The 278,973-nt window shown below is 40.3% G+C and overlaps 5 protein-coding genes across 5 annotated transcripts in view; 1 reads left to right on the forward strand and 4 right to left on the reverse strand.

Annotated features, from left to right (window-relative positions):
* Positions 1 to 95,424: 95,424 nt before the first annotated feature.
* On the reverse strand, positions 95,425 to 207,415 carry DCHS2 (dachsous cadherin-related 2). The gene is made up of 20 exons (XM_068941047.1): positions 205,553 to 207,415; positions 164,672 to 164,863; positions 155,091 to 155,322; positions 141,280 to 141,516; positions 138,822 to 139,841; positions 137,213 to 137,400; positions 136,358 to 136,457; positions 130,281 to 130,438; positions 128,294 to 129,134; positions 126,931 to 127,170; positions 121,006 to 121,140; positions 120,556 to 120,765; positions 118,444 to 119,301; positions 112,315 to 112,425; positions 109,563 to 109,774; positions 107,907 to 108,058; positions 105,304 to 105,434; positions 103,459 to 103,745; positions 100,580 to 100,718; positions 95,425 to 99,100 (listed from the first exon to the last, which is right to left on the reverse strand). The coding sequence occupies exons 1-20, from the start codon at positions 207,413 to 207,415 to the stop codon at positions 96,462 to 96,464; spliced, it is 9,945 nt and encodes a 3,314-aa protein (XP_068797148.1). The 3' UTR covers positions 95,425 to 96,461.
* Positions 207,416 to 226,540: 19,125 nt separating this feature from the next.
* Positions 226,541 to 243,574, reverse strand: PLRG1 (pleiotropic regulator 1). Its single transcript, XM_068942356.1, has 15 exons — positions 243,447 to 243,574; positions 241,980 to 242,086; positions 241,615 to 241,757; positions 240,531 to 240,584; positions 238,775 to 238,868; positions 238,320 to 238,410; positions 238,025 to 238,126; positions 237,219 to 237,311; positions 236,713 to 236,862; positions 236,495 to 236,596; positions 235,898 to 236,000; positions 235,131 to 235,239; positions 233,844 to 233,983; positions 230,954 to 231,147; positions 226,541 to 229,912 (listed from the first exon to the last, which is right to left on the reverse strand). The coding sequence occupies exons 1-15, from the start codon at positions 243,453 to 243,455 to the stop codon at positions 229,853 to 229,855; spliced, it is 1,551 nt and encodes a 516-aa protein (XP_068798457.1). The 5' UTR covers positions 243,456 to 243,574; the 3' UTR covers positions 226,541 to 229,852.
* A 6,993-nt stretch (positions 243,575 to 250,567) lies between these two features.
* Positions 250,568 to 258,359, forward strand: FGB (fibrinogen beta chain). The gene is made up of 8 exons (XM_009677120.2): positions 250,568 to 250,798; positions 252,557 to 252,778; positions 253,910 to 254,093; positions 254,699 to 254,926; positions 255,530 to 255,643; positions 256,120 to 256,242; positions 256,427 to 256,712; positions 257,615 to 258,359. The coding sequence occupies exons 1-8, from the start codon at positions 250,724 to 250,726 to the stop codon at positions 257,841 to 257,843; spliced, it is 1,461 nt and encodes a 486-aa protein (XP_009675415.2). The 5' UTR covers positions 250,568 to 250,723; the 3' UTR covers positions 257,844 to 258,359.
* A 3,750-nt stretch (positions 258,360 to 262,109) lies between these two features.
* On the reverse strand, positions 262,110 to 268,680 carry FGA (fibrinogen alpha chain). The gene is made up of 6 exons (XM_068942357.1): positions 268,554 to 268,680; positions 267,005 to 267,133; positions 265,618 to 265,801; positions 265,186 to 265,331; positions 263,362 to 264,439; positions 262,110 to 262,977 (listed from the first exon to the last, which is right to left on the reverse strand). Exons 1-6 carry the CDS (start codon positions 268,602 to 268,604, stop codon positions 262,268 to 262,270), a joined length of 2,298 nt encoding a protein of 765 aa, XP_068798458.1. The 5' UTR covers positions 268,605 to 268,680; the 3' UTR covers positions 262,110 to 262,267.
* Positions 268,681 to 275,049: 6,369 nt separating this feature from the next.
* Positions 275,050 to 278,973, reverse strand: part of FGG (fibrinogen gamma chain) — a 6,260-nt gene continuing 2,336 nt past the window's right edge. The window contains exons 5-10 of the mRNA XM_009677123.2: positions 278,344 to 278,474; positions 277,536 to 277,669; positions 277,242 to 277,426; positions 276,275 to 276,549; positions 275,731 to 275,900; positions 275,050 to 275,353 (exon numbers count right to left, since the gene is read on the reverse strand). Coding sequence (XP_009675418.1) covers positions 275,339 to 275,353; positions 275,731 to 275,900; positions 276,275 to 276,549; positions 277,242 to 277,426; positions 277,536 to 277,669; positions 278,344 to 278,474 — 910 coding nt within the window. The 3' untranslated portion in view covers positions 275,050 to 275,338. The remainder of the gene's footprint in view (positions 275,354 to 275,730; positions 275,901 to 276,274; positions 276,550 to 277,241; positions 277,427 to 277,535; positions 277,670 to 278,343; positions 278,475 to 278,973) is intronic.

Genomic DNA, 278,973 nt, shown 5'->3' on the forward strand with positions numbered 1-278,973 from the left:
CCTCAGCCCTGTCCCTCAGGCCAGGTCATACTACCTTCCTGTTAGCATTACCCCACTACAGCTTGCTAGCAAGGGTTTGGCAGCAGATAAAGCTGGCTGCCCCACATCAACAGCTATACTGATAGATCTACACGGTGAGATGTGAACTGCTTTCTTAATGAAGTAGTTCTAGGAAAAAAGCTTCATAAAATGATAAAACCTCAGACATGTAAGGGTCTGACTTAGAGCAGTTAGACACGGGAATGACTAAAAAGGATCATTAGACACCACACAATATGCTTTTATTTTAACTGAACTACTGAGAGTTAAAGATAAATCTTCAAATGTATGGGAGAATTTCGTGGTAGAGTTTAGTTGCATTGTTACTTTTCACATCAACAACATACAGTGTGTTGTTCTCAGAAACCTTCTGGAAATAGGGCTTGAAATTAGTTTGCTCTCTGATCCTCACTGATTAGTATTTATGACCCAAATGAGGGGTGCTTTTAAAACAAAGCTCAGAGGTCTCTTTTTGTCACAATGACAGTTAAACTTAATATTGATAGTTGTCTAGGAATTTGTATTTGCCATATGTTTTTCTCTTTAGCAGTAATGTTAAAGTTTTGAGGGGGGGTCACTGAATTTGGCACACATGCGTTTTCACTTGATTATGTCTTTGTCTATTACTGGTTAGTAAATGCTTCTAAAGCCTAAAATAATATAAAGCGGTACATGTTGGTTCAGCTATATGTCTTGAAATTCTTGAAACAAAAATAATGATAATAACCAATAAATCCTTTTTTCATTATGCTTTTCTAGTTTAATGACTGGCTTTGCATGGAATCATTAGCTAGTCCTCCTTTCTGCTGGTAAAGAGAGGAGCAACTTCAGTAAAAGTCCCATGCAATTTGACATTTTCACCAAGAGGTGGTGCTAACAATTGCCACATTCAAAATGAAATCCTTGTAAAATCTCTATAATCTATTTGCAACTAAATTAAAGGTTTTATGTGGGTATGTGTGCTTATGTAGTAGTAGAATGTCCTTCTATTTATGAGCTGTGTAATTGTATGTTTAGTCCTTTTTAAGCGTAGGAAAGCCACACTATAATGTGTAATTATAACCTTGGTAAGTGTAACACCATTAAAGTTAGGATAAGTAGGGTATACAGCAGAGCAATGATAGGGTGATGACAGAGTGACATGCTATAACCAATACAGTATAATAAGAAGAATTTTGTTTTTCCTTCTGTTAAAAACACTGTTCTCTATACCCGTTACCTTTCAGTTCCCAAGTAGAAGGGAAATCATGCTAAGCCGCAGAAAAGTATTTGTTATATCTGTGTCAGTGACATTTACTGGATATTTACTCAGATTCTTTTAATGAACTAGAGGCATCAGGGCATTGCAAAGGGGTCAGATCCTCAATAAATCCATGTAGCTCTCGAGGGTGGTGACATCATCCAGCACCACGGGAACTCTTGCCCGGGGTACTCTCCCCTAGGTTCCTAGTCCAAAACAAGTCCTCCTTCGAGCACCAGCCTCAGCTCTCCCTTGCCTCAATAGGCAGGAGGACACCATGAGCGTGAGGGCTAGGCTTCTAAAGGAGGTCCCTCACATGAGGAAAAAGCCTTTTTTGTAAGCCAGTCCTGGGACTCACTGAGGGCTTGCAGATAATTTAGCCTCTCATCTGTTTTCCCAAAACCAAGGCAAATTAAATACTAGTTACTTACCAGCCATGTGAATGGGGATGCCACTTTGGTCAACACAGTGAGGGCCCGGGAGTCCCTCTGGTTTCCCGCTCAGTTGGACGGGCGTCTGCACTGTCTAGGCTCAGGGAGCGGTGTGGGGCTGCTTGTCCTGGAGATTTCCCTTCGAAGGTTTCTGCAGGTAAAAACAACAGCAGTTTTGTCATGAAAAGCAACCTCGGGGAACGTAAACTCTACCCAGCGTCTTTAATATCTCTGCCAGTGGTGGGTCACTGGCTTCTCTCAGTCCCGGGGAGTTTCCGCTGCTCTGATACCTGTGGAAAGCCTGCTGCTCAAGTCAGAGGTGAGTAGCAACTAGCGTAACTCAGGAAAGTCAAAATCTGTATGTATGGATCTGGATGTATGACATAAACTGCACTACAAATTGTATTAAGCACTTTGAAAAATGCTGCCATAGAGCTCTGTACAGCCTTTTAGCAAATAAATCCCAGGCTTGCAAGCACTTTTATAGACAATTGTAGAACAGTGCTTTAAAATGGTCCTGATGGCATTTTTGACAGAGGCAGGTCCCAGGGCTTGATCTGGGTAGCTGGTCCAGTGTGCTATTGTTGCTTTGACAGGAATATATTACTAATCTGAAAGCTGTTGACAGTGTTCTCAGTGATACTTTTTTTCCATGTTTGTGTTTTGTATTATCTGGCTGAGTTAGCCTGTATCCTGTAAACTTTCTTATTGTGCTTCGTACTCATTGCAATGACATCTACTGTGGAGGGGAGAGAGAAAGCTTATTAACCGCAGGCTCGCCTCCTGCTGACTGCAGTCGGAGACGGTCTATGACAACGCTTCCAGCAGATGTTTCTGCTTTATAGATCAATGGAAACTTTACAGAGATATTTCCCTCTTCAATCCAAAAGCACATGCCAGCAAGTCTGAGATCCTGTAACTTTGTACTGGACACCAGGAATTTTATTTGGTTTATTATATTTTTTATACACACACAAACTAGCTACCAGGAAGTTATCTTAAACACTGCTTTTTAATAGCACCTTTTACAGGAATAAGACTGCTGTCCAAGTAGGGACAGCAGTCATGCTCCCTTTGTGCGTGCATGAAGCATCAGTGTAGGCTACAGCCCAACAGACATGGGCACACGCAATACACAAACCGTCAGCCCTGAGCTTGGGGTGGTATTTTCTGGTTACGAGTCTGTGTGGAGTCTGTGGAACAAATCCTTATTTCAAAGGATAAAAGGGAGATGTGCTGCTAAGTCCAAACAAATGAGGAAAAAATGCATGTTTCTTTCTCTAAATTATTTATTTGCTTTCTTAAGGGGGAGGTGACTGGGGAAGAAGGGATATGGAGAGGACAGGAAAGGGAAGATAGTGTCTGTGTCCCCTCATTACTCCAGAGGGATGGAAACACAAGATCCCTTCCTTGGGATGGCAATCCCGTGTGCCACAGCTTCAGGTGTGCTTGCTTCCACGCTACAAATTTCCTCTCAAAACTACTGCAGTCAGGAAATAAATGTTTTAACTATTTTGACCAAAAAAGCTCAACTGTGATTTCATCTCACCCATGCAAAACAGTACAACTCTCCAGAACTTCTTTCTCTCTCGTACTTGGCTGTTTGTGTGAAGAAAAATAGACAGCTGTACCTTCAGGAGCTGCTTCAGCTATGTATGTGTATGTTGCAGGAGTACGGGTGTTTGTGGCAAACAGACTTTCATAGATCCCAATCTTTTGTGATAGAGACAGTGGTGCCTTTTGGCTATAGCAAGTGTCTGCAGGAAACTTCAGAGACGCATCTCTCTGATATAAAGCTTTACAACAACTGTCCTCTCCTGTCATGGAAGATGTAAGTTAGTGGGAGTATTTTTTTGTACCAACAAGTAACAAAATCGACTTCTAGTGATTGTGTCCCATAAAAGAGCTGGAAACTTTCCCACAGTTGGATCAGGCCAGCTCTGGAGATACAGTCTTTTTATGTTTAGGGGTCTACATATTTGGTGGGATATTTGTATGAAGAAACAGCTGCTATGTTTCTGGGCACCATCTCTTTTTAAAGGCCATCTCTCTTCTAATGTACTGCAGCCTTCGCCCTTCAGGAGAATGCTGAGAAGCAAATAGACCCCAGAGGTATGTGCGTTAAATATGCAATAATCAAGGTGTCTTATGATTCAGCTGGCCTTTCTGTGTTCATCAGAAAGCCCTTGAGGCAAGGAAGTTTGAAGAGAGGCTAACTTCTTTTAGTGCCTGGCTTTTAAATGCCCAGCGTTGTGTAAAACAGCAGTTAGCCCAACTAGGTTATGCCCGAGACTTGTAAATGCAAAGTTCTCTACCTTGTCTTTTCTGTAGCTCAGCTTCGTTACACTAATGGCATTTAACAAACAGCATTAAGATAATAAAAGATGCAAAATACTTATAAATTGCTTATTGATCAAGATTACCATTATCATACAATTTACTTCTGAGGTGCCTCACATTTTTAGCTGGTTACTTCTCTCTTCAGAAAGCACCATGGTCACTAGAGAGTAGCAAAACCATTTAGTTCTGGCTGGTTTGTGTTGGGAAGAGCTCTGCTTCCGTCTGCTGCACATACCTGTTTGGTCAAAAATGCCATAGGCACATCTACCTTTCCTCTGCCTGGGGTCTGGACAAGTTGCTTGTTCTTCTGTAGTCCTCATCTAGCTGAGATGATTATTTCCCACCTGCAGAACTGCCTCCTGTTTCCTGTACAGACAGAGACATACAGCATCACTTCCATCACATAAGAGCAGTTTTCAGACTCCCCCATCATGTTTTATATTTGGTTTCACCTTAAATTTTTTTTTAGGCGCTGGCAAATCTCTAATGCCTCTGAGCTCACTTTCTAATCGCGTAGGCATTCTTGATTTCTCATTTCTTTTCAATAAAATGTCTACAGCTGACAGCCCATATGTGCCTCTCAGCATTCTAAAATTTAGAAGTACTAAATATAGATCTGATTATGTCTCTCCCTCCTTTTTCAGTAGGCACTTCGTTATATTGATGGCATCACTCACCCATTGCATTGATATGAAAGGGACTTGCGGCTATGTGTCTGAAACTTCACTGCAAACTTTAAAACTCAAGATCACCTGTGCGGTCCGTGGTCACATACTCCTATGTTAAGTGTGCCATTTTTAGTACAAATAGATTTAAGATCCCTCAATAAGTGGTCCTGTCTCTCCAGGAAATGAGGGCTGTTGAACCACATGAGGAGGTACGCAATCCCCACATGACTCCATGCAAGGAGATGGGGTCGGGCTCTTGTTCTGCGGGTGCAATGCTGGGAATGGGCACCCAATGCGGGGGCCTTGGTGAGAGAAACAAGACAAGTCCTATGGCCCCATGAAAATCTGCAACAAAAGAGCATCCCAAAGATTTCTGAATGGAGGCTGGGACAATCTCCCGTCCCTGCTTTACTGAGGGAGGAGAGGGCAATTTTCCACTCTCTTGTTAGCCTTGGCCTTAATTTTAACCTGTGTGAAAGGAGGTAGCTGTTTCCTAAATGTTGTCCTTCACTGGACACCACTGCAATATAACCTACCTCTGGACTTTGCTCTGTTGCATTTCTGTCTGTTGCCTCAGCAGCTATATTTCTGATCGCCATCTCTCTTCTAGGTTTTTATTTGATTCACAGATACTCTCTCTGTAAAGAATACTACAAAATCTCAGCTGTTCCCAGTGCAGGTTTGTAGTTCTTCTTTTAGCAACGGCAATAGGTGGCTTAGTGTACGATTCAGCTAGTGTGAGCCTCCAGTAAATGACGTGAAACCTTTGACATTCAAGTACTGTAGTCAAAACCTCATTCTCTGTTGCAACACATTGACGTTTTTATTAGCATCTGTGAGACGTAAACCACTGCTCTTAAGAGGACCTCGCCAACAGCCAACATGGAAGAGTCCACAAACTACTGAGTTTTACGCTCACTGTCTTAGTACCTCAGGACTTAACTTCTTCAGTTCAATCCTTTAGTTAACTCCCTCAGACCTTTTAGTGAGACCAACATCTTATGTTCATATGTCATACCTGCAGAGGCACACTTTCAGGCTCCCTAATTTTGGATGCTTTAATTTCAAGCAGCGGGATTAAGCACAAATTTCCTTTTCTCATTCACTACTTTGAGGGATCTTTGTCCTTTTTGTACCCATCTCCCCACTGCTGGAGTACCTATAGTGGTGGTGGGCTCCGTCCTGGTATCTGCACATCTTGCTGTGTTCATTTTTCTTCTAGGTGAGTTATTTCTATTACATAAAATGTAGCCTTTTTTCAGCTTTAAGCCAATGCTCTGGTTCTTTTTGGTCTTGCGCAGAGCCTCTGGCCATGCTCTTCTGCTATATTCTTTCTGATCAGAAGATCACTGTCGAAACTGTAATGCATTCATTCATCAAAGCCACCGGACTTCCAATCCCCATGAAGAAAAGGTGCCTCCTCCTTTGTTAAATGAGTACAAATGTATGCTCTATTTGTGTAATGGTATCTGCCAAATCCTTGTATCAAGCACAGTAAAAACATTTGGCATCAACCACCTCCCCAAAGACTTCTCCCCTCAGAGGGGAAATTCCATTTTTCAGTGTTACATTCTTTCAGTAATGTGCATAAATTAAGCTTTTCAAGGTTTGGCTGTGTTTTTTCCCCTCTGCAATGGCTATGCGCTCACTGTTGCTTTGGGTCTGTCTATGATCCCTTGCTTCTCATTGACTTGGTAAGACCTGAGTTTTAGCCATTAACACCATACTTCCTGCGGTTTTCCTTCAATGTCAGCATTACTGTTTTTGGCACTCGTCTAGTGCTTGCGCACTCCCATGAAAGCTTATGATGGATCTGGCCTCTTCTTCTAAATGCCAGCTGGCCACTTGGTTTCTGTTATTTGCCATAACAAGGGTGGCTCTCTACAGTTTCTGCTGGATTGAGGCTCTGTATGCCTCTTCACGCTGAATGTCTTCAAACAGAGATAAGGGACCTCTGGGGTAGCTGGATTGTCATGAGCTTCAGTCCCGGTGGATGGTGGGATCTCCACACATGCTGCGCTAGGACTCCAGTCACAATCCCACAGCTTATCAGAGACTCAGGCACCTGGAAATACACAAGGCTTTATTTGGCTTTGGATTATTCACAAATTCCTCTCCATTTTTAACTTCCTTTTCTATTCTCTTTTAAAGAAACCATGTCACTCATAGTTTGCTGCAGCATAGCTTCTTAGCTGGCTTTCTCTGCTTCAGCTAAACAAAAATTGTTAGTGCCCTCAGGACCGGCTATGGTGAGAAAAAATGCTGCTGTCTGACAGACTTCCTCTTTGTAAATGCTATTGTTTGCAACTACGGAGTAGCATACTGGATAAACCTTCTCCTGTTGCCCCCTCACATTTCTGAAGTGTTTTGACTCTGTTGGCACCTTCCAGCTGCCCTTCTCTGGGTCTGTGTTTTTGTGCCAGGTGTTACTCAGAAATCACGCAGCACCAGAGAGTCAGAATGAGCCTCTGCATTTTGACTGGTCGGGGTGCCATGACATGAGCTGCTGCTCAGGGAAAGTGGCCCACCCCACCTGGTTCAGAAAACCTGAGCCTGCCCAGGAGGCTGCTTCACACTCGTACCTCCCCCACCATCCCACGTAGCCACTTTTGACCACTTCACACGGTCTTGACCTTGTGTGATACACTCAGTGGGAAATGGGAGAACAAAGCACTCTGCTTATTCACTCCTGTAACGTGCAAAGCAGAGAAGATGAAAGCTCCCCTTACAGCCTCTCTTGCACGCATCTTAACTTAGACATGGACGGACATATGCCAAGTTCAAAATGGCATTACAGGCTTCAAGCCCATGCCAGCATAGATGGCTTAGTGCTTTACTGCAGCTGTTACCAGGGATGATGCTGTGATTGTGCATCCTTTCTGCAGCAGGGTAAGTACCTGCCACCAACTCATTTCAGACAGGGCAGCTAACTGGAAAGCAATAACTCTACTGGGCAGGACTGACAGCGACAGCATGCGCAGAGTGCCAGACTACTCACATCTCATTGCCCTCTCCACAGGAAAAGACCATTATTTTCTCGTGTGTGTTCCATGTATACATGAGTGCTCCTATTGTCCTGTGCTGTTCTTGTCATGGCAGCAAACTTATGGCTCTGGTGAGTATTAGGGGTGAGAGGGGAAGGATGACGTTGGTATGCGGCACTGGCTAGTGGCTTATCTGGCTTATCGGGTGGGTGGGCCCAGAAATAGGCAAGCTCTGGCCTCTTGGTGCTCAGCAATTGATTAGGGAAGTTCACCGATGTGAGAAAGGCAGATTCCCTGGGAACGCGGGAAACTGCAGAGGTTAGACAATACCGGAAAACTGCTGGATAGGCAAACTTGACTCCAAGAGAGGATGCAGGGGTCCTGTGCTGGTTAGCTGGTCGTATCTGGAAGGGAGAGAGAGAAAGAGAGCTGCCCACATTTGAGAAAGAAAATTATGGATTTTGGTACAGCACTGAATATCTTTGATCAGGATTCTGCTTCTGGCCCTTTCACTGGCTAGCTGTTCAGCTTTGGATAGGATACTTCCTTTTCCATGCCTCTGCTGCCTTATCTGTATAACAATCAATGCACACCCATCTTGTAATGTGCTTTTGAGACTCGCTGGCAAAGCAGCTGTGGAACTGCAGTCAACCAGTGCTGAGACAGAAATGGCTGTGCTGTTGTTGCTGAAGCCTGGAGCTTCTTAAAAGCCTGAGCTCACTGAAGCAGTAGTTAGAAAACAGGAGAAATAACTGGGTCGGGAGCTATATTTATGAATGACAGCAGGGTCATATTACTCACGGTGAATAATTTATCTGACAAAGACATATAGTTTGCATATTTTTCTTAAAACAAATGTACTTGCAAATATTGCAGTCTGCTGAATAATTTGAGAGATGAGTCAATAGGATTTGGTTAAGATCCAACAACTTCTTGAATGATCGAATTACTTATTCCCAGATACTTATTTGAACAGCACCAGCTGCAATGCTCATATGTCCTCACTCACTTCAACAGAAAGTTCCCTTCATTAAGCGGATTTAAGAACTGGCTTAACAAGGTCTGCAGAAATCTGCCTTTCACAGATCATGGGCTATTTAGCTGCTATCACGGACGGTACCACATCAAGTTTTGCCTTTTGCAGTAAAGCTTGCTTTGAAGAATGAGAGCTTGTGGTAGAACATTGCTTTTTGTTCTAGAGAACTGAGTGACTGTTGGATGGGTCTTTGTGCAATGTTCAGACTGAAGCATTGTGCAGTAACATTTGCTCATGTGGACATTTCTGCTCAGAATGGACCTCGATGAACAGCACAACAACTAACCTTCTTGGGGCATTATTTTTAACTTAACTTACCACCCTTGAAAAGTTTCAGACCCTGTGTTTGTTGGTTCCTGGATCCTTACTGCCTTCTAGTTAAATAAACCTTTGTGGCATGAATAGTGCTCAATAGCATCTGTTTGAATGAAGAGCCTTAATAATTTCTGAATGTTATTTTTTCATTTAAAAAGTCACAAAAAGCTAATGTATTTCATGGGGATGATGAGAACCGCTGCACTCTATCAGGTCATCTCTTTCACAATTTGATTTCACAAGACAAAATGGTTCAGTGCAATGAATGGCCATCTGGTTTGTATAGGATGTGGTGAAAGTAGCTCAGAAAAGAGCGTAGTCACACTGGGCCAGCCCTGCTATTACATCACCGCGAGGCATGACCTTGTTGAGTGCTGTATCAAGTCTTGCTACACAAGACTGGGTTCTGCATCCTATTTTGCCTCTTTGGAAAGGTAGTGTTCCAGGGAAAGTTACTGTCTTGTGTCCACTGAATGTCCCCTTGACATCTCTGGTTGAGGAGCAGCGCTGCACTCCACCACTCAGTGTGAGGCTAGTTTGGTCATCACCAGGTCCGTGCTCTCCTCTTACCCACCGGGGTTAAAAATGGAGCTGCTCTTTGCCCTGCCTGCTCCATCTGCTAGGTGCTATTCTCAGAGCTTACAGCCAATCCATCAAATCTTTTCATTTACATCCATCTTATTATTATTACCTTCTGGTTTACAGCTACCCCTCTGGGTAGCCCAAGAGGAAGAGATGCTGCCCTTTCCCTGAGAAGGACAGGTTGAACGCTCAAAGGCTGGCGCAGTGTGTGGGGCCCAAGCAGGTGTTTCAGGGGGAGGAAGGGCTTAGGAGCATGCGATGAAAAGGAGACCGAAACTTTGATAGAAGGAAGAAAGCATTCAGACAGCAGGGAAAGAGAGAGAGACTGAAAAAAAAGGAAGGAGAAGCTTAGGAAGAAGAGAGGAAGGCAAGAGTTTCTGTTGTGGGGAAACAGCTTTTTAAATGTAACTATCAAAGTTAAAAGACTGGTTTCTTCCCCAATTATCCCATTGGCTGGGCGTATTCCCTGGAAGAAATTCCTTTGTGCCCCTAGGCTTCAGTTTTGCTTCTTCAAATTCAGATTAACAATCCTATTGATTTTTCTCTCTGCAAGGTAAATAACAACACATGGTGTAGTATTAGCCACTTAGAATTGCAGAAGATGGCACCCATGGGGAAGGATGTTTGCACATGTAACGTGTTGCCCCCTCACTTACTCGCAGGCCTATGCGAAGATGCTGGTATTAAGCCCTACACTGGGCATGAAATACAGCGTCTTAATTCAACGCTGAATTTACTGCTCTTAAGTGAATGGTCACCATGTGCACAGACAAAAGGAATGCATTTGCTTGGTCAGTAAACCTTTTTTTATGGGCATGAAAATAATTTGGCTTCTATTTTCTCCTCACTAGGCAGATTCTATTTGGTCAGTACAGGGCTGTCACAGGCTGTGCTGTTCTCTTCTTTGCCATGACCACTACTTTTTGTTATTGTACTGGAGCTCTTCTTAGTGGTGTTTTAAGACAGACCCAGACACAGGGCATGAAGAAGCTCAGCTGTGCACAATTCCTGTTTTACTGACACTGTAGCACCCTCAGCAATCTACTCAGAAAGCTTAGAGCTGACTTCGCGTTTTTTGGCCTTGATCTCTGGCTCTAAAGTTAATTGGGATAATTTAGAGTTCACACCCATCTCCCTGAGGGTCTGGTTTAAAAATACATGTAATGTGAGTTTTAAGATTATTTCTTTTGATTGAAAGTATTTGGAAATGTTCCTCTCCACTGGTTTTAAAAGGTGTCATTTTTTTATGAATGTTGAGATGTTGATTAATAAAATTCCGAAAGCATTAACTCAATTGAGTGGACTCCAATTTTTTTATTATTATGATTCGTGAAAATAAATGTAATAAAAAAAAATCCCAGCAGCTCTGTTAAACTGTATCCTCAGCAATCTCCCTCTTGATAGCCCTTCCAGATGTTTTATAATGCTATACATAGGACCATTTGCTGTTTTCTCTGGGGAAAGACGAATGAAACTTTGGCTCAGTACCACGAGCCTTCAGCTTGTGACTCTGCATCGCAGGCACGTTATACGCTACCCTGTACTTTGGGAAGGGGCTGGGCTATTTAGTCTCCCCACTTTTAAGATACCTTAGAGAGAGCAGCTTTTGCTCGGCTGCTGCACGTTGCCCTTTTCCAGGCTCTGGATGTGGTCGAAGGATGACTCACAGGAGGTGATGCCCTGACCCAGCAAGGATCACCTCCACTCCATGTGCTGAGGTCCCCGAGGCTCCCAGGGTCGGCGTTCAATAAAAGTGACCTTGAGAGCAGACTTAAATGCAGCAAGCCCCATGGCCTCTCTCTTCTCCATCTGCTCGGCTGGGCGTCACCCAGGCTCAGCACATCTCCCACACCATCTTGCACGCAAGAGCCGCTTCGATGAAGGCCATGTCCACCCAGCATCGACTCCTCATGCAGAGACCCACCAGTGGCACAATCTTTCCCTGGAGATCGGGGCTAAAACACTACTGGTTATGCTCTTCCAAGGGCTGACATGAAATATGCCCTCTAAAAGGAGCAGGATACATTGCAGCCCTTTGTACTTGTGAAGGATGAAGGGGTGAGACGTGGGGGAGACGGGAGGGGAGGATTGTTCCCGCTCCCTACGCACCGACCTTGGGAAGGATTTATTGCTCTGATCGTGTTTGGGACACAGACTGCTCAGAATAATCATCTATCCTACACGTCTGAGTAAGCTGCCACAAGAGATTCATTTGTAAACTGGTCTAACTTCTTCCTGAAGTTTCTTTCTCCTTTATACTGCAAAGGCTAATATATTGTTCAAATTAAAATGGACCTGGGGACTGAAGACAGAGTTGGTTATTGAGTGGAATGGACTGTTGAGGAGTGGGTAATATATTTAAAGACTGTGTAGCAGTCACAAGGGACAATATAGTCTGATTTATTTGATTTGGCATAATTTATAGTATACTATACTATGTTGTGATTCTTCAGGATTTTATCAGGAAATTTGCATTTAATATTTAAGAATCTCTGAGCAGAAACACTCATTCTTTTCTTATTTTAGCTTTATACATATATCCTTGTACCACAGAAGAATTTATAAGTGTATAAAGGGTTTTAGTAAGTTCAGAGGGTGAAAAAAAAATGCAAAAAACTAAGAGCAGCAAGGGAAAACTATTTCTGTTTCACCTATTCCCAAGAGCATGGGTGGACTTCATTAGAAAAGCTATGCTGTGTCTGCACTAATCCTCCTCTTTTTATCTTCAGGATAGAATAGGCCTTGGTATAGCCTCCTAGATCCAGAGGTCAGTGGCTCGACTGGTGTAAATCACCACAGGAATTCAATTATTTCATCCTATTCAGAAACTTTCCCACAAAGGGATATTTCAGGTGAAACTGGGGCTTTCATGAGGCTTGAGCACAAGATTGGGTCCCTCAGCACAGTCTCATGAGATTCTACATCTTTTGTCCTGGAAGTTGAAACCTTTTCCACAGGCAGACTAGGAGTGGTGGATCCTCCACACCCTGAGCCCTACTGAAGTACCGCATGATGCAGTGGAAATCTCAGCAGATGGCATGTTAACCATGCTAAAAGTTCATAAATGGATCTGGGTCTTAAGTCTGTGAAATGTCGTGGTCTCAGCCACTCTGCTGGACCTTCCAGTGGTGTGACTTCTAGGTACATTGAATGGTTTTGAGGTTCGTACTCTTAAGGTATAATGGCCTGCAGGCCTTGAGTCCTCAGCCCCAAGGAGTTCATTTGGGACAACTTGAATCCTTGGTGAGCTGCAGACTGCAACATTATTTAAAATCTTTTTGACAGTCAAGCACATGCAGTGTTTAAAGTTTTAATAGACTTAGAGCTGATTCTGGAGTTCACCAGCATCTGGGTACATCCGTAATTTACAAGTGCCTCTTACTTGGTTTGTTTAGTAAATTGTACCTAAGAGCGTTTTTGAAACTTTGGCAGCTCCATGTAGAGTTTCATGATTCATCTGTGCTTTTGCCAACTGCTTTAGTTCTTTTCTTTTTGTTTCTTTTTTCTCTTCTCCCTTTCCCTTTTGGAGGACATTCTTAAATACTTAATTTAGGGCTTTGGTTTGGAATGCATTTTATCAGACACCTTTCCTGTGCCAAAACCCTTTACACACTCTATTAAGGACAACTTTCCACATACTAATATATTTGTTTGTAAAATTGCTTTTAAAATCAGTGTCGCTTCTAAGTGGTAAAAGGTAAAGCATGATGGGCCAAAGCCACTTTTGGAAGAACCCTGCTGATTTCTAATAACTTGCACTCAGGGTGACTGTAGCCTGCTAAGTTCAGACAATGGTTGCTTTCCTGCAACCTCTCTTTCCACTCCTTCCTTACCTTTCACTCTCCCTGGCTCAATTTGTTGAAAAATACCTGCAGAAAGGTGAGTTCAACAGCTTTGTAAAGAGGTCTGAAGCTGCTTTGCTTGATGCCTGAGTGACATTCCTTTGAAATGGGGCCAGATCAAATGAAAGGGTCCGATGGGCAGCCCCAAGATATGACTACATGGGTACAAGCTCCTTTAATCGTGCTCACTGACTCCCAGCCACCTACCTGCCCGCCAGCCCAGGGAGGTCAGCATCCTCCCAGGAGAGGGCTGCATAAAGCCAGCAGTACAGCAGAGATGCTGCATGCTGTTCTGAGGACAGAAACAATGGCTGGGAGCTGCCAGCGGTGCTGGGAGGGTGAAGGAACAGATGGGTGGTGCATCAGCAGTGCTGAGTCCTCCAGCTGCAACTGGGTGCCTGAGTTCTGGCCAGCGACATAAGGTCCTGCTGGGAAGGTCCTACTAGGAAAATGCAGGACAGCTGCCTGAAGATGACCTGAGAATAGAGAGGCTTCCCAAAAATCTCTTTGTGCCTGGAGAGCCCTTAGAGCTGAGCTGGGAACAGTTGGGCCAATTCATTGTAAGTACAAGAGTCAGCGCTCCTCGCGTGCATGAACCTTTCAGTTTCTGGCAGCTCTTGTCAAAATAATCCCGCTTGCCTCAAAACATGTGAATGTTTCTGGGCTCTGAAGACGGCTTAATGCCTGACAAATTCAGTGCTTGTCTCTTCAGGCAGCTAGAGGTGGTGGAGGTACAACTATGACGCTGGCTGCATTAGCAGCTTTCATAACTTTCTTTGTTATTTTTTTTGTCTCAGCCTCCAGAGTGCTTTGATTAGGCTGGAATCTTAGCTTTCATATATATTTTTTTAAAGCAAGTTTCTAGCCCTTGTGGCTGTGGAAAAAGTAGCTTGAAAACATGGAATGTGCTTTGAATGTGCTAAAATCAGAAAGCAGACAAAGAGAACCCAGCTGGGACTGGGGCTGCTGGACACATTCTTTCTTAAGCTCTGTATTTTACCTCTGCCTTGCAATAATTTCACTGTTGTTATCACCCTTTTATCAGGGGTGTGAGTCCATGACATAGCTCACCCTGAGGTGACACAACAGGGCGGTAAGTCGGGCATATGCTCAAGGTGTGCTCGGCACCTGCTAGCCTGCTCCCTTCCTACCTCATACAGGCGTTTCACGGAGATCTGCACTTGTACAGGCATGAGTCACACGAGCAACAGCTTGCAGCGTGAGACTAATGGTTAGAAAGGGAGTTATTTACTGCTCGTAGCAAGGAGGCTTGCCTTCACTTCAGGTAAAATGTTTCTGTAAGTACTGGACCAAATCTAGTAAGAGTGCATTTTCAGTGCCGAGCTGTACTAGTTTTGAGGTAAGCCTTGTTGTCTGGTAATCACACACTTAAGAGACTCTGCGTAATATTTTGGTTGCAGTTTGCAGCTCCATAAAATTTGCCTTTTTTCACCTGAATTTGGCAGCATTAGCTTGAGTGCTTACATCCTCTCCGTCTTTCTCTCTCTCTCTCTGTCTCTCTCAGAGGTCATGCATTTCCAAGAAAGGGTGGAGCTTTTGATAAGCCTCATGGTTGGGGCACGTTACCAACACAACATTATAATGTATTGGCCAAACAGACAGAGAGTGGAGTCAGCCGGGAGAGCTGTGTTTCGCATCAGCACCCACAGGGGCAGGAGGAGCGATGCAGAGGATGAGTTTCTGCCTCCTCCTTTTGCCCTGGCCCTCAAAGTCTGCCCCTGGCCGCAGGAGCGCGGGATTTTGCTCAGTCTGAGCCGGACACCAGCGCTGGAGCCGCAGCATGCCTTGGGCGATCCTCGAGGCGCGATGCCCAAGTGCCTGTAACGGCGAGCGCCAGCCCGGGCAGCACCTGCCCTGTACTGGGAAAAGGAGAAATTGAAATGTAAAAGTCATAAAGCACTTTAGTAGCAGGTGTCTGCTTTTAATAATATTTTATTAATGGGAGAAAACCATATAAAGCTGTTAACTGAGCATGAAACAAGACATTTCTGGCTATGACAAATTAAGCTTTCGGAACTACGCTGTGAAAAAACGTCAGATGTGAGCTCTAGGGTCATTAATCGTCAACAGCTTGTGCTCTCTTGACACTTAGGTTTGTTTTACATTATTCCTATAGCAAAGCAGGAGAGGTTGGTGCTCTGGTACTTAGGCTGGTTGATCTGATGCAGGCAGACAGCTCTTCTGCAGTCTGACAAAAGAAAATTCAGACTGAGTGGAGACAGGGTAAGGGGTGGAAAAGGCTGCAAAGGAGAGCTGGTCCTATCTTTAAAAAATTACTAGTTCACAAAGATCTGTGGTGAATTTGAGCAGGTTTATATTTATCTGTCTACTCCATATGCTTGATACTAAGAACTGGCATCTACTCTGTTAGCAAAATTATTTTATTTTTATTAATAACTATTTGTTAACACTGGCACTCATAATGTGCCAGGCATGGCGCAAGAACCAAAGAAAGCATACTGTCTCCCCAAGGAGGTTATACTAATCTATTCTATTGGAACAGTATTTTTTTACACAGTATATAAATCATTCTTGTAGCGTTATTTAGTACAGGGGTTTAGGCTTCCCCACTCACATTTTCATGGCAAACGAACTTACCGCAGTGAAAACACTACATACTTCAATTCAACTATATTTTATGTAGTTTCTTCCAGGCAAACCATTGGAAACCATCACTACAGAAAATCCCTTAACACACGATTAACCTTGAAATCTGCCTAAGCATCATTAACTTTAACGGCCTAGAGCACATGCCTTGCGTTCAGTGTGTGCTGAAGGGATCTCCTGACTGTGGATGGAAATAGGCCTGCACAAAGTGTTTTGATGAAATGTGGTATAAACCTTCAGCAAGATTAACATCCGCAGGAATTCACTATGGAAGTGGGCTGCAGAGCCAGCGGGATCGTCTTGTCTGTGGCAAGAGCAGCAGTCGTATTTTGCCATCTGATTTTTCTGGCATTTGCCTCTGCTATAGGAAACATTAACATTATCACAACTGTATGGCCAGGTTTTCTCTCAAGTGTCTTGACGGTTTAGTTCAGTTCTCTTATTTTCCCTACTCATTCCTCAAAGCATCCTCTTTCACAGTTCAAAATGGTTTTGTTTTGTCTTTTTTGCAAAATGAAGGAAAGATCTTAGGGCCAATGACCATGTAGGGGAAATGACTCCTAAGAGGGTAGACAAAATCATGATGGGCCAATAGTGTAAGATAAAGATAAAAAGAATGACCTTCATTAAGCCTGAATATAACCAAATCTGGTGTTAAATAAAGGCATATAATGAAATATCAGCAACAGAAAAAAAAAAAAAGAAAAAAATGAATTAATGTGATTAAACAAAACAGTATCATCTGATCTCTAGGGGAGAGTAACTGAAAAAATATAATATTGGAATTAAAGGAAAAAAAAGGACAATATTGGCTAATGAGGTCCTTAAGGGGCCATTTATGTAGACGGCATGAACAGCTTGATTTAAAAGGGAGCTTTGCCCACATAAAAATCTTTAGAATTGTGTCCAATTTAGTCTTATTTCTGTAACACCTGAAGCCAGCTTGAACCCATTGTTAGCATTACCAACAAGCAGCATTGGCAATGCCTGCGAGTGCATTCCTGCCTCTCCAGGTATCACAGAACCAGCAGATCTGTGATATTATTTGTCCACTTATAAAGGCCTTTTGTTTCTCCCCTGGACTGGTACCCCACAACTGTCCCCTGCATGCAGGTCTTTTGTGAGCCTCTGGAGGGCTGGAGGCAGAAAAACTTGATAACGCAAGGAAACACCTGAGTTGTTAACATTTTGGGTCTATCGCCGAAGTGGGGACGTCCTGCTTGGCCTCGCATTGCCCGTGCTCCAGCAGCGTGTCTGGATGAGCCGCTTCGTGTGTTCGCTGCATTCGGGGAGACACCGGCATGCCAGGGCTGGGGCACGGATGGGAGCGCAGAGCGGCCAAGGGGGAACACAGGGGGACAAGACGAGCGGGGACGTAATCTTTGGGCTCCCATGAGCTCTTAGGTTCACTCACTGAATCTCACGTGACTTCACTCTAAATTTCTCACAGGAGAGCCCTCGCTGCAGGGATTTTTCTACTCCCCAGAAGTGCCAGTCCTTATATCCTTGTTCTTCAGAATAAGTTTGAGTAAGCTTTGACTGTTCAATATGAGAAACACAGGTAGAAATAAATTTTTCCTTAGGAAACCAGCTATATGGTGCTAGAAGTTACAGAGGAGCAACGTACAAAAGCCATATAATAATAGAGAGGTTCTTTAAGGTTCCCGAATGACTATTTTTCTGGCTGGTGCTTGAGAAATAAGTCAGGTTCACACAAACAGAAGCTTTACTTGACCCACTTGGAAACCCTGATACCAAAAAGATTGTTGCAAGACTGTGGGTAGGGTATGTGGATAAATAATAACCAAGCCATATCTTTCCCTCAGATCTGATTGTTCTATTATGCATATATGCATAGCCTTGTAATTATAAGTAAGAACTGAGAGAAAATGGATGCGAGAGGGCAAAAGCATTCATTTCTTGTGAATCTCTCTATAGGCAGTAAGCTTTGACAACTGTATAGTGGAGGAGATGCTCAAAAACCTGGAATCCCAAACTGGTTACGTTGTGAATATCCTGTGTTTTTTCAGAAAGCTCAGTGGAAATCACCTCATTTTTCTTTTTATAATATGTCATCGTAAAAAGGAAATCTTCCAAATATTAGTCAACCATAGCATGAAGACATGCTTTACAGGACGTTTCAGCTTGTGTGACATGAAGAAGAGCAGTGTGATACGTGCCGTCTAACGGTTCTTTTTGCAAAATTGTTTACTCAATGAGAAAGAGAAATGGTATATTTAGAAGCACTGAATGAAACGATAGAGAACTGAAAACCAATAGGAAATGAGGGAGCAATAAAATATTAGGCAGCCAACTTACTGTAGCTTGATATATCTTCTTGTCTCAGCTTTTCTTTGATTTTCCCCAAAAGAAGTTGGCAAAGACAATAGAAAGACTGTGAACAATGCAACAATATGATGTACTCATGCCAAAACGTAAATACAGAAGAAATATTCTAAAATATCATGTATCAAATTATCTGCAAGAAGCAGAAAAAGAATGAATTACATTTTCAATTCTTTGGAAACACACAGAAAAATGAAGTGCAGAGCTACAGAGTTTATCTTTAAATAGTTTATCTTTATATATAAGTTTATCTTTAAACTATCTTTAAAGAGTTTATCTTTATATATAAGGATAAAATCCTTATTAAAAATTTGATCCTGATTAGAGAAGACCAAATGAATAATTTGATGAAGTTGTGGTGGATGTGGTGCAGGAGTGATGTGTTTCATCATGAATAAAAACAAAAAAACCCAAAACTCAAAATGTGCCTCACACATATCTTTCTCACCAGCTACGAACATGAATTGGGATGTACTGGCTTTTTAATGAATTTCAGGTTCCACAAATGGGAATCTCTTAGGATAAAGCTATTAGGTGAGCATGAAATATGACATTTTTAAAGAGGTTCTCAGATACTGGTCTTAATGCAATAGGTTCCAACCCACTCGAATGGACAATAGCTCTTCATTAACCCTGGATTAACACAGCCACTAGAAGGAACATGTAGGGAAGAGCAAATAATCTCAAGCCAAAGGTTTACCCTGTGTGGCTGTGTAAAGCAGAAGGGGCTCAAAGTACTTTATCTACCTTGCCTTTCCTAATGTTTTCACAAAAAAAATGAGTGCTTCATTTGTCTTATTTTGTCAGAGTGCAACATAAAAAAATGATTTTTCAAAATCATTTCCAGTGAAAGCAAATGAATTGGTTTGCACAGGTTCAGATACCCGATTTCTCTTGCCACTGCTCTAAGTCTGTTAAATATGAGTCCAACCCCGACAGCCGAGAAAAAGGCAAAAGCAAATCTCCCATGAAGACCATGGGCCTTGGTCATTATTCAAATACTCTCTTTTGCTCTTGTAAGCCAAAGTATATAGTTTGTAATCCTGAAGCAAAATGTGTATTTACCGTTTGGAACACAACACTCTGTAGTTCTGCTACCCTCTTTGATAAAATTCACTTCACTGCATTTGTTTTTCTAGTTAAAAGCTAGTTAAGTAGATGGACTGATGATCGCATGTATGTGACGTAGAACTCTAAGAGTAAAGCCAAGTACTCTGTATTTTATTTAATATAAACTAGATCTGAGATCATTGGAACTTTGCATTTAGGACTTTTCTTCTTCTAGGACTTAGCAGCTTCCAGGCAGTCAATGACAAAAAGGCAAAGTGGTATAAGACGACTGTTGTGAAGCTCCTTTCTTCCATCAGTAGTCCTTAGCTTTTTCAGCCTGAATGTAGCTGTTTAGTGATCCCATTTGAGTGAGTAATGTGCATAGATCAGTCCATAAGATTAAAAAAACATTACACATGAAACGCATACCTGAGTTATTTTTACTAGTTTCTGAACCCAGCAGGAACAATTAGATATTGTGCACTGTACTCCCACAGCAAAAGGAACTTGGTGGTATTATGAAAGGCCATTGCAGTATGCTCTGACATGCAAGCATAGGAGGCTGTAAATTAAATGAAATACATTTATTGGGATGACCCAGTTTTACTTCATGAGAAAGCTGACTGTTGTAAAATAACCCTAGATACCCTATCTTTTCATCAGGCCATATAGCTGGGACAGCTAGATCAGTCCACTGCATCTGATAAAATTAAGCCTGATGAACACAAATCAACATTGGGTCAGTTCATTCTGTGCAACAAAAGAAATCAAGTAATATTTCCTTTTTGCCTGTATTTCAAGAGCTATATGAAATAATTCTATTTTCAGCAAATATCAAGACCAGGCTGATTGTGAGGCCTCCCCTCCAAAGATCCATCATGCTATAAAGTCAGTATCTTTGTAAAGTTAGTCACTATTTCAGCGTGAACAAGGGCATGGCAATCTGCCCCCTAAATTAAAAATTAAAGTCAAATTGCATTTGTACTGCACTCCCTGTGGATTACTGCTATAATCTCTAATAGACAATGACTGCGTTGTATGAATCCATGGACACATTAATTTCATTTAGAGCATGTCTGGGTTTGTTAAACATCAAAGACGGTAATTTATAAATGGCATTAGCAATAATTCTGCCTTCTTTCAGGGCTATTTCTGCTACCAATGTGGGCTCAGGCTCCACGCCCCAGCCAGCCGCTGCCTGCAGGCACTGGGTAGTGCCCAAGTGTTTGCGTCACAATGAGATGGAGGGTTCTCTTCTCTGAGAACAAGGGGATACCTCACTCCACATACACCTGGGGTGAAGGGCTGCCTTTGTTCCCTGGGAGAGGAGGCACTCACGCTGCCTTTCGGGTTGACCCCTTAATACACTTGGTCTTCCCGAAGCAGAAATCTCTCCAGAGCCACATGTGGGCTCTACATTGGCCCTGGCACAGCACCACTCCTTGCAGGCACAGCACTAGCAGAGGTCATTCTGCGCACAAACGCTTCACTGCAATCAGCATTGCTGTTTTCACACTATGGGAGCCTTTCCATTCGTGCCACTAGAGATGGACCCTCACAGTGTCCAGGACCATCTCTTTGCAGTACCAGACTAACAGTGCACACAGTCAGAGGCAACTAAGTTCATCCAAGGAAATGGGAGCTGGAACACCCTTCTCCCTCTTTTGGCCATCAGAACTAAACAGCACACAGACTCTGCTTTCTGCCTACTTTCTGTCTGCGCCTCCTGTCTTCAACACATTTTATGCTTGTGGTGCATCAGCCTAAATCCACCGTCTTCCTCCACTTCCTCACCTCTAATGGACCTCCCACTCCTGCAGCTGTGAATATGATCAGGATGCAATCAGCTCCCAGCCACTGACCGCCGGGACGGAGGCGAGGGTGCACTCTTCCTCCACACCTCCCAGAGAGAGGGAGTTTCTGGTCGCAGTTACGTCTTTCTGGGAGATGTGAAGAAAGAGTGTGTCGGATCAGTATTTTTAGGTCAGTGGATAACAGGTAGGCTTTCCCAAACTTGTCAAGTTACTTGCTGGGTCTCTACAATATTTCTAAAATCAAAGGCAGATGAGGATTTCCTTGAAATTCTATGTCATAACTCCTTGTCCCTCTGTTGCCAGTGTCCTTGCTGACAACCTCTTCTGGAAGCCACAACCCCTCCTGCTGTTGCTTGCTTTTTTTTTCTCCTTATTTTCACTTCTTATTCAGCAAAAAAAGAAGAAAAAAAGGGCTACAAGGGAGTACATTTTGTATCTGCATCTGCTAGGTAAAAATCTTTTTTTCTTTTTTTTTTTAAACTAGCACAAGCTTCTTGAGGAGCCAAAATGAGACAGTCCTTAGTGTTACTGAGAAAAGTCTGTGAAGGAAACAGCCCTTCACGGTATGCAGGTGGTAGGTGTGGAAAGCCTTGCCAGCAAAATCTACCCCCAAATAATGTCTCACAGGTGTCACATCCTTGTGCAAGTGGCACCAGAGATGCATCTTGCTCTGAACTTGAGCATCACGTCACATCGGCATGTAACTGCACTCATAAAATCGCCTACGCCCAAAGCTCTGTCTTGGAAATTCCCCCCTTCAGAACCAAAGACTTTGGATTCAGGAGATATACTGTCAAAATTGAGTGTTTCAGCTTATGGTTTGATTGAAAGTTCTATCATATTTGAAAGGCATTACAGCTAGCATGAACTTTTGTATCAGATATCAGAGTTCTCTGGTCCAAAAACTTTCATGTGACTGGCTTTGGTTAAAGAACGCTCTTTTGCTGAATTTAATTAGATAGAAACACAGTTTAAGACCAGATACCACCCCTTCTCATTACCAAGGAAGATGGCCTGAAGCATTGCTCCATGCCCAAGAGCCTCTCTAGTGCAGCCTTCTGGCTGAGAAAACAATGTGTTGCGTCCAGGAAAAATATTCAGGATAAATCTGTGCCTAGAAACTGTCAAACAGATATCACTATAAATGGTACTGATTTAAAAACAAAGTGCCTTAATTTGATTATGTGTGTTTTCCTTGGTCAGTGTAGGACTAGCTCTGGGGGGGATCTGAGGACCTTTTTCCTATCAGACTGCCTTGAGAGACAGAGGCCGCAGAGCAGGCCTGGTCTGCGCTGCAAAGACGTGTGCGGCAGGGCCACGGTGTTTTCACTCATCCCCTCATTGTGCAGGAGACTTTCTCTTCCCACATGCACAATACCCGCAGATTAGTCAGTGACATTTCGGTTGCAGCAATAAATTCTGGGTTAGAGAAGGTTATGACTGGGGCTGGGAAAACCATCTGAGCGGAAGACTTTGTTCAGCAATTTTCTTTCTTTTCCTTAGCTTCTTTCTTTCTCTGTGAATTTCTGCAGGCAGATGGGCATTTTTCCAAGTGCAATCGTTACTGATGAAGCTCCCCGCTGTTCCCTGCAGGCCTGAACGCTGCTTTATGGGCAAAATTCCTCCCTGAGCCTTTTGTTCTACAAGAGGAGCCTGTCTTCCCACCACAAACCTGCAGGAAGACACATCCTCCTCCGAGCGCTGGTGCAGGGGAAAGGAGGGCAGGAGCCACCGCACCGCATGGCTGAGAGGCTGCTACGCGTTTGCTGGGGAGGTAGGTGAGGCACAAGCTTTAATGCAAGGATAATAATTGTTTTTAACCTTTCTGCAGACCACACTGGGGAGGAAGACTCTTTGCAGCTATGCATCTTTGCAAACAGTGCACTAAGTGCAGAAGCGCACTTAGAAGGAAAATAAGTGCTTTCGTTTGGCATTTTCAAGGGGCACGTGCACTTTGTACTACCCAGTGAAAATCTGTCCCCTTTCACTGTCTGCAGGCGGTTCTTGGTCTGCAGAGCACTGGTGAACAGCTGGTTAAGAGCCTTGCTGGTCAAACTTGCTTGGTTTTGCTCAGCCATGTGGCATATTCCTGTGGTTTTAGGGAAAAACCTTACACTTTCCTCATATATGCTCCAAAATTCACTTCCAGCTTGCAGCTTCAGCAAACATTCCTGCCAGTAAGTGTGTCCACTATATTGATTACGGAAAGGAAACATAAGGGGACATGGACAAAATGGAGTTCATTTACAAATGAAAGGAATGATTACAGGATTGGCCATGGACTGATTGAAGCTCTGTTTTTACATCACTTTTCCCCTGAAATGAACTACTTATCAGAGAGCTTTAGTCCAGCTGTCTTTATGCTTTCCCCTGTTGCAGCTGAGGGGCTCATTTTTGCACTGATGCACTTTGAGCAGAAACCTCTGAGGCACTGTTCGGATCTCTGGCTTTTCCGTCTCGTTGTGCCAACAAAACTTCAAATTGCTGTTTGCAGATGGGAACGTTTCCATACAGTAGCGCAGCAAAACGGAACTTCTCTCGCTCATCCCCTTTCCAAAAGCTCCTGGTTCTTCTTTCCTCCTCCCAAAATTTTTTTGTCTCAGCACTTACGCCCAAGAAAAGCATGTCCGTGTGGTCATTTGCAGAGGGCTCTAGGTCCAGCATGGAAGCTGTGTAAACTGCATTACTATACTGTGCCTATGCTAGTGAGTCCTGCTGAGCTGCACACATACTGCTATCATTTAGCTCAAAGGCAAGTGAAGAAAGCTTTGCTTGATTAAGAGGCATTTGAAGACTAGTGCCATATGTATCTAGAGAAGTCAAGCTGGGACTTAGAGCTGTGCTTTCTAGAGAAAAACGTCTGCTGTCCCTTTTTTAGGGAAGATCAAACAAGAGTCCTCAAAGTTTGGGAGCGATAATGCTGTTGGTGCACCTCATGGGAATGACGCTGCTGCTAAGGTAAAGCCACAGCAAAACAAACCCGGTGAGCTTCTGGCCCAAATGTGTTGAGAAAGAGGTAGGACAGATCTCCATTACCATACTGAGCATCCTGTGAAATTAGGGCTGTACCTGAAAGTGTGCAAGCAATTTGTGTAGGGTGACAGACACTGAACTCCTAAGAAGAGACAAACTGAACAACTGGAGATAACTGGGCAAGAAAACACCTGGCTGGAAGGACAGCCACCAAATTCCTCCTACTGCTTTCCCTGGCACTTCGTTCTCTCTGCAAAACGTTGACTATGTCTGTAACACAGAAAGAGACTGGAAATGAAGAAAGCAAGTGGATAGGCTATGGTTATGTCCTATTTTCCTTCCCTGACAGGTCAGTATTGTATAACAGGATTTTGTTCAAGTGTCAGTTTTATTCTTAAAATAGTTATTATTCTTCATATTGCATATGAACCAAAAGCTATGTTTTGGGTCTAACGTACGTCTTTATAATAGACTTTGAATGACTTTTTAAAAAGTTAATTAAAACATTTTTAAAAGAGCTATGAAAAAGTCCTTTTTAATGTGTATTTTGGGCAAAAGAGACATATGTGGACCCAGGGACTCTGAGTACAGTTTTCTGTCCCCCATTCTCCAATACACTGACCACAAAAACTAGAAATAAAGACATGTATATTTTGAAGACAGTAACCAGGCTCTAATACTAGGTGTAATCTAACACTGTTAGGTTACAGTGCTATCCACAGATGGAATGAAATCCATTAAAAGACTGATGGTCTCTTTCTAAACGACATATCCATGACCTGATGCTAATACAGGATGTACCATAGAAAATTATAATGCAACAACCATCCGCATATCTGGGTGCTTCTGCATCAAAACAAGGCCACTATGTTTCAAGAAACCTAAAAGCTCTGAAGGAGAAAAGGTCTTGTTTGGTTTAACTTCAGAAAGTCACAAGAACCCTAAACTGCTATACCTAAAGCCAAAATATTCCAAGATCAATCTTTCCTTTTTCTTTTTTCTTTTCTTTTCTTTTCTTTTTCTTTTTTATTTTTCTTTTTCTTTTTTTCTGCTTCTTTTTCTTTTTCTTTTTTCTTTTTCTTTTTCTCTTCTTTTTCTTTTTCTTTTCTCCTATTTGAGCAAGAAGTATTATTAAAAAAGCATCTCTCAAAGTGATTTCAATACTTCCTGCAGCTCTGACAAAGGGTATATAAACCTGAGAAAAATGCTGGAGGAAAGGGACAAAGGAGTTTTGAATGACTGTTGCTATTAATTGGTAGGTTGTATAGCACTAGTAATGTGCTTTATTCTGTGCAAGACAAAAGATTTAAATAGTCCTTTCTCCAAATACCTTACCAGTATAAAAGGCAAGATGTTGGATCCAATTCAGTTTTCATTCATTCTATCTCAGTTGAAACAACTTTTGGAAATTTAGTGTGAGAACGGTTTTCAAAAATAAGTTTGAAGTTAACGGATTGATGATAGAGAAGGCAGAATCCATGGGAAAAAAGGGTCAGGTGACCACAGTATCCTCTCATCTTCTTTGTGCCTCAGAAACCGCTTGTCTGTTTTTTGCTGACTTCTGAGTGAAAACGGAATGCCCTGTATTTTTTTTTTTCATTGGCTCACTGTTCCCTAGATACTATCCCAGGAAAATAAACAAGTACAAGGAGTTATAGCTTTGATTTTGATGTCGATATGTGTGAAATATTCACACTGAGGCAGGAGGGTGGGATTCTATGCTAACCACATGTAATGCTGGGCGTATGTCACATAGACAGATGACCATGAACAGGAAAGTGCAATCAATCATGCTGGCACTTTCTTCCTGGCCCTCTTCTCATGTGCCTACACCAGAACACCATTGATATACACACATGTGTAAATAAGAGATGGCATATTTCTTTTGCTTTGGTATTGTTTCTGATTATTTTATAACATAGGGGATAAAACTTGCTTCTCACTGTTTTAAGTGGCACTAATCCACTTGCTAAGTGGGAAAATTACAAGGCGAAAGGTTGCAATGTAAAATCCCAACAAGAAAAATAGATTATTGCTGAAAAAACAAAGTTCTGACATCCAAGTTTCACGAGAAGCATTTTTTTAAATAACTTGCTTAATAAAACAAGAGACTAATAACAGTGGTCTTAAATCAGAGATAATTTAGGCACAGCTTGTGTAAATTTCCCTGTACAGCTTTGCCAAAGTATTTTGTTTTTCACCTGTATCACCCCTTGCTAATCCAGCAGGCTAAACCGTGGCGAATTCTGTGATGTGGATGAAGTCACCCTCTGTGATGGCTTAGCACCAGGTCTTGCCTAAGGATTCCTGCCTAAAAATTACCTGCCTAAGGAGACCCGCCAGCCCTAGCAGAACTAGTCACGTGTCTTAGCGCTTCCAAAAGAGGGATCTGCTTCAGCTCTCTCAAAGTTACTTCCTGATATATCAATCACATATGTGATCGTCCAACAAAACTACACTAAACAAAAGCTATTGATGTATATCCTAAAACAGCTACTAAAATACAGTGATCTTGAGTCTAGCTTACTTGGCAAGCTATAGAAATGACTTCGCTTTCAGGCACTGCGAATACATACTTTTTGGAGCTGGAAAGCCGTTCAATTTGTTAGCACATCAGTATATGAATTCTGGAGATTTGGGAACATCGGTGAAGAATTAGTGGCAAAAGCAGACAGCTTAAGCATGACTGCTAAGTGATTTAAATGAAACCAACACTGTGCCACATGAAAGCTTAGACTATTGCTTTGACAACTCACCTTCGCTCAGCTAAGATATCAGATTCGTCCCAGCGACCTCTAAGGAAAAGAAGGTGGTGGGCTCTCTTAGGAGACCACCCTTCTTGAAAGTGTTTTACTGGTGTCTGTGGCCACTAGACCCAGTTCCCTGAGCGCTGCCTGCAGGTTATGCATCGTTCTGTGCAATTCGGATATCTGGTCATGAGCTCTGGTCCATCAGCATGCCTACCAAGCAGCAGCATCACAGAACTGCTGGGAAAAGCAGTGCTATGAGTTTTGTCTTGACTGATGCATGTGCCTACAGCATTAATGCCTCTCCTTAACTAAGCTTCCTTTCTTGCTCATTTAGCTACATGTTCATAAAATAATCCATTGCTTAAAAGTGGGCTTTGGGTGTAAAGTACTGGTTCTATGTTGTTTCGTACTACCCCACACAGCGCAAGTCTTCTGTGTGAAGAGGTGGCTAACAAGCTGCAGAGAGATCTCGGGCTGGTAAGGACATAACATTAGCTTTCTGCTGTCTTCATGAGTTAGCATGATATGTAAATGAGTAACATATGATATGATTTGAAGCCCTTGCTGTCAGTAGGAAACATATCCCAGTGTCAGTGCTCTGGAGCAGGCAGTTCTCCTACTGAATAAGCTCTTTGTTTGAGAATGGCAGTGAAGTCCCAGTTTTCTTATAACCTCTTGTGCAGCTCATGTAAAGCAACACATGCTTCAGAGGATGGCAAATATGTGAAGCTGGAACGGAATCTGCTCCATCAGCCCAAGCTGGTACCGTCAAACACTGACTTAAGCGCTACGAGGAATCCTAACCCTTCTTCAGTTGCTGGAAATGAATATTAAAGTGTATCTCAGATGAGTAAGAAACCCCTAAATGCACTGACTTGTACCACAGCTGGAGTTAGCGTAGCAGACATCTGAAATTTAAGGCAGAAATTTCAAACAAAATCGCATTAACTTAGATTTACACATTAGACTGAGGCACCTACACAAGGGGCCTACTTTTTCAATCTTCCTCAGTGTTTCTCAGCTCCCGTTGATTTCTGTGAAGACTGGCAAATGGTCAACATCTTTGAAAACCAGGCCAGTAATAAAGTACTGAGCTAAGGACGTTACTTTTCGATGTCAAGTTACTGAACGCTTTATTTAAGCTTTCTGCTGTATGGTTCATCTAATTGCAATGAAAACAATTGATTACTCAAGTAACGGAGCTGGAAAAGCTCTTACCACTTGCTGACTCCCCACGTGAAGTTTCCATATATAGTTCATTTATCCATGTGCACAATCTTCCTACATTTCTTTACTTCAAGGACTCCAGCAAATGGCTTTTCTTGTCAAAACCAATAGAATGAACAGAGGAATGCAAAGAGATAAAACAGAGCCTTCAGTCATGTCTTCCTTGCAGGGACTGGATTGAATTTCAACCTGAATGAGTAAATTTTAAGCAAATCTCAAATTTTCTAGTATTATCTCCAGCAACTTAATCCTTAAAATCATTCTCAGCTAACTAAGAAACAGAAACGTACCATGTACGTACCATGTACTGGAACCTAGGGATCCAGGCAAAATAGTGGAAATTTCTAAAGATAAAATGTTGCAACAGACTGTTTTCCAGGAAATTTTAGAGCAAGAATTCTTAGTAAGAATACTTTGGTAGCTCAGTTAAAAACAAACAAAAGAAAATTTTACAGGACAGGAAGAAGAAAGCTGCATTTTCTATACAAATTTTTCATTTCAGATTCATTTCACTCAGGTATACTCCTGGGGTGGAATAATAGCACATGCATTGATTCTCACATTTTTTCAATGTACTGTAAAAACATCTGCTAGTACTCATCATACTCTGCTGTGGTTGCTTGTCCCCATTTTACAGGTTGAAGAAATTAGACAGGCAGGTTAAAGGACTTGCCCAAGACCACACAGGGAATCAGATGACAGAGTAGGTATTAGAATCATAATTTCCTGGCTGCTATGTCCAGCTACTTTGACTCTTTATGCCAAGGAAAAGGTTTTTTTTCTAATGCAACACCTTGGTTATTTGACTTTGCTCTTTCTCTCTCTCTCTTTGTCTCACTCCATCTCACCTAAAATATAACTGAAAAGAAATCCTCTCCTTCAGTGTGCAATTTTGTATTTAATCTGGGATGCCAAACAGATCAAATAAATTTTGTCACTAGTCCAGAAAGAGCAAGGAGAGTTTATTTAGCTGATGTGATGGCATATTAAAACCTCCCAGAGTTTTGGCAGGGAGGTGACCTCCTGAGCCTCTTGAGTTAAACTCCCTTGTATTAATCAGGCAGGTCGACACAACTTCCCAGGTGGGACAGGTGCAAACCTGACAAAAGCAACACCCTGAAACCACAATATCCTACTGTGGATGTCATCCAAAATACCCACCTTGATTCCTCTTTTCTTTTTTTTCTGTAGCTCTCCAGCTGAACATGCCTCCATGTCTGATTTTGGTGAGAATTAAAATGTCTTTACCGAGTAGGAAAACAGATAACTATGCCCTCCTGTTAAGTCCCCAAAGACAGATATTTCTTTACAATCCTCCTGTATGCCATGAGAAAACATTCTTTCCATATTTTAAAGGCTATGTTAAACCATTTGCCATAAGGGTTGGAGGGATTTGATATTAATACAGATCCTTGATGTCTTTTTTTTTTTTTAATCAGTAACCATTGCCCTTTTATAGATACCCTTCAATATGTTCTTGGTGGAGTAGCTAGCAACCACTCCTGGAGATGAAGTGCAAGTACTGCCTTAGTCTCTTCCAGCTATGTCCACTTGCCTCCTGACCACATCAGGGCACACTTGCAAAAGGAAGAGCAGCCCACTGCTGGGGCTGGGGACACGAGTTGCGAGGCACTCAGGGATCTCATGCTGATGCTGTTGCTAGAGCTGCTCTTCAGCTGATTTTAAGCCAGTTCAGCCATCCTGCAACAGGGGTGTCCCCACAAATATCCTCTTTCTCCATGTGCCCTGTGTAAGCAGGACCCAGTCACCGCAGAGAATTTAACTCACGTACTTGGAAACATGTGAGGAGTCAGTGCTACAATGCCACAAGCCATTTACCCTAAGGAAAACAGCACAGCTGATTAGAGGAATACCTCTGTGGAGGCTGCAGATCTGACGTCTCTTGCACTAGATTAAAGATTTTGTACAATTCCAACATGATCTGGAAGGCTTTGGTTGAATTATCTGTCAGTCAAGCACATTCTTAAGCTGCCTTAAGCCCCTGTTACTGTTTTTCATCCAAATCATAAGTAACCTTGAATTAGTTGAATGGTGAACATGGCACTCTTTCTCATCTGCCTCTGTAGTTGTTCTTGTGTGAAAATGGTTTTTTTAGAACAAAACTGCTGACAGCTACATCATCTCTGACCATGAACCAGAATTGCCTACTTTCCATGAAATGCAGAAATACAAGATCAGTGTTTTTTTAGTTTCAAACTTCCCCTCAAATGATTTTTTAAAAATGGTTCATGGAGCCTTTGCATTGTCACAAATACAGGGTAATGGTGAGTTCACCAACTATGCTTCTTTAAAGTATAACATGATGGGACCTTTCACATTGTTACCTGGCATCAAATAAAAATGCATACTAGAAGCTACTGCATAAGCTTGAGACAATTTTTCTGCAACCGGCTATGGCTGGTGTTCCTGTGCTGACAGGTTTAAAGCAGTGTCCTCTGCCTGGGCTTGGTCACATGAAGCACTGGCTGGTATGATTTTGTGTGTTAGGTCTTTTCCTCCCCCACATCCCCAGAGTAATTTGAGGGCTGCTTCTCTACCCAGAAACACCCATTCAAGTCAAAAGTTACTGTTCCATCAAGTTAACTGGAGTTAAACCAGTGAACAGCTGTAGCAGGATCAGAGTACACCAAAACCAAGGAGAGTATTTAGCAAGGCCAGCTCAAGATTCAGGGAGACTTTCTCCATGCTCTGTCTGTAGTCATGAAGGAGGGAGAGAGTAAGCCAAATTGCCTTTCAGGCTGGAGAAGAAGCCTCAGGAGATGGATTTCCTGGGCTAACGATAGCCACTGTGACTACCTCCAGAGGCCATGGACTTCCCTATGGGAAACTATCCAAGCAAGTTCTGGTAATATCGAATAACCTAATGATACTGTTCACTCATGGTATCTGAGTGCAACTCGAGGTGTGCAAGGAGGGCACTGGAAACGATTTAAGCAGTATTTGAATCTGTGCTGGCCAATGTACTAATGTGCCTAGCTTGTGCATGCTGCTGCTGTTGGAAAGGTCCTTACGAAATGACTGAAATGGGACGTGGGAAATTACATGGACCTGTAATAGAGATTCTTCACCATCACATCTGGACCGGCAACTATCTGTTCTTTAGTGACAAAATTTAAGAGAATATATTCAGTATACTAGGGTGGATTGGCTCAGCAGCAGTGCCTGATCAGCAGAGAAGAATTTCAGGTTTATGCCTAAGTAAACAAATGTTTACTTCACTTTTCTTGTTCCAGGTGGTAGGATGTGTGTCTTGTTCTTCTGCTGCTGTGTCATAAGCTTCAATACAAATACGAAATGAATGTGCATCAAGCTGTTTTGGTTTCTAAACATGCTTTTTAAGGGGAGTTGCTGGGCATAATGGTCTGTTTATAAAATATTCTCAGGTTTTATATTTGCCAGAGGTGTACACAAGCAGCAGCGGGGATATAGTTCATCTAGGTGCCAACTTTTCACAAAAGAAATGCTTCATAAATCACTTCCCTAAACTGTCAGTGCTGTTAGCAACTCCCTCTGGCTTTATACAGCTGAGAGGGCTATGTTGAGCACGGAGCTCTTCTGCAACCAGAGGATTCCTGCTTTCATTTATTTTTCTTTCCTAATTACCTGTAGTGAGGGAAGTCTGGTCCAAGCTGTGGAACTTTTTTAAAACATATCAGATGATCAAAAAACTGTGACAGGTCTCTTCAGGACCTAACAACCAATTGTGCACAGTAGCCTGCATCACTGCTAGAGGCGGCTTGGCATCATTTATTTCTGCCGAAGCATCTTGGTAATGAACGTTCCTTGCTGACTTTAAAAAAAAAAGTGTTTTTGAAAAAGAAACAGTGTGGATGTCTAGACCCGATGTCATATAGCTAATGCAGACATATAGACAATGCACACAAAAGCTTCCCAGTGTCAGATGAGAGGAACATGGGCCATAAATTCTCTGTCCTTAGCTTTTTAGCCACACAGATGGCTTTGATTACAGCAGATGTTGTGTGAAAATTAGCTTCAGCTTGTAGTTAAGTGGAGGAACATTTGTAAAAAGGAGTTCAGGAGGTGAAGGCTATTTTTAAGCCTCCTGTACTTAAAACAAAATCTTTGTCTGTAGCAAGGTGGCATAGTTAACTCAAGATACAGATCTCACTCACAGATGGGTAAGGAAAACATTTAGCTTTGTATGGCTGCCTTGTACTGGGTTACCTGTAGATGTGGCATTTCATATAACTTCTACTTGGTGCTTTAACCTGCTTCAACCCATTGTTGTGCCAGTCATCAAATGGCAAAAAAAGTAAGTGCTGCTGAATATCAAGCAAGGAAATGAATTGAGACAAAACGCTCATCTTGTTTTGTATGATCCATAATGATGTTCTGTCCCGTGCCGACGTGAAAAGTGAAGATGGTGCTGACCAGCCCTTTCTCCCTACCCTTGGGCAGAAAGTCAGGTGCAGTTCTACCATACAAGCATGGAAAACAGCAGGATTTGTGCCCAGCTATTGTGCTGGACTGCACTCCACATCTCTCCAGAGCAGCAAGGCCTCATTTAGGTGCATGAAGGCCCTCTCAGGGGAACCTGGCCACCTCCCATTGCTTCGCTGGTGTGCAGCAGTGGGTGATGGCGATTGAGGAAAACGGCTTGTATCGCCTCGGTCACTTCTTCCTTTTCTGCCCTAATCCCACCCTGCTGCAGTCACAGCTGGATTCTGGCTACCTTTTCCAGAGAGATGCGCCGGGCACCCTTACCTCTGCTGGCAAGGGCAACGGGAGCCTGAGCCCAGCCTGCCGAGCCGGCACGCACGGCAAGGGCGCTGCGTTAGCCAAAGTCCTCTCTTAACAAAACGTCTTTCAACAGCTCTTTGTATTTCCACAGGGACTGTTTGCTGTAGTAAACATTGTTCAGAAAACGTTTCCAACTCTTGAAGAGAAACCTTATATGAAACCAAATATGTCAGGGTGAGAGAAAAGCATTTCAAAATAGCTTTAGCCATGCAGCATAGCCCCACTTCCATAAAACATCCTAACAGTTGAGAAACAAAAAGGAGAGTTACTGTTTCGTTCTTCAGAGAGTATCTCCTCATAGACGTCAAAGTTGTACTCTTCCTTTTTCCTTATTTCTGTTTCTCCTACACTCTTCTATAAATTACGCAGATAGAGCTAGCTTCCATTTTAGATTTAGTGTGTACAGAATTATACAGGTTTATTTTCTGCTTTTTGAAACTCTACAGTTAGCCAGTTCAAATTTACTATACTTGAACATTTGCTTGCAATAAGAAAAAATGTTGATTAAATCAGTGTCCTTGCCAAATCTAGTAAGTTTTTTCTGGCAAAACCTTTAATGGGTCCCATTTATTAATTTTTTCCCCCTACCTTACTTGTGTAACAAATTTCCAGATATTAATGTCAAGAAAGGCAATATTTGGCCTGTCATATGAGGAAAAAAACCAACAAACCATCACACTTCCTTTTGTAGTTCTGGATCTCATGGTCTCTTAATAGTTATGAAAGGACCATTTTGTAAAGCATAAATTTAGAGCTAAGTGTTAAAGCATGCGGGCTTATATATGATTATGTAGAAGCATGTATGTGCTTATATACACATGCATATCATAATGTGTATGCTGTAATCAAGAGACCACTGACCCATGCAGTCTTTTTAGCTTTGGCAGCTTTTTACTCTTTTTGTTTTTCTCTCTCCCTCTCTGGGGATTGTTCTTTAATGTAATTAGGCTAAATTGACGTTCTCTTTGTGGTATTTTAAAAAGTCATCATTTTTTAAGCCTTCATATATTATGAGTCTGTGTTTTTTGGCTTCAAATTAAAATTACATTTGATTCTGTTTTTAAAATATTATAGATAGATAAATTAATTATACCTGTACAATTGAGAAGAAACAAATAAAAATAATAATAACCATCAGCCACCACGTCAGTCCAAATTCACATGTTATAATTTAAAACATTACTAGTTTGAGCCAATATGTAATAAAAGGAGGGTGGACAGAGAGGCAATTACTTATGTAAATGCCAGTGAAAATCAGTCAGTCTCGGGTGTTTGACTTTAGTGCCTATAACTCCTATAGGAGGCAGGAAGGTAAGGGGTGGCCTCCTTGTCCCTCTGGGAAGAGGTCTCTGGTGTCTGGTCTCTGGTGTCTCTGCTGCACTCATGAAAGACCCGGGGCACATTGCCCCCAAGGAGGAAGGTGCAGAGTTAAGCACACCATGACCATAGTGCCAGGAAGGGCAGAGTACGTTTCCTAACAGCCTCCGCCTTGGCTCTCGCAGGACCACCCGCAGCACCAAGAAGGTGGTCAAGTTTCCACCACAGCTCTGTCCTTAACTTCCCAGGTAGAATCAATAGCACTGTTAACTAGTTCCACTTCTGATTCTGTTTTTATGATATTTGTCTCTGTTAATGGAAACCGGACTCATACTATCATTTATTTCTCATTCTCTGGGCCACCAGCTGGTAACGATATGATTCTTGTTTACTGCTGACCTTGGCTGGATGTAGAAAAGTGACTTAGACATAAACGGTTCCATCTTCCATTCCCAGACCCTTGAGCCATTATTTCCTTCTTCCTTACCAAGCAACGCACTGTTTTTAATAAAATATATTGCCATCATTTTGAATATTTATATGCTTGAACCATTTAAAAAAATCTACTCACAGTAGTCTGGTTAGGCAAAAATAGCCCAAAGACAGCACCCACTGCCAACATTTTCTTTGGTTACTGCTACTGAAATTTCCCACTTCAGTCTATGAACTGAATTGTAAGATAATTGTTCCTTATTAATCGTAAGCGTTGTGCCATTAAGACTGCCAGGTAACAGTATAGCCAATATAACTCCTACTCACTTTATAAAGACAAACATTACAGTCATCACTTACTTTGTGGCTAAGAAAAGGAAAAATGAAGGAGCATACCAGATGAACCTCAGACATTGAGCTCTGCAGCGCTTGCTCCAAAATGTAGCTTGGTCATAAATACCATTGGTTGCCCAGTCTACCCAGCTACTGCGGATCCCGACGTCCCGGCTGTGCAACAGAGGTAGCGGATGCGCATGCCGGAGCTAAAACGTTGCTGCGAAGAAGTTGAGTGTGATCGAGGGTATGCAGGACTCCTGTCTCCTGCCACCAGTCTTTTGTTTAGGGCTGTATCTAAAGTTACACTCAAAGCTGCATCGGAGCCACCTACTTCTGTGAAGAGTGCAGTGACAGTGTCATAGGTTACTCTGACTTTTTTTAATCCTGTTTCTCTTCAGAATTTTCCATTCTGTGGAAAATTGACATTTGGAAAGTTTATTCTAATTGGAGGAAAAAAACAAATATAGCATTGGAATTTCCTATGGGACAGAAATTCTAGCTTTCAACAGGCTCTAGGCAATATACAACGCTGTAAGGTGCTTAAAGAGAAATAAGCAAGCTTTGCTGAGGAACACTTTTCCAAGGTAGGGTACCCAGACTCTGACAGACTGTAGCAAGTATTATTACAATATATTACAGTAATATATTGTAATATATTACAGTATTATTACAATACTGGCTTGCAAAGGCAGACTAAGACGTATTTTTTTCCCCACAGATTTCCTCAAAAAGGATGAGGAACCTGTAGTGATCTGAGGTTAGTGTGTCATATTGAATTCAACAGGTTAAGGAATAAATGAAGATGGTTTAGGTGCCCTTCTGAGTAGTGCACAACACAACATTTCTAGCAGAATGAGTGACACAGCCCATTCAGCAAAGCACAGGGCAAAGGTGTATTCTATTGTCTGCTTAACCTTGGATAAACGCATCTGCCTAAAAACAAGGCCTAAGGCTAGGAGATCAGGAAATAGAAATGTCTTAATGGCACCAAGAAGAAGAGCCTTTTCTTTATCTGCCTGCATTTTCACACATTCAAGGTACCTGATCATTTCTCAATTTAATGAGTTTTCTGCACTACATCCTACTAATTAAAGGAAACACATTTTTTTCTCATTTATCTCATTATAAACTTTTATAAAGCGACCATCAGTGAATCACAGCTCGTAGCTTGTGTGTAATTTGGCACGTATTTCCTTTAAGCTTCAGTAAAAACTACTCACATACGTTAACAGTGTACACACAGACATGAATCACTATTAATCCCAGCTCAGGGGAAGGAGTTTATGGGGTCCCAGCTGTACAGGGCTTGATGCTAAGACTAAAGTTCTTGTTCGCTGTGGAGCCACCTGCGAGTTCCCTCACCCAGAGGGCTGCCTTTGCTCATCAAGGTAATAAAATATATTCTTGTTCTTGCTAGTGTGAAAGGTTTGAGAATCCTAGTCCCAATGACCTAATGGGTTGCAATGCACAGAAAACGAGACTGTCTTCAGCTCATCCACAATGAGTGTTGTGAGCTTGTATCTGCTGACTCCATGCGTGAACCAGGCAGTGGAGCGAGCACCTGAGACAAGAAGGATATTGAGTCACCATGGCCTCTCAACAGTGGCGATTCTGTTTGTGCTAATACACAGAGCTTCATTTTTAACTGACAGTGGTTTAACTGGGAAAGAATTCAGACCGTCTGCCCCTAAAATGCAAGGATCTGTGGTTTGAGATAAAGGAGCTAGCAGCACGGTTTAGCCATACCGCTTGTGCAGTAGGCCCTAGAGGATAACGTTCACAGCCGCCTTGGCACACAATGCAAAGCCCTGCGCAGCCCTGCTCATACAAACAGCCTTTATTCCTCTAACTCTCCTTGGGATGATGGCATGAAGGTTTGGAAATGGTCACTTTCCTTCTTTTATTTTTCTCTTCGCTTGGCCCTGAGCGGCCCCTTAATGCTTCTCTAGTAGCAAAAAACGCCATAAAAACTCTGAAAAGGGCAACTGAAAAATTCCCTGGGCTTAAAGGAAATCAACTTCTAAATTGAGATTTCAGCCCAGGAGGTGCTTTGTGCACAGCAAACGCCTCCTCAATAGACTGATGCGTAAGGCCGCTTAGCTTGGATAGGCAAGTATCTATGTTAATACCACTGGTAAAATGAGATCCACGACTAGTTTTTAAAACACGTTTGATAATATACCATATGATGAAAAAGTTCTATAAAATATCCAGCTTGCTGGTACTACATGAACATTTTCATTAGACTTTAATAATATTCTATGGGCCAATAATCTCATGAAGGAATGGCCATAAATTGACCCTGACACTCATTAAACGTGTCTTAGAAGAGATCCCACCTAGCCCTGGTCCTGGGTATGTTGCCAGTGCGGAAACCAAGTAGGATAGCTTGCTGCTCCCTTTCTGCAGCCTACTGATGGAGCAAGCTGAAATGCAGAAACTGCCTTCTTGCTCACCTAGGAGCGAGGCGGCTGAGTATTGGCTCTGTGCACTCTTCGTGTATGCTGCCAAAGAAACTGATGTAGCCTCAGAGGGAAAATAAGTTGCTCACACAGAAAAAGGTCCAGTTACAATTATTCTGCGTGCAGGACACAGAAATTTGGGGAGTTTTGTAGCAGGCAGTCCCTCCGGGGCAGACCTGCTCCTCATGGGGACATGCGTACAAAGCTCTGTTGTGCCCTAAGTGATTAAACAGGAACGTAGTTGAACTTCTGCTGAAACAGGCCAATTCTGTAAAGGTATTAACTTCAGTTTGTTTTGAAAGATTCTGGAGCACAAGGATAAGGCTTTTTAAAATATATGCCATATATAAATATTTATATGGAGCTATGTAAGCTCCGTGGAGTGATATTATAAAAGCCTTTTCTCAGTGGGTATTTGAAAATAAATCTGCAGTTCATGTAGTTTGCAAACACCCATTATGTTAAACAGTTTTTCTGCATACCGACTTACTCAAAGATAGATCATGAGAAAGAAGAAAGAGACGAGTGGTACAAGCACACATTTAAAAGACAACGCTTGATTAAATAAATGAAAAAAAACCTCAGAATCCAGCTTCCCTAGGCCAAAGAAAATGGTGATGTGCTTGCAGTATATATGGTGCTGTTATTGCCATACCCATAGTAGAAAGCCCATTTGCTTAATGAGTCTTGTCTTCTGTCTGGGTCAGAGTGAGGCAAGATGAGCTCTCATTCAGTGGAGTCCAGCAGAAGGTAATAACATTCCTACAGAGGCAGCACTGTCTATACAGAGAGATAATGTACTTTTTAGAGAAATGCATCCCTGCAAATTTTGTATCAACTGTATCCTCAAGTCATTATTGCCAAAGTAACCTTAGAGTCTAGACGAAACATACTACACATACTCATAAGAAAAGTACCCAAGTAGAGAATTATGTAAGACGACTCCAAACAGCTAGGTAGAAATTGTTCTCCATTAAATTCTAGGACGTTTTAGAGTAACCGGTATAAAACCTTAGCACTTAAATCTTTATCAAGTCCTGCGGCTCTTCCCCAGACACAGAGAGCATAGCGAGAGTGGAGATGAAGAGGAATGAAGAATGAGGAGAGAGTCCTGACTGCTATGCAGGTATGAAAGGTGATGTCACTGGAGGATCTTCCTTTCTGCCTTATATAGTCAGCCTCTTCATTACGGGAAAGGGGTACCCTGCATGGTTTTTTGTGGAGAAACTTGCTTTACGCACCTCAGTGAGTACTTTAAGCCAGCTAGGACGACATTGAGATAATCATATAATTCTGTGAGAATTTTTATGATGTGAAACATGCCAAAATTGATCTTATCTGGAGAAATCCACTGTTGTTATTTCCCACTGTGGCTGATGAGAAACGCTTGTGAAACTATCCACTGCTCAAAAGAGCTTCTGTCTCTCAGCCTTTTCATCAATCCAAAATAAACCAAAATCTTTGGACTGGCCTTTTCTTTGCACAGGCATCTCTGGTTGTGATATCAGCCTTTGAGTCCCCAGACCAAGCATCTTAATTCTAGGCAGTGGCGCACATGAATGGCAAGACAATTCTGAAAAGTGCAGCAAAACTGCTCTTCACCCCCACTGTGAAGTTGTAATAATACTTCAAAAGCACTTTGGTGCACCTCTCTCTCACAAGAAAAACAAAACGCAGAAGTGACAGAATGGATCTCAAAGAGAAGTTGTTCATCGCTCATTAGTGTTTCAACTGCGGTGGGTGTAATGAGAGTGAAAAACGCCAGCTGTTCTGGGTTTGATGGTAGTTCTTCAATGGACAGTAAGTTGTACTAAGTCTTATCATAAATGTTTTCTGACAAGCAACTCATTATCGCAAAGCCTCGGCTTTTAATGAATGTTTAAGTCCCTACATAATTGTTTATAGGATCATATCAGACAGTAGACTATACATCAGGTAACATTATTCTTGCATAGTAAAACTCAGCGAAGTGCACAGTTAATGTGTCAACTCCAGCAAAGATGCATTCAGATTAAGGACTCATCTAAAAGTCACTGTAGTCAGATACGCAGTGCTTGGGGATACACCGGGAAACAGTATTGACATTCGCTGACTGTCATTAATTTCCAGTATGTATAGCCCTGTTTTTCCTGTTGTGGTCACAACATTTCAGAAACAAATGTGAAACAACAGACAATTACATTTTGTCACTTAAAAATTAACACTTCTGTGTAAGCAATCGTGGCTATTCAGAACTTTGGCCTGGGAGGCTGGAAAGCATGGAAGAGAAAACATTTTTAGAGAAATAAGTCTGTGTGATTTAGAAGCAAAAGACCCTGAACCTCCTGGAAATGGTTCAGATCCAGCAGCAAATATGTTTTTTAGATCCCAGGGCCTACCTCACTTCTGTTGGTGCAATAGGCCCATAACTGTCCAAGTTGTACACAATGACCAGGTGCGGTTTTGAGGCTTGTGGTAGCCTCCCACCTTTTTATGAATTGCCACATGTGGACAGCTTTGCCACAGCATGCTGAAGTTCAGGGAGCAGGGCTCAGAGCAAGAGCCATGGACTGAGAGGTTTGCTCACGTGCCCTCCAAGCCGGTAAGGACATGGGGGCTGTGCGAGCTGTGATGTTGCTGGTGATCCCAAGAGGGAAAAGCCCCCGGGCAGGGTCGCCCATCAGGTATCCGTAGCCCTGCTACCTCCAACAGCGATTAAAGTTTGGTCCCCCCACAAATAATAATCTGCACAATTAAGTGTTACGTTCTTTTTGTGGTTCATTTTGAGATCTATTGGGCTGCCTAGAGCATGACCAGCATTTAGATTAAAAAGAAGAGGAGAATAAGAAAAAGACATATCTGTCAATTAGCAATAATAGCTGAACTGGTCTCACATACGATTCATTTCAGAACTGCGGTAAAAGTGCAGACAAATAACTGACTTCTAACATTTGAACACTACAGGCTAAAACAAAATACAAACCTGAAGGGATGGTTTGCACTTATTTTCTTTGTAAGTAACATAACATTGCTTGAAGGCTTTGTATATGACTGAATTTTATTCAAAATGTAAGGCAAGATTTAATGGCAGGCTTACAAGAACTAATAAGCATCTAAAGAAAGGTATCCTAAAATGTTAATATGAGCCTGTTTGAAAAGAAGTGACTTTTCTCTAGCCATCTGTTATACGCTGGAGTTAAACAGACACACAAGTGCTTTTTCCTGGAAGCCATCTGCGCAAATATTGATTGAGTAATTTCATAAAATTCTGATTTAGTAATTTACCAGTTGACGAGGTGATAGTGCACAGTGTAGGTCCGAGTTCCCTGGTTTTTCTACTGCAGCTAAAACAACATTGATGTGCATTTCTTTTGCCATTAGCATTATTGCAAAAGGAGACATGGGAATCAAATCCAACATAACCTATTGAGAGAGCCTGTAAAATATTTTCCTATTAACATCAGAATAAAAAATAATGTGGTATTCCAGAAAATTGAATGGCACTTACATTCCATAATCTTCATCAGATCAGCCTGCATGGGGTTTTATTTCTCCGCTGCCTGGTTTGAGGCTATGTTTATATTAATTCCATTCAGTTTTATTTTAATTAGTTTAAAATTCTAGGGATTCAAGATCGTCACTGTGTTTAAGACTGCCTTTCAGCAGCCGTCAGCAGTGGCTTTTTCATCCCCAAACTATTTGACAGTTGCAAACTTTTTTTAAAGATTTTTTTTTTCCCCCCAGACACTGACCCTGTCCTGGTGATTCATGCCTTTGTGACCCCTGGCCAGATTGCTGACTGCAACAAGACGCCTTGGGGCTGCCTTGGAGAATCGCTCACAGCTCGCCTCCACTGCAGCCTGCTCCCCCGGGGAAACCAGCTCTCCATTTTGCACAGACGGCCATGCAATCATCCCTGTGCACGTCTTGGCTCTCATATAATCCCTGGTCTAGCAAAACACTTCTGTGGCCTTGCTGCAGCTGATGAATGTGGGCTGCAATGAGTGGTCCTCAGGGCTGTGCAGCCTTGCACAAATATATTTAAAGTACAATTCCTTGTCCTATGGCATCTCACCGTAAGCGAGTTTTCCGGGGATAAACTATTCCACTATGGAACCACAATATTTTCTAGTTTCATCCCTTACTGCATCACAGAAACACTATCTCTCCATGGGAGCGTTAAAAGATATTTTTAGTTCAAACCTTTTGCCACTTATTCTTGCTCAATTCACAGAGGACTTGACCAATTAGAAAATGCATCTAATCTAAGAGTAAAACACAATTAGCACAATCTTTTTTCATAAAATAGAGAGGAAAGAGTTTAAAGTTATTTTTAAATATCTTTTGGTGACATAAGTAAGCAAGCAGCCTGGTGGTAAAAGCAGGACAAAGTCCAAGGAGGTGACTTTTAATAGTTTCAGTGTGACAATGGTGCAGTTTGAGTGCCCGATCTAAGAACATTATCCAGAAAGATCATGCTGTATGAAACCATACTGGAAGCAGAGGCTCATTTGGCCCTGGATGTTTGCTGCTCTCATCTTGAACTCTGGGCCCTCAGCTCCCACTCAAGGGCTGGCACAGCTGCAGTTAGATAAGAAAGCATCTCACCCACACTGACGCTCCCATCACTTACGTGCTGCTATGGTCTCCCCCTCCTCCCACCACTGCGTTTTAAGTAGAGCAAGCACTGCTCAGCTGATGGTCGCTCAGGAGCAAATGCTGGGCTCTGGCTCAGGGCTCTGGCTTGGACAGCTCAGGTCATGCCTAACTCTCTCCTTCAGCTGCATGAGGAGTTTGCCACCCAACTAGACCTCTCCAAATCATGTTGCTAGGCCCAGGCATGTCAATTTTAGGTACTGGCACCCAGAAGCCTCCTAGGCACAGTCCGTAGTGTGAAGACCATGGTATGCGAACCTCACATCTGAAATGGGCAATTCCAGTCCTTCCAGAGCAAAGTCAGAGGCTGGTCCCTGGAAAGCACAGATTTTCTTTGCAGCGTTACTTTCCTGGTTTGAGTGTTTGGAGGCTGCAGTCCAAAATACTGACAAAGAAAATGCGAAATCTGGAAGGGATGAAATTTCCAATGAGTGGGACAATCCTTCTGGAGCCATCCTGAGCATATATGATCCTGCTGTGCAACTGGAACAGCTTCCAATGGCTTGTGAGCACTTTTTTTATATTATGCAATTCCTTCCTTCAGCCAAGCATGGGTAGAACCGTGTGGATCAGCTGGCAGCTCACTTTGAGCAAGCCCAGAGGAGAGCAAAGAGCCCGAGCCACAGGGCTGGCAAGGTCAGAGAATTAGTCAGTCACAGCAGTGATGACCGAGGGGAGACGTGACCTCCTGTAAATGCTGGTTAACAAAAGGAACGGGACAAACTCTGCTCTGTATCTATTGCAGGTTGGACACAAAATGATGAGCTGTCACTTCAGCATGGGGGACTTCTATTATTTGCTAAGAAAAGCATTTTAACAGTGAGGAGAGACAGACATGGAATAGATTGCTCAAGGAAGCTTGTTAAATAAGTTAAACAAACATCTACCAAGAACATATGAGATGTAAGTGATCCTGCTGGGGATGGGGAAAAGACATCTTGAGAGCACTCCCAGCCCTCTTCCCAGTGACCCCCAAGAGCTGTATGCAATCCCACAGCGTTTTGGCCCATGACCCTTGCTGCCATCACTCTATCCCCATAAAATCCCTGCCAACTTGGCGTTGCAAACAAGCGAGGTGCCCAAACCACTTAGAGCTCTCCATGGAGCTAGCAGGCAAAATGGGACCATGCCCCTGTTCCCCGGGGCACATGCCCCTGGCTTGCCACTGAGCTTCCCAGGAGCAGTGCTGCAGGATAACACTGCCGGCCCCTCGGACAGGCGAGGAGAGCTGCGGCCAAAGAGGCAGCCGCAAGCCATCACTCACGGTGCAGGGCGAGCAAAAGCCAGAAGTGACGATTGCAGCCAAAAGGAAAACGCCATCGTGATGAGGCCGGGCTGTGCGATCCCTTGGAAAAAGCTATGTTCCCGGGCGGGAGCGTTACAGGAGGCGCTCGGGTCTTGACTAAGACAGAGCAGGGCAGTTCACAGGTCTGACAGCTATTGCTTCAAGCTGTCCGTACATCGGACCCCACAGAAACCAAGGCTGCCTGTGCTTCACTGAATATCCGTGCAACCTCCCGCCTTGCTTCCGGAGCAGGGCAGAAACGGGGGCAGGCAAAAGCCAGGGTGCTGCGTTACCCTTTGCTTTTCCCAATGGTCCCACCTGCAGGAGGTTTTCACAGCGCTTACCCCTCTGGTCCAGGACTCCTTGGCCGAGCTGCTGCGGAGCAAGCTGCCTGCTCACTCCCAGTATCTTCCCTGAATACATTATATAACCGAATACATGTTAAAAGACTGCATATGCATGCATACACACATATGTAGCACCCGCTTCACAGTTTGGCTGTAAGACAGTCTTCCAACTTAAAGCTTCAAAACTGTTTACAAAGAAAACCTCTTAAGTATGAAGTAAAACAAAAAATCAACTTGCAGATGCCACGGCTCATACGTTGTTGGCTGGAATAGCATTGATTTTTTTCTTTCCCTCCAGTCTGGATGGTCAGTTTTTTTTTCATGAAAGTGGATTTTAAGATGTAAGGTTTATTATGCTTATGTCACACTGTGACTTTGTTTAATAGGGAGCAAAATGATGTGAGGGGCAAAATGGAAAAAAAATACCAAAACGTCCAAAGGATAAATTCAAATGAAGACTTGAAAAAACATTGTCATTTTATGAATTATGCCAGTACTACATTCAAAGCAAAATCTTAGCTGACTGAAAGAAATACAATCTGTTCTCTATATAAACACAAGAAAAAACTGAAATCTGACCTTCTCTCGGACCTACTTTACTATTTGCCTTATTTTGGAATTTCAGATTAGCCAAATGTTATCTATTGAACAATGCTCCTGTGTCAGCTCTCATACCCAAGGAGTTGAATGGCGCTCCTTCAGAGTTGAAAAAAGAAAAAAAAAAGAGGAAACTTCTTTTGAGGAGAAATGAGCTGTTCTAAGGACAAACATCTACCCAAATTAAATTAACTGCTAACCTAGATATAGGACTGCACAGTTCTTGGTTGAAATGCAATACTGAAGCCATTAATGATCCCATTCATTTCCCACAAGATCCTGCTCAGTTCCGTACAGCATTTTTTCAGAGAAAGCAAGGTGCTCCGGTCAGCTGGAGCAGTTAAATAGCAGAACCGGAGAGAAGAGCTTCTAGGAGGGACCCCGAATTCCTGGGAATCCACGTCCCAGAGAGGGCATGGAGACGTGGCAGCAGTGATAAGGAAGAATAAGGCATCGGGGCGAAACACGAGATGGACCAAGGCTTTTCCGCCTTGAGCGCTGCCAGTGACCCAAGCCACAGGGAGTGCAGGAGGTGGCTGCCAGCTCCTCAGCGCTTGTTTTTCTAATTAACCACAATATGAAGCACAGCCCCAGCTGCTAAGAGCTTTACTTTCTGGGTCCTGCTTATCCCAGGGCCCGAACATCGCTTTTCAAAACTTTCAGAGGCCTTTTATGACCAGAGTCCCATTTCCACTTATAATTACCACATTATCCAATCAATCAGGAGAAATATTTTAATCCGTGAGTCTCAGTTCAGTGATGCTCTAAACTGATATCACTGACTACAACTGTATGTATATATTAAAAAAATGAGATTATAAACATCTGAGGTTCACCAAGCCAAGACAAGGTAAATGCTCAGCTACATTGTTTGACTGTGAGTAAAATGTTTCACATAACACATTTGGAATAAAATATTTATAAATGGAAACATATGACTTCTATTTTTTCTTCTATTAATAAATGAAGTAAAACATTCCATTAAACTACCTTTTCAGGTCTCTTTTCAGGAAATCTCTACAGATGGTTACATTAGGATGGCTTTTTTCTTTAGCTGAAGTCACAAGAAAAAACACTGAAATACCTATATCATCATCTTAAAAAAATGCTCATTTTTGAGTAATAATCTTAAAATGCAGTCTAAACTACACTAAGCAACATTGAATCTTGACTGAATTTTGTAATCAATCCTCTTTGTTCCCATCTTATGCTTAATACTAGTCAATAGCAAACATGGAGAAAGGACAGCGTATATCTTATTTATAACAAAAAAATAGGTTGCCATGATGCTGATACTCATTCCCTCAGCTCTTCTCTCCTGCACAGTTGCACGTGTTGCAGATCCTTTTCTTCCTTCTTTTGCAACGCACACAGTAACCATGCGAAGGGCCAGACCGACAGATTTTCCAACCAAATGCAGGGCACTTGGCAGCACAAAAAATTAGAGGGCTAACACAAAATTCATGCAGTTCTCCTGGAGAAAGGCCTCTTCCGAGAACAGGCCCCGGTAGCTTTTGATCTGTTGTAACTGGAACTGGTCCTGGCAGTACCATCTGAGAGGTGGACAGCTGCTACGGGAGCTCTCCTTTCACCTGAATAATTAAATGTTAACGGTAGCTCACAACTGACCTCGCTGCTACAAAACCAGTAGCTTAAGGTGAAAGGCTCTGAGGTGATAAAAACACTTCTAGAAGCTAAACACCTCAGTATTTTCCAGCCACACAGGGAGAGACCGACTTTCCAAGGAGCGGTCTTCTGGAAAAGCAAATGACGGTGGGATTCGGGTCTCCTGGCATGTTGTGCATGGTGCGTCCTGTTTACCCCTTGGAAATGTCAAATTTGGGATCATTTGCAGCTGTGGTACCTGGCAGATGTTTGCAGCTCTTGAAGCATGTCCAGTAACAAACTGTGGCAAACACTGTCCCAAAAAGTCTGCTTTCTGGGTGCTCATCCTTTACCACCCCCACCCCAGCTGGAGGGTATCTTGGACCCCCAGCACGCTCCGAAGGAAGGAGCACTTACCTATGAAAACAGTGTGAACCGGCCCTAATAAGCCTTATTCCCAACTCTATTAATGAAGCTGTCGGTGAGCTCTCTGTCAAAGCCTCCTCCAACACCCAGTTTTTACTGCGCCCTGCAGAAAGCCTGGAGCAGCCGCCAGCGTTTGCAGCCCCTCCAGGGCCCTGGAAGACTCGTCAGCAGGTCTATGGTGCTGGGTTATATCTGTCCCTTTGATCCTGCAATAAGTACCTGTTTGTCACAGAGGAACTCATCTCTGATCAGATCTTTAATGTACAAGAAACACTGAATCAACAAAGCAGTAGCTAATGGCACAGCTCTAATAACTACCACAGCTGCCTTTTAACAGGCCTCTGGCCACCAGGGAATGTGGACTAATTCACTGTAATTCATTTAATATGTTTAGTCTGAGCAACATAATTTCAGCCCAATAGACGTCTGAGAAATCCTTCATCAGAATTAATTGCGAATAGGTCAGGACGGCACGTGAGCAGCCTGGAGCCGGGGTATCACACAGGGGTGTCCACAGCCACCACGGCCCCCTGCAATGCTGCAGCCAGCCCAGGACGTACTTTTTAGGTTTTGAAAATCCTATGTGGGACGCATGCAAGTCATTGTCCGACCCTCGCAAGCCCTCGCCCCTCAGCGAGCCATGCACTGATCTGCACGCAAGGATTTGCCGTTTGTTGTCTCTCCCCAAACGTGGTTGATATTGGCTTCGGTATCTTCTTGTCACTGCTTCTGGGCAGCCAGGAAGGTCTGAACTCCAGGAGTGGGGAATTTCCTTCTTCAGAGTCAGAGGACTTAAGAGAGATACAAGATACCATGTCCCAGTCTAAGAAGTACCTACATTCCTGAACAAGGATATTAGATGGCAAAAGCAAAGAGAGCTCACAGATGACGCACGTGCACTTTGCGACCTCCAGCAGCCAGCCGTAGCCCCCTCCCCAGCTTAAGCCCCTCACTTTTTTACTTGCCTCAAACGTTGCTCCAAGTATGTAAAAATATTAAGTCCTACAGCCACTTCCCCTTCCCCTAATGGCCTTGGCGAATTTGCAACATGAAGTGAAACCCATCTGAACTGAAGTAGCCGAAAAACGTTTTTTAATTCTAAGACTCCGCTATCTGTTGACAGCAGATACTCACGTTAAAAGGTGTCAATTGTCCTTATCAATTACATGAACTTACTGCTGAATGGGCTCCAAAACAACCCATTATTATTATTATCGTATCTTTATTATTTTGGCTGCATCATATAAGGCCAGACCTTATTTTGTGACCCTTATCTGTGGCCCTGTGTCATAGATATACAGAACTGTCAACGTCTAAAAATATTCTATTTAAAGCTTGCTGTTACATTTGTATTTGATACCTGCTTACCTCCACTGAACTCTGTGATGACACTTCATTAATTTGAGTCTTGCTAGAGATCTAACCCAACCCATTCAGCCTCCAGGCACACATGGAAATCTGACAGTCCTCATATGAGCGTACCTGGGCTTTTTTGCCATTCACTGTAGCCAGGAAAAGCAAATCTACCAGCAATGATGACCCGAGACAAACATACAGCAACAACGGCCTGCTAATAGCTGACAAAGCTGCCTCTCAAGAACACGTCATTAGAGATGGCTGCAATCCCTTCTTGGAAGTCTACCCAGCAGAGAGAAACCCGATTTTCCAGGGTGCCGGGAATGCCAGTAATTTAACATAACTCCAAGACGTATCACCATGGTGGGAAGGGTTGTACACAACCCTCTCTGCCTCTCCCCAGACTCTATCCACAGTTCCTAGCAGACCAGTCCCTACTGACATGCAAAGGAAAAAACCCTCCTCCTCTCCCAGCATGCTGGCTCTAATATGACTTTAATTACAAGTTAGCCTAGCATATATTTCTTAGATTCTATGTCCGAAAAGGTAATAATTTCTCAAAAATAACCCTCAAAATCAAGTCCCACTGACACTCATCAAGGTGACAGAGGAAGGCCTTAAAAAAAAAAAAAAACAAGAAAACCCAATAAATGCTTTGATAAGATATACAGAAAACTGTTAAAGACTGCCTCCAGACAGTATGAAATGTCCCATCTCCTTCATGTCCAGCGCCTCCTGAGGAGATGTCCCTGAGCAGCAGCAGCCGTCTCCCTGCCCTGGGACTGCTCCCTGCAGGGCACCAGGAGGCCCCGCTCACCCCGCTCACCAGGGCAGGACTGCTTCAGCAAGGCGTCTGTCCGGACACACCATGACCCGCCTTTGGGCCCAGTGGCACAACCCGCAGGAGACCTCCCACCTCCTTCCAGCAGCTTCCCTCTCACCCTTGCAGCAGCAGGCTACCAACTACAGTGAAAAACACGTCTTCAAAAAAAACAAAACAGCTCTGTCACATGAAGCGATGAGGCAGCTGATCAGAGCGAGCGGAAACTTCGCCCGAGCGACGACTGAGGGTTTCGGCCAGAGCTTCCTTGGCCCGTTTGCAAACTGCTGTGAAACTCCTTACTGTAGATGCATCTGAAATTAGGGTACAGAGGGGCTTTTACATGCTGCTGAACACAGACCATACCATGTAAACAGTGATAAAGTTCTCAGAAATGCCTACAAAAATTGTAACCCTCCCCACTTCAGCGCACCTTTGAACCTTTGGCTTTCAGTCTTGAAAAATGCATCCAGTCCTGGCAACCTTTGCTGCCAATAAAACTCTAAGGGAAGAACTTGAGAAATCCAAATCTAAATCACAGGTATGCACCTTCCTTTTTTTTAATGTTTTTCCAGAGAGTGCCTCATGAAAGGACAGTGAGAGTATTTTAACAATAGACTTTTCAAAATTTCAACAGATTGGACTGTATGCTCGGGATGTTCAATAGTTAGTGGGGAAAGGATCTGCGCAGCAACATTTTGTAGTAGCCATTTTTTTTCTGCGTCTGGATATAATTACTTTTATGGGAAGAATATACATGGTTCACAGGCTTTCGGCATCTTTGTAAGCCTTGTTCATAGGCTATAAACAAATACAAATCTCACAAACAGCTTCTGTGCCCTTTTCCAGTAGAAATCAGAGATCAATACTCCCATTTCTGCCCTAATTTCAGTTAAAAGTATGTTTTGAATGAGTGAGACTCACCATCCTTAGTGAGCATCAAATTAAGCTATTAAAAAGACAGCTTCCACTCTCTACTCTAAAAGAGTGGACAACACATAAAATGATCCCCTAGACTATTTCTTTTGATTCAGTACTCACTCTAGACATAAGCTATATTTAATGGGTGCACACAAATTAATATCGAGACTATAGGCTATGTTTTCAGATAGTCTCCACCATGCCTGAAAACTGCTTCTGGCTGTAAAATTCATAGATCTGAATATACAAGCCTAGGAAGGATATCCTGGCAGTTCAGAGAGTGAGCAAACGTGGGCTTGCAGGCAGGAGTTTTCTGGGTCAAAGCTTAAAGCAGCTGTAGTTGAAAATTTGACTAAGAAAAAATGATATCATCATCAACCTTGAAATGTAATAGTAAGAATGTGACATTGCTATGCAGTTCATTTTTCATAAAACTTCTAATTTTGCGAATATCTGGCAGGCTTAAGAGAAATGTGGGGATTCTAATCATGGTTTCCATTCATTTATTAAGTGCCTTTGTTCAGGTGATGTCTAGAACTGGATCCTTTCTTATGTCTTCAAGAATGGATGGAACTTGCTCGTTGCCAGTAATAATAAACTGATGGGTTTGGTAGCTCATAAAAATAAAGTCACGCCTGGAGAGAAATGGTGAAGTAGCCTGACAAATCTTCTGAATAGCAAAATGAACATCAAATCAAGTAGTAAAGGGTGGGTGTTCTGGATGCTAAAAATGCTGACTTTCCGTTTCATTTGACAGTGACATACAACCAAAAAGTTTTCCTGAGACAGCAAAACAATAAAGAAAATTTTAGGCAGAATATTAGGAAAAATGTCCTAATGGTGAGATCTATTATATGTGGAATATCCACCCAAGGGAAGCGGTACAGGAAAGCCTAATTGCCTGAATCTTTTAAAACTGGATTGGACAAAACACTGGAAAATATGCCGTGAATGAAGAACTATCTTCCACTGGCAGATCTCTAATTTCTGCAACCCTTTGAAAAGCCACCGCCAATGTCATTTTGGAAGTGATGGATGGTTGCAGCTTGGATGCCAAGACTTCAAAATGCCAGATCATTCGCATCTGAGAGCTATTATGCATATAGGCAACATTCAGCACGGATCCTATGCGCATACATCTGGGAGGGAGCAGTCCTGCTGACATCGCGGGAATTGCTCGTGCGCCAAGATGTGGCATCTGCCCAAGAACATGAAGGCTGCCTAGCATCAGTGCAATCAGCCTGCAAAGGCACCAGTTACCCCCACCTCATGGAGGTATGAAGCACTACCAAGTATGCAGATCAGCGGCACTCAGTTCGGCGTCTCACGGTCAGATTCTTCCAATATTGAGAGGGATTTTGCTCCTTCTGAAGCCCAGGCCTTTTGGCTAAGCTTTGATTTATTTATTTATTCAGTTCTATCTGAAGCTGAAGGATTTGTGTCCTCTTCATGCACTCAAAAGTTAGCACCAGGTGAGGACACCTTTCTCAAATCAGTAGTTAAAACATGATACTAGACGGAGTGCTTAAACTTTGTCAAAAATGCCCGGCTACTGCTGCCTGTAAACCTGGAGCTCTTGTGGCCCCAGAGAGGGAAGTTTTCCTGGCTAGCAAAGACAAAGGCTCCCTGGCAACACCAAGAAGTTTATCTGGTAGCTAAGGGGAAGCCAGAAGATAGCAAATAGCAGAAAGGTAAAGTGCTTTCTGATGAAAAACATAACACTGGGTGGAGATGTTCAACCTAGGAAGAAAGCAAAGGACAAACCTTCAGTGCTACCATGACTGCAATGGACTAACTGGGGCAGCTGGAGTGATGGTAATACTGGGAAAATAACAGAGGAAGGGAAGAAAAATAATGGAGCAAGCCCAGAAAATCAATGTTCAATAAGAAATAGCATGCTAAAAACTGACACCCAATCACATTATTGCTTTTACAGACAATCTCTATAGCTCATGCAGACCTGGTCCTGCCTTTTCCCCTATAGCATAAAAATAGACAATGAGAAAGACAGACTGTTTTATTCTGAAGGTTTCAGGACTGACAGTTGGTTCTGGGACTCTGCTAGTTTCAAATCTGCTAGTTAGTGCTCTGCACCATCTCTGCGACCCATCACTGTCACCCCGAATAACAGCACCTTCAGCCAGTGGAGAGTGCCTTAGGGTTTTCGCTGGCAAAAATGAAGGAAGCACAAAAATATTCTCAATCAGTACTGGAACAAACTCCACACTGCACAGCTGCAGCGAGAGCGCTGTCCCCCAGAGACCCTCTAGAACTTGATTAAGGTATATGGAAACTTGATTCATATTTTATGAACATTCATTTTTATGATACATTTTTAAAGGGACAGCATATATTTCCACTATGTGGAAGAAACGAGTGCTGCTGCTTTGACAGGAGTAGTATGCTTCTAATGTGAAGCAACTCTTGACACCCATTGAAGGAGTCAGGGAAAGTAACACAGGAGCTGAGGAATTAGCTGTTGCGTTGGGGGGTTTCTTCTTGACCGCAAAAAGGGGGAACCACCACCAGCCAAGGTGGAAACTACAGTGATTTCATCTTCTGTTTTCAAAAGGGGAAATAACTTTGAGGAGGAGAAGTTTCAAATCCTACTTTCCAGTCACTCCACATGAGGACTGCTCCTCATTTATTAGCTGAAGAGCACATGGTATCACTTGCGTCTAGCTTGAGCACCTCGCCCCTACACTGGTGCAATGGATACTTGGAAATACGTCTTGCCATTAAGTTCATTGCGAATACGGCTTCTCCTAACTTGCCTGACCCTCGAAACACATTTAGGTTTCTCAAAGCGAATACTTTGGTCCCCGACAAGCGGTGGCGCATGCCTCCCGAGGAACTGGGACACTGGGGCTATCCGAGATCTACGCTCCTAACAAAAGAGGAATAAACCCCGTTGCTTTCAGAGAGATGGTTACTCTGTGGAAGACATACGTTGCTAAAACATCATTATCGCAGTAGGAACTCTCCCCATCTGTTTTTATGTAAATAATTTCAAGTGTGTGATTTATGTAAAGGATTTTGTTTGAATTAGTTTTCACCAGTGAGATGAGGATAAAGATTTTCTTTTATATTACACAGCTGGTTTTACTTCTTCTTAGCATCTGATACTTTTATTATTTCTACACGAATTCCTTTACTGTAGGAGATTTATTACTTATAGTAATCTTGCGTGGTGTGAATTTCTTATAGCTCATTCATTTGTCTTTCATGAGACTAGTCTAGAGTGGAGATACTATGAAAACAAGGAGAACCGAATCTGGTAAATATTACAGGACAGTTCCTCAGGAGTCAGGCCTGCTGTCTCTTTCACAGTATCCAACGTTTTATGTGTATCACTCAGAGAATTAACTGACTAGCTAATACAAACTGAACAGCAGACCTGAGTTATTTCATGCATCAAAACCCTCAGAGATGTTAAAAATAATGAGGTTTCGGAGATGAAGACTGTCTTTTTATTACGTATTCAGACAAGAAGCCCTAATCCCACAGGTGCTAATGCGAATAATAAATAACAACAAAAACTGCAGGAGCAGTTTTGGAAGACGCATTGATGCTGAACACATAGCTGCATAGGTCTAGCTGGGAAAAATTTTTCCAAGTATAGCAAATTATGTTTGGGTGAAAACTAAAGGTAGAAACCTTTAGGAAAAAACCTTTTTTCCTGAGTCGTTTGCATCAGAATAAGAAGAGATAGGAAGAAGATCATGATGTACACTGAAAACTTTTGGTAACTTCAAAATGAAACCTTTCGATATTCTTGTTTCAAAATGACATATTTTTTAGAAATATTATTCGATTTAGAAGTAGGAACAACCGCAAAAGAAAATAAAACATTTTTGGCAAATTGAATGTTTCATGCAATCCAAAACACATGCGTACAGACCATGATGCCTGTTTGCTTTTCTGGCTAAGCAATTCTTTGCACAGTCCCTGTGTGGAGGATCAAAGTATACTGATAGAAGCAGTATGATTCAAGTTGCACATACGGAGGTTTCTGATACTAAGGTAAATTACTGCCCCCTCAGCCAGAGGGTTACTAGCATGAGATTTTATTTTCTGCTCTAGAGTCTATTTGGTATGTATCAAAATCACAGCATCTGTAAATGAAGTGTGTGAGTGGCCGGGGGTGAAATGTCGCAGGCACATCACGCAGGCACAGCAGTAGATCACCATCATTTAAAACGCACTGCAGAGTTTAAAGAGTGTGAGCAATTTCTCAGCATCACCTTCCCTGATCTCTTTACAAATAAGCAAGAGCAGTGAGATGGACAGGCAGCAACAGGAGCGCAGGACGCAGGAACCCCTTTTTGGTTCAACCCCAGCCCCGGCTGCCTGGTGGATGGATTAAATACCAGGAAAGGGAAAAACTGAGGATGACAAACAAATGCTCCCTTTCTGCCTCCCTGCACTCCATCTCCTGCTGCCCTGCAGGACTTCCTGGAGAGGAAACGGCGAAGGGGCCGATGAAGAGAGGGCAAGTCACAAAGCACACGATGAAAGAGCCAGCTCAGAGAGGTGTTTGTTGGTCACACAAATAACCTTTCAAGGTGGATTTGACTCCTGCTTGAAACAAGCTGCAAATCAGTTCCTCTGATCTTAAAACCTCTTAGGGAGTTCAGGATACCTTCCCCTGGTTGCAAACGCGCTCACTGGGCAGTGGTAGCACTGGAGGGTACAGTTGTCTCTGTTTGTGAACGCTTATTTATTTTTGAAGATACACCCTAAGGCTTTCAGGAAGCTCTTCTTCTCTGGGCGTTCCTGGCCCTACGCCGGAGTGACTGAGGCTCACATCTCCTGTGGGACACTCACGCGTTAGGTAGTTTTGCCACGCAGATTTAGGCTTTCCCAGAAGCTGGGTATGTCTCTGCTCTAAACCTTGGATTCAGACTCAGGCCCTGGTTCAATTCTTCACAAATTTGATGTAAAATACATATCCTGGTGAAGGACTGATCAACGCCTGACCACCCCAGCTGGAGGTATGTTGACAGTGCAGCACTTACCACTATGTATTACCTTGATTATGGAATAAGGTAAAAACCTGTCCCCAAAAGCCCTGATCAATACAGCACTATGAGAAATGAGATTTTTGCAGCTTGATCCCATCCCTAAAAAGCAACAGGGAACAAAGTTGTTGAACACCATGAAGTACTCGGTTTCATTTCACCTTTGGGCTGCCATTACACTGTTGTCTAGTCTTATTTAAATACTTCCTCTACATGTGATATAGAAAGGTTGCAAAACTTGGAATTGACACTGCATCTCAAAAGCCAAGGAGTGAAATGCTCCAAGAAAAAAAAAAAACATTTTTCCCCGTATCACATTTTACTCTTCAAGTTTAAGTGAACCAATCAAACAGTATTAATCCAGTCTAGATACAGCAAACGGTATAGAGCAGAGCAGAATACAAAGTCAGACAGAAAGAATGGATGTAAAAATTGTTTCTGAGCAGTGTCTGTAACTTTATGCTTGCTGAAAAGCGTTGGTGACTACATTGTGTAGGTATATTAGATTTGCCTTCTGTTTTTAATGCTTCTTTGAAGAAAAAAAAAAAAAAAAAAAGAGCAAGCAATTACTGATATAGTTTATCCTGGTAAAAAAACATGGTTGTTCCCCTCTTTAGTGAAAAATGGAGTTAAGCATGCAACTTCTTTTTGTTTCCTATACCTACAGCCTCTAAATTTGAGTTCTTTGACTTTAAATAAACCACTGGAGACCAGTGGATCAGTGCACAGGCAGATTCGGCTAAAGAATTACCGCACTCTTGCCACAAGGCTAGCATCAAGTTATGTCGGACATAAAATGGGAAATAACATGACCCTGTGAACTTACAGGATATGTTTCATTATCATACAACTCCATTGTTTGTAGGGAACATTTCTAATCTCAGCTTCTATCAGTTGTTATAGCATAATGATAGAAGAAAAAAAAAACACACAGGATTTCCTGATGTCTCCTTTGAGCTAGGAAAATAAATCCAATATATTTTTAAAGAATTTATTTAGTTCCTTCTCTGTGCTCTGTTATTGCCACAAGGACTTTTCATTTTCCTCAGATTATTGTTTTTCCCCATCATATTTGTCACAGTCCTTGCAGGCCTGCTTCTATTCTACAGACTGGTTATCAGCAATTAACTGCACATATTTGATAGCTGATTCCCAAAATTCAGTCTGTCCTCACCAATTTATTTAATCCTCTAAGTCATACAGCGCAAAGAGCTCCATGCACCAAAGTGGAGGTTGGAAGGAAGCAAAGTGCCCGTCAAAATAGGAAAACAGAGCTGTTAACAGCCTTCCGAAGGCTGGGAACTGCATGCACAGGCTGGAGCACCATCTGCCGGCATCCTCCCCCACTTAACGCCTTGCACCGGGGCTTTGCACCTCGAGCGGCTCTGCACAGCCATGGGTGTCCACAGCCCTGTAGTTTGCAGGAGAAAGGGCACAGAAATGCTCTCCCGGAGAGCAGGACGCTGCGTTTCACCCCACAGCACAGCATAGTCCCCCGTCCCTGTGGCACCAGTGCAGAGGAAACCCACAGAGACCGTGATCTTTCCCTCTGCGAGGCAGGCATTTCAGCAAAAATAGCAGGTTGTCACAGCACGATCATTTTCCAAGACTCAACATCTTTTGCTTTCTGGGTACCACTGACCTTTCCTGAGGCCTTCTCCGGGTGGAGGGGAATAGATTTTTGCAAGGTTGATTGGCTGCCAGGAGAATTAAATATGTTTATTTTTTCTCAGCACGTTACTGTAAGTATTCTCCCTGTAAAACATCCTTTTACTGTCTGTCTTGTTTAACTGTCAGAGGACATTCGCATATGTTCCCTTTTCCCATATTCACTATTGTAAGCACAATTTGTGTATGAATTTCTTGCCACATGCATTCCTCAGAGGACAGAGTGGCCCAGACAGCTGTGGATGAATCCTGGCTTGCATGAACGTCTCAAGAACTTGGAGTATCTACAGGCGCCAAAAGCAAGTTTTTATATTGCCGCATTTTGTATTTAATGGTCACCGGCTAAAATACACAAAAACTAGAGAAAGTCCAGAGGCGAGATCAACAAGAATCATCTTACAAACATGACTTCTGAGATAAGGCTGAACAAACTGAGGTTGCTCAGGAAGCTCTTGAGAAGAAAAGATCCAGAACGGACCGAGCAACAATCCTCAACTATGTAAAGGGTTGTCATGCTGCAAGGGGAAGCAATAAATTGTTTTCTGCATCCATGAGAATAGGACAAGATGTGGTGGATTTAGCTTACAGCTAAGACGACTCAGATTGGACGTTTAGGAGAACTTTCCAAGAAGGCAGATAGTGCAGCACTGAGTTGCCTTGCCTGCAGAGGTTGTGGCATCTCTGTGGCTAGGGACAAATAAAGCAGACTTTTGTCAAGACAGACATCAGTATAGCTGACCCGGCTCTAGTGCACAGGAATGGATCTGGAAATCTTTTTCCATCTCTGTAAGTCTTAGTTTCCTGGGAGCAACAGATGGATCCCTGGTGTTACCCTCCCAGGAACAAGGAAATCTGGCCTCCCAGAGAGGTACCTGGAGAATAGGAGAAGAGCACAGGGAGGCTGATGAAGTTATGGAGCAGCTGAACACAGATGCTCAGAATTACAGGTTTAAACTCAGGCAGAAGTTACACCCACCCATGTCCCATTCTAGCCTCTTAAATATTCTGCCCCCCCCCCCCCCCCAACACACACTTTTGGGCTTAAGTTTGCCTCTTCCCTACCTCTGTCTTGTGAATAATTTTAATGAGGATCAGGCTTTTGTCTAAACATGTTCAGTATCTCCTAACATTTTAGGGCAAAATTACATCATTACTCTGTTCTTGCACATATTCTCTACCCTATGAGCTAAATTTGGTTACAACTCAGGGGCCATTGTAGAATCCAAAAAGCAGATGGAAAATTGGCCATGTGAGAGTAGACAATAAGAAGTCTTTGTTTGCGTAAAATTGAGAATTCCCACGGTCAACAACTAGATGCGAGGGGAGGAAGGGGAAAGCAAGGAAATCTTTAAGGAAAGATAGTGGATAGAATACAACAGTAAGTTTCAAACGTTTCCAAATCTCTACCACTAGCATCAGCACACCCAACAGAAATCATATTAACATGCAAATGTTTTGAATTTAGCTATTATCTTTTCATATTGTATTGGTTTATTTAGTCCTAGTATTAACAGTAAAAATATCTCCTCAGCATAGTGCCTTCAGGGAGATGAAAGCTCCTTTATTATTTCATGCAACTCCTGAGAATAGTATACATGTTTTAAATAAATGCAGCAGATCAGTAGTAGCCAACAGCCAACTGTGTGCATTGCCTCACAAGACATACAAACCCTCCATTTCTCCTTTTTCACTGGTGCAAAGGGGTAATAAGAGAGGAAAAAAAAAAGGCACAGACCACTGAGCTAGGAAAAAAATCCTACTGTCAAGCAACACAGAGAGACAGATACTTAGGCCTCTTAAATCACATCTTCCTAACCCTTCTTCTAGTTCCTGATGTGTAACTGACACCAACTTACAGTCTCATCTGTTTGAGTGTAAGTCTGGAAGAAAAATGCACACGTCGGCACTGGATTTTACCCTGCGTGTTGAACCCCATGTACGTCTCAAATGTCTCAAACATGTCTCTGGCCAGGATTAAATATTGATCAGCATTTTAAAACACATTTGGTGGTAAGTGAAAGATCTGCAGGGAGAAAGGAAACATTGCTGTGACCACAAATTTTAAAAAACGTCATCTATTTGAAAAACGCCCTGACTGCAGTAGGCCTGGTACGGTGGGTTAATAGGTGGCACGCAGGTGATTTGCTCACACACTCCAGATAATTTGTTTACCTCATCACTGACTTTCACGAAAAAAAAAAAAAAAAGGATGTTTCTACAGAATCTGTTATGTGCATCTATGTGTACAAGCAAAATAAGGTTGAACTCAGCGACCTTTGAGATGGCTGCTTGCACACATGTTGAACCAAAAATCACTCCAAGAAAGCCAAAACGCACTGCAGTAAACAGAATAAATGCTCAGACCGAGTCGGAGGGAGATCTCTAAAACCCTTAGTCACCCGAGTAGCTCACAACAGAATTTCTTTTAACTGGACTTTAGTCTCATTAACATTTGCTTTTCAAAATTAGCCTCATGTGTTCTGCTCCACCTTGTATATTTGCTGCTAACTGTCTTTTTTGCCCTTAGAAACAATCCACATAACAGGAAAGAATTTCCGGTGCTTGATGAAGTCCAAATCACCCTTTTAAGCACCTGCAGGGGGTAATAGCTCCATACCCAGAGCCAAGTCCTGGCACCTTCCCAAGCTCCAAGTACAGCAAATGCTGCTAAAAAAACTTCACTAGACTAAAAAACCCCAAAGCACTACCCAGCTCCTGCCCATACAGATTTAGCTTACTTGTCTCCACTGGCCTCTTCGTGGGTTTAAATCAAAACTGCAAAGGCTATTTGTTTAGTTACTTAAGAGATTAACTAATGGACTACATGCAGTTAATTTCTTGGGTGTGGTTCATTTGCTCCAGACACTTTCTGGCAGATATACATGTGTTTTTAGTAAAGACCATTGGACTACTGGATTTTTTATAGCCCAGTGGCAAGTCAGTGCCGCAGGCAGAATTTTAAAAACCCACAGCTCCCTTACATAGCTCGATATGCAGTTATCAAAATTCAGTAAAGAAGGCCAAGTTCTTGCTACACCAGGATTTACAAAATCATTCTAGATGTCTATCCCCAGGCCAGACCCACCTGGCTGTGCTCCATCCCCTTTCGCTCCCTCATCGCAGGACAGTAGCTGGAGCTCCTCAGACTCAGATAGACATTTGCTGCAGGAGGAAGCCCTTTGTTAAAGCTGGAGGAGGCCTCCTGGGATAGAGGCAATCAGAAATCACCTGGACCTCCTGTCCTGCCAGTCCTAGGTCAAGGCATGTTCAGCCCAAGAAGCACGATAGCATATTCAGGTCTTTGCAAAACCTGACTGTGCTGTCTTGACTCTGCAAGTGAAGTGAAATCAGTCAAAGTCACTTAATGTCCACTAAAACAACAGATGAATTTAATGTGGAATTTTTGATTCCTCTTTAAAAGTACTTCCAGGCTAATTATCCTCAGTGCCCTTTTCTCAATCAGTTCTAATAGGCCTTTTCTTGAAAACAAGTTCATTTATTGTCTAGGAATTATATGCATTTATACATATATATATACACACATATATATGAGTAGTTATTAAATTATATAAAATATGTGTATAACCATATAGAGAGAATTTATATTACATTAAAAAGTTTATAAATACTTTATATTTGATAGATTGATTGATAGATAAATGTAACTGGTTGCATTTAAGTATCGCGTTACTTCTAATCTGCTGACTTTTTCCACATCTTTACACTAATTATGTTTTGGGGTAAATGCCAAAACGGTTGGGGTTTTGTGTTTCATCATACCTATTTTCACAGTTCTCCAGCTTCACTGAGAGTTGCTACATATTGATGTTCACAGGCCCTTTACTATTGGGAACACAGGTGAATCCTGGGGTTTTTTAAAGCTCGAAGGTCCAAGTTTTGTGTTGTCTGAAATTCGTAACAGGCTTCATACCCAAAATATCACACTGAATCTGCAGTTTATCTCTACTAAATCCAAGTCTGCCACAGCTGAAGGCCCTTGAGACCCCTGTTAAACCATGGCTTGCTTGCAGTCCTCTTTTTCCAATGGTAGTACACAGAAAAGTAGGTATTGCGAAGTAGCCAGTGCAGCAGGCAGCTGCATGAAGCCCCCTAGAGTATTTTAGTGGCGAATCTTGGGGCCAGCCCATCATCATGTAAATCCACACTCTTTTGTTACTGGTGTTTTGTAGGAACCTGGTACCATTAGCGTCTCCTAAAGTCAAACAAAACAGCTCGTCAGTGCCGATTCCACAAGCCCTGCTTTGCAAATTAAAGGATCTTCATGAAGTCTTTCAGTATCAGCAGGCTATTTAGAAATGGAATTTGTGGCACTCTGCAAGGGATTTCTGTACTTTCAATTAGGCTTTCTTTGGAAGGGACTATCTGAGAGAAAACAGTTTTGGAAAACAAAAGCTTTATCTACTTATTAGCAAGTCAATAAAAGCCTTGAAGACTCCAAACTTCTGCTTTGGCTTTGTGTGTGCTAACAGGCCGAACAACCTAGCTTCATTTGAAACTGGTTTCAAATTACTTGCAGATGGCTGGATGTAGATGAAAGACTCCATAAAGGTGTTCCTTATTCTATTCTCTGCTCCCTAGACTATTGGGCTATGTGCTGACACTTGGATGCTTGTTTTACAATATCATTTGACATGTGGGATTTATGTGTCAAAATTTCATTTAAAGCCAAGAAAACGTCAACTCGCAAGCACAGAGAAGCAGCAAAAGACTGTGCTTTTCAAGACAGAAGTCAGTGAGTCGGACACTGCCAAGTCTTAACCCTGTACCAAGCACACACAAAAATTTGACCCAGTTGCCAGCAAACTGAGATTCCTTTGGTGTGTTCTGCTGAGATTCCATTACTGCCTTTATCATTAAGAAAATAATGTAATAAAATGAGACCTTTTCCCTGAATGCATTAATAAAGATAACTTGTTGGTCAAGCTCCAAAACCACTGGAGCCACATTTAATTTACTGCTTTTATGGATTTAGGATTTGGTTTGCTGCTATGTTCAGTCCACTGCAACAATATAATGGGAAATTGTAATGGCATGTTTAAAGGAAAGGGTTCATAATTTATCACTGAAACTCTGAAATGTCTTGTGCAGAGATGCACAATTAAATGCTACCAAAAATGGGCATTTCAAATGGTTTCACCACAGTTCACCGAAGCGGGTCAGGGGAAAGACCCAGATAACCACCAGGGCAGCTTTTTGTGTTTGTCACATTAAAACAGGTTGGGGAAGAGAACTGCTAAAAGAGCTCTAAAGGCCGGCAACCCCCTTCTGCTGCTCCTCATAGTAAGAGCGGCTGTGCATTACTTCATAAAATATCAGTTGACATACTGCCTGATTGCAAATCAATAAAAAAGTAATGAGTTACGTGAAGGTCTTTCTGATGTTTTCTAAATAACTATTTGGGAAAGCACTGTTTTTTTGTCAGTGCCAAGGTCATGCTGTGGAGACATTTCCATCACCAAAGCACAAAACATTCAGCAAATGAGAAGATCTGGTAGCAAAAATGGTACCGAAAGCCTGTATCCTGCCAGTTTCTGCGTATAAAGAGCCCTGTTTGTTAGGGGCCTGCTTTGGCAGCCTCTTGCGTGGAGCAGGCGCTGCTCCAACCGCGGCGTTTGCTTTGGCTTGCCCGCGGCTTGCCAGGTGGGAAAAACAGAGAGTGGGCGCACCGAGTTTTGGCTTATTTGAAGCATCCTTTGCCTGCAAAGCAGAGAGTTCTCCCGAGCGAGTTTTATGGTGAAACGCAAGTCCGAAGGGTTAGAAATAGACTTGCAGGTTCGGAGCGTAGGCAGGCCAGGATGCACGGCCCCCCGCCGTGTCCGGCTCCGGCCCCCAGCCTTCCTAGACGAGATGGAAACGCGGTGGGAGAGGCGTCCTTGCAAATACAAGCTGCTGCAGTGTCAAGGTGAGATGCGGAGGAGGCCTGGGGAAAGGGCTTGTGCTCCGGTGTCTGTGGCGCAACCTGGCCCTGGGTGAAGAAAAGTAAAAGCTTCTGACAGCAAATGAACATCAAGCCAACCCAGTGCTTCGGGGTTATTTTAAGATTGTGGGTGTTGGAAAAGAGTCTCTGACACATCCTTTCAAATGGCTAATTGCCCTAGGAAACAGGCCTATCTCCTGACTTTGGGGCAAGGGAGGAAGGAATTTGCTGTCTTAATTTTACCGTCCTAATTGATTAAATACTTCATAGGTAGTGCAGGGCAAAAGCATTCTTCAAGCCACGTGACAAAAAAGCCTAATTTAGAAAAGCAGCTTGTTCTAGCTGCCCAATTAAACAAATGCATTGATTTTTATTTGCATGTGGCAGTTTCCGTTTGTGTGGCTTTTGCCAGAATACTGAAGAGGTCTGTGATGTGCAATTTACCACTGAGTGACTGCAAAGGTGAATGTTTGGGCTCTCACTGATAGTTGATTTTTATTACTCATTTTGTTAGCATGGGAGGTTTCCACATGTAGCTTTATATAAACTCAGTCTGGTTTCTTGTACTGTCCTCAGGACAAAGCATGACTTTGCTTCGCTAGGAGGATGGAAATTAATGATTTGTGTTTTGGGTTTTGTTTTATTTTGCTTTTTCTCTACAGCTTATCTTTATACTTTCTATTAATGTCCTACTGAAGGTAAATTTTACTGTTGCGATGTGTATCCGTGAGTTAGCGATTCCCTGTCCTCGCAGGGAGATTGCTGTTACCGCACATCACTCGTCGGAAACCGAGACGAGTCGGTGAGTGAGGCTCCCCGCTGCAGCAGCAGGAGGGCAAGGGGGACGCTGCTCAATTCCACACGTCTGCAACTCCCAAAATCCACCTGAAGCCTATGGGCTTGCATCTGAGTTATGGCAACATAAAGGAAAATTTGCCAAGGGTTTGGCAAAGCCCAAATTTGCCTCCTGCCCACCCTGGGAACAGCCCCCAGCCTTGCAGGTGGTGGTGGAGAGACGAGGCCCTCTCCAGGAGCGTCCTTGGAGCACATCGCATCAGAATAGGAGTTTTCATAAAATACAGCAGCAGCTTTCTTAAAACGTGGCCAGAGGAGGCGATAGCTCTTTGCACAACGGATGAGTGGTCATAACGCTCTGCCAAGAAGCAAGCAAATGCATTTCGTTTCCCCCTCCCCTCCCAGAGGTTACAGCTCGCCCGGCTCCCCTCCACGTATCTCGCCTGGGTTTCTAATCAAACAGACCACTCATGAAATAAGAGCTGACTGCGCAATATTTCAAATCTAGTAATTCTACATACAATAGAAGTTATTTTAAAATTATTCGCCAAATTAGCTCCAGCAGGCCAGAAGGACTAACTCCTAGCCAAAGCCCTCGATGCAAGTTTGAAAGGTGAAATAAAACTTTCAGGGCTCTTCAAAAAAAAAGAGACAAGGGAACAGGAATTGGCTTTTATTATAGAAATGCAATTCATAATCTCAGCGGTGGGAATGCTAATGCCTTCTGATTGATTGCAGTGATTTCTCTGTGAAAGCAAAAAAGATCCCTAGACCTGAGGACACTACTAAGAGTAAATGAAATGTTCTGTAGTTGTGGCCATGATTCAGCAAAGCAGTCAGGAACCTGCTCCACCTTGAGTATCTGCACCTTAAGTGCTTTTCTGAATAGGGTTGTGCTTAAATTTTTTTCTGAAATAAACCTTTGCCTCTTTCCAATGTATGTTTATCGCCCTGCTCTTAATTAAACACGTTTTGTTTGTTCCTCATATTACTTTTGAGATAAACAGTTTTCTAGAAATGGCTAAAACTGTTTTCAAAGAGTTATCACGAATACTTTCTTATCTGCCATTTAAAAAGCATATAGAAACTGTCTCTAAAAGTTAATGCTCACTGCCTTATCTCTAACATCCCACATAAAAAGCATTTGTCTACCAACATAACACCTTTGAACACCTCTCTTGACACTGATAGATTAGATTTCGACTAATAGTGACCATTAGTTAATTCTTTTCCTCTTCCTACATGTTGGCTTGCAGTGTGGAAAGGGTTATGAGAGGTCGAACTACCTGCTTCCTTCCGTGGTTATTCCATCATGGCATAGAAAGGATCTCCTGTTTGCTGGTCTGCTTGTAGAAAGTGAGGCTTATTTAATATCTCGTACACTCACACACACACACGCAAGTAGCACTGAGGGCCAAAAAGAAATCTAGACAAGTCTGAGTTACAGTACATTTGCATTGCCTCCTTCACAGATCCCTCTCAAGAGGAGCTATGGCAGCACATATGGTCCATTAGGCCATCATCCAACAAAGCACTTAAGCACTCCCGTAACCTTAAGCGTATGATCAGTCCCATCGACTTCTATGACAAATAATATGCTTGTTCTTACTGCCTGTGTAGGGCACAGGGGAGAGGAGAGTTCAGTTTTTAGCAGATCCATGTATGTCTGGAATAACAGGTAAAATAGTATATTATGTCCACATGTTACGCTCTTTTCTGCCATTGATAACTTCTTGAATTCTTAGAAACGGTTAACTTAGCAATGAACATATTCCTCATTGAGAACTAGATCCTCTCCAAGCCTAATATTTTAAACCTACACCATCCTTCAATTAATCTTGTGCAAGAAATGCAGCTATTTTTTATCTTAATGAAAAAAATGTCTAAGTGGATTTTCCTGAAACTCTTGCATATGAACTGAGAAGTAAGTGACATTGCTAATCTGAGGAAAGGACTTCGAAATGCCTGAAACTGAAGCCGTGAAAAGAAAGGGCCATGCATAAACATCAGCGGAGTGTGCCTGGTGTCATTTCACCAGCCGTCAGTAGGAAAGCAAACTCTGAACATGCACATAACTAAAATGTTAGCACTAGTGTATCATGATTCCTGTAAATTTCTCTTTCGAATAAGCATGTTTGCAGAATTTGAACTGGTAATTTATCTTTATCGGCTGCTGCCCCCCTTGCTGTCAAAGCTACAGCCCCACTTTGGGGATCATAACAGGGGGTTGTTGCTTTCATCTGAACTCCCCCCCCCCCCCCCAAAAAAAAAAACAGAAAAGGGGGAGGGGAAGAGAAAAAAGGAATATAATTGCTAAAACATGGGCTGTACTCAGAAACTGCTTTATTTTCCCCCAAGTAATATACATTGGAATCTCAAGTAAATGGAGTGTGTAATTCTTTGTGAAACGGACACAGAGTTAACACAGAAACAAATATTCAGAAACACAGAAAGGCACATGCACACATACTCATATATGTGTGTGTCTGTGTTTGTTATACTCAGACAGTTAATTACATGTCTTTCCCTAACATCTTATTTTCTGTACTTTCAAAGCCTCATATTTTAATTAAAAACACTTAATTTTTTTTTTAAGGACAAAGCCGCAGCAGACTTGTGGTAGGCTGCTGGAGCGCAATTACCCAATTCCACAGCACTAGTCCCTTTTCTTTTTGGATGGCAGTCACAGACTCCAGATGCCAATGTACTGAGGCTAATTTTTTCCATCAGCAACATCTAGCTATTTGGCAGTCTGCTCTAGCATTTTTGCTGGCTGCCTCGGGGCAGTTCAATGGCAGTATTCTTCAATATATTGCCTAGGAAGCTGATTTACCTGGGTGGTATTTTAATGAAGGTTTTGCCTTAACCGTACATTTTATGCAATGTTTTGCTATTAATAAATATGTCTGTGAATTATCTTCTCATTAGACTTCCACAAAGGTGTATTTTTATTTGTGTTCGGCCTTGGAGACCTGTGCTTAAATGCTCTTGTGCAATTCAGGGTTGGGCTTCTGTGATCATAGACCAGGGGCACAAAGACTCCTGCGTCCATGCCTGGACTGGCAGTGAAACTGCGCAAATAATTCAATTCACTGGCTAAATTGAGAGAGACGGACGGGAAATGGTTTCAAACTGATCCAAATTTCAAATTGCACTTGTTTGTTTCATCAGTAGAATACTTTCTTTCTCTGTGTTATTTTGAGGTGGCTAATATGTTTTATGTGATTCAAAACTTCTAGAACAAGCTAATTTCAAGGTGAAAAACTATTTTTTTTAGAATTCACCTAGCAAATGTTGAAAAAGGGGGTATTCGTTTTGTTTTTCTTCCTTCTTTTTTCTCACAAGAAGCATTCATGGAATTTTATATGAATTTACAAGTAAATTTACTTGCTCTGAAGCTTCATTGTTATCTAGAACAGGTCATTAACTTCATGTCATAGCATAAAACTATGCCAAAATATTGCCAACTGTAGCATAAAAAGAATAAAAAGAAAACAAGGTTACTAGCTTCATTTATATATGTAGGCTATTGGGTACCCAACATCCACAGCTTACTTGACAACATATAGTGCCTAGGCTGAGTGACATAAATTTGAATCTTGCTGAAGAAAAGTAGCATTGTCCTTTGAATTTCTCACTGCATGTGTCTGCAGCATAGAACAGAAAAAACAAAATCAGACTAAAAATATAGTAGTGCTGCAGAAAGGTGTACTCACATAGTCTGGCACTGTTGCTAGAGCATGTGAGCTCTGAGTATGTGAGCTACGCTATGAGAGCTTTGTGATTTCAGAAACACTGCTTCTGGTGTCTTCATCCGGATAGCAGTGGGAACCAAGCCCCAGCTTCTGTAAAAGAAGAACAATTGAAGAAAGTGAACGTAAGAATAATGTTCACTTGCATGATTTGAAAGATGAACTGGAAGAGCAGAGGCCATGGTCCAGCTGGGAGATGTGCAAGGCTGCAAAGAGAATAAATGGCTCACAGTGCCTGCAGGGGATGAGATAAGAAGTGGATGACTTGCAACTGGAGACACTTAAATTAGATAGGAAGAAAGAAGTTCTCACTACGTAGCCTGTTCAGTACTGTCACAGCCTGTCTGCGGAGGAAGGAGATGCTGACGAAGAGGCTGGATGAGCATCTCTGGGCACAGGTCCGGGTGCAGCCGCCGTGGCAGGCCAAGCCTCTGGGGGTCCCAACAGCAGCCCCAGCCCCAGCGCCAGGAGCGCACGGCCCCGACCTGCTCAGCCAGCCCTCTTGGCGGCACTGGGGTTGTCCCCCTGGCAAGGAAGCTCTGCTCCGGCCACCAGCGCTGCCAAGGGGACGGCGGCCCGGCCGGCGCTGACGTTCCCTGGCATCAAAACGCCGAGAGTCACCCAGGGGACAATGAACAGTAGTTTCTCCTAGTGGGAAGCCAGCGATCAGTGATTTGTTGCTCTTAGTTGAAATGCTGGACGTCTTCCCCACGAGCTGAGTCATAACAATGAAGCCTTCTGCTGGTTTACATATTAAACCTTCGTATTTTAATTAGAGGTTCAGGAGGAGGGCTGTTTTCTTTGGAAGGGGAAGGATGTCATTTTTGTTTTTTTCTTGAGATTTGCCTTCCTTTTGGGAAAGTCCTCACATGGAGCTGAAGTGTGGATAATTTACTTTCGCTTCAAAAAAAGCTTTGTCTTTTGTCAAGCAAAGCACATGCCCCAAACGGATGGAAATCTCCATCTGCTCCAGGGCTCATGGCCTTGGAAACGTGCCAGCACTGTGGTGGGTGGGTGGCTCTCCCCATGGCCGGCCAGAGGGACACGTGCAAAGGCAAATGCAGCACTTTTCCTTCTCTGGGTGCTGCTTTGAATGAAAGGAGGTTTCCCACCTGCTGCTACAGAAGCAGACATCGGGGTGCACATCATGGGGATGCAGAAAAATTCAGAGAAAAGCACCAGCGAACTCCCATTTCCTTGGGACCTGGTTATAACGTGCATGTGGGCACTTCCTGTCCCAGAGTGATGGCCCGTCGTCCCCATGTGGTGCTGTGGGCTCTCTCCCCGTGAGAAACAGGTCCTTTATGTCCACTCTTTCCCTCCTCTCTGCTTTTTCTGCAGTCCTAGCTGGTTTCAGTGCTGTTGAAGCTGCTGCACAGCCCGGCCCACCACCTCTGGAGCTGGTGACAGACCACACCAATGACCACACCAAGGACTCTGTGTTTGGTTCCTTTGCCTGGAGCCTTTTCTCCCCAAAACTGCAGCCAACCATGGACCCAGAGCTGAGCAACAGAGGCAAAACTTTACAACAAAGCTTGCTCTGTGCCAAGGAGAAAAATGTAACAAGCAATTTTTTTGTAGGGCTGAATGCATCAGAATGACAACAAATATCTCCTGAACTTTCTCTGAAGCAAGATTTCATAGCCATTCCTGACGTGCTAGCACATAACGCCCGTCTTCTTACTAACGTGTCACGGTAGGAGATAAGCTGATGACTGGAGCATTCACTAACTTTATTTTTAAATTCATGGAGGGCAGTTTAGGATTGATTGAAAAGTCTCTCTCTTTCTCCCTGGAAGCCAAGTTTCTCCAGCTTGTTTTATAGCAGAGCAGTTTGCATGTTGGCTATGTGACTTCTTAAAATTAACATTACTGATATTTCATGAAGAAATAGCACAATCATGCTAACACAGAGATGAAAAACAATCTACAAAATAAAGTTATCAGTGCCATATACAATTAACAATGCAAATTCTGATGCAAAATTTTGTAATGGTCCAAAGTAAACATTTTCAAAATTAATTTTTTGGAGGCTGGCATTTCAATCAAGATTAAAATGGTTTTTAAAAGAGTTCAGCCAAAATTCATTTTTCTATCAAGGAAAATGGATTTGACAAGAAACTTTTAATCATATCGACTTACAATGTTTTTGAAATTATGGTACTAATTTATTCCATCACAGTCTTTAGAAGAGGAATTTATTAGCTGTAGTCAGTGTGATCTCTGTTTCTCTCTGTCTTATTTACACAAACACAAACACTTCTCTCTTTTTTTTTTTCTAGGAAGAATTCTAGTTAGGTTTTGATACCATTCTGAATGTGAACACTGATCTACTCACGCTATTTCAGGTATCTACTTGATCAGCTTCAGCCTCACTTTGCATTTGATTTTTAATTTCTAATAACCTAACTGTTGCAATATTTTCAAAACCTGTTGAATTTTTGCAAGTTATTCCCTTAATGTATTCCTCTATATAAGTCACATTTATTAATGCACTGTCAAAATAACAGGCAGTAATATGAATTCAGGAGTTCATGACGCTTCATTCTCTAAACTGCCCTCAGGGCACTGACATTATCTTATGGTAACCATTCATATCTGCATGAGGCAAAGCTTCCTGTGGCTTTGGCTATGTTTATAACAAGAAATGTGGCCCTGTATATTTTCTATTGATTAGCAAAAGTAGTTTTTGGCCTTGCTGAATGAGAAATTTGTAAAAAAACAAAACACTGCCTTTTTCTAGTGGCTTGGAATATTAAGAAATGCTTCACCCTTCCACAGCAGTACTTGCACTGGGGAGTTAGTCAATTTTTTGAGCAAATTTGTGTGCAGCAAGATGCTCTCAGCTTTCTCACCTTCCCCCAGGTCCTATCAGAGCTGGCAGTGCACGATGCCTTGCCTTGACCCAACTACTCCAGTTCATAGCGGAGCATCTCAAAGCAAACTTGCCTTCACTGGCGATGTAATTGAACACGCCAGCCTGGGCGCGAGGGTTGCCACAGCGCAGGCGGGTCCCGTGGGTGCCCCTTCAGGCAGAAGGGCTGCCGAGGCCCGGCTGCTGCAGCAGGTCTCCCCGCCGAAAAGCCAGTGTGACGGCTTCCTCCTTTTACCAGTTCACAAGGAGCATCAACTTGAGACGCCTAAATGCTCCCGTAAATCTAGCTCCACTGCCAAGCACGACTTCTCTGTACAGAGGGAGGGATGCATTGTTTTCTTCGTTAGCAGCAGGATTGAAGGAACTTTCTGCCTGTGTCAAACGTGCAGTTCTGTATCACTTAGGAACAGTTACATACCACTTATGGCCTGACCTCTGGGGCTACTTAGCAACCTCAGTTTCCAATTAACTCAGCTGGGGGCTGGGCGGTTTCTGTAACTCTGAAAAATCAAGGCAGTGGCCCCATTCTCCAGTCTCTTTGGCTCAGTTTCATTGTCTTACAGAAGATAAATTTATAGATGGAGACCCAAGGGTTAAACTGTAAGGTGAAAATAAGCTTATAGAGGCCTAAAGAACCCATGACGCCAGGTCGGCTGTTACCATGTCCTGGCACCTGTGGGTCTCTCCGAAAAGCAGGCAAGCTGCACGTTGATGTTGTCACTTGGCCCACGAAGTGTTTCTCTCTGGTCAGTGACAAGTCAGATTCTGGGACAGAAATCCCAGCGCTATGTTATCAGTGCATGCTGTCACGTGGAAAGATAAAACTTGCTCTTCTCCTCGTTTTCCTATCACCTCTCTTCCCCCGCAGCTTGTCACACATCAGTCAGAGACCTCACAGCTGTTGTCTATCTGGTGGCAGACGTCCGTCTTCCACAATTTTGCCTCCCTTCGGAGCCACGCGCTAGGGAGGACTCAACAGGAGCACGATCCAGCGCTTGCAGGTCTCCTTTCTCCTCTGCTGCCGCTCGTTTCTGGCGCGAGGCCCTGCTGGCGCATGATGCCATGCGGGCAGTGACCAGCAGCTAGAAATTGTTAGATCCAGCTCATACAGTGGGTGGCAACACCGAAATTGCAATGTTATTAGGTAATTTTCAAATCTGGGACTGCAGCTTCTTGCATTCATAGCCAACAACAATTTGACAATTGCCTTCGAATAGGTGAGACACCAAGACAACACCTCTGCACCTTTCCAAGCGTGGCAGGAAGGGAAGAGAAATATGAAGCAATTAGGAAGATCAGTGTGACGGGCAGACAGCCTTGCTCGATGGTGGCAGCTCCTCACCTCCTATTTTTACTGCATTTTTTTAATCTTTGACAGACGTCTGTAGGTTATGGTGTCCCGGGCTCTGGTACGATCAGGCACAGGGTAGGAGAGACCAGATGCTCTTCAAGCAAGACAGAGAAATCAATGATGCTGATACATGGGTCGTCACAGCCAGAGGCGAGGAGAAGAAAAACAGAGGGAGAGTTTCCTCTTGGTGCATGGAGAAGAAAAGCCATGGAGAAGAAAAGATTTTTCCCCATTGCTAAATCTTCTGATTATATGAAGACTAATTTTCATTATCTTTATGAGGAAGTATGGGCAGATTTAAAAAATAATAATACTGAGTGTATCACCCTACACGTTCAAAATGAGACACTCTGACAGAGTCAGGTCTTCAGAAAGCATCAAACAATAATCTTCTGAAAATAAATCCTTTCTAATGATTATTTTTAAAAAAATTTCTATAATCTAGGACTCATATAATGATAATTTTGACATACCTATAATTTAACTATTATCAATCAATTCCTGATGGCTGTTTGTGCCTACAGTCATTGATGAGATCCTTATTTTCTTACCTTTTATTAAGCTAATACTATTATTTAATCACTTGCAAACAACGGATCTTAATTTTTGTTTTAGCTTAAGAACAGCTTGTTTTTTTCTGCTGGGAAAAAACAGTGTCTCTCTTGTACTTTATGTCCAATGGAAGATCTGAAGCACAGCACTTTTTCAATATCAAGTATTGTACTTGAGGTTGTTTCTCAGTGCTCAATGAGAAAAACAGGCCTTGCCAGAAATGAATAGTGACCATGTGTTAGCAGATGGAGTTTCAATGTGCTTGTTTAATTTGCAATCATATACAAACTTAACAGTAAACAACTTGAGCAAATAATGAGCAATTGATGTAGAGAATTTTTTAATAGGGACAATGAGCATGAAAATCAAGATGAATACATTGCTTCAATTTCATGGGCATCATGAATTAGAAACAGGCTGCATGCATTCTGTTTTAACTTAGAGAATAAAATGTTTTCATTGTCTAAAAACTAGGTTTGTTTTCAATAACACTCAAGCCCTACTTTTCTTCATCCTAGTGATTCTCTTGAAATTTTCATGAGATGGGAGTAGCTGTCTTGTATATGGCCAATTAATTTTGTTACTTAGTTAGCTGTGAGACAGCAAACAATAACTATCTTGCTATTAATTGATAGCTTTAGAAACGATGCAATGGATCACCTCAGACAGCTCAGATCAATCTTTTGTGTTTAGCACTTGTTTTGAAAACAACTTTGCGAGGGATGAATGTGAGGAAAACTGGCTATAGTCTCTTTTCTACCACAGTGGCTAGAGGTATCGCTGGCTAAGAGACTGATTTCACTGTCTTATGGGTTTCTTCAGATGGGTTTTTCTTGCATACATGCCCCAGCCTGTCTGTCGTGGTGTCTTCAACAGTGAGGAAGAAATAGGCGGGCACCCTGCGTGTCGCCCTGCTTTTCGTGGCTCACCCGCTAAGCAGTTTCGAGGCACCGGGCCTTGTGCCTCCGCCCCTGTCACAGAGTAAAAGCGACACTCCTAGAATAAGAGACAAAAGGCTACAGAATAAATATCCCCATAGCTGTAAAACGTGCAAGGGAAAAATAGCAGATCGCAAAAAAGTAAGGGGAGGAAAGCAAATGGGGAAGAACAAGGGAGAGGAGAAGCAGCCAGTGGGGAAGGGGCTGCCCCGACACATAAGCAAGCAGGCAGAGGGGAAGCAAATCCTGCAAAAAGAGAAAAAAGACAAAGAACAGTTAAGAGTGGTAAAATACTGTTTATTAACTCACAGGCTGTTCATTTTACGTTGCCCATCTCTGTTGGCGGGTGAACGAGCCCAGGTTCCTCAGAGAAAACTTGTTCTTCAGGTGTGCTACTGTGTTTGGAGATGGGGTGTTCTGTTGCTGTTTTAGTGTAGATTTTTGCTTACATTCACATGCCGTGATTCTGTTCAAATGCTCCAGGGAGAGGCACTTGCAAAGACTGTTTGATCTGCAGCTAGGACCAGGAGACTCCCCTCCCGAGCTGCTGCAGATAAGGATGTTTTCCCAGTTCTTCATGGAAGATGACTGTGGATGTCACACTCGGGAAATTCAAGTTATGGGATAGGTTTGCCTGGTGAAAAGAAAAGATGGGGAAAATCTGAGCTCTCTGAACCTGGAAAATATTCCTGGTCTGGATAATAAAAAAGAGAGGAAAAGTTACATCCTCAATATGCCAAATATCTCTACAAGAGAAAATACGTGCTAATAACTCCTTGCCTAATAGTTATCATTTATGTAACTCCAGAAACGTGTATTTTTCCTGAAGGAACAAGAGCAAGACCCATGGGAGGATGGCACACACTGATACCTCCATACAGAGATACTGAGACATAGATACATATCCTGCAGTGCAAGCTGCAAGTTAGGCTATTGGCAGAGAGTAAGGCTAAATCCATTTATTGTCTGATTGACCCCATGGTCAGTTTGAAGGCTGGAGTCAATAAGAATTTGTAGCTGGTGAGAGGGAGAGCACAAAAGATGTTTATTGATTACACTGGGTCCTACAAAGGCTATTTATTACCTCTTACTAACTAACTAAACTTACTACCAATAGCACTACCAAGCCTTGAGGTGCCTTTTGTTATTGCTCAAACTTGTCGTTCGCCTTGAAATACCAGCTATCAAAAAATAGTGAGTCTGCTTCTTCTGGCATTTGTGCTTGGTTGTGTTTTGTTTGCTGTGGTTTTCCATGTCGCCTGTGGGTTATGTTGTTATGAACATCTTACTATTGTTCATGTGACGTGTCCTAAGACAATAAATCACAGAGCTGTTTGTTGTTGGGTTTAACATTTATCAGTTTGTACTGTTGCATTTCCCTAGTTCTTCTGGCCTTAGTGTCAAAAGTTATAGGAGTTTGAGTGCTCAATCTTCCGTATAAAAATATTTGTGAGAGACAATGTTTCATTATTGCTGTCCTGTAACATCAATATGGATTAGTGTACCGTTCTGCAGTCCTCCTCAGGAGCTGTTATATTACTTACTAATGTTCTCCACCTCTGTGGTGGCTCGAGTACAGCAGAGACTAACAGTTACCTATGCAAAACTGCATCGCACCGCAAGCTGGCTAACATCATGACTCACAACTGAAAAGTGACAGGTGAAGCATCGTATGAGTAGAGTGAAGCCCAAGTGGCTGAAAACCAAGGGGATAATGTTTAATGATAAAAAAATAAGTTGTCAAGTCACGTCTGGCTAAATTAGCATCCTACTGTCTGTTTAGCTATAGTCTCCTCTAGTAATACTAGCTCAGGGGACTGTCAATAATGGCTTAAAATGAGAATATATTCACTGCAGTGAACGCAAACTGAAAGTAACTCCCTTCTATTGGGAGCGGGCAGAGATTTCTCTTGGCTGTTAACATCAACTCTTTCATTAGCCTGAGCATGTGTTCTTGAATGATAAGCTACACCAGTTTCGTCTGTTCTTTCAAGGAAAGAATGAAATGTCTTCCCTTGATTTTACACTTTTTAAATGTCCTTAGCTTATTATTTCGAATATACTTTTCTACCACACCGAAGGAATCACTCATCAGGTGTCCCGAAGAAGTTTTGTACAGGGCTGGTGAAAGGTCACAAGAACATGTGGTCCCGGCCAGCTGTGCCAACAGCCTCAGTTACTGTCTGAAGTGTCTCTACGCAGCAGCATGACCTGCCACCACCGTCTGTATTTTCTCAGACTGGACATTTTTGCAAGGTTTCTTACATCAAACTGACATGTACAATTCCTAGCTGTTTTTCTCAAATGCTGCAGAGAATCCTTCTGCAAACACTACGCCTCTCCCATGCTTGCATTCAATCTGCAAATGAGGTACTTATCATGTGTTTGTCACAGCAAAAAATAACATCTCCCCTCTGGAGGTGAGGGGAAGGCATTGCAAGGCCCCTTTTGGCAACGTCAGGATATCAGTTAATGTCAGTGAACATGGGCTTCCCACAAACAAAGATGCTAAAGCTTTAGCACCGTAGCCACAGCTGCTTTCTTTCTTTAAAACCTTTGACCCGAAGCGTTTGTTAGTGTCTGCAGTGGATAAACTGCTGATATAATGTTTTAGCTTTTAAATCAAGTTGACACTTGTATCAGCCTTGGTAATTCATTTGCGGTTACACAGAAATATTCCCAAACACACAAAGTATCCCAAACAATTTATTTTGAATGCCACGAAGTGAAAGGAAGGCCTTTCCCCGCATAGGCCATAATTAAATGGTGAAATCCATTCCCGTTACCCTGCGGAAACTACGAGTGTAACGGGGTTCGGAAAGAGATTAGGTCAAGCAAGAGGAAGCAGGTTAGCTCGGTGCTTGTTGAACACGACAGCCACCGAACAGCACAACCTACTGCCCACGCAACACGTACTTACCCGGTGTCAGGGCCAGGACGGCGACGGACCCCCTGTGCTGGTTTGGACACCCTTTTCCCAAGCGTCTGCCGCGGCCGTGCTTGGGGCAGGAGGCGGGACGCCTCCTCGGTTGCTCCCCACGAACCTGGCGCCGGCGGGTGCCGCAGACCGTCCCGCAGCTGCGTCCGGAGCTGGGCTACCGCCCTCGGCGAAGGGGCCGTCACGGCGCTTGAGCTTGCTCTTGGGAGCCGATGCCCTTTGCTTTTTGGTCTGGTGGTGTGCGCTCCAGTCCCAGGGCCGTTGCAGATTACAACTGGACTAGGTGTGCACGTGGATGCAAAGAAAAGTAGCGTCTGCGCACGGCCAGATACCAGCCAGCCCAGCCGCTCCGCTCAGGGACTATTGATGAATGTTTATGTTCGTAGCACTGACTGTTCATTAGTAGAAGCTGTCATTTTTTCATCTGAGATCACTTAGCTGAAGTGTTTTGCCAGTAAATTTCTGGCACCCCTCGTCCCGAGGAATGCCAGACGCAGCAAAGTGCTCACTGGTTGCTGCATCTACATTTTTAAATACTTGACAGTTCCATTTTGTTAATTTTTACAGAGACACTGATGAATCTGGCAGTTCCTTAAGAGATGTCTCTGTGCTGAAGCTGCAGCCACATCTGAAGAAACAGCAGACTGGGGATGCGCTATTACTTTTTGCTCTTCTTTCTTAATCCAAGTACCTTCAGCCTGAAGTGCCAGACATTGGGCTCTATCATCCTCTTTACCTCTCTATATAATAAAAAGAAATATATTTCCAAAGATGACATTTTTATTGTGAAATAACTTGTTGCTTTTTAAAATATTGTTTTAATTTCCTCTGTATGTTTTCCCAAACTCTTCACAGTCTACCCCAATCTAGCCTTGTGTTTTCTAATGCTGTCCCTCATCAAGTACATCCTGAGCACCCTTTATATAAATTACTAAAATCCACTGGGGATCTTCTACAATCTGTGGTTTGTTTCTTTTTTGAGGAAATCTCGGCTGAGCAGAGCTGGAGCTGCTGGGGCGAGGGAGGAAAGGGAAAGGGATGAGGCATGGCTGATGAAAGGTTTGGAGACCAGTTGTGTGAATGGCAGCCTGAGGGCAAAAAAAGACAGAGGTTTCGCTGTATTTCCCAAAGACAGCCTCTCTCCATGCTTGCTTTAATCTTCTGGGATTTTGTGTCCTAGCCAAGCCCCTGCGACGGAGCTGCTGCACCGTCCATTTGGGCCTGCTGGTCTGCACTGTCGCAGCTGTTGCGGTGACTTACAGACTGAAATCCAGCCCTTAATGTAGCTGGGACTTGACTGACTAACGGCTGGGAAGATGAGGGCCAAAGCCTTAACCTGGCATCCGAAGCTAGGAGCCAGTTGAAGGACTTGAACACAGGCCCAAAGTGCTTGCAACATGGAGAAGACTAGCAGCCACATATTGTAATCCTAAATAATCCATTTAATATATCTAAATAGTCTGTTAGGCTCCAAGGTAACAAACAGAAACAGAAGGAAAATGCAGAGATTTTGCAGATCAATAGATGTGCTCCGAACCTTTGAAAATTAGATTGCTTGGATTAAAACTGCCTAACTTCATTTTCAGGGGGAGACAAGGGGAAATTTTAGCCTTAAACTGTTCAGTTTGTTATCATACCTAAGCCTTTTCTCAGACTTTTGATTAGATGGAGCAGATATACTCAAGGGGGAATATCATTCTGTGGTGGGGTCTTTCCATAGTTTTGCATAACAGAATAATGATTTTACTTGGCTTGTTTATAGTGTTCTGTTGACTACAGAAGGGTGACACTTTTTTGGAAGAAATATTTTTCCTCTGAAAAATGTTTATTTAAGACAACCAAAACTCTCTGTGATTTGGCTGATACTCTTGGCCAAAAAAATTAAACCATCAAACATCTCAGAAGAGCTTATATGTTTTGATTTTTCATTAAAACGAACTGAATTGCTTCCTGCTTTACTAAGGACTTTTTAAAAATAAAAATGCTTTTATTCAGCTCTCATTTAAATTCATTTTTTGGCAGTGATGATGATTTTACAATGATTCAATTCATTGAACCTTCTTCATCCCTTCCCTTAACTTTGGGCGTCGTCTACCAAAACTAAAAGCTTACTGTCTTACCATCTCCGCCATTCAGACAATCAAGGATAATTATTTGTCCTATTTACTGCAATTTAGCAATGCCTCCCTAATGGGACTTTTTGCTACAATGCATTAACGTTCCTTAATCCAGCTGATACAAAAGAGGAGTGCTCTTGGTGGGCAAAGTAGTACTGCTCAAAACAGTGAGTTTACGAACATGGCATGGGCATGATGTTCCAAACCTGCGTGTGGACCATGATTTTCCTGGAGATGGATCTATTATCACCTGCACAAGACTGTTTATGTGACTAAAGCTTCTCACAGCAGGTAGTTGTGGTCCTGAGTAATAAAGCCTTGTGAAAGCAATCAATACACCATTCTGTACCCATCAAACATGCAAACATGTTTAACTAATGAATTGTGACTTAAATTCCTGAATGTTAACATCCCTGATGCCTTCTCAAGTGACTATTACGTCCAAGTTGCAGGCCATACCATGCTGAGACTGGCAAGTCCCCTTGGTACACACACTGCTTCATCGGGGTGGTTTGAGAGGAAGATCTCATTACAGTAATTGTGGCCAAGACTTAGGAGAGCTGGAACTATTTTTAAAAGTATTAGTAATATATGATAGAAAAGAAAAGTAATAAAGAAGACACCTCATTAGTTTCAAAGGGTTTTTCATCAAAAATGCTAAAAAAATCAAAAGCATCTAAGCCTCCTTAAAACATGCTTATACTAAGGAGCAGTGAAGAAGCTTGTGCAGCATACTGCAGGGAGTGATAAGCGCTGAGGGACAGCCGTGAGAGCCCATCTGTGGGGGGACCAGAAGATCTCCAGCAAGGCAGGTCCTCCACCATTCACACACCAGGGCATGCTAAGCTGTCACATCTACTGTGCACAGATACAAACACTGTAGAAATCATGTCTGCCCCCTCCTTGTTCTCACATAGCTAAACTAGCTTGAATATATGAGGTAATCGGGTGTTAGCAGAGTTTGTCATTCCTCATTTTGGAGCCTTTCTAGTGTTTTGTTCACCCATGATGATTCCCATTTTTGCCATTTAAACATTGACTGAATACTTGCATTTATCTGAGTTATCTAGGATTTCCTTTGTCATTGAAAATATATTAAAAAACATATTTAAAGACCAGCCCCTTCTCAGGTAGCTCTTTCAAAACTCTTGAGAACTACTGAGACCCGTGGCTTAACCTACCTGACTACTGTGTTCCTGGAAGGCATTTCACCATCAGCCGGCACAAAAGCATGGCCTGCTTGCCTCTGTCTTTGTCAGCTCAAGTATTTGCCCGACATTAACTTCATTTTTAAGTCTTTCTGCTTAGCTTCACCTGTTGTGGCTGACCCAGAGGGATTCACATCTCAAAGTCACCAAACGCTGAAGCCAGTCACAAACCTGAGAGCCTCCACCTCGTCATCTTCACCCAGACACAAGAAACATGGCCCTTCTCTCACCTGTTCTGGTCAGGAGCTCACCAAGAACAAGCTCCTGTCAACTAAATGCAGGAAATGCAGGACAACGCACAGTTAATGTTCTTTGTTCTTACAGCATCTTTATCTTCACGCTGCTTCTGTTTTGTTCACCCATGTTTGAGTGCACTAGATCACAGGTTTGTCTAATTCAGTGAATATAGCTTTTCTGAAATACGCTCTCAAGGTCCAGCTAGTTGCGGCTGAAGGATTTCCTGAGCCAGAAGCAATGTCTTTCCATTAAGTGCCCTGGGTGGACTTTTCTTCCATGAATTTGGGCAGGAACTTTTAAAACTTTACACATAAACACAGACATAGATTTATGGTGCATGTATTTCTGTGTCTGTGTGCGCATACATGCTTATTTATGTACATATATAAACTTTAACAGTTCTCAAAGCATCATTCACAGCCATCAACCCATTGTGGCCCGTAAAACACACTTCTCCAAGCAAAACTGGCAGGATGGAGTCAGGCCTTTGCCCTACAGTCCCATCAAGGGATCCCTGTTAAATTTTAGCTTGTTGCCATACTCTGCTAAATTCTTCCCAGTAAGTGGCATAGGCGTTGTGCATCTTTGTTACTACAGATACATTAGTTTAGAGCAGACTAGATAACACTGGTAAACAAAATTATTATTACAGCAGCTTTTTGATAGGGTCTGGATAGTTACATAAATAAAATGAAACCCATTAAAAGTCCATTTTCCCACAGCCACAGTTTTCTGACACATTCATTGCTCAGGCTGAAGTTTTCCATGCCTAAAGGGATTTTTTTTCTTATCCCCTTAAAGTGGAGGCAAAACCCCTGCAACCGTTTTTAGGTTATGGGAGAGTGACTCTAACCAAACTTTTTCCAGAAGAGCTACAGTAAAAACAGATGAAGTTTGAAACTTGGCCAGGACAGAGTAATCAATGAAAATTAGTGCTCTTGCATGCTTTGAAAGGAATTGGCTTTAATTTAGCAAAGTCGTGGCTTTTCAAAACCAGTGTGCTGTGTACTCCTGGGTAAAACATTGTCTACAGGTGGATGTACTGCAAGGGTCACTGAGTGCACATGCACTGATTTCAAAGAGATTCCTACCTTGCTACAGAACCTGGCACTGGCTGAAGTCAACACGTAGAAGAATAATTCTCTTTTTTGGGTATGATGTTAAAAAAGTTCAGCCAGGGCTTGCTTTTGCAAGAGATGAGCTAATCCAGCCCTTGAACCTCCTCCAAGCTCCATTCGATGTGAGAGGGCCCACAGAGGGGTCTATTTGCATGCATCAGACTGGAATATGGATTAGGGTAGCAGAGTTAAAATGGAAGGAATCAAGAGAAGCAGTAACTATCTTTTCCAAGAGCACCACTGAGTCTGAGGGAAACAATTTCTCACTCTTTCGTTTGGGGAAGCAAAGGCTCTCTGGCCTGGCAGCAGCTCAGCATCAGGGCGCAGGGAACGTCCTCCCTCTGACTACCTGCCGGTCTGCCGGTTAGGGAGTCTACTGAGATACAAACGGTCGTGAAGACCCCTTAAGCTAGCACTTAATACCTCTTCCTTCTTGTGTTTGTGTAACTATTTCTTATCACTAGCAGTGGGTCGAGGGAACCGGATGAATCCTGAGTGCATAGAAGCAATTAAAGTTTCCTGTTGGTTCTCTGTGCACTCAGTAGGACACTAAATAAATGACTCTAGTGGATGGGTCATCTTTTGAACATAACCAGAACCTTTATGGAGTCAATAAGAAACAACAACTAAGCTAAACAGCTGGTTGCCCACCTGCACATCTCCAAAGGCATCTATGCCTCTGTAAGGAATTTACTGTGCAGCTAATTTAGACCATGCAAGAACCTCAGTAGGGGCCAAACGCTTAAAAATTGATAAGCAAATGCCTAAATTAGGCTATCTGGATTCCTCCCTGTGCTTTTTGGAGTGAATATTCCTTTTAATGGTGGCCAGATCCAATCATTTTTAAAGCCTGGTTGTGCTTAAAGCAATGTAAGAAATTGTGTAAGACAATGTCCAGCAAAGCAACAAAAAACAGGACAAACTTCACCCAGCAGTGTTCCTGGGAGTTCTCTGAGATATCCTTTTATACCTAGGTACCACTCATTCGCATATCTTCATTTTTTTTCATAAGTAAATGCTTCCTGCACTGTCTGAATGGTTTCATTTCTGGCATCCATCTTCAAAGACGTTCATACGAAGTGCTTTCTACCATGTCATTTTACAGCTCTTTAAGATAAAGTTCCTATTCTCAGAATCATTTCCTTGCAAAACTAATTACAACAGCACCCCTTTTTTGACAGAGTTTATAAATGCAAGACTGAAGAAAGATAACACCACTCTGACTTCTCTGAAAACATTATGGTGCTTTTTCCTGTTATTAAACTCTTTATAGCATCTGGATGATGTATGACAGATTACTACCTTGAATTTCTGCTTTGCCAGGAAACACTATTATCCAGCAGGCAATCCTGGAACATTGAATTCTAGAAGTTATTTATATGATATGCATTTATTGTACATCCTTTTTTCCTTTTCCTCATCTGTCTAATATATTTACCTATTTTGTCTTTCATGAAAGCATACAATGCCATGTTCTGAGCCCTTTCAGAAAATGAAACACACAAAAAGTTGCCGGGTAATATCACCACAAAAGATTCAGATTCTTCAAAAATATGATACTGGAATGATTTTTTTAGTATTTTTAATACTAAAAAAGCTATCACAGATGACCTGGAGCAGATTAGGTAGAAAAAGAAGAAAAATTCTCAACATTCTATAAAATCTTAGTTTTTGACTGCTTTTCAAGTTACATTCCTCTTGCAAAGATGCAGCTATAACTGAACAAAACCTGTTACTATAAATCCATTTCCTATGGATTCCTATTCCTTTCAACATGCAGAACTACTTTCAATATTAATTTTAGCAGTATTCCAGACTGAAATAGAGTAAATATCTGGCACAACATAAGCAACATATGTATTCTTTCCCAAACATCCCAAAAATATTTTCACGTTGGGTTATTCAACCTCGAACAACAAATGCAGGAAGGACTGGAATATTCCGAAGTATCTCAGCATAGCCAAGGAAGAACTAAGCGCAAGCTTTAGAAAAAGCCAGCTTTTAAGTCCTTCAGCAATATAATCTAATTGTTTCTGTTAGAAACCCTAAGTTACCTGTTGTTCTACGAGCTCCTAATTCCACTAATTTACTTTTTAATTTTCGTCACTTGCCATAGAAAGGCTTCGATCACGCGTTAAAAGTTTTACAGTAACTGGGTAGGATTGTAAGCACAAGACACAGAATAAGAAATTTATCCTCCGTTTCTCTCATTCTGATGGGTTGCGATTGATCCCACCAAGACTGGATTGTAACTTTACAGTTTGTCCTAGCAGTGGGTGGATCACCTCAGGAACCGAGCAGAGAACAAAGCACATTCCAAAGACAGAAACTGTAGGACCTGGCTTAGAAGTTTGAGCCACAATTCAGGGACTTCACCAAAAAAAGAAACCTGACAGTTGTGCCAAGCCATCTGACAACCACAGAATTTGGGATGGCATTCAGCACACTTCCTATTTTATCTGGTTGTCTTGCCTCCAGCTTTCCCCTTTTAGATCACCAGCTTTATTCATTAGCAGTCACTGTCAACCAAAAAGTTATTCCTTGATTCATATTCAGTTTTGCCTGTATGTTGTGAAAATTACAGGAACTATTTAACATTTATGGTAATATAACACAGCCCTCCTTTCCTTCGGATGGTTTGAATACTGACAATGCTTTTATAGTGTTGAAATATTTCAAAACGGAGGAATCAGAAGACGAAAAAGTGAGAAAAGCATTCAAAATGTCTATAATAAAAGAAGGAGAAGGAAATAAAGGACATTAAAGATTTATTTTTCCTTTAGTTAAAGCCAGCAGGGAATTCTTGAAATTCCTCAAGCTACATTAAGCTAGATCTTCTAGATCTAAATGTGAAACTGTACAGGATTTATAGGCAGGCTTTCAAATACATTTCAAGCACTGGCAATTTCTGCCCACAGGAAGGCTCCTTCCTCTCCTCTTGTTCCTCTACATCTGCTAAAGGGTCTCCTTTAAAGTTGCTTAACTGGTAAATTTTATTTCTGGTGAATAAGTTTTGTGAAAATCATGAAGACCATAAATTTCTTGCAGAGGGATGCATAAAAATGATGCAATTTTCATGTTGTGAGCACTCTTCTGTGTATGTAACAGAATCGTTCTGTATGGGGATTCCTACTGAAACCTTAGGGGAGAACTGGACTCAACTGAATTATTCCCAGATGGCTAAAGTATAGTTTCATATTTACAAATATTGCAAAGAGGAAAAACTTATGGATGATGCCAAGGAGCTGAAAAGATATTAGTGATCACAAAAGCAGTGAGACTCTTCTTTCCTGTGTCCCATCAAAGAAATAGGCCCTTGGCTTGAACGCCATTTGAGAAAGGGATCTTTTTGTTTTAGGCACATATTGCAGCACTCTGACCAGGAGGAAAATCTGCAGGAAAAAAGAGTTAATAAAACCACCAACAATCAGTATATATCAACAACAAAGCCTGCAAAGCCTGTGGAGGAGAAACTACTGTTATACTTGGGGTATTTCCTCAAAAATTTCCACAAAAAGGCCACAAAAAAATCGTCCAGATTTTAAGCATGGATACCTAACATCAGTGACCTAATTCAGCCCTTAAGCTGCAGATCATACTTTTACACCTTCAGCTACTAAGAACCTGAAATCCAGCTGCAAGTTTCATTTGCATATGGTTTGCAGGGCTCAGACCCTAATCCTTGCAAGCAGGGTGCTACTTTCCCCAGGAATACCAAATTTCCACCTTGGAATTCTCTGGACTGAAATATAAGGGGGTTTCTTGCTGTTTTTGTGCTTGTTCTCCTTGCACTTGCTTTCTTTCCCCTTGAACACTACATTCCCTGCTTTTCCCTCTCCACAAAAAATAGCTCTAGTGCGTATTTCACTGCAGCAGTACCTCTATTTGTGTGTAGTCAGTTCAGGAAACGATGTGACATAGAGGACTATCCATTTGTAGAAGCCCATGGAGATGTGTTTTCTACATAGAAGTCCACACGCAGACAGTCTGGAGGCGTCTGGGTTGGCTGCGGCATATCCTTGCTGAGCTAGTGCCCTGACATACTTAATGAAATGGTATTTTACCATGTCCCTTTGATTGTCTTCCTGAACTCTCCTCCCTGCAAATAAACTATGAATCTCCCCTTTAGAATTATCCTGCTCCAAAGTAATATAAGCTACTTATAATCTTAATGCTCAACATCTTAGGACCCTCCTAGGCTGCAAACAGGAGATTTAATCTCATTAAAAAACAAGGAAACTCTTCCTACCTATCTTTCTATGGTTAAAAAATAACTCTCTGTGGCTTATCATGAGATTAAGTAGTGTGTCAAAAGTTTTGCAAACCTTTTTAAGAGTTTTCTAAATGTATTATTTATGAGTTCCTCTCCTCTCCCAGAATTCTTTGGAGTTACAATTGTAGCATTAACGTAGCTTAGTTTTACAGGCAGAGACAAAAATAGAAGCAATAAAACTTTAAAACTTACTAAAACAGTTTAGCAATAAACTGCTGTAAAATATCAGGCACCTACAGAGCACACTGTGGTGTGAAGTACTCTTAATGGCTCTATTGTCGCTTCTTAGAGATGACCTACATAACTCACTTGCAGCTTCTTCACTCAGATTTGGTGCATCTCTCCCAAATACACATTGCTAAACTTTTTCAGATCACGTTCTGAAATGTTACATTCTTTATATATATTCCATGTATATTCCTTACTTCCTTTCACATCTCTAAAGTGGAGTGAGACGATTTCAGTGACTCAACAATTAAGAGAAAAATGTGCTTTCAGTCTTCTGACTGCAGCTTCCCAATTTGAGTCGAATTCTCGAAACAATTTCAGCAGGGAGAGATATTGGGGAAGGAGGGGAAGGGAAAGGGACACAAGAGAGGAAAAAGAGAGGTAGATTCATGAAATTGGAAGCTAAAATAAAATGTGCCTGCCTTTGAATTTTCATGCCTTATTTTTTAAATGTGATCATCTCTATTATATTCCAAAATACCTTGATAAAAATTCAAGCAAAATATTTTTAAATATTTGAATGCCTGAACAAATTTTAAAACCTCTCTATTGATCCAAAATTCACATCAAGAAATGGCAATTCTAGATAGACTAATGGATTAAACAGAGGTCTGCGTTACGGGGCCTTTAAGAGTATTGAAGTCTATGCCAATACTCACCGTCCTGAACACCTCCATCTTGGCACATTCACTTTTATATTTATATACATGTTTTATGCAACTTTCTCAAATGATAGTATTTTCTTTTCCTATGCAAATCAAGGTAAATTCTTTCTTCAAATACAACTGTGTCAGACAGTATCAATTCAAAAGTGTTCCATATGTCTTTCTGGTTTACACTCTTGAAGACACATGAAGAAGCTCCCCCCTTACTTAGGAATAATAAGCTTTTTCCAGTTCATTAGTAAGTGAGGACTATAATAATGTTACTGAGGTTAGAGAACACATACAAGGATGAATATGACTGAATTAACAGCCTGGATAGTTTGCCTTCAAGAATCAAATAAGAACTTGTTGCAAATGCTTCACGTCCACTAATGTTAAGTTTTAGTAGTTCTTGGAATCGTAGGAATATTGGAATAACAATTGGATTCAGTCTGTTTCAAGATGCTGAAAAATTACATACAGAAGAGAGCCACAAAAATTACTTAAGGACTGGAGAAAATGACTCATGGTGTGAGACTTAGAAAAGTTCAGTATGCTTAGTAGGTAAAAAAAGAGATTAAAATGATTTGATTACAGTGAACAATCATATCAAGAATTCAGGTTCTCCTTACCTTAGCAGAGAAAGGTATTGGAAGAACTAATCATTAGAAGTTGACAACTAAAAAAGTCCAGTAAGAAATTAGCCCTAATTTCCTCTTATAAACTGATGAAGCTCCGTCCTAATATGGCTTGTTTCCCTCATTGCTGCTATTGGAAAATATTAAACAATCAAAAAAAATCTATCTGTGAGGATCTCCACTAATGACCTCACTCCAGCTCTGTTCTCCCCCTTTTCAAAGGCTGCTCTTTGTTGTCTCTTTGGTGGCCCCACTGCACCATTCAGGTAAACAACAGCATACTCTGCAATAAGTTCATAATATTGTAAATCTAAAATAAACTCTTACTTGGCCCTGCGTCAAATGCTTTTCTGAAATTCATATGCATCAATGCTATTGAATGTCTTATGTCCTCATAGGCAGTTAGCACCTCAAAGATTACAGGAGTTTTCACATATCTACCTTGAAACCTGTGCCCAAAACTATTGCATCTCTGTGTCATGATTTTTTATCCAAAACTAATTCTAAACCTACAGAGTTAACTAAGGAGTCAAGAGCTGCATGAATCATTTTATTTACCCCTTCTTCACTGGCGGGACACCATCATTTTCCAAAGATGGAGTGCTCTCACCCCATCTTTGATGAAAGTATTTAAATGTCATACCCCGCTATTGGGTGTGTAACATACTGGTGATACATTCTTTTAGTTCTGAGCCACGAGACATTATCTTTAATCTCTGCCCCATTTTCTGTAGTCCTATTTCTTTCCTTCCTTTTTTAAGACCGGAGAACCTTTGGCAGCCTGTTGTAATTTTCTTCAGTCTGTTCACCAATGTCTCGCAATCTTTACACTTTTGCCCTTTAAAACATACCATTCCTTACTGGACACAACACTCCATGCCCTATTTTCTCTGTGCTAGATAATTTGCTATCCAGACCGTTCCAGCTAATGTTCACACTTCTGACTTGAAGCGATTCTAAACTTCCTCAGCATTCAGATTCCTGTGACCAAATGCCTTCACCTCTGTATTTATGTAAGTTTGCTCTTTGAAGCCAGTAATCTTAGAAAATACCTATCCTGGGCAATGTGCTCTAGGTCACCCTGTTCGAGCAGGGGGGTTGGACTAAATAATTTCCAGAGGTCCCTTCCAACCTCAACCATTCTGTGATTACTGAGCTTACATGACACAGTAGGGAGATCTGATTAAAGCTATTTTGGCTAGCATATGGCTGTGTCACTGTGATGTTCCACTAGAGCTAATATACTTTGAATAAGTTAGCCAGAGCAAAGTGTGTGATGGTACAGCTTCAGATATTCAGATTAGCGCATTCAGAACTAATTTAGCTATCTCTGCTGGCCAGATACTGTTATGCAGGTATATTCTTAGCTACAGACCTATTTTTTTCTTTTTTCTGGACAGTTTTTTTTTTAATTTAAACAAAAATAACTTGCAATCCCAGCTACAAGCTTGTTTTTTACAATAAAGTCCTCCATAATGTCTTAATTACTTATCGACATAAAAATATAAAACACCTTTTGTCAGTGATCAATTCACTGGTTAATGAATTTGCATGAATAATGAATATGCATGAATAACCATGCATATTAGGTGTATTGGGAGGAGGAGTATGCAAGTGAGACAGGATCTTTAATTCTTGCCATAGAGACAATTAGACAAATAAAGGAGTAATAGTTTAGCTTCCTTTGGTTTAAGTGTATGGGATTCACTTCGAAGAAGCAGCTTATGACATATCAGAAGAGACAGAAAAGAAATGGTAGAATTGAAAAGAAAATAGGCAAGGGCTAAGGATCAAGAAGACAATATAAGGTTACTGGAATTAAGAGAAGAAGGTAAGAGGCAATTGTTCATTATATGCAAGCAAAACTGTTCTGCCTAGATGTTAAATATAGCCATATGACCAGAATAACAAACCTAGCAAACTAACTGGTTAGCAGCTGAAAAAGGATTAAGAGTAATTAAAAAAAATAAAAATGCTACAAAGTATTCTGTGATATCTATCAAGGAACATTATTCAGGTTTTTGTAAATCATTTGTTTCACTACACAAGTGAGGTCCAAAATCTACACAAGACAATGGGAAGTTTTTTATTGAATTCAGATACTAAATCAGACCCTCTTCTTTGTCCTTTGTCTGCTAACGGTTTTTGCGTCCCCTTGAAAAGTCAGTCAAGTACCTCTACATTGTCAGAGGAAAGATCTGTCTAGGTAGCCTATACTACACCATTGAACTTATTAATGATCAACTGCTAGCCCAAGTGAGACACATACTGTAAGTGCTACAAGATTTACATGCCAGCTTTCATACAGCTGTAGTTATTGCTATATTGAAACAAAGATAATTTAGTTCCTTTTTTCTTTTGTTTGAAATTACACAGATCGCTCTGGTTCTACCACCACAGAAAACGAACCTCAGAAATGCAACTTGTACCAGTATCATGTATTTTACTCAGTACAAACCTCCATATCCTAAATATCACAGCTATTCATACTGTTCATCCAAAGGCATCAGTAGGTTCATTTAACACCAGTTTGAGAAAGGCAATATTTATAGGGTAGTCTCTTTACAGTAGCTCTTAGTTATCTGGTATAACCAAATACTAACACTTTATTGAACTTACTAGCACGGATTAGTGTAAATTTTTAGTGAATCAGAAAAAATAAGGTTTTCACCACCATCTCTTCACATACTGCCTGCATGCACTCTAACAATGTATTTAGCATAAGATGTACAACATCTCACCAACTACATATTACAAGCCAAATTCTTTGTTAGTCCTTAACATTGTACAGTTAACAATGCCATAATATATATACAGAAAGACAGCATTGTCATTTTCCTAAGCTTTTCCTCTAAAACCCCAATTTTTCTGTAGCTACCTTATCAGATTTCTATTTAGATTCTAATCAGAAATCAATGATGAGATTTTACTTTTATTTACAAATGAATAGTACGGATGCTTTCTATTTTTAACATTGAAATTCCTGAGATATTTAAGAGATGTATCAATAGGCAAAGAACACATTCAGGAACCTGAATATGCAGTGCAGCTCTATATCTGGCATTTGATTTTCAAGAAAAAATATTTATACTTATTTTTAATGCATCTATATGCTCTTATCATAGAGAACCCATTGCTAATCTTAAAGAATTAACATATCGTTCAAATAAACAGGTATCTGCTGAAAACCTTTAACTAGAGACCTGACGGAGTCCTGCATATTTGCTAATGATCATATTCAGTTCTTCAGTATGACACAAGTGAAGTCCTAAAGTTTAGTCCTTATAATACTATTGTAAGTATTCTTGAAAGATATATTACCTATACATCTGTGCAATTATGATGCTTCCTCATATAAACGAGAAGAAACCCAAAAAAACTCCAAGGTAAAAGTTTGAAGGAAGAGGAGACACTTTGTTAGATCTAATCCTCAAACTGACATCTCTGGAAAAAAACAGACAAGTCTGCAGGTACAAACAGTCCCTGAAGAAGCTGGAAAGCTGAAGCTGATGGGATTTGTACACAAATATTTTCTTTACGGACTTTATCAGTTGGAGTAATACAAGTTACTACTTTTTCTTTCTTAGCAGCTTAAACTCTTAGATCAGCACAACCTTTATGACATTATCATTGCTACTCTGAAAGAAGTATAATATATGGCTAGCAGCTTTACGCTCCCCAAAGCACTACCTAGTAGTTCTGACTGTTACAACATCCTCCTAAGCAGTTAACGTCTTAAGCGAGTGGATGAACTGGACATGCTTTTTATTCAAGTTTAATGTTATAAAATTCAAATATCATGATGTCCTCCTTCCTCTACCATTTCATCTTTACACTACTTGCAGAGTTCACATTTCCTTGTCTCTTTTTGTCTGTATGGCATAAATATCACTATTTAACTCCATTTATTTGAAGTCACAAAATACCTCATTGAACCCCATCCAGAAACTGTTCATAAGAGAAGGCTTTGTGTTACTAAACCCTCATTTATATCTAATTGTAATGATGGAACATACCACATACTTTTAATAGGAAACATTCACATCTTGGTTTCACACCTTAACCGATTAAGGATTGGAATTCCCAATTTTCAGTTATTAAAACTAAGTTACAAGAAACATATGAGGGATGAAAACTGTGCACTCTGGAACATTTTAGCTAGATATGGAAAAAATCTGGAGGAAAAGTGGGGGAGTTCACATATATCATTGATCAAGTACACTATATGGTTTCCAGCAACACAGTTGCACATAGGGCCCCTAGTTTTCTGCAGCTCTGCTGCCAGTGAACAAAGCAGGCTGCTGAAACTTCTAATAAATCTCCATCCAGTGAATATGTGGTCAGTCGTTGGCACAAGATGCTCCATTACCATTTGACAGAAGCCAAAACTCAGTGGAGTGCAAAAACTGTGACGCTCAGCTGAAAAACAAAAACAAAAAAACACAACCTCCCTCAAAAGAGAAAAAAAAGCAATAACCCACCCAGCAAACACCCAACCCTTCTCTATTAGCACAATGTTAACAGTTGCTAGGATCATTTTGAAGACTACTTCTATCCAGCACTTGATTTCAGTTAAGGTGCATATAGAATAAAGATGAGCAGAGGAATTAGTAACTGAAGGCATGATCATTCCTGTGCAGGTCAAAACAAGCAGTGGCAAATGAGGCAGCAGACGGTAGTTTACATAAAAGTAAAATGAAAAAAAAATGGTAAATGACCTTTCCCTTGCAGACTTTTTCAGACTTCTCTAAAAGGCACTCCAAAATAAGCATATAAAGCAAGGCTTGCATCAATCACCATGAAACATTGAGGAACCTCCCCTCCAATTCCCCCCCTCGCCCCATGCTGGTTCCCCTCTCTTTCCAGGCTCTTGGTTTCCCTTTTTTTAATGCTCCTTCCTGCTGGTTTATAGCGCCTGCACCTCAGGGAGCCCGCTCCCCGCTGCCAGTGACTCTTGTTACCATACCAGTAAGGAACACATGTTGTCCATTTCTTCCAGGTGCATTTTTTATTCAAGTCCCACTGAAATCAATGGAAGTCTAGGGGTGTTGGATCAGAACTCAGTATTTTCAAACATGTTGAAATTAAATGAACCCTAAAGTTTGTTAAATGGAAGATGCTGGAAATCACCATCAGTGCAGCCCAGCTGCACTGGGCTTGAAACAGGAGTTTCTGAGTTCAACGCAAGCAGCCTTGACTTGTTACTAACTTCTTTTGGATACGCCACTGGTGACACCATTTTAGAAACTCTTCTGAACTCCACGTTTGAAACTTTTCAATCAAATGCAGTGGGAACCTAAATAAGTAACTGCAGGGTATGACTCAGACTTTCATTGTGAGTGCACGTAATCTCACCTCACCCTTTCTCAAAGGTAGCTCTTGGTATAACAACTACTGTTAGCTGACCAGCCCTCATAATCTACAGCTCAACTTCCATTTTCTAATATAGCCAACATTTTTCAAATGCAATTTTCCATGCAGTTCTAGTGCAGCGGACTGGGATTGTGTTAAATAGTCTAGGCTTGAAACGACTGTTACGTGTAAGATTCTTTTCACATGGTTAAGGTGACACAGGCAAGGCTGTCAGCTTTAAACATACAGTGCTGCAATCCTTCACTTTGAATTTAATATTCAAGAAATTAGAGTTTTCTAATTGTGGTGAGTTTTTCAACAGAAGTTTTGAATACCACAGAGAGTCATTTCAGTCCTTTACCATAACATTTGCATTTTCAGGCATGTGGTTTGCCATCTTATGCTTCACCAGGTACAGGATTTGTTTGGGTCAGACAAACGCTTATACAGTAACGGGACAGAAACTTTGATTTCTGCAACCATTATTAGCTAAAGGACTTGGCATTTTCTACATTGCTCAAGTACCTCACAGGTGTCAAGAAATAAAAACATTTCACAACTCCAGCTTACTCTGATGCCTGTCTGTATTCCTTACAGATGCTCTTCTATTATGTTTCATATATTTCAGCAGAAAAGTGTTTGAGATTTTATGAGGAATAGCCCTAGCAGCAGTGTAAAGTGTGAGCCTAAAACAGGAGGTTTTATACCCTCAGTTTTCCTTTCTACAAGGCCCCCTTCCTTTGCTTAGACATCAACGTCTGTTCCAACGTTTTAAAAATGTTGTGTGTATTTACGCTGGAATTTTCAAGGCCATCAGGAGGATTTGGATGCCAGACTGCAATTCATTTCAATGAAAGCTGAACATCCAAATCCATAGATAGCTTTGAATATATATTAGGCTTTGTATACGTGATAGTGAACAGCTAGCAGAACTGGCAGCTACGCTAGACCCAAAAGTATACTCAATTTGATTTTGCAACACCTTAGTTATCCCAACCAGACTATCAACAGTGAGCTAAGCCACGTTTTGCCATAGTGAGTTGTTTTTGTTGTGCCAGCTACTAAGAGCGAGAAGCTGCAAAGCCATTTCACTTGCAAAGTAAGCCAAATTCTAAATATAAACCTCCCACTACAGTATATTCAATTACAGAGTCACAATGGCCTCTTATTCCAATTAGCATTTTTACAGGATTTTAGGGAACACCAGCAAATCAGATTCCCCCGTGTTCTTCCAGACTGGTGACTAGTTTTCAAGAAGAGCTGTAGTCAGCACGTATGAAGAGCCCTGAAAGAGGAGGCTGTCTCAGCTGAATGGCCTCTGGTGCTGCTGCCTACGACTGTCACTGTCGACTAAATTGTCAATTGACCATGAGCTGCAAAAGCACAAAGCCACACTGGCACAATTGCCACTGTGGTGCCCGCTGATACTCTAGTAACGTTTTCTAACTTAAGGGCAGCACATTTTTGACTTCCAGCTCTCTCAAAGACATGTTTTGCATATGTTTGTTTTAGCAGTGAGGAAGAAGAATTAAATGTAATTCTGCAGGAAGGTACATGTCAATTAAAACAAGTGACATACATACAACACAGAGATTTGATATATAAATGCTATTAGGAAACAGCAGTATAATAGACTTAGCAAAATGGATTCATTTTTATTAGAACTATTTTTATCTGAAATTATTTTACTGACAATTCCTGTCTTTAACCGAAGATAAACTGTTGACTAAATGTGGAAAAGCATGCCAGTAATTAGTGGTTTTAGTAACATTTTAGAATATAAGTGCATATATATATAATTCCTAAATGATGGATTCCCTACAAATATGAAATTTTTTCTCTTTGCATAGGAATCTGCTTGAACGTCAATTTAACGATTACTACTGGTAGATGGAATTTTGATATCCATTTGGTACTGATTTACACCAGTGTTTTCAAAGCTGCCAACAAGCAAATCCAGAAGGCAGGCCGCCAAAATTCCAGAACAGACAACTGTCTTTTATTTTATAGCTTATGCATTTTGAGCTTAATATGATTTTCCACTAACAAGTTCTGTACCTTCTCCAAAGTGCTAAAACTGGTGTGCAGAATTGCAAAGTAACATAGCCTCTTCTAGCAAGCTAATATTAAACTCACGGCAAATTATTGAAATTATACTGTTTACTTAGGAGAAAAACAGCAAGGTTAAAAGAACTACACTTCATTTATTGCAGGCACTTGTTTCAATAGTCACATTTTTTAAGCTCAACCGTATATGGAACAACAATATGTCAGCTTAGTGTTTCCTGTTTGATATAGAATGAGCAGATACATAAAAGACAAGGAAAATACTGCTGTAAAACTTAAGTACAAAATATTAGGCAGTGGTTATCTCACATGCTTGATAAATAGGATGTAAACTGCAATCTTTTCAGAAAAGCCTCAGAATCAAGCTACATTTCAAGTAGTAAAGAAGATACAAAGAACAACAGGATTTGCTCACTTTTCAGGCAGAACTATAAAAAGCGTCCACAGACTTACAAAACATGGAAGCTTGGTCAGGGCCATGTCTCGTACTAAATATGATGACTGAATGCTTTGAAGATTTCTAATGCTAACACTATTCCAGTTGCAACGGCAATATTAGTGAAGAAAAAGCTGTTCATCCATTAGGCTCGACTCTATACAAGAAATGACGCCCCAGCTATTACTTCATATGAATCATTATGAAAGATCAAACAGTTTTGCTGTGTATTCTTCCACTGATCATTCATTGCAATGATCCCTATTACGATAGGATGAATGTGTTTATTGCTCCTCTTCCTTATAGCTGTAGATTTCACTTGACCGTGACTCCCTGAAACTAAACTCATACTAGCTAAAAATTTGACTATATAGAAAAATATACAGTCATAAACACTCTCTTGTACCATAAACACCCCCTGAAGCTGTAACTACATGAAGCTGTAACATCACAAAGAGCATCTCTCATTCTATTAGGAATTATTTTCTGTAACATAAAAGTCAAAATCAAACAGGTTGTAGATATCAAAATTTTATCAGGTGGAAGATGAATTCTATGGATAATTTTTAGCCTTTTATGATGGAAAAATTAATATAAATTTAAGTTTTAAAACACTTATATTATTTGAGCTATGCAATTATACATGTTGATACTATGACATCACATTGCAGTTGCTTTTTACATACATACTCACCAAAATGCAGTTCATAAATTAGCATTGGCGACTCAGTTGCAAATAACTACAACATCAAGAGGAAGCCAGAACAAGTTACTGTGAAAGTTAAAGAATTACCCTCCAAATTTTAATAACTACATTTGCAGCCTGTATTTTTGCATAAAAACACCTTTTCATAAGAAGCTTTTCAGAATTGTAACACTGCCCCACTCTGCAGCTGTCTGGGGACCAGACCTGCTTCTGTAACAAGACAGAAAAAATGCAAAAAATACACTCTACCTGCTTCGGATATGTGTCCAAAGAAGCTTATCATCCAACCCTCAGGTGGCCAATCTAACAAACCAAAGGTTCTGGAATAATGGCCATAGGCCCTTAAGCTGATATTCTGTGTTCAGATATGAGCTGGTAGTGGCTCCTCTCTTCTGCTTTCCTCTTCCCTATGCAGGTTTTTGGCTGATTATAAAACTTTTTTTGCTGTCTCCTTTCTCAGTAACATTTGTTGACCTCTACAAACTCCTAAGCTATGTCTGCTTTGCAGACTACACAACGGTACAAAGAACACATGCCAGCTTTGAAAGAAGCACTTGCACACAGCAGCATGGTTTCTGTTGCATGTTAGTATGGTGCAGGCACAGCCTTAGAAACATAATCTTATTCAAAGATAAGTTACGAGCCCTCAGGCTGTACCCAGTAAAGATCTTGACATGCATGACCAGGGAAACACAAAAGCCACTACGTACATGATACTGCTCCCACAAGGCCAGTCACTCTAACAGCACTGTGTGCTTTTTCTTTACCTGTTACGACCTGTACAATACACACCTCTGTACGTATCTGACTTGCAATTGATTCCCAGGCACCGACTAGACTCTTCCCTATACCCCACTTTTAATATATGTGATACAAAAGAACCATCAAAGACTTTCAGCTATACACTGAAGAGAAACCAAAGTTACTGTGGATGTATTTCCCATGTGTTTTATTAATTTGATACGAAATACATACATACACAGCAGTATAGGCATTTCCCATGTGTTTTATTAATTTGATATGAAATACATACATACACAGCAGTATAGGCATGTGTATGTGTCTGGATATACATACATACACAAAATGCGATATGTATGATATATATAACAAAGAAGGCCAGATTATCTGGTCTCGCAGAGATGTGCCCAGCGCAGGAGCTGGGTGTGGAGGCATACAAGCCTTTCAGACTTATAACACTGTCCTACTCTGCAGCTGTCTGGGGACCAGACCTGCTTCTGTAATAGAACAGAAAGATAATAGGTGTCTATTATAGATCTAATAATAAAGAGGAAGGTTGCTTTTATCTTACCATGGGTTATTCTGTTTTCCAAGGGACCCTGATAGTGATCAGTTATTATTCAGATACCGTGACTCTCTGGCACTACACAGAGATGACACAAAAATGCAGAGAAACTGCCAAGTTGGATTTTACAGCACAAAATTATCTAGTAAAGCCCGGTGGAAAGCCATTGCAGATGGCACAACTGCACCAGGCCCAAGAGGTTAGTGGGACACAGGGGCTGAGATGGGGCAAGCCTGGGCAAATGCACAAGAGAGAGCCGGATAGAAATCCCTCCTTTAATCTTGCCCATCCCCAAGCCTGCCATACTTACACATCCCTCTATTACACTCTTTCACAATACAAACACAGAAGTGGTCAGAACCCATCAGCATGCTAATGCTGATTTTTTCCACAGTACAGAGTTACTCTCATTAAATTGTTATTGATATGCGTTATGAAAAAAAAAAATATCTGTCAAGTTGATTATCAAGCACCCGGCGGTATGATGTACATTAGAAACTTTTGAGGAAGGAAAAGCCTTATGGGCTTGCAGTGCATTCTGTGAAGAAGATAAGTAGTTAGAAAGCTTGTGGCTATGTTATCCAATAACTTTTTCAGCTCATAAAAATAGAAAGAATACTGGTGATACAGTTCTGACAGGCATGTTTTGCATGTTAAACAGTAACAAAATACATTTTAAGCCATATGTTTTTCCACAAGCTCCCAGCAGTTAATAATCTAGACCTGAATTTCTTCCTCTCTTGCAAGTTCATGGCTTGGATCAATGAGACATGTTCCTATTATTCTCCCATCAGACATTACTGGAGAAGTGGTAGGAGTTTGCATGGTGAGTAAAGACAGAGAAGGAGAAAAACTGGGAGTCATGGTTGGTGGAGGGTATCCAAGGTTATGAATAAGGGGAGAACGAGGATATCTTTTAAATGCTTGTCCTGAAGTTATAGTTGGCATTTGTGGTGGCACTGTCCTTATGCCAGGTTGAGCTACTGAGGTTATCAAGGGCGGAGGGAAAATAAAAGATTTTTTCTCCTTCGGTAAGCTATGAATGTGTACACTTTCATCCTTCAGTTTTGCAATATCACTAAACACTGATGCAAGAGGTTGAAATCTGGGTTCCCAATTCAGCAAATGATCCCAGTTACAGCGCCCTCTGAGATCCTCATCAGAGGCGACAAGACTTGCAAGTGAATCACACTGGGAGTCCTGCATATCTGAGATCAGGATATATTCTCTTGTGAAGTCTGTCATTATGTCTTTCTCTTTGATTTGAATTTTCTCAAGCGTTTGAGATAACATTTTGTTATGTGCACAGGCTGTGTCACAGGCTTCTTCTCCACCTTCATCTTTAACGGCCTGCATGCTCTCCATGCTTTGAGTGGTAGCCACAACATCGGTTTCTCCGGATTGACAGGATAGCTGATCAGACTCTCTTGGAATTCCTGAATCTGGCATCCGCGAGCCTCGCTCACTTAAAGCTGAACCAGAGCTCTTTCTGCAAGGATGTTCATTGATCCTTTTGATTTCCTCATCCTCTGCAGTTTCCCCTTCGGCTGAACCATGGCCACTGGAATCTGAACGCCTGCAGGGGTTACCAGCATCCTCCTCCTCTCTGACTCCTACTAAGCTCAGCCATTCTGCTATGGCACCCATGGGAAGCCTACTGCTCTCGGTACTCTGGATTTTCTGGCAGTCCTTAGGGACTTTATCTGCACTGGCCAAACTTAAATCCGTAGTTGACGAGGATGCCGCTTCTTTTTTCATGCAAGGGTTCATCATGTCTTTTCGCTTATATCTCAGAATAAGTGCCATAAGACTGATAGCAAGCAATAGGAATGCTATAAAGGAGACAGAGAGGCTAACAATCAGGCTGTATGTAGACCCTTTTGGATAATTCTCAGGAGAACTAGAAACATTTACGAAAACAGTGCACACAGTGAACTTTGAGTCAATTTTTGGACTATGAGCTCTTACTAACAACTCCAGGGTGTCATCTTTTCTTCTGCTGCCATTTTTCTTTGTATGAACAGTTTGAGTCAAGTAAATATTACCACTGGTTTGATTTACAGAAAAGAATGGGAAAGATTTTATCAGGGAGTAATGAACAACTCCATCCAGTCCACCATCATTATCTGATGCTGTCACCTGACCAAGTAACTGACCTGCTTCGTTTTTCTCAGGGAGATTAAAGAAATACTGACCTTGGGTAAAAACGGGGTCAAATTCATCTCTGCCCTCAATATCTACCTGCACTGTAACTGTAGCCAACGAGTCACCTTTGTCTTTGGCTTGGATTATGAGACAGTATTTATTCTGACTTTCATAGTCAAACATTTGCTTTGTATGAATATCTCCTGTCAAAGGGTCGATGAAAAACATGTCATGGTCTCTAGGAGCGTCACGATGAGCCAAACATGAAGACTGGATGGAATAGGTAATATGTCCATAGGAGCCTTTATCAAAATCCAGTGCGTTAACAGTGCACACAAAAGAAAAGGTAGGCAGATTTTCACTGACAATGCAGTTCAGGCTAGGAAACAAAAACAGTGGTGCATAGTCATTGTCATCTAGGACACTAACAAGAAGAACAGCAAAAGCCACATTTTTTACCTCAGCTCCTCCATCTGTGGCTTGGATAGTCAAAGTGAATTTCACAGTGTCTTCATAATCCAGAGTTTTCATCAGATCCACTGATCCAGTTTTCCCATGCAAGCGAAAATACCCCTTGTCATTTCCAGAGATGATAGCATAAGTGATCTCTGCATTAGCTCCTGCATCACAGTCATTTGCTGAAACTTCAGTGATAGGACTACCTATGGGAACACTTTCTTTGACATGAATATGATACTCCAGGTTGTTAAATACTGGTGGATTATCATTCACATCCAGTACAGTTATTAGTACAGTAGCAGTTGAATTTAAGGAAGGTGTTCCATGATCACACGCAAGGAGGACCAAATAGTGGGAAGAAGCAGTTTCCCTGTCAAGAGGATTGCTCAAAACAAGATGGCCAACAAGCTTGTAAGATGTTTCTGACTCCATGAGACTTGTCTCCACAGAGAACAGACTATCAGCATTGCCATCAATAATAGAGTACTCAATATATGTATTTTCATGTGTCCAGTCATAGTCAATGGCTGAAAACGCGAGGACACTTTCTCCAACTGAGGCATCCTCACTCACGCTGAGATTGTACAATGCCCTTGTGAACTTAGGGGCATAATTATTTACATCTTCTATTTGTATCTCTACAGATGTAACTGCACTTAAAGCAGGATTTCCACCGTCCTTAGCTTCTATAAGGAGTTGAATAATGGAATTTTTTCCCAGGTGTATCACCGGTTTAGTAATGAATACTGAACCTGAAAATAAAATACAATCAATAAAAACCCACACTCACCAAGGCAAATAAACGTGATTCCAAGAGCTGAATCCAATCAGTCGTATTTGAAAATGACTCAAATGCAATGGTTGCATACATACAAAAATAACTTTAAGAAACCATAGTTAATTCTACAAAGCCAAGGCCCACCCACAGTGATACAGTACACATACTGTACTGTACAAAAACACATACTGTATTTAGACCAGCAAAAATGTCTCCTCTTCTTAATAAGTTGAGCATGTAAACTGCAGAAAATAAGAAGCAAAACAGGGCTAAAGAAATATAGGCTCATTATTAGAGGCAGCTATTCTCCTCAAGTTCATTACTGCATGCTATTAGTTTTCCTGTCTTACTATCCAGTAACAGCATTATAGGCATGTTTGTTACTTAGATAGGTTTGCCAATAAGTTGGGTAGCCATGTTTCATTCAACTTGCTTATCTAAACAAGTTCATAAACCATTTACTTCCACTTTATTGCTCGTGGTATATAGCTAAACGCTGCAGGGACAATGGTGTGTGACCATTTTCTGATCATAATTAAAAACAACCACTAGTCAAAGATAAAGACAGGTTGGTGAACACAGAGTAACAAATGGGTAAAAAATAAAACATCTTTAATTGGGTGAAACATTTATATACTCAGTGTTTGCGGTTACCTTCATTACCTTCATCCAACAAACGTTGCATTCAAAAATTCATCTCACATGAATGCTTGGGAACAGCAAATAAGTGACATGAACTTGCTCAAACTGAATAACAGTTGCACATTTCTGCAATATCAACCTCTGAAACCGGCATAACCAAAAAATCATATGTATACATACATACACACACACAGAGAGGGAGAGCAAGAGACACACACACACACAGTTTTCCACCTCCCAGAATATTACAACAATAGGCCAGAACTTTTAAATCTGTAAATCTCTTAATTATTAAAGAAAATTATGTACTTTGGGGAGAGCGTTCTCAATTTAGAAAACTTTTAAATTCCATTTAGGGTTACTGGATAATGCAAGTTCCTCAAAGCACAAATCTTAAAAACATACAGCCCAAGCTGTAGAGAAGCTCTATTATGATAGCTTCAACTTGTACTGAAAAGTAGTAGGTATGAACTTAAATTCCATGAAATCTAATGCCTGAGCTGAAATTTCACAAAACTTAATGCAATACTTACAGCAACACTTCTATTAAATCATGTCAGAGGAATACCATCTATACAATGTTGTGACTAGCTTTGTACGCAGCTCAGGGATAACTGAGATAACTGAGAACTCCGGTCTGATGCTATCAGCTCCTCAGGGATAATGGCATACTCAGCCATAAGATATGGCCTATTTAAGTCCAAAGATTTCAGAACTCAGGTGATCACTGGCAACAGCTTAGGAAGCGGAATATGAATCTTCCAGTTTACACTGTACGAGCTGAAATAATAAACCACGTTAACAGACTCACCATTCTTATGATCAATGGAAAATCCCTCACAGGAGGAAAGCATTCTGTAGGAAATCATCCCATTATGCTCTGAATCCCTATCCACAGCAGAGAGTGTCAGAACAGCGGCATCCACAGAAATGAGCTCTGGCAAGCTCACCTGAAGTGTAAAGCAAAATGACAGTTTTGATAAAGCTTGATAAAAGATTTTGACCATAACAGAAGTATTTTCTTTCATTTGATTTGACTAGAAAAAAAATACAGTTCCCAGCTTTGAAAAAATTTTGACCTACTCGTTTTCTTCAGTGGACAAAACTATAAAGAGCTAAGATATTCAAAGGAATGTGCACAATAGGGCCAAAATTTAGAGTGAACTTTAAACAATATTAAAATCCATCTAGTTCAGGTTTCATTATGACAACAAGCTCAATGAATCTCTGAATGTCTCTTTTTAATAAAATATTAACGGAAGGAATATTTCGCAGTGCACTGGAACTGTAACTAGCTTTCCTCCATGTTTCAGAAACATCTTGATTTCAGTACATGGAATACACTCTGCAGCTCCATTCTGGAGTATCTGATCGAACCTTAAAAAACATATACCCCCTGAAAATCCCAGCACCAGAGTACTTAATATTCCCTAGATTATTGCTATAATTTAGTTTTTCGGAATGCTCCCTTTCTTCTTCCTGTAATTTAGGAAATCAAGAAAGTCCTTTCCTTTCTTCAGACCTTCCATTATTTGAAGTCCAGATAAAGTATTTCTGTGACCAAAATTTCTTCCCACCTTATAAATCAAATTTCAAATGTTAATGACACAGCAGCTCTCTCTGTCATAACTTCAAGTGTTAGTTTATATCATTTTACCACATAGATTATATGTATATATATCCATATATAGTCTAAATATGAAAACCTGTGAAAGGGTACTAAAAGGGTAAAAATTACAGGGTTATGAATAGGGAATTTTACATACCATTAAGAGAAAAATCAGGATTGCAGAACCAGAAGCTCAGCTGGTTTACATTAGCATAGTCAACAGAACTACACTCATTTATGTCAGTTAATAATCCTGTCTGTAAGGTCTGCTTCAATCTACACAAAAAATTCCTAACGCTTGCATGAGCAAATACTTACCTAAACTGTTCTCCAAAATCAGACATATATGAGGGTTGAGAAAAACTTAAGGCCAAGTCTAAAGAAACACTTGAGCATTTAAAGTGCATTTTTTATGGAATTTAGACTTACGAGTCTAAGTGGGTGATTCACACAAATCCTGCCAACTCAGGCACCTGAAATTTTCACAGGTGCATACAGTCTGTCCCATAGTTATCTAAGTGACTACACTCTTGCTCCTGCACATGCTCAGTGGCAGCAATTTATCTATACTAACAGGAATGTTTAGACTTACTTCTTAACTAAATCCGTCTGAGATTTATAAAGGAAGCATTGCTAAATCCATGTCTTCTGTGGCGTCTTATATTTGAGGCTCTGAGCACTTCCAACACACACAAAAAGCACCCAGGCAAGCACATAGCTCTGTTCACAGAATCGCAGAATCACTGAGGTAGGAGGGCACCTCTGGAAATCACCTGCTCCAACCCCCCTTCTCAAAGCAGGGTCAGCTACAGCAGGTTGCTCTGGGCCATGTCCAGTCAGGTTTTGAATATTTCCAAGGAAGGAGACTCCACATCCTCTCAGAGCAACCTATTCAAGTGTTCAATCACTCTTAAAGTAAAATTTTTTTTATTTTGTTTAAATGGAATTTTCTAGGTTTCGGTTTGTGCCCACTACCTCTTGTCCTTTCACTGGGCACCACAGAGAAAAGCCCATACTGCCTCCCATCAGGTATTTACAGGCATTGATCAGATCCCCTCGAGCCTCTTCCTCTATTCTCCAGGCTAAGCAACCCATGCTCTAAATTCTCTTGGACATCAGCCTTGGCTCAAGCCCCACAGCCTAGCCCACATGAACAAGTCCTCAGAGGACAATTCTTTTGGAAAACTCACCTTTCCTTCGGCACCCCCTCTGCAGCCCCTCTCCAACTGCAGCTCTAGGCTTAGTCTGTCTTCCAGCCCTAACCCTAGACCTAGGTCTCTGCGTGTGCTGAGCCTTAGCCCAAGCCCTCAGGGTAAAACTCTTTTGGCAGCCTACCTCTATTCTTGGGAGCCTCATATGACATACGTTCCAGTTCCTTTAATCGTCTTAGTGGCCCTTAGTTGCTAAATCAGTTGCAAAAACATTGCTGCACAACTTGACTTCTACAACGGCCTAGCAGCTAAAACCTTTGTTCAGAAATGCAAAAGCTGCACTCTGTGAGCTCCTCAGTCTAGTAGATGTTGGGTACGTGGACATTCATATCCCTCACCTCCTAGAAGAGTGCTGTTGCTATAAGGCAAGGTTACATGTCACAAACTATACATGCATCACCTGCTACAGGGGCCTTTGTGAAGAAGCACAAGCCATAATAATAGGCCCAGAATAAATGTATCAACTTGTGCACTATTTGCTCAGAAGAAGGAAGCTGCAGACTCTAGAGCCTGCTTTCCAAACTGGTTTTGTATTATATCCAATAACTCCTACTGATGAATGCCTTGTGTAAGGAGTACAGCCAGAATTCATACCAGCTTCCTTCTGAAGGCAGAAAACATGAGCATGAAAACTGAACAATTCCCTCAATCCTATCAGCAGAACTCCTAGGAAAGGACTCAGATTTTTTGGGGAGCAGTTTGGGGAACTTGCACCGTTACTGCTCATGTGCTAATAGCATGCAGAGACCTTCCCTCTCCGTGGTGATAAATGCATTTTTAAGACGTAAATATATACATGCACTCCTGCTATTTATCATAATATACAGAAAGACATCACATACATTTGTTGTCTGTTTGCCACATTCCTACCTGATATGAATCCTGAGTAAACACTGGCGGGTTATCGTTGACATCCAAAATAAGGATAGTGAGTTCTGCTTCTGTTTGATGCACAGAATCTGAAACTATGATTCCCAACTTATACACAGCAGTTTCTTCAAAATCTAATGGTTCCACCACTGTGATTACACCAGTATGTTGATCAATAGCAAATTTCATTCCAGGACGACTACCCTCAGTAAAACTAAACTGAAGTGCTGGCCTTGAGTCCGCATCTGTTGCTGACACCTGAGTCACTGTAAAACCAGGCAGGGCATCTGAAACAATAATTTTCAAAATAAGTCACAGCTAAAAACGATGTTACGATTTTTGAAGATTTTATCAATTTTGTAAATACTAAAATTTAGATATATGCAATCTTTCTATACTAGCTTTTAGTGTATTTTGGCTTCATGTTTTAGAATAAAAGCAAGATCCAGACATGCTATGAAAAAAGTAGTGAACTTCTTCAAATACACCTGCTTCATTCTGATTTCAGTGTGAATTTTCTTTAGATTTTCACAGTTCCAATGTACCCCTGGCTGTCTCTTCATTAGCAACAGGAAACTCCTTCTGCATTTAGGTAACACAGATTTATTGAAAAGTGTCACAAACTTCCACAAGAATATTTAACTGAAACGTTAGAATCCCCTGGTCTTTGCGGAAGCAGGGCCAGCAATTCTGAAGCCTCTCGAAACAAGGAAAAGGCCATTAGAAATGATACATCCAGCCAGACCTAATACTTGGCACAAAATCTTAAAGATATAAAGCATACTCCTGTGAGATTGAGAAATTGGATACAGACAGCCTTTGTCATGTGGCAAAATGACAGTACCAGAGATTGCAGACTAAACCTGCCTCTGTCAGTGAACATATAACAAAGGCTGGAGCTACCAGAAACTAAACTAGTTCTCACTTGGATGTTTGGGGCTTAAAGCCTCAAACACGTTGTGCTGTACAGCCATGTCCTAAAGCAAATGTACTTAGCCTGAATACAAAACCCTAAGTAATTAGCCAGTAGTTTTAGAGTTGTTCTGCATCCATGACTCCCACTCAATCTCTTGTCACTACCTGTGGGGAGCTAAATTTAGAAAAGGCTAAAAAAAAAAAAAAAAATCACAGCAAAAACATTCTTGATACCTTCTGTTAATAGGAGTACTGGACTTTCCGCACTTAAACCTTTATATATGTTGTGCAGTGAACCTTAATGCATCAAATACGAAATGCCTGTATTTGGAAATTCTAGGCTTAAGACTCAAGGTCTGCAAATGCTGAGCTAAGGTCACACAATATACCAGGTATCACACTGGGAGGAGAACTCAGGAGGTCCTGGTCGTCCACTTCATAATCATCAACCAGTTTGAGCTATAAAGCATTTTAAAGCTTCATTCAAACTTAGAGAAAGAAATAATTTCCTTCATCATAATGAAGTTCAAAATGTTTCATTTCTAACAGTGCTGGATTTAACAGTAGGTATTTTTATTGCAGAAATGAAAGAAATTGAAGACATCTGAAGAATCTGCCATTGGAGTCCAAAATGAACAGATTACAGATGTATTTCTGTGGAGTTTGGTTTTCTCTTTCTGAATTGCCTGTGGTTTTGTTCCAAACTAGTCTTTAGACCTCATATTTAAGAACAAGAATAATGCCTCTGAGAACAAAAGCAGATCATAATTTACTTCAGTATTCCAAAATTAATATCCTTTCCTACCCTACCCTTTCCTATCCTTAATTATTCTTTCTACTATAACCTCTTGATTGCATTAATCACCAAAAGCAGTACTGTGGTCTGACAAATCTAGTCCCAGGAACGCTTAACTGTACAATCACACTTACTTTCTGGAACCTCCACTTTGCCTAGTGGTGGGACAATTGGAGCATTGTCATTAATGTCCACCACTTGTATCCTCACAATACTTGTAGCAGAAAGTCTGGGATTTCCTTTATCAGCAGCTTGTATAACCAACCTACAATTGGAAGGAAGATGTAATTGTCACCATCTGTCAGGAATCACAAAATTATTGACCAAAGATATAAATGGGGGAAAAATTACAAATGAAGAGGTTAGTCCTTTCTTCTCTGCATCGCTCCTCCTAAATTTGCATCTTTATTTCTATAAGGGTGGCTGCCAGAGATTTTATTCTTTGATGTCTTGCAGGAACAACATCCAGGAGATTCTGTAGCAAAAACATACTGAACTCCTAAGTATTCATATCAGCCAACTTCATATCAAGCAGAGGTGTTTAAATGAGCTAGCAAGGTTCTTTCAAATAGGCACTTTTCTCCAGGAGGCAGTTCAGAGTGGGAATTAACTTACGTACTGAACTGTCCTTTGAAAGAACCTGGGTCTCTGCATTGATTATAAGGGACACTAGGAAGATGAAAATTAGATAGTATGAAGACTTCCAAAATAGTAACTTCAGCCAGAATCTGAAAATCAAAACTAAATCTAACTCAACAGGTGCTCTAGAAAAGGAAGCGAGTCAAAGAAGAGAAACTCAGGCTACATGGAAGTATATACAGTTCAATGCCTGGCATCTCTACTAAATGTTTTGAAAACCATAAACTGTTGTCATGCCACATCATATCCTCTGGGTCTTTTCTGCAGATCTTTTGAGTACTTTTTCTTCTAAGTCACAGTTGCTGCTCAGAGTGTCAAACAAATATTACTTTTTACATATTCACTTGCAATACGGCATACCAAAGCTGTAATTCAAGCTGTGAATTCTGCTGCCATTCGTGAACCACACAAGCTATGCTCTGGGTGCCTCTGTGGTTTCTGACATCAACAGAACACATAACTTGAATTACAGAGTAGTATTCAATTGGTGACCATGTATAAGTCCATATAGAAAGTGTATTTTGTCTAGATTGAATACTGGTAAGGTCCATATGGAAATATTTTACTAAAAATAATCACTTTCTAAGGTTTCAGGAAAAAACTCTTATAAAAAGATCTCAGCCAAGGCATTAAAATTAAGGTTCTGTCAACACTTCTATTATAACCCCTATTACAAAGGAATTAGAACTTCTGGGGATGAAAAAGTTTAATTTAGATAAAATAAACAACTCCTTTCAAATTTGAAAGGACCAATGGTATTATTTTGAAATTAAACAGGAAAACATTTAAAAGGTTCTTTTGCTATTCCCTTTTCACCTAATATAGCAATATACAGATTTATTAATAAATATTAATAAAGAGAAGGGATATGAGGCTTCAGATTCCTCTAGCAAAATGTTAATTGAAAATGCTAAAATTCCAACATAAATACTGAATTAAATCAAGTTTCCAGTTAAAGACAGATACATGAAGATGTTTAGTGCTTCATTAACAACAAACATCCTTTCTTTGGAGGATTTATTCCAAAAATCTTTTAAAATATCACTTCCAAATAAAATGCATTATGCTATTTAAATGACTAACAATTAGAACTCATATTTTTGATTTAATGAAAAAATGAAAAATAAACTCTAAATGAAGTGCTGTGGTTATTAAGTCAAAAAATAGTTCCTTTAGGAGACTTTATCAAATTACAGTGATATTTTTAAAAAATTATATTCTGCTCCTCCTTTTGATGTGGTTTTCTAAAAGTTATTCTGGTTCGTAAGAATTCTGATTGGATAATTAAAAATTTGTGGCCCCAGAGGATAGGAAAACTTGCAAATGCTTTAACTGATGCCACAGCCATATGGAAAAAATCGTAATTTCTACTGACACATATACAGCAATTTACTTTTTGTATAGATTGCATTATATACAAAGCTTATGGTAACGAAACGCCATACTCGTACTTTGTCTTCAAGGCATGATTTGTTTGCTTTCTAATTCTAATTATGGCATGAGCTGTAAAGAAAAAAAGTCACGTCCACTTGTATTTACTCACAATTTCCTGGAAAACAGGAGAAAGCTAACAGTGAGTACAAAACAGCTTATAGACGGAAACAGCTTACAGAAGAATCTTTATCAGACTATGGAGAAGAAAATTCAAAACATATTCAAATTTAATTGAAGAACAGAACATGTCCCTATTTATTGCATTTGGTTTGAGTGCTCTCTGTCTTTGTATATTTATTAAAAAATGGTTCTACATAGGGAATGGCTGTATAGTTCTCAATAAACCTAAATCTAGGAAATGTCATCATTCCTATAATGAATCAGCTTGATCACTTATATCAATAAGTGCAATTGACGCAATAAATGCAATTTATGCAATAAAATTATGCCTTTTCCCCTAAATTTGAGAAGTATCCAAGAATCCATGATACAAATTGGCAGCTTGGTTGCTGCTTTCGATGCTGGCTGGCTTGCACCCAGAATCTATGGGTGATGGAAACCAAATGAAAGCTATAAAATGTATAACACGAGCTATTTCAAATTAAGGTGAACAAAAAGAAGAAGTATATTTTTATATATTTTTGTAAGAACTCTGTACACAGACCTGTAAGATGAAGTGTTTTCATGATTTAGCATTGTATTAGTTGCCAAAATCCCTCGTGATGAATCAATTAGGAATGCTGCATTTTCATTTCCAGATAAAATTGAGTATTCAGTTTCTCCATTCAGCCCACTGTCATGGTCAGTTGCAAATACCTGTTTGGGAACAAAATTGAGACCTAATGTAGAATGGCAGAATGCAATTGCAGAAGGAGAAGCCTTATAGTACAGCCATCCATATCTGGTTACTTTCCTTTGGGCTGCACAGATTTAAGTGAGCAATCATATAGGCCCCCAACATGAGTGTCATATGAGGTCACAAAATCTGCTCATGAATTGAAATGGTATGCACATAAATTCTTCCACTGAGTAATTTGAAATTCAACTTCATAAAGCATTAGGGGTGATTGTTCTTGAATGTGATCATTTTACACTGCTTTTATTACTATATGGTTGCTCATAGAATCCCGCCTCTATTTAGTGCATAAAAAAAGCACTGTACCAGAGTGAACCCTTAAAGTGTTACTGCAATACAAATAGATAAAGGATAAGATTAATTAATTATGAGGGTTTTCAGAGCTTTCATGGGATAGCTCATTAATTACTTTTTAAAATATAAAACAAAAAATGAAGAAGGTGCAAAGAAAATTATAAAACCAACTGAATGAATAACTTTCAACAGCAGTGAGTAAGTTTCTCAAAGATTCCTCTGACTCTTCGAAGAGTCGTCTTTGCATCTTTTCTGGTTGCTGAACAAGCATAATAAGAACTATGAGAATGAAATCATAGCAGGGGCAACTAGTCAGATTCAATAAATATAACATAACAGAATGTATTCTGTCATAAACCTTTGACTCCACATCTGGGTTTACTGCCTTTTGATTTTCTCCATTGCTGGACATATGTTCCTCTAAATACAATGTCCATCAGTTCCTAATCGCTTTGCCCTTGGGGCATTTGTAGCTTTTCATTTATTTATTCTCTAGAGGAGGAATATCTTTAGTACCTAACATGACCCTGACTGTGACCTGACTTGCAATGCAAGAACATGTATTGAGGAAATTATGTGCTCTTCTAGTCCAGCTGATGTCTTCTTTTGCTCTGACTTGGCCAGCTGGAAACACTTTCAGAGAATAGACCCATTCAGAGGAAGACGTGTTTGCACATTTAAATTGAGACAAGCTGCTCTTGAAGCATCAGATTTTAAATTGGTCACTTAGGTTTGACTGAAGGCTTCTACTCCTAGTCTGATAAGCTGAAAATATTCTTTTTAGTGCAACAGCATTTTCAGTAGATGCTCTAATGCAAGACCCACCCTACACAGTAACCAGAACAATAGCTTTGAATAACATTCTTCAATTACTTGAAGAAATAAACAGAAAATAAATGAATTTAATTTAAAATCCAGCTGCACAGCTACTAAGAGGACAAAAAATTCTTCTTCAACTTGATAGACCTGAATGAAAGACTTGAAATCTGAGCTAGACAAAATCATCAACTATTTTAGATACCCAAGCAAAGCAGCAGAAATACCAAGAGCCTCACTCTCGATATTTAAAAGGTGTGGTCCAAAACAGGCCTGGTAGGACTGTAGACTTCCACAGATCAAACTTATTTTTTAACTACAGAAATGAGCTTGTGAAGACCTATTTTCTCTTACCTGCATGATGTCCGTTTGAGGAATCTGGCCTTCCCATACTGATGCTTTATAACAGCTTTGCTCAAATTTAGGTACATTGTCATTCACATCTTGTACCCAAACCATCACTTCACAGAGCACTGAATTCAAGCTATTTTCAGCCAAAACTGAAAGATGTATTTTATTCTTAACTTCATAATCAAGAAGCTTTGGCTCTTTTACTGTGATTACACCTGGTTTATTAAAAGAAACTGAGATGTAACATACGTAGTCAGGAAAAAACACAAGTTATGAAATTTCTAATTAATGTGATTTCCCTTATTGAACAGGTCACAGAATTCCAACAAGCTTCCCGTTGCATCTTTCCCCTATCCAACATCATCCTGCACATGCTATTATTGTATAAATCCAGGGCATCTTAATTTTTCCCTCATCAACCACCACATGGCAATTTTCTAAAACAAAGTAAATTTACTGCTAGAGGGATAGAGAGGAAGAGACATGGCTGTGTGACTTGTGTTTGTTGACGTGTGACAGTGAAACAGCTGTGTCTGAGGAGACTCTTGGCCCTCATCTGAAGAGTGGCTGTAAAAGGCAAGTACCTCATCCATATCCAAATGAGCCAACAGCTGTATCAGTCTCTATATCTGACTGACTCACAGCTGAAACACTAAGACTCCTTGTGCTACACTGAGTTTCCCCATAAAATTGTTATTCTATCGAAAAGAATTAGTGAAAGCTATTTAGAGTACAAGCATCTCCATATCTCCATATTAAACCTAAAAGTTCCTTGGTAATCTGTGGCCACTGTTTCACCATTCTAAGTAATATAACAATAAATCAGAATTCTTCATTACATCTGAACATTAAACATAGTTTATTTGCACGTTAAATTCATTAGAACACCAAGTCAGTTTTGTAATGAATCTTTCGATAATGATGCCATGAATATCTACAGCCCAAACCTGTGATAGCATAAGAAGCCATCTAATGTGGATTCCCAAGCTACTGATCTTTGGTTTTTATTTTTTAAAATAAACAGTAATGATTGATTATTGTTTGTGGATCTGTCCGGTTTTCTAGAGCTGAGTCTTGAGCATAAAGGTTTCAAAGCTAGCAGGTGCTCTGTCTTAGCACAAGAGTCAACATTTATCACATTTTGTACATGGAAAAAAAAGCAAAATCTACAGTGGCATAAGGAGTCATGGGCCTAAGTGGTTGCTTTTAGGAACATACTGCAAGAAGACACAAACTAACTGAAAGACTCTAGAGGAGAATGGAACAAATAACCAAGTTTGAGGTATATGACCTGTGAGGAAGAACTGAAAGAAACAGAGTTGTTCACTCTAGAGAAACAAAGACTGAAAAAAACCCAGGGTAGCAGTCTTCAAACAGGTAAAAGAGAAATGCAAAAACTGTTCTTCATGTCTGCTGTTATTAAGGGCAAGAAGAAGTATGTTTAAATTGCTTTAAGAGACATTTAGATAAACATGAAAAAAATCTTCAAACTGCTAAGACTTGTGCAGACTACTGAGAGAGGACACAGAATCTCTGTCATTGGAGGTCTTTAGAAACAAGAAAGACAAACAACTGTCATATTGAGGCACAGCTGACTCCCTTCCTGTGGGAAAGGGCAGACTAGTTCATGTCTTTGGGTCACGTCCTACTCTATTTTCTATGATTCTACAATATAATAAATCCCCTTAGGATGGGGGAAGGTTTCTAGATGGCATAGTGGAGGTCTGGTAACAGCAAATAATTCTGGAGATTAATTCCAAAGCAGGATAAATTAACATCAGTGCTGGAGCAAGTCAAGTAGAGCATACCTTTGCCTGTTAAGAATACTTAAGATACAAAGGACATCAAAATAGCTCAAAACACTTCTGCTACAGAAGCAGTAAGTAGAGAGTTATTGGTGTCAAAATTAATGATAAGGTGAGAACTGCTCTTAACAAGTCGTGAAAGGCAGCACTTCAATTAATGCTTTCTAAGAAAGAGAAGAAAGTTTCAGTTCCATCACACCAAGTATTTCAACAGCAGACTTGACCACAATGGTTCAAAAATCTCAAAAGAAGATTTATGATAGCCCGTGCTACAGGAATTCCACTAATGTTTGTGAAGGAAAATGTTTTGAAAAGTCTCATAAACACTTGTAATCAGTTTGTGGCTTGGCTGCGAAGATATAAAAGAGAAAAATCCCTCTGCATTTGATTTTGGGGGTGGGGGGGCCAGATGATACAGGAGATGCATGCTTTTTGAAGAAGTTACAACCACTCAAAGAATAGCAAACCAACACTTTTTTCAGACCTTGAAAGGTTTGAACCATTAAACGCAACAAGGATCCAGTGCTTCCTTCATTAGGAGTGTTTTGAAGGATTATTTACATTGAGTTTTTTTGGCAACTTTGTGATAAGAAACAAGATGGAGTTTCATCTTTAATCATGAAGAAATAGTTTATCCAGCCCTCCAAATCTGGTAACCACTAGTTTATTAAAGCTAAGCATTTTAAACAGATTTCTTTTCACATCAGGTTGATGCTAGTGCTAGTCTCTCTACATCTCTGGTTTTATTATTAATTTATTCATTTTAAGAGGAGGCTTATACTCTAAGGTATCTAAATTTATTATATACAAGTTATATTTGTATGTGCATACTCAGTGAAATGTAAAAATCCCTTAGTTCTTGTGGTAGGAGCTTGCTATATTTTACAGACCACACTCTTTAAGGAACAAAAGACACTTGAAAAAAAATATATATATATATTTGAATGTACCTGTGATGGGGTGTATGGAAAATATGTTTTCTTTGTCACCGAAGATGCTGTATTTTATGCTTTCTCCTGTTAATCTGTGTTCATAAGCTTCTACAGTTACAAGTGATGTTCCTATGGAAGCAATCAGACATTTTAAAAATGTTTACTTTAGAAGATGTTATCCTAATTTTATATTACTGCGATTAATAGTAAATGCATGCCCAAACACCTGTGTACTAGCCTACACACCTCTTCATGATTTAAAATAGCAGACAATAAAAACAGCTCCTCCACGAACTGCACTGCAACTTCATAGGCAAGACATTACCTATCCCTCCTTGCCCTATAAATCATTAGTCATCTCATCCCAACTCCATCAACTGCCAACTTATCCCAACTCTCATCCCAACTGCCTAATAAAATGATGAGGTTTTAACAACTTTTCCTAAAGGCAAGAACTCCCACGTACCACTGGAATTACCTCTTAACCTGAAGTCATTTTTCAAAAAATTATTAAGTAATTTTTCTCTCTACCAGGAATAATATTGATTGGGTTGAGGGCTAAAAGAGGCATCAGCTATGAAACTCCCAAGGAAACTTTCCGAGGTTGTCTGAAGAAGTGGCTGTATTCTTTTTATTCAGGTTTTGTATTTGGTCATTTTAATCTCACCTTTTCATGAATTCTTCTTAGGAAAATAGTCATTTTTGTGGATCCTAAGTATGCATGTTACCTCTGAATCACTATAAAAAGATTGCTTTATTTTCTCTTCATTTATCTAAACTCAGTTTGAATTTTTGAAAAACATGTTAAATGAAATTAGTTTTAAAAATTTTAAGTAGCCCTCTTCTGATAGAATGAAAAGCTACAACTGCATGCATAATTTAGAAAACATGATTAAGGTTTCCAAATAACTACTATTTTCAAGCTAGTTATGAAATCATTTAGCACACCTGGCAACTGATTTAATAGATTTTAATTGTTTAATTTAATTTTAATTGATTCCATCCAACTGTGATGGAATGAGGTTACTGTACAACCTGACCTCTTCCAAGCAGCATAACAGATAGCTAGCTATTTTATTACATTGCCAAGGGTATGCTGTTCATATAAACTGTCCTGGATTTTGGAGGGAAGGGCTTTATCTTTAGTGTTACAATCAGAGCAAACGTTGTTCTTAGTACCATCCTCCACTTTTTTTTTTTTTTAGTACCATTAGCTACTAATTTTTAAAAACAGGAAAGGTTGTTTTAAAGGGTTTGTCGTTGGCTCCTAAAATCTAGCAACTAAAAGCAAAAATATGCTCATTGTGACAGAAGGAGTTTTCTGCACTGATGAATATATTTCTAGGACCATTTACTAAGAAAGCCTCAGAAGTAACATCTAAGTGTCCGGTAGGTAAAGATAGATATTAGAGTTGTGCTGTTGTATTTAGGAACTGAAATGTGGGCCTTCTGTATCACCGCAGGTTGAATTTTCAATGCTTGGCAACTTCGACTTATTATAGAAACTAGCAATGGCAGTTGTTTTAACATCCTCACGCCAGAGTTAAAGATAAGGAAAAAATTCAAGGTCCAGTTATCTTCCATTATCTTCTAAACCTGTCAGCACTCTTTTTTGTTTGATTTTCACTTTTTAATAAAGGAAGAAAACCTACCAGAAATAAAGCAAGCAACAGCATTTCCTTTTGAATCCCTGCTTTTCATTATAACTAAGTTAATAAAATGTTGCTCTGGGTCCTCAAATTCTAATCTTTTCATTTTTATTTCTTGTGCGGCTAAAATTGTTTACATCTTCTTTGGTAGAGAACAAGTAACTTCTGCTTCTGATACTTTCCATGCAAAATGGCTTTCCTTTAAACAATGAACCTTTGCACTTCATTTTCAGATCATTTTCACTTCAGATTGGCACCTTCTGCTTATCTTAAAAAAATGTGACCAAACTGAAGTCTCTACTGAAGCATAAATAGGCCCCGTACAGATTTACATCATAAGGTAGTTCCTATCCACTGGAGCTTAAAATTTCAGGTATACTTGGCTAAAATATTGCTTCAAATAGAGGTCACAAAATTTAGCACTGAACTTGGCAATCCTTCAGCAGCCTAAATCAAAGTGACTTCTAGCTGACATGATATTGCCTTCACCAGTGCTTCACAGTATGGTCCTTTCCTCTGCTTGGAGCTGATATCCAGCAGTCTCTTCACTGAGGCATTTCAGTGCACCTACCTGGCTGAAAGCTAACCCAAAAGAAACGCGGAGAGCTTTCTGTCTGTTGAGCACATTTAAATGTCAAGGCAAAGGATCAAGTTAGCACTGAAGCTAGTGCAAAGAAGGAGAGAGATCAAGAAAACAGTCAGATTGGCTTGAAATGCTGTGCTATCAACATCTGAATTAGTTATGAATATTAGAGGAAATGAAGAGTAATTTAAAATGTTTATATTTAGTTTTACAGTTCAGTCATAGACAACATAATTTTATCTGAAAGTATCTCAAGCTACTTGAATCCAAATATCACCTTTTACATTATAACTAATGACTTAACGCTGAAGTATGGCACCTTGGACACTATTTGTGTACCTGGCAAAACAGGCTCATAAGAACATTTGTGGTATTCTATGTTTATAAAATATACATCAGAAGTGAGCTATCATATAATCCATATCATTGTGTTTCTTCTCTTGTCTGTACTCAGTATAGTAATCTTTTTTCCCTCCTTTCCCATTTAAATCTAATTCTTCCTTGCCCCTATTTCTTGAGAACTCTTAATTGCTAATGAAAAAGGCTAACTGAGCGCAAAAGAGTAAGAGATGACTTACAGCAGAATAGGAGGCAAGATATTTTATATCTATTAGGAAAAAATAATTCTGCAAATACAGCAGAAGTCAACAATTTTTACTGGTGGATGTCTCCAAGGAAATGCTATGCAAACTACCACTCAGCTGAAAGCTTGGTGAATAAGGAAAGAGTTTCTTACACTCTGGAGAGTGCAATGACTTGATTATTTATTGATTGGCTTCTAAGTGCCTGTTGTAACACAGTTTATAATATTTAAAGACATTAAATATTCAATACTAAAAAAAATAGTAGAAGAATGGAGTTTTCTGAAGGTCATTAAACTTGGAGGTCAAACACTTTACTTGAAGAAAATTAGACCACATGGACCAATTCCTGAGGTACTTACCCCAAAGGGAGTTTAGACTGAATTAAAACTAAAGGACTCTTGGCTTTGGTTTTCATTGTTTAGGTTATTTTGAGTTTTGATTCTTTTAAAAATAAACTCACAGTTTTCCCACCCTATTAGTTAAGGTAGAAGTAAAATTAGGAGGAAAAGCCAAATTTATTAATAACAGTTCTACAAATACTCAGTGTGTAACATAAACCTCCCTTGGACGGAATACACTGGTATTATTCATACTTGTAGGGGTCCAAGGTTCATATATATCCAGTAAGCTAACTTCTATGGAAGTTTTAATTTTAATAATTTTTTCTCCGAAACATAACATATTTGACATGTACTTATGGTTATATAAACAAGAAATACTGCAAACACAGAGAGCAAGAATAGTATCAGTGTTTGATTAAAATCTCTCATACTCTTAAAATAATTTGATCTTCTTAGCATATAGCCTTTTATTAAATATACAAACCAAAATTTTATGATGAAACCTTCCAGTTTACCCTGAAGCTTTGCTAAACTTCCTCTAATCAAAACAAATTGAATCTTATTTATATTTTCTATAGATTGAGCGGGAGAACATCTGACTATCGTATTCTGTTTCCACAGTTCCTTGGGGCATTTCCACAATTTCAAGCTGCATTGTCTAGCCTGCCCCATGAAAGTATCCAAACTTAAGAAAATTTAGGATCAGATTAGCTTATCCATTGCCGAAAAGCTCTTATTTTGGTATTCTTATTTTGCTATTCCTAACTAAACATATCTTCAACCTTACTAATTTTTCCTACCTAGAAAGAAATTTAGCTCTGTCCAGCCATAATGGAGGATTCATGCAGATTAATATAATCTCCCCTGAAAGGACTGGAACCCCAGAGCTTCATCTTACTCCCATGGGAAGACTGACAAATGGGTTCTCACAACACATTCTGAAAATACAAGCCTGCTGGAATAGGGAGAAACAAAATTCAGAGCCCAGGAGTCCCCTCTAGAAACATCCTGGTCTCTGCTCTTTCCAGACATATGATCTGGGGCCCCAAACACAGCACCACAACTGGTTCACACCTGGCAGATCAGTTCAAAGACAGAAAGCAAGCGAAATTGAAACATTAAGTTCTGGGAGATCTGAACTGCATCTTCTGGGAGCAGTAAGCCCTCTAAGGCAGAGTCTCATTTGCAGAGTGACACACAACTAATTACTGTACAATGGTGACTCCAAAAAGAGGCTTCTGGGTATCTGTGACTCATGTTCACAGAAAAATTCAATTTTAGGGCATCCAAAACTACTTGTAAATCCTGATCAAATTCACGGAACAAAAACCATTTCCTAAATGTCAAAACAAATTAGTACAGAGATTTCTGATTGCAGGGGGGTGGAGGGGTATTTGTAACAAAAGCTGCTGTTTCACAAACATGCTAGAGAAGAATTAACTTCTATCCCTTGGCTCAGTTCTCAGAGTGCTCAGCATGGGGTGAGAGAAAGGGAAACGTTCAGCTTGAGGACACCTGAATCTACACCTTTGCTGTCTCAGGAGTGTTTTAAACCATCAGACTACTGCATGCTCAAAGGCAGGACTCCTCTCTCTTTCCTGTTGGAACCCTTTCATTTTTTCTAAAATCCTACATGTATTTTGAGAGACAGTGACAGAGCAAGAAGCATGCTGTAGCCCGGTGGTTTGGTCACAGCTTTTTAAAAAGGGACTGAAAATAAAACATTTCATACATGGTCACTCCCAAAAAATTTTCACTTAATCCAAAACCAGTTTTTTTCATTTTATTGCCTTTTTTGATTGGTTAAATGAAACATCAGTTACACTCACAGACCTACCTATACCTTAAAATACACTGCTGAAAATTTGGCTTGTGGTCCCAAAGAGACACAGAGGAAGAAATGGTTGAACAATCACAGCAATAATTTCTGCAACAGCCATCTTCACCCTTAGTTCTCTATTCTGTTTGTAACTATCCATAGAACATTGACTGGTTATACAAAATCGTTAATACATTTCATTTTTACTGATTCCTAATCAAATATATAGGCCATTACTCAAGATCTAAGAAGTCCTAGTCTCACTACACCCTTAGGACATAAAGGAACATTGCTCTCATTTTACAGAGGGAAATTTGAACTATAAAGAGGATAAATGACTTGTTCAAGGTGAACCGCATGAAGCAGAAGCTGAATTAAGAATGTAGCGCAGGTCAGACCTCTAAATACATCTGGTTAATTGTACAGCAGGATTCGTAAGTGCAACAATGTGAAAGGTATTCCTTTCTGCCCCTCATTATGATGAACCCATCCCTGAAGCACGAAAAGGGTCTTATCATATCTAATTGCCAGGATGCATATCTACAAATATTCTGTGAATGATAAAAAGTATGGCAGTAATTCTCATTATTATAGTGAACAAAAAGTTTTGAGCACCTTGTAACTTAAACTACAAGCGGTTGTACCCCACGCAACCTCCTTTTGTTAACAAATCTAAAACTTAGGCAAGGTTTTAAAATATCTCAGAACGCTATTACAGTTCATGAAGGATTTCACTAAAACAAAAAATCTCATGTTGCAACTGGTATACACCACTCATCTTATTTGAACCTGCGTGTGTGACAAGTGAAACAACAAGTACACACTGTCCATCCATCACTAAAGCAATTTTGCTAAAAGAGAGAACCCACTGATGCTCTGGGGTCCCTAGGCTGAGGGATGGAAATGCACCATCTTCGATTCAGAAGCATTCTGTTTAACGTGAGTGACATTTCTTGCATACGGCCAGACAATGCCTCCAACTAACAGATCATGCTTCTTTTTGGCTCTGGTGCACTGGAAAAGGGTGGAAGGGTATTTCCTTCATCCAAATCTAACTTCTCCCAGATGCTGCAAAGGAAAAAGATTTCCCTATGTTATTCATGAACATGACCATACCTAAAGGGAAGAAAACCAGCAACTGTAAGAATAGAAATCAGGCTTCGATACCCACCTGCTGCACTGTTCTCAGGCACGCTTGCTTCATACAAGCTGTGACTGAATGAAATCTCCTCCTCTTGTTCCTCTGTAAAGATAGCTACCATAGCTGTGGCTGTTCGAGGTGAGATACCTTGATCGGAAGCCATCACTAGCAGTCGGGTCCTGAAGTCTTTGGAAACCAAAGGCTCCTGAAGGATGATGTCACCTGTATTCCTGTCAATCTCAAATATAGTTTCCGGTACCACCAAACTAAAAACAACTGCTCCATTTGGCCCCAGATCCATGTCCTCAGCTCTAACAGTGGCCACCGTCTCATTCACAGAGGTTTCAGCAGGCACAAAGGCTTTGATAGGATTCTGTAAAAAAACTGGATCATTGTCATTGACATCATCAATGTGTACCACAATGCTGACAGTGGTGCTTCTTGGCAAATGGATGCTGCAGTCACTTGCCACAGCCCTAAAGGTATACTGTGATTTGGTCTCCCGGTCCAATACCTGTGAAGTAACTATAGAACCAGTTGTACTATCAATAGCAAATGCTCCAAAGGTGTCATCAATGAGAGAGTACATAACTTCACCATTCAGGCCATCATCTTTATCAGAAGCAAAAAGTTCCACGATGGCTGAGCCTTCTTCTAGATCTTCTCTCACAGAGACTTGATAGTGATTCTTTGCAAATAAAGGGCTGTTGTCATTTTCATCCAAGACTGCTATATATAACTGTGCAGTGGAGCTTCTTGGTGGGTTGCCCAGGTCATGGCACTCAATCACAAGAGTGAAATTGCTAATATCTTCTCTGTCTAAGCTGTGAGTGACCAACAGTTTTCCTGAGGTGCTATTTAGTGTGAAGTATTCACCCACGTTTCCACCTTTCAAACACACAGAAGAGAAAATGATCAAAAACAATTGCATTTGAAAAAGGAATCCCTTGTGAGTACCACTCAATTACAATGTTAATTGTAATACCATGATCCAATTGCTAGTACAGCTGGTCTGCTCATGTGCCTTTAGCATATTCTTTTTCGTTTATAAAAATTAAAACCTGCATTTCATTTAAATCAGTGGGTGGCAATGACAGTAAATACCGAATGTCATATCAATTTACAGAGTGGCTATTTTGCCAGATGCATGTCTTTTTTCCCAAAGCAGCACACCTTATAAAATCTCCTGCAACTATGCTGCTGCACAAAGTGACCTCTTCCCAACCTTAGTTACAAATTCCAGAAAGCTATGAAGCATTGCTGACAGTTGTAATTACTTGCTCCTTGCTCTCTTCTAGAAACCTGGCTCTAGGAAGTAAATGGTAGTGCAAGGTCTTGATTTGGAGGAGTAAAAAAAAAGGTAAAGGCAAACCTCTGAAGCTGTTGCTAGAAGAAAAGTCAGTGCTTTTAGTAACAGTGAATGGTATACATACTTTATAACATGCAGAAAGATCATTAAATTAAAGACCATAAAAGATCATGAAATTAAAACCAAGAAAACATAAAGGAATTCATAACTTCTTCTTCAAAGAAAGATTTGTTGGCTGTTACCACAGTAGCCATCTGCCTACATGTGAACTATTGCTGACAGCTCCAAACCAAAGTAAGCACAGCTAGCTTGTATTTGTGCAAAGATATTACAGGAAGCTTTGAACAGCTGGGGAGCTTACATTGGCATAGTGGACATGGGGAGAGTTCAGCAATATGAAATATGACTTTACTAATAGCTAGGTGAAAGAAGCTTTCATGACACAAAAAGTCCACTTATTTAGATGCATTCTTGTGCTTATTTACAAGACTTCAGAGGGTATCTTTGCATTCAGAACTTCCACCACTGTGACAGAAGGGACAAAATTACGCCTTTCCAATAAATGCGTCTTTCCAACATTTGATAATTTTTGTTTTCCTTTTCTGTACTGGTCCTAATCCAGAACACAGACTGAAAGTATTCCTAGAAAGTCTTTATTAATAGAGACAAAGGTGTAAAAGGTTTTTTTTTTTTTTTCCCTGTTCACGTGAAGAAAGTGCGTCTACAAGACAGGAGCTGGGCAGGCTAGGTAAAATGAAGCCTATTCTAAATCTTGGAACTACTGTTTATATACTTCCTAATTTATATTATTAAAATGATACGGCATAACTTACCAATTATTTCATATCTTAAGGTTCCATTATTGCCAGCATCCACATCTACAGCCAAGGCAGTGTGAATGATAGAAGGCTGTTGATTCTCTGGAATACGAATCTCAGAGACAGGAAAAAGAAACTTTGGAGAGTAATCATTTTCATCCAGAACTTTGCAGATAACTGTTACTGTGCTTGATAGTGAAGGAGTTCCACTATCTCGAACCAAAACTAAAATTAATAAAAAGAAAAAAAAATTATACAAAGGTTGTGGGTGCCACAATTGACACTCCTTAACAACTTCAGAATAGCAGAATATTTGCGCGATGCAAAAAGGACAAAGCTACTCTCTGTTCCTGAAAGATTTACTACTTCTATCCAATTGAGATGACAAGAAGAAAAGATAACACTGATAATGACACCACCCATTCTCACTTCCCATTTTACACTGTTCCCATTTTATACTGTTACCTTTAATATAGAAAACCTCCTCGGTTTCCCTGTCCAGTGACACTGTTGTCATGACCTCTCCACTGTCTGAGTTCATCCTGAAATTCCCATAACCACTTCCAGGTAAGATTTCATACTGAAGCAAGGAATTCAGTCCTTAAAAGCAGAATGGAAGTCTTAGTGAAATAGCCATTCTCCTCACATTCTACTATATATATTTATCTCTCTCTCTTCGTTTCCAACTGGGAAATGGGTTATGGATGAAGTTATTATTATTTTTATGGCTGTGAGTAACTGATTTTTCATTACCTCAAGAGATATATATTTAAAATTTAGATTTCCAAAATCCCTGCTCAGGTGTTGCTTTGTGCCTAAGTTTTTCAGTCACTCAAAGCAATCCCAGTAACATTTGTAGGTGCTCAGGGCACATCTCCACTGTGCAACAAGACGCTGCAAACAAGCTGATGCACCACCATGGTGCAAGACAGCATTAACTTAAATCTTGGAAGCTATATATTGTCTGGTGCTCTCCCGGAGGTAATTAACTATTTCTCAACAGGATGTCAGGGAGAACACCACACTGCTGTGGCAGTTCTGGTTCTCAGCTTCCTTCATTCGGAGCTAACACAAGTATCTCTATACAGTACAACACAGAGAACACAGAGAGCAGTATAAACACAGAGAAAAGATCTGCCTAGAAGTTCCAAATATTTGTAATATTGAGCAGGCAGGTGCCTAAGTCCCATTAAGATTCACATAGTAGGCATTTCCAAGATGTTTTCTGCATAAAAGACAATTTGGTCTCAGACCTTTTAGACTGTTCCCAGTTGTAGCCAATATCTGAAATGATAATGTTTGGTTTTATTAAGTCTTGTAGGATTTCCAGAAGTGATGATTAAAGATTTTTCTTCCTCAAAGCTTTTCTGAATATCAACTCCATTCACTTCCTAATTAGACCTACCACTTGTATACAGTGCGTGATCATTAGTCCTTCTGTCTCTAATAAGCAGAGTAAAAGTGTAGTGGCCTTTTAAAATTTTTCTTTCAAAGCTGTCTGCCTGTGTTGAACAAGAAATGTGATTCCACAATCTCTGGGACTGAATGCACCCTCAGCAAGTTCACAGATGATACAAAACTGGGAGAAGTGGCTGATACATCAGATGATTGGTGATGAGGCCACACCTGGAGTGCTGCGTCCAGTGCTGGGCTCCCCAGTACAAGACAGACATGGAGCTCCTGGAGAAAGTCCAGAGAAGGGCTACAAAGATGATGAAGGGACTGGAGCATCTCTCACATGAGGAAAGGCTGAGGGAGCTGGGCCTGTTCAGCCTGCAGAAGATGGAGGGGGGATCTTATCGATGTATATAAATACCTGAAGGGAGGGTGTCAAGAGGTTGGGGCCAGACCTTTCTCTGTGGTGCTCAGTGACAGACAAGAAGCAATGGGCACAAACTGAAATACAGGAAATTCTATTTCAACATAAGAAAAAACTTTTTTACTTTGAGGGGGTTGAACACTAGAACAGGTTGCCCAGAGAGGTTGTGGAGTCTCCATTCTTGGATATATTCAAACCTGACTGGATACAGTCCTGGGCAACCTGCTCCAGGTGACCCTTCCCCTGCTTGAGCAGAGAAGTTGGACTAGATCTCCAGAAGTCCCTTCTAACCCCAACTATTCTGTGATTCCGTGATTCTTATCCATTATGGATACAAAATAATTTCTTCCGTATTTCTGGTAATTTCAATATCCTTCTGAGGAAATATAATGCCATCTCTATCACTGGTTACAGAGTAAGATTATTCACATTATTACATTTAATGAATCTAATCATACCTTATACTTGAAGGGCAGCAATCATTCATCTTGTACCATTGTGCTCGTTTATTTACAGATTTTCGTAAGTTCCATTCGATCATTTTTCTATGTTTTTTTAACCAACAATCAGTCTTTTAGTAGTGTAGGGACAGTTAGTGCACCTGGAAAACTACAGCACTCCTAGAAATACCAAAACTGTTATTTGGAGTTAAACACTGCATGCCTGTTCTCATTCACTGCAGTGGAAAATAGGACAATCTACAACAGAGTCGATGGAGAAACATCAATGTGAGAGAAGAAACAGACGCTACAATTTTTAATGCCAATGACTGCCTTGTTTTGCTTTTGAATAGCTTTGCTGAACAGTTGGCAATGCTACTGAAATGTGATTCAAAGAATGACTAGTGTAAATGCATTTGTATCTAAACTAATTGAGGGGAAGGACATATTCAGAAAATATTCATAAAAAATCTTTCTACATAGGAGAAGGAAGATGAGTTACAGAAATCCTTCCAGCTTTCCAGAAGGAAGGAGAAAAATCACAGCACCAAAGACAATAAAGGAGAATGTCTTGCAAAATTTAAGGTTTACCAACGCACTCCATCCAATCCATCAATATCAGATACCACTCAACTACGTTTTTAAAAAGATCTTGGCAGTTCTGTCTGCATTTATCTAGCCTTAACCAGCAACAGGCTACACCTGGAAAAAAATACACATGACACAGTAGGGATGACGTTAACTACTAGCCTTTGGTCTTCTGCAGCTGAGCAGCTTTGACGCAGTGCATTCACTGGCAGATTTCACAATGGACATTATTTACAGTCAGTGCTGAACAAACCCACAGGTGCCATAAAACTTGACTATTCACACATTGTTGAAATTAAAACACCCCTAACTACATTTATTTATCAAGCATTTACTGCCTCCTTTCTGGTATCCAGCTGCTAGGAGCGTATGTCTAGCAGAAGAAAAAAGCTGCACACCTGACACTGCCCAAGAGAGGAGAACCATGACTCCATATTCACATACCATGAGCCTGGCGTAGCAACTGACACGTTTGCACTTAATCCAACCTGCTGGTTTATTGAATAATAGTGCTAGTTACCTTTTGGGGGCTGAAATTACAAACTGAAATGAGTAACTGAAACTACTCCCTCAGTACATTAAGAGCTGCAAGAGAAGCTAAGTCTCCTTAGGCTTCCTTGCCACGAGCCAGTGACAGGGACCCCTTCCCCTCCAGGCCAAACGACAGGGTGAATTCACGGTGCTTGAGCTTCAGCTAGCGAAAAGCTTTAGCTCCCTTCGCTATTCTTCCACCACAGCACTGGTAACGCTTGCATTTTTAGGGCACCACCACAGCTTCTCTGGAGCAGCAGCCATGAATATTACGCTCTGAACAGGTCTAGTGCTAGCACTAGCGAAGAAGCAATGGGAACAAACGCCCGTCCCCCAGCTCCCCAAAAATTCTGGCTCAAGTCCCATCTTTACAATACTAGTGTTATCACCATGATAATCTACAAATATGAGCAAGGCAGCATTTGTAGAGAACGGCAATAAGCCCCTTTAACTCTCTAAGCTAGCTGTCCCTATTAATCTGAGATTTTTCTCATAATGCTCCCGACAGAACAACAACGGTGAACAGCAGCTTAAAAGCAGGCCTTGCAAATGCTAGTTTAGTTCACTCAGAGCTTCTGCAAAGAGACATCTCCAGCCGAATCCTCGACCTAGCTTAAATATTTTGCGGATATCTTTTGTTTTCCTATATATTTGTTCCCAGCATTTACTTGTATTACACACTTGTATTCATTTGCACTGCACAATTAGATCTTGGCCTTAGGGCAGGTGGGGAGCTCCCATCCAGTGCAGAAAGTAAGCCAAGGTAGAGTTGTAGTAAGTGCAACTGTAGTAAGGCATAGGTGGGAGCAGGTGGAACAGGATGTTTCATGGATATCAGCGTGGAGGAAAGTTGTTACAGGCAAAAAAGTTAGCAGTGATTTCCACAAAAGACCTTTTGAAGTGGCAGCAAGCTTAAAGCTTGGTTCAAACAAAAAGTAGATTACAGCTGCTTGTTTTCCTTCTTCCTTTCACAGGGAATACATACAGTAGAAAAACAAATGAAACAAAAGGATGATGATGGCTGCAACTGTCAGCAAAAATAATTCCTCCCTGTGGTCAGTCAAGGAACATATGAAGTGACAAAAGTTAGTGAAGGGAAGAAAGTCCTCTACTGAGACCAGGTAAATATTACTGGGATGTGAAGTGCAATTTAAAGAGCAAATAAAAATAGTGTAAAAATTGTGATGTAAAAAATAGAGAACAGCATGAAAGGAGTGTCTTCATTGTAAACTTCTGTCCCAAAAATATAAGAAAAGTGAGTAGCATTATGTTTATATGACTCTTATATAAACCCTCATCTTCTTACATTGTGAGCATCACTTTCAGTATTTGTTCAGAATAATACATACATACATACATACATACATACATACAACCGCAGGCCAAATCACGTAAATGCGAGAAAAAGCCCCAACAGAAGGACTGTGGTTACTGGAAAAAGGGTAAAATTAGGGAAAATTAAAAAAAAAGAAAAGAAAGGAAAGGAAGAAACCACAAACCACAATACTGCTCCAACCCAAGGTGTCTGCGCAGTGAGCTGCATCCTGGCTAGAGCCATGTGCCATCCCCTATGCTTGGATTGCCCTTCCTCATCCTGCCAAGTCACCCCCGCTCCCTCCTTCTAATTGCTCCTAAAATTTCCCTTCTGCTGTACTTCCCACAAGATATGTAATAAATAAATACAAGGGATGGAGAGAGGAGGGAGAGGAATTCAAGCAAATTCCTATTTCTTTTCTCTATTAACTTGCAGATTTTTACATCAAATACTTTGCCTTTGTTTTTATAGTGTGATCCATAAAAGAAAGAAAATACTTGGAAGAGTGAGGTACAGGGGTAGACAGCAACACTGCTCAGCTGTCATGAAGACTTTCCTAGACAGGGCTACCCACCCATTTCTATTTTCTAAATATTTTACATTCTTGTGGGGAAATGTCTCTTCTATGCAGCATCTCTGCTGAGCTATATATCTCACACCAGCTTTTTGTAATCAATATGAGCTTTACAGCTCAATAGGAAATTTTACTGGATACTGAAGATGATTTTGCTAACAAGATCTACTTTTTGGATAGCACAGCCTTACACCATTCTAAAAACGTGCATAAAGTGAACATACAGTAAAGAGAAAGTCATTCACATAGCTGAGATAAATTTTTTGCCAATTGCAGCAAGTTTCAATATTTAATTCTCTTTTCAGATTTTATTTTTACTGCAGACCATAGGCTCTGTACAACTGTTTCACATTATACCAGCTGTAAATACTGTGCTTGATATTACTGAAGGCAAGATCCTCTCCAACACATAGACTACCTGTAACATCATATGCATTTTAGATATTTCAAAAGAGTAGGTAATTGAAAAACTGAAGGGAATTTTCTGTTGCGTAACAAAGGCTCTGTCATGTTTACACATTATCTGCGATTCAAAGAGCATAAGAACCACACTTCTTCCTCATCCACTTTGCACAGGTTTGAAAAACAATGCATTAACTTTTAATGTATGTAAAACCACATCTGAAATCCAGAGTGGCTTCTAACATTCCTTGACAGCTCAACTACCTGGAAAATGTTGGATGACAGTGCCCCTCTCTGGTCAGAAAAGATTAGTGCATACTTGCTGGTTCTGTTACAAAACACAGGGCGCTATCTAGTAGACTATTTTAACAAACATTTTGACTGAGAGAAACAAAACATTCAAACGCTGACTTTGACTGAGTTGAACATTGCTGGCTGATTTATAACCACAGTCGTGTAGCTATTTTCACGTGAAAGCTAGAGTATGTTGTACTGCTCTGCGTCATCTGAGCACCCAGGGCTAACTCAGTGCACAAGGCAGAATCCCTCAAAGCTTTGAATAAAGGATGAAAGTCTGAGCCAACAGCCATGTTTTGAAACTCAAACTCCTACATTACCTTGGGAAAAGCACAACGGCTGTACATGCAAGCACATTAAGCAGCAAGATTTGATTGGTCTATTATGTCCACAATGAAATTAACAGCAAATGAACTGAAATTACCTGAATCTCTATCCACAGCTTCTACCTTTACGACAAACTCCCCTGGATCTTGGTTTTCACAGACTGCAGTTTCATAAAATTGCTTCAAAAATACTGGTCTCTCATCATTCACATCAAGAACATTTATAGTCAGAATCTGAGTTGCAGAGAGAGCTGGGGTGCCATCATCAAGAGCCATGACAGTCAAACTGTAGCGTTCTTGAACCTCACGGTCCAAAAGCAGGGCTGTAGATAGTAGTCCTATTATAAAGATTGGAAGGATTAAAAAAGTATTCTACTCCAGCTTAGGGTCCCAGGTGTTCCAGCGTTCACAGGTCCAACATAGCACCACAGAAAATACTGTGCCAGTGCTACAAGGCTTCCACACTTTGGAGTCAGTCATTACCTCTGACTCCCTAATTGGGCCAGAAATATTCATTTTGACCTCAGGGGAAATTGGGATTCATGAAACAAACACGTTAGGTTCAAAGAGAGATTTCTTTTTATTTAATTCTTCTCTCAGAGGGCTTCGTAAATATAGAGCAATGATACAGAATATACCCTCTTCCAAGTCAAATGTTGTTGTCAAATGATCGGCAACAGGTAGAAGATACCTTTTCCTCACTCTGCTCTTGCTGTGAATCTCTATCTATACTCATGAAGAGTTTTTCCATAAAGTTTTACACCTTTACCTATGTTACTAAAAAAAGAATATAAGTCTTCTTTTGGAAATCAGTTCTACAATTAGGAACTCTACAGATCAAAGAACAGACAGGTATAGCACACAGGAATTAAAATCAAAATAAAAACAAATAAAATTGCAGCTATTCTGGTGAGATTTGCAGTCTTGTGCAGATGTCATAATAGCCGAATAACTCATTCAGGAACCAGGGAATTTTAGAGGCCTGAAGAATGAAATTCAATCAACACTTAGAACCTCCACAGACCCTTTTCTATCCAGGGTGTAATGAACAGTCCTCTGAAATTGGTTTTGCCTTTCCTAGCCTATATACTTATATATACACATACCAACATATGTGTGTATACATATTTTAAGTAAGCATTGTGTAAAAAACAGCACAAAATAGTTCACTGCCCACACTTTCCTCCCACATTACTTAATGCACTGCTGGAAGGCACTCCAGCACATCTACACAACACAGTACGGTACCATGCAGACATTGCTGAGCTAACTTTCACTGAGCTTCCATACTGAATGTAGTACGGCCATGGCCATGTGGTGCTCTGCCCAAGATAATTAACCTTGAGGACAACAGACAAATATTAATCTAGTATCTCAGTACAAAACTGCATTATATACACTGCCAGATACTACCATAATAAGCACAGTATGAGAAATTATAGAGAGTAGAAGTTACAGTACCTGTGACCTCATCCAGTATAAATGCTTTGTTTTCGTTGCCTGAAAGAATGTGAAATGTTACTTGTCCATTTCTTCCTTCATCTGGATCCTTTGCAACTATGCGGTGAACAAGGGAGCCCACTTCCACATCCTCCATGACATAGGAAAGAGGGGAAGACGTAAAACTGGGACTGTTGTCATTGATATCTAAAACGACAATTTTCACGGTCAGGGAATCAAGTCTGCGATCAGTCAGATTCATTGCCTGGTCTGTTGCAGATACCGTAAGGACAACGCAGCGAGTAAGCTCTCTGTCTAGTGGAAATGCTGTGATCAGGGTGCCGTACGAAGGGTGAATAAGAAACGGATTTTCACCTAAGCTACTCATTTCCATGGAATACTGTATTTTGCTGTTCAGAAAACTGCCATCTCCATCTTTTGCATTGAATGTGTACACCAGAGTGCCAACAGGTACATTTTCCTCTATGCCAATCACTATGAAGTCATCTTGAAAATATGGAGAATGGTCATTTCGATCTTCAACATCAATACTTAGGAAGACAGTGGTATTCTGTGGAGAATTATCATCACAATTCTTTATAGTTACTTGCAAAAGGAAGTGAGAAGCTGTTTCATAGTCAAGTTCCTTGGAAAGAAAAAGATCTCCTGTCAAGCTATCTATTTCAAAATGAACATCATCTTCTTCTTCAGCGATACTAAAACGCAATTTCCTATTGTTTATCAGATGATTATCAGGCAACTTTACAGAATTCAATACTTGTGCAGGTTTAAAATTTTCAGGTATGACAAAGTGTTTGAAGTCTTGAGAGAAGACAGATCTCCCTTTGGGAAGTGGAATTACCTGAAACAAAAGCACAAAGACTGTAATAATTTCCCATTGGTATTAGGAATATTGTAACACAAATGATTTTCCTTAACTGAGGGTTCAATCATCTATTATTTGTGACTATATAACTATCCTAGGTATGTCTCAAAGCCAGCAAACAAACTCAGCATGCTCTGTAAGTTCAGGAAGTCCTTAGCAAGCAAATAATCCCATAATTCTCTCACTTTCACATAAAAAAAGTAACAAGGTTGTCTCCCACTTTGAATGTCAGGCATCCACAGGCAGAAGTCTCAAACACTGCTATCTCTGCCCTACTCTGAAGCACTTCCATTCTTTTTCTGCGTACGACAGCATCAGCATCACAGTGCTCACAGAGAGAGATTTGACACAGAAGTTACGGTACACGGTTCAGTTTGCCAAACTGAAAATAAGTAGTTGATTTTGTTGAGGGTTGTTTAAATCACTATACAATTATTTCATTTATTACAGACTGCTGTAAAGTTCTAAATTAATGTTTTCATTTGAAAAAATCTTTATCGATGTGAACTGCGTTTGCCTTGTGTTGATTTAAGCATTTTTCCAAGCAACCTGAAATTGGGTACCATGAAAATAGCAGTTTTGTAGATACTCAACGATAAACAGCAGATGACTGGCTGCAGAAAGAGCACACACTGGATTTCACACTCCCATGCATAGCAACCCTATATAACCAGCACAAAGGAATGAGCTATCCTTATATTGGTTTACTGGGAGGAAATTCAGAAAAGGGAGCAATGTAGTGGAGAAACAGTATCTGCTCTAACAGCCTTTTTTTTAGTTTCTTTCTCTCATTTTAAGCCCCTCCCTATATGTGCTTTTCATTCTGCCTACCTTGGTATTTTCCCTCTCTTCCAGTGTTCATAACCACCTCCTACTGAAGTACAAATATTGTGTATTTGCAAGATGACCCATAATGCTGTTGTGGATTCAAAACAAATCACAACTTAGTTTGCCCTCTGATTTCCCCACTCAACAGAAAAGTGGCTAGACTAAAGAAAATTATGATGTGATGATGTGCTTATAATTTTGAACGTTTCCTTTCTTCAGCTGATTTTCAGCTTGTGTTTTGAAGAAACTAAGCATCTATCATAATTTTTCTATCTGTACAAAATAAACAAGTACCTGGATATACACAGCAGCATGTCCTTGAAGTGAAGGCATTCCCTGGTCTCTGGCTGTGATGACCACTCGGTAGTTTGATCTCTCAGCACATGACAGAGACCGAGTTGTTCTGAGCTCTCCACTGACAGTATCAATCTGGAAGTACCTCATACCTTCTTCTATAGGGAAAAACAGATATCGGTTATTACAGAAGCCAAATGCCTCTCTTCAGTTTGCCAAATGCCTCCACAGTACGGATCTATGCACTTTAATTAATGAGTAAAAAAGATCAGGGCCAACAGGAAAAGAAATCGACTCCTGTGGATCTCTCAGGCTCGTCTGGATCTCTTGTTCTCCCTTCATCAAGTGCATAACAATTACGATCTGCTTAGTGTGGAATTAACAAGCTACAGAGAGCAAAACCAGAGTACCAAAGCAACCGCTCACTTCCGCGCTGTCACTCACATCAGTGGTCTGTGCACAAGGAGAGAAGCAGACAGCCCAGGACTCCTGCTTCTACCTCCAACATAAGCTGGCAGGCAGGGCCAGAGAGAGAGAATTAAGTCTTAGTGTTTGAACTGGCATGAAGTGACAAGAAAATTATTCTAGATACGTGGCTGGCTCAGCACCCTCACAGACTAGGAGACAGCAAGGAGACTGATCTACCCCCAGGATAGAGTAACTACAGTGATGGAGCCCTGCACTTGTTCCGAACAGGAAATTAACTGGAGGAGAGCTAAAAGCTTGCGATGATTTGTTCCAACACGACATGCGAATATTAGAAATCACGCTCTCATCTTTCGTTAAGGACTGGCCACATTGCTAATAAAATTAAAATTACTACTCATTAAAATTACTACTAGCAGGTATATCATATTACACTTATTCTAGAGTTGCAGAGAAAAATTCTACTACAGAATGGTAAATATTATTTGTGACTTTCCAATTTTCAGCAAAATGAGCAAAAACCTGTTACTTGGTATACACTATTAGAAACTGAGAAAATTGAAATTATCGTTAACTTTTCTTTTAAATTACTAAGCAAACAACTTTTTGCCACATGAATTTTTAATAAGGTGTGCTAGTGGGTCAAATAAAGTCATGTAGCATAACAGCTGCTATTCTAATAAGCAACTGCGGTAAAAATAAATTCAATGCAGATGTAGTACACAAAACACCCATAAAGAGCTTTATTTCCATAGGCACCTAAGTGAGCATGGAGCTGTTTATGTTCTCCAAAACTGCACATGCAAATTAGCTGCACATATAAGCGTTCATTTGCGTATCCAATTACCTTACTTGTGACTGTAAAATACTTGCACCTGAAGAATTTGAACAAAAATTGAGAAGGCTAGTTAGAAAATAAGGCTTTCACCATCAACACATAGGAGTTTTATCCAGTATTGTTCTCTGTTACTTTTGAGAGACTATAAGGTTTTTCATGGGCCCTAAGTCCCTTCCGGGTTGACTCGTGCAGTCTGGAGCATAACAAGGAAATTGCTAACAAAAGGAAACAATATATAGAGACAAAAGTATTGAATAAGACAGTCCTGCATTCTGCATTTTTGCATGAGAGTTTAAAAATACTGATGCTGCTTTATTACTGTTTTCATAAATGGCTTTTGGTTACTTTTCTGTTTTAGGTCTCAACAGCACGTGTCACTACATTCACAGCTATCCTATTTTGCTGTGTATAATGTTTCACAACCTAAAATCCCAGCTCAGCAAAAGAGTAAAGGAGATATGAATACACAATGTGAATTATATACGTATATTTTTAACATTCTGCTAAAACAGACATTTAAAATAATGGATACTGAGAACTAACAAGAAAAGAAACTAACAGTGAATAAATGTGCATGAAAACTATTCCCTTCATTTTTCTACCAAAATGGAGTTACAGTTACCAAATTGAACCAAAAAACTAGAAAACAAAAACACTGCAAGTGCATAACTACAATCTGAGCCAGAGGCTATAAGGATTCATCCTTGCTTCAGTAGTGACTGAGGACAGTTAGTACCTCTTAGCATAAAGACCAATACTTCTTATTTCAAATAACAGAGAGCAGGTAGTTATGCTTAATTGAAAGAGGTGTCAGCCAACAGAGCTTTCAAAGTGTTGAAGCTTATTTGATAAGAGAAAGGAATGATCAGAATCTACTTTTCTGAATAAAACTAAGATAGCTGATCAGAAAAGAAATGGCGTCATTCATTAAAGTCCGCAATTTCACTAAAATCTAAATATTTCATGAAACAGTTTTGCACATATTTTGCTGGAGAAAAAAGTAACAAGTGTCTGATCATTTTGGAAAGAGGTATTTGTATAAATCATTACAATAAAACACTTTGGAATTTCCATTTTGAAATTCTCATTTTCCTATTTTTATCGGGTATTGTAAAATCAAGACAGCTGAATTCTATTTCGCGACTGTTTTTATCAATCAGTTTTTTAATTCACCCATGGAAATTTCAAAAGCATGGCAGTTTGGTGTCAAATCAGGAAAGAAAAAACCCTTCAAGAAATGGATTTCCCTTCATCTACAAATAACCTAAACAAACCTATCATTTTAGATTTTGTTGCTAAATCAGCTTCTTCAATTCTGAATATCAAAAGTCTGTCAAAGACAGGTCTGATTTTTCTGTGAATTTAATAGATGACGTGTACTAAGAGAACAGACAGATCACTTCTAAATATTTTTGCCCAAGACTGCGGAGGCAAGTGTATGTGAGTGGTAACTTGCTCACTTTCTGAATACACACCAAATCCTCCCCATCATTCTTTCGGAAGTTCAAAGGGAGGAATAAGGGAAAAGGTGGCCACACACAATGTGGCCGTGAACCTCAGCAGAACCATTCAAGCCTTCTGGGGACCCATAATTCAGGCAAAATAGCTTAGAACCCTAGACACAAAGCAACACTAGATTTTCCCCAAATATCAGTGGCCTCAGCAGGCAGATATTATTAGTTAAATATTTTTATCTAATTTCCTGAAGAACTATATCTTATCTACATTTAAAGATACTTAGGACCTCGGTCACCTTATCCTTCTTTCAGACAAAGGATAACTGATGATGCTGAGAAAAGAAATGTTTCTCTTAATTAGAAAAGATGACGACAGTGCCATGGCTCTCAAAGTGCTTAAATGCCACAGTGTGGCTATAGAAATGTAGCCCTCTTCAAATCTAGGAATCTTCTTTGAATTGCGCTTGCAGGTCATGCTAGAGAACTAGTACTGGCGTTTTACTTGTCCACAGACATGGACACGACCCTGGCCAATTCATGTGTCGTAGCAGCGTAGGGTATTCTTCTCACAGCATTCTGGTTATCCACTTCTAATACACCCCCAGAATCATGTCAAACGTCACGGTGAAAGCCTGTACTTTGCCAGTGCTCACCTTAACACATAAAGCAATAGTTTATGATGCACAATAAATGCAGATTAATCTTTGTTATAAATGTTACAGTATAATCTATTGACAATCAAAAAGAAGGCCAGGCAAATCACTTACCGATTGCCAGCACTATTAAAGGACACTACATATGGAGGGGGATTCACTTCCTCCTGATTTCAGTTATTCTTTCAGGGATGATACAAAAGCACAGGTATGACCGTATGATCACAAATCTCCATACATGAGAATATTTAAAGGATGATTTATTTTGATTTTCTTGGGAGAGGGAGGAGAATTTAGAAGAAAATATTTCTACTTCAAAGGCTAAAATTTACCTTTTCTGTAAACCTCACGGTTCCTTCACAGATTTTTCCCTTACATAATTTGTGAGCATTTATCATTAGGCTTCCTGATTAATAATCTATTATTTTAATATGGGAGTCTCATTAAGGTCTCCAGAACATTGAAAATTACTCAGTGATGAGGTCCCTGAGGAGTTTACAAGCTGAACAGCTGACACTGATACTCATCACTCTGGATCTCACAGCAGTCCCTTAACTGTTGAAAAGAGCACTGGTCTGCATGCACTCCTCCAATTAACCTGATGTCTATGTTTAACAAATATAGCTGTAAATCAGATCATATTTCTTCTTTAAATTTCAGTACTGAACAATGTCCCAAGACTGGAAAATATTATTTTAAATATAAACCAGGCAAGAACTTCACCATGAAACAGAGGACCAGATGTTAAAGGCTGTGAGCCAACTAACAACAACAACAACAACAACAATCAGTATCAGAGAAGCTGAGCTGTTTCTGGATTTGTTTATCAGGAAAGCATCTAGTTCAGAGGTTGGAAGCATTCTTCTAGAGCTTTTGCTGCTGTTTTTGCTTTTATCCTTCTGTCCTTTCTAGAGACAGCATTTGAAAGGTCAGTCATATTTTGAGTCTTGAGTCATTTTAATAATTTGAACTCTTACTTTACTCCCCTCTGTGGCTCTACAGTGAAGCCACTAAGAAAATCCAGTTGCTGTTTGAAGGAAGGGCATATAGTTAGATATGCAGAGAGACAAAAAAAAAAAAGAAGAACCCTTTCTATGTTGGCTGGTGATCACCCTTCAAACAAAGGGTTAGGTACTACCTATTCTATAGTTAGATATAGATAATTCTTGCAAAAAGCTTATCAATCACAATGCAGGAATCTACAATTCTCTCCAACTCCCTCTGAAAGAGGTGGTCACTTGTCTCCAAATTCAGGCAATAAAGGTATGGCAATAAAACAACCCTACATACCTTTATTACCTACATACTTTTCAATGGCAACATTTTCAATAAAGTTATTAAATGTCTTAATTTTTAACGGATCTCTTGGTGAAAGATAGCAGAATCAGTTCTCTGGCCCTCTGAATTTGAATCTTAAAGTCCTCCCACTACCCCATGGAAGTCAAAAGGATACATATAATATAACATAATCCATAGAAATCTTTCAGTAATTTCAGCCTTGCCAAGGAAAGATTACAGCTTCCCTTTCTCTTCAGAGTGAGGCCTAACATACCTTTATGGCATTTAGTTTTCTTCTTTACTCTGAAGTGACAAATAATCATAACAAGTTTAAACCAAATGAGCATACATTTGAGCTCTACCTACACAAAAAGGAACACCTGAGAAAGCGTACTAGCAGATGGTAATAACCGAAATGTGTTTTTGCTCTGCATGACTTCAGTGAAATAGTATATTATAATGTGCAAATTACCACATATTAAAAATGTCAGTCTTGAAAGATACTGATTACATAAACCCTGTAGCATAGAGCAGGTATAAAACATGTTGTTACAGCACCCACATGTAAACAACTTGCTGACAGATTTTTAGAAATAGTTTTGTTCTTGACGTCTCTAGCTATTTTCAGCAAGTAATGATATAAAGCAGAAGGAATTTTCTCCTCGTTGTTTAGAGATGGAGTTCTCTTGCATAAAAGTGTAGCAAGTGGTATGTGACAAAAGCAGAGATCATATCTGTCTCTTGTCAGTATTAATGTCCCAGTCCCACTCATATTCTAATTAAGAACTGTTTTGCTCTTGATTTCACTGGAAACAAAACTAGGTCCTAAAGCATACCCCAGACGTGAACTACTAGATATAGCAGTTAGGGGGAAAATTGAGAGAGAGGTTTTTTTAAGCTGCTGCACCATGTCAAGCTAACACAATGCTAAACGAAGGATGAAACATGACCTAAAAACCACAAGTCTCATTGTCTGCGTGGATTATCTGTTGATCCTTCTGATCCCTGTCTCAGACTGTCATGAACTGTTCTTTTAGCAGGAAAATTTTCAGTTGGTCATGGGAACAGGGAGATCATCTTTCCTTTCAGATGTTAAACAACTGCCTGAAAGACTAAACTGTACTGTACAAGATCATGGTCCTAATCTTGCGTGAGTGCTGTTTGGACATTTTCTGGCTGGCCCTACAAGCAACTGAATCCTTGGCAAGATGGGGCGGAGGGTGAGGGGAGGGGAGGAAGATTGCTGCTCATGTCTCCTCAAACATTAAATAAGACATATAACAGTCTTGATTCCGACTTACACCGGCACCTTTACTCTAACCGACACAAAATAGAAATAAAATCCGGCAAGTCTTCTTGCACCTCTAAAACTAATTATTTCAATGTGGGTTTTTTTTTCTTATGAATAACACTTTAAATTCTTACCTGATTCTATCGAATACAACGCTACACCGTTGCTCCCAGAATCAAAGTCTTTTGCAAAGATAGTGGTGATGAGTGTCCCTGACGGCTGCCCTTCCAAAACCTGTCATCAAGCAGTTTATATATAATTTGCAAATATAAAAGAATATCAGGGAGCTTTAAAACAAATTCACTTCCCATAAAGCAAGTCTTTAATAGTAGTTATGTTTTCCATTTCAGTAATGTTCACACTAAGTAATACAAACAAACTATTTCAGAAAATGGTCAAATTAATACTTTTCTAGCAAAACCCATCATGGTCAGAATACAATGCTAATTCAAAAATCATCAACACCGTAGATTCAGAGGCCAGAAATTAAGAGTCTACTACATACGTAAAACAGAATTATATGTATATTCTTTAAAATTAACAGTCTGTGAGAAGTCTAACAACTTTACATATTTTGAAAGTTTCAGATATACCTGATTCTAAATTTAGAAATGTCTTACTTCTTTATTTTTGTGTTATCTTCTTACTGTTTTACTATTTTGTCAGTTCTATAGTAAAACAGCAATTTAAATACTTTAGAAATAATATTTCTTAAAAAATAATTTGTAAATAATTTATTTCACACCAGTCAAAACCCTTTAGGTTCGTAACTGAATCTTAGTAACAATTCTTATTGTTATCATCTGCTTCCTTTAATAATGTTCAAGTAACAGTCAGATTACATGCATTCCAGTAAACACCACTGTGTTATATAGATAGAAATCTGCTTTACAGTTGGAGCTTTTGCCACAAGGTGGTGCTCAGAACAAGTCTTGAAAGACAGCATAACTAGACCAAACCGGAAGGTTACTGAAACAGCTAGCACAAACCTTGACGTTTAGTTCTTTTCCAGATGGAATCTGTGGGAAGATAGGCTTATTATCATTGATGTCAGTGACTGAGATATACACAGTTGTTGTGGCATTAAGCCGCGGTGACCCATGATCAGTCACTAGTACAGTCAACTGGTGGTGAGTTTGTTTTTCATGGTCTAATGCAACCCAGTTTATAATTTCACCTGATGGACAAAGAAAAAGGAGGAGAAAACGAGTGAGATATTGCTATATGCTTGCATTAATCTTACTGTATGCAATTATATATTTAATTGAATATGAACTAATAATACCTGTCTTTTGATAAACCTTACTTCTTACACTAAAATCCCAGTTTACCAAACTCCGTTCCACAGAAACGTTTTGTGAATAAAAGTTTGCATTTGTACATTAGTATTATATTACATTCTTTACTGCACTTCGGATGCCCCAGAGCAAAGGTATAAAACAGTATAAACCAACATCCTGACCTTCCAAAGAAATCCATCTGGCCTTTTCTTCACCATATTTCAGGATAGATAATATATGAGCACAGACTTTTAATTGCTCACATATGGCTTTTAGTATGCCCTTGGGTTAGGAAATTCTCAATACGCCTGTATGATAATCAGGAAGCCTCATGTTTACTACACAATTTGGTAAACCCAGTGAATAAATCTGACCCAATCTTCTCTCCATCTGCTCAACCGAACTCAATATATCTGAAGATTTGCAGTTCACCAGTCCTTCACATAGATAACCTTGTACCATTTTAAGATAATCTTGGTTAATTCTTTGTATTGTCTGCCTTTAAACTTTTATAAAGCTACTCAACAAGAACCTGCTTTGAAATGACAGTTTTATTTTGAGATTCAAACAGAGAAATTCTAGAAGAGCCTCCTCACCCTCAGTGAGGACAGGACATCTGGGAAGCGGAGTTTAAAATAGCAAATCTGTGCTGCTTAGATGTTCTTTTGCTAAACTGGATTATTTACAGTGCCTGTGTTCCTTATAGGAATACCCTTCCACTCGACTTCCCATGTTGTATTCTGTATTGTTATACTGGGCGGACAAAAAGTCTATTACTCAAGGCATTTGGGATTCACTGTGGAGTACACTTTGTACAGTGAAGAATTTGTCTCAGTCAGTTTCCTTTGTGGTGCCATGAACAACATGCGCTCAGTTTCGATGCAACTTAGAAGCTTTCACAAGCATGTTTTAAAACACTAACTTTCAAATATCATAGTTATCTTTATAGTTGTTTATGGCTGATCTGTACTTTTCAGCTTTACTTGATCACAGGCAACTAGAAGTTCTTCCTCTGATCTATTGAAACTATTACTTAAAACTCCTCCTTTCCATTTGCTACATTCAAACACTTAAACTTAGAAGCAAGTGACCAGAATAAAGTGCTAAAAAATCAAATCCTAAGGGTTAGTTTATTCTTCATGAACATGCATTAGGTTTATTTCATCCCCAAAGTTATGAAGCTTTGAGTTAGAATATTCATATACCAACCCAAGAGATTCACAGCAGTTCCTGAACTTAACGCATTACTTCTATTCCCTTAGAGGAAAACTGCTTTCCAAAAGCTCTATTAGGCAGAATACAAATCACAGAAGGCTACCTGTGTTGGAATTCATCTTGAAATATTTTCCATCAGACAAGAGGAAATAGGAAAGCTGTCCATTTCTTCCTGAGTCTTTGTCAACAGCTGTCACGGTGCCAACCACACCCCTGGGAACTGGATTTTCCTCCATTTCAAAGAAGTAGCTCTCACGTCTAAACATGGGGGAATTATCATTTTCATCCAGGACATTAACTATTACTGAAGCACTTGCATTTTGCCTGGAACTTTTGTCCTCTAACGTGCTGACCAGTGCTCTAAAACTTAGTACCTCTGCACATTCATAGTTCAAGTGTTTTCGCAGATAAATCCAGCCAGTATCAGAGCTGATACCAAAAGCAGCAGAATCTGTGCTAGACTCTAGGGAATATGTCAGCTTGGCAGTGACATGGTGTGGATCTAGTGAGTGAGCTTGAACTTGAAGGATTTGGGCACCTAGTGAGGAAGCTTCACTGATTTCCACTTGATACACCAAATTTTCAAAAGCCAAAGTGGGGGCCATCTTCTGCTCTTCAATAATCACGGACAGCTTCAACAAAGAACTCAGAGGAGGGCTGCCATGGTCTTCGGCTGCTATGTGCAGAGTATATTCCTGCTGCTTATCGGCAAACACTGTCCTGGTGAGGTTTACCACTCCAAGGCTCGGATCAATGCTAAATGCATTTGATTGCTTGCTTGCAATACTATATTTGATTGCCCCATTTAGGCCACTGTCTTTATCTTCTGCATGAGCAATGTAGATAGCTGTGCCAGGAGGCAAGGTATGTGAAATAATTACTTTTCCAGACTTGGTAAGAAATACTGGAGGGTTGTCATTGACATCTATCACAGATATGTTGACTTGGGTGCTACTGTAGACACTGGCGTTACCCAATTGTGACTGAACAGTGAGCACCACAACAGATTGAGTTTCATGGTCAAGCTGTTTTTTGGTGCGGATGATACCAAACTGAGGGTCAACAGAGAATCTTCCATATGGATCACCTGAGGAAATTCTGTAAGAAACCACTTCTAAAGAATCTATAAATAGAAACAGGAACAACAACAACAACATGTGAGAAAGTACGAAAGTGATAATCTGAAAGCTTGTACGAAGATTTGGGAAGAAGGCGTGCCATTAAATTCAGCTGAATAAATGTAACCTACAAAGATATTTGTCTTTCTTAGGTTTTTATGGTTCCTTGTTCCTGTCCCTAGAGCCCTTCAGTAAAATAAATACTGCACAGCGTTGATCTGACTGTATACAGTTTGCACACTTATGTGCTATTTGACTTTCATCACTAGTATGATAAATCTCTACAGAGCAAATACTATCTCCCTCCTGTTTTCCCTTCATCTAAAAATACAGAAAAATACTCTCATAAATTACCTTTAAGGGAATAATTTCACTACATACAGGGATTCGCTATAACAAGGAATAAAACAGATGGCAGTTCTCTGAAAGAACTGCATTTTACTGAACTTACTGTTCATGCATGACCATTGCTATAACCTATACATGCCAAATGCTGACCAAAATTCTTTTCCACAGTTCCACACGGTTCTGGCTTAGCAAGGTACTACCTCACCCTGGGGACTGTGGTCAATGCACTCTAACTCCAAGAAGAAAGTAAGAGGATCTGCCTAATCACAAATTCTTATAAAACCTCTCCCTCTATTACCTTATGTGCAGAGATCCATAGTCAAGTTGGTATGCAGACCCATGTTTCCACTGTTCTGCATAAGAGCCAAACATGTAAGGCGCTCATGGTCAGGGTCTCTAATGGCTACAAGGGGCCCGGAAGGATTAAACCCATTTCCCTCTCAAAGTGATGAAGAAACCAAATGGATTACATAAACTTTTAAAAAGCCCCATAAACACCTGTCTGGATTTCAATTTAGAAAGTAATTTAGAAATAATTCAATTTAGAAATACTTTTTTTTTTTTGCATTAGGACACCATCTAGATTCTCGAAAACTTCTGAATACCTTCTGTTTGCTCATCAGTATTGCTCTACAGTTCTTCTTTTGTGGCCAATGCTTTAACACAAGGCATGCTGTGATACGCGCCCTTCCTTACACTTTCACAGTGCGCTCGCCACTCACAGTCACACAAATCCATCTGGCAACTAAGCAGATGCTTGCATGCAGAACACATATTAGTTAAAAATACCTTAAGCAATTTCCTATCTTGCAAAGCAAATTAGTAAATGGAAATAAGAAAATGGAGGCAGTTCCTGTTCCCCATGGGCCACCAAGATGGATTTTCCAATCATCTCAGTTTGGGAAGCCTGCTCTAAAGAGAATCCTGATTCAGCAGCTATTACAGCAGTTGCTGTAAATACTTACAATAAATACTATTTGATGCTCAACATACTGAATAAATAATACAGAAGTTTAAAAAATTAGATTACCTGCAGATGTTTCCAGCCTAGCGACACAATTAAAATATGCTGTAATCTCTGACTATAAAACTTACTTGAAGGTTCTCTGGCCTTTACTGTTCCAATGGGGCTGTCTTCAGGTATGTCTTCGGGAACAGAAAAAGTATACCGGGATCTCTCAAATATGGCAGGTGCCAAAGTGGTCTGAAGGATGTTTACTGTGACAGCTGCATTAATGGCAGAGGAAAGGCCACCCCCATCTTGTGCAGAAACAGTCAGATACAACACAGAATGCTCCAGGTGGCTAAGAGCTGAGATCAAGTAAATAATTCCTGAAAGTATACAGAAATAAAAGAATATGAAGGCATTAAGTTAATGACACCGTCCCAGATACAGCAGGCTGTCAAAAGGGCTTCAGCTTTATCATTAAAGAATGCCAGACAGTGTAGACAAAAAGCTACTGAAGAGTTTGAGACACGAATAAGTAAAAACGTGTCAGCTGCTTTGTAGTGATTGTATGCGTGTTTTACCTCTTCCTCCTTCATTGTGTATGCAGGGCTACTAATTCCTTTTTGGAGGATAAGTTTTCTTGAGTTATATGGTCTTCACCATGCACAAAGCCACTGACAAACGGCAAGTTGCGTGTCAAAATCCAGCATCCCTTACTGTGATTTTAGAAACATGTATTCAGTTATGGACATGTCAAACTGCACTTTTATATTTCCTGTATACATCTATTAAACTTCGCTGAATTAGTGGAGCTGTTCTGAGTGTTCAGCAATGTTAGGAAGAACAGAATTCGACCAGTAATAACATTTAGAAATCTGGAGGTGATTAGGGGAAAAATAACTTTATTATTGCAACAGATTAATTTATCTTTGCAAACAGTGAAGACAACTGCATTTGAAACAGGCTGCAGAGACATTCTGTTCAAATAACTGCCCAAATAAATCATCCAGACAAATGGAGTTGAAGCCCCAAAATACAAATCTTAAGAGCAGTAGGGCCCGTGGCAAGTATCTCGGAAGCATTCACTCTCTGTCTGATCACAACTTTTTGGCAAAATACCCTTTACTAGTAAATTCCGAGGCCTGGCTAATTTGCAAGCTGTTACTATTTACCTTTTTTCTAAATGATATGAAATAAATAATTCTGTGAAAAGAAAATGCAATGCTCTGTCCAGAAATACACCACTTTGGAACTACCTTCCTCAAGACAAATGTATTTTCGTCCTTTAACTCTTGAGGAGTGAGACGAGCTGTCTCCAAATATATCCTCTTCTGACCGCTAAAATAAGTCTTCAGTAGTATCAGATAGATCATACCCAATTTTCAAATACTCTATATATTACTACAGAAACCCCCATCTGCATTAGCATTTAACTATCATTACCTAAGATGGTAGTATGGATAGAAAGAATAATATGGTAGGGATCCTGTCCCGTCTTCTACTACAGTAAAAGCTTGTCTGAACTCAAAAAAAGCTTTGTCTGAGTGAAGGCTTCAGTCTCAGCAATAAGAACTACATCCAAACCGTAGCTCTCTACGGGATGTCCAAAACTGATACTTGTAATTGTTCCAAAAGAGACTTAGCTATTCATTGTACTTTTTGAGCCAATTAAGGATTTATAAATGAAGACAAAAAACCATGAATAAATCAATTAACTCTCAGAGCGCTCTGAAATCTCTAGTCTAGATGAAGTGAGCAGAATTACACAACAACTTAGGGGAGCACACTAAATCACAGAACAATGTGGTGGATCACAGTATGTCTATTACCTCATAAACTGTATATCTAAATTATAACCTGAGGCACACAAAGACCAGGTGCTTTCAGCCACGTAACAGATGAAATAAGTAAATGTAATCAGGTCTTAATATTGTTTGACATAGCTGATTTAATATTAAAAATAAATTAAGTGTAAGCATCACGGTACCTCTGAACATATTTTGCCTCACTTACTCATTTTCAGTATCGTTAGTACAACTATGAAACTCAGGGAAAGACACAAATCTCAATTCCGCTTTAAATAAATGACTCTCCTTCACATGTAGAGTTCTTTGCACTGCCCTGACAAAACAGGAGGTTAGCAGGCACTTATTTGAAAGATTTTCCAAAGATTTTTTGGGACACTTAGAAGCTCTACTTCCTCCTCCATTGTGGGATAGTCTATACCAGAAATTCCTTCTTCTTCTTCTTTCACAAATAATAAAATATTTCTTATTAGTGACAAGTAATTATCACAAGGAAATAAGAGAATAAGTGTTTACGATACTCAAGTTGTGCGGTGTTGAGAGGTCTTCGCATCTGCTCAACAATATGTTTTTTAAAGAAGTTTCTATAAAGCAGTAGAAACCCAAAATAGATTTCTTTATTAAGTACAGTATGCCAACTGGTCAACACATGAAGTCTATTCAAAACATATTCAATAAAAGATGTATTAACATTTTTCTCCCTCTATTCTTTTTCACGTCCTCTTCACTTTTCTCTTTCCATCCTATCACTTCTTTTTACATTAAATGTTTCTCTATTTTTTCCAGTAATGTGACCATCCATGAGAATAGAAGCGTCTCCCTTCAAGTAAACAGGCAACTGATTAGTTTATATGCAAAGCATCATTACGATGTTTCTCTCTTTCTTCTTCACTCTACATCCTTTTTATCAGCTTTATCAGGAGTCAGAAACAAGTGCTGTGTTGGTAGTGATGACATCTTTTTGCCTGATGCTTTCCAGCATCTTCTCTGTTACTGAGCAGGAGGAAAATCACTTTCACCTGTCCTGAGGTGAAGACAAAACTCCCTCAATATTCTAAGACCTTTTAGTGGTCACTTGATTTGCAATACATGGAAAGCTACTTGCAAAGAAAGGTTTTCAACATGAAAATGAACACGAGAAGTGACTAAAGGCAAGAACATTCTGCTTAGCGATGGATGAATTACTATTATTACACTGAGTATTGGAATTGTAGTGAGCTTGTAAGCAAGGTTGTAATAAACGCAAGGGATTCAACCACCAGGGATAATTTTCTACATATCAACAGACATTTTTAAGAAAGCACCCATACTTTTTATAGAAGCCAATGAAGCCACAAAACCTCCAGCAATTCAGTAAAATCAAACTTTTAAGCTCTGAGATATCTTCATAATTTTCTGCCCCTCAGGATAGGTTCAGTAGGGAAGACATTTGGCACTCTAGTTGGATATTTAGTGGTCCTATCTGTCAGACAGAGTACAAATTAGATTGAAATTAAACTGCCTTAGGAGAATCGGTGCATGATTTAACTACAACGTACTTTCTCAAAATTTAGGGTGAAGCCACAACCGTAATTTGTGATAATGCTTTTTTAAGCAGAAGAATGGAAAATATATAAAATCCTTATAAACATTTAAATGCGTATACTGCCAGGACATTATAATAACAAACTGTGTTGTGACATGCTTAAAATGCATTCAAAGGGTCTTCAAAATCAGGGAAGAATCTTTTCCCCTAATAACAAAGCACATTTATTACAGTGTGACAAATCACAGTCATAACTTAACTCAAAGATATAGATGGATTCAGAATTCATTGCTGATCCAGTTCCTATGCCAATAACGGATGCATTTCCAAGAATCGATCTTATTTTGGCCTTTCTTTCGCTCTTCTGATGATAGGGTTTTACGATTAGTTAGACTGCTCAACAAAGTAGTATTCCAGCGACATAAACTTTTGGCATTTCCTGAGGTAATCTGAGCAATTATAGCCCAAAGGAAAAAGGGTTTTAACCTTTTTTTGCCAGAGGTTAAACATATAAACATGGAATTTAAACATTGCTGCTGTCAGATTAAATGAAACCATTAAATGGATTACATTTTACTAGCTTGATCAACTCACTATTGGGTATTTTCCTATTGAAAAGGCCAAAAATATCTCTTTCCCATCTTGGGTACCTCAAGATGTACGTGAAGAGTGGGAAAATTTATATGGGAAAGCATCATGTTGAAATTCTTACTCTTAAAGCAATAAATAATGACTTCAGAACATCCCTGAGCAAGGAGTGGAGCAAAAACTGATCCACTCCAGGAATTCTGAAGACTTTGTGGGACAGAAAGATTTCAGAATCAGCGTTACTTCTCTACTGACCTAGTCAAAACACAGACTACAGCACGGGCTGTGCCAGTTCAGCTAGGATAAGCAGGTGGAAAAGAGAATGGATGAAAGGTTTTGCTGCCTCTCTTCACTCTTTTTCCTGTGTCCTTGAGAGGGAAGGGAATAGGCATATCTATCTCACCAACTCAATACTCTCCTGCAGGATCAGACAAAAACCTGCAAGGAGGCAATAAGAAAAGTGGCAGATTCCAAGTAAAAAATGTTTGCCTTCCTGATGGTTCCTTCTAGCCTCAAAACCTGTAATATATGGAAAACTTTATAGTCTAGTTTGAGTTTTAGTTATATATACATTCTCTTTCAGCATTTTTAAGACTGGATATTACCTTTGAGTCAAGTGATATGGGTAATAATCTACACACACATTTGAGACAGTTCTATCATATGCTGGGGGACGTGCCACATTAGGCTATACGATGGTCCTGTATGACAGGCAAGAAGTTGTAGAAGTAGGCAGCATCTGGGACCCTCCTTTATATCTGGTTGGGTAAAAGCACCAGACTGTGGCTAAAACAGACAGTCATGACCACTTGGGTCAAACATAGCTGTCGGTGTATCATAGAGCAGGCTGACTAGGTGCATCTGATCTGCTGAACTACGGTGCGGGAGATCCTCTAGCACTACACTGCAAAGACAGAAGTACAGGCCTTACTGTTAGAAGCACAAGGCAGGAACTAAGTCACACATTCAGTGTGCGAAATTCAACAGGTATGGCCCTACTAAGTAAAAGCTTGAAGACGAGTCCCGGTTTGCCTGTCTTCTCTGTTGAAGAGAAAATGAAGAAAAATCAGTAGCTTATTATTGGTATTACCATAGTCATTTGCAGCCTGGAATTTGTGGCTTCAGAGAACTTTAAAGAAAATTAGGTTGTTATTGACCAGAATATATTCCTCCATTATGAAAAACAGTTTCTAGAAAGGCTAATGATGGAAAGGGAATGATGCAGTGGTTAGACAGCTCCTCTGCAGGAAATGTTTTACCGAGATGGAAGTTCCCAGCAGGGGACCACACAGACAGAGCTGTGGTTCTACTTTTAGAAGTCTTTCTGTGAAAAAAGTCACCTTCTTTCTTACAGCTTAGCTCCCCCTATATTTGGAAAGTCCTACCTGCTGCATTCAATAACTTTTACTACCTTTTTAATGTATTGTTCATATTACTGCACTGCCTTGAACATTTTATCTCTGTTAACTCCTCAGCCTGCAGGAGAGAGCACTGAAATCAACTCTGGCTCACAGGTAAACAATAATATTAGTAAATTCCAGATGAAGTGTTATCCTCTAGCATCACTTACATCTTTGCAATTCCATTTTCTGGAATAGATTTGCATATATGTAATTGACTGCAGATTCCAACCTGCATAAATAAAAGCCATATGACCCGGAGAACACATATCATGATTTACATATACATGCTAGAGAGAATTTACAATGCAGGTACGTAAAAATTCAGTGTTCTATACATTGACCTCTGAGTCTGAATTAGCACAAAACACAAATAAATACTAATCACTGTTTAGTATATAAGTACATGCTAGCAACTGCCACTTCAGGGTCTAGTTTGAGAATAACTCTGCTCCATGACACGTTAGTTCAGCACAGCCACATTAGGAGTTAAAGATATTTTGCTGCAGAACAAGCTCTGTTTATTGGCCAGTGTAAACTGTTACAACTGTTCCAGAGGTCCAATATACTGTAAGGGTTAGTACTAAAAAGGGGCAAAACCATGACTGTCAGTTCTTTGACCTGTTTCATTCTTCCTCACTCACTGTATGGGCTAAGACGCTTCCAATAAGTTCTCGTTTTCGACGCTGCGCATAGCAATAGCAGGTGTAAAATGAAGCTAATGTTTGCCCAGAATGTGCAAATGCATACATGAAAGACAGAACTGTGTTGCACCTGCCATTCTGTGGCAATGACAGAAAATTTCTCACTGACAGCTTGTTTTTGCTGTTCTTATTTCTATTGAGCTGCACTCCACCCCACAGGTGGTCACCTCTCCTTCAGGGGGCTTGCTGCTAAGTGCTATTTCTTAAGAATTAAAGGCAGGAGACCAGGGCCCCATATAATGATTCTTTTAAAAGATATTTTCTGATCTTTTCCATGATATTGTGTTCAGTCTTAACATTGTAACAGCAGAGATCACCAAAGTACCTCACTCACCAAGAGCACATTCTGTACAGCAGCAATAGTACTGATTGTCCCAACAGGATTTCCACATATGCCTCTAGCTAACCACTTTGAAAATGCATCTGTTTTTCTACAGGGTCTTCAAACAATCATGGCAAAAATCCAGCACTATGTTTATACCCATTAGTAGGTAAATGAAACTTTTCAAGCACCACAAAAGCAAAGATATAAATCAGGACTTCAACAATGAAGTCTGGATTACATAGAAATGTATACTTATTTACTTTAATAGCTTCTAAATTGTTCATGTTGTCCACAGAATAAAAAAGTAACTTTAGAACACAGCAAGGGGAATAAAATCAACAACTAGCTAGCGGAGTTCTCTAACACTGTGAAGCTGAATGCCCTAACAGCTTTAAATGATGGCAGTATTTCTTCAGCAAATATCCTCGGATGGGTCAGCTGACATGACCCGGCACAGCTCAGACAGTAGGCAGATGGCAGAAGGCATGTACAGTTCATCACCCCAATTCGCCTTCAAAGCTGGCAGCTGAGCCTGCTGTTTAATACCGTGTGACCCACCGACCTGTTCAGAGCATGTCTTGGCCAACCGAGCACACTTAACGTATCAGCACAGAGACATGCGGTTTTACATGTGACAAAGTGTGTTAGAAAAACGTGCAGGATGAGCAACTGTTTTGGGTTTCAGTGAATAAGGGGATTATTGCAAGTTTGAAAGGATTTATTATTTTAATACGTCCAGAGTAAATACCTGATTCATCTCAAATCAACCTCCCACAGCTGCTATGGCTGCCTGTCATGCTAATCCCCTGCTATTTCAACCCACTATAACCCTCACAGGATAGGACTAGGGTTAGCGCAACAGGGGCTCCCATGACTCATCGTAGGACACCTAAATTAAATAGAGCAAAAACCAATATTACTTTGACCTAATTTTCTCTATACTGTACAATTTCATGTTTAAAGAATTCTGCCCTAGCAGCAAAAATATTGCTAATTTGTCAGCAGTGCGTAGCTAAAGAGATAAAATTTGCTGTTGCATAGAGATCTCCTTTGGTTTTTTCTTGCTTTGTTTCCTTTAATCTAATACAATAGTAACTCAGAGCATGTTTCTCTTCGTATGGAAAAAAAGCAACACTTCCACATGCTACTTGAGTAAAAAAACCCAAGCAAACAAAAACAAAAATCAAAGCATACAACAATGAGGTGGGCAGAACCCTGGATGATGAACTGCTGTTTTTTCAAAGACAAATGTAGAGACGTGCAAGACCAACTTGCACAGCTCCAGCATTGCCGCACCATCTCAACAGGTCATTTTCATTTGCCAAATTTATTACAGTTTTCCAAAAACATCTTTTTAATGTAGGAACTCTTCACTAAGGTTGCCAGCTTGCAGATCCAAAAATAGCCCAATGTACAACTTGATTTAAAAAAAAAGAAAAAACCTCTAATGCCGTGGTAACCAGAGATGACATTTCTTTGATGGTACTGTACAAAAACATGTTTTTATGTTTCCAGCACAGATACGGATGGACTGAAGTATAATATAAGCCCTGTAAGATGTATTTGCTGTTTTTATATTAAACAAAACATTTCAGACGCTCATCTTAATCCTCATAAATGATCGGCTACTTACATATGCTGCCTACTGTGTTAAATCTGGCAGTGAAGGCATTTTGCCAAGACTATTTGTTCTGTGTGTGACCTGCTGCTTTCAAAGCTTCTTTTTTCTTTAAGTTAACTGAGGACATGAAAGCTAGCCCTCACTTCTCCATGGAAACCAACCACAAGGCTCTAAGACTGTTATATTCCTGAAAAATAAACACAGAGTAGGCTGAAGATAGAGGACATGAGGTATAAATTCTGTCCATCTATAGCTACTGATCAGAAAGATTACTACTAGAACCTCATTTACCTGAAACAGGAGAGGAAGCAAGAACAAGAATTGTTAAATGCTAGCTGACCATTTCTTATTTCATATTCTGTACTTAAAAGACCTATATGGTCTCTATGGAAACAAAAAAGTTAATTGACAGAATTTTACTGCAGAAGTCTTGCACTTTTTCCTTTCCTCCAAAAGGGGAGGTTTGGGGGCAATCTTTCCTTCTTCTCCATTTTTCTTGTTTGCAGCCCATATCGTCTACCTCTCGTAGACAAAGAGCTGTGGCACTGGAATGCCATGGGAGTTTGCTCTTTGTCTCATCTGGTGAATTCTTTTGCTTCTGAGATCTGACATGGACTGAATTACAAGAAAGAGGGGGTAGGCTAGAGTATTTTTGAAAATACTTTGCACTGTATTGTACACAATGAATCTCAAGTACAGATGTCACTCCACTATTGCATTGTTCAATTTTTGGCATGTAGCTTGTAGTAATTTTTGTCCTCATAAATGGTTGAGTCTATTGAATTTTATTCCACATAAAAGTAAAAAAAGCCAAACAGATTAAGAGTGGGCTCTACGCACATTTTCTTCTGTTCTGCTACAGAGCTTTCTCTGAGGGTCAAAATCTGCCCTCTCCTACTCACTAGAGCAAATTTGGTATGCTTCAAGGAGCATATATTGTGTCCTGTGTTCTTTATGTCAGATTTCTCAATAGGTGAGACCTCAAGGGTGGTAAATGTCCACTAATTATTAAGGTGAGACCACCACCGATTCCTCTGTGACTTAACCTGAATAAAAGTCTTAAAAGGTAAAAACTAAGTGGCTTAATCCAATATCTCACATATATTCCTCTGATTTGCAGCATTCTGAATATGCTATCAATTTCATATGCAAGGTCAGAAAAACAGCCATTGAGGTAAAAAAATGTGGCCTCAAAATGTTCCAAAATAAAATACTCCTAATTGTAAATGGTATTTATGTGAACCTCTTCATATGTTTTCCAAATGTATTACATACTGTAAGAAAATGCCAAAAGTAGTTTAAAATAAACTAATTTTTTTCCTATAATACTGTATGAAAACATCATTAATCATCATAAAAATGGCTTTGCTTTCTTCAGAAAGGATGCATCCCCATTTTACTTTGATGCCTATTGCAATTTGCTATATATTAAACATCGTGTAATATGTAGAGTTAAGCAAAACTTGGAATTTTTTTCCTAAAGGAAAAAAGGATATTTCAACTTCTGTTTTCAACCTGTATTGTGATAAAAATCAAACTAAAAGTTTTCATGAAATGAAAATCTCCCAAGATAACGATTGGTAAACAACATTTCAATTTTCTTCAATAAAACAAAATTTCTCAACATTCTTAACTAGAGTGAATCTATTCTGGAGCACTGAAACAAAACAAAAAGTTTAATGTCAAACTGACGTAAAAATAAATTGCATTTACATATGGTACCATAGTACAGTAATAGAAGTAACAAAGCATCAAGCGGAGCACTGCCAAAATCAGGAAGATATATATACCAGTGCAAGGACCATTCTACACAAGTTCTATTCTTAACCCTTCCTTTTGCGTCCATTACCAGTCACTGTTAGAGAGACAGGATAGCGGACTTAAATCTGTCTTTGGGCTGACTCAGTTAGAAATTCTTACGTTTTTAAATTCGCATCTCTTTCAGGTGTCATGTTCCTTTATTCTTCTCTGAGGGACTAAGCTCCTAGACTGATCCACATCTCTTTCAGAACATTTCAGTCATGAGCTGCACTATATTGTTTAGTTAAAAAGAAATCAGAATGCATTTAGAGAGAGAGAGTCTGACCATGTACCCACGTTCACAAAAGAGGTTATGGACCCCAAAAGACTTCACGGCAGCTTAGGCAATCACAGTGTGCCTGAGGCTGACCAGAAAGCGATTATTTTATTTTGATTTTTTTGAGAGGAAATTAATTAATTTTAGCAAGTCAAAATTTCCCAAAAGAATGCTAATTTTGAAGAAGCTATACTTTACATTGAAAAAAATCTTTAAAGCGAAACTACTGTCCAGCTTTACTAATTCTGTTGATTTGAAACATGTTCCCTGAACCAAGACTATAAATGAGATAATAACCATCTTTTATCCAGCTCTGAAGAAGGGTATCACTAAGATCAATGGAAAAAAATTAATTTTATGCCCTTGAATGAAAGAAAATATTAATGCTTGTAGCATGATGAAAGTTTATAAATTATACTGTCAATCCCCAATTCTTAAAGTTAATCACTGCACAGGTCTTCTGCCACATTTCTGATTGTATCCTGTGACTTGCATTATTAAATACCTACTCAGCCACAACTTTAAATAAACTATCTTTCGGATAGTTTGTTAGCTAATGATGGGAAAATAAACATAGCTCAGTTTCTTAGCTGGAAGAGCTCTTCAACTTATTCTGTTCTAGTCAGTTTGGGAGTGCTGTTCGTAGATCACACATGGATCAAATAGCTACAAAAGGAAATATAATAAGGCCAAGATGTTGTTTACACTAACACTAGAAATATACAACAGTGAAAGAATCACAAACTAGCAGAGAAACTGGTTGACAGTTCCCCTATCCATGTACTTTTCTAGTTACAAACTTTTAAAAATGTTTTATCTTGTGGGTAGTCTATCATTAATCACATGAAAAATAGCTAATTTCAATTATTTCTCTAAGGAAAATGCAATAAAAGTTATTTAAAGAGTGTAAGAGCAGATCAGAAACAATACAGTACCTAAAAGCCAAAATAGCAAATAAATATCACCATTTAAGAGCTTTATAAAATTCAAAGAACTGTTTTAATGGAGTATCTATCTGCCCTATGAATGGTTCTTCCTTCCCACTCCCATTAAACTTATCTGTACATGATACCCACATGCCACGGTGCCTGGAAAAAAAGCTGTAGCCTCTTCAAGGAGCTTGGATGCGGCTCAGCCTCATAATCTCTACATTTCCAAAGCATCATTAACATATTCTATACAGTCAGTTGTTAACCATCTTGTATGATCTCCAGGCCACGTACACCCTGTACTGTGACAACAGTTCACTATGCAAAACAAAGTGTTTTCTTCATACAGCCACCTATTTGCTTGAACAGAGCAACAGCTAGAAGTAAGCTACAGGAGTGAGAAATTTGAGCTATAGTTTTAACTCCTTTATCCATTTCTCTTTTAAAAATAAACATAAAAGAGAAGTGAGAGAAAAAGTTAATCTTTAGCATTCCAGAAACAACCTCGAAGAAAACTACAATGAGATGAAATTTCAAATACACAACCTACACTCAATAAAATAGAAATTATATTTGGCATGGAGAGTAGCTTCATTTTGCATATGGTTTTAATGGATCATAGTTTTACTCTAATGTGACTAACCATTAAGTAGTAAGTAATTTTCATTTCATAATACTGGAAATAATTTTCTGTCCATTTACACATATAATGCTAAGGGCTATAATGAATAAAGTAAGTCAAAAAGACCAATGTACTGATTCTCATTCCTCATTTCTAAATACTTTCTTAATGAAAAAAAATTACTCATTTAAAAAACAAAACTTATTAGGAAGGTAAACTCACAGAACACTCCAACACCATCACTATGCCTCCTTTTAAGTCCTTTAGTAGTGAAAATAGCAAATGAAATAGGATTTGCCACACTACTAATTGGAAAAACTGCAGAACACATCAGTCACAGACTATACTTCCACAAGAAAGATCAGAAAACTAAGGAGTAAAATATGATCTTGTTTGACTAATGGGTTTAGGGCTCTATATCCTGAAGAATTTCTATTTCTAGTTGTATTTGTCCATCTCCTTCTGTTCACAAAATGCAGTCCACCTAACAACTGGATAAAGTCCCTCATATAACCTTCAGAGAGACAAATCTAAATTAGGACATATGTCAGAGAGCTGGGAGACAGCTTGAGCAAGAGGAAAACTGGAAAAGGTCACCACCCTAACAACAAATAACACGTAGGAATTTGAATCTCTGTGTCATCACAGTGAACCGCTTTTTTCCTTCTTTCTGTGAATACTGAACAGTTTTCACAGCTATTTAACCCGGGAAGATTGCAGAACTTCTGTGTAGTAAATTGGCAATTTTAATGTTTTTTTTTTACTTAGATATTGCCAAATGATCTAATAATCATATTGCTTGCCAGCAACTACGCATAAGCATCGTTTCAGGCAGACATTGAAGAACACAAAAGGAAAAAGGGTATTCTTCACAAAAAACATGCACCGTTAATATTAATAACTTAAAATAAAACACAGCCTGACCTCATGAATTACCCATGAGATCTGATTAAGTGCAATCAGATTCCAAGCACTATAATGTTGGGAACAGTATCTTCAACCTAAATGCTTTTCTCATCAAGAAATGCAAGCAATAATGACCTCAAGCTACTTCACCCAGAATTCGGTCTGCCTTCGATAAAATACTATGATAGTTCCACAAGATAATGATAACTTCCATGGTCTTCCTGATTAAGGATAACATTTGTCCTATACAAGTGCCAAAAGTAAAAGAAAAACAAAAGGCCCAAAACTCACAAGCTGAAGAAGAAGAACTTCAAAAGAAAGGCTGTTGCAAAGCCAATTCTTCTAGCATAATCCATGGGGGCTCTCTCTGACAAGCCTACTGGTGCAGCTTTAAAATGATCACTTAAACGCTTGTGGAGATCCAGTTCCCTAATTATTGATTGACCTATATATTTTTGGCATCAGTTATGCCCTAGAGAATCTGAGTTGACAGGCAGTTGAAGTCCACAGTTAAAGGAAATTATGAAATAGCCAAGACAAGCGGGCCAACTTCCTGAGAAGATTAGTTTCTTCTGTTCATCAGAATATTTTTGGAACTGTGTAAGAGGGTGAAAACAGGCACCATTTTGAGAACGTAGCCTTACAATGATTCACATGCCAAACAGCTAATATAAGCACACACATACAACATCCCCAAATGTTCTTAAAACATATGAAATAATCCTCTGTGCCAAAGCTAATTTATCTGAAATAACAGATGATTAGGAAGCAATACTGTTGACTGGGACATATTCATAGTAGTATGCAAGGGCTGGCTTTCAAGTAAAACGTTAGCTGCTGTTTAACTAAGCACTTGCTGAAAGATACCATGGACATTTGTGGATACACTGCTCATGCTTAATCCATCTGACACTGATAATTATTTATTAGATACTTAGATTTATTAGATAGAACTACTGATAGCTATTTAAGAGCAGAAAAAAACTATATTGGACTGCTTTTTGGCCATGAGAAAAGCGATGACTGTGAGATTTAATCTGTCTTAGAAAAAATTCATCCTGATTTGCTTTTACCAAAATTGTTTCCTACCTTTATTGTCACACCTTCATTGAACCTCTTTCCAGAAACCAGAATTGGGAAGGATCATATCAGGAAGTAACGGCAGGAAAAGACACTTAGGAAGCTAATCACTAAGTCAAACAGGAAGGCAGTTGGATGTTACAAAACGGTGAGCAGAACGGGCAAATTATGCTAGCACAATATGGGAAAGGAAGATTAGAAGGAGAGAAATGCACAGATTTATGTTAACTCTAAATCTTCCAACTTCCTCTACAATTATTTTTCAGCAGAATCTAACTTTCAATTGTATGACATGACTCCAAATGAAGAAACCATCTTCAAGAAAAAATATATGCTGTCATTACAGCCTCTCTGAATCATATACTCTTACAGTACCTGTAAAAGTATCCACTGTGAAAAGAGAAGAAAATTCCCCTGGGACCAGTTCATAGGTGACAATTCCATACATTCCAGAGTCTCTATCTGTTGCAACAACATTGATGATCTCTGTTCCTGGCTGTGTGTGACTGCTGATGCTTGTCACATAGGTGGCTTTTTCAAAAATTGGTTGATTATCGTTAATATCTTCTATCTCAATACGAACAAAAGCTTGGGCACTCAGTCCACCCTGTTGGATAAATTAGAAAAAAAAATTGTCAACTTTTAAAATGTATACAGTAGAATGACACAGATCTGGCTTAAGACCATCATTAGAACAAAGAGCACACTGCGACAGTACTGAGCAATGGAAATATTTATTAAAAATAACTTATGCTGTCTACAAAATCCCAAAATACTGAGTTTAGGCAAAATGCATCATCAGAACAACCCCAGTGTGCTACCAAATAGGATGCAAAAAGTTCGGTTTGTTATGACTGTGAGCGTTGAACACAAAATTCTTGTTAATACTAATGAGTGTTGTCCATATCAGTTCCTTGTTAGTCTAGCTTCACATGTTTTTATGGTTATCACCTACACAACACTTTATTTATTACCTGATCAAAAGAGAGTATCCACTAACTGAATGAGAGACCAGGCTGCTTTATTATTTCCTTATGAGAGCAGTGATTATGGAAAATGCTCCAGTAAGGCAGGAATAATTTTTTTCATCTATGAAAAATTTCAGATTTAAAAGCATCACCATGATAATAGTGAATATGAGACCATTTCAAACATCGATTAGAAAGGCTAAGAGCAGATCAGTGCAGGATGGCCAAAAGCCTAGTAGTCAGGCTGCTACCTGGAAAACCGATCATCAGTTTACCACCCTGCACAGGTTTAAATAGTTCTGCTCATGCAGCATATGTGTGTGTTTACGTATCCACACCTTCGCTTTGGGTATATAGAGGCAGAAGGCTACCAAATTCAACAGAAATACCGAGCTGAACAGATTTGCTGATGTAAAATTTGTGAACGATTATGTAATTTTATTCACAAGCTTATTTGTAACTTTCAAGAGAAAGAGGTCTCACCATCCTTTCCAGGGAGCTTGGCTCAACTTCCTGGCTCTTGTTTCTTCCTCCTTCACAAACAGCTGGGAAAAGAGCCAGAGGCCTTGTGTGCACCTTCAGTAACTTACCTCTTCCCAGCCTCAAGCCCCAGGTGCTATGCTGTTCTCCATTTGGTTGCAGCTCCTGCTACTGGTGCTCACCAAGACTCCCTCCCCACTATAACGCTGTGTGGGCAGGCACAGAGTCCCATTTAACCTTGCTTTGCATGGAAACCAGAAAAGCAAGAAGCAACTGCAAGCTGGCTTAGCAAATTATGCAACAGCAAAATCCTTATTTGCTGTGGCAAAACACCGAATTTTGTGACAATTTGGAAAAATGATAATGCCATAGCTGCTGAAGTGCAGACACTACACGGCCCTGAGTGAAATAAAAAGCAATTTACTGCTCAGAGCCACGGTCTCATGCTCCCTGTTGACTTTCTCTCCATCAGCTTGGAGTGGCTGATATTTCCAAGGTTATCTGTGCAGGCGTAACAACAACCAAAGGCATTCTTTAAAAGAAAATAGCTCCATTTCCGGACCAGGTAACGGTGAATTCTATGGCACTGAAGTGTAAAATGGAGGCATGAAAGAATAAATGCACATATATATCACACACACCATAAACAGTACATTAAGACACAGATGGAAAAAGAGGCTTATGCTTTTCAAAATCATGCCAACAGCACTGTGCTTATATGAATTAGCTAATTACAGAAACTGCTGACACAAATGGGATGTTGGTAAGCATAAATGACAAGCTATGCTGAGCAATTCCAGACTTAATCTAGCAGGCACCATATCATATCATACCACATCATAGCTATTATATAAAAGCAACTATGCTACGTATTTCTGAAATCTAATTTATATGCCAATTATTTTTAAACCTGGCCTTCATGAAGTCACCTAATGATTCAGACTGGATACTACTATAGATTTGTCCCACAGTATTTGAATTTCCCCCCAAAACTACTTTTGATGTTTTGCTTGTTACCTCCACAGGCTCAGACTTAATTTTTGTGAAAAAATGTCAATAGCATTCTCCTCTGGATTTTCACAGAGGCCTGCATTTTTTTTCTCCCATGTACTAACGTCATCTCTGTGGAGTGGCAGTGACATTGCTATAAAAGCTCAAGTAAAGTTTGTGGAAAATTAAGATTGTGTCATGCAGCCTGCTTCTTTATTTCATATGCGAATGAGGAAAGTCCTCCTGGTATGTTTGGGGAAAAAAAAAAAAAAACAAAACCCAAAGAAAAAAAGGACAAGGAGTGGAATGGCGTGCTTTCAGGTCTAGGGTCTCATACTGACATGGAATCAGCCAGCAGCCAAAATGAGCACCTACGGATCGAGACTGTATGGTGCATTGTGCCAGCACCAGCCTCAAACTGCTGAAATAGCCGTGAAATGTTTTACTTATTAGAGGATGTGGAAACGTGCAGATCTGGTGGGCTCACTGTCAACACCTCAATCCCATTTCAGGGTGAGTCCCTGCGCAGGGACTGAAAGGGGGGTCCTATGTGCTTTGTTCAAGCCTACTACTAGCAGAAGATGTTCTCACCACAGTGGCTCCACAACTCTCAGGTACTTTAGAATAGGAATCAGAAACAGTATTTTTAAGGGAAGCGTGCCAAGGAAGAAGTGAGGTCAATAACAAAAAGCATTAAAAAAGAGGAAAAGGTTCATAAAGAACTAAACTGCAAAACTCATGGGAATTTGTGTTAAACTGCTTCTTCCAAGTATCATTATTGCTAAACAGACATGAAAAACACCCTGCTCTCCAGCAAATTTATACTTCCCCTATGGAGCTGGGTAAAGACTGTAAAATCTTTGGGAATGGATTAATTCTGAGCAAGTTGGAGAGCTACTAACTGTTTAATCTTTCAGAAGATAGACCACATTTTATGATAGAGACAGATCTTTCTTTTCCTGAAGAAGCATTGTATCCCCATTACACACAAGTCAAGAGGGATATTAATTTGGTTACGGTCCAGTACAGTGGATATCATGTAACCTTTTTGTTTTCTTTTAAACTTGCTCTTGCTACGATAATTTTCAAGTAGCATCCCAAATGAGAAGGAATTGACTGCCTCTGTTTCTAACCACATGGATATACTTCATCTGTTCAGAAGCAAGCATGACACAGTAGATCTTCCAAAATATGAAGACTGAATTAACACGTCTGCTGTTGAAAGAAAATTACATTTGTCAAAACATGTTAGAAGCAACAACAAACCACAGTTGCTTGTTTTGAAATCATGTCTCTCAAGTGTTCAAATATTTTTAACTACTATTGTGCCGTTTGATGCAACAAGAAAACATAATTACAATTTTTTTTGGTAAGAATTCTAAGAATTTGTGATCTGTGGAACAAAAAGCAGACATAAGAAACTACTACCACGTCAAGATAACCACAAGTAGAGATTTTCTTTTCTTTGGCAGGACCCAGTTTGTGCGAAAATACAAAGCTATCAGTATAGCTCTTTATCATGTTTCCAAAAAAAAAAAAAAAATCCCGCCTTTGGCGGGAGAGATTCTTTAACTTAATAAGTAGGAATGGTGCTGTTTTGAATAGCTGTATTTCTTCTTGTTGACACATTGTAAAATGCTTAAGAATCTGTCAGGATTTCCACTATGGCCTCCAACCTTTTCATCAGTGAATTGTGCTGTGAAATTTTTGCTCCTAACAGAACTGTGATATACCCGATCGCTGATACAAAGACATATCTTCTTTTCTTTGTAAAACCTAAAAGATACTATGCCAACTTCAAGTTACAATGCTGTCATGATGGAAAGGGACAGATACTGCCAGTTATTTCAAAAGCCTTAACTTCTTTAGAAGCTTTGCCTGTGAGTGTTGAGCGGCTATGTCTATGTTTTAATTGCTTCATATTAAAAGACAAAGAAAATTGGACAAGCCATGCGGTGTGGTTTACCAAAAAGCAAAAAAAGATCTCAAGAACAATTCTTTTTTTCTCTACACAGACAGTAGGAGAGCCACTAAGTTTTCAGTATTATTAGACTTTCCTTGGAATCTATCTAAACACAAACTTAGATAACCGGCAGAGCCTCTTTGGCTCCTCTCAATCTTTCTCAGGCAGAAAGTATTTTCATAAGTTTGTCCTACAACATAAGGATGCCCTTTCCCTTTAGGAAAATATGGTGTAAAATCAAGGGCTTAGTGCAGGCAAAGGCTAGCAGACAGGCTGGGGAAAAAGAAAAGCACCATTACAGTACGCCTGTGTGTGTCAAAGTGGGACTTTAGCAGCTAGAGGGTTTCCCTGGGCCAGCAAGTTAGGATGTGAAATGTATGCCCTGAAGTGTCTTCATCCCAGACCACCTCTAAAAGCTGTGATTGCTGTCCAGAATAAAAAGAAAATCATAACAAACAAAAAGTCCCATCTTTCTCTTCTTGTTTACAAAGGCCTCAGGAAAAGAATAAGCCTATAGTGGCCATTTCCTATTAAAAAAAAGCAACTGTGGGGCATATCCAGATGCATGTGGTACTTTAGAAATTACCTGAGGCACTATATGCTAGTGAATCTTGGATTACGGTGAAACTGGAACCTAATGGAACCAGGCCTACACTGACAAAAACTGAGGAAAAATAGACAAAATCAGGAGGAGCCACTGCAGCACAGATTTTCAAAGCAGCTCACCAAAAAGCCTCCTATCACTATTCAATGACAACCTTCAAATCATAATTTCTAAGGGCAGTCCAATCAAAGCACTTAGGCACCGCACTTGGGAGAAAACAGAAACAAGGTAGTCCACTCTGTAAAGGGAAAAGGCTGGAAAAAACAAAAGCCCTAAAACCGCAAATATCTAAATTCTCATTACAGCATATTGGCTCCTCCTAGACTCTGCTGCTGCCCAGCATGTGTTTCCAACACAGGACCTCACTGTCTATTACAGAGAGGCTCCATAGGGATGTAGAGCTAAAGACGATCTAGGCAGGTTTCGGATGGCCTTGTCTGTTTTAAACGCAATGAAAAAGTCAGTGTGTCACTTACTGCTAAGCACCTGACCAGTTGTTGCCAGAACTGAGACAACCCCAAGCAGCGGGGAGACGGAGACTTTCGCAATTCCCCTTCTGTAGTTGCCCTTCGTTGCAGCTCCAGCAGGGGCAGTGGTACCTGCAGCTTTTCTACAAAATCTCAGGGCAAGACTGGAGAGGCTACTATGACGCAGCTATCCCCGAAAGTGGTACTTGGACACCTGGGGATAGTGAGCATACTGTTTTCGCAACATGATGTTTGGGCAACTCTGATGAGTGCCCAAAACCAGTGAGCAGCCTGAGCGGAGCATAGGACAACACTTTACAGGTTATGTATTACCCTTCCCTCTTCCTCAGGAGAGCACAGTAATCCTGGTTTGGAAGTGTGTGTATGTGAAAAAGGAAGAGGTGAGAAAAGAGGAGAGAAGGAATAAGGGGGAAGGGTGGGTGCTCTTCAGCTGGATTACTTTATGTCCTAATAAAGATCTTTCTGTTTCACTTGTACGTATGTTTGTGGCCAAGCACAGCGCAGCTGTTCTAAGAAAACTGCACGTTTGTTTGCTCTACCCTTTGGTGGATGGAGGCAAAGGGGCCGGAGGGGGGCTCTGACAGAGCTGATTGTTAGACAGGGTCATGGCTGCTGGTCTGGCAATGTCAGAGCAGGCTCCCAGCAAGAAGGCCCACACTCCCTGCATAAACTAAACACGGCACAGGCTGTAGCCACATGGATCCACCTGGGATTAGACGAATTTTAGCTCTTAATGACGCATGTAATTGTTCCTTGGTGAGAACTGGGTGAGGAATTCCTTGCAGTGTGGGAGCACAAATAACAAAAGTATTTCCTGCCTTGCTGCAGTCTTTGCAACTTCCTGCCACAGTGGTGAAGAAAGATGGTGCGCTGGTATGTGCAGTGTGTTACCTAGAGAGATGTTTGTTCCTGGAATTGTGCCATGCCTGACAGCAACATTCACAAATGCAGATTATCCAGTCTACCCAAGGCATACTTTGGACAAAACTGTAAGGGCCAGGTCCTCAGAGAGTCTAAGTTGGACACTCTCATAAAAGCCCCTCGTTGGGCACCAACCCCAAGACTGTGCAACTTTAACATTTTGGTTTTGAAGGCCAATCATAGATATGTATGAGGGATAAGTGACTTTGGGATCAAAATGAGTGCTACCAACTGGAAAAGCTTACGCTAACATTATGATCAGTCTTGTCCCCATTTAAATCAGCGACAGACCTCCTACAAGCTCTCACAAGAAGTTTAGACCTTATGAGCATTAGTTTAACAAAATCAATTTTACACTTGCTTTTCCATGGTCACTTGTAGGTAATTCTAATCCTCCCACTACTGTTTCTAAACAGTGCTTTAAGAACAGGGCAGTCAAGCTCCAAAACCGTGTAATGGAGTAGACATAAACAGGTGGAAGAAATTGATGGTTCTGCTGTAAGATAAACTGAGCACCACCTGGAAAATACTTTCTTTTCCTCCTCGTTTCTAATTAACTTTCTTATTTTCTTTCCTTTTCATCTCTTTGCCCTCCTTTGACAACAGTGACCTCTCACTCTTCCTCTGTCTTTTCTCTACACATTTCTCCCTACTTTTGATCACAGTCTCCACTTTAAACTCCATACCCAACATGTCTTTAATCAATCAAAATCAGCAGTAGAATGCCAGGAGGTAAAATATCCTACCATAATTCAGCTGTAAGGGTGGTACATGGCTCAATATCAGTTCAGGTATATTGAAAATTTTGAAAAGTGAATACTAATTTTAGGTGCTTTAGTATTTAGGTGTCAGATGACCTAACTTACAGAAGCCAAATCAATGTGAGCTACAAAGTACTGAGTTCCAGTAAAATAAATAAATAAATAAATAAATAAATAAAAGCCCTACTTGTCACAGACAAGACAATCAAAAATTGAATTCTCCTCCCCATTACTGAACTTCTGAAAATATAAGGTCCCCAAATGAAGACAAATCACAGACCAATTTAAAAATGAAATAATCTACAATTGCTGTGCTTTGGCATTTTTCCTACAACTTTTGACATAAAAGTTATCACTGTAACAATCAATTAACCAAAATACGCAACTGCCTTATTCAAATAAACCTATTTTATTTTACATTTTCAAAATAATCTTCTAGAGCAGAGTAAAAGGAAATGTGAGAAACCTGTACAACTTAGAGTGCTATTCTTCAGCTCTCACTTAGCCTTTATTAATAAGACTAATCTTGATATTCCAGGTATTTGTATGTATTCTTCATGCTTATTCAGCTTCAAAACATGTGAGGCCTTGTGCAAAATATGCATTAGAAATACATGAGAGAAAAATGATGAAGCATAAAAAAATACATAATTTTTTTCTGTTATACATTGTAATATTGACTCCTTTATTCTTCAGGGCTTAGAAATGTGTACTCATGTGTATGTTATCATTTTTTTCCTAGAAAGGAACTTTGAAGACAGAAATCACTTCACAGAGAAATTCCAAAAAGGGTATAGAAATATACTTTTCCTGGAAAGACTACACTGTCCTAACAAAAAGAATTAATATTCTGAAATTATCATGCATTCAAGTAAGATATAGTTGTATGTTAGGAAACAACAACAAAAAAAGATATTTTTATATTATTCTTTTTCTTCAAAATAAATCTATGGAGAAGAAAAGGCACAGTGCTAAAGGCAGTATTAATGCAGAAGAATGTGTCTGTGCCCTTTGAAATAATCACTGAGTATTTGTAGCCAAAGAAAAAAATAGATGTGAATTAAACCTAAATAGATGTGAATTAAGCCTCTGATTTTTGCAGGTGCACTGCTTAACTGTTACACATGCATCCAAATTCAACAATATACAAATATACCTTTGAATACTACATTCTCAAAATGCAACAATTAATACTAAGCATCAACCACAGCTATTTAAATTCATCTACTAATTAACACAGGAATTTTACTTCTCCAAGTTTCTTTGGTGTACTTAATGAAAAGTTTTCTTTTTTTAAAAAGAAAAATACAATATTTCTAGCAGATCTGCACTTTTCAAAATTAAACTGGATATACTTAGGACAAAATTTTAAATGGAAATTTAATATTTAAAATATGAAATAAAAATGGTTTAACCTGAAATAATTTAATTTAAATGTTTCACAGCTCAACTTGTGCTGCAAAATATGATCTACATAACAGGAATCCATAAATTTTAAAAAGTATTTTCATGTTAATTTTAAGATTTGCAATGTTAAACCAGTAACCTTTTTTCTTCAGCCTCTCCATGGTTCACTACTAAAGCTGAAAAAAATCCTGGCTGGTCTTCTTCTAGGCCTCTCACTGCAAGTAGCTTTTGGATACTTTCATCAAGGTTACACAACGAACCTACAAACTATTTTCTTCTAGTCACTTTACTAAAATACACTGTTATAGGTGACCCTGTAGAACAGGTCTCCACACCCAAACATCCTGATGTGTTCCCATCACAATGAACTTTTGCGTTTGAAGAAAAGGCCTCAGCAACACGTTCTCTGTGCATCTGCATTAGTGTTTCAGTGTGACTGTTAATACTTTTCAGCCAAATCTCCTGACTGTCCTCCCTTACTGTGCTTTGGTTCACATTGTCAACTGGCCTCAAAGTACACAAACTAGACTGAAACTAAATGAAAGACATGCTTCAGGAATGCACTTACTGCAGTTAATGCACTTCAGCTGCAAGGGGGCTTTCAGTTCACAGATTAAGACTAGAGTCAGTTTTAAGTAAAAAAACAAACCAATTTCTTAGTCCCCGCTACTTGCCAACGTAGTGCAAGCTCACACAAAGTTGTGTGCTTAGTGAAGTTCCTCAGAGCCTCTTCATCCTCAGCCTTCTTGCAAACTAGGGATCTGCAATGGACCATCTCAGGCATGCTCCTCTTTGCCACATACAACAATCCGCCTGCTCTGTATCGTGGATGCCTGCTTCCAAGCACTAGCTCTTGAAAAGTGGGAAAACTTGCAGGCATGCCACTGAACAGAGGCTGTATCTAGCCGCAACGATGGCAACAATGGCATCAGCTAGCTAGAAAGGACAAGGAAGGTTATCCAGAAAAATAATTACTGGCACCCACTCTACCCATGCAGTTCTGGCACAAATTACTGGTTTATTAGTGGTGCAGCCATCTTTAAATCGGGAGGAGAAGTAACCTGAAGTGCACCAGTTCCAAGAGGAGAAGGAAAACAGCAAGAAGTAACAGTTCCTGGAAATGCTTTTGAACAACTTGTTTAGGAATGGTTGTGAATTTCACAGTGCAGTATATCGACTGAGGTCAAAATGACTCCTGTTGGATTTTGTTCTACGTTATGTTTTGTGAAGTATCATATTCTGCCCCCTATAGTAGTAATAAATTTATTTCAAAATCATGCAAGTTTCACTTACTCCATTCTCATTTAAAAGTACAGCATATCCAAATTTGAAAATCCTTTCACAAGTCTGGCAGTATGGAAGGGTGAAACTTACCCCATCTGTAGCTTTTACTAAGAGATCATAAGTGGTTGGATCTTCCTCTCTGTCAATGTCTTGAGACACAAAGATTTGACCAGTATGTGGATCAATCTGGAACGCCTTAGATTTCTCATAGTAATGGAATCCATCATAAAGAGAATATTCAATTTCACCAAACTGGTCTGCATCTGCGTCTGTTGCCTTGACCTGCAGGGAAATAATACAGATAAAAATGAAAACCAGCTAAACTATTACTCAGTCATTACAAATCAGAGATATTTTGTTTTCAAGATAACTGGTTTTGAAATAAAAGCAAATGTGCACACACAATAAATACAAACACACTCTACTGCCTAAGCTATCTGCATGCAGTTCGTAAAATAATGACTTGGATGCTGATGGTGTAATTATTGCAACAAGTATAAGATGGATTAGACCTTGTCTGTAACATGACTTGTTTTCCTGTCAATAATTATCTTGATCAAATGAACTTCCGCATCTACAGAAGCCATCCGCATTAAGCCATGTTAGTAGGCCATATCTTAAGCTACTTTGCCCCCATGTTAGAATGTGCTATTTATACCAGCGGAGGCAGGTCTTACAAATACCATGTCGCATGTGGATCAGAAAAGTGAGCCAGGACATTCTTATCTAATGTATTTCTAAAAGATTCCACAGAGTTAGTTTAGTATTTCATTGCAAGGAGGGCTTATTGGAACAGTGCTCCATAAAAGTTAAGGACTGCAGGGGGATTTAATCTACAGCCATCTATCTTAGAAGCTAGAGCTCTATCAACACAACCAACACAACTAAACTTCTCTGTCACCTGCAAGTGCAATACAAAGGAAAAGACATACAGACTTCAATAAATCGCTGTGAGAGATTAAATTCCCTTGCCAATGTAGTCTTGCATATGGCTGTAAATGCCAAATAACCAACAAGCATCACATCTTTTATTTTCAGCTATATTAACTCTGTCTAAAAAGCGTTGTGGATTCTGTTGTAAATCAAAAATATAGGTCATAAATAACCATTTTAAAGAAATACTTCCTTCAGAGGGATGTTCCTCTGGAGCCACATGGCACCAAAAGAAGTAAATGTGCTAAATTGACAAGCAAAATGGATGGCAGGAAAAAACCCAAATGGATGATGGTTAGGGACTGGAGCAGGGCAATGGCCTAAGGTAGCAAGCAATGGGTGGGGAGCGTTCCATGGCACTAAATGGCTATTTCCAAGCAGAAACATTGGAGTTCCTCTCCTTCTTTCCAGCTGTACCTATTCTTGTGTTACTACCAGATGAGACCAGACCAGTATGCGGGATGTAAGAAGGATGTTTTCAGAAGCCTATGAAAACCTTCAACATGCTGTATCATCTTCTCTTAGCTGGGTTTTAAGAACTCACAAAACATTACGCACACAGTAGGGGTCAGTGCTCTTTTTTTGTTGGGAATGTATTTGGCAACTAGGAAGTATAAATTAAAAAATCATTTAAAACCATCAGGTGTGTTAAAATTTAAGACAAAAGATGTTTGAAAGTTTTTTCCAGCACTAAAATCTTGCTTTGACACACAGGAAGAGACAGAAATCCACAAATCCTTTAAAATATTTTTAATACATATTTACCATGGCAACAGGTTTTGCCCATACAATATACACATGCCCTGTGAAAAAAGGCTGAGGGAATTAGGCTTCTTTAACCTGGAGAAGAGAAGCTTTGGGAGGAATTTAATAGCAGCCCTCCAGTGCCTAAGAGAAGGTTACTGAAAAGACAAAGTCAAGCTCTATCCCAAGGTGCATCCAGGAGAACGAGAAACCACAATCGTAAATTGAAACAGGAGAGGTACTGACTGGATTTAAGGAAATGTTTTCACTATGGAGATAATTAAGTATTGGAACAGGTTACTTGCCCAGAAAGGCTGTGCAGTTTCCATCCTCAGAAGTTTCAAGACCTGACTGGACAAAGTCCTGAGCAGCCAGGACTGAAGCTGGTGTTGGCCTGGCTTTGAGGAGGGGCTAGACTGGAAACCGCCTGAGGCCCCCGAGTCTCTGATTCTATACAGCACTCTGTCAAAACGCTGCCGCTTTACCATTTCCTCAAAAATCAATGCAATACTCAAGTGTAAAATTCCTACTCTTAATCTAACTGGTGGATTAATTAAATAAATCTTTGATAAACAGAACAATGTTGTACGTTACACCTTCAATTTTATTGCCTTAAGCTCTCTAAATAATAACAGAAGTTTTGCATTAAGCGTGGTTATTTTGTGGCATGCTCCAATGTGAAAGTTTTCATTCAAATTTACAAATATCTGAGAAGAAATAACTTATAAAAATAAATATACACGAAAACAGCCAGTATTTTTAGTTCTTTAGTTTGTCGCTTTTGGAGATATTTAAAGAAGAATTTCTCCTCAGTCTGGTTTCATTTTCTATTTATTCATTGAAGATTGTAAATCCTATGTTTTTACCATTAGTCTGTTTACACAAATACAATGTTTGAAGACCTTGACAGATCTTGGGAAACTTTATTATCATAGGGCCTGAGAGTTAAATAACTTGCATAAAATTACAGAGAAAACCTGTAATAGAGATTGCACTAAAAAGTGCAGCCAAGAACCTACGTTTTTAGGCTACATCCACAGTCACAAACTAAAGAAGGCCAAAGGCACACGTGTGCACACTACTACTCTTAAACCGCTAGCGTGGGTTTAGGCATGGTTTTGACAAAGGCCAAGCAACACAGGCCGGGGATTTTTCTTAAGTTTGGATGAGGTCACCCTGTTTTAGGGGGGTAAGAGAATTTAGCTGCAAGGACACAAGCCATGGCAGGTCAGGTGGCCTTCCAGCCAGAGAACAGTCCTGGGCTGCTTTACTTACTAGTACAAACATGGCCTTAAAGTCCACAGTCAGTGCCTTAATCACAAACTCACTTCTCTGCCCTCTGAGGAATTATTATGGCATTAAGATATTGAGTCGGGATTGACCTAAGCCCAAGTGAATGAAAACAGGACTTGTGAAGGCTGAAAAGCATAGAAGAGGGGAAATGGAAAACATGTAAAAAGTGTCAAAGCAAATTATGAAGCTAAAACTTACTTAAGGCCCTTTACTTCCATCAGAATTTTAAACTGACAGAGGGCCCAAAAGATACATGTTACTTCAACTGGCTTCTTTTTAAGTACTCCTGAGATTTCTTCACTTCTACTTGGCATGTTTGAAATTCACTCTATTTCAAAAAACGTTATCTCTGTTACTTTGATAGCACCACACGCTCTAGTGCATCCCTATTTTCAGATGGCTTCTGATAGCACTGAGGACCGTAACATCAGAGTTTCTGGAGCTGCAAATAGAAAATTCCTTCATAGGAGTCTTGTGGTTACAGAGCCCTTCACACTCCTTTACCGTCCTTGTAGTTTGCCTTCCACAGCTGCAGCACCGCATGCAACGCAGCACAATTCTTGCCTGAAGTCCGGCTACTCACTCTAGTAAAGTCAAAGGCAAAACTCACGCTCAACTTCCATGCAACAAAGATCTGGCCCTCAAAATGCTTTACAGTTGTACGTAAATCAAGTCTACAACACATATATTTCACCAGTCTTGTACTTTGTTATTTCTATTACAAAAAAATAAAATAAAACAGAAGCCTAGTATGCTGTCAATACTCTACTGCCTCAATACTATGGAGCAGGAATTCACTTGGCCCTTGAAAGAAAAATATTTTAATTAGTTTTTGTGTCTAAAATCTAGTGTCAATGACAATACTGGAAGGTTTCTATCTAACTGTGCCTGCAAGGAGTTAAATGTAAAAATGCTAATGTTTAATCATCCATACTCAATTGCAGACATAATTAGGGGTGCGAAATTAGAGGGTTTAGCCCATTATCTTCAGCAACTTGTCTTCCTTTTTGTAAATTATGTAGTTCTTAGATTTCTAACAGTACACGCAAAGGACTAATGAATGATGTATTTAAATAAAAACGCTTCAGTTCAAAGCAGTATAAATCTGAAGGTCCAACTGTGCTCAACTTCAGTTACTTGAATCATCTCTCTGGCAGCAGAATTAAATGGCATCAAATTTCTGCATTTATAAAAATGTGTTTTTTCTCCCTGTCAGAATCATTAGTACGTATTCAATTTCCACCTAATTTTAACCTTTCTTAGTCTTTCTCTGAGTGCATTACCACTCTAAAATTTAGCCCATGGAATCTTTGATCTAAAGAGGAAAAAAATCTAGAATTAAAAATGAATGAAGAATTTACTGTATAAAATACAGCTGAGGTTTATTTGGCACAGTACCTGAGGCCTGGGGAGCAATTAACTGTTATTGACACAAGCTAATTTAGAAGAAGGAATCTAGTCCAAACACACTGACAAATTCAAGTTTTCAGCTACAGCCGAAGAGAACAAGTTGACACACATTTTAGAAAATAAAGCATACTGTAGTCACGATCCAAAACACTGCAGGTTATAACATCGTGCTGCAGTAGTACTGCTCTTATTGAGCACTAGAGTAGTTAAGTGTTCAAGAGCTGTGAATTATAGCAATCCAAACACGAGGAAACGAAGGCAGCACTAAGAATTTTCACAGTGGATTGAGCAAGAGTGTTGTATGTTGGCAATATCACAAAGGTGATAGAGCTGAAAAGATTTATGGGCCTTGGAGATGTGGGAGGCAAGAGAGTATGGAGCTGTAACACCTCTGTTCTGACAGCTGGGCTGAATATGACATTGGGATCCAGCAGAAAAGAAAGAAAAAAAAAAAAAAGGAAGGATTAAGCTGACAGGACCTTTTTTATTCTTTAACTGAATATGTTTCAACATGCTAAGTTGTAAATACATGTTATTAAGAAGTGTAAACTTCGGAATAAGGAGCTATATGACAAAGTATTTCCTAGAAACAATTTTAAAAGCCAATAAAAGTCATGATAGGATAGACAGCAGCTGAACTTCTCCAGTTGGTCACACTTTCTGTAGCCCATCTCCTTTACTATATTTGTACATTGTCAAGACTGCAATGAGAGAGAGAGAGAGAGAGAGAGAGAGAGAGAGAGAGAGAGAGAGAGAGAGAGAGAGAGAGAGAGAGAGAGAGAGAGAGAGAGAGAGAGAGAGAGAGAGAGAGAGAGAGAGAGAGAGAGAGAGAGAGAGAGAGAGAGAGAGAGAGAGAGAGAGAGAGAGAGAGAGAGAGAGAGAGAGAGAGAGAGAGAGAGAGAGAGAGAGAGAGAGAGAGAGAGAGAGAGAGAGAGAGAGAGAGAGAGAGAGAGAACACTTTCTTTAGTCCTGTTGACATAACCAAAACAGTAATAAATAGTTAGAATGCAGCCATCCTCTCCAGAGGAGGAAAAAGGGGGACCTAGAGAAATGTTATGGAAAACAATAAAGCAACTGATCTATCAACATTTTGCTCAAACTTACAGATTAGTGCATGATGGGAACAAATAGTGGAAACTGGTTGACACTGAAGGGTGTAAGAGGAGAAAGGAAGAGAGACGGACAGAAAGTCAGAGTCAATCATTGAAAGAGAAACAGACTAAGACAACGTTGGAAGTGCAGAATCTACCTTGTATTTGCCCATGGAAACAGGAGCTACATCAAAGAAGAGAAAATAAAGGGAACCACCATGCGACTAAATATTAGCCTCACCTAGATGTACACTTTAATCCTGTAAAACCTGGGAGATTTTGAATGGAGATAACAGTGCAGGCAATGCGCTTAAACAGGTGTGAACAAAAACATTTTCTTCAATGTTAAACTAAGGAAGGAGAGACTTTACAGCTAAGAGAAAGCAAAGGATTTGGCAGATCCTCAGTTGGCTCCGTTCATTTCAGTGGAATTATGATAATAATTATGATAACAACTGACATCAAGCACTACACAAACATTAACGTTTGCAAAACTCTTCTGCAGCAAACCCTTATTCCCCCAGGTCGCTTCCAGTTGTCATACATTTTCCAAAGGTGCTCAAAACTACTTCATCCAAGTACCATCAGAAACATTCATTAATTTAATCTCAACAGCCTTTAAAGTAAAAGTACAGAAACCTAAACTCAGGCTGAGAGGGCTGGACACAAAACGTATATGGGCATCTACAAGTTTGTTCCTACTATTCCTACACCGTAGATGTCAACCATATAAGCAGGGAAGGCACTCAGGCTCCCTGCACAGTACCTGGGAAGGTTAGTCGCAGAAACACAGAGCCTAGAGAACAGGAGTGACTCCACAGCCATGCCACTCTGGTTGGGTGAAGATAGCCCAACCCTGCCTGGGCAGTCCATACTCGCCACCTTTGGCTTAGGCACAAATATACCTCTAACGTAAAGGACTAGAAGACAGCTCTTGCCGTTTCTTAGTTGAGTGCCCGATCTGATCAGTTATAACCCACTAGCGTGAGAATTCAATTCCTCTTCCTCAGCTAGAAGTGTAAAATAAATTTAGATTACAGCATGGACCCCTCATCATGCAATGGGCTCAATGACAGCATGTAGAATGCCCTTTTCATTGTAATCACAGGTAAGCTTTAAATATGATACGATATATCATATCGTATGCATAAATACAATAAGGCTTTTGTTTTCAACAATGTTTGAAGCAGTTAAGAAATGGCTCAGCAAATGCATTTGGTGCTTGTGCGGGACCCATGTGTTGCACAGAATGCCCGAATAAACTACTGAGTTTTGAAATAAGGTAAGAATAGCCCCATTTAACATATAAATTCCCTTTAAAAATTACATTGATTTTTATCTTTTTAATAATACATTTATATTTTATAACAGTCTGAATCTTCCCTGAGATGAGTAAATGAAAGGAAATATATTTTACTTGATGAACGATGGTGAGATTTAGTTGGTTTTGCTGCTGTCTTATGTATATAACTGATGGCAAGGAACAAACTTGTCAATCAAAATATTGACATATCTTTGACATACTGCTTTCAATTAGTCTATAGAAAAATAAAAAGATGAACATCGTTGGAGGAAAGAATAGCTTAAGTACATTACTGCATCACGTTTTCTTTCTGAAAACGAGACATCATCCAGTGACCCAAGTCCAAGCTCAGGAAGAATTGTGCTTGTTAATTCACGCAGTAATCCACAACTCCTCTGATGTTATCCAGAAAACTAAATTCATGCCCGTTTAACCCAAAATTTTCTGACATGCCTTCAATTCTGTTTCTATGCCTCCCCCAAAATGGCACAAACAGCTTCATCCCACTGATGCTAGCCAGAATCCAGAACACCGGAAGGCATGCCCTTATCACACCCAACTCCATCAATAAGACCAGTACCATCACAAAATTCAGTTGTTGACATCTGCATTCAAAACCCAATAGTGCTGCTAAAAGCCAATTTATTACATAATAGGTCAGTGGTTAGAAAATATGTTTAGGAAGTGGGAAACTTAGGTTCTAGTGTTGAGAATATCTGCTCAGATGCTCAGTATCTATTTGGTTGGTCAAAAGGGTCTACATAGCCTTCCTTCTTATTGTGTAAATATAACCTTGGTTTACATCATTTATTTTTATTTCCCATGTAAACTGGAAGAATAAAAGTAAAAAGCCAACACATTTCTGAGGAAGGAAAATAAATTTTTATAGTGATCGTCTTTGAGATGTCAGATAGACAAGAACTATGCGAGTAGCAAATATCGGCAGTACTAAAGCTCTATTTAATAATCAAAGAGAAGATCCCTACTTTTCAATAAACAAAACTTCATCCATTCATTAATGCTGCTCATATACTTTGCTATAATTTGGGATTCCGTAACATGCTAAAACCCTGCCATGCACGGCAAAGAATTTACATACAAATCCATTTTTGTTTATTAACTTTAGTAAGCTGCAGAGCTCCAAGTCTAAGTACTGCCACCAAGGGACAGGAGAGCACAAACGTTTCCCTATTCTATGTTAACTAAATGCAGAAGGTAAAAAAGCACGAATAATTGGTTTCATAATCTAGAATATCTGTCATACAAAGAATTATTTCATACAGAACATGTTATTTTGATAATCTTACATTGAACCCTGATTTACCTTTTGCAGGGTTGGGGAGAATTAATTTAAAAATATTTAGGTAACAAGATGCTTTGGAAAGGATGACTCAATGTACTGCTAATCTTGCTGCTTAGGGCTTTTTCTCCGCTACAATTTCTTAATATGAATGATAAATTGATAATATGACTTTTATTGGCAGCATGATTAATGCATTAACTAAAATTAATTAGAATCATTTTCTTTTGCTTAGATTCATCAGCTTAATTACTGCATATATAAAGTGATAATGTAATACACTAGCTAACTGAGCCTAAATGATCAGAGCATATATCCTGAATACAAAGTAGGTGTGTGACTTTAGAATAAAACAGTAATTATAAAAAGATCTCTTGACTATACTGGTGTCTCTAACAGACAAATTACAGGAGGATGTTTTAAAGTAGAGAAAGAAAAACTGAAGGAATAAGGAACCTTAGGAATCAACAGTAATTTAATCAGTGATCAAAGTCAATGGAATTTAGTGTGGTTGAATGGAAAGTCCAGTATACGGACACCTGGAACTGAGCCCTTGGGGCAGATTCACGACAGACTGAAGCAATCTAAGTCTGTGCCACCACTGCATGAACAGGTATGGCTCTTTCCTCCTAAACCTCATTGCACATTGCTGCCCCCTCATTTGTGGCACTCAGGCTTGTGTGACTGAACCCTGAACAGATCAGGGAGATGATCCAGTAAAAGCTAATCATAACAACTTTTTTTCTTTTTGCAATATTAGTCAGATCAGTTCCTGATCCTGCTGACCCTAGTGCAAACAGTGGGAAGGCAGCAGGAAAGTTCAGTCTGGGTACAGCCTAATAACTCCTTCATCAATGGCACAGACTTAAAACAGGCTGAAACTGCACACTTAGATGTGTTTGTGCAAACATTTTCCAAATCCCAAGAGCAGTCCGAGTGGCTAATCCCTGTCTTTAAACCACAATAATCCATTTTATACTCCTGGTTAGTCTGACACGAATATTTATATAGCCTTGTTGTAAGCAAGATCACTAAGAACAGAGCTCAATTCTGTCATGTAAAAAAACAAAAACAAAAACAAAATAGAATAAAGGTTCTTAGGTTTTATTTGAGTCAGATTTTTTTCAAAAATTCTTTTTCTAGTTCACTCCACAAACACTTGCGCTAGTGAAGATCAATGAGCAGCCAGGGTATCAATCTCTTAAATTGATTTTGCTGTCAGAGAAAAAAGGGTTTATTATTGCATCTTTAAAATAAATAACCATCAGGTTGCCTAAATTACCTGAGCTGTCAAAATTACCACTTACAAACACACTTGTAAACTGTTACACGAGTTAGGCACACGTAGCGCTTTAAAACAGTGGAAAGGGTAGGGTGGCAGACCAAGAGGATGGCAACTGTTGAGATACCATTATTGGCCCTGAGCCCTAGCAGAAGATTACTTAAGAACGTGCACAGCCTTGTTTGAACCTAGAGAGGATCTAAGGTCCACCCAGCCCAGTTTCTCCTAGGCCTGTATTAGAATTGTATGTATTCTACGTATTGGATTTAGAGGCTTTCTAAAACAGTGAATTGACCGGTCACCAACCTCTGCAGTCAGGAAGGAATCTTCCTTAAAAAACAAGTTGATCAAAGCCAGACAGATCCTTCTGCTTTCCTCAAGGCATCAGCTTTTGATCTGTGGTTTTGGTTTATTCATTTCATGAATTAATTATGGCACAGGACCAACCCTTCATAAGATATTTTCTATTTTAAACTGCAGATCCCTGAGCACTGGAGGAAAAGAAGCAGAAATTCAGGTAAATGGAGAGGTGTTTCCTTTCCCAAAATCTATTTGGACTGGGAGTGTGATGTTCCTCAAAAAGAACACACTCCTGAAGCCAAGTATTTATGCATTTATGCATATTTATTTACTATATCTGGATATAGATTAAATAAAGTTGTGAGCTTCTTCTTGTCCCATACTTCTTGTGGTTGTATTAACCCTTTTGACTGCTACCTGAATCAATGAGTTAAGTGGCAATGGATTTGTTCGTTTTACCTATTCTCATCTACACATCCTTGAAAACAGATATTTTGTCAACACACATTAAAAATCAGGTTTTGTCATGACTGTCACTGATGGCACTACTGAATTTCATATAACAGCAACATCATTGTCATTACCCTATTTTTTGTTTCTCCTTTTTATTTTATTTTATCAGCATGTTGAAGTTCTTCTACAGGACCACTTCAAGTTAGGCCTTACAGGTCACAACTAAGTTGGCAAAGATTCAATCATTTTGCACCTCTAACACTGCGAATCTGGCTGCTTGTTTAAACAGACTGCCAAATATTAACAAATATTAAATGTCTTCTAGTATTCAGACCACTGCTTCCTTATATGCTGGAGCTTGAGTTTCCTCACATAGCCTTCTGCAGCTAGGACAGAAAAGATAAGCCTGATTTGCCCGACCAGGAATCTCTGCAAGGAGACAGAAAAAAACGCCAAACCCAGGAATTTAGCTGTTGTAGTATGATAATAGCGGTCAATCAGTAACGGTAGTGTTGCACACCCTCCTGCTCTGCAAGGTGGTGATTTTATGATTTTGCGGAAGGAGGCTGAAGGCATTTAATATCGGGGTTTTTTTTAAAGGTATTTAGGTCTCCACAGAAGTCACAGAGTGTTCAGAGTCCCACAGGGAATGATCTGCATGCTGTGACACCTAAATCCCTTTAGAAATCTCAACCCTAGCGCTCAGCGCTCTGTCCTCTCATGAAATGCCTGCTGATGTGCTTATGTGTAAAATTACACTAATAATAACATTGTCTAATCATTTCAATGAGCAACTTCACTGTATTCTCATAAATAGGGCCTGCGCTACTTTCAGTCATTCCCTGTAATAAGAGTTGCGTCCCTAAGTGTTAAAAAGAATAATAATCTCTTCCTTAACCAAAGCATGCATTTTGTGTAATTGTAGTATGTAAATCATAGCCAATTTATATTTGGAAGTAAGAAGACGAAGGCTCTCTTAGTTAATTCCTTAGCCTGCTTTTATGGAAAATGTGAAACATAGCCAAACTCACAGCTTGAATGATGTATTTATAGAGCTTTAAAAAAATAATTTCATATTTTGTTCACTGTAGACATAAAAATTAGCAAAGGATCTATGTATTTCCTAATGACTGGTACAGAAATGAAGCCTGACTCAAAAAATAGAGACATTTCTCCCCTCCTTCTTTCTAAATCAGATTTTTATATGCACACTAATTTTGTTTCCCACTTTTCCAAAACTCCATGACTAAATTTCTAGCTATTTTTGCTCTATACAAGCCTCACACACACATAATCAGAGGCTTGCAAATGACAATGCATAACACTAAGCCACTGATGGAAAGATCAAAAGGTGTGAGATATACAATCTTAAACTCAATATCATAACCCATAAATCTGGGATACTGTCTAACAGGAAAGAGACCTTTAGTCCCTTATTTGCTCAGAAATACAAAACTTACTGAAGGCACAATAAATTAAATTAGCATTTAATTTAAATTAGGTATATATTTTACAAATAATTCAAATGGACCCGCTTTGAATGCATGGGAGTTGGCAGAGACATTTCCAGAAAGTTGAAGAACATCACCTAAGTAAGACCCATGATGTTTAAGCACTGATATGCAGCAATACCACCGAGTCATCACTCTTGAGAGTTAACTCTGCACAAGCTGTTGTGAAGGAGGAGCTTTTAAACACTCATGGTACATAGAACAGAGCTTACCACAAATCACATGCTGCTCCCAAACTCCAAATCCTAATTGGTATTATGTGAATTATATCTAAGTGCATATGACGAAAACTCTGTTCAATGAAGGGCTAGTAAAATTTACCTGATAATCATTATCATGAGAACTAAGTCTTACACATCCAGAGTGAAAATAATTGTGCATACGCACCCTTTCACAGATCTTTAAATGAACACAGTAACACAGGACATTAGTTACACCTATGAGATCTATCTCAGAATTATGGGGCAAGAAGCACTTCTGTCCCCTTGTCAGACCAGGTACCTGCTCTGCCTTGATGCGTACTGGCTTGATGTCTGAATGAAACTGTGGCATGCACCAGCCTTTCCTCTCCAATGATCCCTCCCCGTTCGCACAACGTCGATGCATGACCCCAGCTACCTGATGGTCATTAGACCGGCACACTACATGCATGCGAACCAGGATACACCACCACGCGGTGCATGTCCCATTACTGGAAGTGCGCGTTCCATCTGGCAATGTGACAGATGTGTCTCCAGTCAGAGGGGATCCAGCAGCAAGCAATCAGCTGAAAGCCTGGTCTGCTAGGCCATACCCAGTGCATAGCTGAGAAGTTGAACATCCACAAGTTACAAAAGTTAACAGGTCAGAACAGTACAGAAGCAACAAACAGGAAAGCAAGAAAAGAGAACGGGGAGGGAATGTGTAATATTGCAGCCATGAACCTGCCACACAAGTAGATCCTAATCCATTACAATTTATCTATTTCAGGTCCATTTCAGGTTCTATTTACTTCATTCACCAGTAACTCTTGCTACATGAAGTGAGAGCTTTTAAACAGTATGATCTAATACCATACAAACCTTTGGCCTTTGCAAAATATACCAGATAACAAGGGAGCAGAGTGTGTGGGAGTAACCGAAGCAGAGCTCTGAGTAGAAAATGCAGCTAAGTTTTATAGTATCACATCTAAGGAAAGCACACTGTGTACCAGCAGCAAATGTTAATTGCTAAAAGCAGCAGATGGATTAAGTTCTGGAAAGGAAATGAAAAGGGCTGAGGGGGTACAGATTGGCCACATCACTTACTCACACATGGAAGTGTCCTTTTTTTCTGATACGGATTTCTCCCACAGACAAACAAGACATTTGAGTCCTACACAGTTCTTACACTTCTTGCACACAGCAAAAGAAGTCAGAATTGTTTTGAAGTGGGAGATTATGAATACCAGATGTCTAAGTCCATTTGCTCAGCTCCAGAATTCTCTGAAGTCTTTTGTTTGCTCTTAGGAAAAGAAAATGCTCTGTTTTGAGGACCAGTTTCGAAAATTTTGGAAGTAGCAGTTTCAGTAACCGAAACAGCTCACTGAAATAAATTTTAACTTCAGTGAGCAGAACAGCAAGACAATCTGGCAGGCAGAAGCATTCTACAATACTTGCTTTTTAGAAAGAAAAACTGAAAACACAGGAACTCCTCCCTCCTCCCCCCCAGAATTTTATGTCCGACTTGTATATGCAAAATTTGTGCATCCATATGTGAAGGCAGGGTTGAGGCCTCGCTGAATATTCAAACAGTATGTCTCTAGTACTAAATCACTTTATCACATGTGCTACTTTTAGACAATCCATCCCATGCCCTATTTCCTCATTACACATTTCTCAAACTAGTGGATGAAACCACTTCTAGTAAGGTATTTAAACTATAAACAGACCAGATATTATTAAGCCAAAAGAATCCCTGTAGCTTTGTCACATCTACGTGCTAAATTTGTAGCTCTTTAATTTTCATTGTTGTGTAATGTTCCTCTATTTTCTGGAGAAACTAAAAAGACACATTAGAATTCAGAATAAGGAATCTGCTGAATAATGAGATTCTGTTCTCAATTACTTCCACCTCTAATGCGTATTATCGATACCTATCCACAATGCTCAATAAGCTCAGCTGCTTTTATTAGAGCTTTTCACCATCTGGCCAAAAAATAAAGCTTTGTTTTTTCCCTACCTTTGACATGTTATTTCAACCCTAACCTGGGTTCCGTCTTTTCCTATACCTCCAGAGAGAGCGGTAGCTCCTCCTCACCAGCAGCTATAGAGCAGACACATAGCAACAGTCTTTTCATTAAACTTGGAAAACAAACAATTTCTTAGAGAGACCTGGCTCCTGTTAAACTACACAAATGGGAATCACAGCAGCTAAAATTTCACAACAGAGCTATTATATTTCAGCCACACAAGAGACACTGGAGAGCATACAGAGTATATAGATGAGGATACGTGGGCTACAGTGTGTGCTCTTTCCACTTTGCACCACTGATTTCCAGTCTGCCTGTAAATACACTATGGTGTTTTATTCTCAAAATATTGTTCCAATGCACAAAATCAGAGCCTGTTTTTCTAGTATGTCTTGCCACAGCATAACCTCCCTTTTTTACTTCCTTCTTCCCCAAGTGAAACTGTACCTTTTGAAGGGCGTTACAAAAACATAAAACTTCCAGACTGGAACAGCATGACTGATTATTTAGTCCAGCGTTTTGTTCCTGTGCAATGGGTAGTGCCATATTCTTAAGAGTAAGATGCAAGAAGCCGACATTTCATAAACTAATCTCTTCCCTTCTCCTTTCTTCTCCTTCCCCATGAAGGATTCAACATAAATTTAATAGTTAAACTGGTTAATGACCAAAGGTCAGCTTTTTATTCTTTCCTAAACTTTTCTGAATTAACTGTCTTTACTCATGTTTTATGCATCAAAATCTAAGCTTTCTCCAAACATGTTCATTATTCACTTCAATACACGCCATGGCAACAAACTTCCTACTTACGAGGAATTTTATCTCATCATTTTTTGAATTTTTGCCTTTTCAACTTAATGGAGTATCTTCTTATGTTGTTAGATAAGGAATAAAAAGCTTCTAACATCATCTCCAAACTATTATTTCATAATATAATATGAGACTATTTTCCTTATGCCTATTCTCAGCTTTCCTTGAACTGCTGTATTTCTTTCCCCAGTGTCTGATAAAGCCTGTACTCATTAATTTCCACTCATCTGCATAATGGCATATTTTTCACATTCCCTAATTTATTCCAAAGCAAACTTATGCTATGTGAGATGTCCACCACCTTGTTCTCACACAGGTCTAAAAGTACCGCCTGGAAACGTCTTGAGGTGCACTATTATTTTTTACTTTCTTCCTCAAACATTTGAAATCAGTCACCGCTTAAGTTGAGGAGCTGGGCTAGAGGTTCTGCAGACTCCTGTCATTCAGCACTAAAAAAAATGCTGAAGTATCACAGCAAAGTCTGAATTTTGTAGAAGACATAGTCATAAAAGACATATTTATAGAATAGTACTAGACAGCTTATTATATCTGGGCGTTATGTATCTTGTACTATTTACCTAATATACAAGACAGTACATTGCACTTTCTTGAAGTAGTTAGATGACACCTGACTACCTTGAAAGGGCAGAGTTCAGCGTGATAAATGGTACTGACAGCTTCTTCTCATAGACTGTGCATTTTCAGCTACAAAATAATCAATGGGGACTATCTGAAATGAAGTTGAGGCTCCCTTTTCCCCCAGACAAATAAAAGCAAGAGGAAGATGTTCTTAATAACCTCAAATTGCTGCAATGTCTCTGGTATTACAGAATCCAACACCTACCTGGCTACATAGTAGATAACGTACAACCTCTTGACAGAGCATGGATGATAGGCACGTATGACAAAGCATTCATGTAGGTGCCTTTCCTCTCCAAAGGAGAAAATGAGTACCTACAAGCTGATGCTGAGACAACAGAGAGAGAGAGAGAGAGAGAGAGGACATCAGACATCTCTCTTAGCCAGCAGCACCAATGTCAACCACGTAAACAGCGTCAGAGAGGCTCCTGGCCCTCAGGACAGGGCACAAGTCCTTGTACTAGAGAGAGAGGATACAGACTGAGGTAACAAAGAAAGTCCAGGAGCAGGGCTTGCGCTTGAATCAGTATTTTAAAATCCTTTTTTTGACTGACTGTGAAGCTCACATTGGTCAGCACTGTAGAAAGGGAGAATCTCAGTTTCTGATAGTGTCCTACAAACTGGTGGAGCAGCACCAGTAGAGATCTTTCCCCACTGATGATGATCTGTCCACAGGCAATGCAGTAAGGTCTCAACAGATAGGTGCATCAACAGACACTGCTATAGCATAATCAGCAACTACTTCTGCAGCTTAGGTTCACTTCACTGTGAGGTATGGAGCTTGCTAATTGGCAGATGTTCCAAATTTGGGAATATACCATTTACTGCAACATTGGAAGCATCCAGTGTGCAGATCTATGGATAGGATGTATAGCGGTACATGCACCAGGACTGAAACGTAACCATTAGAAAGGCTAAACAACTATAATTGATGTTAGGGAACAAGGGAATAATACATGTGGCCTAAAGCAAGCATGGCATCTGCACGGCTGAATTTAACTCTAGCAGAGAAGTGATCCAAGGAGGGCAGGCACGCAGCTGGAGTAAACCCAGTGCCTTAGATGCAAGATCAAAAAAAAAAAAAAAAAAGCACGCGACAGCTACCATCAGAGAACTGGGCTTTGCAGATGGAGATAAAAGCTAAGAATGGGAAAAGATGAGAGCAATCTTAACATAAAAAAGAAGTTAAATCACAGATTTTTAAATGCGATTCCTCTTAATAAAGTGTTAAAAAAGATGTTACAGAAATTTATGACAGAATAAATCATGCTGAGAGTGATGGGTTTTGGCAGGAAATCATCTGCTCTATCACAAAGTAAATACAGTCCATCTGATCCCTAAGTTCCTCATCAGAATTAGAGGAGTCTACACACTTTAACAGTCAACTGCTGTGCTTTGCAGACACTGGTTTTTGTGACAGGAAACAGAAATATAATCTCTATAGGGCTGCCATGCTCTGTGCTCCATTAAGATTCAGAACCCCGTCATTCGAACTTCTTTCACTGCCGTAACCTAACGCTCCAGTAGCCCCGCTTATATATACATCTGGTAATGTCATGCACATTGCATGTGAAGGAGCACAGGTGGGACAATATAAAATCAATCTGTGTTGAAGTGAGTGCAGAACAGATCAGAAATTTCTCTAGAAGTATCAAACACATTCACCATGTCAGTGGCAGCCAAAGCTCATTAATACTGTAATGTCTTCAATAATTTCTGGTAGAACTACTTTATATCATAAACACACACTCATAAATACCCTATACAGAAAAAAAGAAATTCATGCTTCTTTAAAGCAGCTGAGCTAAAATGGGATTGCCACACAGCAGGGCATGCTTGCCAAGTAGCCAATTATAACAGTAATCTGCAAGACTGCAATATGCCCAATAAGATTTGCAATCACGGTAAAGAGATTTACAAAAAAAAAACAAAAACAAAAAGTGATACTTTGTGTTCTCAGTGAGTGACAAAACTTTCAACAACGCATTCCCCACCCGCCAGAGAAGCATGGTCTCCAAAGGCACTGTAATACTGAACAGTAAGATTTACATTTCTGTTCTCTCACTACTGACAGTTTACAATGGTTTCCCTGGGTGTGAGACACTTGTGCACAAGAACTGTGGTGTTCTTTACCCACAAAACAATCCCATCATCAGGAGAAAACACCACCCAAATAAATGCGCTACTCCATGTACAAGCACTACTTCTAATAATATATTTTGCAATATAAGATCCAAGTTGACAAATTAAGGAAACGAAGCACCTAGAGCTTTTTCCCAATTCTTGTGCAAGGAACACACAATTACGGATGAGCTGATTGCGTGAACTCTTTCAAACTATATAAGCAGTCTCCAGTAAAGCCAAAGGAGACAGATTTGTCAGTTAAACATAACTAATCCTTAAAAGATCCTACACATCATCTCCTCGTTCTTCTGTCACTTGTACAATGCCAACACCATGGTCTAATTTTTGCAGCCATCTCCCTTTCATCCACTCCTGCTCTACAGAATTCAGCTTACTTCTCCACATTTAATTACACAAATTAAAGAGAAAAGGTTCATGTTCCCAGCGACCCCACTAGAGTTCTATACACACACAGACATTGATAAACCAGCTGTCAAAGCGTAACCCTGATGGAATATAATATGCTGTATGTTATTACAGTTAGAAGACCGACGATACAACAAAGTACTGAGAGCCTGTTCACCTATTCTGTAACCAAAACTGAACTTACCTTCTTCTTGTCATAAAAAGAACAGTGAATTTATGCCGCCAATGATTGTCACCCATCCTATGTAATAACAGGGTCATGGCATGGATGTTAGTGCTATACTTGCCCTAAAAAGACAAGGCTAAAAAGTAGACTAGCATTTTCTGAATAAAAACTAGATTGGGAAAAATATTACAGAGTGTAACAGAAATCAGATTTTTTTCTCTAAACTATTTCCTGACATCATGTATAGTTTCCTGTAGAATTATAAAAAATATATATATTCTATATAGTAGTTTGAAAAGCTAAAACAGCAAACCGATCTACTAAATTCACTGATATTTTTATATTCTTTTCTGTAGAATTCTACTCACTTCACTTCTGCTAAATTCTATAGGCATCTTCCATAGGCACTGCTTAAGTGACCAAATGCAAAACAGTAGAAGGGACAGGGAAAGTAAATCAGGTGGATGTTGCTTATGAATTGTTTCTATCTTTCAACACTCCAGCCTAGTAATACCCTGGCTTCTCCCTTGATCATCCTTGCATATCCTTGAAATATCACCTTCTCATTAATAAAAACGGGGATACTAATTTGTTCTCATGAATAACTCCTGTAAGCTCACACAGGTTGCCTCATTTCTCTATATTTACCAGTTCAATGGGGATAATAAAGTTTCCCTAATTCACAATGTTTTCAAAAACCTTGAAGCAACTGCTTTTATAAATAAAGTCTTATAAGATTTCTTATTTATTATGATATATTTAATAGAACATTAGAAGCAAACTGTGCAGTGCTGCGTTTAACCTCCTTTAATAATCCCTCTCTTTGCATAGAATTCCCCTATTCTTTAATATGCTAGCGATAGCCATGGAAATTTCAGAAGAGTGATCCTAAGCTTTAAAATGTAATCAGCCTAGGTATTTAAAGGAAAAGGAATGCAGATTCTATGTCTTCCTCAGGTTCATTTCACACCCAGTATAGAAAATATCACTCCATAGCGATCAATGATAAAACGTGAACAAGGTCTTGCTTGCACGTACTCATCTGAAATCTGTGCCCAAACCAATCCTACCAATAAGTTTATCTCAAAGATAGAGAAAATAAATTATTAGCAAATATTAACCATGTTCTGCAAAATAAATAAAGGGGTAGCAACAAAGCACTGGAAGCCTGGAAGTATCAGGTGCTTTGGAATACAACTCTGTAAGAGCTCTGTACTTCTGCAGACTTTGGTGGGGGGGTTGTGACTGCTGTTAAGGATGAGACTGCTAGAAAGCCAAGCTGATGATTTCTGTTTAGGAAGTGCTTTTCGTACTTCTATCTGCAGTACCCAAAACAGAACTGCTGTCACACAGAAGTACAAGGCGGGGGCAATCGCTTCTCTCAAATGCTCCACGTCTTCCTACCGCACTCGTGATTTCATAACGCTACAAAACCCCTTACCCACAATTCAGACTACCAATGCCCAAATATTGGATGTCAACAGGGAAACAATATGTATTTCAGGAATTAAAAGTGCCATAGATTTCATTAAGTGTAAAAACTTTCCTCCTATAACTCAATTCCACAGTTATTTATTTCTGAAGTGACAGTTTTCAGCAATACAAGCAATGAGTCAACATTGAACAAAACGTGATAATTTCACGACTGAAGCGAGAGATGTCTCTTGCAGCAAAACGCAGGGGTTCAAAACGCTCTTCAAGCAGGCAAAATTACCACGGAACTCGACAGAAGGATTAAATCCTTAATGAATGCTCACTCATGCTTACAAGAGCATGTCTATGTCAGAGTGAAAACCAACTCAAGAAAGCAAACTCAACTCAAAAAGCAAAAAATTATGTGACACCAAATGACTGAATTCAAAAGATCTAGTCTAGGAAAGCAGTGGATTTTTTAAGCAAATCCTGTGATGGATGTGTCTGCTTTATTCTGTGTAGTCCCAACTGACTTTATATAATAACAGGAACAAGATAGCATCCCTTCCTAACTTTCTGAACCTTAAAAACACATCAGTTCTTCTGCCCTTTGAAGAATTAGCATTACTAACATTAACTCGAAAGATGATTTGACTTTATCTGTAGGCATATTGGTCATCCATAGGCACCTTGGTAATATTTACAAGCTTCTCTTTTTTTGTCTATGTATCACCAATGGCAGTCAGATAGCTTAAGTAAGCCATTTCTGCCACACTGCAGATTACAAGCAGATACAGTTTTGAACCTTGAAATGGTGGAACCAAGAAAAGAAACTTGTTATCTTTTAAATGAAATATAACTTACTATTTGCTTACTGCTGAGATGAAGTTCTGTGACAAAACAGCATTTTGCTAGAACAGCTTAAAACATGAATAGTACCAAATCCTATCACATGAAAAAAAGGCTCTTCTTGCAGACTTCGTCTCTGTACAAAGCTGTAGCAGCTGTCTCACATTAACACGCTTTAACACATAAATAAGTTAGAATATAGATGTAAAGTTACAAATGTTGAATTAATTTTAAGCTAGTGTATACTCGATATAAACCCTTTTTTCAGAGAGCATGAGAATCCCATAAATCTCAGCTACTGTGAGGTCTTGGTCTTTATTTTCTTTGGCTGGACCATATCTAGACAGATATCTATCTTCCCTCTTTTTCAGACTTTAATCGCTGAGAAAAGTAACTATTATTATTTTGTCTATTGAGTTAACCTGCCCTCAGCTACATACTACTTTTATCAAACTTGAAAGGTCATACAGCAGTCATTTTGTGTGCAAACAGATAATGTCATGTGAACAATTGTATCTGGATCTTTTAATGTAAACAACTGTAATGAGAGTTGATTAATTTTTTTTTTTTATGAGAAACTCTCAGATATTCCCTTAACATACATTTCGTTTCCGTAAGGCCCCAAACTAACAGAACTAACAAAACGAAAACCCTCTTGTCTTCAGTGAGGACAAGGTCCTGTTGATGTATCTCAGTGCCAACTATAAAGGAACGCACTACTAGGACAGAGGAGATTTCAGTATCCGTACACTTTTGGTCCTTTTTGCTGAGCTACCAACACAAGAGTGGCTTCTTCGATGGCAGTTTCTGGGACAGACACAAATGGAGCACCACTTATCAGCCTGAGACATTCAGCCCCATTTCTAAAGGCTGAGCAGGAGCAAAGGGTAGAAACATTCATTAGTAACACACTACAAAACTACTCCTAACAATCTTGGTTTGCAGGATAAGGACAAGCTTAAACTCTTACTTGTTTGTCAATTACATCATAGTCCCTTTTAAAACTCTGTTGAGAAGGGTGCCCTCTGAAGCATGCCATATTTAACTCTCCATTTATTCAACTCCTCTATTTACTTACCATTTGTAATATAACCTCCCAATTCCTGACTAAGTCAAGTAAGAGACTTGACAAGAATTGCCTCCAAGTCTACGCTGCAATTGCCAAGACCTGAGATTCCTCCCAGCTGGCAATGTTACTGCCATAAGCACATCACAGGGGTTACTAGGCCTGTACTGAGATACTTGCAGGGTTCTTTTTAGAAAATCATAATAAATCCCTACTCTTCCTCTCTATAAAACCGATAGGAAAAAATTTAATATAGGGCTTATATACCACTAACATCCCTCTCTGCTATCAAATATAAGAGCACCATTTCCTAGTTATCCAAGATTTGAATAAGATCCGCTGGCTGAATCCTAGCAATGCTAGCATGGGGTTGGTGAAGAAGGGAAATTGTCAGAAGACTCTACCACCTTTTTAATCTCACTCATATCAAACGTAATCTCCCCGTAGAACACGAGGCTACCAGTTTTGGTATTCTTCCCAAACACTCAAAAGGCAAGAGCTACACAGATAGTACCATTCCTGCTACAGTCAGACTTAATCTCAATGATCTGCAAGTTTTTGACCTTTGGGCCTCACCACTTGGACTGCAACGGAGCAGGTAACTGACCACACCATGGTTGCACATCTTGAAAAAGCTCCAATTAGATGAGAACACAGCAAGGCAGCTGTTCAGCAGTCAAAGTCACTCAGCGTACCTCTTCTCAATTTGTCTTTAGTTTACTAACTTTCCATTACGTAATTGTTCAAAATAAGAACAGGAGTCCTGAATTTCAGACTTCTTCACTGGAAATGGCTCTACTACTGGAGAAACTGCTTTTCTAAAATGACAGAACCATCAATTTCAGGCCACATGCTCGAATGCTTTTTTCCATGATGGGCCCAAAAATCTGGAGATCATTTCCAGAAGAGATGAGGACAACAAACCTCAGCTTTATCCAAACAGAAAGGTAAACTTTTCTCCTTAAATTGTTCTTCTGACAACAATAGCTAAAACCAAATTCCTAAAAAGTAAACAACAACAGTTAGCCACCACTGTCAAAAGAAGGGATAGAGAATCAGATCTGTGTTCCCTCAGGCAAACAATTACCACAGTAAGAGGCACCGCTAGATTTTAAGAGAGACAAATGTATAAGTTCTCTCCTTGAACAAAATTAAATTCCTTCCAGATGATTACACAATTTCCCTTCATAATACAGCAAGAAACACTGAAATGGCAGTACAGTGGGAAGAACATGTAGTTACAGTTCAGTTATGTCCCATGTTATAATGGATCAGCTCTCTCTAGGGTACATAATGAGATGCAGTAGCAGATTCTGGAGAATCTGGGGGACACTTAAGGAGAAAGTAGATACATAAACAGGAAGGAGGCAGAGAGAGAGAAAGAGGAGAATTACTGCAGAACTACAGCCAAAGAAAGAATCATTGCTATTTTGAGCCTAAAAAGAAAGGGAAGAAAAGGTGTTGCTGATGCCCGTAATAGGAAGGTGCAGATCCAATGACCTGTTGAGGACAAAGAGAATTCTCATTAATTTATCCTACTTACCCTTATTTATCCTCTATATTTATCCTAACAGTTCTTCTCTTACTCTATCTATGAAGTCTCATTGACCTAACAAGATTGCCTGGCTGTAACTACAGACAAAAACAAAAAAATTAAACCATTGTGAAAGGTCATACATATATGAACACTGAAAGCCAGAAGTGTATCTTTCAATACGGTAATTTCAACAAGCTAAACAAATGCATGTAACCACTAAACCAAAATTTCACAAAGAGGTAGTATGAAAATAAGCATTCTCATAGTATTGACAGTCAGCATGCTTAGGAAACACTCAGCATGCTTAGGAAAAACAGAGATTTTTTTCGTAGGCCAAATAAAAACAGCACATTGACAAGCTTTATAAATGAGACTTAATGGACTCCCTCTCCAATCATTAACGTTTCCCAGCACTGTCTCATTTTACACTTTAATAGCTTCTTTGTGTATGTTATCTGGTAGTACCAGGCTTACAGTACAATGGTCTGAATAAGAGAGTGGCACCAGAGCTCTGGTTGTCATGCTGCATAAACACTTGTGACTCCAGAAAAGAAGCAGGTCAGTTAGGCGGGCCCTAGAGCTTGCCAACACTCGCTGCTTTTGACCCAGAAGATAATGCACGCATCCTTCCTTCGTTACTGTAATTACGTCTGCCATGCTTCTAGTGCCAGGGTGGAGAAAATACTCTTTTATACTTTCTTTCAAATCCTACCCCACAGAGTCCCGTTTCCCCCCTCACCCCAAGAAATCCACATTAACTTTTGCCATGTAGCTTCAATAACAAAGTTGCTTGTGAAAACAAGCCCTAGGACATCTATTCAACCTCTACAAAGCTGGAGCTGAGCATAAGCAGCCATGTAAGCAGTCATCATCCCGGGACAGAGAATAACATTCAGACAAGAGGAGGGAATGGGAATTTTTCCCAAGCGCTCAAGTTTCTTGCTATCTAAGGACAACGAATGCAAGCCTCACGGAAGCATGTGAGCCTTCATACAAGAAACTAAAAGCAGCTGTTAAACTTCTCATTCTCTTTTGAGCCCTAATTTCACAGTCAGGAGTCAGTATACCATCTTACAAAGAAAGTGGGTGGTTGGTTTCCTTTTCACTATAGGACCTGACCTGTTTGTTTTGGAGCTCCTCAGAAGATGGCAGTTGGACACACTACAGCTGCTGAGCTCCGGAAGAAAGCACATTTCATTCTGTAATAAAATACTGCCCATGGTCGTTTTAAAGGCATAAAATGTGTGGCTTTACATTTATTTTGGGATGGATGCTGAGTAACTGTATCTGAGAGATACCTAGGCCATCTACACAGCTGGGGTGGAATTTTTCCTGCAATAAAGACACTTGGAAGTTGAACAACTACTGTGAACTAAAACAGTCGCACAAAGTTTTTCAGTTCCTGCAGCTTTCAGAATTCAAACTTTGATTCTTACATTATATGTCCGTGGACTCAGACAGCGAAATCTAGATGTACTTCATGTACATACATATCTAAAGACAGGCTGAAAGAGATCAGAAGATGTTTTTTTGAAATAACTATCCTCACAATATCACAGCAATGCAGAGAAAAGTTCACAACAAAAATGATAAAACAGAAAACCTTAAAAAGCTTACTAAAAATTATAACAAATTTCTCTTATATCACTAATGTAAATAGAGTTGTCAAGTTTCAGAAACAAATGAAAAATCTAAAGGCCAGATCCAACTATGTTGCATTTTGCTGCTCTTCGTGACTGGCCCCACTGCAGTCCACGAGACAGCTTAAATTGCAATACAACATGAGTACGCTACCCAAAGCCAGACCTAAATAAACAGGAATAGTATTATAACAGACAACAGAGAACCAATTATGACACAATTAAAAGTAGTCTCAATCTATATACTTCACAACGCCAAGATTACCATGTACTTACAGGCACCGTCTCAGTAAAGCCTTCGATACCTGCCGTTATCCAAGGCATATGACAGGACAAGACAATGGCAGGAAAAGAACTGCAGAAGGGAGTTCCTCTGTATGATCATTTTGTGTACCTTTTGAGCAGTACCATCCCTTTTGTTCCTCTAAAAAGTTACAGAGACTGACCTCGATTTTTCCATTACTCTAATACTTTGAACAGTGTTCTCCAAATAGGGTAATCAGCAGCTTCAACAGAACATGTTTGTTCTCTTTCCAGAAAAGTCACACAGTACTAAAAGGGAGAATATGAAGAATGACTGCAGTAAAAGGATCAAAATGGCTGAGAGATCATCACCAAGGGCCAGCTTTCACACCTTTTTACCAGTTAAAACTTCCAATTTGAGTGGATGAGGAATTCAGAATTGGGACTATACAGTAAACTCTGTGATTATTTCAAAAGCAGTTCATCACATTCCCCTTAGCTCTGGTCATTATTCTCTTCTGGCCAGTTATTAAGCATATCTTGATAATGATAAAATGACTTTTTCTGGTTACTGCCGATGACAGTTTAATACTGCAGTCTAACTCCTGTTTTTGTGAGTCCTCCTCCTTATACCTTTTGATTGCTTTATGTTCCATCAGAATTTTAATTACTTGAGGTTTTTTTCTGGTTTTCTAGTTTGATACACACAACAATCAAGTTATAAATAAAAGTAGGCTGAGTTAAAAACATTGACGATTTCATGCACATCACGGCACTGTACACGGCAACCTTTAAGAACCTCACAGACGTAAGAGGAATAGAACTGAGATGTTTATTCTCCCCAGTCACAGTTTCTTATTTCTTCCTTTTTACAGATGCATCTTATTTTAATTCAATAAATATTAATTCTAAAAGGGACTACAGATACTCTAAATATTCAGAAGTCTTCAATTTTCTGCAGCATTTTAAAAGCAGGATGAGGAATATGACAGATAACTGTATACCTCCTGAGGCCATCTGAAGGCCTCAAGAACAATTCTACACAAGAAAAGAAGTTTTGATACTACACAATAATAATATTCACATGCTCTATGACAGTTCGGTAATCTTCCCTATAAATAACTCATGAATTTTGTCTGATATTCTGAATTTGTTGTATAAAAGTTGTTTTCTCCTGGAGTAAATCTCGTTTACATCATTTCCAGGGAAATGTTTTCACTCCTACCACACAGATCATATAAATGACTGACCATTAAAAATAACAATTGCTTCTCTGGGTGAGAAACCACAGGAAAAAAGCAAAAAAAAGGAAAAAATGCTTGATTAAAGCCAGAAGTGAGTTGTCTCCTTCTTGTCCACAAGAAGTAGACAGAGTATAAAATACCTAAACAAGATAAATTCAGTATGAGTGGATAAAATACAAGCTTAAAAAACAGACTGGAAAGAGGAGCATAGGAGGAAATCTCAGGAATTTTCAGAAAGGAGAAAGAAGATGGGGTTTTATTTAGTTGGAGACACATAAGATTCACAAGAGAACAAAACGTGAGAAAAGCATTGTTACTGAAGAAAAGCCGGAAGTTGCAGAAGCCAAGAGAAGCTGGGCTGAATCCCAACAGTTGCTTGAAAGATTTATGGCCTCTCCAGAAGGTACTTTGAGACCTCACAGAGGTTCGGATTCCAGAGGCTTAAAGAATGTATGGTCTAATGAAACAAATCCCTCACGTATCTGCCAGTGAAATGTCCCACCAGAGAAGAAACTCTACTAGCAACCCTAGTTAACCTGTATGTTATTAAAAAAAACCTAGAATGAATTCACGTGCGAGTCTATGAGCCAAGAGAAACATAGATGGTTAGTCCACTGAGTAAGAAGATGAGATTTTAACAGCCGTAAAGTATTGTGCTAATGCTCACAGGGCATGTCAGTTGGTGAATTTTTTCCCCCAACATCACATGGAATAGAGCCGAGTATCTGCTACGGGTCTCTGAGCCCCAAAGTTAGATTTGAAGACATGCAGGGAGAATTATAGCACTCTTGAAGACAGAATACCACCAGAAATAACATCTTTATAAGGCACTTCAACTTCTCAGATAGAGACTGGCAAATCAATGTTTAAATTCAGCGGAGGAATAAACAACAGTCGGTAACTCCGTTTTTAAGTAATAAACAAGTAATGATAAAAATTAAAGGAACCAATTAACACAGACAAATAGAGAAAATCAGGGATTTGGATAAGAGGGAAGTCTGGGACTTCTTTAACTCGATTGTGATAAAAATATACAAATATTCATAAAAAAAGAGAATAAGCAGCTACGGCGTTCTAAGACAAGAACACAGCATCCTGTTAGAGTTAGCTACAGTGTGAGAGCTGAAAGAATACCTTCCTGACTTCTGCTAAGAGTAACGATCGTGGCCATGGTAACTAATTGGGAATAAGAATACAGAAATGGAAGTTACGCATCTTAAAGTTAAAACTCAAACAGCATTCAGAGTGAGAGGACCCAGTCTAGAACTATTAAAGAATTGAAGTAAAACTACTAGCCTGCAGCAAGAACTATTCTAAATCTTAACAAATGCATCTGTCTTGAAAATATCAGATGGAGGGACTATATTTTAGAAAAGAGAAACAAACGAATGTGAGCACTATACAGTCCTATCAGCCTGACTTAAGGAGATACAACCTTCTGAACAAGCTTTGAAGAAAGAATAAAGATTAAAAAAAGAGGATAAAATGCAACATTCTGCCAACTATCTCAGTATCTTTTTGATAGCTGATTTTCTAGACACAGCAAATGTAATTATTTAGTCAGAATATAGTTAAGTATCCCATAGAAAATCATATTTCTTTAAACTTTTATTTAATACAGAGAACACAGCTATTAGTCAGAGAATCACACGGTAAGAAATTAGGTACAGAAGCGATGAAAGCAGGATGTCTTGAGAAAGGAAAGTAACAAAAGAGTTGATTGTTCATCGTGGACCTCTTCAAGATAAGTCTTGGTAATTGTCTTGTTAAATCTATTCATTAATCAGAAAAGAAAAATAGCATTTCAATAAAATTCACCAGTTATACGAAACTGGAAAGCCCTGTCAATACATGAGATAAAGAGTTTATAAAGAAGAACTAGAGGATTGGAGTAATAAAAATAGAATGACAAAATATGAAATTATGCATCTACCAACTAATATTTTTTGCTGTAAGCTGTGAAGTTGTTTATTGGAAATGGAAGAGATGACAAAAAGATACATGGATGACTGAGTCAAAGCAAATCTGCCATAAAAAAAAAAAAAAAGACAAATGCAAACTGATTTAGGTGAGGTATTTCCAGTTAAATATGAACATTCCTGTACAAATAACTTGTCAGATCTCATTTGGAAAAAACTGCATGCAGTCGGAGTGCCTATTTTCAAGAATGAATTAAAGCTGGAATGGGTGCAGAGACAAAATGATGAACAGAGCAAAAAGTTTACCTTACAGAAGGGACTGGAAGAGCTTGAGTAGGTACCTTAAAAAGATGGAGGCTGAGCAGAGAGATGGTTTTCTTCCTGATATATTTACAGAGTGTAAATATCTTCTTCCCTCTCTGCCATTTGAATTAGAGTGGTCCTTGCACAATCAATGGATAAACTGGACGTGGAAGCTGAAAATGAGAAGACTGTTTCTAACCACGGCACTCACTTCTGGAATAGCCTTTCAGTCAGAGCAGTGGGGCAAAACCCAAACCCCTCTGGCATTAAAACAGAGTTTGATCAGCTGCTGAGCAGGATTAACTTCATGATGTGACTGCATGTAACAGCACGTAAGTGGACTAAATGCCCTGGAAGGTCCACTCCTACGTTCCAGTTCCCCTTTAGCTTGCCAACAGCGTTTGACAGGCAAACACACTTGCATTTAACATACACTCCAAGGCTACAACTCTGGTGATCTCATACTTGTGATTATGGTGTTACCTGTTGTGCTTGAAGAAAGCTAAGCTTTCCGAGTCTACAGATTTGACTAAAACGTCTGTCTGTCTATGCAGACAGAGCAATTCTGCTTTACACCCCAGAAACCTGGGGACAGGGTGGGCAAGAAAAACTGTAGCCACTAGGAGCCTTTAGAGATAGCTGGTACTAAAATTTGTACCGGACAACGTCAGCAATTTTTCTAACTTTCACCCACGCTATTGAGAAAAATAATCATCATTTAGTTTATGCTCATAGGCCTAAAACATGGTTTCCATTCTGAGCAATTGGTAAGAATAATGCCATAACATAAAATCAAGGTTTCCAAAAGTATGTTTTAACTGGATACCACTAAGATCCAACAGACATCAAAAATCTCCCAGTAAACATAAATGTTTTTTCTTTATCGATGTACTGATAGTAACATGGCATTTAAGTGACAGAATTTCTGAGACTGCAGGATAACTTGTGCCCCATAACAGCACTCTACAGATGTTACGCATCTTATGTTCTAGCTCCTGAACACTGCCTTTGGTCCTTACGGCAAACAAATTCAAACAAATATTTCGGAAAATTAAAAGCAGTTAGTCTTTCAAATGCTGTTTCAGCTGTTACGTTTCCCTTCCCAAATATAGGAATCAATGGAGATTTTTGAAAAAAAATATGAATTAATTTCATGAAGATTTAAACCTTTACTTCTTTAATTGAAAATTACAAATCCAAGAGATTTAGGAGTTGATTTTTCCAACAGAAAGAGAACCCAAACGAAGAAAGTAGCAGAATAGCATCATGATAAGACTGCAGCACTGCCAAAACTATTTCTAAAGACATGAACTTCAAAGATAGCTTAAAAAAAAGAAAAGAAAAAAATTCCAGGATATGGATTTTTGTTTTAATAGTAACCAAAAGGGGGGGGGGGGGGCGAAAACAAAAATAAAGGCCAAATATACTTTTTTGCCCTCTTTTCCCCCAGTATGAAACCAGAATTAAAATTTCCCTCTCTACTTCTTTAAAAATTATACAAAGGAAAGTCTAAAGCAAAAGATTTTTTTTGATGTTGTGACTTTGTTTTCGAATGTAACTAGCGGGGAAAATAATTATTCTACTATCACTATTGATAGAAGACCATATTGTTTTAAAATATACAACATCAAGAAAACGTTTTGTTCTCTGGGAAAGTAGGTTACATTCGTACTGGGGGGGAGCCATACCCTTGCTCCTGCAGCATCATGTACGCAGTTCTCTCTCCCTCAGAAACAGACAGACACACGTTAAATCGGCTTGAATTTTCAAATGTTGAGAACCTAAAAAAAAAATACCCAGAGAACAAGTCTTGGTTGATTTCTTTGTGGCTTACGTTCCTAAGCTCCTTACATGTTTGTGCCACAAAGGCACTTTTGAAAATAGCATTCCTGCTCTCCACTGCCTCACAACTTGGGCAGTCATCAGCTGGCGCGATGCTGTTGTACAGTACTACCATATGGTAGCATTTTACACTCACTTTGCACAGGCTTATAGACCTACAAAAAGCAGAAGGCACGCAGGAATTACAAAGTTCATTAATTTTTAAAAAACAGCATTACTGAATCCTGTGTTCCAAGTTAAACAGCCAATCTTTAATGCGAGTGAAGGCCCCTCTCCTATTTTTGTATCACTTGCTGGTGACTGGACTCTGACGAGGCCCTAAACACCGACTGACCCTTGGTACAGTAGAATAGTGCTAAGAAGCTATCCGAGGGCTACACTAGAGTACCTAAGAGTTTAAGCATAGCCCCAGGAAATTTAGAATGTTTTCAGCGATTTCATCCCTCAAAATTCTACAAAGCCAAATTCCATTTGATGTCTTCATGAGCAACAACAGCAATACAGCACACCAAATACTCAGAACAGGAACAAAACTTAAAATCTGAGCAAGCAATCACTTGGTACATCCAGGTTAGCAGCCCCCTTCCCCCACACGCGATTGCAAACTTTAAATTCCCTGTTGATACATTTTTGAGATTAACATAATTCTAATAACACACCCAAAAAATCTATTTGTACAGCAGATACTTCTGATATAATGTACAGCATAAGCACCAACAAGGTGATACTCCTTGTTTCAAGGAGCTTTTTCTCCTCCATTCGAGAGCATCTTCAGATGACCAAACATCTTTTCGGAACAGAAGTATCAACAAAATAAAGATATGCTGTATTGAGTCCATGTCCCTGTAAAGGCACAACATCACTCCTACACAAACAAAATTTAAGCATTACAGTGATAAAAGTACCAAACTAAAATGCATGCATAAAATTAGCTAATTAATAAAAATGTTTGGAATTGGTTACAAAATCATACTAGATAAATGTCCAAAGCAATGGCCTATCAAAAGGCTTGCAATGTATCCCTAAGTAAAAATAATTATGTGTCTATATATCTACAGAGAACTTCTAATGTATAACCTAAATATATAGAAATAGAGATAAAGAATAGATGTGTGACTTGGTAAGAGTCTAAGAGAAAACATACAGTTTCATACAAATGGTAGGTCTATCACCAACGCAGTCACAGTGCAGGAGGACACTTGAGAGAAAAAGTTTTGATAAATTACTACTCTAGTATCTCTGGACACGAGTTCCAAATTCAAAGCAACTACAAGATGTAGTAGGAAAAACTGAATGTGTAAATAAAAATTGTATTTATTGGGCTTTTACAAGCTTATAATGTAATGTACAAAAGAATGAGTGCAATAGTCTCGAGCCGTTTCTCTGATTAGTAAGGTACATCCAGTCCTTTGGACAGTACACTAAACCATATGTGTTTATTTATCATCTTTTTTTTAAAAAAAAAAAAAAAAAAAGAAGAAGCATACATAAGCTGTTTGTCTCACATATGTTTAGTCAGACATTAGTTTAAAAATTGTCCTTCCTGTTACCCCTTCCCCAGTGCCAGATGTAGGTACAGCCACTGGAAGTGGAGCAGACATAAGCATGACAACCTAATTCTCTGCATGAGGGAAGCAGTTGGGGAGGGGAGGGAGAAGGGGAAGGGGAGACAAAAAACACGAGGCGAAGTCTCACAAGGTCAATGCAGGAGACCAAGACATCTGTCAAGGCTGGGAGTTAATACATATTCTTTTACCAGAGCAAATACTGTTGGTACTGCAACAGTTTTATTCTTAAAATAGTACGGCCGGTGAATACAAGTAAACAGGCATGACAGTGTCCCGATTTTTATTGTTGAAGTCGTACGCATCGGGAATCAGACCTAGTAAAATCTGGCAGAGACGGAACGCGTGCTTTTGTTCAGGGAAGAGGCGTGGGAGAGAGGGAATCTAGAGCTGCGTGGCTAACGCTGTACTTTTAGTTACAGAACAGAAACCCCCTTCTAAACAAAACAGTATTTCAAAGTTCACAGATTTGATTCAATCTACTAGAGTAACCTCCATATCAAAGGGAAGCTTGTGGGAGCGAGCAAATGGGCCCAGAAATGGGTTGCAACATACACATCTTTGCTTAAAATATGTTCTGCTTACTCTCATAAGCAGAAGCTACCCTGAAAGGCAAGGCTTTGGGTGGCACGGTAAATTTGGTCTGTAAAGAAAGGCCCAGTTCAAACTTCCTTTACGCTGCTTGATTTAAGTGGGACTGAGCTAGCTATAGGAATTATACTGATTTTGTAGATTGAACAATTTCATCGATAACCCGCATACTTTGGTACAAGGTTCCTGCATCCAAACACTCTGCTTCCCTAAAAAACCTGACCAAGTAATTATCAAGAAAATTAAGCAGAAATTTTACATCCAAGCGCTGCTGGCCAGCATGTGGGTCCTTATAAACATTCCTTTTGCGTTAGTGTGCACTGGCAGTTATGGTCAATGCTGACAGTTACTACATTTTGTCATGTACATGTCAGAATACAAGTGTTTAATTTGCTGCACTTTTTTACACGCATATATGTGTATATATATATATATATATATGAACAGTTCAGTACGAATAGGTGAGAAATGTCTGCACATCTCCTGCAGCAATGTTAAATGCTACACCTCTACTGGAAAGGTTCCCCAGAGATGACATAAATCCCATGTAATTCTACATTCACCAGAGAAGCATGATTTCACTAAGTGCCAAAGAAATAAAAAAGCTCCTGATTTTGTAGAAATCTTTATAGAGGAGTCTTAAAGCACTTAAAAGTGGTTAAATGAATGGGGATTTATAAATAATATTCTAAAAATCCATTACTCCTCCTGAAAGAAACCTCTTTTACACAGATTACTAAACTGTTGTTGTAGACTGAGAGCAAGAATACAATTTTCAATCAAATCCTACAAAATGTAGACTTTCTTTCACTGCACCACCTTCGTAAATAATATGTAATCTTATCTCTTCACTAAAGGCACATTTCAGCACTGGTTCAAGATCAGCTACTTCCCAAGTACTCATTCCATTTTTCAAATAACAAGAGAGAGTACTGGAAAAGAGGTGATGGAGAGGCGATACAACTGAGAGCTATAAAATCAGGAGTGGTAGGGACCAGTCATTCACTACCTCTCCAGGTTCAAAGCAAAGGGATGATTCCTCGCCACAGTACACTGAATGAAAACATCCGGGAAATGCTGAGCATGAGGTAAGTTTCATGGAAGAAAATCTATTCAGGATTTTTTATGCGCAGAAAGCATATTTTGCTACAGATGTCCTCGAGCTGAAAATGGCTGGAGACTCAGAGTCTATTAAGGAACGGATCACGTTTGCCCTGCTCTTACACTTTTCCCCAGGCATACACTTTTAGTATCTATGAGAGAGGGAGGATATTGGGCTGACCCATAAGCTCTTCTGTATAACAACTGCACAAAGCGCGCTTTGCAGTGTTTCCCCCTAAGATGTGTTCTGTTAGCTGCTACCTGGGCCTCTGGGCTGCTGACAACATAGTAGGATCTGGATAATCATTTTGAGAGAGAGCCTCACTCCTCCTCCTTGCTACAGCAGTGTTCATACTACTTATCTCTTTATGCTGCATGTAGGGCAGGGAGAGCTCAAACAAACTCTGTCATTAACACCCTGCAGCAGAAGTTTCTGTTGGCTATCTGCAGGCGTATTGGACTGAGCCCCATAAAACTTCTGAATGGCGTTTAAATCAAACTCACGAATTTTAAAAGAGAAACGCAGACTCTGTGAATCATTGATGGTTTTTCAGCATGCAATTAGAAGTTTGTTTTCAAGAATGAATCACACAGCAAAAGAAAATAAAAATAAAGATTCATTCTGTGATGTGCCAATCTGTTTGTGTAGCAAGCTTGAAACTTAAATTCTGAACACATATATTCCCCTGTGCTTTAAAACCTTCCAGGAAAGACTAAGGCTTCACTATCTGCTGACCCAGCAGCTTATGAAAATCCATATAGATGATAAACTGAGATTAATATTTGATATATGAACAGACAGGCTCTACCCAGCCATTTACAGCTTATTAATAATTTGCTCGAGTGTGTTATAAAATAACTGCTGAAGTCAGCTCTTTGCATAAAGGTGAACACTAGCAAAACCATTACATTTCTGAATTGGCCAGCCTTCCATCTAAAAAAGTTGTTCATGAATCATTAATCCAGAAGGTCAGCAACGATGAATGGACACTTGCTGGACTCTTCAGTAATTATTTATTCATTATGCTGCACAAAATTCTACAAAATTCTACAGCTAAAGATACTCAAGGACTCTATGTTTGCTCTGAGTATTCTTTTAACTAATATTTTAATACAGAGATCTCTGCAATGTAAAGCACATGAGTAAGAAGATAATTTGATTACTTCTCTATCACTACCCCAAGTGCTAAGAACATGTCTAATTACTCTAACAACAACACCTTAACTACTGGTGTATCTTTTCTCATCACGGCTATAGACTGAAGTGTGCAGACACTTTCAGACTTGGGCACCCTTAAGCCTCCAAACTTTCCCTCTTCCCAGCACCAACTTGCTGAAGTCAATTAAAAGACTTCCATTAGAACTAGGGGGGAAAAAAAGGCCATTTTTCTACAGCAATTTTGAGAATGAAAACTTAAAAAAAAAAAAAAAACCCTTTCATACAAATTTGGGTTCTCAAAAACTAAATGTTTCCTTGTCAATGTTTTTGGTTAAACTTTTAGGTTCCTACTGAAGTCATTTTTCATTTAAAAGGCCCTTACTGGCTATAACACGTCTTAATATAAGACAAGGTCTGTGTCTTCAAGTTTAAGTTCAGTATCAGTACAAGTTTTCAGCTAGTCATGTTTGTTCCTTTAGTAGCTGGTTCACTTTAAGTGAAGTCAGAAATAAGCATTAAGAGCCATCACATTCAATCTATTTCTTTCTCATATGTTCTCAAAGTGGGGGTATTAGTCATCGCACAGTTATAGATTTAGTACAATGTCATGGGGAGGGGATAACCTCCCTTTGGGAAGTCTGTTTTTTTGCAAGTGTTGGACACTGAAAATTTAATACTTGCCATATTTAAGAGTAACCACAAACTAAAAGCAGCAAAAGTCAAAGGCTTCCACCTCCCACTTCTCACATCCTTGCATTTCTAGGATCAGAGCTTCCTACTTCTGTAACACATGGCTTCTGTGCTTAAGACTGGCACTGAAAGGACGGCATCAAGAAACAGACTAATTCATTATTATAAACTTTTCTATTATTAAAATGGAACTTTTTCCAATTATTAAAAAGCTTGAAATATGCCATAATTAGAATTCTTAAACAAAAGAATATGTAGGAATCCTGTTCATTTAGAGCTATTTAAATATTACCATTAAAACCATTTATTTTGTTTTCTGAATTTTTTCATTTCATCTCTTTCGCTATGCAGTCAGCTCAGCACAGAAAGCAGCAAGATACTTCACAGATTCCAAGAGACAAGCACAGACCATCTGCACCTCTAAAGCCACACATCCGAAGGATTACAAAAGGTGTGTGCAGCCATGAAAAGTGATTTTATTGCCACAAAGCCATTATAGTCTATTTAGAATCTGCTAAGTGACTTCTGCAACGCAAAAGCGTGTTTGTTGTGAATTTATAAATAAATGAAGAATTGCTACAAAATCATATACCTAACGGATAAATGATGATGGGCTAGCTGGTTTCAGACTCAGTAAAATGCTAATATAGATTAGATGAAACAAGTAGGTTAGCATTAAAATTATAGGTTAAATAATAAATTTTTGCTGTAACTGTAGTCCAGCCTGGGTTTTGGTTGTCCTGTTTTCAGTTTTATTAGTTTCAAAACAAAACACCACTCTAAGCCAACAAACACAAATCTAACTCTTCTGCAGCTCACTTTCTGAAGGTAGATGCAATGAAAACTAGACTTGGAAAGCTCAAGAAACTAACAGAGGAATGCATGGCCTAATCGCTTCTATCTTCTTTTTGTCTTACCTCTAATGAGGATGAGTCTGATTTTATAGCTCTTTATAATCAACATGAAACCAGTTTGCTGGCTTCATGTTTGCTCTTAGTAACAGCAATGTGGATGAAATGACCCAGAATGAAAAGAATCAAAGAAAGAACTGTTCTTTCAGCTCCTTCTTTTAACATTTCAGGGAAAGAAATGGAAGAAAAATGCAGTCTGCAGCCAATGCTGCCACCTGACAAGTGGCTCAATGGTCAATTAGCTTCCAAGTCTCCTTCCCTTACAGCAGATATCAAATATCCTTTTTGTCCCCTTATTTTTCATTCATTTTTTGCAGAAGGCAGAGAAAAGTTAAAGAAAAGATGCATGTTAAAATGTCTTTTTAGAGATATCTCCATCTGCTAGCATCTCTTGGAAACACGCGTTTCAGGTAAGAATAAACAACTTTTCCCAAATATACTAAACACTTTTAAAATTTTTCAAAAATGAAACATCCTTCTTACATGCATGCGTTGCCTTCAAATATATTTTCCAAAAATCCACAGGCCTTTCCCTAATCAGGAAATAATTTCTAGCATACCCAGGTTAGGCTTAAACAAAAATCTTTCCTTGATGTCTTTGCATTTACAGACCTCTCCCCCACCTCAACACCACAAAGCTTACCATTTTTAAATGAAAAGAACAGAAGAGTTCTAACTAGTGAGTTAGAACAGTCTCCTTAATGGACCAGAAAAGTGCAAGTTTTCATAACAGCAGAACGCATAAGGGTCTTTGTCATTTGACATACAAGTATATGTTGTCTATCTTCTTCTGCTCCATGCGAGATGGCTTTAAAGGCAATAGACACTTTTTAAATAAACCATAAAAGAAAATAAATTTAGAACGTAGCTACTGATACGACTGTCAAGAGTTCATGACAATTTATGGTTTTTTCAAGGGACAATTACAGATACTTAATTTGTTACACCTACCATAAGAACGCATGTTCAGTGTAAAATGAACCACGTTCCTGTCATACAACAAGAGTACCTTACAACCTACAGTACACCCATGCAGTGGAAGCGAGCTTAAACAAGACCCAAATATATACAAAAGGTACTATACTGTATAATGGAGATGTTTATTCTGTGTTAAGTTCAACATATGAGTCAGCTGAAAGCCGCCACTGTCGCCAGATTCCTTTCTAGCTCTAAGCTCTGCATAGCCCGATAAGGGAGAAATACTCAGGTACGCACGAGTCCCTGGAGGATATCAAGCAGAACTGGGGCTCCAGGCGTTTCCACCCCAACAATGTAAAGGACAACACAAGGGAAAGAAACACCAACTCAACATGATTAATTATTTCCCTTTAGATCAGGTTTTAACCTGTTGTATGGCAGAGATAAATACAAATACATTGTTTCTTCAACCAGACGACTGAAAATCCTGACAAAACTGGCAACTCCGTACTTCAATTTTGAGATATATTGTACTAAAGAGAACCGTTACAGTAAGTATTGCAAAGTACTGTAATCACTCAAAAGAATTTGAAAATAAAATGGAGAATCAGAATTGGCCTGTGTTAGCAAGGCACATCTAAGGCAAAGGTCTATTCCTTAATTCATTAAATTATATTAGGTGAATGGCTCAGAAGAGAGAGACTTTGTCACAGTCATCACTCTTAGGCCACAGAGGTACAGTCATCACAGAGGCATAAATCATCTATGTTAAACCCATCTGAAATTGCTCAGCTGACACCAGAGAGTAAAGAAATAAGACAATCATCACCATCCCTCAGAAGTCTACAGGCATTTACAATCATGTTGGTCCTTGAGAATGGGAAGAAAAGTATAGTAGGAAAAACAGGAGGCAGTCAGAGGTCCTCTGGCTTTTTCCTCCAGTTTATCTCATCTCTAGGCCATACTGGACAGCCTTGGAAAACAGGTCCAAGTTATGCAGGAAGTTTCCTTCTCCCAGCCTGTGCTATCTTCCATCCTACTTATGAAATGGTCCCAAGGGCTGCAAGTTTTGAACTGCTCCCACCTTAAGAGATCATTCACCTTGAACAGGAGCCATAAAATACACCCCTCATACATGACTCTGTAGCCATTATCCTCTGCACTGTACCATAGCAATGACTGCACCACACGAGCTCAGTCTCACTCTCTCGTGCAAGACCTGGGCCATTTGTGATCCTTTCTCAGGATCTATGGAAGAATTTACAGGGCCGCTTACTGTTTCTTAAAGAACAAGAAACACCATCCATTTGGTGAATTACAACTCAAAAACAACATACAGTACTTCTGCATGAAGAAATGAGGATTTTGATACATTTGCCAAAACGAAAGTTAGAAAAATATCTGCTTATGGTGTCACAAGGAAAATGTTTCTGCTACTTCCATTTTGCTTTTATGAAAATGTTTTTGCCCCTGTTAAGTCTGTAAGTCTCTATAAGTTGGTCTGTAAGTTTCTCTTCAGCTGTGCTGTCCTTTAACATCTTTAAAGATCTATTTATGTGTTTCACTGTATACCTCTGGTCTACTTTCCAGTGTCTGATAACCCATTACTTCCCCACTGATTTCCCCTTTCTTCATTTAGAATTTTTCCCATTTGCCTGTTTAGATTTCCGAGAGTGACTTCAAGTTACTCCACTTGTGTTACTTTCCTCAGTGACACACTTACACCACCAGATTGCTTTCTTCTCTTAGTCAATGCAACCAAATTCCACTTACTTTTCAGGATAGGGATTCTCTCTTATTAGGCAATCTGTACTATAAGGAACAGTCGTTTATAATGCAGAAAAGCCTGCATTGGCTTTATTATGTTTGGAATAAAGCAGCGCTTCCAGAAGCTGCTGAACAATATGTAGCTCCTAAGTTTGCAGTTAATTATTCTAATCAGTGAATTCCTATAGAGTAGGAGAAACTGGTAAAAGACAGACTTACACGCAAGTTGATCCACTTCATATAACTAGCCCATGAGATATTATTCCAAAGAGGGAGGGGAGATGAAGAAAACCTAAATAATAATCACAGTAGGAGTGAAAGATTTCCCAGAAACACAGTTCCTATTAAGAACACAGTCAAGAACACAGCATCTACTGGCTGGACAGAGCTACAGAAAAACCAAGGCAGAAAGCTCTAGACACACAACGTATAATGTAATCGTTTGTCCCAGTCAGCAAGCACAGGTTACTAATTAAGATGCTTCTACATGCACTACCACAGAAGCCCCTCTGGTCGCAGAGTGAAAAGAGTGGAAGAGTTAACAGGTTTATAGCTTCAACATTTGAGATCCAAATGTAAAATGGAGCACAAAGGCCGGTCTCCACGTGGTACAACTACAGTCCTCTTCTGCTGCCATTTCTCATTTTCATTCTCCAGGAGCAACAGTAACACAGTCTGCAGTCTGCAGTTGCCTCCATTTCATGCTAGCTCTTGAGTTCAAAAACCAAGTGAAAGACAGGACTCATACCACAGACCACGAAAAATGGCTTGACCAAAGGAAGAGCTTCCGTCTCAACTACAACTCCAAGAGCCACGAAAATAAAGCAGCCCTTTTCCTGCTCATGATAGCTGAGCGGAAAGAAAACGGGGGAAAGGACAGAAAGCGTAATTCTAAAAGGGAGGCATGTTTAAAGCTTCAAAAGCTATTAAGCCTAGGACACAGCGAAACATGTAAACATCGCTAGGATAATGGAGGATTAACCTGCAACTAGGAACACCAGCTGGTAGTGCACGTGAAGCTCATCTGCTGTTCCTCCTACACACGTCTCTCATGCCTCATTCTCTTTCACCTTTGGCTTTAACCTTCCAGGTTTGATCATTCAGCCGTTACGATCTAGGTGTTTTGTTTTGTTCTGTTTTAACTCTCGAAACAAGATTATGGTAGCATGACGACAGCTTCAAAATTCAATACACCACGTACGATGTCCAGAGTATCAGACATCTTTAACCTGCTAGAAAATCTACGCTCTGAGTATATCAAAACCTATAACAAAAAACGAACAAAAAGCAAAGAATCATTAAAGAAAAGCTTCACAAATCCTTGAAGATTCTTATATACGATTAAATCGAATGTAAAAACTACTATTCGTTAACTCCAATAGCGGCATAAAGCTGTCACATTTTCTGCCGACGACTGCGTCAAGTTGTGTTTCAGCACCACGGACTGCTAGCCGCACAGCCATGCTCGCCGATACCGCTTCAGCCGCAAGGTGACTGAAGGCGGCGTAAGGCATCTCACTTTTGACTAGGAGAAGATAACCTTTTTAAATTATGTTACCAACTTTTCCCTTGGCTTTCCTAGGGCATGAAAGACGGGGGGAGGAAAAACAAAGGAACGTGAGCGGATTTCATTTTCCATTCACGTTTGGGATATGAAATGAAAAGCTCTAAAAGCTTAACTTTCCTAAAGTTTTCATGGGTTGATTTTTATCAGAGCTGTGCAAAGAGCGGCTTTTTTTAGTTGATCAGACTACAACAAAACAGACCACTCTGTTGGAACGCAACGATTCTGTTAGATCCAAAACATCATCAGCGACACTCCCGATACGTAACCCTTTTTTTAAAGTAGGCCACCCTGGGACAAAGACAGAACGACTTTTGTTCAAGAAAACCAGGCCGAAGTACTTCAACCCTCTCCTCCTTTCTGAGGGAGGTTTTTCACCAAATGCTTACACAGTTCTGCACAAACTCTGAGCCGTTTGTGCCCCCCAGCTGGGATTAACTGCCGTGAATTTTCTCCTGGCGGAACAGACTTTGTTTAAACGCATAACCCGTGAAGCCGCTTGCCAAGCTAAAAGCAAAGGGACGTCTCGCACGTACCGGCCTTGCCAAGCCCCCATTCACCTCCGCCGGCAAAGAGCGCGTCAGGTGCTGCCGGACACGTAGGTGCTTTTCTGTACTAGCGCCAACCACGCGGGGAGGCCGGCAGCGGGCGGGCTCACCTGCAGCAGGCGGCGGCCCGGCGGGGCGTGCTCGGGCAGGCGGCGGCGGTACACCGGCCGCTCGAAGACGGGCTCGTTGTCGTTGGCGTCCTCCACGCGCACGCTGAGGCGGCAGGAGGCGGCGCGCGGCGGGCGGCCGCCGTCCCGCGCCACCACGCGCAGCTCCAGCGCCGCCTGCCGCTCGCGGTCCAGGCGGCCGCGGGTGCTGACGGCGCCGCTGCGCGCGTCGATGCGCAGCAGCGCCAGGGCGGCGGGCTCGCCCTCCAGCGCGTAGCGCACCTCGGCGTTGGCGGAGCCCGGCTCGTCGGCGTCGAAGGCGCTGAGGCGGAGCACGGCGGTGCCGGGCGCGACGGCCTCGGAGACGGCGGCGCGGTAGTGCGGCTGCGGGAAGGCGGGCGCCTCGTCGTTGAGGTCGGCGACGCGCAGCAGCAGCGGCTCCTCGGCCGAGAGCGGCGGCGCGCCGCCGTCCGTGGCCACCAGGCGCAGCGCGTAGAGGTCGCGGCTCTCGCGGTCCAGCGGCCCCGCCACGCACAGGAAGAAGACGCCGGCGGCGGCCCCGGCCCCGGCCCCGGCCCCGGCCGGCCGCAGGGCGAAGGCGCCCTCGCCGCCGCGCAGCGCCAGCGCGATGCCGCCGCCCGCCTCGCCGCCCTCGTCGGCGTCCGAGACGGAGACGCGGGCCACGTAGTCGCCGGGCCGCGCGCCCTCGGAGACCCGCGGGCCGCCGCTCTCGGTGAGGTAGAGCAGGCGGATGGCGGGGCGGTTGTCGTTCACGTCCAGCACGGCCACGGAGACCAGGGCGCTGGAGACCTCGGGCGGGGCGCCGCCGTCCCGCGCCTGCACGACGAGGCGGTGCAGGGCCCGCGCCTCGCGGTCCAGCGGGCGGCGGAGCCGCAGCACGCCGCTGCGCTCCTCCACCGCGAAGTAGCCGTCGGGGTCGCTCTGGCGCCGGTTGATGCTGTAGCGCACCTCGCCGTTGGCGCCCAGGTCGGGGTCGGTGGCCAGCAGGCGGCACACGGCCGTGCCCGGCGGCGCGTCCTCCCGCAGCCGCGCCCGGTACTCGGCCTGGCCGAAGGCGGGCGCGTTGTCGTTCTCGTCCAGCACCCGCACGGCCACCCGCAGGCGGCCGCGGCGCCGCGGGCTGCCGCCGTCCCACGCCTCCACCACCAGCCCGTGCGCCTCCGCCCGCTCCCGGTCCAGGCGCCGCAGCAGCACCAGGTCCAGCGGCTCCGGCGGGGCGCCCGGCGCCGGCCGCCCGTAGCGCAGCTGGAAGAGCGGCGGCTCCTCCGCGGCGCCGCCCTCCGCCAGCAGCGCGTAGCCCTGGGTGCCGAAGCGGCCGGCGTCGGGGTCGCGGGCGGCCGGCAGGCGGAAGGCGGTGCCGGGCGGGGTGAGCTCGGAGACGTTGAGCTGCAGCCAGGCCCGCGGGAAGCGCGGCGGGTGGTCGTTCACGTCGGTGACCGCGATCTCCACCTGCACCATCTCGCCGCGCAGCGTGGCCGCCACGAAGCTGTAGCGCGCCCGGCGCTCCCGGTCCAGCCGCCGCGCCGTGCGGATGATGCCCGTGTCCGTCTGCACGTGGAAGTCCGCCAGCACCGCCGACTCCCCGCTCCCCTCCGACAGCAAGAAGCCGCCCGGCTGCGCCGCGCCCGGCGGCAGCCCCGCGCGGATGTCCCCCACCGGCGTCCCCGCCGGCAGCCCCTCGTCCACCGCCAGGCTGAGCTTGTACACCGGCGCCGCTCCGCCCGCCGCCGCCGCCGCCGCGCACAGCCACAGCCACAGCCGCACCAGCAGCGCCAGCGCCCTCCCCGACGGGGCGGACGGCGGGCACCTGCCGCTGCCGCCGCCGCCCGGGAGCCGCCGCGCCATGCTCCGCCGCCGCTAAGCCGGCATCGCGGGGCAGCCGCCCTCGCCCCGCCGCCGCGGAGGAGGAGGAGGAGGAAGCGCCGCCCGCCGCACCGCGGCCGGCAAGGACAAGCGTGCGCCGGGGCGGGGAGGGCGGCTCCCCACCGCCCCGCCCCGCCCCCGGCGTCCCCCGACGCCGCCGGGCCCCGCCGGGTGAGGGTCGCGCTGCACCGCTCTGCGGCCCGCCCTGAGCTGGGAGCGGGCGGGCTCTTGCAAAAATCGGTTTCTAGGGAGAGGCTGGCCGAGCTGCCCGGCAAGGACAGCGGTGACCGGAGCACGAGCTACCTCGCAGTGCAGACGCGTGCCTCATCACGGAGGAGAATGGAAATCACGTGCAAGCCTGCAAGGACAAACGGGTTTATTACACTCAGCGAGGATTTCTCTCTCCTTAATATTCTGGTCCTCATTTGCCACGAAGAGGCTTGCTCTTTATCCTAGTATTATTAGGTCAGTAAATAGCACAAAGCACGGCAGGGGAGCATTTACCAGAAATAAGCTTTCAGTAAGAGCTTCCATCAGCTTCAGTGGGACCAACATTTCCTTCCTTTTTCACTGTTCTTGACTCCCATATCTCACTGGGAGCGCTGTAAGGATGAATTCGAGTTTCTTTAGTGACAATGATAGCACTTATATGATGCTGTATGTTAAGTACCAGACATCCATCTTTCCATGAAAGCTAAGTTAAAACAGTTACAGGTCTCATGCTCTTCCCACTGGTCCTTTACCACACTTAATTTCACTGTTTCTGGCAACAGTCCTGATGGTCAAAGAAAAACATACACATCCTTATCAGACAAGTGAAATCAAGGCAAAGAAAAGAAAGTGACAGGAGGAGTTACTATAGCAAGGTCCTCTTCCATGCCAAGGCACTTGGGAGGACAGCTGTTTTGCTACTTGCCACCTTTTCATGCCTAGGAGGAACTACCCAAGTACCACTCCTAGAGCACCAATACCCCAAGGAAGGGGGAGCAAAGCTGCTGTAACAGCCCTTCAAATATCCACTTAGGGGAGGAGAGGGGGAAGAGAGAGAGTTTTTTTTTTCCCCAACATCGTTACAACCTAACAATTCAATGTATCCAGGTAAAAGAGGTAATCCATTTCTAAAATAAGTGCAGAAGTCTGCCTGTCCACAGGTGTGCGAGGGGAGACACAAGATCTTTGTATCTGACTTGCCTCCTTACATAGATAGCGCTAAGCAAAAACTAGATTTTTGTCAGATCTTCTTAGACACAGTAAAACATTCTGACAAAGTCCCTGTATATTTATATACTATCATAATTACAAGCATAGAGGCAAGAAGGAAACGCCGAGGCCCTTGCCAGTTCCATTCATATTCATTGAGAAAACACATGGATTCTCCCCAAGTCACAGATGTTCAATATGAAAATGCCTGAATTCCACTGAATCACAGCAAGTTCGGAAAAACAGCCATGTCCCATGCAGTCACTAAGAAAACATGTGAATCATGTTCAATCAGGCACATTTACTGAGGAACTAAACAAAACCTGCTGTTGCCAAGCTCAGGCACTGCCTAAAGAGCACAGTTCTGTATTCAGATACCAGCAGAGAAAAATAAGATGGAGTAACTTGTCTGTGGTTCTGGCAGTACTAATGCATAATAGTCTTTGTATTTTGCAAGGCCCAGGCACTTTCAGTTTTATATCAAGTCAAGTCACGTAAAAACACTGCCCAACTACGGCATGTTTCCACAAATACTGTATCTTCAGACACTAGAGATGTTCTGTCTACTTAAAGCATCAGCCTTATCTCGTAAGCATTCCTCCAGCTTGTCTTTCTGCCTTTTTCTGAGCTTTTCCCTCTTTTCTCTATTCCCTCCCTTAAACTTTTTCACTCCCTTTTACTGTGTTCATGACCTCATTCCTTTTCTTCTGCAAATCACAAACAGAACTTTCTAAATGTTAAGGAGATGTTTGCAGACTCCTGGATATATTTAGCTACCCCTGCTGTTCCCTGTCAGTGACATATTGACCTACACGAAAAACAGAAGATGCAGCACACGAGAGCTAGAGAAAAGCTGCCAGGGGGCAGTCATTCTAAAGGAAATAAGGGTGCAAAGTTTTAGTGCACTAGCCAACTCTGACCTCCTAAACAGATCACTTTTGCAATAAAGACACTTGCAAGCTACTTACATTTACAAAGACTTATCATGTCCAAAGGTGACAGAAGAGCATACCACGCATTTGCATCTTCACAAATGACTTAGCGCATTTAGACATACCTTTGATGGACAGCAAGAGATGTTGGCTAGAGCACGCTAAACAGCACCCTCAGTTAGAAGTAATGGCTACTTTAACTGCCCTCCCAGCCCTTTCCTGGAGGTGGCCTCTCCTGACTCCAAAGGCAGATGAATGACATGTGAAATGATTTCCAAACCATTGATGTTTCCAGCCCTGCCTCTTCAGGCAACCCTAAATTGGCATTGCTCTACTTTACTATGCTAGAGAGTAAACTATGCTATCAGGTGCAACTTGATATGCCATTCCAGCTGTCCCTGGGGCAGGGACCCACCCTCCAGGAAAGAAGCAAGGAAGGAAACTCAGAGGTGATAGCTGTATCAGCTGCTCAAATTTAATCCGCCCCTATTTGTAAATCAATGTTTGCTGTAGTTTAATCCTCCCTGGATTAATTGTAAATTCTTCCTCCTTCAAGGAGAATTAAACAACAACAAACTAAAGCTGTGGCAAGATGTTAGAGCACAAAGGATGGCTGAAACAGAAATAATGTTATTGTAACTGTGAAGGCCTGTCACTGTTAGAATTAATTCTACCTACAAACCTTGTTTTGCCTATGCAACAGCTGTGGCAGCTTAAGATGTGACCCTCCCACGCTCAGATATACATAGCCGAGGTGGTAAAGCAGCATGACTTTCTTTTCCACAGCAAAGTCAGCTTGCTTGCTTAGTGCATACCATCTTCAGCAACAGCAGTTTAAGTCCAATCAGCTGAATTGGTACTGATGCAGGGTGGGAGCGCTACAAAAATCCATTCCAGCACTCATCAGATAGGTGGTAGCAGCTAGCTGAGGGCAGGGAATGGTTGAACTGCTCCAGACAGAACTAAAGAAAAGGAAAAAAAAAAAAATCTTTCCATGAGGTTATTTCCTGTACTGTTTGAAGACAGTGTGCTCTCAGCTAGTTGTTAGTGCCTTTCAGCCAGCAGGCACACTTCTGTTTCTGCCTACCAGGTGGTATTCGTTGATCCTCTCTGGGTTTAGTTTTAAGGACAAAGATTAGATTAAGCCACACTTATATGACGCTTTCTGTTAAATGCTTTCCGTTAACCCAGTGACTTTTTCCAACAGTGGATTATGGAGATCTCAGATAAACCACCCTGCTGGCAAGACTGTGGGGTGAGGAAGCACTAATATCTTCAATTATTGCAGCTGGATGTAAGAAAGCATGTCTGTCTTCAGCCTTACTGGCTGGGGTCACCATGGATATTCAGCCTGGAATACGTGATGTATGGAGAAAGCGTTAACTTTGCACATCATCAGGTGTTTCATTATTTATAGATCCCCAGGTACATGTATATTGATTTCAGCAACACCTCTTTGAAGGACTGTCAGCTGCACAAGATTTGCTGGTGACCAAATGCAGGCTAGTCACAGTTACTACAATAAAAAGCTATGTGTAGGACTGGTTTTCTTATAAGTTCAGCAAAAGGTAGTTAAAGTGATTTTTTTGCTAGAAGCCAAAAAAACTCTCATTCACAAACTGATTTGCGAAACTCATTTTGCTGTAGAATAGGTGCTTAGCCTTCTCTGATCAAGAAATATTTTGCGTTTTAGTTCCAAGTGTACTGTGACGCCTTCACTCTGTCTGGGGAGTGGGTATTGCTGACGCCTTCTGTGTGCGATTATTTCAGAATTTGTCCCTCAGATATAACCATCTCTACTCCACACTTGCCCAATTGCAAAATGGAGCGTCATGTCTCTTGTCAAGTGTGTTGTTCCTAGCTGCCTGGCAGACAGTGGTGGGGTTCACCAAACAGCCTCCTCCTGGCTTACTAGAGGAAAAGTAGCAGTGTCGCATGTGCTTTACCTCAGGACCACAGAGAACTCGCAGTTCAAATATATTTACAAAAAAATCAGAGCTCAAGCATATTTGGATCTGCCTGAAAACTTGGAATGTGTTTATCATTTCACACGGTACTATTCCCACTGCCCCCAGCAGGATGAAGACACTTTTCCCTCTATGGATAATACATACACCTGATTCTTTTTCTATGAAAGAAGCTTATGGAAAATTGAGGTGAAATATGAAAATAAATATTAACAAAATTAAATGAAATTGTGCAAGATACATGATCAGTCAGATTGAGGCTCTATTTGTTGAGTATTTTTAAATACATTTATAAGCTGAGACACAGATTTTCTTACTCTATCAGTAGGATTTATGCAAAAGTAAAAGTTCCTATTTTAAATTGCTTTTCACTTCCCTATGTGGTTTGCAATGTATATCACAATTAATATATTATTAAATTATGTTTAAATCAGAGGGCATGCTGCTTTCTTTTGCTGTTATTCTAAAAAATTGATGCAGGTTTGAAGCAACCCCTTTTAAGATGGAGAGGAGTTCACTCTTGTGGGCTAGGCAATAAGCACACACAATCTTTCAGCCACGTGGATTACATTTCACAAAGTCTTTTGCCATCTGCCTACAACTGCTGAATCCAAAGTACAGCGATCTCTGTAAAACCTGGAGGTGAACTCCAGAAAGCCTGATAAGAAATAATCCCAGGTCAGGTTTGATACTATAATGTCCCTGACTACTGTATTGAAGTTTCACCTAAGATTAGGCATGTTGTTTTGACTCATCTTTCTTTCCACATAACGGATGACAACCTGCAATCAGATCCATTAGAACAGGCCAGTGTGTCCACCGGTCACCTTCTGTGTGCACATGGGAGAGGAAGAACAAACGCAGAGAAAAGAGATGGCCATGAGAAACAGCAGGATTTAGTCCTGTTCATCTGATGTGTTTGTAATCCGAACTGCAGATGAACACCAAAAGTACGTAATGACCAGACATGGTTCCAGGAGCTCTAAATCCACAGATAATCTTCATCCTGATGCAGCCTCTCGGCTCAGGGATATGAGTGCAACACCAGAGAAGTCATTTCATACCTACAGGATATGATATCCCAACATTTCATACGCTTCTAAAAATCTAAATGTATATAAACTTTGAAAAGCAAGACTTGGCTGAAAACAAGCAAAATGAAACCATTACAACCCTATCGAAAGACACAAGTCATAAAATATTGGATTGCTCTAAACTATCTCTTCCCAAATTTCCCATCAGAGACTTAATTTAGCCAGCATTAACTTTGGTTAACTTTTTACACAGCATCACTACTGGTGCCAGCAAGTCAAAATACAGTAGTTGGAAGTTAGAAGCCAGAGTTCGAACTGCAAACAAGATGCAAATAGTAGGAATGATTGCAACAGAACACTGTAGGATATGATGCATTTGCTGTCACTTGGAGTCTTTAAATCAAGATGTCTAACAGATATGTTCTATTTCAACCACAAATTGCAGGGCTTTAGGCAGGAATTACCAAGTAAAATGAAGTCAGACTAAATGATTAGAATGTTCCTTTCTGGCTTTCAAATCTATGAAAATCCAGTTTCCCAGGGCAGCTGCCCTCACCACAGAAGAACAGCCCACACAGCATGCTGGAGATCTGGAAACCTACTGCTATCACTTCATCAGTTTAAGTCCCTGCTGAGGACTCAAGCTTGTGGCACTGAAAGGAGAGAAGGTCGACATATAAAGCTGTATCTTAATATGCTAAGCCATTATGCCAGCTGATTCCCTTCCTGTTTTGAGCTAAGTAATTATTTAAAATAGCTATGAATCAGAAAAGGACTTTGCCTTTAAAACTAGAATATACTGTAATCCCTGTGTGAATCAAGGCCCTTGCCTATTTTCACACGCACAGAAAAAAATTAAGAGCAACTAATTCACCAGGAGTTTTTGAACCTTTGCACTCCTTTTCCAGATAATAATTTCTTAAGGAATTTGAATGCCTGAATCTTGGCTGCTGTGCTCCAAATGACACTATCACAATTATAACTCTAAAAGGTTTGCCTCTTTTCTTAAATAGCCTATTAAAAAAAGGAACATAAATACACAAGAACAAAGAGATCCTCCTTTTTCCAGTTCGCAAGGGCTCCGACCTGCTGATTTTCAGGGCACACCGTATTATGCAGTACTGTGCATTTCTTCATGAAGGTGACAGCTAAAGGTGTGGCTGGATGGGGTGAAACCCTCCAGAGGCCAGAGGGAATCGACGTTTGCATTACATTTTGTAGCAGGTTTATTTTTGTTGGCAGCTGGAAGTAAACAGCTGTTTAGCTAATTATGCCTATTTCATTTCAATAACTGGTTGGGGAACACCTAACAGTTTTTCAACAGCCACCCATTTTTACTATATGGGAAAATACATTTGTGCAGATCCTAATTAGTGGATCCTATTTGCTTGAAATTAAGCCAAACGCATGTGCTGGAGACATAAGTCAACAGCCCATATTAATTTAAGACATATAAGCAGATATTCAACAGCAGGGCATTTGAATCGTCCCTATTTTCAGGCATGCCAGAGTCTAAAAGCAGGTCTTCTGCCGGCTTCCTCCAGCCACTCCATATCTGTAGGAGGAACCTTATTTTTATGGTGCTTTCCCTCAATTATCCAAGCTCCTCATCCTTTTTAGTGATATTATCTTTACAGAATCTTTATGGGGTGAAGAAGGTTCATTATCGCCATTCCATACAAGGGAGAGAGAAGCACATAGACATTCGATTACTTGTCCGGAGGGCATAAGTGCACCACACGATGGACAGAGCCCTGAAGACTGCTGGGCAGACTTCAGACTGCTGAGTCTGCTCTTCAGCTGAAGATGTCACAGCTACACCCTCAGAGTGCCAAGCCTGAAGTAACAGACCTATATGGCAGGTTATATCCCAGAAAACTCCCAACTATCTCACCATCACAGCTTCTAGAGCAAAGCTTGTACTTTTTCAGAGCATGAATGTATTGGTATGAGGAGCCCCCGCGCAGCCTGCTAACTCGGCGGTGTCCCCAGGCACACGGGCAGTCAGCAACAGACCCTGCCTCTCCCCAGCCCCAAGGTGTTGCCTTGAAACTTGTTTTTCCTTGCTTGCTTTTCTCAGCCTGTTCTAGCTGTACTTGGTCACTGACCTTTTCTCCTGGTGAGCTTAGGAATAAAATCACATAGGCTTTTACCAAATTCAGCTAGGTATATTCTGCTCCATATTTAGCTAGGTGTGTATATATAGAGGTATATTTTAGGGAATTCTACCATCAGACACTGTAATAATCTGAAAGCTTGAGATACCAGAGTCACAGCAGTAGTTTTAAAGTTTCAAGCACCAAGACCCCAGTATTTCCCAAAGCAGATTGCTCCCCAAGATAGAGCTGCCAGTGAAATCTCTTCTCTAACCTCTTTTCATTGTTCCTAGTCACGTTCCTGAACGCTCACCTTCTCGACTTTATTACTTTTAACTGCTTTTGGGCTATCGTGTTTTCATACACCATTCAGCAACAGATAGAGAGAGCAGTGTTTGTATTTCACAGCACGTGCAACCGTAACGATAGGAAGGAGAAATTTCTGCTAAGCACGGCTTTAAGGTAAACTTTGGTGACATACTTGGAGGAAAGAAGAAGACTGGTAAGCATCTGTAAAGGGAAAGCAGTACTTCTAAAGCCACAGGTAACGTATAAGGAACGCGACTACACCCCTCCGGCAGCAGGTTAGTTCCAGCCGCCACAGCCCCACCTCTAACGGCCCCACCCCCCGCCCCTCAACGGCCGCCCCTCCCCAACGGCCGCCCCTCACGGCTCCGCCCTACCGCTAACGGCCGGGCCCCACCCCTAACGGCCGGCCCCTAGCGCAGGCCGCCGCGTCTCCAGGGGAAATAGGGAAAAGCGGCAGCTTGCCAGGCGAGGCCAGGTGGTTGGTGACACGGAACAGAATGATGTGGCGCCCTCCGTGGAACCTGGATGTTTTTATCGTCTCCAGCTCTGTCTGCTGCTCGCTGCTGGGCGGTGGGGAGGGAAGCATCCGTGACCACGGGGCGGCAGGAGTCGCTGGGGACTGCAGGTATTTTCCTGGGTCTGGGAGTGGTTCGCAACATCCCCGCTGATGCTAAAGAAAACAGCACACGTGAAAGTGCGCCTGTGAGGTGCAATACAAGGTCTCTCTCGGGCTCAAATCTCAGTTTGCAGCCATAGAAAAAAACACGTTGCCAGCATGAGCTCATGACACAGTGATCTCTCTCCGAACACCCATCTTGGCTTATGCGCTTGGAGCAGTTTGATATTTTCTCTGCAGCTGAGTCATGCGATATTTCACTTCACTCTTCATCAAGAACCAGGAGGGGTCCATATTGCAATGGAACGAAAAAAATAACAGCAGTTTTAATTTAACATCCATTTCTTTTATGAGAAGGCCTTTTAAAATGACAGCCGCGATTTTTATGTTCATACACAATGAAATTCTTTGACTAATACATTCTCTGTAAGGGGAAGAGTTCAGGTCTGTCTTTTCTCTTTTTCTTTTCTCTGTCTGTTGTAAAAGAAGAACTGCTCTCAGTTGTTGACACAGACTGTCAGGATTTCATTGCACCAAACAGATTGTTGGCAGTAAGTGGGAAGGTAAAACAAATTAATCTACACAGAAATAACAGTTTAGACTTTAAGAAGTGGCCTTCATTTGGCTGTCCTAAACTCTTTACAGATGTGAATGAATTAAGCTTTGTGACAAGCTGCCAGACAGGTAAGCAGAGTGTGCACATTTCATTCCCAAGCCCAGAAAGCACCTGACCTGTCCAAGGTCAGAGAGAACGCACCTGATCCAAAATCTGCTGAAGTCAATAAAAGGATTTCCTGTGACTTCAAGGGGTTTTGAGCTGAGACCTAAACTAGTGGCAGAAATAGAAAATAATTCATGACCCTCAAAACTCTCCTCTAATTGCTATTTTAGGCTACTTTCCTTCTTTCTGTTTTAGAGCAGACTTAAATCAGAACATCAGCCAAACGGTGATAATTTATCATAAGACATTATGATATAAGAAATTTGTGTTAAAGCTTTCCAGTAAAAATTCATATTGCAAGGACAAATAATAGTTCTTTGCGGCCAATATAATCTTTAAAGGAAATCAGAATGAGTTGAAATATCCCTATGGGCTTCTTTGCCTGAGCACTAAAGCGCTTATCTGAAATGCTTTATTTACTGCAACAATTTCTTGCCCTTATTACCTAGATTAATTGCCTGTCAAAGCTATAGCAGATGTATCAACCAGAAGTTCAGACTCAATAGTGTATTATGGAAATAAAAAAATCCAGACCACTCAGAATTGCACATTGCTAGGTTACTAAACAGATGCAATGGTCTCTTACAGTGAACAATGGAATATTCTTATTCATTTAGAATACATTCCTTTAAATAGATAACAGCCATGTAGCCATAGCTGCAGGATCCATTTGGATATATATAGTCAGCTCTTGATTACCTGCAAGTAGGTTATCCAGACTGGGGATCAGTCCCACCACAGGTAGGGAAGACACTCAGGTTCCTCTGAAAAATGAGGCTTATTTACTTGCACACAATACCACACAAACAGCTCTATTTTTTCCTGAGCTAGACAGTGCAGACTTGTGGTCTTGGGTCAGCAAAGGCTTGGGATTTCTGCATTCCACAGTCCACAGTGTCACTGACATTTTTCTCCTCTCAGTTGTTCATAGTAGCTCCTCACACCCTAGTTTACATAGGCTTTATATTAGCCATGGCTTTATTTTCTCTGGGTGATCACTTCTTACTCCCCTATACTGAATATTTAAAGGGACTATAGTTACAGTAATGGAGGATGCCCCCAGTTACTTGCTAACTACAAATAGCCTTGCAACAGAAAATAGTACAACATTGATTGGCCCTCTTTCTCTCTCGCCCAAACTCAAAACTATTCACTCCCCTCACTTCTGCAAAAGTGAAGGAAAATTGATGGCTTCTTGGGGACCTCATGGGTTGGGATGTTCTGACCAAGAAAAGAAAAAGAGTTTCCAAATCAAAGATCTTATGCAGAAAATGACTCTCCAGTTACCCTTTTTTCTCCTCTCACATTAGCAGCCTTCCAGGCTAGGGGCCAGCACTAACTGTTGGCTGGGCCAGAAAAGGACAAGCTCACTCAAATTGCTAAGACTTTGCAGGCCAAAACTAGCACGTCCAAATCAAGAGAAAAGGTAGCCGAAGCAGACCGTGGCACCCAGGTGCAGCATACTCAGAGAGGGATAAACCAGTCCTGAATCTCGACATGGATCAGTTTCTGATCAGATGGAAGGTGCAGCTTCACAAAAACAATGTTAAATAAACCTAGTGCTGGGGAGACAAAGGCCTGGATAAAGTAACAAGATTCATCTCCAGAAGAATTCATCAGAACCTCCTGGCCATGCAACAAACAGAACCAAAGAAAAAAGCTCGTCCTGGTTACTAATGCTGTCCTGAGCATCTAGAAACGCGGCCACAACGGGGCTAGAAATAAAACTAGGCCTCTGGATTGCAACAACCTAAAATAGACATGCTCATCTGCAAAGGGCAAGATGTTATCTTCACTCTCTCCTTGGGTTACAACACCCATCCAGACAACATCACCTCAGCCCCATTCAGATCCAGTTTCAGACATCTTCCCGTCTGTGCACCTTTCTCAACTAACCTCTGTGCAATGCTGCTCTTGCTGGATTATATGAAATAGTGATACAAGGTGAAGTATGTGCTGTTAATTTAGTAAAGACTCTGATCTATGTCACTTTTCAAGAACCCCGATATAGTGAGCAACAAATAAAGATTGCTCCCCCCAAGCTAGAGAAGAACAATCCTTATATTCTCAATGGGGATTGTTTTAGTTCGTTCGTAAATTATCATAACATACAAAAACATATGTGAAAAATAATGGGTGAAATGCTGGCCTGACTGAAGTCAATGGCAAATCTCCCATTTACTCTAATGGGACAGGATTTCATCCAGTAAGTTCCAAAATAAACCTTTTTCACCTACATTTCCTTGCATATGCATAGCACATATTAGGCAGATGCTCTGCATTTGCTTAAAGAAAGTTGTTCCTTTCCCCCAAAACATTTTCGTCCCATCTTTTCCTACTAGAAAATAGAATAATTTCTTCAGAAAATAATGCAAAATAGTCAGGGTTTGTACTATATAATCTGGATTTGGCATTATCAAGTGAGCTTGCTGGCTGCTAGCCCTATTGTTAATAGCGTGTAACAGCACAGTTTGGGACTTAGCCTTTGTTTTTCTGCTCATATATGTCTCTGTGTCCAATTTCAAACACAATAAATTGTAGAACAAGGAATAAACTGTAAAGTAGAAAGGTTAAGGACAGGGAAAATTATTGAAATTGCTCTCAACGAGTACAGTGGCAGTTCTCTAAGCACAAGGGAGGATAAATCAAGGCAGAGAAAAACATTCGGAGATCTGCAACGATCTATAGCTGAGGGTCTCGCAGGGTGCCCAGGTGGCACAGCGGTGGCTCATGACATCGTCACTCCCAGCTCTTTGCAGCTCCTCAGCAGGAGCTGCTGCCCCAGAGCAGGAGCAGCAGACCAAGAAGTCGGCCAGCGTTTCATCTACTCCAGCACACCTCCTGCATTAGCTTTAACTGCCCAAGTTCATGCTCATAAGCTGGACTGTGAACTGCAGCAGGCTGAAACAGAGGCACACTTCTACCAGTAGTGACAACTGCCTCTGGCAGGGCCACTGTGGAGGGCCAGGTACAGCAGTGGCTTCAAATACTATTGCTTTCACTCCCATGCCCCCAAACCTGAGGACGTGAAACTGTTATTGCTAACAGATGGACAACTCCTCAAGAGAGGGAGATGATCAGAAAATCAGTATCTTTTGGGACAGCAGGAAGAACATTAAGGTGAGAGCTTGGGACTGAATAGTTTCTGTGTGAATTTATGGCTGGCTTTCTCCCTGCCCATCATTTCAGGTATGAAAAAGCTCACCAGAGTGCAGGGAAATGTGATTCCCTCTTCAAAACCTAGATCTAAAGCAGCCATTCAATGCAGTGAGTTTTTGTATACATAAGTTCAGATAACCACTCAATGCAGTGAGTTTTTGTATACATAAGTTCAGATAACCACTTATGTTGGTCAGCGTCTCTGTCAGAGAGACAAAATGCTTGAAGGCTAATATCCTGTTTGTCTGTGGTTTTCTCCGCCTTTGAAGAAATGCAGAGAAAAGGCAAGGCTATATTTGTTTATGTTTTGTGCCAGAAAAGGAAAGTGGTTTAAACTAAAGTTTTAAAGAGGTGTTTAGAGGGAGCAAGTCTTGATCCCTCAGATCATCGTTTTCTGAGCTGGTGAAGAACATGAAAGAAAAAAGCAGTACGTTAATGCTGTTAGAGCATTTTAAAAGGAATGAGAACGTCTCATCCCAGCACTCCTAGCTTACCCTTTTCTGTCTGCCTCACCTAAATTAATCATAACTGATTGCAACTGAATATACTTTGAAAAATGAAACTACTCAGTATGGTAGAAATCAACTCCCCTGTTACTAATATTACTAGAATTGCTTCAAGGCACAAATATAACTACAGAATTTGCTGCAAAGCGCTCATGACTGAAATACTGGCAGAGGAAGGACATTTTAGAAAATGCAGCCATGAGGACAACGTAACTTTTTAATTTCCCCACAGGTGTTTGTCAGACTGGATTTATTGACCTTTGGGCTATGAGGCAAGACTTATCTGTTGGCTTAAGCCTCTGCATAGGGAAAGAGAGGAAAAATGGAAGGGCTTGATAGAGGAAGCTTTATAGTATGAGATTTGGAAGGCTTGAGCCTATGGTCTTACTTCTGTTGAGGGTTTATAGGACACAAAGAGCACATGAAGAATCTCACTTCAGAGTTATTTCTCAACACTCATTCTCTCATGCGCTCAGATTTTTTTTTACTTCCTTCTGTTAAAGCAGCAAAGCCCCAGAACATACAAAGAATATTTAGAGAAAGATGGAAAGCAAATCAGACAACCAGCCGAGAGAGATGTTTGAAAAATGATGATAATTGCTTCTTAACTACTCCTTGCTCCTCTCCTCTGTCATCCTCTTAGCCCTGGTACCTCCACTTCTCTGTTCCCAGCACGTAAGACAGCTGAACTCCCCATGAAAAAATTCTCACAGTTTCTGTGTGAAGCACAACGTACATGAAAATCATGTGAAAACTCTTGGTGTGAGAGTGAGCAGCACTGACTCACAGAAAAGGAAAGAGACAGAAAGAAAAAAGAAGAAAAATAAGTAAAAGGGAGACCATGAGGCAAAGAGAGCAAATTATCTTCCAATAATTTATCAGACAATCAGGGACTGTGCTTCTTTTTCATTTAAAATACAATATTTAACAGTAATATGAAATAAACTTTTCCGTTAACTGAGGCAACTAATGGGAAACAACTGCATGGCTCCAATGAGCCAGATGCAGAGAAAATGCCAATGATTTTGGCAAAACAGAGAAGACTTCAGAGCAGAGCATCTACAGGCACCGTTTCCTCTCCTTCTCCCGTTATGGGTTGCAACAGCAAGGATCGCCACGCACACACACATACATGCTATAACTCACAGCATTGCTGTCTTGTTGCTTAATTTAAAATGAGGAAAAAGAATGTGAAATAGGAGCTACAGACTTAGCTTCCCAAAATTTATTTCCTCAGGAATGTGCATGCGTTTATTTTTCTGGCTTAATGTCTATCATACAAGTAGACAGTTAAGTTGGGGCACACAACACTAGGTTTGGCATAAAGAACTCACATTTTTAATGACAAGGGAAACTGGGGTGGGTTTTTTGAGTGGATACCATGCTGTTAAGCACGTCGGCCTTTGCCTCACGACAAGTCAAACTGTCCTGGGTTTCAGTCCTGGGGGTAGGGGCCGATGCCAGTCCAGACAAAGTGGTACAGGCTCAACACAGTGCCTGGCAGCAGCACTTTGAGGAGGAGACAGGAGAGGGCAGATGGGGCAGCCCGAGCAGCTGAACGTGCTCTCGCATGGGTGGCAAAGGGCTGCTGGAACTGCCCATCACCCACAGGCTGGGGAGGTGAGGGGCAGGATGCAGGCAGCCCCATCCTCCTCGCACCCCACAGAGCTGCCCAGGGCCATTTAACCTAGCGCTGCACCTTGCAGGGAATCGCTAAAGCAGGGTACGGCTGCCAGGGCTGAGACCGTCAACCCTCCCGGGCCCTATGTAGCAAAAGTGTCTCTGAACAGCAAAAATAGTTGAATGCTCGCATCTTGGACCAGTGGTCTAGATGCAAAACTATCCTAGCAGCCAGTGGAGATGATGTAGTTAATAGGGAAGATGTTTTTCAAGCCACTGGACTATAGGAACAAACTTGAGTGATGCCATGCTTTGTCAGCACTCAGACTATACATTAGCTGAGGACAAATTTATATAAGGACTACTGTAGGGAGGCAGTGAGCAAAGCTGACTACATTTTATATCAGCTGTGAAGTTTCTTTTCTCTGAATTAAGTTGATCTTACCAAAGAAAATTTAGAAAGCCAGTGGAGTGAATCAGTGATCCTGCCCAGTCCCATCTTAAAGGCAAAAAACCCAACCCCAAATTCTTTGGAAAGGAAGCCTGTGAATATGCAATTCTGCATTCACTGTTTATTGTGGTACATGATTTATCAGAAACATTTTTATTATTTCAAGGCTTTCAGATAGGACAAATAACAAAGTTGCACTTCAAGTTCTTGGTTCTACAACTCCACGAAGAATTTTAGAAAGAACCAAGAACTTAAAGTTCATTAAGTTCCATTTGAACCAACTCACAGTTGGTTCAAATGGACTGCCCCAGTATAAACATGGTGCAAGACCTACCTTTACAGAATAACATGTAGACATTTATGCTCTGGGCATTTTTTTTTTTCTTTTGTTCCTTCAGTTTTCTCTTTGAACAGAACGAAAACTTTCGGGCTTTCTTTTTTTAATGAAGACGTGGATGGAGATACAATATTCTGAGGAGGAAAATTTTCTCCTTTTTCCCAATTGCAACCTTTATTGCTTGTGGCTTTTTGTTTGTGATTTGTTTATAGTAAGAGAGACCATGCTATTTTAAGTCTTGCATATCCGGGAATACTTCTGAGGCTTCAGTTTTAAGACAAATGTGAAAGTTCCATCCACTAGATCTCTTTACTGCGCTATTCATAGAAAATAGTTAACTAGGTCTAAGAAATTAAGTAGAGTAGTAAAGAGTACTGCATGAAACACAGAGACAAACTAGACATTTTTCCATCACAAGGAAATCCACCTTTCGCTAGAAGATAGATTTTGGCATTCTTCCACTGCATCTTACTGGGCTCACCTTCACCAATATAGAGCACGCGCTGGGACTTGTTCTGGGTCAGTGTCAACTTTTCCTAGAGAACCTGATGCAGATCAACTGCTACTGAGCATAATGCTGAGGAGAACAGGAGGTTAAAGAAAAAAGCACATGGGAACAATTTACTTGACTCTTTCCCTGACTGATTTGGGTTTCCATGGTCTTTCCCATTCAGCCTTAACCTTCACCAGTTGCCTTTATTCTGCTGAGAAACTGAAAATTGTCAAATGTTGTTATTAAAAACACTGCGGCGTGTTGCTAGCAACTACCAGAGCATTTTGTACACAGTGTGCTGTATCAGGAGAAGGATCACTCAAGAAAAATAAAATAGTAAGGATGGAGGGAGAAGAGTCATCTGTCAACATCAAATTCTATTGTCAGGAGAGAAAAATACGCTTTTGCCAGTCACTCCTTTCCCTTCTCCAAGAACAATTTCCCACCACAAAATGCTCCCACCACATAGTTCAGTCACTATGTTTGATGCGCAGAGCCACTTGGGGACCGGGAAGAACAATCCCTAATGTTACATGCCGTTCCTGTACAGTATTAAGCTCTCCAGAATGGCTGAGTATCTTACAGGTTCCATGGGAATTCTGCTGCTGGAAGAAGTTCAGGACAAGTTTTGGGGAAGACGAAAAAAAAAGAGGAATTACCAGGTCATAATTAATCAGGCTGGAGATACAGGCTAGAGATCGCTTCCAATTTCCTCGCAGTGTTTTCCCCATTAAAAGCTACAGTTGCCTTAAGAAAAAAAAAAATAAAAAAAAAATAAAAGGCAAGAGGAAATTGAAACCTCTGAGAGAGAAAACACTTCCCAAAGAAATGCATTGCCATAGAACATAGGGCTGTGTTACTGGAAAGCATGGGGACATTTCCTTTAGTATGTGAAACTTTGAAGCGCACCGTGCCAGTTTGAGCATGATCATCCTGTTTAATGGCTGGAGAAAAATTACATCATTGACCTGGTAGCCACACATACTAACAACACAAAGGAAGTGGAAAATACTCAGAGTACAGTTTTCTTCTTCCTTACATAATTAAAGGACATTTACAGCCTTACCTTCAAGCTAAAAAAAGGGATTTGCTCAAGACAACAAATACACTACATCTCACTGTGTTCATGTTAATTAGCAGCAAACATTTTTATCTATGACTTCCTTTAGTTACCATGGTGAGTTTGATTCACTAGTTACTTTTGAATTTCCTGTTAAACATTGATTTAGAGCAACATGGGATAATAAAACTCCTTCCCTGGGATTTTCAGTTCCAAAATGGAACAAAGTCATTAGCAGAACTGATTGATTCCGGTAGGTTTACATTGCCAAGCTTCCTTTGAAAGAGGCATGTTCATTACCATGCTGCATGGGAAGAGAAACTGAATGAGCAGAAAAGAATTAATATACTTACAGGACATGAAATTTGACTCATCTGGCAGCTGAAGCCATGTTTAGATTTTTGTATGGAATGTTTCTATTCATACTCTATATTACTACTTTACTGAGAGCAGATCTCTAGTTGTCAATCGCAGGAAGTTTGCTTATCAAGGGGATTTACTTGGAAGTAGTTAAGTCATGTTAAGATTGTTGGTGTCATTTCCTAGAAAATCCAGCTGTTGGACGTGGCACAGAGGTTTCTCTGATAGCTCAAGCTGCGCCCTTATTTATCACATGATAGTCTCCCAACAGCAATACATCCTGTCAGCACCGTGCTCCCTGTCTATAAACTCCTGTCATTCAATAATGCCACCATTTCTCTGTCAGAAAGAAGCAAACTCAGTGTTACCAGGTAATCCTTACATTCAGTCAGCTACAAAGGTAGGCCCACTCTATCTTTCTTGAGGTTCACAATGCAAACTTTGGCTTCAATCTTCAAGCTTTATTCTGAAGCCTCGTGTAGAGTTATACTCACAGGAGCTTCCTCTGTAAAAAAAAAATCCCACTGTAGCAGCAAACGTCTCCAGACTCCTAACTTTGGATTGCTTTGCAATTCTTCATTGTACAGCAGAGCTTTCTAATGTTGAGTTATACTTCAGAGCATGAACATACTGGAACATGATATATACAATACCAGCATTTCTCAGAAATACATTGATTGGCCGCTGTCAAAAGGTTTTGCATTGAGATGTCCACATTTTCATTTTGACCAGACTGTAACCACATTAACACTCTTCCATTCCTGCATTTGTACCTGTGCAGCATTCATCAAATCCAGAAATAACTCCTCTCCTCTGGCCTGCCAAACAGTTGTAGTCCTCTTTCAAGTACTTTCTTTCAGATGTCATAGCTCTGATCTCACTAATCTTAGTTTTTATACTGTCCTTTTCACCTCCCTGACAAGTTATCTGGTTCCGAGGAAACTTTTCTCTAACTGTAGTCCTTGGAATTCATAATTCATACTGATGCTGTATTAACTGTTCTTTGCTCTGAAGTGCTTAACCTTTCAGCCCTCTCCTTTTCGCAATGCATCAGCTGGAAAATAGAAACTTGCAGCACACAAAAGCTCCCCACCACCCCACTAAATCACCACCAGTGAGCTCTTTGGTACCCTGTCTGTCAAGGTTTGGAACTACAGATAATGAGTCAAAAAGCTTCTCTTTCTTCATGCAGCATTCCAGCTCATTTCAACTGAAAACTTGTTTGCCTCAAAGGAATGAAGTGATTCACTAACTGCATATTCTGTTTGAACAAAAATGGCTAACAAGTAAAAGCATGTTTTCACTTGAACATTTCCACTTTTTGCTTCTTTAGAAGAAAAAGCAGAAGGCTATTTATTGTAATCTCCGTAGAGTAGCAGTTGCTTCAGATACTCATCTGTACAAATAGAACGCTTATGTGGTTGTATATTCAGTTAATTGCATGTTTCAGCAGCAGTCATGGGACATGAAAAGTCTTATTAGTTTGAAGTCCTGCTAATCTAGTGTTAAATTTCATGGAACAAATTGCAGATCAGCTTCCTTCAGCTGATTACATTTATTGGTATTCATTAATTTCCAAAATCCTTACCACTTCCTTAGGTATACTAATAAAAGATTTAGAAGCTGCATTTAAAACAAAAAAAACCAAACCCTCAGTTCAAAAAAAAAAAAAAAGTCTTGCGTGAATACCTACATATATAAATGTCACATAGATAATTTTTCCAACTCACTTTAGAATAAAACATGCCACATTAATTCTGAATTCACAACTCACTCAATGACATAACTCCAGTGATTTCATTGTGGCCAAAATTTCAGTTTGTGCCATGGACAGAAATACACATTTAACTTGTTCCCAATAAGACATATCAAAAATGCTCTTGCTCTAAGCTTTTCCCCCACCCCTGCTCCCAGAGCTCCCATCCAGAACCCTTCTTCGACCTCATACTTAACTCCAGAGATGCTTCAACATTTTTTAAAAACTCATTAAGATAACAGAATTCATTTATAAATCTACACTAGTTCTGCTAATCCCTTAACTTCAAGGAGATGTGAAGCCCTTCATAAAACCAGAATCAGTTCTTTATCTCACCATTACCGCTGATCTGCAGGAATATTCTTTACTGTACTATAGGAAACAGCCATCATTTTAATCCTAAATTACTTTAGCTGTCAATACACATTTAGTTGCTTTATATTCTTCTCACTAAAACACCCACAGTGAAAAAAATGACATGAAATCACACTGTATTTCAGGTTTTATTGAGGGCTAAATTGCTGTTGCTTAGATCAGGCATAGCACTTTAATTCTTATCTTACAGGACCAAAAAGAAACTGGCTATTAAAGATTCATTTCTGTAAGCTTTCAATATGCCAAATACATTCTATTCTGCACAGCTTACATTGCCAGCAAGTGACAGCATTCTAGCTGCACAGCTTACGTTAGATGCTTTTTTTATACAGCAAAGAGTGATCTTAAAATTTATCGCTTTCACCAGTTACACATTTTTGGAAGTATGTTACAATCAGAAAGCATTTTCCTTCTTCTCTATAGTTATGTACAGTATAAAACAAAACCTAAGGTTTGCGGTAGAAATGGGTATGATTTGATCATATACAGGAGGTAACATCAAATTTTATTAAATAAATGACAGTAATTATGTTCTGAGATTAGATTCCAATTCAAGACTACTGTAACTGACACTGCAGCAGGACACTTTCCAGAAACATGGACATTATAAACAGCGGACCAGATCCTCCCGTTCTGCTTCATCTTATGACTTAAATGGACAAGTCTAATCTCACCATACATCTATATGGATCAGATATGTCTAACACAACTCACTGTCTAGGCTTATTTTGCACTAGAGAAACACTTAAACAAATACGTTAATCTTGATGTGTCATAAATAATTATACAGAAGTACATGTAATGATATTCACATTACTAAGACTGCCAAGTGGAAGAAAAAAACTGCTGGTAAGACAATGAACATGCACATCAAATGTTAAAGAACACAGTAAAACTTGACATTTGGACAGCATATCGCAAAGCCAAAAACTATAATCTCAAACAATAGTGACACACCTTTAATTTACAAACCAAATCTGTACCTACAGCACCACAAAGAATGCCAAAACCACCACTGCGCTACTACATTCCTGCAGAAATCCACTGCAGAAACATGGGTTCTGCAAGAGACTGCCTGATCATCATCATCAATGTGATAAATGATGGAGTGACTGCAATTTTTAAAGGAAGGTGCCAATACAGAAAAGGTGAGCATGAATTGTGAGCCAAGACCTTCTAAATTTCCCTTTCGTGATTCCAAATTATCAACAGAAATAAAAATGCTTAAACACACCCCACACTTATCTTTTTATCAAGCACATTACGCCTTTCCACTCTGGTTTCCTCTAGTGTATTTCAGTGAGCCACAAAATTCTGCAAAACACCAAACACTTCATGGATTTCTGAAATGAAGCATTAGCAGCAGGAATACGAGCATAAAAATAAAATGCACCTGCGTTCTTCCCCATTATTAGTTCAAATGGCAAACAGCTGTAATAAAGATCTAAAATTTAGAGTATCAATCAAATAAGAGGGATTTAATCCAACACAACCTGCATACTTTTCTCCATACTCTGGGATGGCAAGAAAAGTAACACTATATGAATAAGGACTGTTAGCAAGGTAGATACACAGACAGAAGTAGGTTAAAGGGGAATGCACGCATGTCACTATGGTCCATCTTTTTCTCTCCACCCAACAACACTTCCAAATATAAAAAAAAAAAGAACCCCTTGAAAACATCTAGGGGATTTTTAAAAGTAAATTTAAATTACTATCATTGAAAGCACCCTTTAAAGTGAATGCTTGTTTTCAATCCATATATTCAAGGTTTTTTTTTGGCTTTTGTATTTTTCAAAATTGTAAAAACATAACTAGTTCACCCCCCCCTTTTTTTTTGCTATTTTGTTCTGAAATATAGTAATCTGAAAGGCAAAACTTAACGTATGTTAAACAACAATAAACAAGTTAGCAATGTGTGTAAATCCGGCTATTCTGTGAGGATGCTTTAGACAGCTGTCAAGCAAAATTCAGTTATTTATGCATCATAGACTGTTTTAAAAAGATACTTTCAAACGTTTGAATGTTTAAATACAGTATTTAAAGGAGGTATACAAGAGTATTCCTGTGCCTCATAAAAAGATTTAATAAGACAAATAACTTTTTAATGTAAAAGTTTTACTCGTTTTTCGTAAGTTTCATTGCAAGTATCTGAAATGGGGAGCTTCAGGCACTTGCAGCAAACTATGTGATTTCTCTAACATAATTCACAGATTTCAAAAATGATGTCAGACTGGCAAAAAGTAGAAAGGGTTACTATCAATCCAGTGGTCACAAAAAAATTCTCAGCCTTTACCTAGCATGAAACTCACTGCTGCAGCTATTAGCAGCGTTAGTAAAGTTGCCAACAACTGAATGGCTGAATGACTCCTGCTTTTCCGCCTGCCCAACAGAAAGTGCTTCAGCACAGCACTAACATCACAGATAAGCTGTAGCAAGGATGCTTACATGTTTATTGCCCATTAGATGACTGTTTTGCAAACAGAGTGGAAGTTTTGCCCCTCCAGGAGTATTAATCATCTTTCAGTAATATATATATTTTTAAATCCTTAATAAGGTAGTGGAAGGCAGCCGGAAATACAATTAAGACTGGTACGACTTAAGAGCTTTTCCTTTTAGAGCAGTTTCAGAAGTTTCCTATAATATAATACCACACGTGCTTTGGATAATTGGAAAAAATCAAAATACAGTTGATTTTAAAAGGTAAGTCAACTGGTCCTAACCTAGCACTTATTGTAAACCATATGATTTGACAGTGGCCCTTGCTATAGAAGGTCCACTCCAGAATGAAATCAGGGAAGATGAGGAATTGCATAGGAAAGCTTTCCTAGGGAAAGAAGCACTCTGAAAATCAGTTTCATTCAATAACAGAACTGTGGCAACGCTCAGTGAGTACCTTTCCTAAGCAAACTACGTTATTATTTAGTTCTGCCTCTTCCTTGACTACTCTATTATTCTGTAATTTAGTGGGTATACTGATCCATTACAGTATATATTTAACATATATACCATAAAGAATACTAGCCTACAATTTGAAATGTTACTCAAAAAATTGCCAGTAGATGGTCTCTATACATAAACTTGCAATTAATTTTGGAGTCATGCAAGGCTCAACATAGTATTTTTAGACTTACACCCAATGTATATATAAAATCAAGTAAACACCTGCAAATACAATCAAGTAACCACCTATCGTTTCCATGGACTATACATGCTCTAAAAAGAGAAACAGTTGACAGCTGCAACTGGTTTGCTGGCATCATATCAAAAATGACAAAAACAAAGAGAAATAAAATTTATTATAAAACATGTTGAAAAAGCAATGACTTTAGCTGAGTTCCTGCTCTGCTGTTCTAGGCAGAACATAATGTGATTGAATGCTTTCAGGAAAGCTAAAACAAAATTATAGCGTACGTATGTAGCCATATTAAAACCGCTTTCTCTTGATAATTTCTGGTTTCCAGCTGACAGGATGAGTTTCTTCAGTCTGAAAGGAAAAGAAAAATCTCGTAAGGCTATTTTTAAACTTGAAAGTTATCTGTAATCAGGGTTCAGGTTAAAATATTACTTACAAAGGATACACATTCTATTTCATACAAAATAGTATAATGTAACTACTATAGTAAGTAATTTATTTACCCAAATTAAATTTTATTTTACTTCATCCCACTGTCTGAAGTACATGACAAGGTCTCTACTTTTCTTCTGGTCTTTCTTTTTTGACAACAAGAATAAAGATAAGATTGTCAATGGTAATTCAGAAAATATTTTGGTGATCAAAGCACAGGAATAAGAATTCCACAGCCAGGCCTTCTAGTGATATCCATATGAATACTGGCAAATTTCCTGATCCCTACATTTTGCCCAATTATGGATAAATAATGGATAAAATATTCCTTTTTCCTTTAGAGCTCATAGTTACTCTGAGTCTAATTCAATGCAAGAGATCCCTAGGTTTAATACAAATGCTTACATTCTTTATATTGAAGACTTCCTGTGTTGAAGACACACTCTGATACAGAGAAACTATACAGTAAACTATCATCTAGTACATTAATAAACTGATTCAGAATTGAGCACAGTATTTTGGAAGTAAGCTGTTTATTCTGAATTCTAGTCATCTACCTTTGATTTTTAATCTAGATCACATACAGAAGTATAGTAAATCTTCAAATTTTAAACAATCTTTGTCTAATTCCCATCCTTTAATGATTAAAAATACAGCCTCCTACTGGCTTCAAAATTAAATAAATACTATTATCGTAATGAGATTTCTCCAAACCACATCACGAGGGACTTTTACAGAAGAGTAGATGGACCTGAGAATTCTTATAGCAGTAAATAAGAAATCAGGATTTCAGAAAGTACCTGCTGCTGACCTCTTTAGATAACTATGTACTCATTCTTTTCCAACATTAGTAAGACTAAACAAACAAATCTGTATGCATGTCTCTAATGGATACACAAGACATTTGTTCCAAACTTGCTGATGTCAAGAAAATACATTTAGAAAGTCACTTCAACATACCGCAGTATCATCTTCTCTGTACACTTTTATGGTTTTATCAGCTTCAGCTGTTAGCAGTCTGCTTTCTGACTGGTCAAAAGCACAAGCAAATATTCCTGATTCACTGTCCAAAGAACCTGGCTGTACAGCTGCATGTACTCTCTGGAAATTATATCCAGTTCTCCAGTCCCAAAGATGCATAGTACCATTATCAGCTGCAAAGAAAGAAACATAATTAGTATCTTAACCAGTTAATTTCTACTATTTTTCTAAAAACAGTTTCATGAACAACAGATTAATGCATCAGGAACATGTTAACTATAACGTTCACGTAGAATGTCTCAGCACATCACATAGTAGTTTCCCATTTTCTGCTCGCCTCCTTCCTAAATAAAAAGGAAGGTCACTTTTGTTTAAGAAGGCTGATGGAAGCCTCCTCAAAAGCTTATCCAACTTTGCATCAGATAACCCAGACAGCTGGCCTACCAGGGCACAAGACTATTGCAGCAAGTTCGTTTGGAAGCAAAGAAAGGACTGCAATTCTGATTATCAGTTTCCTGTTCAGCAGCTCTACTAAAATTGATCAAAGATATCATCGTGTTGAACAGATCACAAACACCCACTGCTGAATTTGTCAGCAAGCACCATAGAACCTCTACAAACATTCAGCTTATTTCAACTACTAGTTTAGACCACTGTCACCATTATTGCTAGTAGCATCAGCTTAAGGATATTCATACAGATGTCAGCTCCCTGTTCTGAAAGATGCTTTCAAAGCAATTTTTCAATTTTAATTAAAAAAGAAAAAAAAAGATCTAGCCGAACCAGACCTATTAAAACTTTCATTTCTCCATGGCTGCCAACTAGACAAGAAGTCCAGTTGTTTCAGAAAGTATGCTTCTAAGGTAAGAGACTCCTCTAAGTCAACCTCACGTTATTTTAACTCAGCATCAGTTTCTTTGAAGTTGTAGACAGCATAAGGATGTAAAAAAAAGTCTACATTCAAACAGTATCTAACCTCCCCCCCCCCCCCCCAAACACACAAATAATTAGAAAAACAATTTTCTGATGTGGAGTAGGAACTAGTTTTTCTAAAGCCTCAATTACTTTAAACACCAAAAAATCCTGCAAGGATCTTCTAGAAAGGTCTTCAAAAATAATACAGAATTAAGTTTGAAAACAACTCAGTATTTTGTAAAGTTCTTGCTCTCACTATGAACACATATGTTCTCAAATACAATTTTATTCTGATTTTTAAGATCACGGGTACCCTATTATTATGATTTGAAGTACATATGAGGGTAAGTTGACAACATAATTAGCTGTCTTCCTGCTCCAAGTCGACACATTTCCATTTTACAGTATTAAACATAGGCTTGGGATTTGGAGTATCAAATGGGACCAAGAATACAAAAAAGTCAGTGTTCCAAAGTGCAACTTAACAAAAAAGTAACAGCTTTCAAAACAATTATGCTCTGTATACAAACACTGACTTTTTTTTTTTTTCTTTCTTTTAAACAGGTAGCTTGCTTGCTGCAAACTTAGGGAATCTAAATCTTACCTTGACCTTTCTAGCTCATGTATGATACCATGAATTAAGTCCCACTCTCAGTTACAACTACCCAAAATATTAGAGAAGGAAAACCAAGGGCTGAAAACTCAGACCCTAGGAGTAACTTGGAACAGTACAGACAAGCCTCTTAATTTACTTTCCTATGACTGCTAGAGCTCTACTTTTTAAAATCTTGATTAAATAACTGCTCTAGGGCCTCAAAGATCTGCATTCCACTTCCTACTTTAACTCTGATTTCTCACATGATCTTGGGTTCTTTCTCTAGAGCTTCTGAAGCTATAAAATTAGTACTTCCTTTTTCATACTTTTTGTTCATTTTCCATTTTTAATAGCATCTACAATTTTAAAAAAACCTTACTATCACCCTACTATTTAGGCACTGTACCCTAATGAAAAGGGGATTTGAATTCAGTTGAGATTTTTATAAGGGACTTTCAGAAAAGCTTGTCACTAAAAAAGTCTACACATTAACCATCTTGCATAAACATTTGGGCTTCTCTTCCTTCCTACCCCCAGGAAACAGACACATACACATAAACCAGTAGTTCCCAGACATTTGGGGCTCAAAGACCACTAACAGTACTCTAAATGTTTCAGATGATTATATTAATTTACAAAGCTTTTGAGTGACAAATTAAATCAATGTGTTCACAATAGACATAAAATCCTCCCAGAGAATATGTAGGCACTGGAGCAAAGTGGCTAGTTTCTTAACTTTGGAATGCTTGCATACATAATATGCAGGGTAAACCTGGTTTTGATTCACAGAGCCAAATAAAATTTGGAGATTAAGCAAAGTTTGGAGTTATTAAGCTAACATCTGCTACAATACAAAGATAACATCAGAAAATGCATGCAATAAACTTCTAGATAGCAGAACCAATGCATTTGTGCTGCATAAGAAACAGGAAAGAATTAAGATTTAAATGATACAACAGGCTCTAGGCAGGATTTTTCTATCCATTCTCACTGCATCAACATGTGACTAAGAGAGCAGCCACCAAGGAGCCCAGATTCTCCTAGTTTATTTCTGATTTCCAGTCCCTTTGTGAGGGGGCACCAACTGATTCAGATTCAGGAGATCCAACAGGGTGGACTCTGAAGCCATGCCGCAATAGTCAACTAAGAATGGGAAACCTTTTCCCTGCTGTGGGGTGAAAGTAGTTTTTGGGCATGCAATTTGGTTAACACCAAAGAAAAAGTGACCCTACTCCCTACGAAATAAAGTTGTGGGCTATAGCTGGTGTGTAGGAGGGCTCTGTGAGCATCTTTCTCTAAGGACCTCCAGACATATAAACAGGAAGGAGAGAAAATATCAGCAAGTATTTCTCACTTTACCTCCTGAGACCAGAACTCCATCTGAATTTACAGCCAGTGTGTTGATGATAGCATTGTGACCAGAGAGGTTCTGAATGAAGTTTCCATCTGGGAATTTCCACTGCTTAATATTATCTGGAGAACCAGATGCAAATGTGTAACTGAAAGAAGATTAGGACAGTAAATCAGAATTTAAAATATGGATAAGCCAATGCCAAAGTAAGGAGAGCCAACGCCCTTCATTAAAACTACTGCTGAACTAGTTACTTAACATTAAATCTGCTCTTCTGAAACTTACTTTGTGTAAATACAAAGTGATTTTATAAAATCATGAATGAAAACAGGAGTTACATAATTCTGTTTCCTTTCCATTCTATAGATTATCTAAACTTTATAAATCACAAGACTCTCCTGTGCCATATATGATGAGAATATGCAAACAAACATTAAAAATACGTTTTAAATTTTGGAGAGTGTAAAAAAGTAACATTCTTGTCCATAGTTATTCTGGCCATTTTCAAGTATAAAGTGCACCATCAATAAAGGTATCAAGATAAAAAGAGAAAAAAAAGTATTCCCTCATTTTAACGTTTGCATTTACGTAGGTTATCTGGGTAGCACATAAAAAAAGTCTTTAGCAATCTTTTCAATTGCCACCATGTCTAAAGCAATTTGCCGTTTACTTAGTAGATCCTGCAGTTTTTCCCCATTATTTTTATAGGAATTTATCAGACCAGGTAACTACTAATGCAACAAAATATAGTATCTTAATTCAGTTATATTACCACTACCTGCTTCAAAGACTAATTACCTACAGAAGTTTCTCTTTAAGACCAGTTATATTGAAATATCTCATGCACTGAAGCACAGATTCAAAAAGATCCCTTGCAGTAATTGCTGTCTACTTTAGCATTATTCACACACAAGCAAGTTTACAAAATTTCCTCACTTTCTGCTAACAAGCATTCAATTACGTAATTATTATGAGTCTTAGGAAGCCATTAGGAAGCGCCACTGATCTCTCAAGGACTGTGTCAAAGCACATGTAAGTAGTTCTGTGGAGCATAAGAAACTCTGGGAATTGCTAACGTACACCAGCATCAATACTCGGGGAACGGAATCAGTGTACTAAAGACTTCTGAGAAGTAATATTTTACTAATATGTACACTTTTAAAGCATTCTAAGCTCTTCTTTCACTAGTTTGTTTACACTGTTCTGCTCTATCGTTTTAAATCATCATTCCTGTTCACTTTGTCACTGCCCAATGTTACAAACTGTGAAAGGGTAAAGGAATGAGGAAAACTTACTGTCTTGGATGTAGTACAACTGCTCTCACAGATTTCTTGTGGTTTGTTAAAGTAACACGAGTTTTTCCTGCCACCAAATCCCAGAGCCGTATTGTGGTATCATGACTACCTGCAATGAAAATGACCAAAAAAAAAAATTAAAAATCATTAAACTACTTCTACTGCTTTCATAAGACAGGCAAACTTGATAACGAGAGAGACAAAATTGTTATCTTAACTACAAAAAGAAAAAGAAAACGTCACACGCGAGCCCCGAGTTCTTTACTACTAAAACTACCTCAGAAGTAAAATATGCTGGGCGTTAACAGTCTTCAGCGCTACTGGAAACGTTTAGAAGAAATAAGGAATATTTTATGCAATTTGAAATTCAAGACGAATTAATTACAAAAGAAAGCTGGATTTTGACATAATGGGAAAGGGATTCATATTTAACCATAGAACTGGACACTTAATTGGATGGTGGACAATTACAGAAGACCACACAAAATACAAAGACTTGATCCACACACAAATTTTAAACTTCAAATACAGGAAAAGCAGAAAAACAGAGTTTTTTTAAAGCAGCGCCCAAGTATATGTGCTTAAGCATACCACCGATAGTATAAAATCATCATTATACTGCCTACTTTTAACAGAAAACTAACAAGAGATGTTAATTGAATAAGTCAATAGAGAGAACAGTAACTTCATCACTTGATTATATAAGGGATACATTTATGACTGTTGTATAGATTACATGATCGAAAAACAACTATTGTCTACTCTACCTGTAATAATTTGTGGTTCTGCAGCTTGGCACTTCACTGTTGCAACTGCATTTGTGTGTCCTGATAGTGTGTGCACACTGGCTTTTGTCCTCACATCCCATATCTATGAAACCACAGTAAATTACAGAGGTCAAGAAAAGGTGCATCTTCAATGTATTTTAGGCACTGTCACTGATTGAAATAAATTTCTACCATAGGTCCACAGGTGAAACCATAGTATTTAGTTCGTTTTTTATCACCACAGAATTGCCCCAATTGGCAAATTTCAAGGGGAGCAGAGAGCCTGGTACTCAATTTGTAAGGTATATAGATAACTAACTGCAAAGTGAGTCAACATAAAGTTATGCCATCTTCTAAAAATAAGAAACTAAGCGACCATACATAACGTAGCCTACCTACTCAATTAAGAAATAAAACATTCTCCTGAAAATACATTGCATTTATGTATATTTGGGGTACAATCAAATGCTTACGTTTCTATCTGACAAAGTTAATATAAATCATCTTTGCATTTTAATCTTGGTATGTTTTAACCTTTGTTAGTTAATTACTTCTACAAATGGAAGGTGTTAAAATTCTACTTAAAGGTCTACTCACTCGCGCTGTTGAATCTCTGCTACATGTCACCAGCACATCTATTGTTGGATGCAGATCTAAACCATAGACAGCACTTAGGTGACCGTGATAATGTCTGATAACCTAGATGAATTAAAAAAAAAAAAAATTAGTGGAATAGTTAAAGGAATATTTTAAATGTTTTGATTTTTATATTTGTCCCTACCAATTACCTCTGATCAAAAAAACCAAAAGTTTACCTTATTGTATTCAAGATCCCAGCATTTCACTTGTTTGTCTTCTCCACAAGAAAACAGGTATGGACTTCTTGCACTTACTATCACCCCTCGTACAGTACTGATGTGCCCCGTCAAAGACAATTTCAATTTGCCACTAGCAAGGTCCCAAATCTGTATTAAAATAGGTATTTTGAGACAGATGAATATAAAGCTACACAGATGGTAGCCTGGGTAAACAGCCTAGGTAAAAATGTAACAGGTTCAACTGAGATTAATAATTCTAAGAATTACAGAGATATAAATGTTTGCTAATTACTACCATATGATGAATAAGATCTCAAGAACAAATAATGCTCTGCAAATCCTCTTCTGTTTGTGACTAGGTAATAAGAGGGGAGAAAAAAAACATACATTTTGTAGCTGACTATTCTGTACACAGTAACCAAGACATTGTCTGCAGTGGCTGAAAACATTTCTAAATAGCACGAGAAAGACAACTTAACTCGTCAATAATTCTTCCTTTTTACCTTTATAGTTCTGTCAGCTGAGCCAGTAACAAACCACTGATTTCCTGGTTCTACTGCAATGCATCTCACCCAGCCCAGATGGCCACTGATAACCTTTAGACAAAAAAGAAATTTGCAAAAATCAGAAATAATAAACATATCTGTCAGTATAAGTTGCCTTCTCTAACACTGGAATTTGTCTGTATTAAATGAGAAATGCACGCTCCCTAGGACAAGATCTGAAATTAGATCTGAGAAGAGCTTGATTTTAGTTCTTCTTCAGTAAATTTTTAGCAGTCTCTCTTCATTTAACATGTCATACACCAGACTTTCAGAACTTGCAACGGGGAAAAAAACCTGCGCCAATAAGCCACTGTTTCAAATCCTTTATGAGTCCATAATATGATGGCTGAACACTTCAGACTTCACAGAGAAGGACTGATTTAAGCGCACCTTCTCTATGCTGCTATATAATGTTTATACAATAATAAAAAAAAAAGATTCATCTGCCAAAGAATCTGACTGGAAAAGACAAACTCTTAAAAGAGCTGATCACACTACAGCTAAACCTATATAAACACAAGGATAAAAATCAATAATATTCACAAAATAATTTAGTAAATAAAATGAAAAAAGTTTTTAATCAAATCTTGTTATTTAAGGAGAGAGTATGCATGCAACTTAGGCACGATCACTTTTCATTCGATTTCATTTCGTTCCATTTCCTGAATGAGAAACAGAAATTAAAATCTAAGCTAATCTAAGTTTTTATAGAACATAAAACATTCATTTACTTTTGTGCGCACGTTCCTAAGTTTATAACTTACTCTGTACAGTTTCCAAGGTGGATGCCACTGAGGTTTGGGCATGGTTGGAGCTTTCTTTGCCACTAATGCAGAATTTTTGTTTCCACCAGCTTCCATCACGGCCTATAAATTAAAAGGAAGGTTACTCCGATGCTTTATAACCATTCTTTTCATATAAAACCTAAAGCTCCCTTGCTGTGACATCTCAAAACTGATTTATTCAGTCAGAACTCCACAGAACTCACAACTGAATTGGAAGTGATCTGGTGAATGCCACCTACTCTGACAGTATAAGCCTTACACACAAGAAACTCACCATGGGCGCGCCAGGAGGCTGCGACCGCTCAGACATTCCAGCATGCCTGTAAATGTCACCCACACCAGCAGCTGTCCGATTTGCATCCAACCTACAATGAGTGAAAAAGGTAAACTTATTGGAATCAACTTTTTCCTTTCACAAAGTAAATGAAAGGTACAAAGCGTTCAAACACAATCAAAACAAACAAACAAAAACCCAGACTTTTTCCCTTGCATCTAATCAGATTTTCCCATCTTCCAGCTTGCGTTCATTGTCTCTTGTGACATCCAAGAACAAACTATGTACAGAAAAACGATGCCCAGTCATGCTAAAAAGTTCTTAAAAAACAATTTTGAAAAATATAATATTCAAGATTTGGCTGGGGGAAAAAAAAGGTTCTTATCCCAGCTTCTGCACTTTTCCTTGAAATTCCCATAAAATACAGAAGTGTTATGGAAGTAGCCCCTTAGTACCTGGACTGAGAAGGAGGAAGTGCTACAGCTAATGACTGAGCTGCAGATTCACTAGGCATCCTCTGGATCTTAGTATCTGCTGTCAGAGCCACACCTTAAAAGAAAACACAGCAAAAGCAAAGAGAACTGTGTTAAAAAGAAAATACAGAAAAGTGTATTATACACACAAATATGCACGTACACCTGTGTAACAGTGCTTGGCACACCTCTGTAATATTTAATAATGTCACTGAATGACAAGATTTTTCACAGATGAGTCACAAGCCTACAAAAATAATTCTTTTTATTTTGGTTCAAATTCTCTCCATCTCGATTCTACATATATACATAGGTACACAATTTCTACAACAGAAAGCGGTACGATTCTGTCATAGGAAAGAACGGAAGCCTAACTTGGGAAGGTGCCCATCTTTTTTTTAAATCAAGCCTCAACAACTGTGGAACTGTGATTGTCACAGTACCTACTGTGATCAAAGACAGAACCAATAATTCAAAAAATGTTTGCTATGTCCTTTAGCACAGTTTATTGTATTATGTAGCCCCCCTGTGCTCCACGGAGCGGGGCAGGATCTACAAAAGATTTAGTTCTATTTAAGTCAGAATTTCAGACTACAACTGATAATATATATTCTCATCCTAAGAACAGTTGATCAGTTTTTTCCCCCAAAGCTTAGTTTCTGGCAGACTGGTGAATATATTTCACGCCCATTTCTCTGTTTCTTTGCCAGACCAAAGTTCTGGCAATTGACAACAAAGACAACATTTGGGTGAGATATGCATGCAAAACAAAAACAGAGAAATCTAATTTTTAAACTTGACATATGTGGCTCTACTAAAAGAACACTGAATCTGAGGAAACTTGTTTGAGTCAGTCTCATCCACACAGTCCTAGGCAACTATGCAGGTTTTCTAAGGACTGAGGGTCTACTGAACACTCGCATCTTCTAAGTTACATCAAGCCCCAAAACATTTCCCATGATATGTACAATAAACTTACATGCCAGAAGTAAAAGATCAACACTCAAAACTAAACTGTCATAAAGCGAGAGTAGGAGCCATCAATAAAAGTGACAACAGCTAATGGCCAATATAACAACAGAAACATAACCCTTCCAGACACGCACTAAACCAAATGACAGCAACATTTTTTGACACTAATGCCCCTTTCCTAGAACAAGGGTGGTGATACCTACAACTTTTTGCTCTAGTGATGAAAGGCACAACACATTTCTGCTTGTTATCCCACATTCTTCCACCTGTTACCTCCCCACTCCTCTCCCTTTCCCAACAAAAGTTTTAGAGCAGCTGTGCCACAACAGTGGAGGAAGCAGGGATCTGTCAGTCTTTGGAATTTTTACAGGGACAGTGGACCACAGCATCAGAGAGAGGATTCCCAGAACAATTTTTTGATATTGCCACAGGGGGCGAAACATCCTAGAAACAAACGACAACTTCATAGCAAGCACACATCCACTGAGGCTTAGTGAGAAGAAAGATGCTCCACCTGCATCTAAATCCTCCTGGTACCTCCTAATCCAGAACATTTATCAGCCACAAAACTCTCTACATCAATACTACGAAAGATTCAAATAGCATATCTCATTACTATCAGCTATGGATTCACAACAACAGGAAGCCTCCTTGGAGCTGGACGATGCCCCAATTTACACTTTTTTTTTTTTTAAATAATAAAAAAATGCCCCCTCCCCACACCAAACAAGCCCAACAAAAAAAGCACTCCCAAAATTTTACTTGCCAGGCCCAGGTGGGTACGGATGTGTACCAGTTACCATATATTCAAGTTCTTGTCCTAAAGAGCAACATAATTTCATATTAATAATTATATTTTACACTACACTGCAAATGACATTACAAAGCAGGAAACTGAAGAAAATCAGAGCAGGCCATACATAGCCCTGATCCTATGTAACATACTACATTTACTTGGAATGCATTTGTTTTGGTTATGCCAGTTTTCTAGAACTGGCTAGTAAGATGACATTTTTTAAACGGTGATGCCACTGCCTGTTATCAAAAGGGACTCTTTCTCATGAGAAGCAACTTTATGTTGCCAAAGGTGCCTTTCTGAAGTAGAGACCATGGAAAAGGATTCAAGTACATAATGAACCTGTATTTCACGTACAGCATGGGATCTTTTGATACATAGGCTAGTCAAGACAATTTACGGTGTGATACTGGAGAAGAAAAAGGCAAATACAAGTTCTTTTTTTCTTCAAAGATTTTTCAGTCTCTCTCAACATTTTTTTCTTCACTCTCAGAATATTTCCAAATAAAGTGTTCTGAAAAAATACCTCTACTAAAATAAGAAAGCATTTTGCATTCTTTATAAGGGAAGTTTCTATATGGGATCTACCTAATAGTTTCACATTTTATATTTAACCAAAAAGAAAAAATAGTCAAAAAGATACCATATTTAAAACAAATGGATTTTTCTACTTAATAGCTGCACAGCCAAAGAAAGTCTGAAAAAAAATTCCATGAAACTTAAAAAAAAAAAAAAACTTCATCAACCTGAAAAAGAAGAAATACATCACTGAGCTTATACTTTTCCCAGTAGCTAAGCATAACACACACTATGTTTCTGAATTACTGTAAAAATTACACAGCATCGTATCATTCCCTGTATTCTAACAAACTTTTTCCTTGTTCTAAATCACTAACCTCCTTTGAACTCTAGCAAGAAAAATACCAATGAAAACCAGCTATTATGATTTCCTCCTGTATCTGTGATGGATTAACACTACAGCCTTGAGAACTAACTTCAGTGAGACTGTCTCTTCCAAAACAAAAGACAAACATACCATTAGGAGCAAACTAACCTTGATTGCCAGAATACTGTTTATGTCCATAAGGATCCCCAGTGTTTGAGCCTCCTTTCTCTCTCAAGTTTTCTTTCAGAGTGGGCATGTGCAACACTGAGCCATACTCTGTACGCAACTTGACTGCCATCTTTACTTTGTGACTGTTGGAAGAGGAAAGCATATTAAAGCCTAATCTTTGAGTTGTTATTAACTTTTGAAATATTTTAGAAAGCATTTGACACCACTCACTTTACAATCCTCAAATTTTTCTTCCCTTAACATCACACTGTAATTCTATCCAAACTTGTGACTTGACTAGAACAACCGCTACCATAATTTAAAGCTTTGAGACATACCAGTAATTCACTGATTGCAGCACATACCTTTCTTCATCTAATGGTATAGGCTTGGCATTATCAGCTACAAACATATCATGGGTTCTCTTCAAAGATCTGAACACAAGTGTGTGCACAGAATGCTTTTGGACTTCCTAAAAATAAAGGAAAGCATATTTAAATACATTTGGCCACAGCTGAATAAGGAATTGAAAACAGTAATACAAGTTAAATAGAGTAGCAATTTCAGGCCCTGACAGTGTTAAATGATGCGGCACTATCCAGTTCGCAGAAAACATTCTTGTTGGAAACTAAACATTAAAGTTTATGTGTTGTTTTAATTCAGTGTTTACTCAACTCTCCCTTTCCTGGAAACCAACAAAACTGAGAAAAGCAGGCCAAAAACTTTGATCAAACTTTCTGCACTGGCACCTATATGATGAACACATAAACAGGAAAGATTTTCCTACACACTTGCCAGTTCTGTTTTTATATAGTAACTGATTCTGAAAACATTCCTATAAATTCTATTTCACTATCTCCATAAAAAGAACAAGAGCATTCATAAAACTTCTGTGTAAACTGTGTCACTTAATGCAAGCACGGGAGCAAACATGGGCTCAAACCTGACAAAATTTGTTTTCTCCAAATAATTTTGTTTCCTTATTACCAAAAGCAAAACATTAAAATTCCATTCAAAGACTAAGAAGCAAAATAACAAAACTTTTAGGTCTCTTTCTACAGAATACTCTCTTATTACCAGCACAGTTCAGTTTTTGTTTTCAAATCTTTTCCTCCCAAAGATAAAAAAAAAAAGTCATTAGGAAATAGCTGAAAACAGAACTCTCTATAGGACTGCCTTTGTTCTGCACATCACAGAAATAACAGCAATAAACTGGAAACTACGTTAACACTTTTTGGAACTGGGTTGGGAGTTTCATGCAAACTGAAGAAAGAACTACGGGGAAGAACTGCTGTTCAACTACAGTAGCTATTGTAAACACCACACGAGCGCCAAGTAACAGAATGCCTCCCCATTACGAACGGAAGATCGTGGAGCATCTGGCAACGCTTTCGACAGAGATACCACACTGAAAAAAACAGCAGGCAGCCTGACATAGGCCAGCATTCTTTACATTTTCTTACAGGCTCCTGACAGTTCCCTGTTTTCAGCAGCGCACGAAACTCGCTCCACGCTAACTACCCCACCGCCGACAAACGCGGCGGCCGCCTGCCGGGCAGCGCTGCCGAGACCTCACGAGAAACCCACCGCGTTCCCGACTAGCTAACAAGGCCCGAGAGGGGCACAGCCCCGCGCCCGCCTCCACGCCCGGCCTCAGCCTCGCAAACCACGGCCCACCGAGGCCGAGGAAACCCTCCCGCGCTGCCCTCGGGGCCAGGGGCGCCGCAAAGGCCGAGGGACCGCCGCAGCCGCCGCCTTCACGGGCCCAAGCCGCCCCCGTCGCCTCGCGCCGCGCTCCGCCGCCACCGCGCCGCGGGGTCCGGCCGCCTCACCTCCACCATGGCGCCGGCCACCTCGGACAGCCGCAGCTCACCGCCACCCGCTATGGAGGCACTTCCGGCGCCTGCCTCGCGCCGCACCGGAAGTGGCGCGCCGCGCGGCGAGCGCGCACGCGCGCCGGGGACGGGCGGAGGGAGGGAGGCGAAGGGCGGGGCCGGAATGGGCCGTTGGCGGCGGCGGCGGCGGCGCAGTTTGGGCGGGGCTCAGCCGCACCACCCCCTATTTCCCGTGCCTGGGGTCTGCGGGTTCGAGTCCCGCTCGGGGCGAGAGGGGTCAGTGAGGCGAGGTAGGGCTGTGCCTGAGGCTTCGGCTCCAGAAAGGGGAGTTGCTAGTGGCTGGCAGCAGTCAAATGTCCTTTTATCAGTTAAAAAAAAAAATCTGGATCTTGCAGGTGCTCACCAAGCACTAGCAAAAACCTCCATGCAGGGGCTGCTGAGGTGGAGGGGTAACAACCGCCACAAAATGGGTCTACGGAGTAGGGAAACGGCTCCTAGGGGAGCAAAGCAAGACCTGCAGAGAGCCGGGAAGAGCCTCCTTAATGAGTCGTGGAGGTTGGGCTGTCTGGTGGTGTTTTGTCTAGTGATAAACTGGCACGTATCGAAACTTGAGTTGAATTAGGCCTTGCAGATGAAGCTAAAACAAATGACAAATGGTTTTTCAACCATATAAATAAAAATAAAACACGGAGAGAAAAACTGAGACCGCTCTGGGGTGGGAGCGGTCAAGATGGAGGTAAATGAGCAACCGCCCAAGCAGAAAAAAGTGCTAATATTTTATGCTAGTTGTATCAGCTAGACCGATACAACATCTTGATTCGGTCCTGTTGGGTTAGTTGATACCGACGATTTTTAATCATATAATCAAGACTGGCTGTGGCAGGGACTCGGCGTAAGCAAGGGCACGTCACCGTGCTGATACTTCTGTCTTAAAAGCAACCCTTCACAGTCACCGTCATCACGAACTAGTAAATCTTCCCGTGGTGAAGCTACACATGTTCAGCGCAAGCGTGAACAAGAAATGCTTTAACGCCAGCCTATGCAAGCCGCAGTTACAGCTACCGAACAGCGGAGTGCAATATTGAGCTTTCTGAAAGATAAACTGTGTCTTGCTAAGACCTTGTGAGAACAAGCATGAAATACCCGTAAGGATCCCCTATTACGAGTGATGTCAGCTTGATTTTATAGGACGTGATGGCGTTTTTAATTGTTTTGTGTGGTGCGGTTACATATCTTAATGGTCATTTCCTTCATGAGTTCTCCAAGATAAAGCCGGTTCATGAAACCGTACACAATGAGTTGGACATGGACAATTTTTTAAACCCAGGAGTAAAATGCAACCTCTAAAGAAAAATATTAGTGTTATGTAATATTCTAACAGTTATACTTGATAACTCTTCTGGAAAGATTTCTTTAACTTATGTCCATGGGAATGCTACTTTAAAATGGGAACTAAAGTTGTATATGAGTTGGTGATCCCTACATCTCATGACAAGGTGTGAATTGCTAAAGGACTGAAGTCCATATTTTTTTCAAAGCGTATCCTGCAGCACATTCTAAAAATGTATCATCCAGCACATTGTTCACTTGCCTTCGTAAGTAAAATAACCAAATGCACATGTACCAACTGCAAAGATGCACCTATCTTCTTCACATATACCCATCTACTCTTAAATTCAGGAAGTCTTTTCCCACCAAGCTAAAGCTGTGATTTGGCAAGCACATCTTTTGTCAGTGGGGCCAGCTTTAGTAGCCCTTGCCCCTCCATTACGTTGCTCTTTTTTACCACTGTACCCGTCACTTAATGCAGCTGTCTGTGTGGCTTGAGTTGTGAGCAGACTGAGAACTGATTTAGGCTAAAAAATAATCTACTGAAATACCCATGGTTCATTCAAACTTCTCATCTTTATTAGTCATAGGGTGGCACAACCATGGGATTATTTCTGGCATAAAAATTGCCCTTCTGTTTTGCATAATGACCATCCTCTCTTTCCAAAATTGCTAGATCATTCCTGGTGGCCAGACTGCTCTTTTATAGTTGATAATTGAGATGCAGTAATAGCCATAAATGCACCCTACGTAGCTTCTAACCCCAGCATGCTTCATGCCTATTCTGGGGCTAAGATAGGAGATGGGTAGCAGATGTCTGCTACATTATGCCCCTAGCAGTGGAGGGCCATTGCCATCTCTATTTTGAGCCTGGGAGCCAGGTTTCATGTTTAACCCGAGGACCTATTTCGACAGTCCATCCTGAGAGGCTGGGAAACGCCGGCGGGTTCCTGAGGCTTCGACGGGGATGAGTGCGGTAGACCACAGCAGCAGAGCTGTGCCTCAAGGAGGGGAAGCCCCGTCCACCCTTGTTTAGGTTGCAAACTGGAGCGCAAACTCCATAGGGCAGGAGGTCACTATGGTGCAAGCTGGTTGTGTCCTGCTGGGCTGGTGAGATCAGAGGTGAATTGCAGAGCTCGCTGCTGGAGGGGATCATTCTACCTCTGCCAGAGGGCAAGGGGTCTCCAGCTTGCCTAAGCGTGCTTTCTTGGTTCTAGTGTAAATTCCGTTTATTGCCTAGCATTTAGCCTCTCTTCCCTAAAGAGAAGGAGGCCCCCAAAGGACAGCTGGCTAACCCACGCCCCTGTTAAATCTCCGTTTGTTGCAGATGGAGCCTAGTCTGGGCAGAATGCGTTTGTGCCAGTTGATAGCAGCAAAGGGTGGGTGAACGTTTCCCGAGGCATCTACCTGGGATTCAAGTGACCATGAAGTATTTACCTGGCTTATGGGCTTTGCAAATATAGTTTCTTTTATTTCTCTCACATCCCTGAAAACCATGCTAGAACTTCTTCCAGCCTCTTGGTTTTTGTACGAAAAAGGCTGCCAGCAGGGATTTTCAAGATAAGTGTGGGCTCCAGAGCTTTCTCAGCTGTCTGTTTTCAGAATTCCATCAATTGAAGACACGCAGGTTTTAAAAGGAGATTTAGGACCAGAGATTTCAAACAATTTTTTAAACATCTTTTTTTTAACACGGAGAGAAGTGCATGTCTTTGGTTGGTTGGCTGACCAATGGATTTAATGTGTGTAGATGGTTAGTCTCTGCCAATATATAAAGTACTGTGATATGCTTGTTTCCTTTCTATTGTCTGTTAAAAGAAATCAGGCTTACTTTTTATTGCATTTTTTAAGAAAAGCTTACTTGAGATGCAGACTTTTCTATCAGTCCTTGAAAAAAAAAATCCTCTATTTAGATTTTGCAAAAAAATTTCATTCATATATGCTGTTTCTTGATGTTATTATTAGTGTTCACATAACCCTGTTGTTATTCTCTACTTTTTACAAGTAAACATTCCCTGCAGAATTTTTTAATCTTGCAATGCTTTAGAAAATCAGAGATCAAATTAATCTCTGTAATAATTAAATCTTTTCCAATAGATTTAGTCCAAGGTGAAATTTAGTCCCAGAACTTCATTAAATCATGTCAGCAATATTAATTAGAATATTAATTTTATTCAATTTTTTTATTATATGCTGTAGTTGATGTATTTTTGCATATCAGCTACAGCTGTAATAACAAACTGTGGGATTTTTTGCAAATCACCATTTAGAAAAGGTTACTAGTAGGTTGGATGTGCTTTTAGTGCTATTTTTAAGACCAAGGTGAATAGTTTCTCTCATTAAGGTTTTAAGAACCTGCTTGCTCCCGGGGCATGAAGATAACATAATTCTCATTTACGATAAACCTTTGCAGTAGTATTTGTTACCAGTAAAAGGCAGAAATAAGGACACTAGAGATTAACATATAACTTTTCATTATTCTTTTCGTAGTATGAACTTATTGCAACACTGCTTGTTTAAAAGGACATTCTAAATCAACTGCTAACAACTGGATGTATTTTTAAATTTAATTCAGTAAGCATTATAGCTTATCTGTGGCATAAGAAAGTTCTGTTCCTCCCACATCAAGACTGCTTCAGAGAGCACATTCAGCTTTGAAGCTCCATCATTCAGTGACCTTGACTTGTCTGACTGAGGTTTTGTGTAAAGAGCATTGCATTATCGACAGACAAACCAATAAAACAAACACGAGCGACAGTGCACAAATATTCATTCTTAAAAACACATGCTTGCACCTCTGCCAACAGGTGTCTTTTCTGCATGGTAGGTAGTACTGTACTGTACAAAAAGAGGTCACGGAACACCATAGGGTCGTTGTTTTATTACTGCAATTCCTAATAGCAGGTTTGTAGTGATATCATTGCTACGTAAGTCCAGGAGCAGTTTCCCATTAGTCGTATGAGTAGGACGGTAATGTGTAGAAAGGAAAACAGAAGGAAAACAGCATAGGTTTCCTGCTTTGAAGAGAAGGCCTCCTTGGTATCATTTCTAGAAGAAACTTAAGCCAAATTTTCAAAGTTCTTTATAAGGCTTCATTTACTTCTTAGAAATCATTGACATAACTGTAGTGGTTACAAGGATGAAAGAAACAGCATCCTTGGATGTTTCTTATGTGAATGAGAGAAAAATCACATTATTACCACCATACTAACGTTGATCAAATTCTGCTGCCAAAATTGTTATGTAGATATAAATACATATATTTACCAACATACCTTTCTGTCTTTGTGGTTCCAGATTTAGACTGTTTTGGTGAAAGCATTTGGTGTTCTTTTTTGCCAGTGTGAGCTGTGTCTCCATGCAGGTACAGCTTTGCTGATAAAACTCTCCAAGCAAAACCTTTACAGTGTAGACAAGGCTTCAGTTTACTAGATGAACTGTAGCATAATCCCCATTCTGTGGTATCATTTGACACAAAACCATGAACTAGCCTTTACATGATATAAATGTGTTAATTTATTGTGCTTCCTGGTAAATCCCCAGGGAAACACAACCAACCAACTCTCTTGGGGAAGTCAATGATAAGCGCTGGACTTGGGAAGGTCAAAGACTGAATTTCCAAGGGGAAATGCACTGAAGCCACATATAACCCAGGGGTTTCCCATGCTGGGACTCGGCAGTGCGCTCTGGCTCCCACGCCAACCCCCATAATTTAGCCCGGGGTGCGGTCTGCACAGCCATCTCCCCATGTTTTCATGCTGGACCCAAGAATGGTTCATGCTTGAAGAAGGACACTGTAAGAACCACTTACTGTAGAATATGGCAGTGGTTTCAGAAATGTTTAAGACAAATATTTAATTAAGATTTACATGTACTAAGGCAGGATGATTTAACGGTAAAGTTCTAGCTCAGGACTAGCAAGACCTGGTTTTAATTCTCTGCTTACCACAAGCTACCTGTAAACTCTAGGCCAGCAATTTAGCATCGTTATGTCCGTTCCCAATACATAAAATAAGGGTGACTGGATTTCCCTCAGAGGTACGGGGGAGGAGGGGATTACATTTAAGGTTGTGAGATGCCCAGAATCAGTGCTAATCGGGGGCATGCGATATCTTGGCTAGCGTCTTTACAGTGGAAATAAAATGGTAAAGATGTCAGTTTTGGCCGTAGGCAGATTTCTTTAGCCACTGTAGAGGGAAGTTTATCTTCTTCAAAATGTTAGGGGTGTTCTGGTGGAAGGGGTCAAATTCAGTGGACTAAGAGCTTCTTGAGCCATGGCTGATTTTGGTCAAAGCTGTTTAATAATTAAACCAGTCAGGTTAAGCAGTTTTCATATTTCAGGAATCTCCATAGTTTACAAGAATTCTGACAAAAGCACGAATACAGGAAAAAGGCCTAAAACAAGCAATTTCAACTGTTCTTATCTCTGTTTATCACAAAATCTCCCGCCCCGTTGACTTGGTCTTTGAAACAGAACCTCAGCCCATAATTTACTTCTCTTTAGACATTAATATGAATGACTTCAGAAAAGTGCACTAATTCAGTACCTTGTATTTAATTCAGTATAATACGATCATTTTTAATGTATGAAAAAATCACAGGCTATGCAGAGAATGAAGTGATAAAACCATGCTAAATGAGAGCTTAAAAAGCATCAGAAAGAATATTTCTTTACGTTGCTATGGTTACAAATAACTTCACACCACATTCTTTTAAAGGATCATTAAACATATTTAAGTAATGATTATTATAGAAATACTATTTGTACTAAAAAAGGAAAGCAGCAAACCAGTATGTAAAATGTAGTTATTTTAATTCATTTACAATGAATTGCTAAAGTAATTAAAGTGTTGTTTTGTACTTATTAATCTTGTTTTTGTACTTATTAATCTGATTTTTAATTAGAGCTAAACAATTGTTTGACACAAAATTATTAATGTAGTGAACATAGTCTCTTTTCTCTTTGTCAATTGTCTGAGCAGGTCTACTTTATTATTCAAATTTTAAAATTAAACTAATTGTATGAAGTTTCACAATTCCAGAAATTGTAAATTAATTCTGATCTGTAGTTTGTCAGCAGCTCGTCAGGAATATTCAAAGCTCAGTTTTGGTAGTTAATTTAGGCTGGATTTGTTTGATATATGGTACAGTTCCTTTTTCATTATTTAGACAACTGTAATGCAGTGTGAAATTTCATAGAAGTGTGTAACTTGCTTTGTAGTAGTGGTTTGAAATGTACTATTCCTGTCACTCTTGCTGCAAGTTGCATGGCTCACCAGTATACTCGTAAGCAATGAAGGTAAGAATAAAACAGGAATCTTATATAATTAATTTTTCAGGATATTCACTGAGCTGCTAAAGCTTCCTCATGAGGAAAATCAATTTATTCATATTTGCAGGACTTAAAAAGACCCCAAGGCTTGCATATCTAGCCGGGTACCATCAGAACTATTTAGAAGAATTTAACATTTTGTACCAAATGAATTTTTTCATATTTAATGTCATATTCTGAGACACTCAAATTTTCAGTAGAAAGAAAATAGGAAAAGAGATGTCACAAACTGTGACATTTGACATTCTTTTCTTTGGATGTTCGCCTTTTCATCTGTTTTAAAAGACTTGTGATTTTTGAGAAGGTAGTAACCTTGTGTAATCTGAACAGGAGGTTCTTTTAAGGGTCTAAATATTTATTTGATGCCAACAGCAAGAGCCTCTGGGATATGTAGATAAGACTTGACCAGAAGTATTGCTCAATAGCGAATGTATTCAGGCACATAGTGAACAGAAAGGTTAAATATTAACAGAAAGACAGTGACTTCTCCAGAGGGTTGGTCCTATCATTACCAAGCTGGGAATTTAGGCTTGTATATATACAAACACAGAGGATCTCTCACTGTCAGAGCCGGTGGTGGGAGAAGTTCACTGAGCTGCTCAAGCACGTCGGCATCATGAAGCTGCTCCTGCTGTTCCTGCTCTGTGTTTCTACCGTTAAATCCCAGGGTTTCACTGAATATGATGACGAGGTTGTAATACTGATAGTAATTAATAATAATAAGAGTAAAAATGATTAATTTTATTTAACTGCATGCATGACTTTCTCAGCGTCTGTGAGTTAAGTAAGTTAGAAACTGCGGGAAAAAACAATGTAGTGCATGTTCTTGCACCACTCGTGCTCAAAGAAATAACCTTTGTATTACTTTTTTCATGTATATATAACTGCAAACAGTTCTTTTCTGGTTTTAGATCTATTTTCTTCCTATTTCCTTTCTTCCTCTGCAGGGGAATGAAGACTGTAAGTTGGTAAGATTAGTAATTTAGTTAAATGAATTTAAGGATATTTGTTTAGCAATGTTGACATTTAGTGTTACAGAAAATGAATTTGTCAGGGGCAAGAGAGTAGAAACGTGTAATTAATGGTGTCCTGTCTCAAAGACAGCAAACATTTTTCTCTGGATTCGGTAGGCATCGCAAGAGAATTTACTACCAGATCATATAACTTTACATTTGAAATGAGGAGATAACAATTATTAAACAAAAGGACAAGCAGTGAGGATCTAAAATAACAATTTAACCTGTATTTGGTTTTTTAAAAGTAAAATATTTTAACGGGAAGTTTGATTTGGAATCTCAGGGGTTTTTTATATTTTGAAAATCTCCACAAAAGTGGAATAGGCCAGGATGATCAAAAATAAGATTCTTTTCTGTTATACAACATAAGGGTTTGTGTGCATGCATTCGTTACTGATAAGACTACTATACTGAATCATTTTCAATAGTTTTATGATGTGTATGCTGCCTACTTTTGGAATTATTTTAAGACTCTGACCCTGGATCCTTACAAGTGGTTGCTATTTGTAGCTAAGTCTCAGTGCGATTGGAGGGAGCAGAAGACTTTGATCCAGTTGTGCAAACAAATATTAATTCAAATGATTTAGTTCAAATAAACGCTTAGGGGCAAGGCCAGTTTTCCTTGCTCAGCCTATCAGACTTTCAAATTGAGTTTTAAGATGAAAGTTTTTCAAATAAATAAAATTGTTAAGGTAGTGCTTCTATTTATCAATAGAGCTGAAAATGCACAGGAGTAGAATTCACTTTAGGAAGCTTAATTTATAAATCCATATTGCTCTTAAAATGCGTCCTACAGTATGGGACACTGGGAGCTGCTATAGTTCCTGTTTCTAACAGTGCTGGGGAATACATGCGTCAGAGAAAGCTCAAGAAACCCAATCTGAGGGATGTTACTGAATAATTTCATTAATTCTGGCAGGTAATAGCTGGCTTACAGCCTGAAACCTGAAGATGAATTTGACTGTGGCCTGATTTTCTGAGTCCTTGAAAATTTTATGGCAGTCCAATGAAAAAGGGGGGCACTAATAATATCATGGTGAATGTTCTTCTTAGACCCATGAATGTCTAATTTTTTTTAATCCTACTGCTTCAAGTTTCATGGTACGTAGTGGCTATGAACTACATACACATTAATCTTTGGTCAAAATGAACAATTGAAATATTGCGTTGTTTTGGCTTTGGAGGCTTTTTAGTTTGGCTGGATCTAGTCGGAGAGGATGTGAGTTGGAGAAGAAGGCATAACAATTATTTTTACATAATATCAGCATGGTATTTCCATATTGCTTTTTAAATCAGTTAAATACCCTTTGCTTTGGGTTTTTTTGCTGTTTAAAACGTTAAAGGATGCTGAAAGGATACCTTCATCCAGTGCATGGCATTTAATAATAATGATCCTAAATTCAGAGATTTTTCTTTCTTTGTGGCTTTTGTAGGATGAGGCCCTTCATGGCAGGGAGTCCCCTCAGCCTGGGGCTCGAGGCCACAGACCCCTGGACAAGAGGCGGGAAGCAGCCCCAACACTGAGACCCGTGGCGCCACCCATCAGTGGAGGTGGCTATCAGCCCCGGCCACCAAAGCGGGCGAAGCCGGGTGAGAAGAAAGGTCCAGTCATTTATCCTGATGCTGGTGGCTGCAAGCATCCTTTAGATGAGCTGGTAGGTGTCTCGCTCTTATACTGGAAATGTAAACAGATACAGCTAGTAATAGTCTATCCTTTTCTTCTGGTGTACTGAACAGAGAGTTTTCTTAGTCAGATAAAGGAGAGATTGTCATTCATTTGAAGCAGCCTGACTTTACTTCTTTTTGCTCGAGTTTGGTAGGACTTGATTCAGAAGAGTAATGCCATAGAGTCCATGGGATTAGTCACAGGGTCAGAGGCAACCTACAAGGAATAAGGGACGATGAGGTTTGAGCCTTACGTGGTGAAAGAAAGTATCTATGGGTAAGCCTGCACTTTTCCAGGTGCCTTGCATAAGTAACTATTAAGAAGGACAGGAAAAAGTTCTGCAGAAAGGCTGGCTTGAATTTCAGATAATCTCAAGGCACCATAGGGACTGAAAAAAACCCTCTCATATCTTAAAGTTTGTTTCAAACCAGAATTATAGTCTATCCTCAGGCACTGCCTTAGCTGTTATGGAAAAGCGTGCAAATATGCTGAGCTAGCAGACTCCTTGCTGCCTCGCAGTACAGTAGTCTACCAGACTATCTCAGCTCTTCTCTCTGCCAGAAAGTGTCCCTTTTTTGAGACACACCCTTGATGAAGCAGCACTTAATACTGAAGAAACAGTGCTCAGCTTTGATCATTTTTTAATGAAGTGTACTTGTCTGTTTTGTATGAAAGACATATATAACCAAGGTGTACAGAATATGGTTGACTCTTATCTCTGAGGTTACTGAAAGAGGAAGGGGGTAGATACGTATATACGCAGGCACCAGGTAATCGCTGGCAGGCTTTGGTCATAGTTCAGGTGGCTTTATTGTGAACATTTAATAGTGCAGAAAAAGTGAAAAACGACTGCTGGACCAAAGTGTAGAGAGGCCTTTTCCAAAGAATTTCAACAAAAGAATCCTCCTGGGGAACTCAGGGCTCCTTCTTCCACTTCTGATTGCAGCTTCTTCCTTGAAGTTGAAAATCTTGAATTCTTATCTAGGTGATTAAATATGTGACCTCCCATTACTAACTATTCTGTGTTTTCAAAGGTATAGCCCCTCATCGATGGGATGAGAAGCTTCTCTTTTTATCTTGGCTTTTATCCATAGCCCCCTCCCTTTTTTTTTTTTTTAAGGGAGTGCTGTGTCCAACTGGATGTGAATTGCAAACTACACTGGTAAAACAGGAAAAAACTGTGAAATCAGTTGTTCATGATCTAAAAGACAAAGTGAACAAATTGTCCGACAGCTCTACAACTTTCTATGAATATGTGAATATTCTAGATGATAAATTGGCAAAGAGACAAAAACAAAGAAAAGGTATGCTATTCTTATGAGTCACTAACGTAAACATTACAATCTTTACAGTTATAGGGACATTGCTACCATTATTTGTTAAAGGGACTTCTTAAAAAAGTTAAAGATGCAGTAGAGCAACTATCTAGCAAACTAGGGTTCCATAACTATATCATCATAGATCCTAAAAAATACTCTGAGAGAGGAAAAGAAATGCATCTTACACCGAGGTAAGAGTAGTATGAGGCCCGTAGACGTAAGCGGCCCCCTTTTCTCGTACCTGTTCTCTCATGTCCATCCAGTTCCTTTATGTCCAGCTCCTGGCTCGCCACCATGGCTCTCTAGAAAGCAGCTTAAGTATACTTCTTTGGCAGAACATAGCAATACTGATAAATCTAATAGCCCACAAAGACATTAGCAATACATGTACATCCCTTTTCCAAGAATCTTTGCATAGCCTTTGCATGTTGTGGAAACAAGTAAAGTAAGGAAAAGACATGCATGTCCTTCTTCCCTGCTAAAGAAAGAAGCGACTTTTGAAGTTGTGCTTGCAGATCGTGTTTCATTATTTCATAGCTGGAAAACGTGTTGAAAACTAAGCTGTTTTTTAAATCTGTTTGCTTTTCTAGACAATGACGGTTTACTTTCTGAGTACAATACAGAAGTGGAAATGCACTATAATTACATAAAGGATAATCTAGACAATAACATCCCATCAAGCCTCAGGGTCCTTCGAGCAGTTGTGGATTCTTTACACAAAAAGATACAAAAACTGGAAAATGCCATTGCAACCCAGGTGGACTACTGCCGCTCCCCTTGTGTTGTTTCCTGTAATATCCCGGTGGTTTCAGGCAAAGGTACCTCATACACCTATAAAAACATCTTTCTCTTCTCACATTTACATCACTGTACCGGGTAATAGATGCATCATTTGATTTGCATGAACATTTGTCTGAAGCCTGTGACAGCGGTTGGGATAGCAGAAAAGCTGGCTAGTGTTCCGACATGAAAAAGCCTGTTGTGGATGGCTCTATTGGTCAGACCAAGTATCCTTTTACCGCAAATCTGTCTTCATCGGTGGCCAGGAGCAGCTTTAAGAAATCTGTGGTTTGGGGACTTTGTAAGGTGGAGGTGATATATTTGTTATAGTTATGTTTGTGCCCTGATAGGTTTTTATTTCATGAGTTTGTCTAATTCAAAAAGTCATTGAAAAATATACACTCTTCAATCACTTAGGTTGAACGTTTACAAATGACTCTCTGGAAAAGTAGAACAATACAAATACATTCCTCTTTCTCCAATGATTCTTTCGTGTGATGTATCATGAAAATCAAAATGAAAGTAGAATTAGATATATCTTTAAAATTGTTCACATGCAATCAGCAAATAAGGACAAGAATACTGTTGAAGAAGAAGTTAAGAGCTCTTTCAGTAACAGACACTTTGGCTTATAATTGCAGAATGTGAGGATATTTTCAGGAAGGGAGGTGAGACATCCGAAATGTACCTCATCCAGCCTGATCCTTTCATCAAACCATATAGAGTATACTGTGACATGAAGACAGAAGGTGGAGGTGGGTGTGAAATAACTATGTTGTTTAAATGTTAATTAATATGAATGCTACAATAATCACTTGTACTAGTAACTATCCTTTATGTCATTTTTTTAAATTACTTGAAAGTGAAGTCTAATTAACTAGTTCAAAAAAGTCTTGTTGGTCATCTTCAGATGCACATTAGGCTGTTTCTTCAGGGAAACTGGAAATAAATTACTGGGAAGGGATTGGTAGGTAAAAATATATCTTATAATGACAGGGTGGACAATGTCTAGGCAGACATGGAGGAGCTGGCTCATTTGTTATCCTGCCACTATGTGCTAGTTATCAGACTGAGGCATTCCTTCAAGTTCTGATTTTTCCACCTTTACTCATAAAGCAAGGAAGCCATATGCTAATCTCATCTAGAGATGCAGGCAGGAGAAGGGCTATATCTTAATATTCTATATTCCTTTCTTAATTGCAGTTTAATTTAAACACTGTTATTCTTGCAGGCTGGACTTTGATTCAGAGCCGCCAAGATGGCAGCGTTAACTTCGGGAGAATATGGGATGCATATAAAAAGGGTTTTGGAAATGTTGCAAAGAGTGGAGGGAAGAACTACTGTGATACACCAGGTAAACTTGTCAACAGAAAACCTGAAGAGTTCCTGTTACTAAAACTATTTTCTCATGTTTCTTGAAGCTCTTTGACTTTTTAAAACTAACTAATCCACTTTAGCAGACCTACAGGCAAATCATAAAGTTGTCTTGAAGTACAGTGTGCAATTGATTTCTCAGAGCTCTCATCTGTTGTTTTCAGGTGAATATTGGCTTGGAAATGACAAAATCAGCCAATTTACCAAAATAGGGCCCACTGAAGTTTTAATTGAAATGGAGGACTGGAACGGTGATAAAGTTTCAGCTCATTACCAAGGTTTCACCGTACAGAACGAAGGAAACAAGTATCAGCTTTCAGTTAGTAACTACAAAGGCAATGCAGGCAATGCTCTGATGGAAGGAGCTTCACAGCTGCATGGAGAAAACAGAACAATGACAATTCACAACGGCATGTTCTTCAGTACTTACGACAGAGACAATGATGGATGGTATGTACTTTCATAAGCTATTTTAAAAAATTAACTATTGAATCGTATGTCTCTCTGCTTAAAATAGAACTAGATATAGACTATTTTGCTAATTTGCTGTTAGTTTTCACAGAATGTTATGGTATATTAAAATACGTTTTCTCCTTGCAATTTACCAGCCAAATGTTCATGCTGTTCCATTGACATAGCCAAGGGCAGAGTTTTCCCAGGTGAAACTATGTGTTAGATTAGAAACAAGCACACTGAATTAACATGTTACTGTAGACAAATTGGCAAATCTGGGTGTGGTATATTCATTCTCAGAGACTGATGCTAGCAGTGCTGAGGACCATAGTCACACCTTATAAGGAATATTGGTCCTGACTCCAGTAACACAGTAATGGGCCTTAAAGAAACAGGTGGATAACATATCTTATTTAAAAGATAGTTGTGCCTACTCAGAAGGCAGGAGCTCAGTTGCAAAGTACATAAGTTAGCACTGTATCTCTAAGATATATGCTGTGTTTTTATGTTAATACTTCTCAGTTATGTATTTACTAATAAAGAAATTGTTTGGACTGGGAAAGGCATACAATTAATATTGTTTTATATCCTTAAATTGCATTGATATTGCAATTATCTTTATCAGCTGGCAGTAATTGTAGTTATCAACTGCTAGTCTGAAATAGCATTCCAAAAGAAATGCAGCTAAGATTATACTTGTTTTCCTTGGCAACTTCAGTTTCCAAGATTTATGCATTTTACGTGCCTGTGAGAGCCAGTCTTTTACAGAAAGTTTAGAGAAAATTTTCAGTAATTGTTATGGTTTGAAAATATCAGTAGAGGGACAGGGGTATGCACTCTGTTGAACTGTCTATTTATGGTTCTTCTGTCATTGTTAACTCTTCCTTTTTCTGCTGCAGGTTAACTGCAGATCCAAAAAAGCAGTGCTCCAAAGAAGATGGTGGCGGATGGTGGTACAATCGCTGCCACGCAGCCAACCCCAATGGCAGATACTACTGGGGAGGGAGCTACAGTTGGGATATGGCAAAACATGGTACAGATGATGGTGTTGTATGGATGAACTGGAAAGGGTCATGGTATTCACTGAAGAAGATGAGCATGAAAATCAGACCATACTTTCCACACTAACCATTTTCAAAATGCACAGTCACAGATTTTCTTTTCATACTCATGCGTGGTTAACTTTTTAGGCATGATATTCAGGTTTATCTTTCTGTAGGAGAACCAAATATGACAAAATGTATGTATGACCATAATGTGATGTAAAGGGAAAAGCTGTGTCAACTGTAACCTGCAAGTGTATTTTATACCATTTTTCATTTGTTAGTAAGACAGAAGTAACTAGCAGCTGTCGGTAACACTGACAATAAAAATACCCATTTCATTGTTTTACAAAATAGTTCCATACTGCATTTGAAGAGGGAGAGAACTATTTTTAAAATGTTTTCTAAAAATTAAAAAAAGCCTTAAAACTAAAGTTTTCTTCCTATAATTTCTGATTACTTATGCATTATCTGGGGAGAAGCAAGCACATTCCACACAGTAGAGGACTGTCTTTTCCTTTCATATCACAAAGGTGTGCTAACTGCCTGTGTAACAAGTCAAGAAGAAATAAAGCAAAAATATAATATCTGAAAAACTGCAGGTCACCAGTTGCTTTGTTCAGACCCTATATGCTGGATTGAATGTGTCCTTTCCTGGAACCTGACTCACACAGTGTACCTCATCTTATCCCTTCCCCTTCCCACTGCCTTTTATCATTCAGCAAAATAGTGCATTAGAAGACCTGGCTATTGGCTATGACCAATTACTATTGTGGGACTAGAGCAATTAGTGTCTCCAATCATAGGATAATTTTTATTTGAAAGAAACAATGGAGGTCATCTCATCCCACCTTCTGCTCAAACAGGGCCAACTTCAAAGTCATACCAGCCATGACCAAGAAGTAAAGAAGGACATAGTTAGGGCAAGATACAAAAAATAATCGTAGGAAACAGAGAGATAGGGTGGTGTACAGTAAGAGAGAAAGATAGTGAGGTGGAATAACTGTCTGTATATTGTGAAAATTAGATTTTTAAAAAGAACATTTTCCTTTGTGGACAGAGAGGCATCTGGGTCTCAAGTCTCTAAATGACATCAGCTGTGCCTGCGAAGAAGTCCTGGGCTGTGCTCTGATCCGCTGAGCCTGGCAGGCGCTGAGCAGCAAAGGCAGGCTCTTAAGATGGGCATCACTGAGAAGCATGTTTTGCAACTTTGCTAAAATGTTTCCTTAAAATCAGCTAAAACTTTTAAACAGAAGTTCTCCTCATATAATTTCTAGCCACTTGTGCATTACTAGTGAAGAATAAATAGGAGTACTTACCACAAACACAATACAGATTACTATCTTAATAGAGGCATCCAATGAAATTACAGAGGTGTATCAATGTTATTCTGAAAGACAGACTCATCCTTTTACTCCTTTTTGCTAAACACCTCTGCTTATTCCATTTGTGATTTGGACCAAGCTCTCTGTATGTAGATCAAGATTTTGTTGCCAGTAGAGCTGCCCTTCACATCTTTCCCATTTCTTTATCGGGTTATGATGACAGTCTAAAATTGAGATGCACCTCATCTCACTTATCTAAAATTTGAGTATTTTATTGAAGCTAGTGGTCTGGGCTGGCTCTGTAGTCAGGAGCAGAGGTTGTCCCAAGGGCAGAACTTCCCAGTCAAGGTAGACCTCTCAGAGGGGACTGCCTTCTCCATGAAGGTGGGAACCTGGATGGCTAAAGGTAGCTGGATCTCATCTGCAGCCTCTCTCGTTAATTTAATCTGTGGGGTTCTGGGGGAACAAGGAGGAGACATCATAGTAGCATCTCATTACATGACTGGAAACGTTCTGAGTCCTCGCAGCCAGGCTTACACTGCAGCTAGGAAATTAAAATAGATGGCATAAAGCAGAAGTGCTTTTTTCAAAAGCACAAACACTTCTTTGCACATGGTTGTGGAGATGTCTTAGCTTTTCAGCAGACTCTCCAGCAGTGTGGACAGCGACTGAGCTTGAGAAATGCTGAAAAAAAGTGAATGTCTTTGTTAGTGCATGATGATATTGTTAAATGGTATGATAAATGCTCACCAGTAAGATTTGAGGTAAAAAAGTCTGCTCATGCTCATTTCTCAGTAGAAACAGAAAAACTGAACACAGTGAATATTTGTTGTGTGATTTCATGTCATAAGGTATGAAGACAAACACAGCATGTTCTCGTGTAATCATATAGCTGGTATAACAATTTTTCCCATGTGACAGGCTGCTTTTTGTTTAAAAATCCCTATCACACACCATTATCAGGATGTTGATTTAAAAACCTTATTTGCATGTGAATCCTTGCCTGGCATGTGATAAGAAACATACTGAAAGCAAGAATAACATACCATTGCCATATAGATGCTCCCAATTTTGCTTGTGCTGGTTACAGGCATAACCTTTTAGCGGTCACTGCAAAATAAATGCTAATGTCTTGTATAGGCTTGGACAGGTCTGTACCAATCTAGGCAGGTGAATCTGGGAAACCTAGGAAGCTGAGTCTGGGTTCTTTTGTTTTGTTTTATTTTGTTTTGTTTTAGTCAAACATATTCTGCTCCCAAATAAGCCTTTTTCAGGAGCTATATTTTGGTGAGTTATCATGAACTGTCTTATTTTGAAGCTGTATGGTGAACTACCCAGAATTCATCAACTGAATGAAAGGTCTGCTTCCATACTTGTAAAACCAAAGCTTAGTAGGCCAGTTGCCACTTAAAAGTCAGTCCTAAAATGCATACTTTGTTTATCAAAGTATATTCCATTCTAGGTGTGTGGCAAAAGTGTGGAAAACAGTGAAAGAGAACCCAAACGCTCTGCAGTTTGGACTGAGAACTAACTCCAGCCACTCTTGTGCTTCTGTGCAAATGAAAAAGAGAGTCATGCTCAAAAGCATGACTGCTGAACTTGAGAAGACTTTCATGCTTCAGGTTAGCGGCAACAGAAGTTAGTGGTGAATGTACTTCTAAATGTGTTACTTCTTTAATGCTCTTAAACAACATAAAACAATTTAAATTCTGAATATTTTGATCTCAAGTCAAGGTGTGACCTGCTAGCATTTTTCACATTGTTTTCACTACGCAGAAGCCCAGTTTTTGAACAGCAGTACTGAAGCTGTTTTATTGTGAAAGGATATAAATTGACTGGGCTAATCATTTTATAAAATGAACTGTTAATGTACGGGGGAAATTCTGATAAATGATTAAATGTAGACGCCAAGAAAATGCTGCAATAGGAATACCTTATTCATTCCTCACAAAAAGGCTGGTTATCTGAAATGTACAAATATGAATCTCAACACTGAAAGTGTAACATAAAAAAGATGGAGTAAAAATAGTACCGTTGTATTGAAAAGATCTAAACCTGGACATGTTTCAAGTGTATACCTGCCTACTTTATTAAAATAGGGATCTTCCCCTGCAGGTTGTTTTGTATGGCCAGCTCTCTATCCTCATTTCTCTCTTGTGTTCACATAGAACAATGGACTGGATGAAGATCTATTTTGAACACCTTTTATTCCACATAGTGCTGCATATATGGTGTAGCTGCAGAAATGTGAGCAGTGCAGTTTATATATCCTACTCTATCTAGTAAAGCAATAAAAAATCATCCAGCTGCATAATCTTTTATGTGCATAATCTTTAATGTTGAATATGCTAGAGAGAAAAAAAAAAGGATTGTCATGTTCAGGGAGAAGGTGCAGAATTGTCATTTAAATTTTAAAATATTGTGAAAAAAATTGAGAGATCAAAAATTATAGAGTATCACTAGCTTTTAGTTTTTTTTCTCCTCAGCTGAAGTAAATTATTAAGTTTGGCAAATGTTATTAAGTAGGAATCGAGGCTGTGAAGAGACTTGCTCCAGCTGACATGTTGCAAAGAGCACTGTAATTTGTCACTCTAATTTATTTACTTCTTCAGTCGATTGATGTCACTATTGATTTAGGAAGGACACCTACTATTGATTGCCAAAAGGAAAATATCCAAGAATCTCCTTCCCAATCAATATACACTCAAGCTGCATTTTAGAAAATAGTGATATTTTTACGATATATTATTTTTCATAAAGTTCGCTCCCGCTTTTGGAACATTTGCTTTTCTAGGCAAGATTTAGGGATATTCATTTGGTGCGGCTGTGACCCTTGAAGTGTTTGGTATGTGAAATGTGTAAAATATGCTAGCAGGAAACGCTGTGTCTATCAGAGATGTGTTTGCCAAAGTCTAGTAAACGCATCTGCATAAAGGCTGCAGACTAAGTTTACATACATACAAAGGTTTTTAAAATCAGCGATTCCATGAAAAGCGTTGGCAGTTAAGAATAAGATGAAAAAACTATTTTGCTAATAATTAAACAGTGTTTATTGGTTAAGTCACAGGTGTGTCCAGTCGCCTTCAATTTCATAGGGTAAAGATACTTCATGCACATATACATATATATATATAAAGAGCTTCTAATCTTGTAGTCTTAACAAATATATTAAAAGCTTGTCTTTCTACAGGGTTTCTATGGGCCTAATTTTCATCCTAACAACTTTGAGGGAATAATCAGAGGCTCTAAACGGTATCCAGACCACTCCATTTTCGATCTCATAAGGAACGTTGTACCTAGGGTCATAGTGGCCTCCCAGGTAATAAACGCCATTGAGGTTGGCTGCCTGGCAGCTGTTGTACCACCAGCCTCCCCCGTACACCTCCGCGCAGCTCTCCTCCCAGCGGTCATGGTCCCTGTCGAAAGTGCTGAACTGCATCTGGGCATGGGACGTGTATTCGGTGCCCTCCTCCAGCCAGCCGGTGATCAGCGCGTCGCCGGCATTCCCCTCGTAGGAAGACACAGCAAGGGCATATCCTTCCAACTCAGACCCTACCTGTATAATATACTCTGCATACACAGCATTTCCATCCCAGTCCTCCAATTCTACTCGAAGGACAGTGTCGTTCTGAGTTAGCAAGTGTAAGTTTTCATTGCCCAGCCAGTACTCTCCTCGCCCTTTGCCATCCACGCTGCCGAAACCTCTCTTGTAGTCTTGCCAGGTCCGGTTAAAATTCACTGATCCATCCATTCTCTGTTGGATCAATAGCCATCCTCCCAAAGTGGTCTCTTGGTCGCAATAAACTGACAAAACCTTATTGGATCCCACCGGCTTGATTTTGAAAATGCCACTTTTGGCACCAAAAGTGTGTTTCTGGCGGATATCATCACAGTCTAAAAAAAAAAGTTGATCTAGTTTGACAGGAGTTATCAGTAAAATTTAATAAAAGGTTCACAGGAATCCAAGTAGCAATAGTTCTGAGGAAAATTTTTTAAACATGTCTTGGACTACACTAGACTTAGTGACAGGCAACATTAAAAAGGATTCAGATATATTTTACATACTTCTTAATTGCAGATGACATTGTCTAGATAATACCCGAGTATTAATGATATATTTTCCTTTTTATTTTCAAGGTGGCAACAAACAGACACCATTCTTGCATTTTTTTCATCACACTGACGTATGGCAGTATCTAAAACCAATGTGTCAGTTTGATTATGGATGGAGTTTTGCTCCGCTACCTCAAAATCCACCTCCCTGACGTATATGTGTACCTTTCCCAGTGTAGACTGTCCTGTGATTCATTCCTCTTGTTCTGAAGCTGCGTGCCTGCAAGTCTGGGGTATCCTCTGCACTCTGATCATGCTGCATCTCACCTAGCTCCTTAGTTATTTCATGGGTCTTTAGTGATTTGGTTTCAAAAGTGGATCCTCCCTTGTTGAAACTAGAAGAGGCGCTGGTCACTACTGTCTTGGAGTGACTCGCGCTGCCAGATGGGAATCCAGATGGCTGAAGGTGTAGTCTTCCAAAATCATCTTCTTCCTCCTCTCCTAGGTCTGTAAATCTATCTTTTCCCCCAAAAGTCCCTGAATGACTAGTTACTCTGCTATCTAAGTGACTACTGGCTGTGCCAGTTCCGCGGCTGCTAGTTGAAGTGCTGCCAGGTCGACCAGAAAGTCTAGTAGAAGTGGCTGCAGATCCAGGGGTAAAATACGACTCTAGCTCGGGGAATAACCTTTCCATGCTGTGGAAGCTATCTGTCCCACTGATGTGGTACCTGCTCCCTTCCCCTCCAAGAGCTCCTGCTCCTTGTAAATGGGAGCAGTCTGAGCCGTCAGAGGAAACCATTTTTTCAACTACTTCTTCTCTAGGACCGTCAGGGCCACTAACAATTTTCTTGGTGACAGTTTTGGTGCATCTATGGACAGTGGAGGTTCTGTGTCCCAGATTAGGGCTGTCTATCCCGTGCACAGGAGGAACTACTATGCTAGTGCGTGGAGGTCCATCTCCCCTCGATCCTGCTACGTGATGTGAGCTATCACCTCGGGAGGTGCTTGTGTCTGTTTCTGATCTTTCTAACACCACTTCCATCTGCCTGATGTTATCAACAATGTTCAGAGCTTGCATTTCTGGTAGAGGCTTATGCTTAAAATGCTCAGGAACAGTTAAGTCCTTAATTGGCCTCATTTTCAGTGTGCTCAAGGTAGCTGTTTGAATCTCTGGGTGCAAGTCGATGGAGTTGGCCTGAGTGAGCTGCTTCTGGATGTTGTCATAGCTTTCTTTGTCCACGTGGTAATCAAAACTTTTAGCACAGGATCCTTTGCAAGCTCGTATCTTAATATCAATGTCCACCTACATAAACAGAGAGAAATAACTTGATTAGGGAGCTTTCCCGACTTTCTCAAGGAAATGTATCCCTTAAGGGGACTTAGAAAAGTTGGTAGCTGCCCTGGTACACGCCATCTACAGCTGAGCTTCTCCAAAACTCAGTTTTGAAGTCTTCCCCCGGTTCATTTCCACCATAAATGTGAAATGCGCAATAGCACAAAGCAGGTAAGTGCAATGGACCAATAAGCTGTGGCATGTTCCCAATTTCTGCCCCCTTTAATTCTCAGGGAATAGGGGAGTTCTTCTGGGTTTGGTGGAAGTGCCACAGAGCTGGGTGTGCTCAGCCGCAACCTGGAAACCTGGGCTGTTAAAGCCACTACAGACTGTGGGCAGTGGTGGCAGCACCAGGGAAGGACAGGGCATGTCCCTTCAGTCCTAGTTGCTCTGCAGCTCCTTACAGGAGGAGAAATGCCCCATACAGAGCTGGTTACATCAGCAGCCCTTGCTGCCTGTCTGAAAACAAAAGCAGCAAACAGGACCAGGAGTCCTCCTGAGCTCACGCTAGTTCCCACAGAGCAGGAAAAGAAAAACAAGTCCCACAGAAAAAGCAACCCATTTGGGAATTTGCTTCAACTGGCCAGATCTGGTGAGATTTCTATCTTTTTTTTTTTTCCATATAGAGGACTGCTCACTGTGTATGGTATAATGGATAGACCCTGTTCCTGTAGTTAGACTTTGGAAATAATGGAAATTACATAGTAGGTGCCTACCTCCAAGCGCTTCATCTCTATCACCTGATCCTGGATGCTGCTTTGCAGAGCTTTAATTCTGTTTACTTGAGTGACAACTCTCTGCTTTAATGTCACAATTCTCCTTCTCAGTTCTGCTGACACGTGACCATAAGTCTCATCAAGCTCTGAAACAGAAACACTTCACTGTCAGCTATGCATGTGTGATTTTCTCTCCTAAAATAGTAGTGTATTGTAAAATATATAACTAAAACATATAAATAAGAATATATCTCTCATAACACTGAACAGGTAAAAAATACACTATTTTTTACTAGTTAAGTCTCATATGACTGTTTATTCTAGCTTTTGATGATAAAGTCCACCGCAGTGTGTATTTTCACTAAATAATGCTTACGCACAAAAACGTAGAATTTTAGCAACAGTTAATAAAACTGGGTGTGAGATACTTACGCTGGGCACTGTCCAGGTTTGGTTTTAGTATGTTTATGGTTTCCACAATTACCCGATTAGATGTTTTGTAGTTGTTTTGGTTATCTGCAAGCAGCTTCTTAATTTTGTCTATTCTGTGAGTATAATCCTGGTCAGTATCATCAATCAGTCCTTGCATTCTGCAACCCGATGGACATTTTGCACCCTAAAATTGGCGGAGGTAAATAACCGTGTTAAAAATCTTAGTGAGTGCGCCTTTTTCACCGTTACGCTTACAAATGTTTGGCCATCGGAAAAATTCAACTCCTGAATATTCTGCTGCTTCTCTTTAGATTTTGTCTCCTGCATGTCCAAGGACTTCTGTGATTCAGAGCAATTCACCTGGGGGCTGCCTCTGTGCCTCCTACCGCTCTGGTAAGAGCAGTGTGATGGAGTTAGTGAAGGGCAGAGGCAAAAGCTTGTCATAATGGGGGGGGGAAGGGGGGGGAAACGGGGACAAACAGGCCTTCGATTTTCCCTTTCCTCAGTTCCTCACCAGTGAAATTAAAAAAAAAGAAAAAAAAATCCCAAAGGGCTGCTGTATGGATCAATCTGTTGGTCGGTTTGAGCAAGTATGTTAGAGGCCAACTTATTTAAGCAAAATTTTCCTCGGAAAAGCAAAATGTTCTCACAGATTCAAGCTCTTTGGCAAGATTTTGCTGTATACCTGTAGCACAGAGATGGACTGTGATATAAAAGGCAAGAAGACGATAAATTAACCGTTTGTACACAAAAACATTCAGTCAACTAATACGAATGTTTTACTGAACATTTTGCCCTCAGACATCCTCAAAAGTAACAGCTGAAACATGCGTTATTTCTGACTGTTTCTGCTCTTTGCCGTACGCGTTTCTCGGTGGCACCTTTTCCTTGCCGACTCCAAAAGTGGCAGTACCGAAATTCGGAGAAGAAATTCTTCTTTTTTATTCCTTTTCCCCTCCCCTAAGGATAACCTCCTGTCTCTTCCTGCTCTTTCAAGGCGTCTGAGCCTGCACCCTGCCAGCTTTCCTCCTCCGTCTGCAGCGCCGCCGCCTCTTGGCGAGCCCCTCCGCCCTTCCTGCGCTGCCGTTCAGCCTCTCCCCGCCATGTCCCCCCCGTCCTGCCCTGCGCCTACCGGCCGCCGCCGCCTCCCTATGTCCCTCCCGCATTTCAGGACCTCCTGGCGGCTTCCCTCCCGAGGGGCGAGGAGGCTACGCCAGTACCTCGCCACCTCCCTGCCCCGCTGCGGTACGCCGGCTCTCCCAGGAAAGCTGACCCCAGAGGTGCCAGCCGTCCCCCGGGCCGACACGGCCACCGAGTGCCCCCCAGCCCGGCCCGCTCACCCCGCGACGCCCCGAGAGGCCCCGGGCCACCCCGGCGCGGCCCTCACCCAGTCGTCGTCGGCGCAGATGGGCCAGGCCTTGTCGGTCCTGCAGGCCGCCGCCGCCATCTGCTCGGTGATGCGGGGGCCGCGCACGCCGCCGCCCTGGCCCTCGAAGGTGCTCTCGCCGGCCTGCGCCTGCCGGGGCGGGAGGGAAGCAAGGCGGAGGTTAGCGGCGGAGGCGGCCGCCGGGCCGAGCGCGCCAGCGCGGGCAGCGCGCCAGCTTTGTTGCCAGCCCTTCTCGGAAGACACACTTTCGTCTGCTTTGCCGGGATAGGGTTTTCCTCCCCTTCGAATTAGTGCCGCTCTCTAGGGAGCTGCTGGCGCTCAGGATGTTTTATGGCCGCGTCATCGCACGGCAATCTTGTATGCTGTGTAAATGTAATATTAACTTCATTTGCTTTAGCTTAAGTTAAAGCAAATACTTTACCGGCCGTACGTTCATTAACATGTGCCATTACGCTCCTCAATTTCTATTTTCCTTCCGTCGCCTTCAGTCTGCACAGAACTGGGCTTAAAAAACATACGAATACCGTCGTCCCATTAGCGTTTCTGATTTTAATCACAGAAGCTAACTATAAGCTTGGGGCAATGTATTGCTTGGCTTAAAGAGGAAGAAATGTAATAAAGTCAGCAATAAAAATAATAATGAGAATGATTCACGGATTCTACTGTGCTAATGGAAAAGAAGAGATATAAATATAGTGAGCTTTTGCTGCAAGCCGAGAGGCAGAAGTGCATATATACAAACTAACCCTAAACCGAAACACCGTAAAGGTTCCTCACTGTGCTATCGTGCAGTAAAGGGCTGGAAAATACTCCTTCTCCATAAATGGTGAGGGAGACCATTTTAGGCCTTGAGATGTAATTAGGTCTGACTGGACTCCTCTGCACACATTGTAGTCTTTTCGAGCAGCAGAATTAATGCTTGAAAGGATTCGTGATTAATTCTGAGACGGAGAAAGTTTTCCTAATTCTAGCCTTACAACCAGACCTTCAGCCATCAGGAACGCCACTGGCACAACCAGCCGATTCCTGCTCGTTTGCCTCAGGCTGAGGCTCTGGCCCAAGTGGCTCTTAAAAGTAACAACTAAAAGCTTTACTTTCATATGGTCTGTGCCTTCTCTGCATTACCAGCTCCGGTACAACTGCTTTTGTTTCGTCAGATCTGCTCCCTGTAATTTCTGTGATTTGTTAAAACACTTATGTTCTTCCAAAAAGAGTCAGAGAGAAAATCTAACGTAAGATTATGGGCTGAGACCTAAAGGAGAGAACAACAAAGTTAAATTAGCATAGATGAAAATCAAGACTATCACTTTCCTTATTTAAAGATCCGTTCTTGCTTAGCTTTAATTTAACCTGGTGTTGCTACCACAGACATTACTGGGTTTTTTCATGTGCGCTATCTAACAAAGCCATTGTGTGTCATTTGTAGCTATATGTGTGTGCATTGAATTTTACAAGCTAGATAGCAGCCAAAATGCATCTATCTAATCAGTGAACGTTACATGCTTCAAATGAGCAAGATAGGAAAAGAATCAAGTAAGCAAACTCATACCCAGGCTATGTGGAGGCACAGCAACACACAGAGGATCCTCATTGATACCATCTTCAGGAGAAGAGCGAGCACAACTCTGCCTGAGAGGATGCTTTTCACCCGTCTTTTGGTGCAATTTAAACCTTAACGCAGAGTTGAGATTAATCATTATTCCCTCTCCTGTTTGCAGACAAAACATGCCAGGTGCCCCCAGGTGATTACCTAAGGTCTCTTGCACAAGTTACTGATGTTATTTGCTCCCAATCAGTTTGTACAACACCGACATGTGGGCAACACCAAGTATTCCAGGAAAGAATCTGTCTAAAGCTTACTTTCTGGTAACTGGACGTTCAACTAAGGTGTATGCAGGACAAAATAGGATCCAGCAGTACTTAACCGCTCAAAGACAGACACTCTGTGTGCCTGGTATTTAACCAATATAATCAAAAAGTTGATATTTTAAACAGGAAGTCACTGTCCTTTCTGTGTGACTGTGTACCATTCATGTGAAGTCCCCTGGGCTTACCAAAGCAAGTAATAGTCTATGAAATGTTATTTTAGGCTATCTGTGACCGTGTGCTCATCAACAGGAATTTATTCCTGAGGACTGCAGAGCTCAGTCCAGTTGTTAGAACGCGTATCCAGTTCTAGAGCTGAACACTACTGCTATTTAACGTACGACACGTTTAGCGTTATGCTGTCTCTTACATGAACAACATAAGCTTTCAGAAAGTGAGATTTGTTTAAAATTAACAGTTTGAACTGAACGCATATTTATGAAGAATATAGTATAGCGGTACATCAAAATGTCCCAGAAAAAATGTAAAGAATATTTAAATCTTCTTAAAGGGATCACATATTTTGCAGGTGGCACTTGATAACGTACTGCTGGAGCTGCTATGAGCTCTCTAACAAACCCTGCGGTTACCGGGGAATATTGCACTTGACTGTCAAACACTTGAAGTTGCTGCCCATCTCAGGAGTTGCCGCCATTATGAGCAGAAATGACCAAGCAAATCTTTGCTTGGGCAAATGAGGGACTAATCCTTTGAAAGAACAAACCCCTCACTTGGCTTTCTGAAACAGCATCAAATTCACAAAACTCTCCATCATCCCAGGGCTGCAACATTATATCATAGACTGATCTAGAGTGATGTTTTTAAACTTAACTCTAGCACTGCATGACATGATCAGTCCAATATAATTGATTGTAGCTTTGGATCTATTCCCACAGCCTCTTGCATTTTCTTTTATCCTCCTTTCCTCTGCTTCTGCTTCTCCTCTAATTTCCTGCCTTGAGGCTTGATCCCTCTCCCCATAAAGGTCTCTGAAGTTGGACTGAACCGTTTGTTTCCTCCCATTTTTGGCCTTGCATTTCATGCTGGCCCACCTAGGAAAAGCCTTTTAAACTTAACAGCACTTACGCTGGTCTCAGAAATAGAGAGTCATATCCCCAGGTAGCAGAAGGCAGAAGAGCTCAATAAAATGCGGCTACATTGATTTACATCACTGATTTACACCTACACCATCAGGATCTGGTTTCGCCTGGCTAGAGATTTCTATTTTATTTTATGCTTAATCTTATCTGCCACACATTCTGACACAAGATGTTTCATTCATCTCCATTCCCTACAGCATGCTCTGTAAAGTTTTCTGTTAAATACCATGCAGTGCTGGTAATGCTGTGATGCAACCAGCCTCTTCTGATTTCAGCAACAAAACAGCCCAGCTAACTTTGGCAACAAATTTCCAGACAGACCCCAGATTACCTTTGCTCAGCTTGAAGACCAGCAGCTAGCCATGGCTGTGTTGTTTGCTAAATGTACATAAGGCAGCTCCTAAACTGAAAGCACATCATGCACTTACATGTCAAAATGCCCCACTGCTGACTTCAGCACTGGCAGGATCAGTGCTGCCTCCCCGCTCCAAGACCTACGCAGTTGTGTTCACTCTGTTGTAACAGTACTATGAATGAATTTTAAAAAGCTTAGAGAACAATAACATGCTTAAAGGAAGGAATAATGGCAATGAGAGAAAATATTACAGGATTAGCATTAATTATTTTACAGAACAGAGTAATACGGGCTTCACCCCAAATCTACGGGAGTCCACGGAAAGTCTCCCACTCAAGCCAGCGAGCTCTTACTCAGCTTCTGCAACAGACACAAAACTCCACTTGGAGATCTCAACTTCAGGCCCTCCTTTGTAACGAATGGATATGGAATTGCACATGCAACCTTCAGGTGCCCTCGTTGTGAATGCGTTAGAGTACTCCCCCCTGCCGCATAAGCATGTGTGATGTTTTTCCTGCAGAATCCCTCCCTCCTCCTTCTGATCGCATTTAGCATGGCTGGTGCTCCATGAAGGAGCAGATGCCCAAAGCTGTATTTTCTTTTCATTCTATGATGCTCTGCAGACTGTTTAAAACCTGAAGGGTTTCCGTGCAGTGCTCATCACTTAGCTATCTCAGTGCTTTATAAAAGAAAGAGAAAGGCTAAGTTCAAAAGTACATGTTAATTTGGGGGATCCATTTTGATGTTCTGAGACTTCAGAGCAAGCTACGTTTGCAGATCCCAAAGACAACAACTGTAGCTCTGTGCTTAGCTCTAGGGTCTCTAAGGAATATCCAGCGGCCAGCTCTGCCTATGGTCCCACAGGAACATGGTGGCAAGGGCAGGAATAGCATCTAATTCTGCAGGGTAACCTTCAGCTGAGAGTAAGAGACAATTGTGCCCTACCTGCTCTTATTCGCTACTCGTATTCCAGTCAAAAGCATCCTTGGCTCACCTTGCAAGCACTTTCCTTTCCCAAACCTGGTTAGGTAAGTATGCAATGGGAAAAAAAGACTAGGTGATTACATCTTTAGGATGGAATCATGATGGATAAATGAGCGTAATTCAGGTGGCATATGTTGGCCTTAGTTCCAGCTTTTCCTCACTTCCTAAGAGCTTGATTGTGTGATCTTTAACACTCTCTGAACATTATTTTTGTCTATAATTTACTAGGCTTTAAAAAAGTCAAGGATATGGAAGAAACTGAAAATCAATACCACTCTGTAGATGGCCGGGTGCTTGCAGTTTGAGCACATCAATGACACTAGCAGAGGATGAGACAATTTGCTAGCTGGTTTTACAGACACAGGCTGGCAGTGCAAGACTGGACGCTGTAGTAAAATGAGCCGGGCTTCCTTTGACCCGGCTGGAAGGATAAATTCTCTGGTGACCTTCAAACATAGAAAACTCACTTGGACTCAGATCCAAGTAAAACTCAGCCACAAGAAGCTAGAAGGACTGGAAAAAACTGATAACCAATCATAAACATTAGGTAAGGTAAGAAAGCTCTCCTGCTTCATTTGAAGGGGATTGCCAAGTGAAGCTGGGGCAGAGGAGGAGCTCCTCAGTCTCTCCTGATGAGCACTGGATCTGGGCCTGACCTTCAGCCTGTACCTTTGCTTTCATGTTGCAATTATCCAGTCGCTTCTCTGTATGTTTGTTTAAAAGGCTAAAGGTTAAGAGCTGGATAAACTTTGGGTTTAACTTTAATTCATGATTAAAGGACCGGCCTGCAGTTTACTAGTCAAGCTGCCTTGCTCTTGGCAGGTTACCACAGCAAGAGCTGAGAGGCTGGGATTTGATTGTTTTATGTGTCCTCGATGGCAGCCAGCTCTGCTGTCCCTGTCTCCTCTTCTATCATCCCCATTACCAGTTTCCTAGAGGTGGCTTATCCTCCTCTCAGCTGCTGGTTCCTGCCCCTCCTCTGGATTCCTTGTCTTAGTCTCAGTCCTCCTGCAGGCCCAGCTCTCAGCTCCGGTTTCTCTTCATGTGCTCCTCAGCCCGCTTATCTCTTTTGGTTTTGTTACCAGCCAGTGTCAGCATCTAGTCCCACATCTTCCCATCCAACATCCCTGGAGGCTTCAGCTTCACATCAGCACCTAAGTCAGTGTCAGTGTTTTTCTGCTTTGCACTATCATTTTCCTCCAGTCTATCTTCTTGCCTGTTCGCACTGGCTGACCAGTCAGTACTAGCAAGTAAGTCCCTTCCCTTGCCGTTATCAGTCCTAGTATCCTTACCTAGCAAGTCCTCTACTCTGTCCACCTTATTTGCTTCTTTCTGCATGTATCACTTCCTCATTCACTTTCTTTCGGAGTGATCTGCTGAGTATGCTGAGCATGTGACAGAAAGACAAGCTCATTGTAGCTACCAAATCCTATAATGAACTTTTATAAACTCAGAGGGGGACAGGCTTGTTCTAAGTACAAAGGACTTTCGCTGTAGTCTATGCTCTGAGAGTGATGTATAATAAAGACAGATTTAGAAAGATTTAGAAAAGAGAAATAGGACCTCTCAGAACACAAATTATTGCCATTAATTCAAAATGCAATGTATTTACTTGCAAAAAGCCGCACTGGGGCAAAAGTTATCTGAGTTCAGAAGAAACAGATCTTCTCAGACTCCTTTCTGATAGCTGCAGGGGCTGTAGCAATGAAAGGATCTCCAAAACCTTGACTCTTGCCAGTCTTCACTAGGACCCAGGGAATATAACTGCAGACTGTGGTCCTCCAGATTCTGTTATGAACCCTGGCATAGAAGTCTGTAAAAGATCAGGCTTGTCGGGTTCAACAGCTCTGACTTTCCAGCCTGCTGGAGCAAATGGGTCTCTCCAAAGACACTCAAAATTATTTGTGAGACCTTAAGACACCAGTAAACACATCAACTGGGAGACTAAGCCAAACTTAATTCTTGTGAACAGCCCATAAAATGCCAGCTCACATCAAGGAAATGCGTGTGGTTAAGGCAGATTCTCATCAAATAAATTGCAACCAAAAGCTAAACTGGAAGAGACACTGTTTAGACCTAGAGGAGTTTGGACATATAAGTCAAAGTGATAGAGATGAAAGGAGTACTTTTTAATTCCATTGCCACAAACATACAAACCTCAACCTTAAAGTCGTGTCAGAGGTAGGATAAACTGAAAACGGAAAGGAGAAGTGACTCGGCCAATGCCACTCAGCCGGCTATTTGCAGAACAGGGATCAGACGCCAGGCTTGCCAGCTCCAAGTTTCCCATCCTTCCCACACGTTTCTCTACCCATATCTCTTCAGTGACAAGGAACCATAGGAGAGGCCTCACTACATAAAACATTCAGGAATATGGTGCTCCGCTTGGTGAGGACCTGGGTATCTGGACTGGTGCTGAGCTACGCAGCCTGGCTGGGTGCATGGATGCAACAGAGCCATGCAAACATACTGGGTCAACAGCATCCTTCTTGTCCCTCAAGACAAACATTCATTAACCCAATGCTGGCCCTTTGCTAGCAACGGCTTGTATTGTCTTCTGACAAATTCCTGAGGAATCTACCTTTCTCTTACACTTCAGCTTAAGGGTAAAAATTCAACCAAGTCAAAACCACCTTAGTAAAAACGATACAGGGACAGCAGCTTCTCTTGCTGAGGAGACTCTGAGATAGATTCAAGGAAAAAGGCTCAGCCACAGCCTTCTTATACACCTTGGACGCCAGAACTGGTAGAGTGCCAAAGTTACCTTTAAGATGTGTCTTATTAGTGTAACATCACCCTGTCTTTAAAATAAGCCATTTGAATGTGCTTTTCAGAAATACCAGGCAAACTTCTGGCCTTTCAATAGTAGCTAACAATGAAGACTGGGAAATACTTCATATTTGTTTTAATGTATATATCACACTTCCAGAGTGTATAAACTTGTTGCATTGAAAAGTATAACAGTTTTTCTATCCTAGCTCTGCGTATATTTTTTGTCTAGCAATTTATCTACAGACCTAATCTGATTTGCTAATGCAGAAACATTCACCAAATATTCCAAGTGAGTACATTTCAGACAAAGATAATTTGCAATATCTTTGGTATTCTTGATCTGTGCTGTGAGTTTGCTTACGTGAATCACATGGTATTATTTCATTGTCCTGAATGAATTGTTACCATGTTTAGAAAAAGAGAATGCAAGGAAAACATAATGAATTTCTAGTGAAAACTGCAGCATTTTTTGGTTTAACACTACAAATGTCGGATGCTATTCATTTTTAAATATCTATGATCAATAAAAAAAGTGGCATTCAGGAATAACAGTTGTATAGTATAGTTGTACCACAGTGAAATAGTATAGTACTATGCACTAGGTAGCAAACCAAACTTGGGACTTTTATTCTGATTAATATTTGATAAACTTGTTAATTTTTACGCTCTAGAGTAAAATATCTGTTCTCGGACATGTGACATTCCTAACACATACTAATTGCAAATGTATGCATTATTTGAGAGTAAGCTCAGTTAAGTGGCCTTCAGCAGTAAACCAGGCCCCTCCCAACTTGCTGGTACTTTGATCTGTGCCACAAATCAACAATTCCATCAGCAAGCAGAATGAAAACTTTTGGAAATGGGCAGCATTTTATGGAGAAATAGCTCCAACGCACACCTCTAAACAAACAGCAGAGACTGCTGTTGTGCAATTCAGGAATAAGTGAATCAAACAGATTTAATCAGAGTAACCTTCCAACCATGATAATATTTATTCTGTTTTGCTTGGTCAACACTAGAACACAAAAAGCAAGTTCAGATTTTTTGTAATAATCAAAAATTTATTGAGATTTGGTACAGAAAAAATAACCATGTCCAGAGGTAAGTAATGGCTTTCACAGGGAAAAGGCTTGGACATTTTACAGTCAAAAGTGTTTTATGGTCAAAACTGAGCTGAAGAAGGTTAGGTAAGTTCAGTCTTCCACAGATATAAGATTTGTTTTCCCTGTTCAGATAAGTCTTTGTTAAATTGTCTACTTATGCGTCTCCAACCTACAACAGAAAAAAAAAGAGCATTATAATTATTTTCTTCTGAAAGAAAGATGTAATATAGAAGCCTATGATGACATGCTGATAGCGTTCATACATATTTATGTTAGTTGGAAATTAAAAATGTAGCATTTAAAATACATGAAGGCAAAGAATTATTTCTGATCACGAGACTATTCTTTTATTTGTCAGTTAAAACAAATAGTAATGTGGTAGGTATACTAAAACAAAACCACAAATATTTCTGTGACGAAATGGTAAACAAAGCTGTCTTTTCTAAGATAGAGTGCGCTTAACACTTCCGCTGTATACGCTCTATAATTTGAAATGATAACTGTTAGGCTGTCATTTTACATATCTCCTCGGCCCTGTGGTCGAACCTGTTTGGTGCTGCCTAAGTTGTGCTGCTGTCCATCTACTGACAGTCTGTTGAATGGGATGATTTTCATTGCAGTTTTCTTCATGGAGTACCACTGGCTACGCCACGTTACCCAGATAATGCCATTGTCATATCCAGCTGGACCAGCATCTTCAGATGTGTACACGCCATCTAAAAATATTAGTTGCAGCAAAATATTCAATTCGTTACTGAAATAATTAATGAGTCAGTGCATCTTTCTGGTACTTGACACCTCCATGGTATCCCTGGGCACACCAACAGGCCCTGCTCCCTGCCCCTATCCTACCAGTTTGCTCCTCTCAGGACTGACACTCCCACTTCAGGCTGGAGGGCAGCCAGAAGTTTCTACTACTGGTGTTAGTATTAACCGCTATTGCTAAGAATGAGCTATGCCTGCTTTAGGGAAACCAGACGGCTACAGATACACAATGAAACTGATACATTTTTCTTTGTCATTGGAATGTGGTGTAGAACTGCTGGGTTCTTTTTTCTACATAAAAATAGGTATTCAGAACATATTTTACCTATATAGTATTTGCCATTGAGGTGGCCAGCATGACACCTATTCATCCACCATCCAGATCCATCTTCCGCAGCGCAGTTGCCTTCAAACTTGTCGTTGTCGTTATCATAGGTACTGAACTGCATGCCGTTATGGTAGGTAGATGCTTTGTCACTTACAGCTCCAAAATCGAAGCCATCAAAAGCATCCCCAGCTTCGCCACCAATAAAGTAGGCGTAGGTCAATCGGTATTTGTCTTCTTCACTTCCCACTTTGAATACAGCATAGTCAGCAGTGCTGTTAACAAAGAAAAATGGTGAACGTGAGCACATGGCACTCCCACATTCACCACTGAAAAATATATAGGCAATGTATTGCGGGAAAGGCATTTCTGCCATCCTAGCATGCAATTTTGAAAGGGGCTGTTCTTTGTAAGAATGCACACCTCACTGTAATGAAGCATATCTAATCAGTTTTTGTGCTCCAAGCATTAGATGTGTTTTCTGATTATTACTCTTCAGTGATGTACCAGAGATCTACGTTATATATGCCTATATATAGCCCAGGCTCATACTGTTTAGGCTCACTTAGCTCATGAGGAAATTCATAGCTGGAGAAAGGAACAGGTGTCTCCAGAAATAGCAAAGATAGCATGCCCTGCATACAGGCATCTAGTATGCCCTGTTTTCCTGGAAAACAGAAACAACCTAACCATCGTATATAAGACGTGAAGAAACTTTGAAGGGAAGAAACGGATTCATTCTGCCAGATAAACTAGGGCTGCCAGCGCATGTTCTTCAGATACACACACGTCTGGCAACAGGTCACACACAGCGACTACAGTCACAGCCGTGGATTCAGAAACCAAGGAAGTTTCCTATGCATGTATAAGCAGATCTAAGGGCACCACCATTTTTTCAGAGATCTGTACGAACTGGCACAGCAGTGCGTTTTAAGCTGTCACTTTCAGAAGCTTCATTAGCCGATACCCTTTTTTGCCACTCCAGTCCTCCAGTTCTATTCGTAAGGTGTATGGCAGAGTAGACTGTGTAGTTATTAAATGAATCTTTTCATTGCCCAGCCAGAACTCTGTGCTGTCGTCTGGAGACAGATGTCCAAATCCTTCCTTGTACTGATCCCAGCTTTTCCTGAAGTCCTCACTCCCATCCAGTCTCTGGGAGAGAAAAAAAAAGTCTCAACATAAATATCATGTATCATGTGTAAGTAAATTAACCCAGTGCTGAGGCAATAAGCTTGCTCCTGTTACTAAACAGCTGACATACCCTCTGTAATACTGTCCACCCATTGCCATAGGAGTCAATCTCACAATAGACCAGGAACATCTGCTTGGCTTTTTGAGGTTTGATGAAGTAAAGACCGCTTTTTCTGGCACCTTTATTTGCAATATCTTGACAATCTGCAGTAAAGATATTCAAAGGATTGTTATCAATCTAGCTACTGTTCTATCTTCACATTTATTTGATTTTGTAACTTTCTTAGTGCAAGAAGTGCAATTCATCTAAATATCATTGTCACAAAGTTAGCTATTTAGTCTACATCCTTTAACCTCATTACCCTAAAAATTCCTACTGAAGTTCACAGGACTTGTGTAAGATGAGCAGGACTTTAGTATCACATACAGTTTAAGCAGCTTAAATGTAAAATGCAACCATTGCATTAATTTCTACAGCAACAAAAATGGCTGTAGAATGCTGTTTGGAGCTAATGAAGTAATTACATTTTCTTCAAGTGACTGCAGAAATGTGATAATGAGGTATCTTCTGGTTTTCCTATCTCTACAGAAACTCTCCTCCTCTCCCTGGTGTACAGCATGCATTTTGGGGGTGGTCATATTTTGGCAAACAAGGCCAAAGGAGTAAGTAAGACTTTTACTCCAACTGAATGTCCTTTTTGCAGAGCATCTACCTAGTACTTATGCTGATCCAAGTGCTAGTGGCATAGCTTGCAATCTGATATATCTTTACAGAAATCTGTTGCCCGTGGGACTACAAATAACTCAGCACTATGATGCCAACTGGCAATACTTGTAATTGAATTATCCCTCCACCATACGAGAAGTATTTTGTGCACCTCTTCCAGTTGTCTCCTGTATTTCAGCAGTATCTTTGCATGGCTCCTGACAGCGTGATTCAAGCTGAGCAATCTTCTGTTTTAGCAGTGTGATCTTATTGTTGTTAATTATATGCGTATCTGTCAACTGTCTGCAGAGACATAAAAATGGCTTGTCGTCAGCTTGTTGTCGGCTGTTTCTTACTGACAGTAATAAACATTTTCCAACACACACATGCCTTACTTATCTAGTATGCCATTCCAAAAGGGCTGTCTTTCTTAGCACTGATATTTAAAGTTGAGGAAGCCCTGAAGAAAGGAAGCAGCCTTTGCATTTACCCCCAGGCAGAGAAGTACCATCAAATTCTCCTACAAGCAGTAGAGTAGGCGTTACAGCCCTCAGAGCTCCTCTCAGCTAGTGCTCTGGGAGAAAATGAATTTTCTGCTGCCAGCTACTGTTTGGTGCAGAAGGTTCAACCTATGCTCTGCCATTCACTGGCCCCTTTTTTCTCGTGGCTTTGACTGGCTGTGAGTGAGTATCAAGCACTACTGAGCTTGCAAGGACCACTGTTCCAGTTCGCGTCTCGGCAGGCTGTTTGAGTATCGGTAGGCTCTTTTCTCCTTACGCCCTCCCAAGTAGTGAGATTAGAG

The sequence above is a fragment of the Struthio camelus genome, chromosome 4, assembly GCF_040807025.1.
Source record: "Struthio camelus isolate bStrCam1 chromosome 4, bStrCam1.hap1, whole genome shotgun sequence".
NCBI classification, from domain to species: Eukaryota; Metazoa; Chordata; class Aves; order Struthioniformes; family Struthionidae; genus Struthio; species Struthio camelus.

Excerpts from the sequence above, each read along its gene's own strand:
- PLRG1 (XM_068942356.1), bottom strand. Across the intron at positions 237,312-238,024 it reads CACCTTGGAAACTGTACAGA|GTTATCAGTGGCCATCTGGG; the intron begins GTAAGTTATAAA and ends TTTTGTCTAAAG. Across the intron at positions 236,597-236,712 it reads GGGATCTTGAATACAATAAG|GTTATCAGACATTATCACGG; the intron begins GTAAACTTTTGG and ends TAATTCATCTAG.
- FGB (XM_009677120.2), top strand. The coding sequence starts at position 250,724 with ATGAAGCTGCTCCTGCTGTTCCTGCTCTGTGTTTCTACCGTTAAATCC. Across the intron at positions 252,779-253,909 it reads AGCATCCTTTAGATGAGCTG|GGAGTGCTGTGTCCAACTGG; the intron begins GTAGGTGTCTCG and ends TTTTTTTTTAAG. Across the intron at positions 256,713-257,614 it reads GACAGAGACAATGATGGATG|GTTAACTGCAGATCCAAAAA; the intron begins GTATGTACTTTC and ends TTTCTGCTGCAG.
- FGA (XM_068942357.1), bottom strand. The coding sequence starts at position 268,604 with ATGGTATCAATGAGGATCCTCTGTGTGTTGCTGTGCCTCCACATAGCC. Across the intron at positions 265,332-265,617 it reads AAACCTGGACAGTGCCCAGC|AGCTTGATGAGACTTATGGT; the intron begins GTAAGTATCTCA and ends TTTCTGTTTCAG. Across the intron at positions 264,440-265,185 it reads TAGAGATGAAGCGCTTGGAG|GTGGACATTGATATTAAGAT; the intron begins GTAGGCACCTAC and ends CTGTTTATGTAG.
- DCHS2 (XM_068941047.1), bottom strand. The coding sequence starts at position 207,415 with ATGGCGCGGCGGCTCCCGGGCGGCGGCGGCAGCGGCAGGTGCCCGCCG. Across the intron at positions 100,719-103,458 it reads TTACTCAGGATTCATATCAG|GTGAGCTTGCCAGAGCTCAT; the intron begins GTAGGAATGTGG and ends TTTACACTTCAG. Across the intron at positions 99,101-100,579 it reads TTCCATTGATCATAAGAATG|GTTCAGTATTCATTACTAAA; the intron begins GTGAGTCTGTTA and ends TTTTATTTTCAG.